The sequence below is a fragment of the Anastrepha obliqua genome, chromosome 5 (assembly GCF_027943255.1).
Source record: "Anastrepha obliqua isolate idAnaObli1 chromosome 5, idAnaObli1_1.0, whole genome shotgun sequence".
Lineage (NCBI taxonomy): Eukaryota > Metazoa > Arthropoda > Insecta > Diptera > Tephritidae > Anastrepha > Anastrepha obliqua.
This window is the reverse complement of record NC_072896.1, coordinates 107,254,307-107,500,956: the sequence shown is the minus strand read 5'-3', so window position 1 is coordinate 107,500,956 and position 246,650 is coordinate 107,254,307. Positions and strand designations below refer to the sequence as shown.

At 36.6% G+C, this 246,650-nt stretch overlaps 9 protein-coding genes and 2 pseudogenes across 17 annotated transcripts; 5 read left to right on the top strand and 6 right to left on the bottom strand.

Moving 5' to 3' along the window:
* Positions 1 to 4,570: 4,570 nt before the first annotated feature.
* Positions 4,571 to 78,527, bottom strand: LOC129247233 (ras-related and estrogen-regulated growth inhibitor-like protein). 3 transcript variants are annotated; one of them, XM_054886274.1, is made up of 7 exons: positions 78,300 to 78,527; positions 7,401 to 7,535; positions 7,061 to 7,209; positions 6,843 to 7,001; positions 5,655 to 5,807; positions 5,396 to 5,579; positions 4,571 to 5,303 (listed from the first exon to the last, which is right to left on the bottom strand). In XM_054886274.1, exons 2-7 carry the CDS (start codon positions 7,507 to 7,509, stop codon positions 5,062 to 5,064), a joined length of 996 nt encoding a protein of 331 aa, XP_054742249.1. In that variant the 5' UTR covers positions 7,510 to 7,535; positions 78,300 to 78,527; the 3' UTR covers positions 4,571 to 5,061. The 3 variants fall into 3 exon arrangements, with proteins under 3 accessions (XP_054742249.1, XP_054742248.1, XP_054742250.1); XM_054886273.1 differs by lacking the exon at positions 78,300 to 78,527 and adding an exon at positions 55,444 to 56,023; XM_054886275.1 differs by lacking the exon at positions 78,300 to 78,527 and adding an exon at positions 55,444 to 56,023 and having other exon boundaries at positions 7,073 to 7,209.
* LOC129247235 (uncharacterized) lies at positions 66,014 to 109,860 on the top strand. 4 transcript variants are annotated; one of them, XM_054886277.1, is made up of 6 exons: positions 77,477 to 77,589; positions 77,770 to 77,907; positions 95,775 to 95,991; positions 107,871 to 108,385; positions 109,308 to 109,414; positions 109,494 to 109,860. In XM_054886277.1, coding segments are annotated over exons 2-6 (975 nt in total). In that variant the 5' UTR covers positions 77,477 to 77,589; positions 77,770 to 77,906; the 3' UTR covers positions 109,629 to 109,860. The 4 variants fall into 4 exon arrangements, with proteins under 4 accessions (XP_054742253.1, XP_054742255.1, XP_054742252.1 ...); XM_054886276.1 differs by having other exon boundaries at positions 77,653 to 77,907; XM_054886278.1 differs by lacking the exons at positions 77,477 to 77,589; positions 77,770 to 77,907 and adding an exon at positions 66,014 to 66,146.
* Positions 109,861 to 126,117: 16,257 nt separating this feature from the next.
* LOC129248576 (uncharacterized) lies at positions 126,118 to 155,170 on the top strand. The gene is made up of 4 exons (XM_054888182.1): positions 126,118 to 126,306; positions 126,411 to 126,732; positions 127,071 to 127,257; positions 154,872 to 155,170. Exons 1-4 carry the CDS (start codon positions 126,242 to 126,244, stop codon positions 155,120 to 155,122), a joined length of 825 nt encoding a protein of 274 aa, XP_054744157.1. The 5' UTR covers positions 126,118 to 126,241; the 3' UTR covers positions 155,123 to 155,170.
* Positions 155,171 to 158,273: 3,103 nt separating this feature from the next.
* LOC129248574 (tigger transposable element-derived protein 3-like) lies at positions 158,274 to 158,710 on the top strand. The gene is made up of 2 exons (XM_054888181.1): positions 158,274 to 158,393; positions 158,453 to 158,710. Exons 1-2 carry the CDS (start codon positions 158,296 to 158,298, stop codon positions 158,703 to 158,705), a joined length of 351 nt encoding a protein of 116 aa, XP_054744156.1. The 5' UTR covers positions 158,274 to 158,295; the 3' UTR covers positions 158,706 to 158,710.
* Positions 158,711 to 164,476: 5,766 nt separating this feature from the next.
* LOC129248573 (protein YIPF6) lies at positions 164,477 to 165,823 on the top strand. Its single transcript, XM_054888180.1, has 6 exons — positions 164,477 to 164,670; positions 164,742 to 164,873; positions 164,932 to 165,010; positions 165,082 to 165,247; positions 165,313 to 165,470; positions 165,535 to 165,823. Exons 1-6 carry the CDS (start codon positions 164,653 to 164,655, stop codon positions 165,645 to 165,647), a joined length of 666 nt encoding a protein of 221 aa, XP_054744155.1. The 5' UTR covers positions 164,477 to 164,652; the 3' UTR covers positions 165,648 to 165,823.
* A 3,957-nt stretch (positions 165,824 to 169,780) lies between these two features.
* LOC129248572 (uncharacterized) lies at positions 169,781 to 192,735 on the bottom strand. The gene is made up of 7 exons (XM_054888179.1): positions 192,481 to 192,735; positions 192,042 to 192,221; positions 180,038 to 180,194; positions 174,640 to 175,919; positions 174,252 to 174,579; positions 170,342 to 170,635; positions 169,781 to 170,265 (listed from the first exon to the last, which is right to left on the bottom strand). Exons 1-7 carry the CDS (start codon positions 192,483 to 192,485, stop codon positions 170,014 to 170,016), a joined length of 2,496 nt encoding a protein of 831 aa, XP_054744154.1. The 5' UTR covers positions 192,486 to 192,735; the 3' UTR covers positions 169,781 to 170,013.
* Positions 192,736 to 211,816: 19,081 nt separating this feature from the next.
* Positions 211,817 to 213,167, bottom strand: LOC129248913 (jerky protein homolog-like). The gene is made up of 2 exons (XM_054888524.1): positions 212,739 to 213,167; positions 211,817 to 212,398 (listed from the first exon to the last, which is right to left on the bottom strand). Exons 1-2 carry the CDS (start codon positions 213,165 to 213,167, stop codon positions 211,817 to 211,819), a joined length of 1,011 nt encoding a protein of 336 aa, XP_054744499.1.
* A 9,540-nt stretch (positions 213,168 to 222,707) lies between these two features.
* Positions 222,708 to 223,040, bottom strand: LOC129248912 (uncharacterized). The gene has a single exon (XM_054888523.1). It carries the CDS (start codon positions 223,038 to 223,040, stop codon positions 222,708 to 222,710), a length of 333 nt encoding a protein of 110 aa, XP_054744498.1.
* Positions 223,041 to 224,218: 1,178 nt separating this feature from the next.
* On the bottom strand, positions 224,219 to 224,404 carry LOC129249557 (U2 spliceosomal RNA; annotated as a pseudogene).
* Positions 224,405 to 224,948: 544 nt separating this feature from the next.
* LOC129249542 (U2 spliceosomal RNA) lies at positions 224,949 to 225,132 on the bottom strand (annotated as a pseudogene).
* Positions 225,133 to 237,471: 12,339 nt separating this feature from the next.
* LOC129247838 (putative apoptosis-inducing factor 1, mitochondrial) lies at positions 237,472 to 243,717 on the top strand. 4 transcript variants are annotated; one of them, XM_054887175.1, is made up of 11 exons: positions 237,473 to 237,719; positions 237,831 to 237,874; positions 238,222 to 238,479; positions 238,536 to 238,617; positions 238,681 to 238,793; positions 239,831 to 239,964; positions 240,613 to 240,788; positions 240,866 to 241,263; positions 241,348 to 241,473; positions 241,539 to 241,650; positions 243,180 to 243,717. In XM_054887175.1, exons 1-11 carry the CDS (start codon positions 237,599 to 237,601, stop codon positions 243,587 to 243,589), a joined length of 1,974 nt encoding a protein of 657 aa, XP_054743150.1. In that variant the 5' UTR covers positions 237,473 to 237,598; the 3' UTR covers positions 243,590 to 243,717. The 4 variants fall into 4 exon arrangements, with proteins under 4 accessions (XP_054743147.1, XP_054743150.1, XP_054743148.1 ...); XM_054887173.1 differs by having other exon boundaries at positions 237,831 to 238,126; XM_054887172.1 differs by having other exon boundaries at positions 237,472 to 238,126.
* Positions 243,718 to 246,650: the final 2,933 nt, after the last annotated feature.

Genomic DNA, 246,650 nt, shown 5'->3' with positions numbered 1-246,650 from the left:
CCTAGAACAAGATGGGCCGACGAATTCAAGGAGGACATCAATAAACTTGAGGTAAGGAATTGGGAAAAAGTCGCAAGCGATCGAGATGTATGGAGGTCCCACGTGCAGCAAGTCGAAGCTCACAAAGAGCTGTAGTGTTAAAAGATGGTGATGATGGTTGCCGGTAGACGTGCTCATGGTGGACATATTACTTACTTACTTAGGTGGCCATAATAACTATTACCGAGCTACGGCCGACCTCACTAGCTCCCTCCAGGCGCCTCTGCTCCGCGCGCGCCTTCTCCAATTCTGTAGACCAAGCGAGCATAGGGTTTCCCCCACCTGGTCTTTCCACCAGAGCAATGGTCTTCCTTTGCGTCGGCTCCCTTGGACTTCGCCCTTTGGTCACGGCTCCCTTGGACACCTTCTTTCCTGGATCTTCTTCATCCATACGCACGACATGCCCTAGCCAATGCAGGCGTTGGATGGCGATGCCTTGAACTACGTCAATGTCGGCGTAGAGCTCATACAGCTCGTGGTTCATTCTTGAACGGTAGTCTTCGCCAACGCGCACAGGACCGAAGATCTTACGAAGAACTTTTCTCTCGAACACACCAAGAGCGGCTGCATCGCTTTGTGACACTACCCATGCCTCTGCGCCATAAAGCAACACGGGTATGAGGAGCGTCTTGTAAAGTTCAGTTTGGTCATGCGAGAGAGGGCTCGACTACTCAATTGCTTACTCAGCCCATAGTAACACCTATTAGCAAGAGTGATTCTCCGTTTGATCTCTAGGGTGATATCGTTGTTGCTGTTAACGGCGGTGCCAAGATAAATGAATTCTGGCACAACTTCGAAGGTATAGTTGTCCGCAATGACGTGCGTTCCTACACGTCGTGTGTTCCGCGTTGTAGACAGCATATACTTCGTTTTACCCTCGTTCACCGCCAGACCCACTCGTGATGATCCCTTTTCGATAGCAGAAAATGCAGCGGTAATATCTCGCTTACAGCGGCCGATAATGTCAATATCTTCGGCGTACGCAAGGAGCTGGACACATTTGTAGACAATTTTTCACGTAATTTTTCATATATAATTTTTAAGGGCCGTATTTTAAATAAAAATAGTGAAATCTGAAATAAACTAAATATTTAAATGTTAGTCCGCGACTAATAGCGGTTGCCCCTCGGCAGGTAATGGCGGACCTCCGAGTGTATATCTGCCATGAAAAAGCTCCTCGGAGTTAGCTTAAAACTATAGGTTTGTCCATTGGTGGAACAACATCAAGACGCACACCACAAACAGGAGGAGGAACTCGTCCAAGCATCTAAGAGAAGTGTACGCATCCTTTACAATGAAATATCAAGAAAACCTAAAATTCACTCGAATATCATTAAATTCATAAAATGCAGTAGATATAGGAGCATTTCTGCCATATGTTGTCCCGACGTTTTCTGGTAAAAATTTGTGTGAAGTCCTCAAAGGACTGGTTATCCAGTTGGGGCTTTTCAGAGTCTTCTTCTTCTTCTTTATAATATTATACTTTAGGATTAAATCCTGTTCTTCAACAATTTTTGTACAAGCGATACAATTTGTTTGGACTCTATTGTATGTAAAAATGTTCAGTTATCAATAGAGCTGCATGTCCAACACTCATTCGAGCATTTGAGAGGGCATCCAGGTAGCCTCGTAGTCATCGGTTTTCCCGTCATTACTGATTTAGCCAATCTATTGTCGGGCATGTGTAGTACATGGTTTTCCCATTTCCTTTTTCGTCTTCAGCTCCACCTAGCAGTGCTTTATGAGTCGCATATCCCGCTAATCTCTGCGCTTCGCATAAGATCTCTGCGAGTATGTCCTGTAATTGATCGCAATGTTGCCATCTCAACCTTGTTGTTGTTGTTGTAGTAGAGTACTAAACCCTGTCAGTGCAATGTAGATTACCGGTCGTCGTCGTCTAGGTCATCTAACGGTAGACCCAGGAAATTTGCTGTTTCGACAGGTTGGGTCCAGAGGGTGTTCGATGAGCGGGCTTGATGAGGCATGTGAAAAGGTTATTAGTATCGTGCGGGGTGCCTTCACATGCTCCATCTCAACCGTGTTCATTGCTTGTTGTGCTGCTCGAGTTTCAACGGCATAGGTGAGTAATTGTCAGAGTAAACCTAAAACAAACGGTCTGCTGGAGGAGCTGAAGCGGATGACGTGGCACTTATTGTCAGAGGCAAGCTTCTAGACACTCTGATGGAACTGATGCAGGGTTATCTGAATCTAGTTATAAATTGGACCGCAAATTGCGGCCTATCGATAAATCCTCTGAAGACGGAGCTCGTTTTATTAACGAGGAAATACAAAATACCAAGAGTGTTTCTCCCCTCAAGAGCGGGCGCTCCGTTGGTGCTCTCTGACAAGGTGAAGTACCTGTCAAGTATCCTTGACAGAGGTCTTACGTGGAAGCCAAACATTGAGAGAGAATCAGGAAGGCAACAGTCGCCTTGTATGGTTGCAGAGGCGCTATCGGCAAAAAATGGGGCCTCTCGTCTAAAGTCACTTTTTGGCTTTATAACACGATAAAAACAATCTTGCTATACGGAGTCTCTGCCTGGTGGAACTCGCTAGAAAGGATGGTATCAGTTAAGAAGCTGGAGAGGGTACAAAGGTCTGCCCTCATTGGAATCAGTGGGGCGCTTCGTACCACTGCTACTCTAGCGCTTAACGCTATGCTGAATGTGGCGCCCGTGGACATTGTAGGAAAAACTACCGCTGGACGCGCCGCAATCAGACTAAGGTGTTCGAGCCATAGGCTAGACTTAATTTACGGACACTCTAGCATTCTTAAAAACTTTGAGTTCATCCCCATGGTGCTGGACCACTGTACATCCACGCTAGGTCGGAACGGACCTTTTTCTACTCACATTCCCTCAAGAGATGAGTGGGCGGGATGCAACATTTGGCGGCAAGGCATGGCAAACATGTTCACGGATGGCTCGAAATTAGACGGAAGGGTTGGTGGGGGAGTATTCTGTAAGGAGCCTCCCATCAAACTTAAATTTAGGCTTCCGGACCACTGTAGCGTTTTCCAAGCGGAGGTATCCGCAATTAAGGAAGCGGTGGACTGGTTGCTTAAGTCCTCAATTACTGTTAAGGAAGTAAATATTTACTCCGATAGCCAATCGGCAATTAGGGCCTTGGGCTCGCTGTTTGTGCGTTCGAGATTGGTGGGGGAATGTCTGGCTTCTTTCTCGATTGCATCCGAATACTTCGTCATCAGGCTCATTTGGGTTCCCGGGCACAGCGGTATAGAGGGAAACTGCTGGGCTGATGAGCTGACTAGACAGGGAACTTTGGATACGGTTTCGTCGCGAAATGAGAGAATTGTGGTCTGCTCCTTTAAAGATGGGCCTCGAGCCAACTCAGCAAGCGCTGGGCTAGCGCGCAAACGTGCAAGGTCGCGAGATCCCCAGCTCTCGAATTTGGTGGGCATTCTTACCGGACATTGTCCGTTAGGTGTTCATGCCGTGAGACTTGGGATTGCCTCAACTCCGTTCTGCAGAAACTGTCTGGAGGACGAGGTGGAATCTTCTCAACACCTTCTTCTCAGCTGCCCTGCTCTCGTCTGGCAAAGACTTAGACATCGGGGCTCTCACTTTTTCACTACGCCTGCGGATATAAAAAAAAAATAAATAATTGGCGCGTACACTTCTGTTATGTGTTTGGCCGAGCTCCTCCTCCTATTTGTGGTGCGCGTCTTGATGTTGTTCCACAAATGGAGGGACCGACAGTTTCAAGCCGACTCCCAACGGCAAATATTTTTATGAGGAGCTTTTTCATGGCAGAAATCCACTCGGAGGTTTGCCATTGCCTGCCGAGGGGCGACCGCTATTAGAAAAATGTTTTTATTAATTTTGCTTTCACCGAGATTCGAACCAACGACCTCTCTGTGAATTCCGAATGGTAATCACGCACCAACCCATTCGGCTACGGCGGCCGCCGTAAATATCATACATTTGGTGAAGTTCATCAGTAGCTTGTTGCGGCTAACTACGAACGCAAATCAGCCACCGTCGGCATCGACGTAAAATGTATGGTCATCATCGTCTCAAATCCCAAGGCTCCTTCTTCCTTCCCTTCTCCTTTCTCCTCTCCCTTGTATGGCACCACAACGGACGAATTTTTAATATTTGTCCAAGTGAGCCCGTAGCTAGGGCAGCCATTTAACCTAAACCCAATATTGCTCTCTCTCTCTCTCTCTTTTGGTATGCGAAATTTTCAAATATTTAAGATGTCCGCTTGCACACGAATCAAATTTATTTTATAATGCACCTTTTCAGATAGGTCAGGTTAGGTTGACCTGGCTGGCTGAAAGCCACCACACAGACCTATTGGTCCTTGGTGCTACCAGATGGAGCTAGACCTTTACGTTTCTTTGTAGTAGATAACTTGTAATACGTCTGCCTCTTTGCGAATCTAAGTGAAAAGGTGACTTTTCAGACAAATTAATGTGGACTTGACTCTACCGGACTGCCCTGATTCTGAAATTGTTTTCCTTTCCTATTATTTTTTTTCATCTCACGATTCACAATAAAACGCAGAGTTCATCTTGAAATTAATTTTGAAAATTTTGGTAAATTAGCGCAATCTATAATATTTTTGCTTACATTTATTTATGCACATTGATACATACAATATGAAACCTTCAGTACTCCAAATACTTAGCCCATACATACAATCAATACATAGAAAAATACATGTAAAAAACATATGCACTCGTATTATATCTAAGTGTAATGGTAATAAATAGTTGCAATTATAAATAATTGCCCTCATGAATATAAATATAAATACTATGCTTATGTGTGTGTGTGTGGGTGTCTATAAATAAGGGTGCAGCGCACCCATTTAGCGTTTGAACTTTTCTTCCAATGAAAAATATTCAATAATTTATTTGTACATCAAGCAAAGCTTAGCAACTCTCAAATCAACTAAGTAATAAATGTTTGCTGCAGTTTTATAAAAAGCCGCTCGAATACATTCCGCTCATCCACCATCCTGAGTTGAGTTCTCCTCAACGTTAAGTACCAATGGTCAACAGCTGCCATTGCTGCCGCGTGTCGAAATGCTCATGCGACGCTCAACCCGATTGGTGTGTGTCATCAAGCAACCAGGGGGCGGGTAACGCCAGCGACGCGGACGCGACAATAATGTACCATCGGTAGAGGCTCTACTCCGGAATGGTGTATTGATGTCGATGCGCGAGCTGTGTAAGCTGTCCGAGCCGAGTTCGTCGGTGGACCCGGCATGATCATTCTCCTTAAGGCAGGCATTGCCTACAAAGTTTAGAAATTATGTTAGTAATCAGAGATTTACTATAGCTGTATGGGGGGATTTTATTTGGAGCTTCTTCCTTATTAAAATTTACCAATTATGAAGAAGGATCTGCGTGTTCCGTTGGTAAGCGCCGCCGAGTCATAGAAAGAGCAACTTGAGTCGGGGCTTTGTATTGATGTGGATGTATTTTGTACATCACTGGTGGAACGTTTCAGTTTGGGAAACTTGCTGAAGACGCGCCAAAAGCGAAATACATCGCGAAACACTGATTGAACCTGAAAATAAGTTTTATATGTATAAGATTACCCGGCTTCTCAGTACGGAAATTTATTTAAATTTAATACACTCACTTGTTCTATACTCTCTCTCACAGAGATCTCATGAAAGCAGGCACATGATAGTTCACGAAATCGGCGTTGACCTTCCTCAAGACTTACCATTCGATCCTCCGTTTGATCGGTTTTGTTGCCCACTAAGATTACTGGCACATGGGAGAGAGAATCCTGTAGAGAGAGACCAATGCTTAACTTAAGCTACCTGAGTTTCTGAGTTTGTGTATGGGCGCGTGCTCTCTAATCTAAAGGGTGGTTAAATTTTAAGGGCCGATGTTGAATGTGAACCACACCTAAACGTCAAGCTTTTACTGCATTTCATTTGATATTTTTCAATTTCAGACGAACTCAATTTGGACCAGTGAGAGATACACAATCGAGCAACGCGTTAAAGTTATTCAGGCTTATTATGAAAACGGGCGTTCAAATCAAAATGCATATTCGTGAAGAAAATCATCTTCAGTGATGAGGCACATTTTCACATCAGTGGATTCGTCAATAAGCAGAATTGCCGCATTTGGGCGAATGATAATCCAAGAGTGCTTGCCGAAATACCAATGCACCCACAAAGAGTGACTGTTTGGCGCGCTTTATGGGCCGGCGGCATCATTGGGCCGTATTTTTTCCAAAATGAGGCCGGTCAGGCAGTTACTGTGAATAGTGTTCGCTATCGTGAGATGATAACGAACTTTTTATGGCCCGAATTGGAAGTTATGGATGTGGATGATATGTGGTTTCAACAGGACGGTGCCACTTCTCACACAGCTAACGAAACAATGGCTATTTTGCGCGAAAAATTTGATGGCCGAATAATCTCACATCGCGGTGATGTCAATTGGCCGCCAAGATCATGTGATTTGACACCGTTGGATTTCTTTCTTTGGGGTTATTTGAAAGAAAAGGTATACATCGATACGTCAGCAACAATTCAAGAGCTAAAGAATGAGATAATTCGGCACATTAACGGCATAGAACCTCAATTATGCCTCAACGTCATCGAAAATTTGGACCATCGGATGGAGGTGTGCCGTCGAGGCCGTGGCAGTTATTTGGCCGATATTTTATTTTATACGTACTTGAGCCATACCAATATTATCATAATAAAGAGAAATGACAATAATTTCTTAAAAACTTTGTATTTTATTCAAAATCAACACCGGCCCTTAAAACTTAACCACCCTTTATAATCTCACCCTAGCCACCCACCTTACTGCTTGAGCCCAGTTTACGGCGTCGTTTAATATAGTTGATCAAAAACTTCAGCCGATTGCATTCATCAAAACTACATTTATCCGTAACTGAGTACATCAGTATGAATGCGTCCGCCCAACGTATGTTAAACTCCAAGCGTTCGGGATCCTTATCCTGGAAGATTGTTGTTCGTAGTTATAGAGCGATAAAAATAAAATTTACATTTTTTTTACATTTTTACTTACATCCGGGTCGTCAGCGGCGTCCAATATATCAAACTGTATGAGTTCATTGTCAAATGTGGTGTTATGTGTATACACCTGCTCCAGGGTGGGGTCGTATTCGCCAATGAAGCGACGTGTTATGAATCGTACAACCATAGCTGTTTTAGAGAAAGCAGAGAGTGAGAACATAAGAGATTACTTGCAAATAAATGCAGTTAGAAGGAGAAAGATCAGATGGTTAGTTGACGTGGTGAATGCTACTAGTGATTTGAAAACATTTTCAGGAAGGGGTATTTTTTAAAAATTTCACCTCCTGAGTACATATAGTTCGGACTACATTTGTGCTTACCTGATTTTCCAACTCCGTTCTGTCCCAGCACAATCACTTTGACTTGTTTATGCTTTGTGGTGTGTATTCCCATTTTGGCAAAGGAAGATTTCGGCGATGTGATATTCATTATGCGAAAGCTACGTTAAAAGTTACCTTGAATAGTAAAGACAAAGGAACATTTAAAACTTTTTTCAGTCATATAAGAGGTAGAAGATGGTAGGTCAAATAAGTTTAAATTATGTAGATAAAAGCATTCGAGTTAAAGCAAGGTGTGCCCCAATGGATGAACTTAGTTGTTTTTAACACACTTTTATTAGGACGGGTTGTATGTATGTATGTATGTATGTATATATGTATGTAACGGAATCTTTGAGCTTAATTTTCACTGGCTTCTAAACATCTGATCGACTTGAAATTTTGCACACCTGTCAAGGACCGATGACAATGCAATAATTTGATAAAAATTTTCCATTATCCTTATTGGGATTGCCAGGATTAATATTTTCTTTTTTTACCTGTGGGCAAAAAGTAAGGTGAATTTGGTTGTAAAATGAAATATCGTCATTTATTCTTGTAAATCAATTTCATCCCCTTCAAAATAATGCCCTCTCGATGAAATACACTTATGCCAACGAGTTTTCCAATCCCCGAAACATGCCAAATAGTCCATTTCCGGTAGTGGTTTCTTGAGTTTTGGGAATAGCCAGAAGTCACACGGAGCCAAATCAGGCGAATACGGTGGTTGCGGAACGATATGCGTGGAATTTTTGGCGAAATAGTCACGAAGAACGAGTGCAGTGTGAGACATGTGAGATAAATTTTCCATTATCCTTATTAGGATTGCCAGGATTAATATTTTATTTTTTTAACACACTTTTATTAGCTCGGGTTGTATGTATGAATGACTGTAACGGAATCTTTGAGCTTAATTTTCACTGGCTTCTAAAAATCTGATCGATTCGGAACACACAACATAGATGACTAGATGGGAAACTCTTTTTCTCGTGAGAGCGCTGAAAAATGTGCATTTTTTATAACATTTGCCAATATTGCCATACCGGTAGAAACATGAATTGGATATTTTTTTAATCAAAAATTGGTAATTTTTAGTTTCCACACCACCATTGAGGTTAGTATTTAGTGTGCGGTTGTGTAATAGTATATTACTCGTAAACACCTACATATACTAAAAATAAAAAATAGTTAAAAAAAAACTAAAAAAACACGCTTTTATTGCTAATCGAACTAAAAAGTAGAAAATAAAATATAGCTTAAAAAAACTAAAAAAACACGCTTTTATTGCTAATCGAACTAAAAAGTAGAAAATAAATTTTAATGACAAAGGGACCTATAATGAAGTAATAGCAAATCGAAGGATCAGTCATAGTCAACTACCTCAGAACAGAATTATAACAAAAATTAAGATACAAATAGAGTAATTCAAATTAGAGTTAAAAGCGTGGGATGCATTTTGCTTCACTTTCATAACCTTCTGTACATAGGTAGCTGCCAATAGAATGATTGTAATATTTACTATATCAAGCATCCCACGCTTTTAACACTAATTTGAATTACTCTATTTGTATCTTAATTTTTGTTATAATTCTGTTCTGAGGTGGTTGACTATGACTGATCCTTCGATTTGCTATTACTTCATTATAGGTCCCTTTGTCATTAAAATTTATTTTCTACTTTTTAGTTCGATTAGCAATAAAAGCGTGTTTTTTAGTTTTTTTAAGCTATATTTTATTTTCTACTTTTTAGTTCGATTAGCAATAAAAGCGTGTTTTTTAGTTTTTTTAAGCTATATTTTATTTCATTTAGAAAGAGTAATTGATGCTACACGAGGTGTGTTCAAAAAGTATCACGAATTTTGAATTTTCGCAAGTCACGTATATTCAAATTTCGAGTTTTTGTGGCGATATGTTGGTACTCATGCCTCTCACTCATGCCGACGAGTTCAGCCTTTTTGAATGTTTAGTTAATTGTTGACATCTGCTTTGCTTGCACGTGTTTCGGCTCGTCTTCGATTTTTACCTATCCAAAAAGATTGATCAAAGAACCTGTATCAAATATTGTGTGAAAAACGAAATTAAGTGCGCGGATGCATTCCGAATGCGGAGTGCGACTCATACGGAGAAGCTACTTTGGACCGAAGCAACGTTTATCGGTGGTACAAAATGTTCTCAGAAGGCCGAGAAGATGTGAACGACGAAAGGCGTGCCGGACGCCCCAGTGAAGGAAATGGTATTGGCCAATCGTCGAATCACCGTTAGAGAAGTTGCTGATGACCTAGACATATCGATTGGCTCGTGTCATTCGATTTTTTTCAATGATTTGGACATGAAACGGGTCGCCGCAAAATTCGTACCAAAAGCAGCATCGCATGAACATTGCTAACGAGATGTTGGAGTCTGCTCGCGACGACCCAAATTTGCTCCAGAGGGTCATAACTGGTGATGAATCGTGGGTTTAAGGTTATGACGTGGAAACCAAAGCTCAATCCTCTCTATGGAAGCTGCCGCACGAATCAAGACCGAAAAAAGTGCGCCAAGTTCGGTCGAATGTAAACGATTTGCTTACCGTTTTCTTCGATTGCAGGGGCGTTGTGCATCATGAGTTCTTGCCACAAGGTAAAACCGTCAATAAGGAATATTACCTGCAAGTTTGAGGCAATTGGCGCGAAGCAATCCGCCAGAAACGCCCCGATTTGTGGAAGAACAAAAATTGGCTCTTGCATCACGATAACGCCCCTGCTGACTCATAGTTGCTTGTGCGCGACTTTTTTGCCAAAAACAACACATTAATGATGCCACAGCCACCGTATTCCCCAGATCTGGCCCCCTGTGACCATGAAAGGACGACGCTACACTACGATTGACGAGACAAAGGAGGCATCGAAGAAGGAGCTGAACAAGTTAAAAAAAATGATTTTTTGAAGTGCTTCGAAGATTGGAAAAAACATTGGCACAAGTGCATAATATCTCATGGGGATTACTTTGAAGGGGACAAAATAGATAGTAATGAATAAATAAATAATTTTTGAAAAAAAAAACACAAAATTGGCGATACTTTTTGAACACAGCTCGTAGACCTAAGTGAGAGAAACATTTTATGGCAATATTTTTATAAAAAGCACGGAGTGCATAGAAGATGTACATATCCGTCGGTGCATTCAAAAATTATTTTCGTAAATGTGTCGAACAAAATAGTTAATTGACAATTGTGAAGAGTTGATGAAGGGAATACTTGAGCTTGTTAACCACAACCACAAATGATTTAGGTTAGGTTAAATGGCTGCTCTAGCTAAGGGCTCACTTGGACAAATATTAAAAAATTCGCCCGTTGTGGTGACAAATGATTTAGATGAGTGAAGACTAGAGTACGAGCAAGCTTCAGCACCGGCCATACTTGGCTACAAAAGTTCAGCTGCACTTTGAGCAAGCATTTCTCAATTATCATTCTTTCAATAAAAAACAAAACAAAAACAAAAACAAAAAAAATCATAACAGCCTTTGGGTCAGCGGATCTTTATAAACCCAAACATTGAGTAGGCTTTGCAATCCACATGAGAAAAAACGTTACTTTGCACTCAAGTAGGATTCTCAAAACTTTAATTTCCATTTTCCCAGGTAAAATAGCACCTCTGTTGCGCCGCTCTTAACCGCTTCGTCGTAACAGAGCACTGCTGTTTTTCGCTCTACTTAACATTTATTCCCCTTCATTCTACCCATATTACCCTACGCTCTCGAACTGTTACGCTCTGACAAAATTAATTTCTGTAACTGTTCAACTCATTCAATTGCCTATTGTGAACAAATGGAAGCAAAGTTCCGCGGGCATTTTTACTCTTTTAAAAGAGTTACTGTTTATTCTATTCTGACCCGTGATTGGATACTAAGTAAATAAAAAATAGTTTAAAAAAACTAAAAAACACGCTTTTATTGCTAATCGAACTAAAAAGTAGAAAATAAATGTTAATGACAAAGGGACCTATAATGAAGTAATAGCAAATCGAACGATCAGTCATAGTCAACCACCTCAGAACAGAATTATAACAAAAATTAAGATACAAATAGAGTAATTCAAATTAGTGTTAAAAGCGTGGGATGCTTGATATAGTAAATATTACAATCATTCTATTGGCAGCTACCTATGTACAGAAGGTTATGAAAGTGAAGCAAAATGCATCCCACGCTTTTAACTCTAATTTGAATTACTCTATTTGTATCTTAATTTTTGTTATAATTCTGTTCTGAGGTGGTTGACTATGACTGATCGTTCGATTTGCTATTACTTCATTATAGGTCCCTTTGTCATTAACATTTATTTTCTACTTTTTAGTTCGATTAGCAATAAAAGCGTGTTTTTTAGTTTTTTTAAACTATTTTTTATTTTCTACTTTTTAGTTCGATTAGCAATAAAAGCGTGTTTTTTATATTAGTTTTTTTTTAACTATTTTTTATTTTTAGTATATGTAGGTGTTTACGAGTAATATACTATTACACAACCGCACATTAAATACTAACCTCAATGGTGGTGTGGAAACTAAAAATTCCCAATTTTTGTTTAAAAAAATACTTAATTCATGGTTCTACCGGTGTGGCAATATTGGCAAATGTTATAAAAAATGCACATTTTTCAGCGCTCTCACGAGAAAAAGAGTTTCCCATCTAAACCAAATTCACCTTACTTTTTGCCCACAGTAAAAAAAAGAAAATATTAATCCTGGCAATCCTAATAAGGATAATGGAAAACTTTTATCAAATTATTGCATTGTCATCGGTCCTTGATAGGTGTGCAAAATTTCAAGTCGATCAGATTCTTAGAAGCCAGTGAAAATTAAGCTCAAAGATTCCGTTACATACATACATGCATACATACATACATATATACATACATACCTACATATGTACATACAACCCGACCTAATAAAAGTGTGTTAAAAAGTGAAGGCGGCCGCAGTAACTGAGTACCCACCAAATGATAGAAAAAGTTTTTTTAAAGCGGCCGGGCAATAGCCAACATCCTGTAAATACCTCCATTTGTGGAACAACATCAAGACGCACACCACAAATAGGAGGGGGTGCTCGGCCAAATACCTAATAAAAGGAGACAATCATTGAAAATTCTAGCGAATGAGCTCCAGTTCTCGAAAATGCTGTGTTTCGGTTTGGACTAAAAACAGATGCTCGGTCGTTCTCTAGTTGTGACAAACAAAGCGCGTGAGTTTTTTGGGCTTTTATGCCAATCAGAGCGTACTTCAGTCAAAAGCTCTCTGCACTGAGAATTGTGATAGTAAATTTACCACCGTTTTTAAGGTTATTAAAAAGCTTCTAAAGCGACAACTAATAGTTCCAAGTAAGATGTTAAATTTTTATTAATTTTAAATTAAATTAAAATTTGTTACTTTCATGCATGAAATTACATAATTTACTTAATAAAAATAGTGCACCAACTCTTAAAGCACGCAAACTCTTTTTTTAGCTTAAAATATCAGAACTACGATTTAATTATTCCATTGCTCTAACTATTCTTTTGAGCATCTTCGGTTATACACTTGAAGCTCATGAGGAGAATTATTTTTTATAAGACAAGATTTTCTATTTAACAGATAATTGCTTACTCGTTAATATGAATAAAAGCAAACGTTTTTAACATCTTCTTTGCTTCCCCAAAAAACTCCAATGGGTCAATGCCAAATGTTTATACATATATGCGCAAATGCCAAAAATTTGTTCTTATTAAAAAAAAGAAGTAGAAATGGAACTAATTGTGTTTCATGATTTTTTTTGTATCATACATACATTTCTGTGTAACGGCGGATCAACAGGTCGTATAAGTAACATTGATTTTTGCACTTGAAAGCTACAGAATGTATCATATGAGTAGGTATAATTTATTTAATAGGACTATGAATAAGTTCGTGCGGTTTTTTTTCGAAATTTGAAACTTTATTGACGTAAAATGGTTACAAATTTAATATTCAAAGTATTGTCCATCGCTTACTACTACTTTTTCCCATCTTTCTGGCAATTCACGGATTCCCTTTGTGAAAAATTCGGTCGGTTTTGCCGCAATCCACGAATCGATCCATTTTTTGACTTCATCGTAATTACGGAAGTGCTGGTCAGCCAGGCCATGTTGCATCGATCGGAAGAGATAGTAATCGGATGGCGTAAGGTCTGGACTATACGGCGGGTGGGGTAGGACATCCCATTTGAGCGTTTCTAAGTATGTTTTGACCACTTGTGCAACATGTGGCCGAGCATTGTCATGTTGCAAAATAACTTTGTCGTGTCTATCGGCGTATTGCGGCCGTTTTTCTCGCAATGCTCGGCTCAAACGCATCAATTGTCGTCGGTAGACATCCCCCGTAATAGTTTCATTCGGTTTCAGTAGCTCATAATACACAACACCCAGCTGGTCCCACCAGATACACAGCATAACCTTCAGGCCATGAATATTCTGCGCCGACGTCGATGTTGAAGCATGGCCAGGGTATCCATACGTTGCCCGACGTTTTGGATTGTCGTAATGGACCCACTTTTCATCGCCAGTCACAATTCGATGCAAAAAACCCTTTCTTTTGTGCCGTTGAAGCAGTTGTTCGCATGCCATAAAACGGCGTTCAACGTCTCTTGGCTTCAATTCATACGGCACCCAATGGCCTACCTTTCGGATCATTCCCATGGCTTTTAAACGTTTGGAAATGGTTGATTGATCAACTCCCAAAGTTTTTGCAACCTCTTCTTGCGTTTGAGCCGGATCTTGATCGAGCAATTCCTCCAATTCGGTATCCATGAACTTTGGCGGCGCACCCTCGCGTTCTTCGTCTTCCAAGCCAAAATCACCACTTTTAAAGCGTGCAAACCACTTCTGGCACGTTCGCTCAGGTAGAGCATGCTCACCATAAACTTCCACCAAGATACGATGACTTTCGGCTGCTTTTTTCTTCATATTAAAATAATGAAGAAGAATTCCCCGCAAAAACACATTATTTGGCACGAAATTCGACATTTTCAAGTGTGGTAAAAATATTGTTGTTTACGCTTCAAATAAAAAACTTATACTGACGTTTGTGCCTTATGACAGTAGCTCTCCAATGAATGTTTGGAAATGTGGATCGATGGAATAATAATCAAGTTACGCCATCTGTTGTAAAACCGCACGAACTTATTCATAGTCCTATTACCTCAGATGCAATTAGTAAAATTTTCATCTAAAATTTTCCCTTTGTGAGAAAAGAGTTTTGAGCTCTTAAAGCTTTGAGCTTTAAGCGGTTCCAATACCATTTTTATAAAGCAGCTGTATGTTTATACCTCATCAAATTGGTATAACTTATTATTTTCGATGTTGCCAACTCCATTTTAGGAGAGTTTCATTAGACCGCATTCATATAGGGAGACTTTTGTTGCTTCAATATTGCGAATTTTCTTTCGGTGTTGGTCATCGTGTTCACACTCTTTACAATCGTTAGTTTTTAGTTTAAAGTCAAAGGTCTAATAGAGCACGAGCATCACAAGTAACGAGTTGAAGCAACAAATGTTTCCCTGTATGAACGTGGCCTTACTAATACTCATTAAGTGCTTCCAAACAAATTTAATTTCTGATAGCACAAAAAAATAAAATCGCACTTTTTGTCTGATGAATGACTTTTGATACTTGATGTTTACTAATTTGACAACGCCGATTCTAAATATACCCTCATGTTTTTTGTAACAGCTCTTGTTTACGAGTTATAGCTATCACAAAAAAATCACTATAATTCAGTGTTAATTGACGAATATTTAAACAAATATTAAGTTTTCTTAATATTATTTGTTATGGCATCGTCAAGACGAGTTTGTATAAATGACCGGAATAGTTTTTGTTTTATTTGCGGAGAGTATATGTTTCAAGAAAACCGTTTGAATGTGACATCGTTCGTAAATGAGACGTACAAAAATTACTTCGGTCACCCAATGGAAATGAAAAATAAGCCTTGGATTCCACAAAAGGTATGCAAAACGTGTGTTGAGTTTCTACGTTTGTGGACGAATAAGAAAAGGAATAAATTTAGATACGAAACTGCTATGATCTGGATTGAACCTGTGAACCACCACGATGACTGTTATTTTTGTATGGTAAAAATAACTGGCATTAACCGAAAAAATCGAGGCAAATGGGAGTATCCTTCCATACGATCGGCACATATACGTGTTTTGACCCCTACGATGTCATCTGAACCTCATCCTGGTGCTTCACAGGAAGAACTTTTACATTTTGAGGCAAAAACAGACAATAGCGATAGTGACTTTGATTGTGACCTGGGAACACCAAAACCATTTAACCAAGATGATTTAAACGACCTCATTAGAGATCTGGGACTGTCAAAGACTAGTTCAGGAATTTTGGCGTCTAGATTAAAAGAAAGAAACTTAGTCACAAAAGAAACTAAAATTTCTTACTATCGCAGAAGAGAACAAACTTTCCTTGAATATTTTGCTGAAGAAGATGACTTTGTATTTTGTAAAAATGTACCTGGTTTAATGGCTGCAATGGGATTACAAAATTACGTTTCTAGTGAGTGGCGTTTATTTATAGATTCATCAAAACGGAGTTTAAAATGTGTTCTCTTACACAATAGGAACAAATTGGGGTCATTGCCAATTGCACATTCTACTAAAGTAAAAGAAGAATATACAACTATTGCTCTGGTTTTAGACAAAATTAAATATGCGGAACACAATTGGGTCATATGTGTCGATTTAAAAATGGTAAACTTTCTTTTAGACCAACAAGGTGGTTACACAAAGTTTCCCTGTTTTCTTTGCTTATGGGATAGTAGATCTAAAAATCAACATTGGATTGAAAAAGATTGGCCTGCTCGGGAAGCGTTAGTACCAGGACAACAGAACGTGATAAACCCACCTTTAGTATCAAGGGATCGTATAATTTTACCTCCGTTACATATAAAACTGGGGTTTATAAAACAATTTGTTAAAGCTCTTGACAAAAATGGAAATTGTTTTCTTTTTCTGTCTAAAAAGTTTCCAATATTGAGTGCAGAAAAGATAAAAGCGGGTATTTTTGACGGGCCACAGATAAGGTCGTTAATAAAAGACTCAAATTTCATAGACACTATGACAGTGATTGAGAAAATGGCATGGAATGAGTTTGTTTGGCTTGTTCAAAATTAGGAAATTAGGAAATTAGGAAATAAGAAAAGTTCTGACTATTCTCAGCACGTCGAACAACTAATGGGTCACTTACAAAGGGTTGGATGTAATATGAGCATTAAGTTACACTTTCTTCACAACCATCTGGACTATTTTCCAGCCAATCTTGGGGATCTCAGCGAAAAACAGGGCGAGCGAGTCCACCAGGACCTTCGTACAATGGAGGAACGCTATCAAGGTTACTGGAACACACACATGATGGCCGACTATTGTTGGAGCATTAACAACAGTTCTATGCCTTCAACTTCAGCAAGGAAATCATATAAAAGAAAATTTGTTTAAACTTAAGAAGGCAATAAAATAAAATAGTCTTTAAATCTATAGTATTTTCAAATGTGTCATATAAAGTCATATAGAGGCGATACAGGAATTTCAGTTACAGATTTGAAATTGTCATTGAAAATTGGACTAAAAACATGTATCATAACCCAATCATCAGAAATGCTGTTGTGCAGTGTAGTTCTTAACCAGCGCTACGAACAAATGCATATTTATACCAGTTGCCTTCTTACTCGTCACTTGCTAACGCTTGACGATTCGAAGAAACCTACTAGAGTTCAAAATATTACAACAGGAGCGCCAGGAATTACACATTTTTAGCTATTTTATGTATATAATTTTTTTTTTTTTATAAATAATAAAAATAAATAATTTATAATAAAAAAAATATATATATTGTATATAATTTTACAACAAAATCCAAACAACTCAAAACTCCTAAACTCACAAAATTCACAAAAACTTAAAAAATTAACGACAAAAATACATTAAAACTTCCAACTATTTATTCAGAATTTATAGGAGAAGTCTGGGCATGCAGTTTCATAGTCCATTCAATATTGGTATAACAAAGTAGAAGTTTCAAGTGGATTAATATTCTCATTAATTTTTGATAATTTTTTTTCGCTGAGTTGTTGGCACTTTCTTCCATATAAAAGACTTCTCTTTATATGGCAGAAAATCCTCACCATCGTATGCAAAATAAAAATGTAATATATAATATATAAAATTACCCCACACACACGACTCCGTATTGGGCACACCATAATTACTAGCGTACATCTATTACAGTATAATACATCCAACACCTGCCCCTTCTGCCAAGGCACAGTCAGTGTGCATCATTTAATGGTTTCCTGCCCAGAACTTGCTTCTCAAAGGCATCACCACTTCAGCAACACAGATTCTCTTCTACTTTTAAAAGATGCCACTGAAGATAACATAAAAAAAATGTACACCGACCTACTTCATCGTATCTGATCCATCACACATCACCAGCCAGCCGAAAGCCTCTGCTGCTAGCACTGCGTTTGCTTGAGTTTACTTATAATTTTATTAGGAAAAGTTTTGTTGACCATTTTTTTTAAATTTATTAAATTCTTGTGAATGTTGAACAAAATTTGTAGCTTCGAGTTTTATGTTTTTTGTTATAAAATGTATTATACTTAAAAAAAAGAACTAACTACAACAAAAAAAAAAAAAAATGCAATGTACATAAATGCATAACTAAGTCAAACGTGGTAATTCGTCTCGCTCATTTTATTTTTAACACAGTTGACAGCGCTTGAATATACTTCTCTATGTCATAATCCTATTTAATCCATCCATTCCATTCATCAAATTTTTTATTTAAAATAATGTATTGAAGTATGTTATCGAATCATTTGATTGATGAATATGTGTGCTTTGTTATATTACCTTTTTAACTTTCCAATTACGTGCAAGCTCCTACGCATTGCGGTTTGGCTGCTTTAATCTTTGATTTCCAACTTTTCTTTGAAATAAGTGACAACATTTCCAATTTCGTCATTCATTGCTTCAAGTAGACTAGCCAAAATTCATACGTATTTCTAATCAAATGTGTTCATCTATCATTTCATTGCTGCTCAAGTATTGTCATGCATATCACAGTGCATTTATTAAATATTTGAATAATTATTTTCATATACATTCAATATTAAATATTCCAATATTTACTACATTCGTATGACCTTCTATTGAACTGTCACATGTAGGAGGTCTATGTTAGATGACAGCCATTCTCAGAAGTGATAAAATAAAAACATCAGATGCGTTTTTTTATTGATTGCAATACACAAGTACACACGCACATACATATGCACCTATGTAACTGTCTCATATTCCACAAATAGAAACCGCGAGCACTCACTCACTCGCATATATGAATGTGGAAACAGATGTGTGCCTATGTCTGCAGTTGAGTATTGCTGGCATATAAGGGCGCACATCCATGCATAAGTATGCACATACATATTTACGCATACTTGTAATATGAATGAGTGTGTCATACATTGTTTTTGAATATAATGTATGTATGTATATGTATAAAAGAACACCCAAGCAACATTGAATGTAAAGCAGCATTGAGCTCTTATGCGAAAGTGTCCCGCAAGGAGAAATATGCAGCAAGCAGCTGTAATGAAGTTACAATTACTTTGAATTTAGAAGTATATTTTTATGCAATAGGTGTGGCTATTACATAGCGATATTAACGCTGTACAAGATTTTATTTGTTTTTATGTGTATCGGGTGTTTTGTTTAGCTACATTAGAACAAGTCATTTTAAGTTCTTACTTTAAATGCGCGCGACCTCGAGCGAAATGCACTTGAAAGTTTAAACTAGTTTTTCTCGCAACTACTTTTTCCGGAACGGTCTGCATGATAACTCATACAGTTTTAAATATTTGTTGAGCGGTTTTTTTTAAATATTCGAAAGTGTTTTCTCTATAGTCTGTCGAGCGGAATTTTTAATATTTTTATTAAAACATTAAACATAATTTTTTTACTTTTTACAGATCCATCAACATTTCAAGGAGAAGTGATGCAGACCGTGGAGAAACTTTTTTTTATTGTACTTAAGAGGGGAAGTCCATGTAGAAGCCTTTTTTTAACATATGTTTAAAGGTCATAAAATAATTATATTATTTTGAAGCATTAACACAACTTTAGTTAACCTTTCAAGAGTACAAAAAAAAAAAAATCTTTTTCATTTTTTTTCCAAAATGGCGGCTCAGGATCATTTCTTATCGGCTGCCTACGGCGCGAGGGCCCAAACTGCTCTATTTATTACTCTCAATCTATCGATCCGAATCAAAAAAATGAAATTGGGTTTTTTTATAACATATTAACGGAAAGGATGAACTTATAAAATTAAAAAAACAAGTATAAAATTAATTATAAAATGAGCCTTTGAAAAAAAGTCAGAATTTAGGGCTATTTTATTGACCTTTTTAAACCCCAAAAAGTAATTTATCAACGCGAAAAATCTGAAATTTTAGGTTTATCCTTCCGATAGTAATGTACAGGAAGACCTCACCAAACTTCAAAGAAATCGCTTGATAACTTTTTGCGTTACAACGCGAGCAGTTTTTAAAAATACAGTTTCGAGATAAATGAGTTTAAAGTTTGAGGTACAGGAGCGCGCGGACCGCTCTCTACATAGTTGGTGGGCTATAGAAGCTATAATATAATATTAGGAATTTCCTCATGAAAATTTCACGGTATATTCTTAAGATAAAATAATTTCGAAATATCGAAAAAAAATTCGATTTTTTGAAAATTTTACATGGATTTCCCCCCTTAAGGTCACGTGATTTTTCTATACTAATATTTGTAAAGAAAAATTAAAATATTTTTTTTTATAAAGTTTAAGAATGTACTAATGAACAATTTACAAAATTTTTTTATATTTATTTCTACTGTTATCCCTTCTAAAAACAGTTTTTCTTTTAGCGCACTGTTGGTGCTGCTGGACGTATGTAACCACTTAACAGCTGAGAATGGCAAACTGTGTTGACATTTCTGTTCAGTAAAATTTGCCAATCTATCATGAATCATTTAACGCCAGGATAACGCTTACAAAACGGGAAAATTTACTTTGTTCGCGAAGTTCGTAGAGCATTGGTGGCATAATCGGCTCTTATTCCATTCGAAATAAGCAAGGAGGTGCCCTTATGGAAAATGGGTGAATGGCGAGCGCTATCAGGACATGCTGAGAGTGATTTTTTGTTTCCAAAAATTAATCAGCTAAACAGCGACGACATTTGGTAGCAACAAGAAGGCGCCGCTTGCCATACAGCGCGCTTAACAATCGATTTATTGCAATATTCTATCCATCATTGACGCCATCCAGCCAGATTTATTAGAAAAAGTAGTTGAAAATTGAACTGTTTGAATGAACCGTGTAACTTGTAGCTGTGGCGGATACACTTGTATGCCGGATATTATATCAAAAAATACCAGATTAAAAATAAAAAAAATCATTCCAACAATATCTCTGTTTTTTATTATCATTTTAAGTTCTATAGCTCTTAAAAACACCCGATATTTACTTTTCACTTTCAATATATGAAGAAGAGACCTTCTATCTACGATACGTCCCTCTATTCTTTCCACGCTCCATGCGAATCTTCCATTGTTCGAAACAGTGCCGGAACTCTTCAATCACTATAGCAGTTCCAAATTGGAGCATAAGGCCACGAGATTTAGTTCATAAAGAAAATTTGTGAACATTTCTTTATAGCATTTCTTTATTTCATGAAAATTTTGGATAATAGAAAACTTTACTAATGGGAAAGCTATAAATTTTATTTATTTTTATAAAAGACTAATAAAAGGTTCACAAATAACTGGATTATCTACTTTTTCGAGCTGAATTCTCAATCCGTAATCAAAAATGTCCCTCCCGAAATTCGAGATTATAACGATACTTTTTTTTCGTACAACCCTGTGTCTTCTGTGTTATCGATAATTATTAATACGAATGTAAGAAATATCAAAATAAAAACTAAATAAAATGAACGCCGAGGTGTACAATGGCAGGACCACTCCGATGAAATTTTGTGTTTTCTTCCTGTAGACTAAATATTTATAAACATTCTGAGTCCTCACTTGAGAAAATCCTCCCAAGTACTTTTTCAGTTTACCAGGCAAGTCGTACCAGATGCTAAGGATTTTATTATTTTAGGTTGGTTCTGATTAGTTTATATAAAATGAAACCCAAAACTTAGTCTTTTTCGAGATATCCACTTTACAGATTATTAAACATTTTTTTGCTTGTATGTTCACTTCGTTTTTAAATGTTAGTTCAAGAGTTGTACGGTATGCCAATTAATAAAAATCACAACTAAAGTTTGAATCAAGCCTTGACAGCTCGAAATGCTCACTTCATTTACAATTTTTCACTATTTCCTACTGTGCATCATTAAAAAAAAAAAAAATTTCATGAAAAAAATTTTGCAAATTATTTAAAAAAGTAGTAAGTATGTCTTTTTAGCTATACAAGGGCAAATTTCTTGGTGGAATTCTTTTTTTGTTTTTTTTTTTTGTTGCTGCTTTTGAAAATTCGGGTATATTTACTCCTTGTAATTCTCGACATCCAGACGACCGCCACAAATAAAAGGAGAAACTCATGGGAACTTTAACTGAAAAATTCGACTTTTTTAGTTTCAGATGATTCTACGACGAATGCCGATTGGCACCGCAGAGCACCTCTCGAAAAACATATCTCCAAAAAAACTCTGTCATGGGCTTATTTGTCAATATTTTATTATTAATATTTTTTAAAAACTTATTGAAAAGATGTACAATAACATGCAACTGATTTTATTAAAGTATCTTAAGCCATATTTCTGTAAAAAATTCAAAAAAAAGTGTTTTTAAACCCTACCACCACCTTAAGGGGACAGATACCTATATTTTCCCTGATTTTTACTAAAATTATTTAAAATGAAGAAGTCAATATATTTTTTTCAAAATTAGCATATAGTTTATTTATACATTAAAATAATATAATTTTTTTTTTATTTATTTTATTTTTAATTTAAAATGGCGGATGTACAATCAATTCTTCCAGTAAGGTCGCAGCGGGGCTTCTCAATCGGCATCGGATGCGAAATATGGGCAGATTCGCTAAGGGTGCAATGCCGGCGGAAAACTCTGCAATCTGTGCAACGCACCTGCGCTCTCAGAGTGGCTTCGTCATATAGAACAGTATCTGAAGCAGCGGTGTTAGTTATCAGCGGAACCATCCCTATAGATATTCTAGCACAAGAGCGCAAACGGAGATGGGAGGCAAAAAACACAAGAACCCCAGTACTACGCCTCTCCGATATTAGAGTCCAAACACTTACACTTTGGCAAGCAAGATGGAACTCTGAACGGTATGGTAGATGGACAGCGAGACTAATACCCGATCTAAAAAAGTGGGTAGAAAGAAAGCACGGTGAGGTTAACTATTACCTCACACAGTTTTTGTCCGGACATGGCTTCTTTCGCAAGTATTTGTGGCGAATGGGTAAAGTGAGCCAACCAAACTGCATATATGGAGATACTGAGTATGATGATGCGGAGCACACCTTCTTTGAATGCGAGAGGTGGAACGTAGAGAGAACAGGTCTACAACGAGCTATTGGTGTATTTACACCTGAAGAAATTATCGACAAAATGATGATAGACGAAGAAAAATGGAATGCCGTCACAAATTTTGTAGAGGATATTATCCGAAAATAGAAGCGAGAAATGGAAAGTCATGCTGAAGAGCATTGAGCATAGGTTTCTCAAAACAGGCGACCCTGGACGCAGGGTGAGTAAGTAAGTGTCCTTCTTAGGACGCCGTCTTGGCCCTCTACCTCGAAGCAATGCGGAAGCAGTCCCGGGGTGGAGGTAAAACTCCAAGAGAAGAGGGGGGATATTTTTAGTGGATTCACCACACACGTAGTAGCGACGGTTACTATATGGTGCGAAGGCATTTTTAACCCAACCTCACAGCCAAAAAAACAAAAAAAAAAAAAAAAAAAAAAAATCGGCATCAGTGATCTGAATACAAAAAACCAAAAATTTTTTTGTTTATTAATGTCATAATTTCTATATGAATTAAAAAAAAAATGGGGAAAAATCGCTGAGTAAAGTGCTTAAAAAAACTGAATTTTGGGGCGAATTTTCCTACTATTTTTGCTTCGAAAAAACTACTTTTTCGAAACTTGCAACTTTACTTGACATACCTGCAAAAACACAAAAAAAATTCATCGTAATCGGATGAATGATTTAGGAGTGTAAGATATAGTGGACAGACAGATCGGACAAATAGACAAATATTAGATTTTTAATGAAAAAAAATTAAATTCTCATATTGCATTTAAACATTCGAAGTGAGGAAAAAGTACTTAAGAAAAGAATTGAAGATTATTATCATTCCCATTCTCGAGTATGCCTAGCTTAAGGTTGCATACTTAAAAAAGCCAAGCAAATAATATAAAAAAAATTCTTGAAAAAAATGTTTTCATAGGCATTGTTTTTTTCTTTTTACGATTTTCGTTGTTTGAAGTTCGATTACATATGAAAAGGCTAATGACAACTCGGGCAGAAAATTTGTGTTGTCTGGTTTGCCATTGTCTGACCATTGATTATTCCATTCCACAGGAATAAAACAGCCATTGAGTTCCAGATACTCAAAATTTAATTTTTGTAGCATAAATACTCGCACATTTTCTACATTAGTGCGGTCCATGCCCGATGAGTTTTACATAAATTTATTTTAGTTATTGATTTATGGGTGGAGTCGCACTGGTAATAAATTTTCTTTATTAGCTAATGCTTCTCTTTAACTGTATATTTGAAGATAGAATTTGTATTAGTAGTAGGTAAGTTTTATTCAGAGTTGCCAACTTTCGAGTTTCAGTAAACAGCAAAACTTTCATAAAAAAGAGGTTTACTACACTAAAAGCACTAAATATTTTTAAATCACAAATACAGTTTTTTTATTTATTTTATTTTTATTATTAAACAAGTTTTTAGTTTTTTTAATTTTTTTATTTTTCACATTTTATATATTTTTCATTTTTCTTTTAACGAAAGTAAAAAATAGTACAAGTTTTCTGTATAAAAAATTGCTTCTATTTGCACAAATTGTTTAAAAAATAATTTCAAAGTTTATTTTCTCATCATTTTCAGTTTGTGGTCATAAAATTAACTTCAAGCCATATTTTGAAATTTGATTAATCAATAGTAAAAAAGATTCAGACCAGCTTAACTTGAATCCAGAACTCCGAAGTCGACTCAGCATAACTTCATTGTATCAAGTAAATATTTATCCAACTGCAGTTAATGTCCGCCAAAGTCTCAGAATCTGTAAAAAATTCGTTCCCCAAAGGCAGTACGAGGGTCGAGCAAAAATAAAAACTTTTTTGAGCTTAAACCATTTTTTATTTTCGACATAGTCTCATTTTAGGCTAATACACATCATCCAACGTTGTTCTTGTTTGTTGATCCCTTCGGAATAATAGAATTTGTTCAAGTCTGAAAAATAGCCATGCGTTTCTGCAATCACCTCCTCGTTTGAGAATAAAATCTTTTTCCCGCCAGCCTTTTCTTCAAATTGGGGAACAAATAGTAGTCCGAGGGATCTGAGAAAGCCAAGCCTGTATAATAAGGTGATGTGAAACGAGTTGGAAACCTATTTCCATTAAGTTTGCAACCACAACTGCTGGGGCGTGAGCTGGTGCCTTGTTGTGATGGAAAAGGAAAGTCACTCGACTTCCTGGATTCATACAAATGCCAAATACATACAAAGATATGGATCAATCTGGCTGAAACTTGGTATGTGTTCTTCCAAGAGATGCTACTAACTACTACTACTACCTTCGATATCCGCCAGTAGTGGCATCTCTCTGACTTTGCGCGGACTTTTCAAATGACCCTCGTCTATCCGCCTTCAACTGGGTTAATACGTTTTCAAGATAAATGGTTATTATTTTATTAAACATATAAAAATTACGGGGAAGTCTAGAGCTTATCTCGTTGATTAACACTTTGACGAATTCAATATAATTTTTTTATATCTCCTTCTCCTTTTCCGAGTTTATTTGCTTGAATTAGCAAGCCTCTTCGTATGCATATCCCATTAAACAAAATTAGGTGTCGGCTTTATAAAACTAACTTTTAAAAAACTATACTTGACACCAGGCCGTATAAAGAAGGTTGTTTAGTACGAGACAAAGTCTTACATTTGAGTTCAGAAAGAAAGCACTAAAAACGGCACTAGGCACTAAACCATTTTTTTGGCATTTCATTTTCAAAATGCACTAAATTTCGTGTCAATGTTTTTTCCGACATGGCAATGCAACTCCAATCAGTGCAGCAAGCCACCGCTAAAGCTGGGCGGGTTTTCAACATCTCCAAAAGCAATGTGATGCGTACGAACACTCAAAATACGCATCGGTTTCTGGCCGATGGTACCCAGCTGGAGGAAGTGAAATCTGTTTGCTATCTGGACAGCAGAGCGAAGACATCCAAAACCGCATTAGGAAAGCTCTAGCAATATTTACGTCTCCTTACGTCCAATCTAGAAAACATCACACATTTTTCAATACATAAAGTTTAGGATCTTTTATTTTAATGGCAAATCATCTTTACTCTATGCCTCTGAAACTTAGAATGCGACAGCGGCAAATATAAATTTTGAAAACCTTTTGACCAAGCACAATTTCAAGTGCAGATCTTTGGAGAACATCTCAGCAAACCCCAAAACTCCTTGAGATTTGTAGAATAAAATTCGGTTGGATGGGCACGTCCTTCGTAGACAATGTGATGATCTAACAAGAGTCACTATTGAGTGGAATTCCCAAGACAGCCGTAGACGAGAAAGGCCATCGAACACTTGAAGATGATTGCTGGATTTGGAAACGCGTGCCATGAATTGAAACTGGAACGACCCGAATAGATTGGCGGAGTAAAGTTCTGAATGGAAGTCGTTTACAGTGGCCCTCTTGTTCCTCCCCGGAACCATAGGGAATAATAATAATAAAGCACCAAGTTGGCAACTATGGTTTTATTGCTTCGAACTTAACAAACAGCTTCAATTTCGCTGTAAGCCATTAAATTTCGCAATACAACACCCGCTGTGTACGGTGTCAACTTTATTGCTGCTAAAATGGACACTTTAAGGAAAAAAACACAATTGCGCACATTTTAGAGCGGCCATGTATGTATGTACACACTTATATACATGCACAAGTATTTATGTGAAGAGCGAAAAAAATGTAACAAAATGTTTTTTAAATCTAACATAGCCGCGTACATACTTATCTCTATGAATGAAAAGCCCATCATTGCCTAACACTTAAAATGGTTTTGGCGCGCAGAAAGATAGGACACCAACACCGCAATCTGATGTTATTGCTTGTTTGCCTTGTTGGTGGGTTTGCTGATTTGTTGGTTTGCTGGTTTTCCTGGTTTTTCTGGTTGGCTGCTTGGCGGTATTGAAATATTCAAGGGTTTAATGTTAGCGTCGACGTCCTTGGAATGCCGTCTGCACCAACTCAAAAATGCAATAATGTCAACTGATAGCCAAGCGTGTCCTTTTTCACTCAAAGGGATTTGCTGATGGTTGGCGGAAGCAAGAGGTGTGCGCATACTGAAATGCTAATAACTAACATGCTTCTACTGAAGTGAATATATTGTGTACTCATATGACTATGCAGATTTATAGGACACATACATACATGCAAATATATATTCATTTATATTCTATACCTACAAACATGCAGCAGTGGGGAAATTCCTCTAAGGCAGATGGGGCAAGTAATCGGCAACTAATATCTTATGGGACGCAGATACCGTTAAAATTGTTATGGTATCCCATTTGGGAAATTGTGGTGTATGCGTGAGTCCCCCCACAGACGCTCATCGTATATATGTTAATGGACAACATTTTTTCCTTTTTAAAAATTTTGCCGCGAAATGAAAAAAGTACTACAAATTGGTTTCCCCAATCAAAAGTTTATGCAAAAATTAATGAGCTGAACATTTTTTCTATCTTGCCGTTTAAAAGTGGTAAATAAGTGGTAAAAAATCTCATTCCTCAAACCCAAAAACTTATCCTTTACATCCTTCAAAAAAAAAAAAAAAAAAAAAATAATTGGCCCATACACTTCTGTTAGTTGTTTGGCCGAGCTCCTCCTCCTATTTGTGGTGTGCGTCTTGATGTTGTTCCACAAATGGAGGGACCTACAGTTTCAAGCCGACTCCGAACGGCCTCCGATATTTTTATGAGGAGCTTTTTCATGGCAGAAATACACTCGGAGGTTTGCCATTGCCTGCTGAGGGGCGACCGCTATTAGAAAAATGTTTTTCTTAATTTTGGTGTTTCACCGAGATTCGAACCAACGACCTCTCTGTAAATTCCGAATGGTAATCACGCACCAACCCATTCGGCTACGGCGGCCGCAATACTCCTTACTCCCGCAAAATAATCAGCGCATTATTTGCATTGTGGCTGCTAAACCAAGCAAAAAAACAAAAACACACAGTTACACATTGTATCAAGTGGCGCCAGCAAGAGAAAGCGGGCAACCGCGGGACTAGCGCAGACACACCTCTTTAGCGAAGTCCTCAACCATCTGTGTGATCTTTCTGGCAGAAAAATATGACACACAGATGGCGCTCCAAGCATAAGAAAGCGTTGTTCCTAAGCAACGACAGGTGGGCATTCCCACTACTTAGGACTGATAGCCGCAGGCTAATCACCTACCCTGTCAGAAATCAAAGACAGATTAACGAAACCAACGCAAGACTGAGTCTTGTCGAGGCCTTATGCTCCCGAGAGGAGTGAACAAGAAAAAAAATAAAATAAAATGTTTCAATGGGAAGATTTTGCAATGCTACTTAAAGTAGCAGACTGAATAATTGGTCAAAAGGATTTAAAATCAGTGTCTGCGTGATAGCCTAATTTTACTAAAGGTGGTTTTGAGTTTTTAGTTGCACCCGGTTTTAGAAGCCGCATGCTCCTTTTCCAAAATAGTTCAGCAATGTAAGTTGAGGCGAAGCATTTCGTTGAAAGGTGAAATGAGCTTAAATGTGGATCACTGTACTGTGCAAGGCAACAAATTGACAAGTTGCAGTTTTCTGGAGCATTCAATTAGACCGGATTCACTTTTAAGGCTTTAATTAATAAAGTTCGTAAGAACTGTTGGCGTAGTACTGATACCTTCCATATAGCCAGATGTTTCCCGGAAAGGCCTACCAAAGTGGTAGCGAAATTCAGTCTTACAGTTCGCTTCTTCTGATAGAGTTACGTTGCACAGTCCAAGAGCATGCCATATGGTCACCTTAGACACCTTGTTTGGAGGATTAGATTTATTTGAGGTTTGCACTTCGACTTTGTGGCCTTTTGTGCCCTCTACTCATCAAAGTATCTCATCCAGACCCAGTTCCCTGATTAAACTTATGATAGAGCGTATTTGCCTTTCTTCTGGCCGCAAATGGCCGAGAAGTCTCAACCTTCTCCGCGCTATAGCACTACATTCAAGTATAAGGTGCACTGGAATCTCCTGGAATTGGTCGCAGAACCAATAATAAACAGTGGACCATATCCCGATCATGTGTATATGAAAGCGCAGTCTGCAATAGCGTATGAAAATGAGATTTACGAATTTTTGGTTGCACCCGCCCCAGTAAGGATTTTGCCTGCCATAGCCTCATAGTTTGGTCCCGCTTACCCTCAGCTCTTCACTTCTAAGCGTCTCCTTGATGGTGTTTTATCCCATAGCAAGAAAGGGCTTGGGTCCAATGAATGGCAAAGCCGCAGCTTCTCTTGCCAATGAGTTCGCTACTTCGTTGCTAGTTATACCCCTGTGTCCTCGGACCCAAATTAAACGGATGCGATTGTGAGTTCCTAACAAATTCAGTTTCTCGATACACTCAAGGGCTAGTAAGGACTTAACCTCACAGGATGACAAAGCCTTCGGTGCCACCTGCCTATTGCTCAAATGGCAATTGGCGCAGTCTGAAAGTTCCTGCCTAAGTTTATCTCTACACATGATAGATGGCATACACCTCGCTTGCAAGATGCGTGGATGCTTGTTTGGAGAATAGTACAGAGCATTTTCACTGCTACTGTGCGGCTTGTGCCAGGCTCAGATTGTACATTTTTTGGTCAAATGTGCTAAAAATGAATGAGTTACATTCCCTTTTATTCGATAAAGTACTAAAATTCTAAAAAAACTCTGCGAAGTTTACAGAGCAGTAATGAATCGCCAGCACAACTGCATCCACTTCTCCTTTAAATGTTCTCTCTTAGTCTGAAGGGCAAATTGCAACATTGCTTGAGTGGTTGGGAGATAGGAAATTTCCGGCCATCCACAATTCCATTCGCTCTCTTTTTAAATAAGAATAACTCATAAAAAATCTTCGATATGGATGTGAAAAATATTAATCTTAGATGGAGACTGGACGTCAATTCTACCATATAAAGTATGAGTGCAGCTTTTGCGAAGTCCAGTTAGCAAAATTTATTAAAAGTACACAATTTAATTTAAGCTAAAGCTCTTTGCATAGCCAACCGTTATGTCATATACAGACACAATCGATTGCGGCGGCAGCAAGCTATTCGCTACAAATTTTTATTTTGTTTGTCGGGGCGTATACGTGACATTCCTTACTATCATTATGCCTGATTTTCTCAGTAATGTCATAAAGGAAAGCTTGTTACTTCACTTTGTATTTGATACATAAATTTTAAAGGCGCACTTAATTTTGTTAGAAAAGTTTAAAGTATTTATTTGGTTAACTGTACATTCAAGCGTTTAAACTCCTTCACTTTCAAGCACCGATAGCCAGATGCTGATGCTTGAAATTCTGTAAATGTAAATAAATTTATTGCTTTCACGCAACTATAGTTATGTAAACAGTGGCATATTACTTTGTCCACATATTTGTTGGCTTTTACTTAATTGCACTCAAATCGGCTGCCCGCAGAAAATTCAAATAATTACAGCTTTTGCAGCCTTAATTGTCTGTGGTGATTTTAATATTTAGAGGTAGCTGTCATGTGGCTCCAATAACAGAGAATTTGAGAGAAAATCGCTTGCGGTGGTATGGGCGCATTATGAGAAGACCGGAAGAGCATGCGACAAAGAAATTGGTAACACAACCGTTACCATCAATGGGACAAGGCCTACCTTTAAGTTCTGGCTAAACACTATTAAAAACGATATGTAGCGAAGCGAAGTCAACAAAAGGACAACCCAGGACTGAGTAATCGTGAGATTGCGTACGAGGAGTACCGACCCCAACTAAGGGCCATGGCGCGGACGAAGAAGAAGAGGATATGACAATAGCAGCGGTTGCGTTTATTTGCTATAAAACACGCCACAACCACAAAGAGTTTCCAAGTAAGTATTTACAAATATATCCATTAAAATATTGGCCTGCTCGTATGAATAGCAAATGGGCTAAGAACAAAGTTCTTAGTACCTTCGAGTATGAGATGCAAACTTTCATTTATATAAAAAAGTAGTCTTTGTAAGCAAGCAGAAGAAGTAAACTGTACCAGGCTTTAGTGGTTGAATAATGAAATTAAAAATTGTAATAAGGAAATTGTATCAAGAGAATCATTTTGTAGTGAAACATACCTGCCCCAACAGCTATTAAATTCTGTCACTACGATTTCTGCTCATCAACACCTTGTTGCAAAATTCTACACACATCACTATTTTTTTTTTTAAATATATTGTAGTTCATACATTCACCCAGATTATGTCCTAATACCGATTCTCTTATCTACGAGTAAACTATTAATAAAGAGACATTCTATCAATGCTGCTAATCTCCGTTGGGGGCAATCACCTTTTTGCAAAATAATTGGCTAACTTGGCCAGAATGGAACAACGGACGCACAAAATCGCTACTGAAGCTTAGGAGACAGGATCTGGGAAACACGATAGGGGTACTAACAGGACCATTTCTAATAGGAAGGCATGCAAATAGACTGGGGGTGTATGGGATAATTGGGGATAATGACTTTTGTCGTAGCTATTGAAGAAGAGAAAATCGTGGAACCCCTCCTGTGTACACGCCCCGCTCTACACAGAAAAAGGATTTCCAAGCTCGGAATCGAATTAAAATTTAATAAATCCACAGGTTGGTTCAGAGAAGGCTCAAGAGTGTAAAGGATGAGTGCCAGTGGTATCACAAAGGGCTATTCAGGCCTAAGGGTGTCTGAAGGCAGACACTCAACCTAACCTAACCTAATCTAGTTCATATTACAACAAAAACGAAACACGAAATTTTAAGCTTTTTAAAAAAAATTTCAAACTGTCAAATTTTTTTTTGAAATTTTTTTAAACCCCTAAATGATAGAATTTTTCTGGGTATGCAATTTTATAGCTCATTAAATTTTAGTATAACAAAATGCAAGTTTCAAGTGACTAGAAAATATTTTTCATTTTTGGCAATTTTTTTGTTGACGCTGCTAGGCTTTCTCTTCTATATAAAAAAGAAAGTTCGTGCATGTACTTCTTAGTAGTGATTAGGGCGAGTAGTGGATTCAAGCAATCAATTCAATCAATGCTTGTTTTTTCAGTCTGGTAATAACTTCACAGTCGTTAAATTTCGCCAGCAACATGCATTTGGCTTGTCGTGAAATGTTGCCAGCAACATTGTTGGCAAATGAGAAGAAACTTCAAATTTATGAGCATCGCCTCAGAAGTAATTGAGAAATTTTGGTAAGAAAAGAGAGAAAAGAGTTTTTAAATAAATTAAGACACAAAAAAGTATAAAGACGATTTAACGTATGATACACTCTTTGCGAAGACGTTTCGCTTGAAATTTCCATGTATTCAGAGTACTAGTACGCAGGTACTATACACGCCAACAAACTGCCAGTTTTTGTAATTTTAAATGGCATGTGCAATTCAAATAAATCATAGTACTAAGTTCGCGTTTCGTTTTCTTAGAGTAGTACTCAGTTCACGCCATGAAAACACCTCGCAACATGTCAGCAACATGATGCCAGCAACATCTCCACATGATATTTAAAATTGAGCGAAAACTGGCAGTTCGTTAAAATTGAAAACCAGTTTAGAATTTTAAAATTTCCCAAATTGTTGAAACAAGTAAGTTTACTTAAAAATATTAACTTCCAAAACTTAAATCAACCGTTTCTTTATTTTGTGCATAGTGGAGATTACAGCAGTCCCTACAAAAATGGTGAGAATACCATTGAATAATGAAGAGAGGAACGAATTACTGGTGCTGTTGAAGAGTTTCCATGTATTTGGCATGAGCAGCGAAAGGATCATAGCAACCTAACCGCTTGGTACAAATCAAAATTTTCCAATTTCTTCCGGCGCGATGCTCTTAAATTTGATTGTTTACAATTTGTTGTGTACTATTTCCTTTCTGACCTTTCTTCTCATTTGACAATCAATGTTGCTGGCGAAATTTCACGGACAATAAAATGCATGTTGCTGACGGAGCTTCTCGGCTGTGAAGTTATTACTAGCCTTAAGTGTGAAAAAATGTTGCTGGCATCATGTTGCTTGCATGTTGCGCGATGTTTTTACAGCATGAATTGAATACTTTCTGGCCGTGATATTCGCCTATTTCGTGGCAGTGCAATTTGTATAGATTTTGACAACCATTTCACGTGAAACGCAAGCAAATAAGCTGCTAATAATTTTTGCTACACATTTCCTACTAGGCAAGCACTAGAATAAGTACAAAACACCATAGGAAATCACTAAAAATTCCCATATTCCGGCATTCATTATACAAGGTGACGCAAAATTAATCATCTAATTTAGTTTTGGAATAATTTTTTTAGCAAATTGCAAACAAAATTATTTTGAGTGATGAAAATCTGCTAGTAATTTTTGGTTTAAATTTCCTACTAGGCAGAGTAAATACAAAAAAGCATAGGAAATCACTACAAATTTTCATATCCCGGCATTCATTATACAAGGTGGTGCAAAATTAATTATTTTAAGTGATGAATATCTGCCAGTAGTTTTTGCTACAAATTTCCTACTAAGCAAGCACTAGAATAAGTACAAATAAGCGTAGGAAATCACTGGGAATGCACTTATCTCGACATTCATTCAATTTTTTTACTAAAAAAGTTTTTTTTTACTAAATAAAATTAAAAAAAAATTATTTTGAGCGATGGAAATCTTTATTTCGACCTTGACACACTTTCTTGCTGTCTGTAGTTGCCCAGTTCACAAGTGTCAAATGATTAACGTATGATGCCATTTTTAAAAATGCATAAATCTTCCGACAGGGTGATTAATTTTGAGCCTCCAATTATGCTATGCTATATAGCAGTGTGCCCTAACAGAAAAAGTTACGGTTTTCCACCGGAATTATAAATTTCTTTTTTTATACTTTAAGTGTCCCGCCAAAATGTTTCGGAAAAATATTAAGGTCCGATGGAATATCTTTAAAAACCGAGTTTTTTATGCAAAAAATTAGTTTTTAAAATCATTTTTTCCAAAAAATAACCTCAAATAAAAGAAGAGTTTAAGGAAATGCTTGAAAATTGTATCGATGGAATCCAAATAATGAGATTTCCGATGCTGTTTTTAACTTTTTTTGATGGTACGTTTAAGAAAAACTTGAGTAACTCACCCAAATGTCGCTCAAATTGGACTCCTAGGGTGTCAATTAATTTCGATTTCGGCTTAATGTTTTTTGTATTATCAAATCGTATATCGAATTGTGAACTGTATAACAGGTCAGTCTCATCGGCTCACCGCTAGAGTAAGTAAATTTTATCGCAACAACATCTCTATGGAAGAAATATCTGTACGTACCTGTATTCAATTGCGACCCTACAAGTCATGCCTATAATATTTCTGTCTCTTTGCTCTCACAGACCTTAGCTTAAGTAGTTATTCCAAAATCACTCAGTTACGTCCACGACCACAACGTAATCCATGACCGACTTCAATTCTTAATATTTTGTATACAGCATAGACTGACATACGTAGGTATGTGTGTAAGCTTACGTAAGTATGTATGCATTCAAGCATCTGTTCAATTAGTAGAACATTCAAGTGATTTATGGCAATCCAAAATAAATACTAAATACGATATACTCGTACATATGACGATAGATAGATATTTAGGTACTCTCTGTTTACATGCATTCTTTATGGTTGTCATTAAAGTCAACTGGTGTCTGTTTTACAAATATAAACAAAATAAATCATTGAAATGAATATTCATCATCTGGCCTACGCAAATGAGTGAGTAAGTCAGGAGGTCAATGGAAGCCTTTCAAGTTCAAATGATAGCCAAATGTTGGTTGTGAGTTTGTTAGCACCGACGTATTTATGTATGTATGTACATGTGTACATATTTGTGTATGCCACTATATATTTTGCAGTTCAATATCGACGTGCTGGAGCATTTCACTTTTGCTATTGTATTAGTTAACGGCTAAATGTGTCGCTTAATGCTATCAATAAATTATAGAGAGTGCGAAGATATACAGCACTAAAGTCAACACATGAATGTACGTATGTATGTATGGATGTGTATAGAGCCCACTTGGGTATATGTACGTATGTATGCAAAAATATATACTTATAATTGGCGCATATGTCCTTGTTAGGTGTCTAGCTGAGCTTCTTCTCAAGTATGTACATACATACATAAGTGCACATGCAAGCTATTACTTGATATCCATGTTTATCTTGTGCAAATAATCAAGTGTCTGACACTCCTAAGCGTTAATACACTTCAGATATTCATTGCACGATCTAATGACAACATTTACAATGAATTACATCTAACAGCACTACCGTAATAACGGCAGAAAATTAAGCACTAAGTACTTTTCCGCCCCTTTTGTGCTCTCACATGTTATTAAGTTTCTCCGTTGCTACTTCGGAACATGACAACCTCACTTGGCTGGACATGAGAAGGTATTGGAAGAAGAGGAAATCCGAATTGATGAGTGAGCAGAATTTAACAGAGAATAATAATTGAAGTGTTACGATACACATGCATAAATGAGCTGAAATGAAGAGTACTGACCATGATGGTTGGTGTAGCAATGGGCAGGAAATGACTTTCAAATTGCAGAGTATTTTCTCACCTGGCATTAGAAAAATCGGAATAATCCAAAACAAATTAAGGTCTCTACAGGGAGGGGTGGTACGTGTTACATTTGTACATGTCTGTACGAGTATATAGGTATGTACATGAGTGAATTGCGATAACTTGCGTGATATGCCGCTACAACAACGCCCCTACCCTACTACTGACTGACAACCATTCGTATAGCAACGGAATGCTTAAGATTATGTGAATTTTCCACCTTTTCCCCTTGTATGGATGGAGATTTTATATTTGAAAAGAATAAATAAATGAAAATTGGGAAGCCGTTTATTTTTATTTATACTTTCCATATGGGTAGAAACATCCACACATATCTGTATAGTACAGGTTATATATGTAGGTTTGTCGTTAGAGTTGTTTGTTGGCCCAGTGGACGCTTATGCTTCGCTCAACATCATACATACATACTATCTATCACTTGGTTTAGCACTTTACAAATACAATGCAGCCGTATTAATTGCAGTGCGGCGATACAACCTGCCTTATTTCATCACCCGCTGAAAGCAATAAGTCGTAGGGAAGACTCAGCTAATAGAATGAACCTAATTTGATTTTGATTTGAAGTAAAGATTTATACGGTGATTCAGTAAATAAATTTTAATTATATTCCAAAATTATCACAAAATAAAATTTTTTGGCAACCTCTTCCTACGACGTAAAGGGGCTAGAGTAACAAGTCGCCCTGTGCGGCTTACTTTTCGTGTATTGAAGGAGAGACTTCCAAGACTTCGAAAAGAACAGGCCATTGAGGCGGCTGTTGAGAATCTCAACGCTGCCCTAACCGAATGTTTTGAGTCAGTCTGTCCAATTCGACCTCTCCCTAGCCGGACTCCCGTTCCTTGGTGGAATCGAGAGCTCCAGATGTTGAGGCGTGAGCCGAGAAAACTTCTAAGCCGGGCCTTCAAGACTAACCTTGCAGAGGACTGGGAGCGATACCGTGATGTTCAGAAGAACTACAAGAGGCTCATTGGGGAATCGAAAAGAGCCTCATTTAGGGAATTCTGCAGCGGTATTGAATCTCTGAGTGACACGGTGAAATTGGTTAGGATCCTGAAAGGGACCCAACTGCAAAGCTGGGGTCACTTAGGAAATCTGATGGCTCCTTCACGGAGCGGAAAAGTGAGACACTCAGCTTGCTGATGGAATCTCACTTTCCTGGTAATCAGATAAGCATCAGCCGACAACAGCCCTTATTGATGGAGGCAGTTGTCAGAGCTTGGGGTGTTCGAGAGAAAGATTCTGCGTAAGATTTTTGGACCTTTGCACGTTGGCAACGGCGAATATCGCAGGCGATGGAACGATGAGCTGTATGAGCTTTACGGCGACATAGACATAGTGCAGCGAATAAAGATCCAGCGGCTTCGTTGGCTGGGTCATGTCGTCCGAATGGATACAAACGCTCCGGCTTTGAAAGTATTCGATGCGGTACCAGCTGGTGGTAGCAGAGGAAGAGGAAGGCCTCCTCTGCGTTGGAAAGATCAGGTGGAGAAGGACTTGGCTTCACTTGGTGTGTCCAACTGGCGCCGGTTAGCACGAGAAAGAAACGACTGGCGCGCTTTGTTAAGCTCAGCCAAAATCGCGTAAGCGGTTATCGCGCCAATTAAGAAGAAGAAGTTGTCAGAGCTGTTACACCTTCCGGCATGACTGGTTCGTTGCCTGATCTGTGGTGAACGAGGCCGCCATTCGATTTGCCAACAAATCTTTTGGCGGCTACAAGTCGCCCGGACCAGATGGCATATATCCTGCCATGCTGAAGGAGAGTGCAGAGTTCGTGACAGCAGCCCTGAAGAAAATCTTCTCGGCATGCCTGGCACTGGCTTACATACCACGCTCTTGGAGGATGGTGAGGGTCGCTTTCATCCCAAAGGTTGGAAAAGACGGCTACACCAGCCCCAAAAGCTTTAGACCCATCAGCATGATCTCTTTCATGCTGAAAAGTCTCGAACGACTGGTGGAACTGCGCATACGTCAGAAGTCGCTGAAGGCTCACGCTCTGTCTCTATTTCAGCATACCTATCAGAGTGGAAAATCCTGCGAGTCGGCACTGCAAACCCTTGTTGCTAGAGTAGAGCTGGCCATCGACAGGAGGGACTACGCTATGGGCATCTTTTTAGGCATAGAGGGGGCGTTTGATAATGCCACTTTTGACAGTATGTGTAACTCTGCTAGTAGGCACGGCGTAGACCGGGTGCTAGTAAATTGGATTCGTTCGATGCTGGCCCAAAGAATCGTTTCGGTGCGAGCAGAGGAAGATCTGTTGGTGTCATCTGGGGTTAATAGAGGCTGCCCCCAAGGCGGTGTGCTATCTCGATTGCTCTGGTGCATGGTAATCGATCCTCGTACTCACCACCTTAAACGATTCGGGAGTCTACGCACAAGCATATGCGGACGATGTTGCTTTTTTGGTAACAGGCCCTTCGCTCATGAACATCTGCAGGAAAGTGCAGAAAACTCTGGATCGGGTTGACACTTGGTGCTGTGCGAATGGGCTATCGGCAAATCCCGCCAAGACTAGTATTGTCCTCTTTACCAGAAGGAGGAAGCTTGATGGACTCGTTCTGCCAAAGCTAAAAGGAGTCACAATCCCGCTATCCAAGGAAATTAAATATCTTGGAGTAATCCTCGATAGTAAGCTCCTATGGAAGTCACACGTTGAAACAAAGGCATCCAAAGCACTAACAGCTTTCTGGCAGTGCAAAGGTGTCTTTGGGAAAACGTGGGGTCTCTCTCCTAGCAAGGTCCTATGGATCTACACGGCTATGATAAGACCCAAGACTCTCTCTAGTGGGAGGACCTTATCGAGACTACAACGCACTGTGGCCATCTGTTGCACCGGAGCTTTTCCGACTACTTCAGGCCCGGCACTAGATGCTCTGATTGGTTTACCACCACTTGATGCTTTCATCCAAGGAGAGGCCTTGAAGGCCATATGCAGACTGAAACACAGTGGGAACTGGTACGGTCCTTGTCCGGCATTGGAACACAGAGAAGGCATGGACATCGATCCAACGATTCTCTCCATGCCCCTTGACCCCATGCCATCAAGAGTCGTACTTGAAAAGAGATACAGTGTAGTGCTACCAGAGGCTCAGTTGTGGGGAGACTCAGAAAATGAGCCCGGCAAACACTGTTTTCGCATTTTTACGGATGGCTCCAGGACCGAGCATGGCTCCGGCTCTGGGGTCTACTTGGAATCCAGCGGGACAAAACTGCACTTTGCTCTTGGAAGGCATGCATCTGTGTTTCAAGCGGAGGTGTATGCAGTTCAAGAAGCGATGAACTTTGTTGTGGAAAAACGATGGAGAGGCAGATCTATTTGTGTCTGCAGCGACAGCCAAGCTGCGCTTATGGCCTTAGACAGCCCTCCAACCACATCAGGGGTAGTGAAGTCCTGTAAATCCAGGCTGAACTATGTCGGTAGACATAATAGCCTGATGATAACATGGGTCCCGGGACACGTGGGTATCGCGGGTAACGAGACCTCTGATTCCTTAGCTAAGATGGGCTCTGAGGCCAACTTCTTTGGCCGATGGACAAAACTTATGTTACCTGTCATGTCCGATCGACTGTCGCAAACCCTTCTGTCATTAGGCAGAGGGGAGTGTAGACGGCTGGTTGGACTGATGACGGGCCACTTTCTGTGGGCAAAGCACATGGAAAGGTTGGGCATCTCAGACAGTGTACTCTGCCCAGCTTGTGAAGGGGAGGATGAGACGGCGGTCCACTTCCTGTGTGTCTGCTCGCCTCCGCTCGAATCAGGTTTGAGGTCTTTGGCACTGATGTGTTAAGAAGCGACCACCTTGGCTCCTTGGCACCACAAAATCTACTCAGATTTCTTCGGAGATCGGGTAGATTTAAAGAAAATTAAAAGGGAATCCAAGTGTAGTACAATGGACTCAATTAATGTCTGAGTGCCTCACTTGCTAGTTGTCCCGACAAAAAAAGAAGAGGACGCACATTATTGTCACCTTTATTCTTTCCTTCTATGCAGTTCTATGTGGTCGCATTAACATATAATTTCATCACACACCGTATTTTTTGAGCATTTCCTTCGACCAATCGACCCGAGCCTTTTTTTGAGCGATTGACAAATTGTGTGGGATCCAACGCGAACAAATTTTTTTGACAATCAAATGTTTATACAATATTGAATGTATGCTGGTCCCACTAATACCTAAGATTGTCTCAATCTCACGATGGGTCACATGACGATCTTGCAATTTCAGTTCGCACACAGAATCTATGGTTTTCGGAACAACAACTGATTTTGGATGACCTTCACGAAATTCGAAATCGACCACGATTGAATTCACCATACCATCGATAAACACTGGTCCTTGATGGAGCATCATCGTCAAAAAATGAATTAAGTTTACATGAAATGTTGCTGAGTTAATCCACGTCGAAAGTTGTAAAAAATAATCGCACGAAAATGTTCACGATTTAATTCCATTTTTGGACTCAGATGAATCTTTTAAGTTACTGTAAACAACACAAATAGCGCTGGTATTTCAAAACGTTCTGAGTACGTAAAAGCCAAAAAAATGTAAAACTTTGCGATACAGCTGTCAGTTGCCAGATTGCAACACCAGGGTTGCCAAATCCCGAAATATAAAAGGCACCCCTCGTACATGGTACAATCAATCAGTCCAATTTTTATCTACTTTCTCCAATAACTCTGGCCGTATGGCGTCATGGTGGCTTCAATATTGCAATAAAGCGATTGTTAAGCGCGAGCTAAATAACAAAATTATAACAGCGGGTAGGTGAATACAAATGAAGCCTTTAATCAACTGTATCAACTTAAGACCTAAACTCTGAACATAGAAATTAAAATCTTATTATCTAAAATTGAGTTGTTTTTACTGTTTGAGAGTATCACGCCACCTAACAGCACAGTTCCATTGGCGTTCCGCTACCCAACAATACTTTAAAGGAGAATACTGATTTGCTGTTAGTTAAACCATTTAACTCAGTTCCCCAACAGACATACTCGTATTTCAATTAAAAGAGTATTGCTGTAACATTAACATTAACATTATAACTAACATAAATTTCTCGTTTGCTTAAACATTAACTTTGTTGCTTTTACGTACTTACATTAATATGCATATGTACCTTTACATAACTCACGCTGTATGGCAAGTTGCGAGGCCTTATTGGAACCAAACGTCGCCGATGTTTAGCTGAATAATTTTTGGAAACAAAAATTCAGTCAGCACGGCTCGATTCACCGTTAAGGCAGCTCCTTCCTCATTTCGAATCAAATAAGGACCCTTGATGCCGTCAGTGCTCTACGAACTTCGCGAATAGATGTATTTTTTGTTTTTTTCAAAAGTAAATTTCCACAATTCGGAAACGTTGTTCTGGCGTTAAACGATTCATGATGATTTGCCAAACCTTACTGGACAGAAATGTCAACACAGTTTGCCATTCTCAGCTGACAAAGCATAGTTATCGAAATTGATAGTTCTGGCATTCTTTTATTTATTTTTTATTTATTATATTTATTTTTTGTATGTTGTATGAAAGCAAGTGTGCACTTAAGGAATGCACATACATACATATGTATAAGTACATACACAATCGAAGAGTGTGCGTGGGCGCGCTAGATTTCATGCGATATAACTAAGGCAGCATATGTATGTGTGTATGTATGTCTGTATGCGCGCATACTATATGTTGCTATCAAAGGTCATGGGAAATAAAGCAGTTGTTTTGTTATTATACGTGTGAATGTGCGTACAAACTGGCATATAATGACATGTAATAAGAAAGGCCAGAAACACTGGCCAAACCGCTAACATGAGCGAGCGACACAGTACAGCATAGAAAACCATCAAAAACGTCGCAAACATGAGCGCAACACGTGTACAAGTTGAATGGAGACTTGTGTACAGTATGTCTCATAACTATTTTCACAATTTAATTTATTAATATTAAAAAAATGTAGAGTATGATTTTCTCAATAGATTGGTATTACTGGAGTATTACCTAAAAATCCCTTCTTTTTTTGGAAGAGAAGACTTTGCTAACGCGTTTTATTTGCTGCTGTAAACAAAAATAGTTTCATATTTTGCGTTGTCCCAAAATCGTTTTAACAAGTCGACGAAACATAAACAAATAGCAGAAATTTAATAGCATAAAAAAATAAATAACTGGTGCGTACTCTGTTAGGTATTTGGTCAAGTTCCTCCTCCTGTTTGTGGTGTGCGTCTTGATGTTGTTGCATAAATAGAGGGACCTACAGTTTCAAACCGACTCCGAACGGCAAGTAGTCTTTTAAGAGAAGCTTTTTCATGGCAGAAATACACTCAGAGGTTTACTGGTCGGGGCGACCAGTAATGCTATACTATGTTCTTTTTTTTGTATATTTTTGGTTGCTGTTGCATTTGGAGTTGATGGGTCAGGCAGTTACAAATTATTCCTACTGTTTATTACATCGAATCAATAGGAAAACGTTTTTCCTTTGATGTCGTAGTTATCGTACGCATGAAAATAGGATACAATTGGCTTATTATAAGAGTCAAAACACTGCAGTGGCAGGCCAAAAAAGCTCACACCAAGGATGGAAAGGTCAATAGAGAAACAGATGAAATTGACGAAAAATCACAGTGCAGCTTTAGAATGTTAGCCGCTGATTTCGAAAACCGCCAGGATGTGTAAGTGGGTCACAAAACTGTCCGAAGAATTACATACCTATATTAAAACACAAATTTTCATCAAGAAATGCAAGAAAAAAGTCTTATTATCGTAAGCTAAAATTAACAAACGAATTTCTTTTGTTCAAATTTACATTTCGCATCGAATTGAACATTGGAATGATTTTTTTCTTGTGAGGAGGTAAGAAGAATGCTATATAATAACAGTGGATCTAAGAGAGTTTGGAGAAAGCTGCTAACAGTCCCAAGAAGCAAGAACATTAAAGAACATTATTTCCACAGTGAAATTTGAGAAACTAAGTGTAATTGCTTGGGGTTGTATTTCTAGCAAAGGTATTGCTCAAATTAAAATTATTGAGGATACGGTGCATCAAAAAGAAGTGCGAAAAGATTCCACACGAATATGACCTGAAATTTAATTTTGGCGGCCTTCATAGATATATAAAGTGCTTTTAATAACATCAGGGCGGAGTCAATTGTCACTGAATCAAGCATACTAGAGGTGAATAAACTTATATGTCTCTGGATCTCGTCCCTGCTTAGCTGCAGGGAAGTTAGTGCGGTGGCAAGAGGGACTAAAGTCACTAGACTCGTGCACAGGGGACGCCGCAGGATGGTGTGCTTTCACCCCTACTTAGGCTAGTTGCTATTGACGAAGTTCTGAAACCTAAGAGATATTAAATAAGGGTGGGTAGGTAGCATACGCCGATGACTTGGTCCTGATGGTATCGCGGCCGTTTCCCTCAGTCATGGCAGAGATTTTGGAAAGGCCACTGACTGTACTCAGTCGCTGGGCTGCCACTTGCGCCCTCCGAGTAAACTTTGACAAAGCAAAAGCAACCAGAAAATATAAACCTTCACCCTTTCGACTTCCCAAATTAAACAACCACGTTCTTCCGCTTTCATCGGAAGTTAGGAATGGAATGAGACTCGACTACACATTGAAAATCGGGTAAAGAAGGCCAGTATAGACTGCAAGTCTATATTCGGCAAAAAATGGGGACTCAAAACTTGCCCAAGTGCTGCCTTGAATGTAGTTTTGCACTTACTTCCCATCGACTTTTACGTTCTTTCCATCACGGCTCAAAGTGCAATCAGATTAAAGGAGGTTGACGTCTGGAGCCAATCTCTCAAGGGACATGGTAGCATATTTGGGCAGTTAACACCGTATTTCTCTAAACTTCGGAAAGATCTCTGGATCCGCAAACTGGAGTTCGAGGGTCGTCCTAGGGTAATCTCTCCAAATAGGCAAGATTGGATAGAGTGAAAAATTTGCACCGAAGCTTACACCTCTGTCTTCCTTGACGGCTCCATAGAGGGAAATGAAACTGCAGATGAACTTGCCAGGAAGGGGACTGAATTGACCTCAGGGTCCTTCTACTCGGTCATCGGCACCCCCTTGACAGTTGTTAAAGGGAAACTGCACAAAATGTTCTCAGGAAAGCACAGAACAGATGGAGCTCAACTTCTTCATGCGCACTATTTCAAAAACCCTTTGGCCCCAGTACAATACACGGAAGACTCAGAAAGTCTTGGGGACTCCAAGCCATTCAAATTCCAAGCTCGTAGCTGTATTTACCGGTCACTGGATGAACAGCACACACACGGAAAAGCTAGGTTTACCATTTAACCCCCATTGCAGAAGCTGTGGAGACTTTTCAGAGAAGGAGACTATTGAGCATTTTCACTGTAAATGTCTGGGTTTGGCAGTTAAACGACTAAGGTAACTGGGTGCTCCATTCTTCAACCTTCTCCATTACATCAACAGCTCAGCCAGGAAAATTCAATCCGATCCATTAGCAGCCGACCGTTCCTCTTAAATGGTGATCAAATTTAGAACGTTGACACCTTTTCCTACTTGGGTAGTATCATTGCCGCTGAAGACAGTGCGAAGCTAGATCTTATGGCCAGAATAAATAAAACGAACGGCGCATTTACAAAACCCCGAGCTATCTGGTCTTCGAGCGTCCTCAGCGTACGGATCCTCAGAATTACGGAGCTTTAAGACAAATGTACTATCAGAACTCTTGTTTGGATCGGAAACCTTGCTCACAAATAATTGGATCGAAAACAAAATTGAAAGCTGTGTGAACAGTTATTTACGCAATATATTGAAGATCTGGTGGTCCAACACCATAAGTAACGACGATCTACATATATGAGAGGTGCAAAATCCAGCCGGTAGCTCACATGATAAAGCTACGAAAGTGGAGGTGGATTGGGCATACGCTTCGCAAGGACGCAAATGAAATCTGTCGTCAAACACTGAATTGGAATCCACAAAGTGTTCGCAAGGTTGGCCGTCCAAAAATATCTTGGAGAAGAAGTGTCCATAAGGAAGTCGAAATGACTGGAAAAACTTGGAACGAAATCAAGCTTCTTGCAAAAATAGAATTAGATGGAGGTGTTTTACTGAGGCCTTATGCTCCAGTGGGAGAAACAGGAACCGTTAATATGATGACGTTAACATCTCTGGCTGGCTGTAGATATCTGCCTGTTGGAGGCTTCATAATGGTATTAAAATGGCGCTTTAGTGCTAGTTGGGGAATGCCAGACTGGTAAGTCAACCATTTCACCTACCTACTTCCGTGAGAATTTCTTTTATCCTTCATTTTGTTGAATTGTAAAAAGAATTTTTAAGCAGTGCCTTATAATAATAACGTTTTTCATTGCGTTTTTTCCAATTTACTTTAAATAAATAGTTCTCGCTTTTTCATAAATGGCGGAAAAATAAAATAATTAAATATCTGTATTACTTTCGAAATCCACCTCAAACATTTTTCCTGGCCAAACTTTTTCCTATGTAAAGATTTATGAGACAAACTGTACATTGTTTGATATTGCTGCGTGGTTGCTTTGGTGGGGGAAGCGATGTTGTTAGTATTGGTATGTATGTATGTGTAACCACAAAATACGCATACGTTTTTTGTTAATCGTTTTATTGCTATTTTTAGTGCATTTTTTATTATTTTGCGTAGACATATTTATACTTTGTTGTGTGTTGTATGCAGAGCACTTGATGCGCAATTGTTGTCACTGCATTTTATCGGCTTTCGCGGTTTTGCCATTTCATTACAATATTTTCTATTGTTGGAGCAATTTAATTTACACACACACACACACACATATGAGTACATACACCGACAATATGCACCTACACACGTGTGCCAAAAGAAATAAAAGCAACTAAAAATTCTTTGGTTTAGCTAGAATTGAATTTTGCCCCTAGTGCGCTTACAATGTATCATACAACAAATTTATGTATGTATGTGTCTGTGTTGTCAGAGGAATTTGCGAAAAATATTGTGGTGCGGCGACTTAAATGCGGGTTAGAGGTTGTAAAATTTTTGGCTTAAGGGGGTGGTAGGGTTTAGCGCTAAAAAAAACACTTTTCTTTTGAATTTTTTACAGAAATATGGCTTAAGATACTTTAATAAAATCAGTTGCATGTTATTGTACATCTTTTCAATAAGTTTTTAAAAAATATTAATAATAAAATATTGACACATAAGCCCATGACAGAGTTTTTTTGGAGATATGTTTTTCGAGAGGTGCTCTGCGGTGCCAATCGGCATTCGTCGTAGAATCATCTGAAGCTAAAAAAGTCGAATTTTTCAGTTAAAGTATGACGTAATGCTCCCCCCCCCCCCCCATTAATAAAATTTTTTTTTTTCATTTTTGTAGTTTTGGTGGCAAAAAAACGTAAAACGAGCATTTTTGGCGAAAAATTTCGCCATATTTGTAAGTGAAAAACAACCTTAAAAAAAAAAAATAAAAAAAAACAGTGGGGGGGGGGGGGGGGGGAGGTATTTTTGATTTAGAAAACGTGTGCCAAATTTGAAAAGAATCGGTTGAATAGTTTCGGAGTTGTGATTGGCACCGACTTTTAAGAAGTCGTTTCGGGAAAAACGCGTTTGAAAAAATGACTCTGAGAAATTATCGATGCTCCGCATTCGAGGTAGAGTGCCTACAAAGGCTATAACTTTGAGAGTTCTGCTCCGATCCACTTAAAATTTTGACACAACATTCTTGAAATGATTTACTATAAGATGAGTGAAGAAAAAAAATTTCGATTTTGTGACCCTACCCCGCCTTAATAAAAAAACCAGTTTTTCTAAATCTATTGGGCAGCATCTAAGAAGCAGCCACACTGATTCGAGTGGTGCAAAATGAATCATCAATTTTGTTTTTGTTTCTTTATAATTTTACTGTCTACGCTGACTTCTCGAAAGCGTTTGCTTCTGCTGAAATTGGCCTCTTTTGGTTTTCTTTCAACATTCTTGTCCTGGGTTAAATCCTACTTAACTGATAGGCTGCTTTGTAGCTGTTGATAACGCGTTTCAACACCATTCACCGCGTCCTCAGGTGTCCACTAAGGCAACGTCCTCGCGTACCTTATTTTTTTCTTTTCATCAATGACCTTAAAATATTTGCAACCATCACAGATTTAAGCGACTCAGCCAACCTGCAATGCCACATCAACTGAATCGTGGAATGGTGCTTCAAAAATCAATTGACACTTAATATCATCTTGGACTAGGCGTTGGTAAAATCCTGGCTGGCATTTTGGAGCTTTCCGGACAGGTGGACTATGCCTACACTTGCCATTACAATGTTCACGACCCTCCTACCCCCGTGCGAAGAGTGGGAACGGGACGATGTAAGACAGGTCGAGACCATCCCTGTATACACAGATGGCTCGAAACTCGAGGGCAGGTTGGGTGAAGGTGTATATTCCAAGGGCATCTCCTTCAGTTTTCGACTTCCTGTAGTGTCTTTCAGGCTGAACTGATAACAATAATGCATGCCGCGACACTGGTGCAGTGGGATGCGATACCTGGTACTAATATCGACATTTTCACTGAAAGCCAGGCCGCGATAAAATCCTTCACAAAGCAATCGACAGCTGCTAAGGTAACCACGAAATGTCGCACATCTCTTAACGAGATGGCGGAGTTATTTCACCTTAAGGTGACATGGGTTCCTGGTCATTGTGACATTGTGGGCAACTGCAGAGCCGATGAACTAGCGAAAATCGGCGCCAAATTGACCGATGAGTACTTAGGCAATGACATAGGTATACCCTTACAAACTTGTAAGCTCCTTACCCTTGAGGAAATTGTGAGAGCAGCCAATGAAAGATGGCGTAATGAAACCTCCTGCAAAATCGCGCAACAATTGTGACCGACTCTCAATGTCAAACGCACAGGGTCTCTGCTAAGCCGAAGTAGCATTAGCACACTGATTTCAGTTGTAACGGGGCATTGCCGGCAAACACGCCCAGAGGATGGGTGTGCAAACACATTACTTTTGCAGAAGTTGTCTAGATGAGGAAGAGGAAGAGGCGATCTCGCACCTTTTGTGTCCTTGTCCTGCTGTATTTAGTCGTAGATTTTGCATTTTAGTTAAACAACCCTTTAATTAGTTCTGTGGTAATCAGGGATCTTCTTTCAAAAGTACACACTGGTTTTATGAGAGATAAGGACAAGTTTCCCAAGCGGTATCTCAATGGATTATGAGCCTGAGTGTGTCCCACAGTGGCCAACCGGTTCAACCTAACTTAATATTATTAAATGCTTTCATGTCTCTTATAGTGGGCGTATCAACACTTTGCTTACTTTTTATAGTATTGAGGGCTCTGTCTAACAATCTGTGACCCAAATCAAGAGCCTTGGCATTGTATTTGGTTCCGAGCTAACATATAATAGTCCTGTTGATTATATTCTTTCGCTCTCATAATCCATGTTAGCTCTTATCCGTCGAAACTGTCAGGCGTTATGAACCCCTACACACTTTAATCTCTGTATTATGCTTTGGTTAAGTCAAGACTAGAGTATGCAGCGTTCATTTGGAGGCCTTACACTAAAATTCTATCTAACCGCTTTGAGCGAGTTCAAAATTTTTTTGTCAAATTTGTTCTCCGCTCACTAAATTTTTCTCTACCACTACTCTACTACTATTGTTGTTGCCAACTAATTAGCCTTACTACACTTGAGCTCTTGGATAAAAAACTGACTTGGGGAACACATGTTTCGTTCGTGCATTAAAGATTTTTCAACAATGCAGTAGAGCCTTTCGCAAAACTTGGGGTTTGCAGGCTGCTGTGGTCTGCTGGATATACACAGCACTTATCAGACCAATTATCACTTAAGGCTCTGTGGTTTGCGGGCGACGGACCATGGCGAAGTCCACGCTTGGGAAATTATACAGACTGCAAAGAAGTGTATGTTTATGCATGATGGGTGCCATGAGTCCAACCTTCGGCAATGCCCTAAATAATTACTATGCTTGATTTGCTCTGCTTTGATCTTAAGACACAACAGGAAGCGTAAAAGCAGTGTGTAGGCTCCATAAATAAGGTTTCTGGCACGAATACGGAGCTTCACATTTCCAGATGTACCAAAGAATCTGGAAAATTCGCACAGGGGTATCATCGACTCATATTTCTGTAGTGTCGAGACTGGCACCAATGTCACAATGAATGGCGAACGCTATGTCGCTATGATAAATGACTTTTTGATGCCGAAAATTGAAGCCCGTAATCTCTAACTACACACAGGTCTAATTACATCTGTTTCTTTATTCTATTCTATCTTTTTCCTTCATTTACTTCTTTCTTCCTTGAATATCTATCCTTACACTTTTCATTGCTTAAAGTACAATGGGCTCTTTACTCCGAGTGTTTTAGGAGCTGCCAAATTTCTCGGTGCTTCTTGCCTCGACTTTTCAAATGCCAATTTCAATACACTTGATCTCCAATGTCTAGATCTTTTGCTGAATTAAACTTACTCTTCAATGCTTTCCTGCCACTTTCTATGATAAAATTTATAAAATACCTTCAATTGTTTATTATTCTTCATGCCATTGCTCCCCATCGATGTCATCAATTAATTCGTCATCGTTTTCGTCTTCTATATATATAATTGGCGCGTACACCCTTTTTGGGTGTCTGGCCGAGCTCCCCTCCTATTTGTGGCGTGCGTCTTGATGTTGTTCCACAAATGGAGGGACCGACACTTTCAAACCGACTCCCAACGGCAGATATTTTTTTATGAAGAGCTTTTTCATGGCAGAAATACACTCGGAGGTTTGCCATTGCCTGCCGAGGGGCGACCGCTATTAGAAAAATGTTTTTCTTAATTTTGGTGTTTCACCGAGATTCGAACCAACGTTCTCTCTGTGAGTTCCGAATGGTAGTCATGCACCAACTCATTCGGCTACGGCGACCGCAAAATGCGAGCCTCTTGTTGCCAAAACAATAGTAAGTAACGAAGGAACGATGTAACATAAACCGTCGCGACTGTTACATGGTTCTGTTACTTAACAGAATATGTTAAGCATAGCATCACACGAAGCTGTATATTGGCCCGTAAGTTAATTCGACGTAGAAGATAAAATATCAACTTTTTTTGAAAATAAGGAGTTTTCTTTGATTAATAAATGATTTAAACTGTGTTAATGGATTTAAATAAATAAATAAACATTTAATTTTTGTTTTTCTTATTTTGTAAGCACAAATCAAGTCGTCCAAGGCATGCCAAGAGTTCCTGTAGATGACTTCTAATTGAGGTCGAAATAACGATAAATAAATATCAACAATTATTTTATTTAATGTAAAGTCGGCTATTCAATAAAAAATATATGAAGTAAAGTTTAAATGGCAAAAAAGTGGCCCTCAAGTTCTCAAATCAATTTCAAATCATCTTCAGACGCTTGACACTTCAGAAAGCACTTCGATTTCAAATCGTGCTGGAATTTACGTAAAACAAGCCTAAATGTTTGTTGGGTTTATATGTATTTGTATGTAGTGCGTGCGTATGTAGCGTAAATAAGTGCTACAACTGGCATAATTACGAAATTAAACCGCAAACAGCCGCATCAAGCAGAGAAATAACAGCAAAAACAACGATCGTTAACAATTCATTTAAATTATCAAATTTTAATGTTGATTTACTTCAAAGTGGTTGAGTGGCTGTGGTGGTGGTGGTGCTTTTAACACAGCGGATGGGTGTCGTTTCGCGGCACGCGCTGCTCTGAAAAGGTTGTTTGGCACAACGTCAACGTCAACAGCTGCTGTTTGAAGTTTACTTTTTCACTTTTGGCTAAATATTTGAGGCTTAAGTCTTGAGCTACTCGAAATACCATTGCGGCACTCAACAATGGATGTAAACGCATGCACAAGGTGCCGTAAAATTAATCACCCTATTAGAAGATTTATAATTTTTGCAAATGGCGTCGTAGTCAATCATACTTTTGACACTTGTGGAGTGTCGGCAAGTAATGGAACGCGCAAAGGTCAAAATAAGATTTCCATTGCGCAACATCATTTTTTATTTATTATAAAAGTTATTCAAAAACCAAATTGAATTCAGTTTGCGCCACCTTGTACACCCACTCTTTATTGCCAGCTTATTTGGTTTACGTAACGCGTTGGCTTTGCTTTGCTTCTCCAGCTAATGCTTTTGTGTCTTTGCATATCAATGGAAAATTAGTCAATCCTAGTGAAAGAATGCGTGTTATTTTTGGGATAATTGGATTTTTTGAACTTGTTTGATATTTAATTACGTGGCACATAGGGCTTAAAATATATGCAAATATAATGCGAGTTCATCAACAGGCATCTACTTGTTAATGGAAAATCTTGTTTTTGGAGTTTTTTATGGGCACTTGTGGTGAGAGATATGGCGGAAGGGGCGATAGGATTCGTATTGAATTACTAAATGCATAGAAGAGAATTTAGCTCAAATTAAGTGAAAAATTCTTCCAGATGGAACATTTTTACAAAAAATCCGAGAAAAGCACAGTCGGTTTCATAAGAACGTGCCTGCATGGATTACCAAGAAGACGAGTTGCAAATTTTTTACAAAAATGAGAGAAAAAGTATAGTCGGTCACATAAGAGCGTAGATCTGATTATCTGAAAAGAGCGAGCATTTAGCTCGAATAAAGCGAATAATTCTTTCAGACGAAATTTTTTTAAAATGAAATTTGAAAAGAAAATCTGTGGATCGCATAGGACCATAGACCTGATTTCCGGTTGCAGGCTAATCGCTGCGTTGTGTGTTTTTGAATGTAATGTGAAGAGAAATTTACGGGCACTTTTTTTTAATAGAGTTTGACAAGTCATCATGGGTCGCTTCACAAGTTAACAAAATTTCAAATTTTCAAAAAAATACTTCGTTTTACCTACAGATTCCCACTTCCCCAAATTTTACTCTTAAATTGTTCTCAAATATCGTACGCACCCGGTATTACTCTTTATTAGGGGAAATTTGGTATTAAAAATGAGCTAAATTGGTCAATAACCACGCCCACTTTCCATATAAGGGTAATTTTCAAAAAAAAAAAATGTAATATTTCTGCTGTAAATGAAGCAAAATGACGACTAAAATTACTTACTAAGTAAATTTCTGAAAAATGGGTGGACCACTTTTTATATGTTAAAGCTAAATTACCGTTCGTCCGTCTAGTGTTAGAAGGTACAAGGTGGAGTAAAATTAATCATCCATTTGTGTTTTTGAATAAATTTTTTACTAAATAAATAAAAAATGATTTTGCGTGATGTAAATCTTTAGGTGCTCCATTACTTAGCTGTTTATATATTGCCGCTGTCCCAGTTCACAACTTTCTAATATGACTGGCGTACTACGCTATTTGCAAAAATTACGAATCAAACCGATAGGGTATTTAATATTGCGCCATCTTGTAAAGGGTGATGAGTTTGGAGGTATTTTTTCTAATAGGGGTTTTTTGACAGATCATGCGTGACTACTGTCAAACTCAATACACAATTTTTTTCAGTATTCATAGACATTTCATCGCGGAAAGACTTACGCCTCAAATTACAAATCGTTCAAATGTTATATATTACTAAAATCGACCGCCTGTAAAAAAAGTTCATCGAGCGCTCAGGTCAACTTATGGTGCACAGCGATGAGACCCATTTTTGGTTTAATGGCTACGTCAATAAGCAAAATTGCCGTATTTGGGCTGAAGACCAACTTGAAGCCATTCGAGAACAGTGATTACATCCATTGAAAACAATCGTTTGGTACGGCCTATTGGCGGGAGGAATCACCGATCCATATTTCTTCAATGGCGAGACTGGCGCCAATGTAACAGTGAATGGTGAACGCTATCGCGTCATGATAAATGACTTTTTGATGCCAGAAATTAAAGTCCGTAATCTCCCCAAAAATTTATTTTCAACAAGACGGTGGACGACGCTACTTGCTATACAGCCCGTTTTTGTATCTAATGCCCGTGGAACAATTAAACAATGAATTTACGGCGTCGACGCTTCGGTGAGCAATTTGTCTCTCGTCTCGGACCAGTGGATCGGCCCCAAGATTGTGTGATATCACACCTTCGGACATTTATTTGTGGGGGTGTGTAAAGTCTTAATGATTTGTGGATAAATCAGCTTCGATTGAGGCAGATGGAAGCCAATATTACTAAAGTTATTCACGAGATACCGGCAGAAGTCCTTCAGCGAGTCATTCAAAATTGTTGTTTACGGATGGCCGAAATACGACGCAGTTGCGGCCAACATTTGAAAGGGATTATCATTCAAAAATAAATGTCATGAATGGTTTTACAATGGTTAATGGCAAGCAGGTGGAAGCTGCTCATGGACACAACGATATCCATCTTGCTATACGGCTGTGAAGTATGGGCGGACACACTCAAATCAGAATGTCGTCGGAAGATTCTTGCCAAGGCCCAAAGAACTGCTGCCCTCCGTGTTGCCTCAGCTTACCGCACGGTATCGGAAGCAGCAGTACTTATCATCAGCGGTACGATACCCATAGATCTCCTAGCGAGGGAACGAAAAGAACTATGGGACCTCAAAAAGAGCGAGACAAATGACACAGACACACGCGACCGCACAAATACCAGAAGGCAACAAGCTCGAGCACGCACACTCCAAATATGGCAAGAGCGCTGGGCGTCAGAGGCGAAAGGAAAATGGACAAAGAGACTGATACCAAACATAGATAAATGGTATGACAGGAAATTCGGTGAGGTGAGCTATTACATCACCCAGATGCTATCTGGACATGGGTACTTTTATAAATACCTCAACAAAATAGGGAAAGCAGAAACTGCTGAATGCATCTACGGAGATGCACCCATTGACGATGCTGATCACACATTTTTCAAATGTGAGAGGTGGACAGCAGAGCGCAAAGCAATAGAAGATAGGCTAGGCCCCTTAAAAGCAGACAACATCATCCAAAAAATGGTCGAAAGTGCAGAAAGCTGGCAACTTATTGACACGTACGTGGAGCGCATCCTACGTGCCAAGAAATTTGACATGGATAGAGATGATCAATATACATACATCCATCCTACCTGAGTAGAAGATGAGCCGATAGCGTGATGCTGGCTCCAAAATTGGTGACCCTGGACGCAGGGGGAGTAGAAAAGGCTTCTTTCTGAACAGAACGCCTACTTGGATCTCCTCTGCCTACGATGAAATACTACCGGAGTCCCGGGGCAGAGGAAACATCCGGGAAGGAATGGGGAGGGATTGTTTTAGTGGCTACACCATTCGACGCAGTAGACGACGGTTACTGTAAGTGCGAAGGCATTTTGAACCCTACCTCACCGCCAAAAAAAAAAAAAAAAAATGGTTTTACACAAAAATAATAAAGATTATCCAATCAATTTGAACTTTAGTTGCTTTATTTCAATTTAAAATCCGATACCTCTAAATTGATCACCCTTTATAATACTTATTGTCTATGAGTTTGTTTGATAAAAAAAAATTACGAGTCAGCACAAATAAAATTTTACTAAAATATTGGTGGGTATACACAGTTCGGCCTGGACCGAATTTAGGAATTCCTTACTTGGCCTCTCCTCCTTTTAGGCAAAAGAAAAGTACCCTACCTTCTATATTCAGGTACAGATAAAAATCATTATAATAGCAAGAGCCGAACATTTTATGCCAACTTTGAGGAAATTTGGTTTTGTTTGCTTTTAACATACTCGTACATGCGGGGGTAATGCCCTTGGGCCGCTTTAATGTTAACTCGCCGCTATTAACGAATTTTATCTAATCTCGATAAAGTAGTGCATACTTGCACTTTAACACCATAGAAAATTATACGTGTAGTAGATGTTAGCAAAAAAAAAAAAAATAGGGAGGGGAGACCTGTCAATTACATATCGCTGCCTTCATTTAACAGTTTTATTTCGAAGAGATCCTCTAAACATTTATTTATTTACTATATTTATTTATGTAATATATTTATTGTCTACCGATTACTCTTACAGAGTAAACAGTAGTTAAAAAATTAGTTAAAAATTAACTAATATCTGACAATTTACAAACTCCATTTTGCTACTTGCTTTTCCGTAGCAGAAGACCCATTTGTGGTCTGCATGAATATTTATCGGTACTAAACTAAAAATTAGTTGCTCAATGCCACTTTGTTGTCCCTGCAAGATACATTTACGAGTGCATAAAATCATACAATCAATTAAATTTATTTTATGAAGGTCGCTTAGCATTTGCTAATAAGCTAACAGCAGCAACATAATAACAACAGAAGTTAGTTGGCGTATACAGCTTTGAGATGTGCAACGCTAAGCTTCGCTTCTAGTTAATGGCGTGCTTATTGACGTCTTTCTGCAATTTTATGTCGCCTCTAAAAGCCAATTGTTAATTTATGAGCAGCTTTTAATGACAGAAAATACTTAGTGGTTTGCCGCAGAATGCTGCTATTAGACACAACTATTTTTTGGTATTAATACCGGCATTAGTGATCAAACCCAAGATCAACAACCTGAATGGCACGCACAAACAAACTAGGCCGCGACGGCCACTAACAACATTAAATCTGGAAATATTTAGCCATAAAAATTGCAACTTTCTTCATTAGATCGCATGAATGAGTTCACACATACGCGCCGACACACACACACACACACACACATTGGAATAAATCGAAAGCGATAAATAAATATTTTTATTTTCATTTTCAAATTCAACTATACATAATCTTGTTTTACTGACCTTTTTTACAAACATTTCTGCAGTTATTTATTTATTTTGATCCAAAATAACAACAAGAAAACCAAAATACGATTTTACGTGTTTCAAGTTTGCCTGCACACACAGCTTTATGCACTTTATATGCACACAAATGCGCGTAAAAAGCTATGCTTTGTGCAAATATTCACATAAATTAAATTCGCAAATATTGACATTTACTAAAAAATGACACGATTTATCAAAATGAACACTCACTTTATTTGTATGTATGCACCAAATATCAGTCCTTCGCCACTTGCAGACAGGTGAAATTTTATACGGAAAAATTGCGCGCCGCTGTGCTGTGCTTTGGATTTTCTAACTACGCGACTGCTGCTAAGTAAATACTCGTAAATATGTATGAAACAGCCGCAACAACAGAAATTGTGCGTACGCACTCACGCTCGATTAAGAAACGATTAACTGCTAATCGCCGTTTTTTGTTTACTATATAGGTACGCTAGCGTTGAAAGGACCGAAAGTCGCACACGACGTCACTCCACAATGGAATGAAACGACAACAATAGCACAAAGGCTTTGCACTAAACGAAGCAAACCCACTTGCGAATGTTGGAGTGCAGCGAAACCGTTAAATAAAATAACGAACATGAATGCCTTGCGTTTGATTGCAGACTACAACTACGAATAGCATGGGGAAGGCAGTAAGTCATGTTGTTGTTTGTATGGCGTGGTACGAGTATATTTTCGTGATTTTACTTTTTGTTTGTTTGTTATATTCACTTTTTGCATTGTACATTTTATTCGCATTGCGTTAGCAAAATACCAACTGCTTCGGGCAAAGCACTACGAGGCACTCGAACGGTAGGCCAACATAAGTAGTGAATAATGGGGTCTAACCGCATCTACATTCAACTACTAACTAACAGCATTGTTGTGTTCCCTTAAAGAGAGACAGATGATGTTGCGGCAACATGTTGCTTGCTGGCACGTGCTGCTGTCTGGCTTGTATACATATTTGTATATAGGGGACTGTATATCTGTAAATTTTTAGTGATGGCGATGGTGTGCATAAAGTGCAACAAGTTGCTAATTGCGTGTAATACGAAGTAATCAACGGAAGTTGGCAAGGTTGCAGCTGTGCATACCTTAGTAACATAAATATGAAGGTATAGAACAAATACATATAACTTTGGTTACGTGCATACCTATGATGCGCAGGTAGATATTAAATAACGAGGACGAAATAAGTGAATTAAAACAACAAAAGTGAAACCACTTTATAAGTTTGTGGAAATTAATGAGAAAATATAATAAAATATTTTGAAAATTAAAAAATTTAATAGAGTAAACATATATGTACCTATGTTTTAGCCTTTATACAACACGGGGATAATTCATTTGTGGGGTTACTGGGAAATTAAATATGAAGACTTTTCATTGAAGAGTTAAATACTTATTAAGTAGAGGAAGCTTTACAGTTTTCGAAACTGAAAATACGCATTAGATGATTATTTGGGCGGCGCAGAAAATAACTAGTGAGCTGACAAAGCATCGATAAAAACGACGTAAAGAAGCCTCTGGTTTTCAAAGTGACTGCACGCAGTGGAAGGCAAAAAGCAAAGTGAATAATAGAAAACATTTTGCGCTTTCATATTTGGCAGTTAAAGAAAATTGTTTACATTTAAAAATAAACAATCACAAATAAAAGTTCACATACCTCAAGAATGACAACCAAGAATCTGATTATTAGTCACATTCAATTGAATTTTTTACTTCACTTCCTTTGCCGCATTGAAAATTGATTTACCTTACTCGTGCCGATTACATTTTTGGCATCCAATAAAAAGAAGCAAAAAAGAAAAATTTAAAATATATTAACAAAAAAAAAAATTCATTGTAGGAAGAAGTTGCTGGTATCGTGCGTGCAGAAATGCGGAAATGGTATTATTGATTGAGACGATGACAACCACCTCATTTCTCATATTTGAGCTTTGAAAATTTCTATTATTTACACATTCTGCTATAAAAGCAAAACATTAGAAAATAAAGTAATAAGCAAGGAAATAAAATCAAAAATTTCACCACATTTTCAGCAATGTAAGGCATATTTTTAAATTTTTGCCAAATTTAAATTTGAACAGAGTTTTTAAATTCGACGAGCTGTCACTTTTCACTAAATCTTAAATTACAAATGCAATTTAAGCAGCGTTGAAAAAATGTTCCCAGCATCATGTTGGCAACATGTTGCGTATTTTTTCACAGACGGAACAGAGTACAACTATGTCGTGAAAATATTATGAAATATCACGCATATTTCACGGCCAAGAATTGTATATGGATTTTGAAACGGCGAGTAATTTCGGATAATATTTGAATTAAAAGAGATTATCATTACAATTACTCAGACTCAGAGAGTGCGAAGAAAAGTGCTTTCATAACTGGCTCGAAGTTCTCGAAAGGTTCCGGCAAAGGTAAAGTGATGCGATCTAAGAACATGGAGTAGTTGAGTCTGCAGCTTCCACTTGTCCAGACCAAGGGATGGTATCACCAAATCCATCAAATTCGAGTAGAAGTTCAGAATTGAACTGGGCGACAAAGCAAACTACACCAGCATTTGAAAGGAAATTCCAGGAGGGTACCCTGCATTAGTATACAGATGGGTCGAAGGCACCAGAAGGCTTAAGCGCTGCAACATATGGCCCCAGAACCATGGAGGTGTATGTCATCTGTCTATGTGCAGAAATCCATTTAGATAGGTATCTCCGGAATGAGCGAATTGCCATTTTGAGTGACAGTCCGGCGGCACTCAAGACTTTGTTATTCTTTGAGTTTAAGTCCTCACTGGTCCTTGAGTGCATCGAGAAGCTGTAATAGGTTAAGAAAACACAATCGCGTTCGGCTAATTTGGTCCGAGGACACAAAGGTAAAACTGGAACTGGAAAGATCCAAAGCAACAAGTCAGACCTGAGAGTGCGAAGGAGTTGCTTCACTTGACCGAAAGCGGTCAATTTCCGAACATTGTGTTTTCTGACGAGAAAATTTTTCAAATTGAGTAACTCGTAAACTCCCAAAACAAGAGGGTTTATTTGACCGACCGTTCATACGAGAATTTGAGTCATCGATTGGCCACCAGGAGGCAGCATCCGACACAGGTAATGATTTGGTCCGCTGCAACCGCAGATGGACGCTCTCCAATCGTTTTAATCGAGCCTGGCGTCAAGGTAAATGCGAAATATTATCGGGAAAGTATTCTGGAGGTTGCTTTGAAGCCTTGGGCAGACAAACATTTCAGTGGCAGACCATGGACGTTTCAACAGGACTCGGCACCGTCTCACAAAGCTCGAGTGAACCAAGAATGGCTAAAAAACAACGTTCCGATCTTTATAACGTCCACACAATTGCTCTCAAATTCACCAGACGCGAATCCGTTGGATTATTCTCTTTGAGTCATTTTGGAGAGCAAGGTCCGAACAAAAAGTTTCGCCAGTCTCGACACGCTGAAAAAAGCCTTTGTCCGCGAGTGGGCCAAAATACCTGCAAGTCACATTCGGGCAGCTTGCGATTCGTTTCTGGACCGTCTCAAAGCCATAGTCAAGGCAAAAGGTGGTAATGTCGATCAAAAGTAAATTGATTCTTAATTTTTTATTATTTTCACACATTTTTTACTTTGAACTGAATAAAAGTAATTTTTCCAAACTAAATTTATGACCTTTTAATTGGTTACACTTCGAGGGCCGGACCCTGTAATAGGACCCGAGCTCTTGTTTACTATGAGATAACACACCATCCAGGAGAAGCTCAGTAGTGAAGAACTAAGGGCTAAAGACGGATTTTCGTGGTTTCTACGATCAATCCCAGGGGACTCCAATGCACCTTCTCCTTGAGTGTAGTGCTATAGCGCGGAGAAGGTTGAGACATCTCATCAATTAGCAGCCAGAAGAAAGGCACTTTCGCTCAGTCCAACCCAGCTCTATCTTAAGTTTAATCAGGGAACTGGGCTTGAATGAGGTACTATGGTGAGTAAAGGGTACAAAAGGCCATGAGGTTGAAGTGGAAACCTCAAACAGCATCCAATCTCTAATCTGGTAGATTTTGTTAAAACGGCTTTGCAATAACTAATAATTTGTTTCTCCTCTGAATTGCATTATCTGTAAGGCATTTACTACAGTAACCTCTAAATTTCCGTTTATCTTCCTAATAATTTTTTCTTTTTTTATAAAATTGTTTTCTTCCACTCTTCCTATAAATTTTTCGTAGTTATTCTTATTACCATTTTTGTTTCTATTTTTACTTCTACTTCTACTTCCATTTCTATTTCTATTTCCATTTCTGTTCTATTTGTACTCTTATTTCATATAACTATTTCTACTCCTATTTCTATTTTTATTTCTACTCCTATTTCTATTTCCATGTCTGTTATATTTCTATTCGTATCTCTACTCTTATTTATAATTCTTTTTTTATTTCTATTACTATTTCTACTCCTATTTTTATTTCTATTTCTACTCCTATTTCTATTTCCATTTTCATTCTATTCCATTTTTATTTCTATCTCTATTTATATTTCTATTTCTACTTCCATTTTTAAATCGATTTTTATCTTCATTCCTACAATTCCAGCAAAAGGTTTGATTTGGCTGTTCGAAATATTGGAAATCCATTCAACGACCTTAAGGATCGGACTCTACTTTTTTTGTTCTAAATCTTTCCGTTAGTTCTGGAAATGCTTTGCATATAATAAATATAAAAATATTCACCATACTTAATAATACTCATAATATAACTTCTTCTCCCCTACTCTTTCTTTTCCCCTTTCTTTCTTTTACTCAACTCTCTTACTCACTTACTCTTTTTCACTCAAAATTTTGGATAATCGTCCAAGTTGGTTCTCGCATAGGCAACCATCTTATCTAAGCAAACCTAACCTACAAAATGTACTCGCATATCCATGCCAGTATCTAATGACCCTACAGTCTTGAAAACTTCGGAATTCAGAAATAGTTTTCCAGTTTTCAGTTTAATAGTTTCGAGTGAAATTTTCCTATACCGGGGATACGAAGAATGAAAACCGATTCAAACAATAGCGTAGCTGCTTACGTATGCCTTACATTTCTATTCTCAAGCGAAGAGTTCTAGAAGAATTAGAATCTCTGAAGTCAAAAATTTAAATACTAATTTTCTGTTCTTACTGTCAACATTGCACGGCCAATTGCGTAGCATTAAAACCTTTATTTACCACTCACCCTCGAATTTGTATTCAAATTAAGGCAATCAGAAATGTTGTTGTTTACCAGGTGCGCATAACAATCTCCCCGCGTCGCCACCACTACCACCATTGCATTCTGCCGGTAATAGGATGAGAATACTCGCACAATGTGAGCTAAATTTAAAGTACGTTACCCAGCATGTCAGCCAGCGAAGTAATCATCTAAAAACCCATCGACGTGCAAGTATTTCTGATTTTGCTATGATTTATACTCCCGCATCCATCAATACTCCCTCATCCATCAATACTCCCTCATTCATCAATACCCCCGTATCACACCGGAAGGGTGAGTGCGCTGAAGTTAAATTATAACGGCAGTTGGGGTGCGTATTCCAGGTGCAGATACCACCATTTCAAATCATTCCACTTGAATGCGTTCGCTGCGTAAATGAATGCCTTTTCTACTCTAATTACTTGTTTACCTGTCATGGCAACAAAAGGACAAAAGGAGCTACAATTCATTGAAATAGCTCATAGACGCATAACCTTAAGTGTATATTTTCACTGGCACATACAGTGCACATTCATTGCCAAGTACCATCGCCTTCACATTGGCGCCAATTACACATGAATGGCTTTTTATTCAAATAAGTTGCGGTGCACAAAACACCTTTTACCTCTTCTACGAGTATTTATTTATTATTTTTTGATTTTCTATTCATATGACTCGATTTGACAAGCAAGTTCATACATATTACTTGTGGTAAATACATGCGAGTGTGTGTGTGTGGGTATACAAGGTACTAAAATACAATAACATAAATGCGTCATATGGCGTTTGAATAAGTAATACTAAGAAAGTAAATAAAATTGTGGTCACAATACTGTCTCTCTGCAGAAAACTGTAGAAAACAAGAACTCTTTGTTATTAAGTCCTTTAATTAATTGACTGCATTAAATATATGCATAAGTGTCTAGCCAATTATTGATAAGCAAGTAAAGTAGATACAAATGCCTCGGCGTATACGTAACCTTAAATTGCATCAGCTGGACGTTTCTGCACTCAAGTGCGTGTCCTGTATAAATAACCATTTTTTGGCGAAACTGAGGTATTTTCATTAAACCGCATATAATTTACCCTAATTCAAGAGCCTTTTTTTGTAAAAAAGAGGGAACAATTCGTAATCTATATTAATTCATGTAATTCATTTGTCTGTGTGTCATCCCAATGGTAGCAATTTTTTTTTTCTTCCCAAAATGCAGTAGTTTTTACACCAAATCGATTCAAGCGCTTTACTTTTTTCAAGATGAATGATGTGGATGAGACTGCGCGTATTCCAAAAAACTTTCCCTAGGACTTTATTGACCCTCATTGGCCTCGATTTGCCAGCAGAAGTTTACTCTGTTAACGACTAGGTTGTTCAATAAGTTTTGCGGGTCGATAAGAATAAAACAACTTTATGTTTTGAAATGTGTACACTTTATTATTCAGTATAGACTCCCTGAATATCAATACATCTGTTCCAACTAGATTCCATCTCTGAAGTGAGAATCTGGAAGGGCTGCAAAATATGCATCCACAGCTGTTATGACTTCATCATTTAATGAAAAACGTTTTTCACGCATGCATTTTTTTAATCTGGAAACAGATGGAAGTCGCTAGGGGCAAAATCTGGTAAATCGAATTGAAATCGAACTTTAATTAATTGATTTTAGCCATTGTCAAAATGCTCTTGTGACACGGAACATTGCCCTGATGAAAAGGATTTTTTTCTTTTGCAAACTGGTTTTTTTCAAGCATTTTTTTTCCAGCTGGTCCTAAAGGTTATAGTACTATTAAGGGGGGGGTAAGGGATAAAAATCGATTTTTTGTTTTTTTGCATGTTATTGTAGTAAAACATTTCAAAAATACCGTGTTAAAATTTTAAGTCAATCCGAGCAAAACTGTTTAAGTTATAGAGCATAAAGCTGAGCCGCCTCAAACATCTGCCGAGACGCAGCAGTTGCGCGCGTAGTCCGTTACAAACGTATACCTGCGTGCGGACTCAGGTATACTTTTGTATCTGTCTATTGCTCCAAAAATATTTCTAGTACATTCTTTTGTATTCAATAACAGCTGCCGATGCTTCAAACTATGTATTATACCTATATAACAACTGTAAATCTCAAAGGGAGCAGAGAGAAGCATCAGTTTGTCGTGCGACGCTGACTTGAACGGTTGCGACGCTGTTACTTTTCTTTAGTATTGTAGATTTTTGTAAATAGTTTTATTAAAATGCCGAGATTATCTAAAGTAACTAGAAAAGATCAACGTAAAGGAATTCGTTTAGACAGACCAAAAAAACGACCGAATCCGAATAAAAAACAGGAGAGTGACTTAGACACTAGCGGTGCGTCGGCGAAAAAAATCAAAGTTAACACAATTAATAGCGTACCGGAAGACACTGAAAAACATTACCGAATCATAGATTTTTTGTTGGTATTTAATACATTATCTACGCTAGTTCAGTGTAAACAGTGCGGCAAAGATCTCTCCTTCAAGTGTTGTAAGAAAGAAGGACTTGGTTTTGAAATCCAATTGAAGTGTGATTCGTGTTCGCCACGCTATGTGCCCTCGTGCGAAAAAATTGGACGATCATACGAGATAAATAGTCGATTTATTTTCGTTATGCGATCATTAGGTATCGGACAAGCGCTCACGAATATGCGAGAAGAGTGGACCAAACTCGCATCGAAAGATCTGACCAAAAATGCCACCAACAGACTAAGGAGGGCAGGATAGCTCGTAGACTTGCTAAAAAAGATGCTGAAGACAATGACAAAGCTAGTGGAAACATACTCTATGGTGCTGGAATCGACGACTCCGTGTAAGTAGAGATAAAAAAGTATTTTCTTGACGTTTAACTTAAAACTTTAAACGCGGTCTTCTCGAACCTTTTTTTTTTTAAGTGCGTAGTCATTGGCATTTGAAAACTACTCAACCGATCCTTTTGAAATTTTGCACACATATTTTACATATAAAAAACCTCCCCCCAACGTTTTTTTTCGCTATTTTTTTTTATATTAAAGTGGTTTTACACCTACAAAATGGCGGCATTTTTTCGTCAAAAATCACTTTTTACTTCAAACGACTACCAAATGGCTGAAAGTGAAAATTAATCGTCAAAATAAACGTTGGGGGGAAGTTTAACTCATACTTTAACTAAATTATTCGATTTTTTTGATTTCAGATGATTCTACGCTGAGATATGCTGACTACTGCAAAATGTATTTTTGAAAAGACGTCTACGTAAATGTGCTCTCATTCGCTCATTTTGCAATATTTTTACATGAAAATTTAATCAAATATTCTTGAAATGTTACTTTATAATATGCAACAACTTTTAATAAACTGACTTGAACCGTTTCGCTACAATAAATTCAAGAAAAAAGTGTTTTTTTAGCGTTTATCCCTTACCCCCCCTTAAGAATTTATTGCGTTACCATAATCCAATTAATCCTAGAAAACTGTTGCTAACACCTTCTTTGCCGTTTTCTGCACACGAACTCATTTCGGAGCCGAAGAACCAGGTTCATGCCGCTCTTTAGCGTCTTGTTTTCATTTTGGATCATTTTGATAGACCCAAGTCTCATCCATATTAATGAATCGATGCACAAAATCCACTTCATCCTTTCGTAAACGCTCTAAATGTTGCTGCGCAAGTCGAATGTGTTTCTGTTCTATTGCTAGCGAATGTGGCACCCAGTGCGCACACAGCTTTCTGAAATCCAACAGTTCAGTCAAAATATTGCTTACACTGTCCCATGAGATGCCTAGGCCGGTCGTCTACTAAATCTCTTTCAGTCACTCGACGATTTTCCAATACGATTTCCTTTATGTTTTCTACGATTTCTGGTGTTGTTACTCGCTTTGGACGCCCTTGAGGTGGATTGTCATCAAGAGAGTTGTTTTCTGGCTATAAAATACTATTGTAAAGCCTATCTTGTTATATGGAGTCATAGTCTGGTGAAGCTCACTAGAGAGGACGACATTGGTGAAGAAGCTGAAGAGAGTTCAGAGGCCGGCACTCATTGGAATCAGTGCGGCGCATCGAATGACTCCTACTCTGGCGCTCAACGCAATGCTAAATGTGGTACCCGTAGACATCGCAGGCAGAATTGCCGCTACACGTACCGCAATCAGACTGAGGGGCTGGAGCTATAAGCTCAACCTCACTTATGAGCACTCAAGCGTCCTTAGAAATTTCGAGTTCATCTCTCTGTCAACAGACCAGTGTATACCCTCGTTTAGTCCAACCGGAACATTCTCCACTCACATCCCGTCAAGGGAAGAGCGGACGGAGGGCTACACTTGGGGGCAGGGCCTGGTGAACTTGTTCACGGATGGATCGAAGTTGGAAGGAAAGATTGGCGGAGGAGTCTTTTGCGAGGGGCTCCCCATCAGACTCAAATTCAGGTTACCGGACCACTGCTATGTGTTCCAGGCAGAGGTAGCGCAATCAAGGAGGCAGCTGACTGGCTGCTCAAATGCGTACTAACAGTCAAGAAAGTAAATATTTACTCCGACAGCCAAGCGGCAATAAGGGCCCTCGGGTCTATGACGGTGCATTCGGAATTGGTCAAGGAATGCTTGACCTTACTTTCGACTGCGTCCGAATTCTTTGACATCAGCCTCATCTGGGTTCCCGGTCACAGCGACATTGTGGGAAACTGTGAGGCGGATGAGCTGGCCAGACAAAGGACATGTGAGGTGATCTCCCCGCGAAGGGAGAGAATTGGGATCCCCCTGACTAAATGCGGTCTGCTCCTGGAAAGATGGGTATCGCGCCAACTCAGCGATACACAAATGTGTAAGGTCGCGAAATCCTTCTGGCCACGTGTGGACCGGAGGCGCTCGGGCGAGCTTCTGAGGCTGACAAAATATCAGCTCTCCAATCTAGTGGGTTCTCTCATAGGACACAATGCGCGAGGAATGCATGCTGTGAGACTTGGAGTCATCTCGAGTCTTATTTGCGCTGGATGTATGGAGGATGAGGTGGAATCATCTCAGCACCTTCTCCTTAGCTGCCCTGCTCTGGCGGGGCTAAGATGCAGGCATCTTGGCTCTTACTTCTTTGCCACGCCTGTTGATATAGCTGGCGCTGACATTAAAATCTGATGAATTTCATCAGTGGCACAAAGCGGTTGACGCAAACATAGTCATCGTTCGTAATCCGCACGCTCCTAACCATCCCATCACCACCTCTCCATGCATCCCATCGATCTTTCCGTTTCACCTCACCGCCTTCACAATGGTATCACAAAGGACGAATCTTTCTTCGTCCAAGTGTGCTCACTCCCTGGGTAACCATACCAACCTAACCTAACCTAACCTAACAACTGAATTTTACTCACTAGTTGTGAGATTTAGTACTGTGTATCCAATATAACTAATTTTATATTAAAAAATTAATATTTCAATGCTTTCAGCCCTTTTTCCACAACTCTATTAACACAACTGTTCCTTTTTCAAAAGTTTACTACTTTCCAGTAAAATATTGATGCTCATTTGACTTCTCTACAAATATTTGAGCAAATCAAATTTGTCATAATTTTTTTTTGTGTTTTTTTTTTTTTTGAAATTTCCATTGGATTCTAATAATACAAATTTTATGATTATTTGTGGTGAAATACTAAGGAAAAAACAAAAATTATTGATGCAAGCCATAACAACTACTGCAAATTTATTTCAACTGATGTAGCATTCAAAATGGTAAGACAACAGTGATCAATTTTCTGAAAATAGTACAAATAATTGCAATGCAGGCGAGATTTCTCTGACAAGACAATTTCACCAGAATTGGTGATTTAGCTCAGTTTTTGTAAGGTAAATCGATGCTGATATTAAACACTATGGCCGTTTAATTAATGATGTTTTCTCACGAAATTATAATCGTTTATTATTAGAGTAATGATAAGGTAATCCCATATATTGATAAGTTTTGAATATTTTTTTTGTATATTAATTAATTGGAATTTTTTTTTATAAAAATATATTTTATTATGTAACAAAAATCCAAGTTCCAAATATTAACAACATTTCTAAACATTCATCATTTTCCATAAAAATTCTATAGTTTCTATTCAGAAGTTTTAGAAAATTTTTATATATGCAGTCTCCATTAAATTCTAGTGTAATAAAGTGCAAGTTTAAAATAGCTCCAAATTCTCGTTGATTTTTGCAACTCTTTTCCTTGACGGCGTTGCGTGACAATGAGACATATCCTTTGGCGATTTTTATAAATTGTTCCGAGTTTTTATAAATTTTGTACAATATTTGAACCTAGATTTATATAGAAACTAGCATTACCCAGTGGGCTTCGCACCACCATACATAAAATGTTTTTTTTTTTTATATTGAATCGTCTGGCGTGCTCCCCAATTGGTGTTTTATCGGCTTTTATTATGATTTTGTGGCCATCGGTGGGCATCAGATCGAGTGCCACTTTGAACAATTTCACCAATTCATTGTGTTGATGGAACATTGTTTGCAATTCATTCACGATTGATCTTCTCGTATTCGACGAAATTTCTGCGCTGATCTAATTCACGATTCTCATCACCAATAAAATATATTTGCAAAAATTGATGGTCACCATCTGGGAATGGTAGCAAAGACCCAGCTCTATAGTATATTTGACCTTGAATCTGTAAAGTTCAGAACCGACTGATTTCTCCATCTGTGACGTTGTGTTTCCACTTCATTTCGTCGAACACGATCTTCTTCACTTTGTGATCTTCGCTTTAACGCTGTAGCATTTGATTGACGTGAACGTCTGCCAATGTTTGCTCGTCTTGCTCGTGGCATTCTTTCAGTACAGTATATTACTAATTGAATGTAAAAGCAAAACATTGAAAATTGTTTCAAGTCATTTTGGACGAAAATATTACACTGTGCGACAGTGATTTTATACTTTTATGGAGACCTAGTACAACTTGTGGGTATAGTAAAACTAAGAAAAATGGTATAGGAGAAATTTCCAATACACCCCCAAAATCTCGTTTTATGGCCATAAAACCGTTTTTTAGTAGGTTGATGTGAAGAATCACTCCTAACTTCGCCAATTTCCATCCGATTTCGAATTTGTTTTTTTAGTTCGCAAGAACAAAAACGAGCCCTTTTGACAGTGTGTTGACAATTTTTCCGAAATGACAACTGACGAGACTGTAGGCGGAAGTATTTGGAATTTTTCTATTTTTTCTCTATTTTTTCAAATTTGGCATAATTTTTACGATATTATCCGATATTGAGGATTTTTTTACTAATTTGGTATGTAGGCATCGAAGCATGAGAGAACTGTCAACTGAATTCCAACGACAGCAAATTAATATTAACATAATACACTTACAACCACAACAGTACAACAGAAACGCTCATAAGCGGCTGTGTATTTGTTGTTGTTTTTCCCATATAGGCATTTCGTATGAGAGGAAACCATTACTCACATAAAATGTCATAACTCAGGAACGGCTGCACCGATTTCAATCAAACTTCACACGAACCACCTCCTCAAAGACAGAAAAGAACTCTAAAATTTTTGTGTCAATCGGTTTGGCGGTTCTTGAGTTATAAGATTACCAAGGAAATGTAACTTCTTTTTATATATATAGATCACACTTTCATAAAATAATAATGGAAATTAAAAATAAATAAATATGTAAATAGTCGAAGCTTGTGAATATGCGATGCTTTTGCTTTTTTGCAATGGAATACAATTTTCTTTGCTGTTATAAGAACTCGATAAGTGTATTGAATATGTAAATATGTGTACTCCATAAGTTCTGTTACAAGTTAAGTCCGTTATAGATATAAAGTTATAATACTTTTTTTAACTTCATTAATTTTTATTTAATCATGTAAATATTAAAAATTTTCCTTCGAAATGGTCACTATTTGCTTTTACACAAGCCTTCAAACGATTAGGTCAGCACGCACGGTTTCCATAGATGTTGGCGTCACTGCTCGAACCAAAGATTATTTGAGGCTGTCCAAATTTCTGTGAGGCCTTCGACAAGCCATGTTCTCCAGTTTCAACCACAAAATGTAGTTTAATGGATTCAGATCTGGACTTCCAGACAGCCAATATTCTGTGACTATGAACCCAGAAATATTGTTTTTTAGCCACTGCTGGGTGGTTTTTGTCTTATGGGCTGGAGCGTAAGATCCAACATACCCCATAGAAGAGAGTTCAAGTCAACTGCTTCACCACACCTTCTATGGCATCCTCTTGGTATACTTTTGCCCCGGTCTTAACCCCTTTTTCGCAGAAATGAAAAGATGTAACGCCTTTACAAGACACTCCCCACCAAAACATTACGGACGCTGGATGATGGCCATGCTGAACCGTCGGAACAACATTTTTTGCATTTGTTAGAAGTTTAGCATAGATTTTGTCGTTTTGCTTATTAAAAACTTCTTCAACAGTGAAAATTTTCCCATCTGTGATAAAAATGTTTTGATGGCCGTTGGTCGCGTGTAACCGAAGCAGTTGCTTGCATCTGCCAAGTCTAATTTTCTTCAAACGTGTTGTCAAAAGATGACCAGTTGAGCGACGGAAGGCTATCATATGGAGATCATCTTTAATTTGTCTGGACATGGATCTGTTCGATACATTCATTTTCCTGGACATAATTTTGTGTGGTGTGGCGGTATGGCGGCCGCCGTAGCCGAATGGGTTGGTGCGTGATTACCATTCGGAATTCACAGAGAGGTCGTTGGTTCGAATCTCGGTGAAAGCAAAATTAATAAAAACATTTTTCTAATAGCGGTCGCCCCTCGGCAGGCAATGGCAAACCTCCGAGTGTATTTCTGCCATGAAAAAGCTCCTCATAAAAATACCTGCCGTTCGGAGCCGGCTTAAAACTGTAGGTCCCTCCATTTGTGGAACAAATCAAAACGCACGCCACAAATAGGAGGAGGAGCTCGGCCAAACACCTAACAGAAGTGTACGCGCCAATTATTTATTTATTTTATTTTTTATTTTGTGCTTTCTAAGGGGATTTCTGCGAATTCTTTCTCCAACGGCTTTTATGGCTGTACTGGTTCGAACCACGCGAGGTCGACCACTTCTTTTTCTGTCTGTCACATTTAGACGGAAAAACAATTGATTAGACGGTAAACAAACATTCGCGAAATATAAAGTTTCTTCCGAAATTCGTAAGTCTCGCTTGCACTTATGCAACATTTTTGTAATGCAATCACTGCAATGCGATTTTCATAGTTCCCCACTCCATTGTTAGCAAGCGAATTTATCGCAGGACTAAGTATATTAGAAGTACGGGTTCAAAAATCGCTTTGGACACGAAACACCAAAATTATAAAAAATGTAATTTTTAACAGTTGTCGCCCCGCGTCAGGTATTTGAAACTTCCGAGTTTCATGAAAAAGCAGCTCATAAAAAAACCTCTGCCGTTAGAGAGCGGCATAAGCCTATAAGAACAACATCAAAACGCGCAACAAAAATTGTAGGGGGAGCTCGGTCAAACAACAACACACACACACACGATTCAGTTTATGTGGTTTATGGAAGAATGATCTCTTATTGTGCTGCTTGATACGCTTTTTCGTTATTGTTAGTGCATATTTTTATTTACTTCTTCCCCTTTTTCTTTTATTACAAAAATTAATTCATTAATAGGGCAGCGTAAGGTTAATCAAAAGTAATATTTGCCTTGTATTTTTATTTGTTGCTTGTTTGCCGACTGGCCTACTCGTTCGTATAACGATCAGAAGGTAAGCAAGGAGAATGGTTGCACTTGCGCTGGCAAATATGATATTTAACATTTATCAGAAAAAGTAATAATCAATAATGAAATGAAATAGTGATGAATTAGAAGAAAATTAGTTATAATTCTCGCTCAAGAGTCACTCCTCTTTGTGGGCAACCATTCAACTTAAGAGGTTAGGGGTAGCCAGAAGCCCGAAAAAATGATGATTGTAAATGATTTTTTTTTGCTAGTCAATTGCTGATCGAAGCTTTTTTTTTTAAATTAACAATATGGCGGTCTCAGGAAATATTTTTCAGATTTTCCAGAAAAAAACACACAATTGTTTAAAAAATATCGAAATTTTTGAAAAAAAGTGCGTGTAGCGTAGTACACATAACAGAAGTGAAACTTTCAAGGCAGACAAAGAAAGAGGGAGAGACCCGAGAGAGAATGAGAGAGAAATAGAGAGAGAGAGAGAAAGAATATATATCTAAATAAATTCACAACATTTGCAGAGAATACAAATGGACAAAATTAAAAAAAAAATGGAGAAGGGTCGACCGGTGTAGGTAAACGCCTGACACAAAACGTGGCAACCACTCGCAGTATTCCGAGCGTTTATCACCCCCACAAACGCAGCGATTCCAGGACCGCAGCAACGGCACAAATTACCGTAAGGCAATACCAATAAATCCGACGCCGGAATGGATAGCACTTTATAGTACGCACAAGCGCTAGCCAGGAAACGGAAATAAGCGCCAAAAAGTAGACACCAAACAAAAACGCCAAAAAAATTGGGACAAAAAACGCCCCAAACAGTAGGCACCACAGAAATATAACGCCCAAAAGTAGGCACCAAAAATATATTTCCTACAAGTTTGCACCAACAAACAAGTGCCAAAAAGTAGACAGTGTTATTTCTCATTAGAAAAACTCAGGGAAAATAGCCTAAAGTGTATCTAAGATATATATAAGGTATAGCTGTCTCTCTCCTTTTCCTCTACGTTATATCTTTTTTCTCTCTCGCGAAACCAAAATGCCCAAAACGTTCCATGGCCTTGAAATTTTAGTCTCCATTCTCGCTCGTCCATCGACGCCTAAGAAGTTTCACTTCAAAAAAATCCTCCGATCAGATACGAGTTTTTTATGTTGTTTTTATGTTTTAAGCGGTATAAATTTTATTGAAATCTACCAAGCGGTTTTGAAGTTACAGGGATCACCAGTTCAGAAAACATAGATAGTTTGCAGAAAAACGCATTTAAAGTTTTGCGAACGCTCCGGAGCGCTCGAGGGCTTTTTGTTAATTGTTGAATAATTTGAAAAGTATTTGTCGGACTCACTTCAAATTTTCACACAATATTTCTAAGATATTACACTTGAAGAAAATGCAAAGAAACTCAAATTTTTTGAAAATTCTGACTGCACCTAACTCCAAGAAGCAATACATATAAATTTTGTTAGTTTGGTTGATTTGGAGTTCCAACTATTTATTTAATATCTGGTTTTTAAAAAAGACTCTGATTTTTCAAAATTACAGATTTTGCTTGTATTTTTCATTTCTTAAAAACGTATACAAAGAAACTAATTTACATTTTCAAGTATAATATTACGTCGCATTTGGTGAGATGAACTAAAACAAAATTATCAAGCCATATAATTTTATTCATTTCTAATTTTTTTAAGAGTCATTAAAGGCAAAGCATTTAAATAAGAAAACATAATTATTATTATTATCATAGTTTGCTTAAGTGCCGATTAAGCTAATGATATACACTTATTTCTATAGTTTGCTTTTCGCCTCTATTGAGTGCAAGGGAGATTGTTGTGACCAACAGAACCACTCATCATAAAAAATATAAATAAAAAAAAAATAAAAAAAAAATAAAATTTTAAATAACATTTCAAATAGTATTCTCATTAATATAAATTAAAAATTGCCCTTCTTATTTCAAATATTTCTTTCAATATTATTGATCCACTGCATTATCGACAAAATGTAGTGAACTTACATATTTTCCAATGCGAGTGCAACCCTGCTTCATTTCCCACCATATGTTAGTTCCGTTGTTGCCATCACTTGAGTTGACAAGCAGTAGTTCAAAATATTAAAAATTCTTTTTGAAATATGAAATAATTCGGTTGTACAATGATTAAATTGAAATTACGCTGTGGCTAAGTTATATGCATGAATTTTGCAGAAGGAGATAGTGTGCGCTGATATTCGGTTCGAAGTGAACGGCATAACCTACGAAACGTATGTGTGTGTGTATTTGCAAGCTCAGCAAAAGTGCAATTCCATGGAGTGTCTGTAGAATTTCTACGTTAAATAATACTTTATAAATAATGCATGGAACAAATACTTTCTATGCGTGAAATAAATTCTATGACCAAATATGATATATAGTAATTGAAAATATTTTCTAGCGAAGATGTGCGTAGCTATACCAACAAAATGTTATGGGTGGGCTCTGGAGTTAACTGTTAATTTTTTGTCTCATTTTTACGCAGTATTGTATATTAACTACTGTTGTGTGACGAAAAATTGTACTCAGCTTTGTGTTGGAGAACTTAATCTATACTAATATTACACTGTGCGACAATTTTGGGGTCATCAAAATCAAACCGCACCGGACCTTTTTTTTCTGAAAATATACCTATTCAATAGCAAAACCCTCGCTGGGTTTTTAAAAGTTAGCTCGATTTTTTTTTTTATTGCGTTTTGAAGTTTTCTATTTTCATGAGATTTTGGAGTTTTACCTGTACGCTAAATTTGACTTATAAATCGACCTTTGTTTGATTTAATCGATTTATTTTGTCATAGCTTGATGCAGAAATTTCGTACATGTACAAATAAACTTATTTTGAGAAGAACCTATATCTCAATACACAATTTTGAATACCAAAATTTCGAAAAATTGTATGTTTTTACCATTTTTTACTGTAATTATGAAAATAATTAAAATTTCTCACTATTTCTTCTAGCAAAAATGTTGCAAAATGTACTAAAAAAGTCATTTATAAGATAAAAACATAAAACTGAACTTTAAGTTTGTTATTTTCTAAAAAAATAAATTTTTAACAAGATTTTTCTTCATAAAAATAATTTTTTTATACTCTGCTTTAAATTTTTTTTTAAATATCTAAAAACTCTGTAGGTAAAAATATTAAATAGATTAAGTAAAAAGAATATAGACTTGAATTCTTATAATTTTTTTTTTTTTTTTATTAAAATAAAGAATTTTTACGTACTAAAACCTTAGAGACGAGCTCTTTTCGACAATGATTGAATTTCAACATCATCATTATCAGAGTAATCAGATTCATCAGTAAAGAATTCCATGCCTGTCTCTTCTTCTTCTACCTCATATTCTTTTTCCTGCTGGTTACTCCATTTTCCTTCATTCTGGTCGTATTGAAAAATATGTTTACTCCACCAACATATTTCGGCTAGTAGGGCACCTGGATCTCGTTTTCCTCGGTATCTTGACTCAAATGGCATCGCAGTTTGATGGTAGCGCTCTCCTTGCTCATCTGATTCTGTCGACAATTGTTGACTAAAATAGTCCAAATGTTGGTGAAGAAAGTGAATTTTTAGCGAAATATGGACCCCAATTTTCATAATTACAGTAAAAAATGGTAAAAACATACAACTTTTCGAAATTTTGGTATTCAAAATTGCGTATTGAGATATAGGTTCTTCTCAAAATAAGTTTATTTGTACATGTACGAAATTTCTGCATCAAGCTATGACAAAATAAATTGATTAAATCAAACAAAGGTCGATTTATAAGTCAAATTTAGCGTACAGGTAAAACTCCAAAATCTCATGAAAATAGAAAACTTCAAAACGCAATAAAAAAAAAAATCGAGCTAACTTTTAAAAACCCAGCGAGGGTTTTGCTATTGAATAGGTATATTTTCAGAAAAAAAAGGTCCGGTGCGGTTTGATTTTTGATGTCGCACTGTGTTATAAAGAGGAAAACTTTGTTTGTTTGTAATGAATAGGCTCAAAAACTACTGGACCGAGTTTAAAAATTCTTTCACCATTCAAAAGCTACATCATCCACGAGTAACATGGATTATATTTTATTTTGGAAATAGGGCTCGAGATATAGGTCAAAACGTGGACCCGGGTAACCTTCGGATGTGTATGTACAATATGGGTATCAAATGGAAGCTGTTCGTGAATGCTTTAGTACAGAGTATTTTTCATGCCGCTCCGTGACTGGGGTCTCGAGATATAGGTCAAAACGTGGACCCGGGTAACCTTTGGTTGTGTGTGTACAATATGGGTATCAAATGAAAGCTGTTGATAAGTGATTTAATACGGGGTAATTTTCATACCTATTGATGACTAGGGTCTCGAAATATATGCCAAAACGTGGACCCGCCGTGTCTTTGAACCGAATTAAACCAAACTTACGCACATTGTTAAGTAAGTATTGAAGATGGGTTTCGTAAAGTTTGGTTGTAATTCGGAGCAGTGGCAACGGGTACAGCGTTCTTTTGAACCAGCCATAATGTCGCTTACTTTTTTAACGCTTGGGGCGGAACTGAACTGTCAAATTGATAGTGTGAGTTACAATGTGTCAATATTTCTTTCTGATTTGGATGCCATAAGGAAAAAACGTAAGTGCAACATGTAAAAATTGTTTGTGAATTTTTTTGGAGTGGATTTTGGAACAGTGAATAATTTCTTACGAAATTTGAGAATTTAATGTGAAATCCGAATGAAATTATGTGTTCGTGGAAAAAAAATTTTTTTTCTCTTTTTTTTTGTGAAAAATATAAATGGATAATGGTTAAAAAAGCTCCAATGCTTAAACATATAAATTGAAACGAAAAATTCATGGATGATCAGGAAAAAAGACGATTGTTTATTCATATGCGTTGATTTGAAATTTAAAAACAATCTTCTTTTTTCCTGATTTTCAATTTATATTTTATATTTACTCAAAAACAAATAGAAAAACAAAAAATATTGTTTATGCCAAAGCGCTTGAATAAAGAATAAAGAAATAAATAATATGAAAATCATATAATATATTTTCTGTTCTAAACCATATCTATTCTATTTTAGTGTGCCCAGCGAAGGGGGCCGGGTTTGCTAGTTTTTTAATAAAATAAGGAGTAATAAATAAGGGAATAAAGTGTTCATCGACAATCATTTACATAAAGTCTAATAGTCGACTTTATAAACTTTATCTGAATGTGATAAAAATATAATTGTTATGATAGAATTAATTGAAATATGTGAATAAAAATCTTGAGAACAAAATTTGTAAATATATTAAGGCGTGTAAAAAATATTCGAGGGAAAATAAATATCACTGCGTTTAACATACATACAGTCAGCGTCAAAAGAAATTGTACACCACATATTGACAAGTTTTATACTAGTTATTTATTTATTTATTATTATTTTTTTTTTTAATTTAAATTTTCAATTAAAATTGCACCTTATATTACAGCAAAAACAATATAACGCAAAATTTCAAATTTTGTAAAAATTTTATAAAAAATCGGTAAATTTTCGTAAAAATTTCAGACTTTTTAATCAGAATTTGTGGAAAAATCTCGAGAACGCAGTTGAATTTTGTTGCTCATAAAACCCCTTCTGTCGTTCGGAGGTGGCAGAAACCTGTAGGAATAACATGAAAACGTGCAACTCAAGTTCAAGGAGGATTTCTAGAAATATCTCGAGTATGCAGTTTTGTAGTCTCTTAAATTTTGTTATAGCAAAGTGGAACTTTCAAGTGGCTCAAGAATTATGTTTATTTTTAACAATTTTTTGTGCTGACGGTGTTGGGTGTTTACAAAAAAAATATAATATAAAAAAACATTCGAGCATTTGTTACTACTACTGTTATATGACAAGCGTGGAAGTGAAATGATATGTACAAATTACTTGTGATTTGAGGGGATGTAAAGGGTTTTTCAATAAGGGCCGGTAGATGTTGAAATGGAATAAAATGGAATAAAATGGCGTTTGCTGTGTGGCACGTAGCGCCGTCCTGCTGGAACCACATGTCTTCTAGGTCCATATGGTTCAATATGGGCCATAAGAAATTGGAAGGGCCACCACGTCTACCGAAAAATGGACGCAATGTGCGTAACGTTTGCGTTAATGAACACTCATCTTGATAATAAAGTTTTATCATTTGAACGCGCTGTTCAATCGTGTAACTTGCCATGATCATTTGGCATAAACAACTGAATAATCAACAAAAGATTTGACAGATGTCACCAAAATAAAATGGCTGCCACAGGGTGCAAAAATCGACCCGCGCCAATTGAAAAACCCTTTATAAGACTTAAGGTCTACTTTATTACAAAATAAGTTAGAAACTTCTCTTAATTGAAGTTTTAGCTTTCAGATGATAGGAAAAAGTCGAAGTTCCAAGACTCTCGATTTTTGCGTTTTATCCACGTTCGGAGCACTGTGCGCCGTATGGTTAATACGTACATACATATGAAAAGACGAACGGAGTCCAGTCATTCATAAATGAAAATATTTGTTTACACTTTTGTATAATTGTAATACAAAAGCGTCAAACTTATTTCACTTGTACACATTTATTCCCAGTAGCTTTCAAACTGTTTGTGAAACGCAAAGTGCTTTTTGATAACTTCTCGTGCTTGTTATTTATATTGGGTGCCTCAATAAGGCCGCTTATTTTGAATTCAGTGTCGCTGTGTTGTACTGCTGTTATGTTGAGGTTTAGTAATGAAGCTTAGAAATTGTAAAAATTTCCACCTTAAATTGTGCGAATATTGCGAAGGTGATTTCACCAAAAACATGCGATTTGATGTTGTTCAAGTTTTTTTTTTTAGTTTTCTTTAAAGGCAAGTTTAGTGTCAATTATTTCATTTACTTCCTAAAATAAAAGCCGATATTTAAAGCGACATTGATAGATTAAGCCAGCTCTATACAAAATAGCATTAAAAATTTCGCCAAAATTACCTCCGATTGCTGGTCTGTATTTGAATGTTAACGAAAAGTTCGTCAAGTGCAAGCAATGGCAAATAAATAGCAAGTTTTTACTCCTTTAATGAAAAAAAAAACATCAGACCTTTTCAAATTCGCATTGAGTTTTTCTTAAATTTCAATTTGGCTGGTCTTACTGAGACACTCTATAATTAACAAGTAAATATTTACACCGATTGTTGGGCGAGCTTTTTTCTCATAGTTTCTATGGTCGCGCTTACTTCCACCACCTCCACCACCTCCACTACCTTCACTACCTCCACTGCTTCAATAGATATAATAGTCGTAGGCGAAAAGCTCATAAACAGCTGATTTGTAAGAAATTCGCACAAGTGTAAGCTGAAGTGCCGAGTGTGTTGTGATTTTCAAGAGTTTTACGCAATTTGCTTTATACTAAAATAATAATTGATAATAGATATTAATAAAAAAAAATATTTCAAGTGCATTTGTTCTCAATAGAGTAAGTGACCTTGTTGTTGTTAGAATGGAAAGTCAAAAAAGTGCCAAGTCTTTTGTTTTACAGAAATAGAGTAAAACGTACTTGTGTGCACCTGCATACATTATTAACGACATTCGTTGTTGTTCTCATTGTTATTATTGTTATTAACGTAATCGCATTTGAACAATAACAGAACTGTAGGTAACAGTGCGCAGCCGAATACGCATACCAGTAACAACAGACAGGCAGTTGTTCTTGCAATTAAGTATTGCTGTTAAGTGCATAAATCGATTCGTTTAGCAGAACAACAATAACCACAACAGCATTACAGCATAATCAGTAAGTAAAATTTTGAATCTCAGCAGTCTGCGGCCGTTGGCTTTTGCATGTTTAATTTTAGATTCTTTTGGATTAGGGCAAATAATAAATTTCTATTACACAAATTCGATTCGTACACTTCATTTTAATCACTTAACTTCAAATGTTTATTTATCACTATCAGTCGATGGTTATTTTTGAGTAAAAATACATTTGGAGTGAATATTTATTTAGAACGATGATATGGATGAGTGTGTGGGTTTTTGCCTACGACCAGTGGTGCCAGTTGGCCAGACGGTAGTCGGTGGTTTCAGTGCGATTGCCTGCTGTTGATCAGCAAATGAGCTGGCCGCGAAACATTTATTTGCTGCGTGCAATTGTTAGCCAAGGCAATTGTCCAGCCACATACTTACATACGAGTGTGCGCGCATATGTTGTTGACCACGATGCCACTTTGCTTTGTTTCCTTTGTTTTAGAATTTAATTAACTCAAATTGTTTGTTATTCATTTGCAAATAAATTATTTAGAGCTCACTGCGTTCGAATTACCGCGCTTTTTGCACAATTTCAATTCGATAAATAATACCTTTGAATATTTTTTGACACCGATCGCAATATTTTAATTTTCATTCGTATTTTGCTTGCAAATCTTGTCCATACTTTTTCAACTGTTGCACAAAATGCGCGCTGTTGGCGTTGATTGCTTGTGTAGCGCTGACTTAGTACATTTACTTATACCATTTTTGTTGCGCGCAAAATTTCCTGATTTTCATCTGAATTTTTTTCCACTAAATTTGTTTTTATTTTATTTTAGTTTTTCCCTCTTTTGCGTTTATTCACATTTTTCTTTTTTGGCCGCTATTCGGTACAAATGATTCAATACGCAGAATGCGAATGCGAATTTATGTGCTATTTCCATAAATTAGAGAAATAATATTTACAAGCAAAACTGCCTTCGAATATTTGGCTTACGCGCGTGTTGGTGTGGTTACATGAATGTATGTATGTGTGTATGTATGTGCATACATATCTTGGTTTTTCTAATAAAAGTATTTCTCCACGTTGCTGGGTTGTGCGGAAAGCTTAGGCAAAAATTATAAAATTTTTCATATTATATTTTGGAAGATATTTAATGTTGAATATGTCCTACCCCTTTAACTCTACGCCACCTACCATTATTGGAAAAAGTCTTCTTATTTCTCTTTCAAGGGTTGTTAGTTCGTCTTTCAAGTTTAATCCCTGCATTCTTGCTGTTCCTGTATATTTTTTGTAAAGATTTTATTAGTATGCAGTTTTATAATTCAAATTTTTTACCTTAAGTAATTTGTTACTAGGAAAACTAACTCTTGATATAAAAAAATCGATTCTGTTTTGGCGTCTTGTTAAACTCTACTTAAGTATCGCCAATGCAAACTATACTATTTTATTCTCACGCGGACAATGGATATAAAATTGGAGAATTTTTTTTTCATTTGCATCTTCAATTTTTCGAGATATTTAAGGAATGAGTATAAAGAAATTTTTTTAACTTACATCTTGAAATTTTCTAGATAATTTGGGTTTTAGATAAAGTTTAAAAATTGTTTTTCATTTGTAGTCTAAATTATTCGTAATATTTTAAGTTTAAAAAATTAATACAAAATTTTTCTTTCATCTACAGTTAAAATTTTTTCTTGATATTTTGAGTAAACATTTTTTTTCAATTCCAGTTTATATTTTTCTAGATATGCACAGTTAAATTTTTTCGTGATATTTTAAGTTTAAGAAATGAGTAAAACAATTTTTTATTTATTTAGATTTACACATTTTCTTAATATTTTAGTCAAGTTTAAGAAATGAGTAAACTTTTTTTTTCATTTACAGTTAAAATTTTGTTTTGAAATGTGAAGTTTAAAGAATAGCAAAACATTTTTTACTTAATTTAAAATTTTTTTTGATTAAATTTTTTTGATACTCGTATGTCGAGTTTAAGAAATGAGTAAAACAAAATTTTGATTTACAGTGAAACTTTTTCTTGACGTGCCATGTATAAGCACTGAGTAAAAAAAATTTATTTATAGTTAAAATTTTTCTTCATATTTTAGGTTTAAGGGGGAACACCACTGTGAACGCGTGAAAATTAAGTGATTTTCAACAATTTTTTTTTTATAAGTAGGGAGGATGGTTCCATGTGTAGAAGTCCACGCAAGTGGGGAAAGTTACTGATCGCCATTCACTTGGGAGTGGCCAGGACGATTCTTCTACATATGGTTCAAGCAGCTTACAACGTCCGGGATTAGCCCACGTATCCTCTGGTTAGCTTCCGAACACCCGTTCGGTAGTGAGCTAAAGTGAGAAGGCGAAGCATCCCAGCATAGCTGGTTGTGCGCTGGGTTTGGGACCCGCCACTTAAAAAGCCCCCCCAATGAAAACAGCAACAAAGCCTCGGATGAGAACTTCCAACACTGATGACGACCCCTGCAAATGAAATAAGGAATACGATTTGAGGGCATGCACCTGGAATGTCCGGTCCCTTAATGGGGAAGGTGCCTCTGCCCGGCTGGTTGATGTCCTCGTGAGAGTAGAGGCTGACATCACTGCCATCCAAGAGATGCGATGGACGGGGCAAGGTAAGAAAAACATAGGACCTTGCGACGTCTACTACAGCTGCCATGTAAAGGAGCGCAAATCCGGTGTCGGATTTGTTGTGGGAGAGAGACTTCGTCGCCAAGTACTGTCGTTCACTCCGGTGGACGAGCGTCTCGCAACAATCCGCATCAAAGCGCGATTTTTTAACATCTCGCTAATTTGCGCCCACGCCCCGACGGAAGAGAAGGACGATGCGACCAAGGATTCTTTCTATGAGCGCTTGGAACGTTCCTATGAGCGCTGCCCCAGCCACGACATAAAAATCGTGCTTGGCGACTTCAACGCCAGGGTGGGCAAGGAGGGAATTTTTGGTCCCACAGTCGGAAAATTTAGCCTACACAACGAAACATCCGGTAACGGACAGAGGCTGATCGACTTCGCTGGGGCCCGAAACATGGTAGTCTGCAGCACCAGATTCCAGCATAAAAAGATACACCAAGCTACCTGGCTGACTCCTGATCGAAAAACGCGAAACCAGATCGATCATGTTGTGATAGATGGAAGACACGCTTCTAGTGTATTAGATGTACGTACGATCCGAGGACCCAACATCGACTCGGATCATTACCTTGTTGCAGCCAAACTGCGCACACGCCTCTGTGCAGCAAAAAACGTACATCTACCTACGCAAAGAATGTTCGACATCGAAAAGCTGCAATCACAACAGACAGCCAGAAGATTCGCCACTCGACTCTCACTCCTGCTCTCGGAGAGCACTGCCCAACACACCGGCATGCGCGAGCAATGGAGCAACATTTCTCGTTCCCTACGTACCGCCGCCGAAGAAGAAATCGGATTCCGGCGAGCCCGAAAAAACAATTGGTACGACGAGGAATGTCATGCTGCCGCCGAAAGAAAAGATGCCGCCTATAGAGCCACGCTGCGATCGGGCGCAACGCGAGCCATGTGGGATCGCTACAGAGAGCTGAAAAAGGAAGAGAGACGTATTATCCGACAGAAGAAACGAGAGGCCGAAATACGTGAGTGCGAGGAGCTTGAGATGCTGGCCAATAGGAACAACGCCCGAAAATTTTACCAGAAAGTTCGGCGGCTTATAGAAGGTTTTAAGACCGGGGCGTTGTCCTGTAAGAACAAAGACGGCGATCTGGTGACTGACGTACAGAGCAATCTTAAATTATGGAGGGAACACTTCTCGAACCTGTTAAACGGTGACAGCTGCGCATGTCATAGAGAATGTGAAGATCCCGATACCCCAATCGTTGACGACGGAATTGTCGTTCCGTTACCCGACCATGACGAGGTGAGAATAGCAATATCACGGCTAAAGAACAACAAAGCCGCGGGCGCCGACGGACTGCCGGCTGAGCTATTCAAACATGGCGGCGAGGAGCTGGTAAGGTGCATGCATCAGCTCCTATGCAGAATATGGTCGGATGAAAGCATGCCTGCCGATTGGAATTTAAGTGTGCTCTGCCCAATCCATAAGAAGGGCGATCCTGCAATTTGTGCCAATTACCGCGGGATTAGTCTTCTAAATATCGCCTATAAGGTTCTAGCGAGCGTATTGTGTGAAAGGCTGAAGCCCACCGTCAACCAACTGATTGGACCTTATCAGTGTGGCTTCAGACCTGGAAAGTCTACCATCGATCAAATATACACAATACGCCAAATCTTGGAAAAGACCCATGAAAGGAGAATCGACACACACCATCTTTTCGTCGACTTCAAAGCTGCATTCGACAGTACGGAAAGGAGTTACCTGTATGCCGCTATGTCTGAATTTGGTATCCCCACAAAACTAATACTGCTATATAAGATGACGTTGATCAACACCAGCAGCGCCGTCAGAATTGGGAAGGACCTCTCCGAGCCGTTTGATACCAAACGAGGTTTCAGACAGGGTGACTCGCTGTCGTGTGACTTCTTTAACCTGATGTTGGAGAGCATCGTACGAGCCGCAGAACTGAATCGCTCAGGCACAATTTTTTATAAGAGCGTACAATTTTTGGCGTATGCCGATGATATTGACATCATCGGCCTTAACAACCGCGCTGTTAGTTCTGCCTTCTCCAAACTGGATAAAGAGGCAAAGCGAATGGGTTTGGTGGTGAACGAGGACAAAACGAAGTACCTCCTGTCTTCAAACAAACAGTCGGCGCACTCGCGTATCGGCACCCACGTCACTGTAGACAGTTATAATTTTGAGGTTGTAAAAGACTTGTATTTAGGAACCAGCATTAACACCGATAACAATGTCAGCCTTGAAATCCAACGTAGAATCTCTCTTGCCAACAAGTGCTACTTTGGACTAAGTAGGCAATTGAGCAGTAAAGTCCTCTCTCGACGAACAAAACTAACACTCTACAAGACTCTCATCATGCCCGTCCTAACGTATGGCGCAGAAGCTTAGACGATGACAACATCCGATGAAGCGACGCTTGGAGTGTTCGAGAGAAAGATTCTGGCTCCGGCTCTGAAAGTATTCGATGCGGTACCAGCTGGTGGTAGCAGAGGAAGAGGAAGGCCTCCTCTGCGTTGGAAAGATCAGGTGGAGAAGGACTTGGCTTCACTTGGTGTGTCCAATTGGCGCCGGTTAGCACGAGAAAGAAACGACTGGCGCGTTTTGTTAATCTCGGCCAAAATCGCGTAAGCGGTTATCGCGCCAATTAAGAAGAAGAAGGGATGATTATTTGAGGATCGGACAAATTATATTTTATTTAACATATATTCAACTATACTGACATAAATTTTTATTAAAAAATATTAAAAATTACAATTGTTATTAATATTAATGCAATGACGTCATAACAAACTGGTGCACCCTGGTGGCCACGATACAGCGATGAAAAATCATCTGAAAGCAAAACACCAACAAAAATCTTAATCTATACCATGGGCTCAATGGCTATCGTCGTACGTGGCGGTTTTTTTTATGTTTTTTGAGGAAATGGTGCAGATTTGAAAAATAAGTTTGTGTTTTTACCATTTTTTTTTGTTTTCGAAAGACTCGAAAAAATATTAATTTTTGGAATTTTTAAAAACGGATATGTACGACTGTTGCCAATATGTACATGCACAAAAACTAAAAAAAAAAAATTTAAATCGGTTCATAAGCCTTCGGGAAATCGAGACCATTGTGTTCAGAAAAGTCATTTTGAGAAAAACGCGTTTAAAGTTTTCATTGGCCGTTGTAACTCACTACCTGCACTCATTGTATTGGGTATAACTTCGTCAATTTTCAAGATTTTAAGAAACATTTTTTTTACATATTTTTGAATGTAACTACTTTAAGGGGGTATTCTAGTCTAGAGGCCCGAATTTCGAGCATTTTTTGACGATGAATAAAAAAAAAGCTATTGATATTTTTACGATACATTTTTTTATCATTTATTTATTCATATATTAGGAGCACACAAAATAAATTTGAAAAAAAAAAATGAATTTTCATGGAGTTATGCGTCCTTGAAGTGGAAGGGGGGGGGGGGGGCGAAAGGCAGTGTCCCCGTCGTCACGATTTCTACCCTTGTGGTCATCTGAAAAAAAAAAATACAAATTCTTAATTAATTTGAATGTCATAATCGTATGAACTAGAAAAAACGGAAAAAAAAAATTTTTCCATAAAATTGAGGTCGATTTTTCTCTTATTTTTAAGCTTTCTCGAATTGTTTACACATATTAAAAAATTGAAATATCCAGTTTTTCATACGATAGAGATATATTTAAGGAATATTCATGACAAATTTCAAGCAAATCGGTTGATTAGAACTTGAGATATCGTGCCGACCGTATCGAACGAAGTAGTTTCGAGAAAAACACTTTTGAAGTTCGGCGTCCGCTCAAACCAGTCAAGCTGTCGCGTCACTAAAATAGCTGTAGCTTCGAAAATAATTCGAATTTTGAAAAATCCTTTTAGGAAGATATTTTTGAATAGTTAAACTATCAAATTTTGATAAAAAAATTTTTTCGATTTTTTCAAATTTCTAGACTAGAATACCCCCTTAAGAAAATGTAAAAAAAAATCGATTTTTTGGAAAAATCACAGTGGTGTTCCCCATCAAGAAATAAGTTTTTTTTTTTTTGTTTATTATGAATAAATTTTATTTGCAATATATCAGTTGACAATCAGCAAATTTTTTAAATATAGGAATTATGACAAGATTGATTGCGCTCCATTGAGACCAATCAATATATTGTAAAACAGTTGTATTCGCTACAAATCAATTATGTTTCCTCAAATCTGTTTAGGAGATCCAAAATATGAATTTTTTTAAGGCGTTTGACATCCATGCTATTGTGTAGAAGATTTCTTACTAGTAAGTTTTCATGGTACGACAGTCTGTCTAGGTATCTTCGAGCGGCTTTGGTGATTTCATTTCTAACATAAGGTACATTTAAGTCTTTGTGAATTTCGAAGTTAGTTATATACCAAGGAGCACCAACAATGCTTCGTAAAGTCATAGCCTGGTATCTTTGCAGGTTTTCAATGTTTGAGTTACTCGCTGTTCCCCAAAGCTGTATTGCATATGTCCATACTGGCTTTAAGATAGCTTTGTAGAGCAGTACTTTATTTGCGAGACTAAGTTGTGATCGCGAGCCTAAGAGCCAGTACATTTTTTTCGTTTTAAACTTGAGTTGTTTCTGTTTCTCTTTAATGTGGGTTTTCCAGGTCATTCTTCGGTCCAAATGTACTCCGAGGTATTTGACAGTTTCACTTTCAGGTATAGTAGAGCCATTCAAAAATACGGGAGGACAATTCCCGGTTCCCAAAGTAAACGTTATCTGAACAGGCTTCTGAGTGTTAACCTCCATCTTCCAATTCATCAGCCATTTTTCAACCATATTCAGTTGTTGTTGTAGGTGAAGTGATGCGTCATTACGATTACAGTTTGTGGCAATAAAAGCTGTATCATCAGCATATGTTGCAGCATCTATGTTACTGTTAATCGGTAGGTCAGCGGTAAATATTGTGTATAGAATGGGGCCTAATATATGTTAAGTGTAAGGAATGAGAAAAAAAAATAAAATAAAATAAATTCCTTACAATTTAAATCAAGTATTATTACAACTTATTTTTTCAATAACGCTTTTTTTGTTGTAAATTTTGTAAATGTGTATGTTGAAAACGTTAATTTTTAATGAAAAATTAACTATGAAAGACAGAAAGAAAATTTAACTATTTTTCCGTTTTACTCGTATGTCCTTCTTTTGAGCGGTTAACGGGTTCCTCAGTTATTATACATTTTTATAATGTTGGGCATATTTGCTTATCTCCACATAGAAGTAAATGTAAGTTTTTAAATATACACGGTGGCACATAACTAATCACCCTATCGGAGCTGAGGTATACAAATAGAAAATAGTGGCGCGCGTAAAGGTCAAAATAAAGATTTCGAAGCCGCAAATCATTTTCTTTGCATTTAGTAAAAAAAATTATTCAAAAACAAAATTGTATGATTAATTTTGCGCCACATTGTATGTTCAAGTCTAAATATAATTGCAAATATTTTGCGTCTTGACGCTGGCCTAGAAATGGCATACAGCAATATGTCACCGGTATATGCCAATGGCTGATGATTTCTAAGAAACTATTTTGAATGCATTCAGATGCCATTGCCCACTGAGGGAAACCTGTTTTTAAAAATATACTTTTTCTACAATTTGCTGCTTCATGCCCATAGTACGCATGGTACACGGACTAACCGAATAGTAGGCATCCACACCCCAATTTTTAGTTGAAATCGATCTATGTACATATGTATGTAAATATATAAGTAGAACATAGAGATGGTTTTCGAGAAAAGCGACACAACTCAAAATTAACTCAAATTCGGAGTTTTGCCGTTAAAAGCAAAAATCAACTACAGAGTTAATATACCTATTTTTATCTGGAAAAGCGTCATAAGCGAATCTTGAAGCAATTCTGAAAGATGGCGTTAGTGTCGTTTTGTCAGGTGATCGAATTGGCGCGTCAATTATCTAGAAAACTGACCCACCTCAGTATTTTGTATTTTTGAATTGTGTCACTTTTCTCGAAAACCATCGATATGCTAGACATGGCCTTCGAACTCTTTGCAACAGGTTCATCGGCATTCGAATTTTCAATCACTTGCTTCTGTGAAGATTTCATCTAGAAATTCCAGTGACGTATGGTGCACTTGTACGCTAGAGATGTACATACACATATACACAAAATATTATACGTGTGTTTCAATGAGTGATTCAATGCGAAAATATTTTTGAAATACTAAAAGTGTTCGAATAATTGGGACTAAATTATTTCGAAATAATTTGCAAGGCAATTAATTTTTGATGCCTCAGTTGGCCCGTGAGGTTATCGTGAATTTCGAGTAGGTAATAATAATGGCGTCACGTCACGTTATTAATCGTTGATCTTTGTGCAGGGAATAAGGTTTAAATTTCAAAGAGAACACGAGACTCCCTTTCGGAGATCAGCCTAGACACATGTGCCTTCCTGATGAGATTAATTGTTTAGCAGTTGCATAAAAAATATTAAAAAGCAAAATGAAATTGCTTTATTGTCACAGTGCCCCTAAGTATTTTAAAAATAATCAGTAATAGGAAATATTTGGAGGTGGGAATGAGAAAAAGGTTTTGAGGATGTATTAATGTGCCAATCGTTGAAATTGGCGTCAAGCGTCAATTCAGACTGACTTCACTGACTTATTCCATTGTTCCTGAATGAAAGTTTAGTGAGAAAACTGTTAGGAACCATTTATATAAGGATATTTTTCACAGTGTTAATTTCAATATCGAAATAAAGCTAATAAATATTAATAATATTTTACTTCATTTAATACAGGGTGGCCCATATAGCGTTTGCTTTTTGAACCACCTATTTTTTTGAGAATGGTAACACAAATGACATGTCAAATGTGTTCATAATTTACTTAAAGATTTGACATTTACGAAATGGGACGCTAAAAAAACGAAAAAAGTTGATGGCGATGATTGTCTATCTCGTGACAGAGTTCATGAGTGGTTTGCGCGTTTCAGAGATGGTTGTGGATGCCCAAAATCAATAATCACCGAAAACTTCATCAAAATTGTACGTAATTTATCAAAACTTAACCGAAATCATCATTGAAATTCATAGAATCGGAGTTGAATATCTCCAACACATCGATTTATCGCTTTAACTGATTATTTGGGCTTACGAAAGGTCTGCACAAGTTAACTGAGGACCAAAAATTGCTCAGAATTCAACATTCGAAAGACCTCATTAAAGAGGCGTGAACAGATGAGAACGTCCTTTACATTAAGTTGTAACTGGTGATGAAACGTGATGTTTCCAACATGAACCTGAAACTAAGCGTCAAAGTGTCGAATGGAAGGCCTGAGACGAGCCACCACCCAAAAAATCGCGTTTGGATTGCAAGGTTTTTACGATTGCAAGGGAATTGTGCACAAAGAGTTGGAAAGAGTCTAATTTTAAGTTGGTATTTAAATTTATAAGTAAATTCGATCATAACAAATTAAAACTTAAAAGCGAGACTATCAGCCTTTCTTCGTGCATAATTTTATCCCGCTTAACATGAGCCTGATATACGGCCAGACAAGGTACAACTAAGTTAACTAAATATGTTCCCCAAATTGGTTCTTGTGGTGCGTTTCTGAGTAGAAAACACTTCTGATTCACACACGTTCACGAACAACACGGAAAAACTGAAAATATTTTGCTTAATTGGTATTTGAATATTTTACAATAATTAAATGTTTTCTTCCTTTGAGTAATTTTCCGTTGTGAACTGAAGTGAAAGAAAATTGACGCCTCGATGTTAGTAGCGAATAATTCCTAGACGGTATTCTTTTTTATGACATCTTTGACATTTCTCAAATAGAAAAATTTGTAGTTTTACACGATAGAACAAAGCGTTCAAATTATTGAAATTATTATGAAAATGGTCGACCTTTAAGAAAAACATATCGCAAAATTCGTGATTTTTTCGCTGGAAATAATTGTCCGCATGAGTCGATAATTCAAAGGTCTATCGATGATAGAAAAAGATCTGGTAGACCAAAAACTGGACGTTCTGTTCAGAATGTTGTTGGTGTAGCGCAAAGTGTTGCTGAACAACCTTCAGAATCGATATCCAGAAGTTGCGTTATCATTTTTGGAATCAAATAAAACATGCGGTCAAGTCATGACCGCAAGTTTACGCGCAGTCGAGTGCAATGCATCGAAGTATGCATGTATATAAGTGTAAATATGAATATATTTATGGATCATTGGCTTTCATAAATTTCACTCATTTAGTGAGTGAGCAAACAAGAAATTTAATGATGCACACATACGCACATATATACATAAATACAAGAGTGTATGTGTACGAATGTTTGCCATCATTACATATTTTGAACAAAGGATGCAGTCAACTCTAGCTTCCCGAACTGTTCTAAGTGCTCATAGGTATGAATTTAAATATTCCTACCTGCCCATTATTCAGCAGAAGCAAGACAGTCAAAGATATACAGCAACATTATTTTCAATTTTTTTATAAGTGATGAGCAACAGGGCATAAACTTATATTGCTTTTGTGCCTATCGCAATAACAACAATGACAAGCTAATTTAAGAATATAAACAAAACAATATTTGTGTGTAAAAGTAAATAAATAACATTTAAAGTATTTTATGTTGGAAAGGCATCAAAATTGTTGTTGAATTAGAGATTACATACATATATATATATTATATATGTACATAAGTATATTCTTACATAACTACATACACAATTTTTTATGTCACCCAACTAGTCATTGAATGTTTTAGATGGCGAAAGTTTGAAAGAATAGAGATTATTTAAATTAGATAGGACCCATCACTTGCCCAGTGCTGCAAAGTGTTAGTTAGTAGATAATTAGTGTAGCTTGGTAAATAAATACAAGTTGATTTTTTTAAATTTCTCCAAAAATCTTTATTTCTTCATCAATTTTTTCCGCTTTGAAGTAATCCTCCATGCAGATACAATACGCTTTTGTCAGCGCTTTTCTCACGAAGCACTTCTGATATGCTCTTTCTGGTCTGGTCTTGAACTTTTCCAGCAATACGCCTTTATCCCTTTGCACAATAGATCTCTTTTGGTTGTTGTTGTTGTTGTTGTTGTAACAGTAATAGAAGCCCCGTCAGTGTAGAGAACATCATCGCCTCATCTAAAGGTAGGCCCAGGAAACATGCTGTTTCGACAGGTTGTGACCAGAGGGAGTGGGGTGTTAGATGCGTGGGCTTGATGCGGCATGTGAAAAGGTGATTAGTGTCGTGCGTTGTGCCTTCACATGCCGGACATATGTTTGGTATGTCGGGGTCGATTCTGGATAAGTAGGAGTTTAACCTGCTTCAGTATCCAGAACGTAATTGTGCCAGTGTTACGCGAGTCTCACGGGGAAGCTGGAGCTCTTCATCTGCAATGGGTGGTGGTTGGACTCCGATTACGGCATTCACTGGATGGGAGCTTATGAAGGTGGTAACAGTCTCCCGATGAATGTCGTTTAATGTCTGTCTAAACACTGTCTGGTCCAGTAGGTGTCTGTTAGTTTTGTCCTGGATCTCGTCGGCGTAGTGTAGTAGGTGTCTCCTGACCTGCCTGGTAGGCGGCTCTGGCTCAAGCAGGTGTCTGCAAGGGTGAAACCTACGGTAGCACCCTAACAGGAACTGCTTGCTGAGCAGTTTGTTATGCTCCTTAACAGGTAGCATATTGGCCTCGTTGTGAAAGTGTTGTATTGGGGACATCAGGAGGCAGCCTGTCGTTGTCCGAATGGCAGTGTTTTGGCATGTCTGGAGCTTTATCCACTGCGAGTCACTGGTTTCAGCCGACCAGACAGGCGCAGCATAGGCCGGCCAAGTGCCTTAAATGTCAATTCTTTGTCTTTGCTCCAAGTGCTGCCGGCAAGCGATTTGAGAACCTTGTTGCGATTTTGGACTTTAGTGGCAATTGCGGTTGTGTGCGCTGAGAAGGAAAGCAAACTGTCGAAAGTTACACCCAAAATTTTGGAATTGCTTACCGTCGGAATTGGTGTGTCATCGACTTTTACCTTGAGGGGCAATTTGACCTCATTTGTTTAGGTGGTAAACAAGGTCGCCGTGGACTTAGTGGGGGAAAGTTGAAGATTCCTCGCAGTGAAAAAGCGAGAAAGGTCGGTGAGGTAGTAGTTCACTTTGGAGCACAGGCCATCCATTTCCTTGCCCGACGCCATTATCGTGCAGTCGTCAGCGTATGTGACCAGGGAGACTCCCTCTGGTGGCTGGGTGAGTTTCGAGATGTAGAAGTTGAACATCAAGGGTGAAAGGACACGACTCTGCGGAACACCTTGCTAATTCTTCCTCTGTTTAAATGTATGCTCACGAAAAATCACTGAAGAGTGACGACCGCTCACATAGTTGGCGGACCACTCCTTTTGCTCTTCAACCCTGGCGGGATGTGTAGATATCCTTCTTTTGGTCGCAGTGTGCAGTAACCTAATAATAATAATAATAACGTACATACCCTAGGATTATAAAGTACCGGGAATGTTTAAATAAAACAAAACAGAGTTAAATTCCAGGCAAATTTATTTTGTCTCCTTCACATGTGCCAACGTTTAACCCAGTCCTCCATGCACTCCTGGTAGCCCGACGAAGGCATGACCTTCAGCTCCTTCGTCGCATTCTCTTTGATTTCCTCTATCGGCAGAAATCTCCCTCCACGAAGTGGTAAGTTCAGCTTGGGAAACAAAAAGAAGTCGCACGGGCCCATATCAGGTGAATACGGTTCTTGCACGATGGCATTTACTTGGTGTTTGGTCAAATAATCCAGCCGAAATTTGCAAAGCTTATTTAGGCACCTTTTACATCTTTTGATAAGTTACAGTCGTAAAAAATATTGAAACATACATACACACTTACAAGTATTTTATTTGCCAGAGAGATACTTAATTTACTAAAAATAATATCACCAGCTTCAAGGCCATTTCGATAGAGTTTCCTGTGGAAGGGTGAATGCCACTACGCACATTGGCCTAATGCCAGAAAATTGCATACCGAATTGTTTTATGATATAAAAGTATTTTGTTTATTTCTTTGGAGATGTTTTGCACTCATCTTGCAATTTTTATTATACGAGCACACAATTTCCATATCTTATTTATGTATGAACGCACGTCGGTTTACAAAATATTTCAATGTATTTACTCGTCTGTGCAAAGTTTTATTTCATCTTTGTTCTTTATTATGCTGCTCTGTTTGCGGTCATCCTGGTGTTTGTATTGAGTGATTCCATAAGTTCCGGTTTTATACAATGCATTTGCGAAAAGATTCATGCATTCATATTTATATTTATATGTATAACATATATACACATATACATATGTACATATGTGCGGCTAAGCTCTTAAGTGAGTGATTTATTTTGTATGGAAATCTGCTTGCAGTGCATTTATCCATCTGCTCGTTATACAGTCGCCTTATAAAACAGAAATCGGCGTCTTATGTTGGTTCATTAATTGTGATTGGTTTGAGGTGGGGATGCCGCGCGTTATTCTCAGTTAATCTAGTGCATCCAGCAACTCCAATAAATTTACATACAAATAAAAAAAAAAATGATTCAATAAAAAATTGGAGCTCCAATAAATTTACTTACAAATAAAAAATATTTTAATCAATAAAAATTGTTCGGTGCTAAAACAAAAGTGATCCTACTAGAAAATTTGTTAGTTTGCAAAGTGCGAAATTAAAGAAGAGGTGATTAAATATATAAATAAACAAAAAGTGGCTTTCAAAAATGTTTGGAGGTAAATTAGAGTAGTAGAATAAGAAGAATACAAATTTAGCTGGATATTTGCTTCATTCTTTTACAATCGACCTAGGAAAAGAATACCCGAAATCGGTTGTATTTAGATTAACTTTCAGTTGTTCTATTTCCTTTCGTTTTATGTGTATCCAGCAGTTGAACGATTCGTTAAAGTCGAATCCATACAAGGTGAGAGCAGTAGTACAAAACGCTGGTTAGGTTAAAATAAATGTCTGCCCAAGCGAGGTCCTACTAAAACAAATACGGTAGATTCTCTTTTTATGCGGTATATACGTTCCGCAAAAAACAGCATAAAAAAAATAGCATAAAAAAAGCTACCAGTTTTGTTGGAATAACAAAATTTCAAACAAATTCTTTGTTCAACTTGAATTTCCATCGTTAAATTCGAAGAACACACTCGAGCTTGACTTGTTTACAGTAGCACAGAAAACAAACTATGTGACATATCACGCTGAAATTTGCCATGTAAGCTTATAACAGTCCTAGCAAAAAACAAAAAAATTATTTTTGCCATATGTCATCCGCGGACGGTTTTATTGATAAGGTCTCGTTCATATTTGAGCAGAAGGTATAGTAAAACTATAGATACGTTTCAAAAGTGCTAAGAACCGCATAAATCTGAATTAATGTAATAAAACCGCATAAAAAAGGGTACTAGTCCCATATTATAACTATAGATACGTTCTATAGACCGCATGAATCTGAAATAATTAAATAAAATCGTATAAACAAAAAATTGTATTTTTGAAAATTATATCTTTATTTAAGAAACGTCAGAATCGAAAAATAAATTTACATCGTCAGAAATGGAATCAGACAATACCCGCATGTTGCGCATTCGTTTAGAATTTGGCGTAAAATAACTTCCGTCACTTGAGGAAATGTACACGTCTGATCTGGATGGTGATGCAGGCGGTTCCATACTTGTAGGGTTAGCATTTTTGATATAATCTGGGATGAGTTTTTGCTTAGCTGGTTTAGAATCTTGTTTATATGTACAATTCCCGATAGGTCGACATGCATTTTTTAATTAAAAAAAAAACCGCACTATTTCAAAACCGCATAAAAAAAACCGCATAAAAACAAAATCTACTGTAATCAAATTCGTCCATTGTGAGGCCATACAAAGGAAAAACAGGGAGGAAAAACAAAAAGCAAACAGTGGGAAAATACGAAGGAGTATTGGATTGGAGGATGAGAACCAAAAAGTGGCTAATTGCATTTGCGTTAATCGCTTCAAGCTGCTGATGAAATTCACCAGGTGTGCAATGTTTAAGCCTGCTATATCTGCAGGTGTAGAAAAAAGTGAGAGCTCAGAAAAGTGAATTTTAGCCTCAAGAGATCAGATGATTCCATCTCGTCCTGCAGACAACTTTTGCAGAAAGAACTTGAGGCAATCCCAAGTCTCACCGCATGGATATTCAATGATATTCAATGTTCTTACAATGATCTGTAACCATCAAACTAGAGAACTGCGGCTTTGTTAGCCTCAAAAGCTCCCTCTAGCGCCCCCATTCTACCCGCGGCCAGAAGCATCTCGCGCCTTTCAACGTCTGCGCACTAACCCCGCGCTCACTGAGTTGATACGAGACCCATCTCTCGAGGAGCAGCCCACAGGTGCTCAATGGAACCCCAATTCTCTGATTCTGCCTAGCCAGCTTATAAACAGTTTCCTGCTATGCAACTGGGACCGGGGACCAAATGAGTCTATTTTTCGAAGTTTTCGGATGCATTCGAGAGAAAAGTAAGGCATTCCCCATTAATTTCGAACGCACAAATAACGAGCCGAAGGCCCTAATTGTCATCTGGCTGCCGGAGTAGATATTTATCTTTGTTAGAGTATTTGCAGAGGAAAGCAACCAATCCACTGCTACTTTCACACGGTCTTCGAGTTTTCGATGTATATTAGATATTTGGTAAAGAGAATTTTTTTTCTCTTGATCAGAATGAATTCTGTCCAGGCTGAACTTTATACGAACTCGTTTCATCTTACCCATCAATAAAAAGTACACAGTACCTGGTAATTCTTGGAAAATTCTGCATTAGTATTCTCGAATCGTCCACATTTTTAACATTTTATCCGACGATAATAAAATATTTGTTACCGAAATGCCCTGCTTTTGAATCTGGCCGAAGACTGTTGCTTCAGTAGCATTCTCCTGTAATGTTTGAAACACTTTTTATGCCGTTACTTCCACATTTATCTTGCACAGGGTACTCTTGCTTCTGAAAGAATCACAGCTAGAGAGGTTATTGTTAGTAGAAAAAAACGGGTCGTACTCTCAAAAATATCAAATACAACAAACACTTTATTTTCAAAGTGACATTCAAAAATGCAAAAAAATTTGTCAATTCTCCATATTCTGCACAGTAAGAGGACGCGTGTTCGCGCGCTTGTCTGATCGCTTAATATGAGGCATACATGGCGTATAATTGATATTTTAGATATGCATGACGCTGCGCAAGTCATTGAACATTGAATTGAGTGAGTTGAGTTTGATAACAGCACAACTACGTCTATGTGCGTGTGTGTGCTCATTTACGTTTATAAGCGCAACAGCTGATGGCTGAGTTCTAACGAAAGTAGTGACTGAGAAATCTTGATTGGCAAAGTCAGTGACGCAGCTGGGTGTTGCTCGGGCCACTTTAGCTGTGGATCACTCCTCGTGAAAGCAGCGCGACTCTTTGAAGTGAACTTCGTGTTCGCTGGATGTACACTCGTACAGTAATAGCACTTCAGGGCATTCTAAGAGATAAATGCACACTCCAATTAGTCGAGCTGTTATCGCTTGCTCGACTTTTATTGGTTTCCACTGTTCTGTGATTGCGATGGTTTGTTTGTGATAGCTACAATGAAAAACTATTTATTATAATTATGTACTTGAATAAGTGTACTTATAAGCTGTATGTATGTATGTTTGTGTATGAAAGCGATTTCGAGGCGCTGACGATGGCAATACGGATGATGATTTCTATTAAAATACTTTTGCTTTTTGTTTTTGTGTTGTTGATTAGGAGCAGAGTTGACGTTCGAAATTCACTCTCTTGAATAACAACAAACATAAGTAAATACATGCATATGTTTGTATGCATGTAAATAAATTCAGCAAACGATCTGACTGGACAGTTGAGATTTAAAAGCCTCAGGCTGGGCAACGCGACTTCAGTACTCGATTACATTTGATTCAATTCGAATGTTCGTTAGGCTCTACTGTATAATATTTACCAATAGCGTGAAGATATGTTTTTTTGTGTATAAAGGATAAATACTGAAATTCAAGATTAATTAATACCAAGCAGCATTTATTTTTAAATAATTTTAATAAAATCGATTTTTACTAAAAATATACCTGAATCAATCAATGCTTAGAGCTTGCTTTGAAATTACAAGCGATTATTGTTTTTTTATAAAAGCAAAAACAAAAAATAATTACTTTTTCTTTACTTCGCTCAACGTGTGCGCGTGTGTGTTCCGCTGCTTCATTCGTACGTACAGTGCGTCTCTTAAGAATTCTGCCGCTGGTTTTGTTCATTTCAAGAACGCCAACACGCGTCACAGCAACCAGCAGTATTGCAAAGCGCTCATACATTGCAAGCAGCAGCAATTTCGCGGCGAGTAACTGCAACAGCAACTTTACCGGCAACAAAATGCCCGAGAAACGCGTAGTGCCAGTGATTTCCTCTTTCGAAGACTTCAAACTCAAACTGCCAGGGTGAGTATGATAACTTACTTGCATGTGGATGTATGTGGGTAAATAGAAATTGATAATCAAGTATATGACATTAGTAATATTTAGCGATTCTCGTTTATTGTATCAGCTTATATTAATATTTTTTTTTTTTCAAGTTGGAAATTATTGCAATATAAATTTTGTATCGCTCACTTCACAAAATATGACTTTTGCGGTGTTTTAGTTTTATTAATTTTATTCACTCCCGTTAATTATCGTTTGAATTTTATTTTATTTAATTCTCAAAGTCTGAATAATTTTTTCTACTATTTTATTTAAGGCTATAAAATATTCTTAAAATACATAGAAGTATATTACAAACTACATATTTATCATTTTATCTTGAAACTTTACGTGGAAAAAGTATATGCAATGCTGAAACATAGCCAAAGGTTGTTGTGTTGGATATTAAAAAATAAATAAATAAATAAATAAATGAATAAACAAATAAAGAAATAATTAAATAAATAGATACATACAAAATTAAATAAACAAGTAAGTAAATAAAAAAATAAATAATTAAATAAAATAAATAAATAAGTGAAAAAATAAATAAAAATTTAAATAAATTAATAAATAAGTAAAAAATAAATAGAGTTAAATAAAATTAATAAAATGAATAAATAAAAATAAATAAATAAATATGAAATTAAATAAATAAATAAAGTATTCAGAGAAAAGTTTATTTTGGTATTATTCGGAAGAAGTTCCCATGTTTTTTAATTTATTTAAGAATTTAAAAAAAAATATTAGTGTGTGAATATCAAATAAAATATTTTCTGGCATAAGCATTTTCGAATATGGTTGCCACCAAATTTTCAAAAAAAAATAAAAATTTATTTGATTATAAATGCACTACACGCGCATGGGCAAACTAGAAATGTTAAAAAAAAAATATTTTTTTTTACTTCAGTCAATTTAAAAAATAAAAAAAAATGCGTTAATTAAAATTCATAATTTTTTTTTACTTAAGTCAATTTAAAAAATAAAACATAAAAATTCATCAAATGAATAATCCTTTAAAAAAATAAAATAAACTATTGGCGCGTACACTTCTGTTAGGTGTTTGGCCGAGCTCCTCCTCCTACTTGTGGTGTGCGTCTTGATGTTGTTCCACAAATGGAATCCTTTATACAGCTTTAATCCAGAAATATTGAAATAGTTGCAAACAAATTTTAAAATAGCTTTGTTCACGAAATAGCTTTAAATAGAGTTGCCAATTATTTTTAAATTATCAAAGGAATAATTTTGTACACAGCTTTAATACAGAAGTACTAAATAATGTGCACAAACTTTGTAAAATGGCTTTAGTCATGCCCCCTATTTTTAATTTTTTTTAAATAAATAAAATTCCAGTGCATAGACACCATGTTTTGACCTGTTTTTAAAATAGCTTTAGTCATGTAATCGTTTTGAATAAGATTGCCAACTATTTCTAAATTTAAAAAATAAGTAAGGTTTCATTTTATTGGCATCAAATTAATAATTTTTTAGACAGCTTTAATTCAAAAATATTGAATGGGCTGCAAATTTTTTTTTAAAAAGCTTTAGTCACGAAATAATTTTGAATAAGGCTGCCAAATTATTTAAAAATAATAAATAAATAAATCCTAATGTGGGCATCAAATTAATAATTTTTTAAATAACCTTAATCCAAAGATATAAAAGGGGTTAAACAAATTTTTAAAACTGCTTAAGCCATAAAATAGTTTTGATAAGGGCTGCCAACTATTTTTTTAGATTATTTAAAATAAATTTAATTTCATTATATTGACATTAATTAAATCATTTTGTAGACAACGTTAATTCAGAAATATTGAAGAGGGTTGCTAGCTAAATTTTAATATAAAATAATTTATTCAATAAATATTAACAACGTTAAATAGTTCTCACGATATATATTTCTATAATAAATAAGACAAATATATCAAAAGGCTTTAAAAGGTGTGAATTGGATTTAAATTTTTCGTTACAAAAAAACGCATCAACTAAAAATTTAAGTAAAATATTTCAAACGCATAGTACGAATGAAGAAATCAAAACGAAACAAATCAAAGTTAATAAGCCTTATGAATGTACGAGTACTTATTAAAGTAAAAGTACAATAGCGATAATCATTTGCTGCAAGGATATCTTAATCCAAAAAAAAGAGGTTGTCTGTAAAGTCGGTTTACTGACGATAGTTTAACGTGACAACGTCATAAAAAAATATTGATGGAATGGTTGCAATTTTCAAAACAAAATTTTAATTTTATTTGTTTGATAGATATTTTGTATGGATATAGAGGAGGAGGTAAATGGAATTGCAATGGAATACGTCAAGTTACATTTACACAAATGATGACGAAACACTTATCAAATTCATGAAAGATTTCTTCAATTTCGATTGTGCATCAGACGTTAATAAGTCAACAACACTAAGAGGCATCATCATCGATTTGGCTTTTTCAAGACACTTTAAACTCGAGACACTCCCTTTCATTTCCTACTTTTTCTATCATCGTCCTATTCTCAACAGAGAAATCGTTCATTACCATGCACACAGCAAGAGGGCATATGCAAATACAAGTATGTGAATTTATATACAAATGCGCATTTACATACATATATATGCTCACTCAAGTAGGAGAGAGCCAGATGTCGAACGTTGCCGTTCGTTTGCTTTGTTCGTTCCGCGCTTTCGCTTGCAGTTCATTCAAGGTAACGGCAATGAGCAAGGTAACGACAAATGAGCAAGGTAACGACAAATGAGCAAGGTAACGACAAATGAGCAAGGTAACACTAATGAGCAAGGTAACGACACATTTTTTCGTGCGTGCAGCCTGTTAAATCGAATTATAAGACGTTATCACGTCAAAAAAAAAAACCAAACTAAAAACAAAAACACAGGTCGTAGAAAAAAGCTTCAAAGTGTGCAATTTACTATGCCTCACTAAGTAAAAGTAAAAACATATTCATTTTCATCTACATAAAGAGAATTAATTGATTTCTACTCAGCATGAAATAAGAGCTGGCGATTGGTTAGTTAGTTTCACAGGGCTTTGGTACACTGCGACCTCTGACGTGATCTCTTTGTTTGTGGTATTTGACCGCGAGCCTATTATTGAAGACATCTAAGAAAATTGAGCACTTCATCAGACTGAGTGATATTTGTATCGTTTTACATCAGAACCGATCACAAGGCTAGCAACACAAAGAACATAAATGGCTCTCCCACCGAGGCATAGTAAAAAATTCGAATGCCAAATTTAGCCAATTGTATTGTGAGTGGTAGTAGGTCCTAGATTCAATGCCCACTGCGTACATAAAAAATAAAAATATAATTTCTAACAGCAGTCGCCTCTGCCACAGAGGACGTCGAAACGCAAAATCATCCGATTGATAGTACCGCCCAAATCACTCGGCCAAGGCGACCGAAAAATCATAGTGAATTATTTTCTTTCTTTATTGCGACTTCGACTGCAGGTTCTTTTTTTCCTTGTTCACTCCTCTCGGAAGTATAGGGCCTCGACAAGACTCAGTCTTGCGTTGGTTTCGTTTATCTATTTTGATTTCTGACAGGGTAGGTGATTAGCCTGCCGCTACTGCAGGTTAAAGTCAATAATTTTCTATAAATTTTCCGTACGCAGTTGTTCTTAAACTTATTTATAATTTTTTCCCATATATGCGACGTTGCTGATAATTTTTGCCCTGTCTAGGTATCACGCCTCTTTCTTATCATCCCAATTTCGTGTGACAGAGAGACACGTTTTTTCCACGTACTTACTTCTAAGCACTGAATTAGATCGTAAAAATATTTGTATTTGTACTAGGGTGATCGATTATTTGACCTTGTGCAAATACGGCTTTTGAGCTATTCGCCAATCGGGTAGATGTTTTATTATTATACAGCACCTCTCAAAAAGAACAAAGAACGCACGCAAAAAATCTATAAAACATCGCAGTTGTTCATAAGTAACGAGGTCGTATTTTTTCTACAAAAAATATTTTTTCTAGGGTTCCTACGATTATTGTTAGTTGTCGTATAATTTATGAAATCATAGAGCATTTAATTTTAATACAGAATCGAACTGCATTACAATTGAAAGGAATGCACAACTTTCATTTTCATATGCAGAAAATGCGCAACATCAGCTGGAAAAAAATTATCAAACATCAACAAGAATTTCGAGCCACTTCAAGCTTGCACTTTATTATACTACAAAAGGGCCATAAAACTGCATACGCAAATTTTTACTAAAAAAAACATTAAAAAATTAAATTTTAATAAATTTTGTAAAATTTTATAAATTTTGTAAAAAGTTTGAAATTTCGAATTATATGATATTTGTTACAGAAGAAACTATATTTTTCTTAAGAAAAAGAAAACCAAAGAAAAGTAGTCAAAACTGGTCAGAAAGTTGTGCTGCTACAGTTTTTTATCGCGCTGCATTTCGCAAACTTTTTAAAACTCAACTGTAAAATACCCAAAAATCACTTTCCTATTTTTCCTTTAGTAACAAAGAAATTTAACTCAAAATAAAATAATTAAAAATTAAAATAAATGAAATAAAAATCAAATCAAAGCCAAAAAACAAAAAAAAAAATTGTGTATAGAAAAATGGAGTAAACATCGTTTCCTAAATCGGTTTCATGAAACCATGCTGATCACCCTAGGATATATGAATATGCAAAGCGAAACTATTATTGCATAAATATATATACATACATATACATACAGTTGGTCAAAGAAGTGTTTTGACATCTACTAATGAAGCGTAATTCCGACATTTTGGTTAAGAAAAGAAGTATTTTTTTATGGTTTTCTTTCTTCTTTCTTTCTTTGGTTTTATTTGACTAATATATGTAAATAATTTTTAAGCCAATAGTAGAAAATAAAGTCATTCTGTTCGAAAATAATACAAAAATAAAAAGTAAAATATATAAACTTCAATGCAGCTGTCAAGAAAGTCTTTTTAAAGTTGCAGCGAATTGCTTGAAGTTTTATTTACAAAAAAAAAAAAAAAAACAAAAAAAAAAATTAAATGTGAATCAGCGCTTGGTAAGACTATCCCGAACATTTTTAACACCCTGCAGTCTGAGTCCCATAAAATTAATAAATTTTTCAACATCATAATCCTGGGGTATCTCGACTTGAAAATAAGATTTTTGAGCTCTCCTCGACCTTTCGAGTTTTTGTTTTTGAAAATTTTTCTTTAAATATGCCCACAAATTTTCTATTGGTTTAATACCCGGGCTTTGTGCCGGTCTATCCAATACTATAGTGCAAAGAAAGTGAGCCACATTTTGACTAAATGAGTTTTATGTTTTCGGTCGTTGTCTTGGTAGAATTTAAACTGAGATGTGTTGTGAAGAATGAAACCCAATTTTGTTGCGCCCTTGCACGATATGCATCCCCACACCACAACTGAAAGTTTGCCAAATTTCACTGTCGGTATAATGTCGGGAATGCTGGTACATCTGTCTTCACTGACGGCTCCAAGATGGAATCGGAAGTCGGAGCCGGGGTTTTCCCTAAATCAGCCAATTTATTTATTTCCTTAAAACTACCGTGTTTTTCAGGCGGAAGTCTGCGATTCTGCAAGCATGCAGAATGCTTAGGAAACGCGGGAGGAAGGGGAATATTAACATTTTCCTCGATAGTCAAGGCGCGATCAAGGCTTTAACGACGCCATGGTTCAGAACCAAACTAATAAACTCCTGTAAGGAGGAGATCAAATCTCTTGGATGTGCAGGTAACACTTTTCCGATCTAGGTTCTAGGACATGGGAACCTAAAAGGAGATGAAATTGCTGATGAGCTTACCAAGAAGAGGTCGACTGAATTGGTTTCAGAGACCTCCTACCCAGTCGTCGGCATCCCTCTGACTGTTGTTAATATGGAACTTCGTAACTTATTTCTCAGAATAGTGCAGAAAAGAAGGATCTCCATATCTTCATGTGCCCTGTGGTCTCAGTACAATAGACGGAGGACTCAGAAAGTCCTGTGGACTTCACACTACTTAGGCTAGAAAAGCTAGGTTTACCATTTGATGTCCGACCTTTCAATGAAGAAGATTTTGAACACTTTCTCTGTAAATGTCCGGGCTTGGGCAGCTAGATGATTAAGGTCATTGGGTGACAGCCTAGGGCAGTGCGCCAACCTTAATCCCATAAATCTTCTCCATTATATAATATCAACAGCTCTGGTTGGCTGTAGATATCTGCCTGTTGGATTTCTCATAATGGTAACAAAACGGCGCTTTAGTGCTACTTGTGAGTGCCAGAGTGGTACTTCAACCATTTCACCTACCTACCTACCTCATCTCGAAGCTCACTAGCAAGATTTTTTTTCGAAATCTGCAGGTTTGTAACTTCTTTACTTATCGAAATACGATCGGCGTAGTCAGATATTTTCCGTGATCTTCCACTTGCCGATTTTAGTACCGAGCTATTTTCATTTTTAAAACATTTCTGATAACTGTTGCATCCTTTTTTCTATTCTATAATTTTAATAGACCAACTGAGTCACCTCAAACCATGCCTGTTTCCCATGCATTTTTGATCAACAAATCACATTTTCGATCACTTTATGACTAATTGATGACTAACAGCCTAGACAGACGGTGGCGGTAATCGGGATTAACGATTTAATTCGGAATTATCTCAGGAATTATCTCTCTTTTAATTCTCATAATGAACGTAACAACTGTCTGTTACACTACAATTTTAATCAGAATTGCCTGCGCTGGTAATCCTGATTATCGACTTTTATGACTGATTGATGACTAACGAATGTGTAAGAACTCTGTGCGATAACGGTATATCAAACCACCTTTGTAAACAATGCCGAAAATATATATCTAAAAACACTTTCTTGACAGTAGAGAGAAGTATTTGTGTTGTTGTTGTATTTATGTTTTTGCTTGCTTTGGTGAATTTAATACGAAGTTACGAAGTACTAATAACTCAGTCGGTTAATGAAATAATTTTGAAAGGCTCTGCAAATTTAATCAGAAGTGATGGCTTTAGTTTAAGAAGTGCAAATCACTTGAGTATGTTTTTTATGTCAAAACTTTTTCTTGACAAACTGTGCACTTGCACATCCAGCCACATTAATTCCTACTTTAGCAAACATCCACATAATTCAAATTAACCTTTTTGATAGCGCTATATAAATATTATGGCAACCGTATAAACAATTCGCAACGTTAAATGCATTAAGTTATTAGTTTTACAAAATAAATATGTACGTTCGTTTTTCGTTTCACACCTTTAACGCTTCGCTACACTGTCTATGTGTGCACTTTAATGGCTCCTTTCGCTTGTTGCCTTCGAAAATCATTTTATTGACTTAGGTATTTTTCCAGCATTTGCGCAAATTAGAATTGTTTCCTGCTCATACTATTACGTAAGTATATTTACTCTTCACTATTATTATGAGATACAACAACTAAAACTGCACTGCCTTGTAGTGCAGTTTATCAAGGCGAAAAATCTCTCCAATTCTTATTTCATTTTTTGCATTTACCCATTGCTCGAATGATAATGAACTTGCCTGAGTAGTTGTATGTATGTAGCTGGGTGAGGGAGAGACAGGCTTCGTTGTAACAGAGAACATTCATGTATCATCGTTCTCTGGTTGTAATGCATAAACACTAGCAATAATTTTGTTTTTTTACTTATGAATAATTCTTACAAAGACCGATAGTGGGTGCTAAATAGAACCATAACAATGTAGATAAAATATTCAAGCGAATGATAACATAGGCAATTATAAAAAATGAAAGCACTTCACTGCATTCTAATGCAGAGTAGAATGGTTGTGTACTGTACATACATATATACGAGGACGTATTTTTTTATGAATGTAGGTACTATAACCGGCGCTGTCTCAGGCAATGGAAACGTGATCAGTCAATAGAATACAAGTGTTGACGCGTGCTTGGCGTTAATCTGTCATGTTTATGAGTTTGATTTTTCATTTAAATGGTGAAGTTAATTTTTAAAATTGCAAACATAATGTACACTCTGTGTGCTACTCTGTACACTTTCTTACTATACAACAGAAATAAGAGATCAAACTATGATGTTAGTTGGCCATGTGCTAATTTCTGGATAACATTAATATGAGCGGGCTGTGAGAGACTGTTCTGATCTGTGCGAGTTTTTAGAGTAAGAATTTATTAAACTTCTGAATTTCAGTACATTTTCAACACTAAGTAGGGGAATGTTGCCTTGAGTGGACAGTCCAAGAACGGGGCCTAAAAATTAGTTTGAGGAGGAATACTTATCGTGGTTTTTATATACCATTTCATTTTATTTCACGCCATTAAAGAGCTGTTTATAGATCAGATCATTATTTTGTTGTTTGGTAAAAAAAAATTACGTTTTGCCGAACATTTTTATTTTATGAAAGAAAAAAAATTAGCTTTGAGTTGGAATTGAAACAGTAAAAAAGCCCAAGAATTACAAAATGTATTACATTTTTTTTTAAATATAAATGATATTTGTCATATAAATCAGCATCAGAATCACCTTCGACCTTGCCTGGCCTTGACACTTGTTGCAGGCAATCGAATTGCTACCTAAAAAAGAAAAAAGGCATATAACTCCGGTATTGTAAAATATCACACTGAAACCGGAGAAATTATTTATTGACCTATGGTTTTTTGGCGTCACAAGTGTGGCATAGCTACTCAAAATACCCAAAAGGTTTTATCGGGAGCGGCAACAAAATCACCTATTTCATCGCCTAGTCAGCAGAGGTACCTCAACAAATTCGTTTTTAGGATTTCGTGGGATTGTATGATGCTTTTGATCGATCTTTATTCAGTTTTGATGGCTTTCATCGCTTTGAAATATTTGTCTATGTAATTTCAATTGGCTGTCATTCTCCGATGCTTTCGATACTTTTTCACGGCGAAAAACTGAATCGTTTTCTGAAAATCAGCGAAAGTACTAATAAAATGCATGAAAAATAGTTTAAAACCAGTGTATTGCCGATTTATAGCAATAAGAATAGTAGGTTAGGTTAGGTTAGCCAGGTTGCTTGTCTAAAACAAGACACTCGTTGGCCTTAAGACCCATTGTGATACCTGCATTTGAATTTCATCCTTTTAAGAAGGTGAGACATTTAGCAAATTTCTCAAGACTTTAAAGAAATAATCGCCAAGATATTTGGCACGTCTTCTTTGAAGTGCAGGACATTGAAGTGGAGGAGGTGGTGTATCAACTCAATATCTTCTTAATACTTTTGAACCACCCCATATTTAATGTTTACACCAAGGACCAGGTTAAGCCTTCATCAGAGGTGAAAAACGAAATTGAGCGTGTAAACTTCGCCTACCATGGTGAAAAAACGTTTAGTGGTGTATCTAGGAGACCGTTATTCGGCTCTGAGCGAATTTGACAGATATGCCGACGTCATTCGTTTTGTGTTTCACAAAATTGAGCTTTAGCTTAGTGAAACACAAAACAAATGACGTAGAATCCAAAGTTCCCCTCAAAACCTGGTATCTATCATCCTTGTTCGCCTACCACGTCACCTATTACTCGACAGCCGAATTCTGCCCGCTCATTTGACACGTTTTCACACACTCGTCCAATCAGTCGTTGTGCAGACAGCAACGAAGTAACATAAGGAGGGCTGTGATAACTTTTTTTTATATACCACCAATACAATCTCAGTTTTTTCGTAAGCAAACCATTGTCATGGCCCCGATTACATCAGCCAATCAGTTGATTCTTTCAAATGCGCTGAGAGCCGGTTAATGGTTTGTTATTGCTTACACCTGACTTTTTTTCATCATGGTAAAAAATTTTTTAGAGGTTTACTACTTAGCAGACCGTTATTCGACTCTGAGCGAATTTGACAGATATACCGACGTCAGTCGTTTTGCTTTTCACTAAGCTAAAGCTAAATTTTATGAAACTCAAACCGAATGTCGTAGAATCCAAAGTTTCCCTCAAAAAATTTTTTTTCAGCATACCTAATGAGCAAACCTGGTATTTATCATCCTTGTTCTTTCATCATGTATTTTAACAGGCGGAAGCATTCAAAAAAGCCGATTCTCACAGACTTGAGTTTTGATACCCTCTGTTTTGTTCGTTTGCGAAGCGTCATTGCTGATTATTGGCTCGTTTCGATGTAACATTCATAGACCCATATAATTAGGCCTCGGATAACATTGTGGGAAGTGAAAGCTTTTCTTTAGCAACGGCAATGCGATGCTGTTTTTCCTCTCGACACAAGCAGCTGTATATCAGATTACACCAACCTAAAAGACGGCGAATGTCACTAGACAGGCCGGCCGGTTCTCAACTATGCTGCGCCTGCCTGGTCGCCTGGAACTAGTGATTCGCAGTGGACTAAGCTACAGACCTGTCAAAATACCGCCATTCGGACAGCGACCGGGTGCCTCCTGATGTCACCTATCCAACGCCTTCACAACGAGGCACAAATGCTCCCAGTTGCGGAGCACAACAAATTGCTCAGCAAGCAGTTCCTGCTCGGATGTTACCGTAGGTCTCATCCCTGCAGGCATCTGCTTGAGCCCGAGCCGCCCCCTAGGCACGTCAGGAGACACCTCCTTGACTACGCTGGCGATATCCAGGACAAGACCGACCGTAACCTACTGGACCGGACAGTATTTAGACAGTCTATAAACGACATTCACCGGGAGACCGTTACCACCTTCTTGAACTCCCGTCCTGTGAATGCCGTAATCGGAGTCCAACCACCACCCATCGCAGATGAAGAGCTCCAGCTTCCCCGTGAGACCCGTGTAACACTGGCACAACTACGTTCTGGATACTGTAGCAGGTTAAACTCCTACATATCCAGAATCGACCCCGACATACCAAACATATGTCCGGCATGTGAAGGTACCCCGTACGACACTAACCACCTCTTCACATGCCCCCTCAAACCGACTCATCTAACCCCCCTCTCCCTCTGGACCCAACCTGTCGAAACAGCATGTTTCCTGGGCCTACCCCTAGATGAGCTAGACGAAGACGAACGATGATATGCCTACACTGACAGGGCTACCTATGCTGTTAACAACAACATAACAACAACAACGGCGAATGTCACTTGACGAAGCTCGTGGTGTTTAGATTTATTTATAGCCAAAATTTCGAACAGGAAACTAACTGTTTAATGAAAAATGTGGTCCAAAACGGACCACACTGCCTTTCTTGACTAAAAAGAGAAATAATTCAGCAACATTTGTGAACATTGACCCGCTGACCACCTACCCGCTGATTAAGCCGATACGGGGGGGCTGCACAAATATATTATATTATATAAATATGAACATCCATAAACTTTTATATAAAACATATTGATATCTCTATCTAGTGCCATTTCGGCTGGACAGGGTAACCTTTTGCGGTCAATGGCACATATTTTTTGCCGCTGTTTATGTACGTTTGTATATCATAAATAAAGAGACACTGTAGACAATAAACAAAAGGCGCTGAAATCCAAAGCACTTAAGCAGCGAATATGAAAATACCATATTTTATTTAAATAAAAAAACAACAACAAATAAACAATAGATACAGATTCACTTACCTCAATATGGAGGTGCAAATATAACAATTCTACATACACATACACACATATCTAAAGAAAAGTCATTGAACTTTAAATTATGAGAGTATTTACCAGTACTTAATTGAGTATTTTATTTTAAAAATTAGTTACTAGATAAAGTATTAGTAATTTAATTTTTTTTTTCAATTAAATTTATTTCTTTTAATTTACTTATAATTAATTCAGCCAATGATAAAACTCAATTTTATTTTATGCATCTTAAATCAATTTTCATAACAAGTCCACTGAAAACCTTTTTTCTCTCTTTTACTACTCCACAGTTATCTAAATGCAAAGACACCACTCGCCTTGCTTTTGGACTACGATGGCACATTGGCAGCCATTGCCAGTAACCCTGACAAAACATTTATGACTGTTTGCATGGAAAAAATGCTGAACCAGTTGGCCGTGCATCCCAAAGTCTTTTTGGCCATCATCTCTGGGCGCGGTCTGAGTAACGTACAATCGCGCATTTGCATAAAAGGCATCACCTACGCAGGCAATCATGGCTTGGAAATCGAGACTGGCGATGGCACGCGCTACGATTACGCGCTGCCGGCCGAGACACAAAAACAGTACACGGCGATGGTGAAAGAACTTACGGAGCAGGTGCAGCGGAATGGCGGTTGGGTGGAAGACAAGAAAGTATCGCTGACCTATCACTACCGTGACGTGCCTGCGGATGTGTCAGAGCAGCAAAAACAAACGGCCATACGGATAATTGAATCGCATGGCTTCCGGGTGAGCCAAGCACACGAAGCGGTCGAGGCAAAGCCGCCAGTGGACTGGAACAAAGGTGAGTGAGTGGGTAGGAGAAAAAGAGTTTGCCTATGAATATATAAGTATAAGGGAGAGAGTATACATTAGGCTGGCACAAAAATTTTTTTTTGTCTTGAAACATTAAAGTTGTTCCATGACTGAGAGAATGAGCCACTTGTGGTTTTATTTTTTGTATTTAATATTTAAATTTGATGTAAAATGTTACAGACCGACTACATTAGTATGGTCCAAAAAAAATTTTTTTTTTATCTTGAATCACTAAAGTTGTTTCATGACAGAAAAATGAGCCATTGTGATTTTAATTTTTTTTTTTGGGAATATATGTATGTATATAAATTAAGGGGGCTCAAAAATTTTTTTTTTGTCTTGAATCACTAAAGTTGTTCTATGACTTAAACAATGAGATAATTGTTTTTTTTTTCGGTTTTTATATTTGCCAGTGTCGGCAATGCATTGAAATTGAATATTAAATTTTAATTGAAATCGAAATTTTAATTTTAATTTTGGTATAAAATGTTTATATATCGATATTATTTTTATTATTATTTATAGAAGATATATACAATATAACCCTAACTTAATTAGTATACTGGCTACTAGGGTATATCGATATTATTTAATCTCCTTCTCTCAAAAAAGTAAAAACAAAACAAAATGTAACAGTTTTTTGTAATGAGACTGGAGCCCCCGAAAATAAAAAAAATGTTAGGTTAGCTTTGGTATATCTGGCTGATCCGAATAGATCCCACATAGACCACAAGGAACCTTAGTGTTACCAGAAAAAATGTTAAAAATTAACAAAAATATTTTTTAATATGCCTTTGTTTCTTCTTTTCGCCGTAATTTTGTAAATTTTTTGTGTTGTGTTTTTGAGCCACCCTAATACACATACCATAGATCTTAAATTATGCTTGAATTAAAATTTTTTATTCATTTAGGTGAGGCTGCATTACTCATTTTGAAGAACAAATTCGGCAGCAATTGGGCCGATAAAATCAAAGTGGTATTTGCCGGAGACGACAACACGGACGAGGATGCCATGCGGGTAATTATAAACAAAATACAATAATATTAAATACAAATTTTTTAATTGCCGTCATACCTCTTCCACGTTTACTCACCAGCTACTACAAGGCTCCAGCAAATCTTTCCGGATCTCCGTCGATCCTGAGATTCAAACCTATGCCGATTTCCGTTTGGCGCGTCAAGACGTCGTGGAGGATCTACTGAAATGGATAGTCAGTACTTACTCCGATTAGTTGCATTGATATCTGCGGCGCAGCATAATTCCACAGAAATTTAGTTTATTTGAAAAATTATATTATTAGTTGAAGCGTTTTTGGAATCACATCGAGTGATGAGCAAATATTTATTGCTTGCCAAATTAAGTTGTATTCACAAAGCGTATATTTAGTAGTGGCAAGTTATAGTGAGTAGTGAATACCAAATGCACCGTTTAGGGCATTTTTAGGAGTCACTTTATTGAACAAAAAAAAAAAATTATATACATAAATATATTTAATCAAAAAGAATAGAAAGAAAACGATAAGAGAATTAATATGAATTTGTAATAATAAAAATAGTAGAAATAATTGTAATAAAAAAACAGAAATTATTTAAAACCATTTGGGTGAATTTTTCGTTTTTTAATATTAAAAAAACATTCAAAGGTTTAAGTTTTGAGAATAAAATCATTTTTTAACACAGTAAGAACAAATGTTCGGATGGTTTTAATACGAAGAGTTTAACCCTCTAACTTTATAATTATTATAAAGTTCTAAAAATTGCCGGAATACGAGGTGAAGTCCAAAATAAACAAGACTGGCTTCATTAAAATGTTTTTGAAAGCGCCATCTTTTTAATGAGTTAGTACTTTAGAAGTTGGAAGTTACATCCCTAGCTGACTTCCAGTGAAAGCTTGGTGGTGACATTCGGTTCAGTGGAAGCGAAGTTATTGCGTCTAAAGTGTCAGTATGTTTGTGTCTTCGGTACAAAAATGAGTTTCGAGCAAAGAGCTAATATCAAATTTTGTTTTAAAATCGGTAAAACGTTTACCGAAACATTTGAATCGATGAAAAAAGTTTGTGGCGATGATTGTCTATCTCGTGCCAGAGTTCATGAGTGGTTTATACGTTTCAGAGATGGTTGTGGATGCCCAAAATCAGTAATCATAGAAATTGTTCATAATTTATTAAAAATGAACCGAAATCATCGTTGAAATTCCTTGAATTGGAGTATTCCATTGAATATTTCCAAAACATCGATTGATCGCATTTTAACTGATTATTTGCGCTTACGAAAGGTCTGCACAAGTCAACTGAGGACCAAAAATTGCTCAGAATTCAACATTCGAAAGACCTCATTAAAGAGGCGTGAACAGATGAGAATTTCCTTTACAGCTATTAAATTGTAACTGGTGATGAAACGTGGTGTTTCCAACATGAATCTGAAACTAAGCGCCAATGTGCCGAATGGAAGGCCCCAGACGAGCCATCAAAAATTCGCGATGCTTAATTGGTTTTACGATTCCAAAGGGAATTGTCCACAAGGAGTTCGTGCCAAAGGGCCAAACTGTCAATGCGATTTTCTATCTTGGCGTTTTGAAGCGTGTGTTGCATCGCATTCGTCGAATTCGCCCTGTATATTGTATTTTCCATGAAAATGCACCATCTCATCGATCCATTCTGTGTCTGATTTTTTGACTAGAAATCGCATTTAACCAGCAATCACTCACCGTATTCGCCTGCTATGGCTCCTTGTGACTCCTACCAGTTCGGAAAATTGCATTTGTCCATGAAAGGAAAACGTTTTGCGTCCGCAGAGGCCATCCAAAAGCCTTGTACCAACATCCTGAACGGCATTCCGGTCAATGACCTGAAACACTTTCGAAAAGCTTTTAGATCGCGTAAAACAGTGTATCGAGGCCAGAGGGGTCTATTTTGCATAAATGAACTCGAAGTTATCCGAACAAAGTTCCTGTCGTTTCTATTCTAGCTCAGTCTTGCTCATTTTGGATCTCATCCCTACCTATAACCTACTTTAATCCACCTCACATATGAATTTATTTCATTTCATATAAAAAGCTTCCTAATGTGGAGAAAAGTTTCATCAGGATATTTCCAGCATGGAAGACGATATCAGGGCAAATGTAGTCCTCATATGTTAGGAGGTGGTTTGTGGACGATGGCAACAGATCAGCCTCAAATACATAGAGAATATCTAAGAAAAGCTGCCCAGATATGAATGGTGAAACTGCCTTAACATAATTAAAATAATTATAACAGATTTATGGAAAACAAACGTTCAGAATGACGATAACTTGGTTGAAAATATAATTCTGTACGAAACTTGGTGCATATTTACTGATGTGCTTACAGACTACAAGTAGACAATTTGTTATTGAAAATTAGTCAAATTATGATAAATTTCAAAGTTCCAAAAATAGATAGAATATTTCAGTTTGTAACTGGAAAAGCAAATTCGCTCAAATTTGTGTACGGATATGTTTTAGTTTTGTTAAATTGTTATCGTTTATTTTTGAGCTGAAATTTGTTTTTGCAAATAAACTACAGGGTGGGCCATATAGCGTTTGCTTTTCGAACCACCTATTTTTTTGAGAATGATAACACAAAATGACATGTCAAATATGTTCATAATTTACTTAAAGGTTTGACATTTACGAAATGGGACGCTATACGCTTGAACAAAATTGGGAAATATTGAAAACCTATTTCCAAAGTGGTGAGTCTTCTTCTTCTTCCGCGGTTACAGTAAATGGCGAGCGTTACCGTGACATGCTCAACGAGTTTTTCTTTCCAAAAATTGAAGAGGATGACATGGACGACATGGACGACATTTGGTTTCAACAGGATGGTGCAACTTGTCACACTGCCAAAGTTACATTCGAACTTTTGGCTACCGTTTTTGAAAACCGAATAATCAGCCGAAATTCCGATATCAATTGGCCGCCTCGGAGCTGTGATTTAAGCCCGTTGGACTATTTTTTGTGGGGAGCCGTTAAGGACAAATGCTATGCGAACCATCCAGAGACGATTGATGCTTTAAAATACGAAATCGAAGTTGCCATTCATGAAATTGGAGCCCAAACCATCGAAAATGTGCTTAAAAATTGGGTTGATCGAATGGGCTACTGTAAAGCCAGTCGTGGCAGTCATTTCAACGATATTATTTTTCATTCATAACACCACAGCGTTATTTAGCAGAAATACTTAAAAAAACGTTTTATTTTAAGCTAACTCGCTTTTTCGTAATATCTTGATCAATGAGTCACTTAGCGGGTCCAAAAAGAAAAAACTCAAAGGTGATAGATTACAAGGTTGGGCCATCCGAAAACAAATTAGCAGAGAGAGAGACGAATGAAGTGAAAGCAAAATGTGTAAAGTACGGTTAGTTGATTATCAGTCGGTTTTCCAATTAGTCGATGTTCAGACGGCAACAATGTAACATAAGTAGTGGTTGCGTTGATTCTTTCGTACATGATCAACACAATCTCAAATTTTGCCGACCTCTGTTGTTGAAAAACCGCTGTTACATGCCCTGTTATGTCAGCAAAGCAGCTGATTTCTTTAAAATTGCTGAGAGCCCGCTAAAGGTCTGTGGTTGGTTTCTTATTTTCTCCAACGTGAAAAAATGGCATCCTTTCTCAGACGTCCGAACAGTAAATTATTAAAATATCTTCACTATAGGATGAAAGTCTTATGAGCTTATAAACTACAAACAAACAAACAAACCCACGAACTTTTTAATGTATCATATATGTCTATAAGTTACATTGCCTTTTTCAATTTGGCGAAAGCGATCAGCAACCTCAGCAACCTTTGCAACCATATCAAAGCAAAGTGTTGCCGCTCGGAGTTGGCATAAAGTTTAGATCTCGCCACCCCAAATTAGAGGAGTATAAGGCGGCCGCCGTAGCCGAATGGGTTGGTGCGCGACTACTATTCGGAATTCACAGCGAGAACGTTGGTTCGAATCTCGGTGCAAGACCAAAATGCAGGCAACGTTTTTTCTAATAGCGGTCGCCCCTCGGCAGGCAATGGCAAACCTCCGAGAGTATTTCTGCAATGAAAAAGCTCCTCATAAAAATATCTGCCGTTCGGAATCGACTTGAAACTGTAGGTCCCTACATCAAGACGCACACCACAAAGAGGAGGAGGAGCTTCGGCCAAACACACAAAAAAGGGTGTACGCGCCAATTAAAGCGTTTTTCAGTAAGAGCGCTTCAACTTTTTTTTTTTAATAAAACACAAACGGTTTGACTTTTTTAACTAATTTTTTTTTTTTTATTATCGAGTTTGAACATATACATTTAAGTATGAAATTCGATTTCTTTTGCATGACCACCGCGTGCACGTTTTACGAAGTCCAATCGTTGAACCCAATTTTCGACGCTCTTTTGCATAAATCGACCGAAATTCCAGCAATTTCGCGTTCAATATTGGCTCTGAGCTCACAAATCGTCGCCGGCTTGTTACTGTAGACCAATGACTTCACATAATGCCAAAGAAAATAGTCTAGAGGCGTCAAATCACACGAGCGCGGCGGCTATTCGACCGGTCCATTTCTGCAAATAATGCTCTCATCGAACTTACTCTTCAACAAATCAATTGTAGCGTGTGCTGTGTGGCTTGTGGCCCCGTCCTGTTGAAACCACATGTCGTCTAAGTCCATACCATTCAATTGCGGCCAAAAATAATCGTTTATCATGTCGCGGTATCGATTTCCATTCACAGTAACGTGGCGATCGTTCTCGTCAATGAAAAAATATGGGCCAATTACGCCGCCGGCATGTAAACCGCACCAAACAGTGATTTTTTCGGGATGCAACGGTGCCTCATGAATCACGTGTGGATTGCTTTCTGCCCAGTAACGCATATTTTGCTTGTTGACAAAGCCATTGAGTCAAAAGTGAGCTTCATCAGTGAAGATGATTTTTTGGAAAATTTATAAATTTTCATAAAAAATTTGCATGATTATTTCCATACAAAATTTGCACGATTTGCAATCGTTGCTCAAGTGCGTAGCGTTCCATGATGAAATGTATACTAATGAAGTTTACAAATGACAAGCGAAAAATAAAAAATATTGCGTCGTTCGCCCTCCCTATCGGAAAAAAGTTGAAGCGCACCTATTGAAAAACGCTTTATATATATATACACAGTGGCGGTCAAAATAATAGCAGCGCGGCATACTGTCAAGGTCTGACTATACATATTTTTTTTAAATAATATTTTCAAATCACGTACAAAATTAATAAAAAGTTCAAGAAATATTTATCGAATTTTAATTTCTAGATATGCTGTTTTGTAACTTAAAGTCGTTCAAAATTCACGCTGATTTTGTAAGCATTTATTTTTGACGGTGGTGGGCATTTATTTTATTTTATTTATTTATTTAGTGATTCAATCCTAATACAGTAAAACTTAGCTTTATAATTATTATTAGTGCCTTGCTACACTTGCAGCAAGCCAGCCCCAAGTCAAATACTCCACAAAAACATAATTTTTAATTTAAAAGGGGTGGTTAAGTTTCAAGGGCCGGTGTTGATTTTGAATAAAATAGAATTTTTTAGGAAATTATTATCATTTCTCTTTATTTTGATAATATTGGTATAGTTCAATTACGTATCGAACAAAATATTGGCCAAATGGCTGCCGCGGTCTCGGCGGCACACCTCCATCCGATTGTACAAATTTTCGATGACGCTGAGGCATAATTGAGGTTCTATGCCGTTAATGTGCCGAATTATCTCATCTTTTAGCTCTTGAATTGTTGCTGGCTTATCGACGTACACCTTTTCTTTCAAATAACCCCAAAGAAAGAAGTCCAACGGTGTCAAATCACATGATCTTGGCGGCCAATTGACATCGCCGCGACGTGAGATTATTCGGCCATCAAATTTTTCGCGCAAAAGAGCCATTATTTCGTTAGCTGTGTGACAAGTGGCACCGTCCTGTTGAAACCACATATCGTCCACATCCATATCTTCCAATTCGGGCCATAAAAAGTTCGTTATCATCTCACGATAGCGAACACTATTTACAGTAACTGACTGACCGGCCTCATTTTGGAAAAAATACGGCCCAATGATGCCGCCAGCCCATAAACCGCACCAAACAGTCACTCTTTGTGGGTGTTTGGGTTTTTCGGCAATCACTCTTGGATTATCATTCACCCAAATGCGGAAATTCTGCTTATTGACGACTCCACTGAGGTGAAAATGTGCCTCATCACTGAAGATGATTTTCTTCGAAAATTGGTCATTCACTGTTGCCATTTCCTGCCACCATTCTGACCATTAACGACGCTTGAAATGGTCAAGAGGCTTTAGTTCTTGAGTCAATTGCACCTTGTAAGCGTGTAAATGCAAGTCTTTATGCATAATGCTCATCAACGACGAGCGTGAGAGGTGCAATTGTTGGGCACCGCAACGAGTTGAGGTGGGCGGCTCTTCAACCACATCGCGAACAGCATTAATATTTTCTGCAGTACAAGCTGTACGAGCATGCACTGGTGTTTTCACATCGTCCCCTTAGTATTAAAATAGCCTATAAATTTTTTGATGTTTTGAGAAAATCTCGTTGTGTCTGTAAATACAGGGTGGCTGATGAATTTTGCTACATTAAGAAACTCAAATAACTTTTTTTTTAGTGTATGGAATTCATTTATTTTTTTTTTTCAAGTTGAAGGTCATTAAATTTTATTAAATGTAGCTTAAGGGGGTGGTAGGGTTTAGCGCTAAAAAAAACACTTTTTTTTTAATTTTTTACAGAAATATGGCTTAAGATACTTTAATAAAATCAGTTGCATGTTATTGTACATCTTTTCAATAAGTTTTTAAAAAATATTAATAATAAAATATTGACAAATAAGCCCATGACAGAGTTTTTTAGGAGATATGTTTTTCGAGAGGTGCTCTGCGGTGCCAATCGGCATTCGTCGTAGAATCATCTGAAACTAAAAAAGTCGAATTTTTCAGTTAAAGTATGACGTAATGCTCCCCCCCCGCTCCCCCCCCCCCCCCCCCCATTAATAAAATTTTTTTTTTTTCATTTTTGTAGTTTTGGTGGCAAAAAAACGTAAAACGAGCATTTTTGGCGAAAAATTTCGCCATATTTGTAAGTGAAAAACAACCTTAAAAAAAAAAAAAATAAAAAAAAACAGTGTAGGGGGGAGGTATTTTTGATTTAGAAAACGTGTGCCAAATTTGAAAAGAATCGGTTGAATCGTTTCGGAGTTGTGATTGGCACCGACTTTTAAGAAGTCGTTTCGGGGAAAACGCGTTTGAAAAAATGACTCTGAGAAATTATCGATGCTCCGCATTTGAGGTAGAGTGCCTACAAAGGCTATAACTTTGAGAGTTCTGCTCCGATCCACTTAAAATTTTGACACAACATTCTTGAAATGATTTACTATAAGATGAGTGAAGAAAAAAAATTTCGATTTTGTGACCCTACCCCCCCCCCCCCCTCTACTAGTTTTAAAAATAATTGAATTTAAATGCCCCCCATGCTCGTTGACACAAGTGCGGCATCTTAGTAAAAAGTTGTTCATTGCTGCTTTGAGAGTTGCGACAGGAATAGCCGCAATTGTTGCCCGAATGGATTGTTTTAGTTCATCCAAATTTGTTGGCTTTGTTTTATAAACTTCTTGTTTGCATAAACCCCACAAGAAAAAGTCAGGTGCAGTAAGGTCAGGCGACCTGGGGGGCCAACGAAATTCGGAGTTTCTTGAAATCAGTTTATTGGGAAATTTTCGTCGCAACTCTGTCATAACAGTCTGGGCTATGTGAGACGTTGCCCCATCTTGTTGAAACCACACAGAGTTGAAAGGAATTCTCTTTCGGCGTAGTTTTGGATAGAAAAATTCTTTAAGCATTTTCAAATAACGGTCTCCAGTAACCGTAACGGTGTGACCATTTTCTTCAAAAAAATAAGGCCCGACAATACAGCGTGAAGAAACCGCACACCACACTGTCACGCGAAGAGGATGCAATTCCGTCTCGTGGAGTATCTGTGGGTTAGAAGTACTCCATATTCGACAATTTTGTTTGTTCACATTGCCGTTTAAATCGAAATGGGCCTCATCAGACATGAAAAGGCAGTTTAACATGTTTTGGTCTTCTTCCACCATTTGCAGGATCTTCTGGCAAAATTCCAAGCGAATCGGCAAGTCTCCTGCATTCAGTTTGTTAACCATTTGAATTTTGTAGGGAAATAAGTCTAAATCTTTGTGCATTATTGTTTGCAAAGACTGTCGGCTGACACCAAGTTGAGCAGATAAGCTTCTTGTTGAAACCCTTGGATTGCTTTGTATAGCTGCAGCTACAGCAGCGATCGTTTCCTCCGTCCGAACTGGTGGGTTTCGATGATAAGGCCTTCTTGCGACTGTTCCTTGCTCAGCAAAATTATTCACCAGTCTCATTATGGTCCATCTGCGCGGGGGATCGCCGCCAAACATCCGCCTGTACTCTCTCTGTACCAAAACTACGGACTCCAGTGCGTGATAGCGGCGGACTATCCAAATTCTTGTTTGCGTGTCCCAGTTATCCATTTTAATAAATTTTAAAGATCAATCTGCAAATTAAAACAAAAATGGAACCCTGTATTTATTATTTTTTGACTGACGTTTTGACCCACTTTGTGGAACTAGAATTTGAGAAAATTTTGACCACATATAAAATCGACGATGGAGAATCCAAAAATTCAATAAAAAAATAATAGCCTATGAGCACATAGGCTATTGTTATACTAAGGGGACGACATCTCCTACAGACCCGGTTTGCTAAAACTTTTGCACAATTTTTCCGATTGTACGCACATTTGCGCGATTAAATTGACTGACAAAATCACGAAGTGCGCGATATGCATTTTGATTTGAACGTCCGTTTTCATAATAAGCCTGAATAACTTTAATGCGTTGCTCGATTGTGTATTCTTCCATGGTTCAAATTGAGTTAGTCTGAAATTGAAAAATATCAAATGAAATACAGAAAAAAACTTGCCGTTTAGGTGTGGTTCACATGCAACATCGGCTCTTGAAATTTAACCACCCTTTATTATATTTTCAAGTTGTAGTTCAAGTAAAGTTCCAGATTTGTTTTACAAAATATAGGGTCCGCTATATAACTTTACGGAATTACAAATGCTTTAAAAAAGAAACTACTCAATATTTTTCCAAACTGTTTCTTTTATTTTGAAGTACAATCCTTCCGGTTAATGATGAAATACAACTTCATTCATATGGCTGCCTCGGCTAGCCATTCACCATCCCATACGATCGGTCCAATTTTTCAACCCATTTTCGATTGTATGCGGCTGTATTTCAGCTATGACATCGCGTATGTTGGTCTTCAGTGCATCAATTGTTGCTGGTTTGTTGGCATAACATTGGTCTTTGACGGCACCCCAAAGATAATAATCCAACGGCGCACACTGGGGATTTAGCGGAAGAAAGTCAAATTTGCACCATGCCACCTACGCAATGTTTAATGGTATTTCTAAATTCCAGAATAGAACCAACAATAAAATCAAAAAGAATTACTAAACTCCGACTTACAGTTTTTTTATAGATATGTCAAAAGTATAATTTTTTTATAGTATTGAACTGACTAAGAAAAAACTTCAAAGCCCAAGGTGGTTTTTTTTCCTTTTGCTTGAGCCGACTTCCAATTTTTTATTTTTCATTTAGGGTACGATATTTTTATATATTTTAGCCGGAAGAACAAAGGCTGTGAAGCATTTGATTATCTATTTATAATTAATTTTACGAAAAAAAAAAAAAATCATATTCCTTCATATTCTTGGATCTGCAAGTTGAGCTACATTTACCTACGGTCAGAAACTAGTATCAACGTGTTGCTTAATAGCGTCTCTTTCAGTTTTAATCAATTGCAAGTGCCACCAGGTGCCACCAGGCGCCACTGATTATTTTTTGGCAATGATAATAACTAAACGCTTTCTAGTGTGTGCATAATGATAACGAAACACTTTTAATTTTGTTTTGGCATTTTGAGGGTAATTCAGAATTATGAACTTACTTACTGTGCGCAAATATTTGCTGGCTTATATTAATAAAAAAAAAAATAATTAAAATTTATGAATTTTAAAAAACATTGTTTTTTTAAATTTTTTTAAAAAATAGTTTTTAAACATGTTCTTTTCATACACAAATATATACAACTTCGTTCGTAGTAAAAATGTAAATATTTTTTGGGATGTATACTTTTTTCCGCATCTCTGTACAAAAATCCCCAGTGTGCGGCGTCAAATCGCAAAGTAACGCACATACGCTTCATTCGGTGCTTTTCTTCTTCACATTCTGCAACATTACCATGATTTTCAAAGTAATGTCGCAATATTTCCCAGCGTTCTTTGAGCGTATACACAACCATTTTCGTTAAGCAGTTCACAAGAAAATTTGAGTGCTACATGTTTTCTACAGCCTGCAAAAAATATAGCAGCTGAATATTTTGACTCTTCTTCTTCTTCTTAATTGGCGCGATAACCGCTTACGCGATTTTGGCCGAGTTTAACAAAGCGCGCCAGTCGTTTCTTTCTCGTGCTAACCGGCGCCAGTTGGACGCACCAAGTGAAGCCAAGTCCTTCTCCACCTGATCTTTCCAACGCAGAGGAGGCCTTCCTCTTCCTCTGCTACCACCAGCTGGTACCGCATCGAATACTTTCAAAGCCGGTGCGTTTGTATCCATTCGGACGACATGACCCAGCCAACGAAGCCGCTGGATCTTTATTCGCTGCGCTATGTCTATGTCGCCGTAAAGCTCATACAGCTCATCGTTCCATCGCCTGCGATATTCACCGTTGCCAGCGTTCAAAAGTCCAAAAATCTTACGCAGAATCTTTCTCTCGAACACTCCAAACGTCGCTTCATCGGATGTTGTCGTTGTCCAAGCTTCTGCGCCATACGTTAGGACGGGCATGATGAGAGTCTTGTAGAGTGTTAGTTTTGTTCGTCGAGAGAGGACTTTACTGCTCAGTTGCGTACTTAGCCCAAAGTAGCACTTGTTGGCAAGAGAGATTCTACGTTGGATTTCAAGGCTGACATTGTTATCGGTGTTAATGCTGGTTCCTAAATAAACGAGGTCTTTTACAACCTCGAAATTATAACTGTCTACAGTGACGTGGGTGCCGATACGCGAGTGCGCCGACTGTTTGTTTGAAGACAGGAGGTACTTCGTTTTGTCCTCGTTCACCTCGTATTTTGACTAGTTTTGATTAATTAATTTATTTATGTAAAATAATATTATATTATTTTTTTATAATTCTTTTATCATTATCTAACAAAGAAGTATATAAAGCCAAATTTAAAAGACATAAATATAAACATTTGGAGGATGGTTCCATGTGTAGAAGTCCACGTAAGTGGGGAAAGTTACTAATCGCCATTCACTTGTGAGTGGCCAGGACGATTCTTCTGCATATGGTTCAAGCAGCTCACAACGTCCGGGACTAGCTCACGTATCCTCTGGGTAGCTTCCGAACACCCGTTCGGGAGTGAGCTAACGTGAGAAGGCGAAGGATTCCAGGATAGCTGCTTGTGCGCTGGGTTTGGGACCCGCCACTTAAAAAGCCCCCCCAATGAAAACAGCAACAAAGCCTCGGATGAGAACTTCCAACACTGATGACGACCCCTGCAAACGAACTAAGGACTATGATTTGAGGGCATGCACCTGGAATGTCCGGTCCCTTAATGGGGAAGCTGCCTCTGCCCGGCTGTTTGATGTCCTCGTGAGAGTAAAGGCTGACATCACCGCCATCCAAGAGATGCGATGGACGGGGCAAGGCAAGAAAACCATAGGACCTTGCGACGTCTACTACAGCTGCCAACAATATTTTTTTGTTTTTAAGTTTCGAACTTTTTTATCAGAATTTAAAAATAAAAATTGGGAAGGCAATTTTATAGCCCATTAAATTCTAGTTCTAAGCAAAGGAGAAAACAAAATTTATTAATAAACTAGCTGACCCGGCGAACTTTGTTCCGCCCTAGAGGCACAAATGCAGAACAGTAGGATGACGTTCGCGAATAGGGAATGCGAATATACGCCAAATCGCTTCATTGCAGTTCATATAACGACCAACTTGATAGCGCGCAATTTCATCGTTGGTATTGGCCATATCGCTGCCTTTCGTGACATATTTGCAAATGTTTTTATGGACTTTACTGAATTGCAATGTATCTTGAACGTTTTGAAAATAAGTGGCGAATATGGAACAATTCAACTGTTGTCGACAACGAAATCAATTCTTTTCACTTTTGTTGTGATAGTTCGACCGTTATCATCGGGTGATCGACGGCGATACAGTGGATAACCATCGTTGCCAGTAACAGTCTCCGCGGTTAATTTCCGTAGATATCGTTTCGAACACTTGCCGTCGACCATGCAAGGCGATTGGGGATTGATGGCGCCACACGGTCCATGGATCATACATATTTGTAATTACAACATCATGTAGGACTGGATCGGCTTCGGGAATCTCGGCACATATGATATTATCCATTTGGTCTGTTTGAATTCTTTCCACTAACCAAATAAGAATGTGTGCGTGCGGCAGGCCTCGTTTTTGCCATTCGATTGAATACATCCAGCATCGAGCATCTCCAAAGACGCGTTGTTTAACAATGTAGTTCATCAGGGACCGCATTTGTGAAGTGAAAACTTCTTTAGAATCGTTGGGAGTGATTTGAGAAAAAGTGAAACGAAAAAAGCGACACTCTTGGCTACGAAGCGTTATATTATATGTTGATATAAACGTAGCGACGAACTAAATAACTTTTAGGCCAGCGCCGACAGCATGGCGCGGTAGCCGAGCGACTAGCAATGTGAGCTTCCGATCCAAAATCCTTGGTTCGAATCACAAGAAAACAATTTTTTTTTATACAGTTATTTTATTTTATTTTATGATATGTTTATGAGGAGTTTTTTTTCATGGCAGAAATACACTCGGTGTTTTGCCATTGCCTGCAGAGGGGTGAGCGCTATTAGAAAAATAGTTTTCCTTAATTTTGGTGTTTTCACCGAGATTCGAACTGACGTTCTCTCTGTGAATTCTGAATAGTAGTCACGCACCAACCCATTCGGCTACGGCGTTTGTTTAATTTTACTGATGCAAAAATGAGGAAAAATAGATGAATAAAGTTTGCTTACTGTTTACACATTTTCCAAAGGTGACGGAGAACCAAAAAAAAAGTCGATTTTCAAACAAATACGAGTGCATATGTGTAATTGTGTTAGAGTTTCGGTCACACAGGTTTTGTTGGGGACGCTCATAATAGCAACCGCGTGTGTATTTTTATATTCGTAAATATTTTCATTTTTAAATATTTACCGCAATTAAGCCGAAAAATAATGCAGGAAAGTGTCGTGAATATCGACAGAAAAAAAATCAATAAATAGCATCACGGAATTCATTCACGAAAATTTAATAAAGTATACACCAGAAGTATCGCGGATACTTAGAAAAGATTACAATAAAGTTCCAATGATTTAAGTGGCGATTTTAACGTAAATTTTGCTTTGGACACAGCGGTTCCTTTAATTGACTTTCTCAATACAACATTCAATTTAAAAATGTGTAACAATCGCACTGAATCGACAACACGATCAAAAACAACCATTGACGCGGTATTTCAAAGACATGTTGACAACATCGAAACCAAAGCATTTGTATCATATTTTAGCTATCATAAGCCACTCGTATCATTTGTTGAAATTGAAAACATTGAGGATGAATAATAATAAAATGAAGAAAATAAAATATGAACTTTATAGCAATATTATAATGAACCTATAATTATCCCGCCCCTAATGCTGCTTTCGTCTCATTCTCTCTCAGTTTGTTTTACGGAAGGTTTCACTTCTATCGCGTCTAACCGTTAGACTGGTATTTTTTTTGTCTGAATACATGTGCTGTGATGTCGTGTCGATCACTTGATGTTTGTCCGGGAAGCAGCAATTAAACAATTTCTATCCATTTTGGATTACAGGTAAAAGTAATAAAGAGATCTGGCCTACCGTAATGACGAACATATGTCATTGCATCTTGCGCATATTCATGCATATGACGTGGACTACCTATGTATGTACGTCGCCGGCAGAGTAGTTATTCGACCAATATTAGCTGCATTTTCTTCAGTACCAATTGCATGAAGTAAATGTACATTCCCCAGAACGCAGTTTGGATTGGTTCAACCTAATGAAAGTTAAACGCTCCGTTTCTATTTTGACGTACATGTCGACGCAATACTGCTGAAACAATCGACAAAACCGCAGCAAATAGTTGTCAGCATTTTGACGATTCATCAAACGATATGCGTAATAATTCATCGAGCTAACTTTCTTTGTAGTTTCTTCACCTGGCAATAATGCCAATTTCATTCTTCCACTAAGGCAGCACAATCCGGGCGTTTCTCCGAAAAACTTCAATGCCCACAATACTCGCAAACAACGTTCATTGGCCCATTGCAAACGCTAGTATGAAAACAGTAATCAGTGTTGCAATCATATCGAAACGCTGCTCGATTCAAATCACCACTTGATAATTCTCTTCTTGCGCGTCGAAAACGATCTACTTTTTGATCTCTGTTATTCGCTCGACGATTTCGCATTGCCAACCGAGCCGTTTTACGGGCTGCCTCGCTTTGTTCTTGTGATTGAGAAGCACGAAATCGAGCCATACTAACGCGGCGCTCTTCAGGGGCAATTCCTTGTGCTTCTTCAGTCGTTTTATTCGTAATGTTTCGTATTCTTCTTGCATTACGGTTTTGTCAGGAAAGATTCGATCGTCTTGGTCGCGGCATTGATAATGATGATTCAAAGAGAATGCAAATTACTGTGATTATATATTTCTGACAAAATTTATATTATCAAATTTTCTACCTAGCTACAGACAAAATTACGTTTAGCTGTCATTTGCGTTTTGTTATTCCATATCAGATGCGTTTTTGTTATACCACATTTTATAGTGACTTCACGGAAACGCGTTCGAATGGGATAAAAAGTGTCCTATGTCCGTCTCCTGGTTCAAATCGGTTTAGCGGTTCTCGAGTTATAAATAGTGTAACTAGTGTAACAAGTCACTTTGATTGATGGTAAATAAATTCGTGTATCTCAATTGATTGTATAAAACTGATCTAACCGTACATATTCCCCACAGAGTTTTGACTACAAGAATTATTTGCCTACTCTTTTTTCCTTCACTTTTTTTTGATATCTTAAGCGTACACTTCGCCAAGTACGAATTGTCAAACAGCTCCTTGCAATTTTGCCAGCTACCTAACAAATCGCCTACCTTCCTACCGGGACTCATCGTTAAAATTCCAAGTAACGAAGCAACGAGTTCGGTGTGAAGACCCCTAATGCATTGCTTAATAGATTTCTGCAAAATTTTAAGTCCTGCACTAAATTTTCAAATGATACAAAAATATTACAAAGATAAGCTCTTAATAATTCGATACTGCCGAGTGTTGGGTACAAATATGCCAAAAGATTCTGGACATCAAATCATATATGTATGTGTGCACATACCTAAAAATGTATTTATTTCACGTCGTGTAAAATTATAAATTGCATTCCAAAATTTGTACACATCTCCCAATAAATTAATGTCCATCCAAGTACGAGTACATATTTGTACACAGTGAGCTTTGAGAGCTTTTACGTGAATATATTCACGTAGCCAAGTGGATGCTAGAAATCTCTTGAAAGAGAAGAGTAACCCCACAGAACCGCCATACCGCCATTGAACTAAGAGTGGTTACGTTTTATATGGCAGTTTATGACAGCCGTCGATTGTAGATCTGATCCCCACCTACGGCATGAAAGATGCTAATGGTTGGGAACTTTTTCTAACACCCATCATCAGGCAGTTGAAGGGAAATCTCCGATAGTATTTCTGTCAAGACCAATTTTTTTATTAAATTAATTTACCTTTCAAAGGCGGCATGAGTTCATTGGTCTGGCATTTGTAGCAAAAAATCCACGTGAACCTATGAAGGAAAAACTGAGTCATACACAGCCTAGTTGGGCCCCAATTTTTCGTAGTTGAGAATGAAGTTCTAAGCTAGGCAAGAAAAATATTTACCTAAACCTAAGCTGATGGTTTTCTTGTAGGAGATATATTTGAGTTGTTTATGAATATGAATGTCCTGCCATGCTTGCGTATTTTTTAAGAGAACTTACAAGTAAATATAATATTAATATTAACGAGTAGCCCAAAAAACGTCGCATAAATGAAATTATTTCCAAGTGTTTGCGAATGCGAAGGTGGAAAAAGACCGCTTTTGCTTGAGCAATAAATTTAATATAATTTAAATAAAAAACAAAAACAAATCTCAAAAGCTTCGCTGCAGATGATTTTTAAAATTAGTATCCATAATATTTGTGAGAGAGCTATGCGATCCGCACTCTCGCCGGTGCTCGTCAAATCAATATTCACGCGAGTTGTCGGTATTCGTCTAGAAATATTATATCCACCTAGCAAACATGGCATGTTGACGACGTCACCGTATTTTGGCCAACTGTTACACCAATCCTATGCTCTCTTCCAACATGCGCATGTATTGGTGTATATGTATGTACATACCCACATACGAAAATGTGTAGTCTTCATCGCACTGATCGTTTGGATCAACTTCGCCTTTGACTTCGTTCGTATGGGCGCTCGTCTTCCGCTTTTTTACATTATTTTGTGACCTGCAGAGATTTGTGATCTGCTCAGATTGTGTCAGTAGTATTAAAACGGTCGGTGGGCATCCAGCTAATTTTCCGCTTATCTTCTGTGAAATTTGAAAAGTGAAAGTGTAGTTGTAGATAAAAATACAAAAAGAAAAAAAAATGGCTGAACAAAAGAAGGCTCCACTCCTCAGGAAAGAGGAAGATTACGTGAAAGCGCTGGATGGGTAAGTTATTGCGTATAAAAGCTAACGTCACCGTCTCAGAATCTGGATTTATTTAATAAAAAATTTTTTTTTTAATTTTTTCCTACTCCCAAAAATGGACACAGTTTCTTCACAAAAGAGGATCAGGTTGCGTTGCTGCTCGATTATGATGGCACATTGGCTCCCCTCAGCGAAGAACTCTCCGCCATGCCAAAGGATACTGAAATTAATATCAAAAAATTGGCCGCCAACGATAAAGTATTTATGGTTGTCTTCTCAGGACGCGATTTAGCCGAAATTAAGAACCATCTGAAATTCCCCAATGTGACATACGCTGGCAACCACGGTTTGGAAGTAGAGTACCCATCGGGCAAGAAATTCAAGATTGAAATGCCAGAGGAGCTTTTGAAGAAACATCAGGAACTGGTGAATGAGCTGAAAGAAAAGGTAATTGATGGGGGAAAGAGTTGGAGAGAGAAAGAGAGAGAGAGAGAGGTATAGTGGGAAACGAGAGCTATAAATGGGATAATAGGGATGTTTGGATGACAGGAATTTTACAAAGCAAGCGATAAAATTGAAGAAAGTGGGGAAGATTAAGTGGTGATATGCAGAAAAATTACACAAATTGCGGAAGAACCAGAAAACTTAATTTGTACAATGCACAGAGCTTCGTTTTCTAGCTAGGTTTTAGGGGCCTATTTGTTCTTACATATCAATTAAGGTGTATAATCACCTCTAATGCCTGTAAAAAAGTTCACTACAATTTCGAATATCTCTGCCCACAGGTGGTTTTGCACGGCGCCTGGGTTGAAGACAAGAAAATCTCCGTGACCTATCACTACAAGGGTGTCAATGACAAATTGAAGGGCAAACTGATTGAAACTGCAAAGGGTCTCATTCAAGGACATGGCTTCCAGCTAATCGAAACACCCTACGCTTTGGAGGGCAAGCCACGCGTCAACTGGGACAAAGGTGAGTTGAGAGAGAAAGCATTATTTTATGTACAATTGTTAGTACTTAGTTACAATTATCTGGTGGTATTTAAGTGGCCTCTAGGAGTCTCAAATGTTTCACGAATTAACAATTTAGCACAAAGCTAAATCGGCTAAGTGATGCCTAATAATAATAACAGCTAATTATCGATTAGCAAATTTGGTTAACTATTGGTTAGTTAAAGTAAAATTTAAAAGATTTTCAAACGCATTTACTGCCAGCAAAGACAAAGACTCCATACAAAGACAACGAATTCGTGGCTTAAAAACGTCGTAGGAATTTCCTAACAGTTAAAACTATCTTTCACAGATTGTTAAGTATTTCTTCACAGTAATCCCTCACAGATTTGTGCTTAATAAATTGCTAACTGCCGGTTAAAAATAAATAACTGTCGGTTAAGATTGATTTCGTAGCTCTCACTTAAATTCCTTTTTTTAAGCAAGAAATTTCGCAGAAAAATACAGGAAGTTGTTGTCCGCTTTAACTGATAGTTAAGTGGCGCTAGCTGAGGTACTCATAAATTTAGTATTGTGCGCTTTAATACTCCACAAAAAATATAAGAACTTGTTTTTCCCTGTTTCTCACTGTGCTGATTCTTAACTGGTAGTTAAATGGTGCTCACTGAAGCTCTCATATAAATTCTTTGCTTTTTAGCTAAGAAACTTCTAGCTAAGAAACCCACTTTAACTGATAGTAAAAATATAGGATACTGTTTTCCATTCTCACTGTGTGAATTCTTAACCGGAAGTTAATTGGATCTCTATAAATTCATTGTTTTATATTTTATAACTCTCGTAACTATTAGTGTTGGCTACACTTAAATTTAACTTATAGCTAAACACACAGTTAATAGGTACTGTGCTAGAATTTAAGGACAAAAAAAAATATTACAACTTCAGTCTATGCATAGACTTGCATTTTGTGGGTATACAAAAATTTCATGTACTAACTTTCAGTTAAATCAGGACTAATCTATAGCTAACTAGAAGTTAATATTTATCAGAGCTTGAGAAACTGATTAAAAAAGTATTATTTTTAGAGAAATCATACATGGCTTTGAAATCTCCCAAAGAAAGAATTTTCTATAGATTTCAGAGTCTATAAAAGTCAAATTTTCTTAAGCGATGTCAGGCGGTTGCACAGTTCGCTCAATGGTTGCGAAAATTTTCGTCAATTTATTCTTGCAATATATAATATTACAATAAATAAAATAACAACACAAAATAGCTCACTTAGCTAGTTGCCAACCTATTCCTTTCAGCGTCACTTTTAGCAAATGATTCATAAAATTCCCTTACGCCTAAAACTAGGTCTCTCTGCAGCAATTGGGCGCACAAATTCACTTGAAATGTCAAGACTTATTGTTTCGTATTTGTCAATTAAAAGTCATTACTAAGCAGCTATTTTCAGCATTTAAGTATTTCAATACAATTTAAAGTGGTACTTTTAAGTGGCGAAAAATAACATACCTCGGTAGGACCTCAACGCAGTTGCCATAATTTGTCACGGCACATAAATAAGCAATCGGTTATGTGAGTCGAATATCGCCCAGAGGTATTAACACACATTTTTGTTTTATGTTTTGTTTAGTCGGTTGTGTTTTTTTTATTTTTTTGTTTATGTGTTTTTGATCTGCGCTGGCCTCTTTCGCACTCCCACAAATCAATCAGATCTTTCACATTTTTTTCTACTATATATATTTTGTTTTTTGACTTTTGGCCACGCATGCAAGCACCTGTTTACAGCAATTAATGTTGATTTTCTTATGATTTATAGAATTTTGCGTTAGAATAGCAAAAACAGCAAGTAATAACACAAATAAATTGCAAAAAATAACACAAAATAGAATCATTAAATTTAAAGACAAGCACACAAAGTAAGCAACAGTGAATAAATTACTTTGAATATTTGGGTGAAGAAACAAAAATCAAAATTTCAAAAATTATTTTCTGCGACACATAAATTTTTTCGAAGAAAAAATTCACAGCGTGGGCGTATTAAATTCGAAAAGGCAGAAAAACACAACGATTCCACTTGTCAACAAACATAATAACAACAATAGCATGACGCGCGAAAAACAACGGTATACAAAAAAAAAAAAAAAAATTGTAATCTCAAACGCCACAAGCAATAGCGTCGTGTAGAATTTAAATTTAAAATCTTGAATTGCTTAGAACATTTAATTATTTATCAAGAATGATGAATTTTTCTAAAATATACACAAAAGCAATTCAACGTACCTAATATTATACACAATACCCGCTATTACGTGCATCCAATTGTGCGCTTCATACGTACATAGGTATGCATGCAGCCTACAACACCCGTTGGAAACAATTCGCCATATTTCTTCCGTTGATCAGTCTAGCCAGTGGTTGGCAACGCCAGCGCCGCCATTGAATTGTGACTCAGAAGTCGATATCCCGGGCAAAACGCCGAAATTGATGGGTGGGCTGATATTTTAAAAATATTTACAAAAAACAAAAATGTATTATATACAAATATATAAGTACATATATACGTACTGCATGTAAATGCCAAGGCGACAATTTATGTACATATGTATCGAATTAGTGATTGTCCAAATGCTGGTATTACATATTTTTCTATTATGTTAGTGGTGACAAATTTGTATTTCTTAATGTGGAAAGTAGTTCAGACACTTTTTCAGTTAAAAAAAATACATATGTATGTCAAACATATAGATACATTAAATAAATATAAAATATATACGGCATAAATCGGGAATATATTCTAGAAAAATACATGTCTGAACAGAAGAGATTTTTTAATTAGGGACATTTTTTTGTAATTCCTTATTTTCCATTTTCTAATTTTAATTTATATATTTTTTATTTTTATGAATTTTTATTTATATATTTTTTATATTTATTGTCTTGTTTTTTTTTTGGTACAGATGATATTTTGTAATCAGGCAAAAAAGTTCCTTTTGAATTCGCTTATTTACCATTTTTTTAATTCATATGTTTTTATGTTTCTTGTTTTGTTTTTTTGCGCACAGCAGATATTTTTTCATTAGACCAAAAATTTTTTTTACCGCTTATTTTCCATTTTTTAATTTTAATTTTTATACTTTTGTGCTTACGGCAAAGATTTTTTAATTAGACAAAAAGTTTTGTTTTAAATTTGCATATTTTCCATTTTTTTACTTTTAATTTTTGTTTATTTTTATGTTTTTGTTCTTAATTTATATATTTATAATATTTATATTCATTTTCTTGTTTTTTTTTTTGTTTTTGCCTACAGATGATATTTTTTTATTAGACAAAACAAAATTTTTTTACTGCCTATTTTCCATTTCTGTAATTTTAATTTAATTTTTTTGTGCTTACAGCAAAGATTAATTACACAAAAAGTTTTTTTTAATTTGCTTATTTTCCATTTTTTTAATTTTATTTTTTTTTCATACCTTAAATTTACTTTTTAAAAATATTATAAATTATTTATTGTTATAAATCACTGGTCTTTATTTAAAATCATCAGCTCAAAAATATTAAAAACAAACAAATTTACTAGCCCAACGTTGACTGAGCGCAATTTCGCATGCTGATAGGCTTACCGGCAGCGTTCTTTTTGTTTTTGTTCGATAAACAACTGTACTCGTAGGCATGTGTGTATGCACCATGTTTCAATAATAAAGGTTTTGCTCAGTAAACAGCTTTCTCATCCCCTCTTGACAAATCGGCTCTCTTAATAAGACTCCGTAATGCTAACTCATGAAATTTCGATTAAAAGTGAAATTACTGTCATTATTAAACCCTTTGCATATTACACATCATTTGCAAGTGACGTGTACCAAAAGCTGCTGAAATCGTGTCGAAAGATTTATAGTAATTTATGTTTCGGTTTTGTAGGCCGAAACCGATAATTAATTGTCCGTTGTTGACACAAAGAAAGAGAAGAAAACACAAGTCGCATACATCTGACAGTTTCGGCAAAAGGCAATTCATTTGAGGAACTACTCAGTATATACCAGCTGCCGCCGCCAAACCGGCGACACATTTCAACAAAAATAGAAGGCTTTCTGCCGTACGTTACTAATAAATATAATATACTCTCTCTTCTGCGACAAGCCTTTCAATAGGATTTTTTGCAATCGTCTAGCACTATATACAAGGTGGAGCAAAATTAATCACCCTATCGGAAGATTCATATAAATAATTCAGCCAATCAACTTTTGATAATTGTTACTAGGCAGCTGCAGTATACAAACAGACAAGCAATGGAGCGCGTAAAGGTCAAAATATAGTCTTCCTTCACTCAAAATCATTTTTTGAATTAGTCAAAAAATTGTTCAAAAACAAAAGCAGATGATTAATTTTTCGCCAGCTTGTACCTTTAGAGCCACTGTGGGCATATTTACAAATTTTATTTCTCTTGATTTTTTGTTCTCTATTTTTGTCCTCATGGAGTGTTAAAATAGTTAACATACAAAATTCTTCTATTTTATTGTATTAGAATTTGAATTCGTAAACAGCTGTGAATAGCAAATGCAATTTTGACAGTTGATCAATATGGGAGGTTCTGTTTTTAGTAACAGAATGCCAATTATTGACAATTAAGAAATTTTTGATAAATAGTAAATATGATGAATTTTTCAAGTGCACAGAACCGGGCTGTTAGTCTCTCGCATGTCAGTGCCTGTGAGAACTCAGACATCGGCGGCTACATTCTTAACTTTCAGAGTGTACGGTTATGCTTACCATCTTTTTATTTTACGCAATATTTGCCTTCATTTATCGCTTCATTTTGACGCATTTCGGTGTTGCCCCTTTCAATTCTAGTTTATTCTTTACTTCTACTTTTCGTTTCACTTGAATGCACATTTTGAAATTACTAAGTTTTCATGCCTAACTGAGGTGAAAATTTGCAGAATGCACCAAATAGTTTTTTGTTTACGAATTTATCTGCTATCTGGCTGATTGCGCTCAAAAGTTACATGTGAACAATTGACAAGTGTACCAAACTGGATAAACAAATATTTTAACAACATCTCATTTCATCTCTCTCTCATGCATTTCGTTTAAGGTAGTAGTCTGGTCAAATACTCATTTTTTATAGATATTTTTTAGGAATTTTTTTTTTTAAGAAAATAAAATTCGATCGTTTTTTGCTACCTTAAATGAGAAATTACAATTATTTTTTGTGCAACAGGTACAGAGTGTCCAAGTGACTATCTGGTACTTTGAATTTTTGTAGGCTGAACAGAAATGTACCGATTTTTTTTTTAATATTTATTGAATGAAAGAAAGAGAACAACAAAGGCAAGTGATTTGAACTATTCACGCAATTTCACATCAATTATTTTTTTGTTTTTGAAATGTAGGAATTTTTCAGAATTTTTTATTTACGTTTAATATGAAAGAGTCCGCAATTTCACTAAGGAAATTAAAACACGCTTGCAAAATTTTTTCAAGAGCAAAGATAATTCTTAGATTCTATTAAATTTTGTTACAAAAATCAATTTAATTGTGTGCTAAGATAGACCAAATGTCATTTCGTGATGAAAATCAAAGCAAATCTGTAATCCGACAAAAAAATATAAGCAGGAAAATTTGCTCATTACTTTCGGTTAAATAAAATGTCTAAAAAAAATATTAGAAGTTGAGTAAATAAAACAAATTTTGGAATAAAAAAATTATAAACAAGAAAATTTAATATTGGCACATAAAAAAATGAAAAAATAAAAAAAAAAATATTATTAAAAAAAAAATTTCCGAAATTTAATAAAAAACAAAATTTTTGGGCAACAAACTATAAAGAGGAAAATTCGATAAAATAAAAAAAACCTAAAAAAAAATATAAACAGGAAAATTAGTTCTTTGCGCTTTGGAAAAAAATAAAAATAAATAAAAAGCATTTAAAAAAATTTCAAAAAAAAAAATTAAAATTTTGATAAATAATTGGGCCAAAAATCCTATAATCAGAAATATTGCAGTTTGCGCTTAAAAAAAAGATATTAAATAAATAAAAAAAATATTTTTTAATAATAAACATCAAAAAACTAATATAAAAAACAAAAAAAACTAATAGATATTTTTTAGGAATTTTTTTTTTTAAGAAAATAAAATTCGATCGTTTTTTGCTACCTTAAATGAGAAATTACAATTATTTTTTGTGCAACAGGTACAGAGTGTCCAAGTGACTATCTGGTACTTTGAATTTTTGTAGGCTGAACAGAAATGTACCGATTTTTTTTTTAATATTTATTGAATGAAAGAAAGAGAACAACAAAGGCAAGTGATTTGAACTATTCACGCAATTTCACATCAATTATTTTTTTGTTTTTGAAATGTAGGAATTTTTCAGAATTTTTTATTTACGTTTAATATGAAAGAGTCCGCAATTTCACTAAGGAAATTAAAACACGCTTGCAAAATTTTTTCAAGAGCAAAGATAATTCTTAGATTCTATTAAATTTTGTTACAAAAATCAATTTAATTGTGTGCTAAGATAGACCAAATGTCATTTCGTGATGAAAATCAAAGCAAATCTGTAATCCGACAAAAAAATATAAGCAGGAAAATTTGCTCATTACTTTCGGTTAAATAAAATGTCTAAAAAAAATATTAGAAGTTGAGTAAATAAAACAAATTTTGGAATAAAAAAATTATAAACAAGAAAATTTAATATTGGCACATAAAAAAATGAAAAAATAAAAAAAAAAATATTATTAAAAAAAAAATTTCCGAAATTTAATAAAAAACAAAATTTTTGGGCAACAAACTATAAAGAGGAAAATTCGATAAAATAAAAAAAACCTAAAAAAAAATATAAACAGGAAAAGTAGTTCTTTGCGCTTTGGAAAAAAATAAAAATAAATAAAAAGCATTTAAAAAAATTTCAAAAAAAAAAATTAAAATTTTGATAAATAATTGGGCCAAAAATCCTATAATCAGAAATATTGCAGTTTGCGCTTAAAAAAAAGATATTAAATAAATAAAAAAAATATTTTTTAATAATAAACATCAAAAAACTAATATAATATATAAAAAAATGTTTGAAAAAAAATCTGAAAATAACAAAAGCTTTAGTAAAGCTTAGAAAAAATTATAAACAGCAAAAGTTGTTCTTTGCGCTTTAAAAAAAATTAAAAATAAATAAAAAACATTTCTTTAAAAAAAAAAATATTACACATTTGATAAATAATTAAAATTTTGGGAAAAAACCTATAATCAAGAATATTGCGGTTTGCGCTTAAAAAAAAGAGAAAATAAATAAAAAAATATTTTTTAATAATAAATATCAAAAATTTAAAACACAAATTATTTAATTTATTTAATAATTTAATAAACATCAACAATTATTAAATATATAAAAAAAAATGTTTGTCCAAAAAATTTGAGAAAAAAAATCTGAAAAAACCAAAAGTCGACGACGTAAATCAAATTTTTGGAAAAAATATTATTAACATGAAAATGTACTCTTTGCGTTTCAAAAAGCAACAAGAAAAGTTTAATAAAATATTTAATAAATAAAAATAAATTTAATAAATAAAAAAATATCTGGTACAAAAAAATACTAACAGGAAAATTTGCTCTTTATTCTTTATAAAATAAAAAAATTGAGAAAAACATTAAAACTTGAGTAAGTAAAACAAATTTCTGAATAAAAAAATTATAAACGAGAAAACTTGCGCTTGGCGCTTAAAAGAAGAAAAGAAAAAATAACTAAAAAGGAAATAATTCTTAAAAAAACATCAAAAATTGTATAAATAAAAAAATTCTTTATTGAAAATACTAAAAACCGTACAATTAGAAGTAGGAAGAAGTAACTTCTTGATTAAATAAAACAATAAAAAAATATGGTTAAATTAAACAAAATAAAAACATCTTAAAGAAAGCATCAAAGGAAAAACTGCTTAAAATAAGAAAAAAAAACATTATAATATAAGAAAACCATTAAAAATTTTATAAATAAATGAAAAAGTTAATTATTCAACATAAGCTAAAAAAAAATTAATAAAATGCTTTGTTTCGAAGTAAAAAAGTATATAAATAAAAAATAAAAATAAATAAAAAGATTTATTCGTGAACAAAGGAAATAAGTAATAAATAAGAAATATGAGAAAAACATCAAAAGTTGAGAAAGTGAAGAACTGCTCACCAAGAAATAAAAATTTTATAAAATGCATTCATTCTGAGTAAAAAAATTATATACAAATAAAGAATAAAAAAAATTAATAATAATAATTAATAAAATTAATAAAAAAGCATTATTCTTGAGCAAAGGAAATAAATAAAAAATATGAGGGAAACATTAAAAGTTGAAAAAGTGAAGAAAATTTAACTTTTCAGCAAGAAATAAAAATTTATTATAATGCTTTCATTTTGAGTACACAAAGTATAAATAAAGCAAAGCCATAAATAATAAATAAAAAAGCGGTTAATAATAAATAAAAAAATTAGAACGTGCTCATTATAAAAAGTAATATTGAAAAAATAAATTAAAATAAGTAAAATATTATTTCCTAAGGAAACCATTAAAATTTGAAAAAATCAAAAAATAAATACAAATTTTTCAGCAAGAAATAAAGATGAATTGAAATGCCTAATTTTTACGTGAGAAGAATATAAAAAGACATTTTCCTAAAAAAACCAGTATGAGAAGTGGTAAACAGGAAATAAAAATTTATTATACGAATAGACATTATTTTTTTAATAAAAAAAGAGACAGAAGGAATGCAGTACATACTTTTTTTGTAAAAAAATGATTATTAAAAGATTAAATTATTATTATTAAAAAATTAAACTTTTGCAAAAAACCAAATTATTGATATATAATATAATAAATATAATTTAATTTCAATTTTTTTATTTATTCTTAAATTCTTGAATTCCTTGAAATACACACACACTTGCTTGGATTAATATGAGAAGCTGTAAAACCTATGGAAAAAATTCAAATTTTATTTGTTACTTTGTCATTAAAAATCTCCAAGCGGCTGGGAATTTTTGAGTTTTCTTCTCACTGCAAGCGAACGAAACGAAATTTCCACAATTTTAAAAATATCCACATTCACTATTGTGCACCGCCATGAGATTTTAGTCTACTTCCAAAAAATTCATTGGTGCCGTCTGAATTTGAATTATGCACAGCGCAACGATGGGGATGACGACAAAGTAAAATCGAATATTTATATGTATGTACTTCTGCATGCGTATGTGTGCTTTTAAGTTTTAAGTATACGCAGTATGTAGGTGATTCTCGTTTATGAGAATTTTATATAAGTACAACCTGATGATGCCGTCATTCTGTCAACTTAAAAGAAAGGCGTGCGCTCATTAATAAAGCAATCGGAATATTTGAAAATTATTATGATATAAATACTTGGCAAATCATATGCAAATATGTGATATCTATGTGTTGTAAACTTACGAAGATACTTCCTTAGCAAACTATGCGGGACATAAAAGAAAATGTACGCACTGATTTTTTCGTGCTTTCACCCTAATAATTAGTACACAAATGATTGAAAGACTCTCAGAAAATATCGATTTTTCAGCTAAGTAAACTGGGTTTTTGGAATGAATATTAAATAAATTTCAGAAAGGCTTAAAGGCAAACACCTGAATACCCTCACTGAGCTCATGCAACGCTCAATCAATATTCTGTCAAAATGGTGCACCGAATGCGGACTAAATGCGAATCCAGCAAAGACAGATCTTGTTCTCTTCAATAGGAAACAACAATCTCCTCCACTGCAAACAATAACCTTAAAAGGGGAATAATTACTCCTATCTGATTCAGCTAAATATCTAGGAGTTATTCTAGATAGGAAGTTGAGTTGAAAATTGAACATCGAAAACAGATGTAAAAAAAGCTTTCATAGCTCTTTATACTTGTAAGAAAGCTATAGGCAAAACCTGGGGGTTTTCACCTCGGATCATTTATTGGATATATACCTCGATCATCAAACCGATACTCTTCTACGGTGTGGTTGTATGGTGGACAGCACTCGAAAAACGGTGTAGAGTAGCCACAATTGATCGAGTTCAAAGAACAGCCTGCCTCCTGATAACAGGATGCTTAAGTACAACACCTACTAAGGCTCTAAATACGTTGCTTCACTTGTTCCCTATCGATCTGGCTGGCAAAGCGATTGCAGCGAAAGCAGCGACACGCATGAATGCTATATCGAAATGGAATAAGTATCTTGGCCATTCGGCCATACTGAACAGGAACACTGTTATCTCTTCCGACATAGACTATCATGTAAGTCTTCCATCACCACCCTTGCTATTCTCCTGTTCACTCCCAACTAGGGAAGAATGGAAGACAAATCTAACCGAAATCGATGGCCCTCTGATTATATATACAGATGGTTCAAAACAAGACGGCAAAGTGGGATTTGGAATCTTTTCCAATTCCCCTCACATTAATCTATCATTTAGATTACCTGACTACTGTATCTCTTAACGAGATAAGTGTTCAGAATTCTGTCCAAGTTATCTGGATACCGGGTCACAGTGGATTCGAAGGTAACTGCAAAGCTGATGAGCTCGCAAGAGCTGGAGCTGCGCAATCAAATGTTAGTAACTTACCCACAATCCACATTCCGCTCTCAACATGTAAATTGCTCATTGATCGAGAATTTCACAGCATTGCTGATCGGAGGTGGCGAGTGGAAACTACTTGCGTTACGACCAGACAAATCTGGCCATCCTACAATCTGAAACAGACAAAAACCCTTATAAGTCTTTCGAAACACGAACTACTAAGGCATATAATATCTCTTTTCACCGGCCACTGCCTTTTGGGCACTCACGCACGTCGGCTCGGGGTTCCTCAAAACGACCTGTGCAGATACTGCGAGGACGAAGATGAGGAAGTATCGAGCAGACATTTGCTGTGCAGTTGTCCCGGTCTAGCCAGAAGTCGACTCGCTCTTCTAGGCTCTCCAACAATTGACAATCTTTCAGAACTCTCGGACCTGAGAATCGAATCTCTCATCAAATTCTCAAAACGAATTAATATCTTTGGCAAAGATCTACAATAAAAATCTCGGTTAGGTGGGGAAATCATTTAAAATAATTAGCTCTAGGGCAACACAACGGACCCAACTTGCGGTCTATGTGGCACTCCGATGCGGGGTCACCCTTAAACCAACCAACCCAACCAAGGCGTAATTTCTTCCTATCTTTCGTATCTTATACGCATCACTAAGTATGATTCTGAGGGGAGTATTTTCCAATCAAATTGATGAACTCATAAAGAGTCCTAAATAAGTTTCGGAAAGGCGTTTTTTCTCAACTATTTTCTGTACTCAGCAAGTCGAGAATTTGCAACTTTTTCTGGATATTTTATTCAGTTCTTCAGCAGTCTGAAAGCATTGCGTGCCAAATGCCTCCTTGTAGCTAATCGTTCACACTCACATAAAAGATGTCTGACTGTTTCCTCTTCTTCTGTATTGAGACAGCTTCTACAGGAATCGCAGTACGACAGTCCTTACCTTCTAGCGTGGCTGCCTATTAAACAATGACCACTTAATACCCCTATCATTCTTCTTATAGATTCTCTTTTAAATCTTAATAAGCTTTTTGATCGACCGCTGTTCCATTTCGGCCATGTCTGTCTGCTTAGTTCGCATGCTGTTTTGCCAACTTATATTTATTTACCTCGCTGATGGTTTCCCTTTCTATAAGTAGTTTACAAGTGGCTATAGGCATAGGTATCAGCGTTTAGGCTTAGTTTAATTCTTTCATAAATGAATTTAACTTAGTGTTTTTTTTTTTGCAAACTGCCATATCAAAAGCTGTATACTCCATTAGTCAAGCCAGCGAGAGAAATTTAAGAATGTTTAGATTTTATTTTGTTAAGTTACGGCCCCAAGTCACATCTACACATTCTATAGATTGAATTACGAAAGCTGTGCTCGAAAATGTCTGCTGTTAAAAAATGTGTTTTGTCGGAAATCTTAAAATAGTTATATGTCTTAAATAAACTGTCATCTCTCCGTTTGACAACTTAATTTGGCGAATTCAATGAACTGATTTGCTTGGTGACATTTTGAAAATGAAATGCTAAGACGGCAAGCAGAGAACCGTTAATCGTTATTTATCATTAGCGTTCGCTGTGGCAAGTGTGGAAAAACAATGGAAAACAGAACAAAAAACAAAAAAAAAAACAAAAAAAAATTCAAAAATATCAGATTTTAAAAAGCAAATGATAGAAGCTGTAGGGGGTTAAAGACGTTGCGAGCACCAAGAGAATTCGACATGCCAGATGCTCATTTTCACAGCCCGCTAAAAAATGTGCGAAAAGCAATTTTTCAAACAAATTTTTTAATGTCGTGAAAGAGGTGGCGAGCCATCAAACAGCTGAGAAAGAAAATAGGAAAGGAAAAAAATAAAAATCAGCAAAAAAGTTGAAGTACTTAGTAATCTTTGACAATTTCTTACGGAAAGTTTTGTTCAGCTATGAAAATTAACTGCAGACTAACTGGGCCCATTATGGCTTGAAGAAGATCCATCACTCAACACACCCGTTAAGATCTACATCGACGGATCTAAAACCGACACCGGTGTAGAATTAAGGTTATATTACGAAGAGCTTTCTATCAGTGAATCCTTTAAACTACCGGATCACTGTAGTGTTTCTCAAGCGGAAATAAACTATATTTCTTCTTCTTCCTAATTGGCGCGATAAACGCTTACGCGATTTTGGCCGAGTTTAACAAAGCCCACCAGTCGTGTCTTTCCCGTGCTAACCGGCGCCAATTGGACACACCAAGTGAAGCCAAGTCCTTCTCTACCTGATTTTTCCAACGCAGAGGAGGCCGCCCTCTTCCTCTACTACCACCAGCTGGTACCGCATCGAATACTTTCAGAGATGGAGCGTTTGTATCCATTCGGACGACATGACCCAGCCAACGTAGCCACTGGATCTTTATTCGCTGCGCTATGTCTATGTCGTCGTACAGCTCATACAGCTCATCGTTCCATCAACTGCGATATTCGCCGTTGCCAACGTGCAAAGGTGCAAAAATCTTACGCAGAATCTTTCTCTCGAACACTCCAAGCGTCGCTTCATCGGATGTTGTCATCGTCCAAGCTATTTATGAAGCCTTAAAATGAATAGAGATAAACAGAATATCATCAACAGATATCTGCATTCTATCAGATAGCCAAGCTGCCCTACGGGCCCTGGATGCATTCCAAATAACATCAAGGAGTGTCTTACATTGTCGCCAATCTCTTAATGAGTTGGCCAAACAATATCGTATCATCTTATGCTGGGTTCCAGGTCACAGAGATATATCAGGGAACTGTAGGGCTAACCAACTTGCAGGAGAAGGTAATTGTATGGGGGTATCTCTCGCAACTTGTAAGCTTCTTATTAAGGACGCACTAATCAGTTCTGTAAATCAAAGATGGATTAGTGTCAATATCTGTGAAATTGCTAGGCAAACATGGTCAAGGCTAAATCTACGTTTGTCCAAGAATATTATACAATTGAGTAGACTTCAAATTAGGACCTTAATATTGGCCCTCACAGGACATTGTCTCATAGGAAGTCATACAAGGAGATTAGGTGTTTACATGCATGATTTCTGTCGTAGTTGCAGGAATGAGGAGGAGCTGGAAACAATTCAACACCTTTTTTTCATATGCCCGGCTCTATCCAGAAGCAGGAACCGATTTTTAAAATCCTACTTCTTTACGAGTATAGATAATCTATACATTTTAGTATCAACAACCTTTTACGCTTTGTCAAAAGCTCAGGATGGTTCAATATGGAAAGGGAAATGTAGCCCAGCCCCTGCGGCTCACAACGGACCCATTTCGTGGTCTAAGTTACATCACTGTCTCTATGTGCGATGCGACTGTCAAATCTAACCTAATCTAACTGGGCCTAATTGGTCTTGAGCCTTTCTGTGGACTTACAAAGGATCACTTCAATGAACTTCTCAAGAGGTGGAAGGAGTAGAAGTTCGTTGAACACTGGCGAAATTCTATCGGTCAGCGGCAAGCAGAACAAGTCTTAGTGCCGGAGGGAGGAATTTATGATAAGCTGCTTTCAGACTTAAAACTTCTAACTAATTTCTTTACAGGTCACTGTAGCCAGAGATACCACTTACACAAAATGCCCTCTCTGAGACCATCATCTGGTGATACTGTGAAATGGGCACTGAAAATTCAGAACACATCCTTTGTAAATGTCCTGCACTATGCAGAAAACAGGGCGGTGACTGTTGGTATTGCCGTGGCTCCATATAAATTATGGAACAATAAGCCCAAGAATGAACTAATATTTTTAAAAAGCCTTCAAATATAGAGTACGTCAGCAGGCTTTGCGCAATAGATCTCGTTTGGTCGCAGTGCGCAGTAGCCTAATTATAATAATAGTCATAACTGATGCTTTCCATTTCAATTCAACCGGGCTATTCGGGTCATGTTCTTCGATTTCGATGAAACTTAAATATGTTGCTCTCTGGTCAAAATAATGAGACACGTATTTTTTTGTTCGCCCGAAAAAAATCTTTTTCAAGAGTTATCGGCAATTTTGTTTTTCGGCTCAAACTCGATTTTTTTTAATTATATAAGAAAAAAAATTTTTAAACGCCCATAACTTAGTCAAATATGAACCGATTTTAATAATTCTGGGTTCAAAATGATCGTAATTACTTACACGAGCGACTTCATGTAGAAACAATTGCAAAAAAGTAGTTGAAATTTTTTTATTTAGCAAAACAGAAAAAAAATTGAAATTTTTTCGAAATTCAATATTTCAAAAAGTGTATTTTTGTTTTTTTTATAACTTTTTCCAAATCAAGAGGACACCTCAAACTTCAATTAAGCTGAATGCCCAGTAGCTAAAATGAGTTGTTATTTAGTAATGAGTTTTTGAGTAAAAAACCTGTTTCGCACTTTTTGTTTTTTGCAAAATAAAAAATTTTCAACTAATTTTTTGCAACTGTTTCTACATGAAATCGCTCGTGTAAGTAATGACGATCAATTTGAATCCAAAATTATTAAAATCGGTCCATTTTTGACTAAGTTATGAGCATTTAAAAAAAAATGTCTTATATTATTAAAAAAAAATCGAGTTTGAGCCGAAAAACAAAATTGCCGATAAAGCTTGAAAAAAACTTTTTTCGGGCGAACAAAAAAATACGTGTCTCATTATTTTGACGAGAGAGCAACATATTTGAGTTACATCGAAATCGAAGAACATGTCCCGAATAGCCCTTTTGAATTGAAATGGAAAACATCAACTGGACTTTAAGTTTATTTAATTTATTTAAGTTTATTTAACAGAAAATTGTATTAAGTTCTGCTATATATTATATTTAAGGAAATTCTTCAAAAGCACTCTTAAAAAATTGTTTTAGAGCATTTTTTAGAGTTTTTATAGAATTTATAAAAAAAACAGAGGCACATAGAAAAACTTAATAACTTTGTATTGTAATTTTATCGTGTTTTTAGTATTATAATCTCTACCCTTTGCAACGCTCTTAAAGCTTTTTAAATACTCTAATTTCTGTGCCCCAGCTGCAGTATCTAAATAGACAAGCAATGGAGCGTGTAAAGCTCAGAATAAAGATTTCCATCACGCAAAGTCAATTTTTTTCTTTGGTAAAAAAGTTATTCAAAATCAAAATAAGTTGATTAACTTGGCGCCACCTTATACGTACATGGGTAAAAAATAAATAAATAATTGGCGCGTACACTTCTGTTAGGTTTTTGGCCGAGCTTTTCCTATTTGTGGCGTGCGTCTAGATGTTGCACCACAAATGGAGGGACTTACAGTTTTAAGCCGATTCCGAACGGCAAATGCTTCTTTATGAGGAGCTTTTTCATGGCAGAAATACACTCGGAGGTTTGCCATTGCTTGTCGAGACCGAACGCCATTAGAACATTGAAAAAATGTATTTTAACAAAAATAAATAAGCCATCATTGTAAGGCTAATGCATTTCACTTCACATTTAGACAAGATGATGGCTTGCATTTATCGCTTTAGCAATTTGTTTAATTTTTTTCATATTGTTTCTCATACTCAAAACTTGCATTTGTTTATCGTTGTGAAGGAAAATAAATATTTCAATTATGGTTGTGCACTAAATATTTATTTTGATGCATCTATGCCAATTTTGAAAATTTAGTCAGCCAAACGGGAAATGCTAATGCATAGGATCAGCAACTAAAAGTTTGCACTTCTACTACATACATACATACAGTACGAGTATAAGTACATACATACATATGTGCATATGTACGCGAGTGTGTAATGTGCAGGCAGATGGCTGACAAGCCGCATGCTAAGCTGATATATTGGGGACATCAGATGTAGCAAATTTGCACGAATTATTAAACAAGCAAACACATTAAGCAACATTTTTGCGTACGAAAGCAAACGAATTAGGAAAATGTCACCATTCAATAATATTCAGTTTGTGTTTTGAGTGATCAATTTAACAGCAAAAATAAGCAAATCCTAATTGAGCTGATTGCTTATTGATGAAACGCGGTTGGGTGCCCCCAGCAATACATACATATACGAGGGCACCTGTGTGCACAAGCAGCGCGACATATTGCAAAGTTTGAAATTTTATGAAATTTTTTTTATTTGTATGTAAAATATATGGTTTCTGCTACAAAAAAAAAAACAAAAAAAAATCATGTAGCTATAATTAAAATAAGTAAAATAATTAATAATTTAAAATATTAAAATATTTAATTTTAATATCATTTAAAAAAATGTTACACATTTTCATCAATATTTTAAAATTTCTATTAAAGATTTTTTGAAAAATTTCCAATATGCAATTTTATAGCTCATTGAATTAAAATTCTCTCCAAAATTAGGTTAATTCTTGGCAATTAAAAAATTATTTTGGCAAATAAAAAAAAATATGGAGAGAAATATGGAAGAAAATCTATAGCACAACAACTGGCACAATTATATACAAAAATTGAGGGGGCTGCATAATTGCATACCCAGAATTGTTCTAAAAATTTTGTGAAATTTTAGAAAAATGTACAAAATTTTTTTAAGTTTTGTACAAATATAAATAATAATTCAGAGATCTTTTAAGGGATTATAGACAGTTAGAAGGCCGAAAAAAGCGAATTTTCCGGAATTAAATTTTACATTTTTATTTTAAATTTATTCATCTAAAAATTTGTATACGTCTTTTAACTGTACTTTAAGACTTAGTATTAGTAAAAATATTTATTTGGAAAGGAGCTATACAGCTGATCTCCGGGAGCTCTTCTCAAAAAAGACGTTTTGCGGTGACCACTATGTCTCTGAACTGGATCCTCTGAAATTAAAAAACCAAACAGATTTTGTTAACGAAATGTAAAATCTAGTAATTGATCGAAGGAATAAGCAAAATAAATTTTTTTGACAAAATGGCGGTTTCTCACATAAAAAAATCGATTTTTGACCACAATTTAAGCCTTAAATTGTTTATAAAAAAATTTTTATCGGTGAGAAAAAATCTTCGATTAAGTACTAAAAAATATATTTAAGAAGCTCGTATTAAAATTTGAGACTAATCGGTTTAGACTTTTTCGAGTAATGTTGGTCACGAACTTTGAAAACCCCATTTTGAGAAAAACGCGTTTAAAGTTTGAATTTTGTACTTACCTACAAACACTCTGAAACGCCTTTTCACCGGAACGATATTTAATTTTCTGTGTCGATATTCTTAAATATATGTACATTAAGAAAATAAAATAAAAAAATTGAAAATTCTAATTTGAAAAATCTAACTGTATACTCGTATAACCCCTTAAAACTTAAACTAGTAACAAAGGAACAAGAAGGAAATATTCTTATGGTCACCAAAATAGGTACGAAATAGAAATAGTTCAATTATCTATTTCATGATTTCTATGATTTTATTAAAAATGCAGTTTAAATTATCGAAGTTTAATCAATAATCACTGTGTCCATCACGAGCGTCAATGCCTTTTTGTATTTGGTTTGGCATAGAATTGATAATCCTACGGCAGGTGTCTGTGGGAGTGGAATACCATAGTTCTTTGTTTCCTTTCCAATTCGCTTCTTTGAATATCCACAAAGGTTTTCAATGCGGTTTAAGTCAGGTGGCTGGCTTCCCCAACCCATAACTTTAATATTATTTTGTAAAACCCATTTACATTGAGGGTTGTTTTGGGCCATTACCTTGCAAAAACAGACACCGAAATGACATATTCTCCTTAGCTAATTAAAGCAGCACTGCTTGAAGTATGCCCTTGTAATTAAATGTGTCCATTTCATTGGTTATGAGGAGAATAAGTACTGTAAGAACTGCATGCCAAGAGAAGTATCCCCAAATCATTAAGTTGCCGCCACCGTGCTTGACTGTTTTTTTTTCTTTGTTTTGTAAACTGCGATGGGAACTCTTGTCCTTTAGGACGCTTGACACTTCGCCTAGAATCATTTCCAAATGAATTCATTTATTTATTTATCTTTGCTTCATCGCTTCGAAGTATTTTATACCATTTTTTTGTACCTTCTGGTCTACACCATCACTTGTGCTCTTGAATCAAACTTTTTCTCTTCCCTAAATTTGCTTGTTCCAACAGAGGAACTTTACGAGCTATTCTGCGTCGCACGTTTATGTTGCACAATCGATGCCGCACAAATTTATTTTGAATTTTAAGGGGTTAGGGGTAGTCAGAGGCCGAAAAAATTATTTTACAAAAATAAAAACCTAGCATTAATACATCATGTGTCGACTTGACTTAACACGTTCACGCCGGCGCGTACCACCGGTGGCCAGCACAAGATTGCTAAATGGGGCGGCGTGTACCACCGGTGGCCAGCACAAGATTGCTTCATCTGGCAGCGCGTACCACCAATGGTACTTTATTAGACGGTACCTATGAGATGAGATGCCATAAACGACTACCCTTACGAAAAAATTTCGTTTTATGACCTGCAATCGCTCCCGAAAAGATGTAAACATTGCCGTCTGTGGGCAAAAACCATGAATAACAGTGCCGGCGTGAACGTGTTAATAATTCTAAACGTATCGCTGTTGGTGTGGAGCCCGTTTCTCCAGAAGTCCCTTGCGGTGATCATCACAAGTCCTTGGAGATTCATCTAAAATCAATCGGACAATAGAAATTAGTTTTATTAATAGATAATCTAGCGTCTGATCGAAGCTTTTCTTTCAAAAGTAACACTATGGCGACCTCAGGAAATAATTTCTAGATTTTCGAGAAAAATACCGACAAGTAATTGTTTATAAAAAATCGAAATTTTTGAAAAAAAACCAAAAATCCTTCGATCAGGCACAAGTTTTTTATGTTTTTCAAAAGCAGTATAAATTTTATTGAAATCTACCAAGCGGTTTTTAAGTTACAGAGATCACCAGTTAAAAAGACATAGTTTTGAGAAAAACGCATTTAAAGTTTTGCTGTCTATTTATGTGGAGTTATACGAATTATTTACTTACTTACACTGTGTCATCTATTCCTGGGCCATATAATATGTAGTACTTCAGCCGTCATAGCAGCTTCCAAAATATCGATTTGCATACATTTGCGTACATTCAACCTTCTCGAGTTTTATCATTAGTTCGAACGCTCCGGAGCGCCCGAGCGCCCTTTGTTAATTGTTAAATAACTCGAAAAGTGGTAGTCGGATTTACTTCAAATTTTCACACAATATTTTTAAGAAAACGCGAAAAAAATCAAATTTTTTTAAAATTCTGACTATCCCTAACCTCTTAATTTAATTTGAGTTAATTGAATTTAAGTTAATTTAAGTTATCATTTAGGTAAATTCATTTTACAATAGTTTAGTTTATTTTTTTTTAATTTTCATTTAAATTGGTTTTATTTTAATTTAAGTTATTTTATTCTATGGGATTTAATTTAATTACATTTTTATATTTCTATTTTTTTATTTCTTTTTTTCAATGATTTTTTCTTTTCCGAGCTGCATTATTTTTATTCCTCATAGAAAATTAATTACTCATTATAAATTGAGATTTCTTAATACTCGTATGGATGTATGTATGTGTGCGTGTGTATCAGTTCAAGAAATTTAATTCGGGAAGTGTTTATCATTCATACATAATTAGAAAAAGAAGCTTACTTATACATACATATATTGTATATATGCCCATATGTGCGCTCACTGTTCTCTATAATAAATTGCTGTTTATATATACGTACATATGTATGCTTGAATATTACATATTATGTGACACCTTGTGGAAGTCCAGCCGTTAATCTAACCAAGTCATTTCCACTTTGACAACACAAACAGCCTTCGTTTTGTTGAGTCATGCCATTTCTAATGTTTACCATCAACCATTTATATCAATGTAATGCTTTTGAAATTAACTCAGAATTTTGTTGGCTATCGTTGACATAAACACACTCTCGCATACATACATGCGTATAAATAGGTATATTCGCTTAAGAAGCACTTTCCTCTGTCATTTTGTTGTCTGCGCTTTGACTCGCGGCTGCCAACCTGCGGCTGCCGCGTTAGTCAATAAACGTCACCTTTCCCTCGCGTAATCCTCTTTACGTGTAAATGCATCTCTTGCTTAGGACCAATGCAGACATAATACAGAAGCTTACTAAGGCATCAGCATCTGCCGCTGAAAATTTTCGTTTGAAATAAAAATGAATTTTCGAAAAATTTCATTTTCTATAAAGCCTCCACTTCATTTTATTTTCTAATACGCAAAGATATTTATGTGCACACTTGCCAAGTGTATGTGTATGTGTGTATGTAGTACAATACCGCACAAGCCCCAGCTGACGCGCCAACAAACTTGTTGATTTTGTTTCTTCTTTACAGTTTAAAAATTTTCGCTAAAAATAAAATGATTCTACTATGCGTCTCCAATTCCCATTCCATTAGTTGTGCTTGTATTTGTAATTGATGTAAATGTATGCGTTCACTAACACGGATAGCGCGGGTGTGCTTTAATGTTGGACTGGTGCATGGATCCGCATCAAATGTGCTTACACATACATACATACATGTATGCATAGATATGTATGGGTGGGTAATCGTATACAGTTAGGCGCAAGTTTTTTGGTATATTTTTCCAATTTTCTTGAATATTTTTCTATTCGTTTTATTTGCGTACTTTTGCTTTATTTCAGTCGATGACTATAATTATTTATTTTTTATTTTGTTCTCCTGAAAATTTCGGTTTTTTTTAATATTTTTTCTTTATTCTTTGTTTGTGTTACAGTTGTTGAGATAAATGATCTAGAAAACATATGCACAAATACTGAGGTATGAATTTTCTTTCTAGCGGTTTGTTTAAAAAATGAGAAATTAGAGAATTTTTGGATGAGCGAAGAAAAGATGGATATCTGAAAAAGCGGTATTTTTGATGTTTACCTCTTTATATGTATGTACATATGTATGTGTATGTAGTTCCATTTATTTGAGTATATTATGATCTTAGATGGTAATTAAGAGGAAAATTTATGAAGATAATTATAAGTTAAGAGATACATGCATATGTATATATGTTTGTAGTACCGTTTCTAATAAAAACACTGAAAAATTGTGTTAAAAAAACGAAAAATAGGCTAAAAGCTCTAATTACTCACACTTAAAAAACCTATTTGTTCGCATACTTCATTTTTATTTTGTTCACAAAAAACTCCTTTATTGGCTCAGCAGTTTTATTAACATAAAAATATATCCCACGGCAAATCTTATGCATGAACAAACACGTTATAGTAAGCCAATTAGGTGATAATATACAATTTTCAGAGAACATTGATTTATGCATTTACGTTCTCTGCAATTTTCACAACAGGGCCAGTCAAAAGCATAGAAATTCTGTTCAAACTCTCCAAATGGGAGCGATTGATATCACAACACATACATATATGTAAGTAGTTGAAGGTAGATGAAATGTTTGAAGTATAACTCTGGCACTCTCCATATACATACTTCCTTATAACTCCTAATCTTATCGTTGCCAAGGTAACAGTGAAGGCCGTTATTTATATAGAATTTAATCTCTCAGAAACAAAAAGTACAAAGGAAGTGCGTAAAATAATAAGTAGTACGTCCGGCTTGCGACCTCAGCACATCAAACTTCTGCAACTTTATCATTTGTCAAGAAACTAAGAAAAAACTGACAGACTTATGTACATATATACTACATGTTGCCTTATGCTTATATAATATTTGCCTGGTATGCCACTGATTTCCGTATGAGTATCATTTTCCTTCTTGTTAATAAATAGGCGGCATTTCACAGCCAGATACTCCTACCTGTAAAAACAAGAACTTTATAGGGTGACCAGATAAGAAAAATATAAGAAAATTAGAATTGCAAAAAAAATACATATATTTGGAATTGATTATCAAAATCGGGAACTTTATGGGGTGACCCGATATGGAAATTAAATAACAAAATATATATATATTTATATACATATATGAACTCGATTCTGCCTTTTTTTCGCTATATTCACGCCATTATGGATGGAATTTCACATAATTTCGGCATTGCTGGTAGTGTTTCAAGCGATCGACCCAATTTTAACTGGTCCAAATGCGTAGCGTTATTCCGGCAAAAGTGCCTGGTTCAAAGTGGTTGACTTGTTCGCATAAAAAAAATTGAGTAGTGTCTGATGATGCTGCCATGCTATAAACCGCACCAAAAAATCAATCACTGTGAATGTATTGATGCTTGGTCAATCACTTGCAGATTCTGTTCGCTTCCATAACGCCAATTTTGCTTCTTAACATAGCGGCTAAGCCAAAAATGAGCCTCGTCCGAGAAAATGATTTGTTTGCAAAAATCCGCATCTTTAGTCAACCTTTCCACCACCCTATTAACAAACTCATAGCATTGTCTATGAACGTTCGGCTTCAATTCTTGCATCAGCCCAATCTCATACGGATGTAGGTCCAAATCCAACAGCAAAACAAGCCGGCTTAACTCTCTGCCTATGCTTATTTAATTCAACTTATCGGTGCTGAATTGACATTTCTCCCTTCTTGACACTGGTTGCTACCTCAACTATAATTTCCTCACGTCGCATCAATCTCTGTCTGGTAGATGTTTTACGGTCCACAAGAGTGAACTCACACTCAAACTTTTTCACGCTGCGATGAATTGCCTGCCCATTGAAGCCATGACGACGACGGATCTCCTGATGAGTTTCACGTTGCTTATTTACTTATACATACAACTGAGCCGCAATTTCGATAAAATTTTTGAGTAGTAATATCCATACGTTCGAAAAGCGTGGAACGATGCATGATTAAATGTAAACCTTATTGAAAATTTTGGCAACTAGATGCTATTGGTAACTTTGACCGTTGCTGAAGCATATCAATTGGAAAAATTATCATTACTATCTGGTCAGCTTTTATATTATTAAAGTTGATTTAACTTCTTCTCGAATATCACTTACTATAAAACTTATGTAGGTATTTATTGCATGAATGTACATATATATGACCATATGTGTATAAAACATTCAAAAATTTATAAATATCACTTCATGACATATCTAATTCAACTCTCTTATAAACACATACCACAGTTTAAAAAGAATTTCCACCTCATTCGCGCATTTAATTTCCATTATAAAAATATGCATTCTTGCATCACAAAATCTTCGTGTATGAGAATGAAATGTGAGTGGGTGTGAGTGAGCCTGCTGCCTTTTCGGTAATAATTTCTTTATTACAATCGTCTTAATTTTCTCATTGGTGCTAAAAGAGTAGAGCAGAATTTTTCGCCCCATACCAAATTATGGACACAAGTAAAAGCGTTGAAATATTACTCGTATTATCAGGCATTGAAGTTATAAATGAATATATTTTTAAAGCAAAGAAAAAAATTAAAATTTTGTCAAATGCAAAATTTTTGTATTTGGTTATTAACATTTTATTAGTGTAATATTTCTTTTAAATTGACACACATACATATATAATTTTACAACACATATTTACATGAAACAAAATTCTCCAAATATCTCTCTATGTACTAACAAATTTAATGAAATTTTTGTTTGTGAAAAAAAGGAAAAATAAAAATAAATGATTGCACCTTATTGCAGTAATTTTATTTATATACATTTAGATATTAAATACATGCATATGTCCATATTAGATGCATACATGTTTACATGCACAGTGTAACCTCCCCTCACGGACATCTCTCTTCTAATGGAGAGCCACTTGCCTTGGGCGGACATTGTTTCCTTTAACAGGAAAGTAACGGAACAAATTGCCCTCTCTTGAGCAAACACCTCTCTTCGGAGAATAACAGTTAATTGACGGTGAGAGTCAGCCGAGGAGAGGTTTCAGTGTATTTAAACTGTTTATATTTGACGATTTCTTAGTGTTAAACACTAAATTACTAAGATCTAATACTGCTTGGCTTTAGTTTTCGAGTCCATTTCAATAAAATTATTTTATTTTTATTTTATTTTTTATTTTTAAAAGCTTAAATAACAATAGAATTGCTAAATAAACAAAAAGATAACGCAGCGCTAGCAACGGAGGCGACTCAATAAAATTACAGGGAATGTGTTTTCTATGAAATATCAATTGAATTTTTTTCTTCCTTTATAAATACTTCTTAAGGGTTTATATACATTTGTAAGTGTGAAAAATCACGATTTTTTGAGAGTTTTTTACAAAAAACGATTTTATGAAACAAATACAATTCTTAATTATTAAAATAATGCCTACTTTAAAGTTAATTATAGCACATAAAGTTAGTGAAAATATTGAAGTGCACGGCTCCTGCAGATGATCTTCCTCCATGCCTTCGGTGGTGGACAAAATATCTCCCCTTTGGATTATCTGAAATCAAAAAACCAATTATATTCTTTTTGTGGATAGATAAAGCTAGGAATAGATAATCGAAGGAATAGTCAACACTTTAATTTTTGATAAAATGGCGACTAGGAGAAAAAAAATCGAATTTTCTACAAAAATTTTCGCGAAAAATTGCCTAAAAAAATAGAAAAAATTATCAGAATTCTTACTCCTTGGAGAATATGTCTGAGAAAGTTGTGTGCAAATTTTAAGAGATCGTTAAGCCGTTTTTGAGAAATCGTGTCCACCGACTTCGAAAACACGGTTTTGAGAAAAACGCGTTTAAAGTTTGAAAAGCACTTTACATAGGGTAAAAATTCCCTGAAACGCATTTTCAAATTTGCGTGTAACTTCGAAAATATTCACCGAAACGCTATTAAATTTTCTGGGTGCAATCTTTAATATATGTACATTAAGAAAATAAAATAAAAACAAAATCGATTTTTTGAAAATTCTAACTGTATATAACCCCTTAAATTATAAAAAAATAATAACCCCAAAAAAAGACTTCTCAATTATGTATGCACAAAATTGTTAGCTTCAAACTTTTCTAGCTGAAAGATATTTTTATTTATTTATTAAACAAAAAAAAAAACTGCCAGAAAAATTCGTTTGCCAAAAGTACGCAAACATTTATTTAAAAATTTGTCAAAAAATTATATTGGACACTTTTTTCGCACACATATTGATTTATTTATGGTTATAAATACAAAATTAGAATATAATCTAATTTTTCATATGAACATTTTTTTTCAACAAATAATAATTTTTTTTAAATTCCTTCGTTTATTTTTTCACTTAATAATCTAAAACAAACAGAAATAGAAATTTTTTAACACGCATATTTATTAAAAAATACTGTTCAGCTAAAAAGTTTGGGATTTCATGTTTGGGGATTTTGAATTTGGGGATTTCAAGCCAAACCCGTTGGAAGTATTATTACTCTTTTTTGTAATTTTCGCAGTGTAAGTTAAGAATAAAATTTAATTACAATTTTTGTATAAAAGAAAAAAATATATGGGAACTTTTATAAACACAAAATTTCATAGAAATATTTATGACCTTTACGGATTTGCTTGAAAAGCTAGGCTTGGTTAGGTTAGGTTGACGCGGTTGTCCACTGTGGGACACACTCAGGCTCGTGGCCCATTGTGATGCCGCGTGGGGAACTTGCCCTTATCCCTTCCAAAGCCAATGTGTACTTTTCAAAAATTTTGTAAGATTCTTAATTCCGACAGAGCCGAGATATTCCAATTCATTAGAGGTTTGTCTACCCAAAATGGCGAGTCTACGCCTGGATAGAACAGGGCAGTGACTCAGAAGGTGCGGGATCGTCTCTTCCTCTTCCTCGTCTAGACAACTTCTGCAGAAGTCATGTGTTTGCACACCCATTCTCTGGGCGTGCCCCGTAATAACTGAAATCGGTGCGTTAAGACTGCGCTTATCTCGTCTTAGTAGAAGTTCCGTGCGTTTAGCATTGAGAGTCGGCCATAGCTGTCGGGTGATTTTGCAAGTGGCTTCATTACACCATCTTACATTCGCTACTCTTACAATTTCTTCGAAGATAAGCAGTTTACATGTTTGCATGGGTATACTTATGTATATCATTGTCTATGCACTCGTCAGTTAATTTGGTACCGATTTTCGCTGCATTTCCCTTCAATGTCCAAACTTCGAAGTAAAATTTATCATTTAAATATATTGTATTTTATACCTAACTATAAATATAATTTTCAATAGAAAAAGAAAAACAAATATCTTCAAATGAAGAGGTTTATTTATGACTGCTTTATTTAATAATTTTCCTTCAAAAATTCTTTTACGCTTATTTTTGAAGACCATTACGGCTGGTTTAGTGATAAAGGTGCATAAAATATATGAATGATAAAAAATATGGTGAAACTTCGCTGTTAGTGCCCAAAAAAACTGGACTTTAATATCAATCACAGTTAAGAGTTTAAGCATTCCCGAAAGTTGTCTGCATAACCTTATTGGGAGCATCAGTCCTGCGTTGGTCTATTTAGCTCGCTTATTTGCTCTGAAATACTTATATCAAAACGCTCTTGATATTTTATACCAAATTCCTTTTTGGGGTACACCAAAATTCTATCGCAGTGCCATAAATGCAGATTTATACAGCAAAGAAAAGGAAAAAGTGAAGCTTTAGAGAATTTGCTTACCAACTTATTAACTAATTTACAAAAATAGGCCTTTCACAATAGATCAGCTCTGGTCGCAGTGCGTAATGGCCTTCTAATAATAATATTAATATTAACTAATTTGTAATTTTTTTCGGGGAAATAATCATCCGAATGATCCGACAATTTAAAGGTTGGAGAAAAATGTTAAGAAACTGGTTCTGTCGAGGATAAAAAGAGGACTGACAGATCGAAAACTGGACGTTCTGTTGAAAATATTGCTGCTGTAGAGCAAAGTGTTGCTGAAAAACCTCCAACGTTGATATGTCGACGTGCTCAACAATTAGGGATTTTACCTGTAGAGGTGCGCATGGTGGAAATCTGAAATCATTTTCACTAAAAATAGTGAAACCTGAGAGTAACTAAATTTTGAAAGACCCTTTATTTATTCCTTAATACAGAGCAATTAGTTTAGATGCCTAGCACAGGTAAAATTACAAATTTAACAAACTTTTTAGCTGAAGACTCTTGAAAAGCACTTGTGACACATTATTTCAATCAAATAATGAGCATTCTTATACACACATACATATACATACGCATTTTTAATAAAATCCCTTTCTCTTTTTATTTTACCTTCACAGGTGAGGGTGCCAAAATGATTTTGGAGAAACACTTCGATGCCGAATGGTCCAAGAAGCTGAAGATTATTTATGCCGGTGATGACACCACAGACGAGGATGCCATGAAAGTACTCCACGGTTTGGGCAAAACTTTCCGCGTCTCGGAGCTGCCAACACTGAAGACTTATGCCAATTATCAAATCAAAACCGTTGAAGAAATTGGCTGGTTACTGAAAGCCATCCAATCGGTTTATGAAGTCAAGAAGAAGTAAAAAGTGCTTACTAGACATAAAAATTCCAAAAACAAAAAAAAAAGAAAATATTAAGAAAACGGAAATGACTTTATTTAGACGTTTTTATGTAACCGCAACAACAACAACAACACATTTTTATACTTGTGTATAGCAAAAAAAAACAAACAAAAAATAAAAATAAAAAATTACAATAAAAATAAAATAAAACAAAATTTGAAGTGATCAAAACTATTTGATTTGATTGTAAATCATTTCTTTGCGCATTAATTGTATTTACATGCAGACTTTTAAGTAACTTTCAATGTTTTTAAGGAATCCAAAGAAAGTATGTTTTAATAAAAATTTAAAGAACGAAATAAAACTAAAAAAAATGTGTGTTTTCGTAGAATATTTAGAATATTTTTATTTTCTAAGGAGAGTAAGTATTGATTGGTTGGTTGAAGTGGTGATTCATCCAGACGACAACTAGCGCTTCCGCAGCATTTTGTTGCCACATCCTCGCTACCCACTTTACAGCACGACTATATCCAGTCTGGGCGGTTCAAGAACCTTATTAGGTTGTTGACGTCTCAGCCAAACAGTTGTTCGAGACTTTCGAACAGTGATTTGCACAGGGTTGACATTTTCTCTTTCCATAGGATAGAACAATTTCAGAGGAAATGGAAACCGTTTCCTTTTTCAGTCGTTTATTTACAACTGTAATGGTGTATGTTGTGAGAGATTCCCATTTTGGCTGCTTGTTCCGCGATAGACCAAAAGCCAGTTATGACGGCCGTGAGTCTCCAGGCGTGTCGTCGTTTCATGTTTATCAATGTTGACGTTTGTTTGGGGTTTTAGGTGGGCCATAACGTTCTGATAATTTTGCATGTCGTCTGTTCTCTTCATCTACAATCCGCGATTCGGAGGTATTTTGAGGAAACTGTTTTCTTGATTGCACCCAGAGGTGTGAATACCGATTCTGCAAGAACGTTTTTCAGGGCGGGGGAACTTGTCTGTTCATCTGCTTTTTCATTAACTTCAACTTTGCGACGTTATGGCTCTAAGTAGTAAGGTTATTCCTGCTTTGTTCCACCAGTTTAGAGGTTGCTGTAGCGGAACCCAGTGCCTGGATTGCAGCTTGGCTATCAGAAAGAAGAGAAATCTGCGATTAGTAACCTGCAAACTTCTCCAATTGCCAATACTTACGCCTGGAATAGTGCAGGCATTAGAAGCCGTACAGATTTTCCAATTCTAAGTTTTGAGAATATATAAATATATATACAGTGACTCACAGCTTATTTCGTGTGAGACAATATTTTTACTTCTCATTGAAAAATAAACAACAAAAATGCAATATTACAAAAAAAAATTTTTTGCATTTTATTCTTTATTCACTTCTTCATGTAACGGGACAAAAACAATACTTGAAAAATGTTTCAAAATAAGAAAAAATATTACAAAAACAAAAATTCATACAAAGTCAAAGTCACAGCTTATTTCGTGTATATACTAAACTTAAAAACAATTCTTATCTAAAAATTACAAAAAGTCTAATTAATATTTTGTTGGGTAGCCTTTTTGTTTTATCACACTTCTTAAACGAGAATTCATCGAAGAAACCAATTTTTTTGTGTAATCCGGGGAAATCTTATACCATTCAGTTTTTAGGGCCTCTTTTAGGTCGTTTACGTTGGATGTGTTATAAAGTCTGATTTTTGTTTCAAGCAGGTGCCATAAATTTTCAATTACATTTATATCCGGGGATTGGGGTGGCGTTTGGAGCACATGTGGACAATTCCAAATCAACCATGCTTGCACTACACCCGATTTGTGCTTTGGGTCGTTGTCTTGATAGAAGCTGAAATTCCCTCTTATGCCCAATTTTTCCGCACTCTGAAGTAAATTTGCTTTCAAAATATTTAGGTATTGAATTTTGTCCATATTCCCTTCAATGAAGTGCAAGCTTCCAACTCCTGCTGCCGATATGCACCCCCAAACCATCACATGTCCATCGCCGTGCTTTACAGTACCACGTAAATTTTGAGTTTGAAGCTCCGTATTCGGTTTCCTCCACACGCAAACCTTTCGGTCAGACCCAAATAGGTTATATTTACTCTCATCAGAGAAAATAACCGTATCCCAGAATAAGTCTGGCTTTCCAAGGTACTCCGTTGCGAACTGTATTCTAACCTTTTTATTTTTTGCGCTTATAAAAGGCTTATTTCGAGCCGTTCGACCGTGAAAATCGTTGTTCCGAAGAATTCTGCGGATGGTTTCAGGGTTGCTCTTGTTTCCAAGGTACTTTTCTGCTTCCGCAGCTAAATGGGGTGCACTTATTTTTGGATCCTGCTTAATTTTTCTTAGAATCCACCTTTCATCAGCTTCATTAAATATCTTATTAGGAGCATTTCTGCCCTTATCTGCAATGCGATTCTCCCGTACGAAGCGCTGTATAATATATTGGACTGTTGAAGGGCTCACCTCAACAATTTCAGCGATTTTCTTTTGGGTTTTGCCCTCCTTATAGTGTTTAATCACGATTTCACGCCTTTCAATTGATGCGCGTCGAGCCACCAAAATAATAACTGAAATAATTTCTAATAGCATATTAAGCAAGTAAAAACAAATCAAAAGTCAATTGAAGTTTTGTATTACTCTTAAATAACGGTTAATTGAAACACACGAAATAAGCTGTGATGACGATTTTGCAAGAGCTTTTGTTGTTGCGATATATTTTCTTCTTTGATAAAAAAAATTTTTTTTGTAATATTGCATTTTTGTTGTTTATTTTTCAATGAGAAGTAAAAATATTGTCTCACACGAAATAAGCTGTGAGCCACTGTATATACAGTGAAATTCCCCATTACGGACAGTCCTTATAACCGGACAACTCCAATAACCGGACAAATTTTGGGCACACAGGTTTTTCATTCATTTTTTCATACAAATATCATCCTAATAAACTGACACTCTAATAACCGGACGCGGACAAAGTATTTCAAACCATTTTCATAAAAAAATTTCTCATAAACGGACAAAATTCAAAAATATCACAAGCAAGCTTTGTTGTTCATTATAAAAAGGAAATAGGTGATTCCCCTTTTAACATGTATGCACACATTCAAGCCCTGTGTTTTAAATTAAGAGTAGTTCTCCATTCAGTTTGTTAAGTCAGTTGCATGCAAATGGTTGCGTTCAAAGTTCGTAATAATATGGCGCCGAAAAAGAAGGTACTTTCTATTAAAGAAAAAATGGAAATTATTAATGTTTTCGAAAAAGATAAATTATCAGTACGTGGAATTGCAAAAAGGTAAAGTACAGTGAGCCCAAAAATTTAATGGTAGGTACACGTTTCTTTTGCTTTGAAAGGTTCAATATTGGCAAAACACAAGCTGCTGAAATCAATAAAAATAAAGAAAAAATTCGTTCTAAATGGGAGTCTGGAGTTAATGTTCATCAAAAGCGAAGCTTTCTTAAAGAAGGCGGCTCTGAAATAGACAAGATGTGTTTTAATTGGATCGCTAAGGCTAGAAGTCAAAACATTCCGATTTTTGTTCCCATTTCGAAAGCAAAGGCAATGGAAATTGCAGGCAAACTGGGTGTACCTAATTTTAATGCCTAAGATGGATGTTTAAACAAATGGCGAATAAGGAATAATGTTGCTCTCAAATGTGTATCTGGTGAAGCTGCAGATATAAACCAGGATGGTGTCGAACAGTTCAGGACAAAACTGCCATGTCTGTTGACCGGTTACAAGCCTCAAGACATTTACAACGCAGACGAAAGTGGGTTTTTTTTCGTGCCTTACCTGACAAAACCCTCGCTCTTAAATCCGAAAAATGCGTGGGCGGTACACTATCAAAGGAAAGACTCACAATTTTGTTCTGTGCTAACATGGCTGGAGATAAGGAGCTGCTTTTGGTTATAGGTAAAGCAGCGCGTCCTCGATCTTTTAAACATGTTCCAATCGCAAAACTGCCAGTGGATTGGAAGTCTAATAAAAAAGCATGGATGACTCGAGAAGTAATGAGTAAATGGCTGCCGCAGTTCAATCGAAGAATGAAACCCCAGAATCGAAAAATTATCTTGCTTTTAAATAACGCGGCTTCTCACCCAAAGGAATTAAACTTAACCAACATAAAAGTATTTTCTTGCCGCCAAATAAAACGGCAGTTAGCCAACCCCTTGATCAAGGTATAATCCAAAATTTTAAAACTTTGTATAGAAGCTTAGTTTTAAAACACTTGCTATCTAAAATTGACAATACAAGTTCAGCCTCAGAGCTTTCAAAATCGATTAATGTACTAGAAGCTGTGTATTTCATCAAAGCATCTTGGGATAAAGTGGAAGCCACAACCGTCCGAAATTGCTTCCGTAAAGCAGATTTTTGGAAACTTATGAGGATCTTCCAGATTGTGATTCTGAAGATGATATTCCACTGGCAATCTATACTAGGCTTCAGGAAGGACTAGACTTGGCAAATGATTTGGAAGGTTTGCTCCAAATGGATCAAAATGTTTTCACTGAGGACAACAATATAGAAATTCAATTTGACCAACAAGATGATGCTATGGACATAAGTGATTCAGAAGATGAATTTTCAGAAGAACTAAGTGAGCCTATAACATCATATGATGAGGCTTTAAAACTTGTTGCGGGCTTGAAACAATTTGCAAAAAATGACTATGTAGCTTTTCAGCACATTAAAAATATCGAGAGTCACTTTGAAAATGAACATTTTAAATTAAAGCAATCAATGTTTAAGAAATCAAGCATTACCGGATTTTTTTCAATCAAACTAGTATTGAAATGTAAAGACTTGTACAATGTACTTAATCGATATATGTACATACCTATATGTATTTATATGTAATACTAAAGTATGCAAATATTCTTTACTTCCAAAAATTTCTTAAATAAACTATGTACAATACAATTTATATGTGTGGTATATAATTTGTGACTTCATCCCTTATAAGCGGACATCTCCCATAGCCGGACAAAAACACTGCGACGGTGTTATAAGGTTATAAGGAATTTCACTGTATATATATATATATATATATATATCTGCCCTAACACCATAATCCATTTTAGAGCCGTCTGTTTAGGCTATAGTGTCGAAGTTTTTTAGTGAGATTCCCTTATTCCATTCCTTCTGAGATAGAATAAGAGTGGAAAATTCCTATTGAATGATACCGTCGAGACGATGTAATTAGTCTTGTCCGAGATGTGCTGAGTTTGTCGTAATATTAGGCTGGCTGACCATGCGTTTTTTCTTTCCAGCGACCCGCTTTATTTAACCTAAATACACCTCTTGGTACTTGTAATAAGTAAATAAAATTAAATGAAAGAATAAGATAAAATAAAATAAAAATGAGTCAAATAAAATATAGACGTGGTAGCTAGCACTGTAAAAATATTTAATTATAAATTTATTTATAATTTAATAAACAAATAATAATAATAATATAATATATTACGATTTTTTCAGAACTCTCGAAGTTTCTAAATAATAAGATCTCTAAATTTGTTGAGATAGAATTTTCATTTTCATAAGACCAATTATTGAAATTTTTGAATAGTTTAATTGTACATCCTTTTTTTAATCTTTCAACCTTAAAATATGTCTACTTAGCCTATAAGAATCTATTATTTTCATTGGCCGAATTCTCTAAAATCCATTTAGAATACTGGATACTTGAAGTTAGATGTGTCTAAATACTTATGTCTCTAAACTTTTAGTTCTGAATTTTCTATTCCTCGCTTTTTAACCCTTTCGCTACATTTTTTTATTACGCCATCCAAAAAATCCAAATTTTTGTCTGAGTATTTATTTTAGGACCAATAACAATACAAATAAATTTTTTTTTTATTGTTTTTGTTAAGTGCTTTTTTTTTTAATGTTGCCATATGGCAACAAATGTTTTGTATGGTAAAGAAAAACAGTTTATTTATGGTTTTTGCATAAAGGTTCGTGCATTTATTAAAATTTGGTTTGACATCAAAACTTCAATTTATTTATAAATCAAGATTTCTAAACTAAAGTTCCAACAATAACAAAATATTTAAAATAAAAAAATCCATTCCATACTAAAAATATACACGTACATACATATTAAAAAGTGAACAAGGATATAAACTAAAAACATAAAATATTAGCATAAAAAGTATTATAGAAAACTATAGCTATAAAAATTACTTAAAATAATACAAAGGAAAGAAGTATCTTACCAAGAATTTAGTCGCTGCAGTGATAATCCTTAAAGCAATCGCGATCTCCGTTGGGTAGACACAAGTGAACCGAACACTTTGAACATTTGTATCTGGAAAATCCTGAACATCCTTTTAATTTGCATCTGTTTTTTTTCTCAGTGTACCACCCAATGTTGATTTCCATCATATCGGGCAGAAACTGATGGTGCTGTTTCATATCTCTTTCGAGAAGTTGATGGGCTGTCGATGTTTTCATTGAAAGAGACTTTTGGCCGTCCACGTTTGCGGGAAAATGCGTCCTTATTTGCTTGCGCTAGACCTTTATTATTACCCTCATGATCCTTCCTGTACTCCAGCCATGAGTTGCATATGGCCAGGTCAACAAAGTGGTCAAATATTTTAAGTGTCCATTTTCTTGACCGTATCGATATTCTATACAATGAAAGAAGGAAGTTTATTTTATCAACTCCTCCCATATTCTTATTGTACACAGCCACAATGTAGGGCTGAGTTATTTCAACTTTCGTCTTTTTTTCAACTAAAAATCTTTGCACATTTTTAAGCGGCTCTTCGCCATATATTGATGAAATCAATTGGACCAAACCTCCATCAAGCCATCTTATGACATAAAGATTGTCCTCCCTTTCGATGCGGTAATCAAGACTACCTCTACCTTCCTTTTTTAGTTCCTTTTCAGATTGCAAAGGCACTTTACTACACCTATTTCTTCTAATTGTACCCGTAGCCCAAATACCTTTTTTCTGTAAGTACAGTATCAAATTAAGTGTAGAAAAATAGTTGTCAAAAAATAGCTTGAAGTTTTTGTTATATCGGAGCAAAACCCTAGTTTTGGTACAGAAATAACGGTATTTTTTCCTTGATATATTTCAAAGTCATACAACATGCCATTTGAACTACATAGACAAAATAATTTAATTCCCCATTTTATTGGCTTTTTAGGCATGTATTGTCTAAGGACAGTCTTTCCTTTGAAAGGTACCATCATTTCATCCACACAAAGATTCTCTTCTTTGGGGATAGTATACAACTTTTTAGTAAAGATATTTATTAATGGACGAATCCTGAAAAGTTTGTCATTGCCTGGACCACTTGTTGTGAACTTCAAGTGGTTTCGCAAGGAATGAAATCTATTCTTTGTCATATTTTGACGAAATGCCGGAATATTTGTGGGCGCTGTCCAGTACATAGACAATCAGGGATAACCAATTGTCCCAATCATAACCTCCAAAGCAAGAAACTTAAAAAATTCTTCTTTCGTTAAGTTAAATGATCGACTGTCTTTTAAAAGAGAGGCTTGGTTTGTCGCCTGCACTACTTCTTCAAAAAATTCTACAGTAAAATATTCCAAAAAGTACTGCACTGGAAGTTTTACAGCGTTACTTGAATAACACTCAGAAAACTCAGCTTGAGGAGGATCCCACGAAGTCTTTTTCCATCGAAATTCATTAACTTGTTTTGGTTGATAGTTCGAAGTACCAGCTTCTGAGCTAGAGCCATTTTCATCCAAAACTAGTTCGTCATTACATTCCCCGTTGATATTTGTAATGCTTATATCATACGGACCTTGACGACTAAGCTCCTCCATCACAAAAGTTTCATTATTATCAAATGCCTCAAATAAATCCTCTAATATTTCTTCCGATTCCGAATTCTCAAGGTCTGAGAGATCTGAGTCCTCGAAATTCTCCAAAATCTTTTCTATAACACTGTCGCTAGTTTTTCTTGCCATATTTGAAAATAATATTCCGCAAACAACAACACGTCTCTCTGCTACCAGTTTCAATCGCAAATAAACTTCTTCTGCAATCTAATGCAAGTTAACACCTTACGAGAAATTTGTTGCCATATGGCAACAAGCTTAGTTTTAAAAATTAGCACAGCTTTTAAAGCTGCGAGCGAAAAAATATTTGTATGCCAAATGAATGAAAACATTTGCCCAAAATGCCTCAAAAATCTAAAAATGCAAAATACAAATTTCAGAGTGAAGTGCTATATGCCAGAAGGCTTTCTTTAAAAATGTTGTATTACCGATATATAATGGGCGGTTATTATTTATTTTATTTCTATTTAACCATTAAACTTCAATTTTTGAAAATATGTAACAAAAAAGTTGATATTTTTTACAAGAGAGTGTTGACGGCCTTTTAAAGTTTACTGTTGCCATATGGCAACAATATCGCGAAAGGGTTAAGGTACTAACTGCATTTATTTATTTGCTTACTTAAGGCAGTAGTCTGCTTTACAGGCTTCAAAAAATCGATTTTTTTGTTTTGTTTTAAATCTCTTCCAAAACTATCCAAGAATGTGTCTTTAAAATTCCAGAGGCCAATTCGACATATTTTCGAAGCTAGAGCAGTTTTGGTGGCCGAGCGTCGAACAGGTGCGAATGTTCAGGCAGAACTTTAAAGCGCGTTTTCTCGAGTTTTCATTTTCACAAGTGTTAGAAAAAGGTGCCGGCGATAGCAAAAAGAATATATGTCCGATCGAAAAAAACCAAAGTGATCTAGCTTTAGTATTAAATTATCTTCTATTTGAACTAAAAAAGTTGGACAAAAGTATTATTTAAACTACTTGTTTTGCAACTTAAAGTCAATTTTTTTTCTTAAAAAAGTGAATTTTTTTATCAAACTTCGAAAAAATTTGGAATTTTATAACTTCTTCGGTATTTTTTTAGTTCATAAAGAAAAGAAACTTATAAAAATTAAAAAAAAATTTGGTTCGACTGTTTCAGATGCATCGCACGACCTCCATCACCGGCACCGATTTACAAGTGCAGACTCCAGGCGCTCCAGAAAAAACTTACAACTTTAAAAAATTTCAATATTTTTTAAAAATAAATATTGTTTTTTAAACCTTAAATATAGTACACTATCGTCTTAAAATTCCGTTTACCGCAATCATTTCCTTCCCTTTCAAAAAAAATTGCTAAAAAAACGCTTTTTTTCGGCTTCTAAAGCAGACTACTGCCTTAACTTTAAACTTAATTTTTCCATTTTCCACGTTTTTAGATTGTCCAAGCAGATAATAACGAAAATCATTCAAATCAAACACAGGGTGCAATCGTTTGGTTTGGGTACTGGCTAACCCATTTCTCACTATTTGTTTACATGCCCAATTCTGACAACGCTGCCATCGTGTGGACGCTCAGCTGTTTTATCATTGTTGCTGACGTTTCTGCATTATCTATTATTAATTCGTTGTAAATAAAAAGAATTTGCCGTGGTGTAGAAAGAACTGTAATAATTCCCAAATGCACTGATTCAAATATAATTAACGAACAGTAAAAACATTTGTAGAATAGCAAAAATCCACGGGAATAAATCACAACTAAAATGGACACAAAATTGGATGTAAGTAACCACGTATAACCACTTACCAACAAAACAAACACTAATCTGTCATATGGGTTACACGTACTTAGATGTTTGAGGACAACATTTCGGCATCTTCCCAATTGGAGGGTGATATGTCCATACCAGGTGCACGTAAAAATACCACACAACTTGGAGCACCCGATTTCAATACCCTAGATGAGCCCATCAAAGAGACATTCGTAAGTTCTGATCATAAAAGCAACTAACACGAGTTACTGCAACTGAATATCTTTTCAGCTGCGCGATGTGCGCGCTGTTGGCGTAAAATTCTATCATGTGCTCTATCCAAAAGAGAAATCCAGTTTGTTGCGCGATTGTAAGTAATGCAATTCATTATTTCATATTCAAATATCCAAGTAAGTTGTGCCTGTTTTTTTGTGTTTACAGGGGATCTCTGGGGTCCACTAGTGCTTTGCACATTCATGGCTACTATACTGCAAGGTTCCGCAGACAGCATGTATGATGGCGGTCCCGAATTCGCGCAAGTATTTGTTATCGTGTGGATAGGTGCAGCTATAGTAACGCTCAATTCTAAGCTGCTTGGCGGTAATATGTGAGTATCGAAATATTATTTTTATTAGATCAGCAAATTTTTACTCAATATCTGCATCGTTCTAGCTCTTTTTTCCAATCTGTGTGTGTGCTTGGGTATTGTCTGACGCCCGTGGCGATAGCATTGTTAGTGTGTCGAGTTATTTTGATTGCCACTCAGACCAGATTGGCATTCTTCTTGCGTCTTTTAACTACTTCATTGGGCTTTGTTTGGGCCACATATGGTAAATATAAAAGTGCTTAACATTTTTGAAAAAGTTGATATACATTTTTTTTTCTTATTTGTAGCATCTTTTATATTTCTTGGTGACAGCCAACCACCAAATCGTAAACCACTTGCCGTATATCCGATATTTCTATTCTTTTTTATTGTCTCCTGGCTCGTTATATCGCATAACTAAGTAAATTGTACCTTTATAAGTATATGTGTGTATGTTGCTTAGTTTACGCTTATCAATTTGAAATTTATTCCAGGCGATTAGAACCAATATGATTTACACTGTAATATGATATTCTATAAGCGCATAAGATAATAATAAAAATAAAGAAACAACAATTCAATACAAACGTACTTAAATTTTAAACACAAGCGTTCTTTGTCATATAACATAACAAAAGTGGACGTACTAAAAGAACGGTTTGAACAAATGGGCAAATCTATTTTTAATGTGTTTGCGAAAGAAAAATGCGTAAGCCGAAATCAATTAAATTCATCTGTTTAAATAGCTGTTTTTGTATTTTTTATACAATATAAAACTCAACACCTTAAAACTCGTACTAACAATTTTACCCCAACATTTCACGCTCATCTAAAAAACTAAGGGGGTCCCCCCTTGTTGTTTTTATTTTAACAGTAATGGTAGCCCTGTCAGTGTAGGGCATATCACCGGTCGTCTTCGTCTAAGGGGTATACTGGCCCTGTCTAGTGAACTGCATATCACCCCTCACCTCACCAGGGGGCCCCCCTTAGTAATGTCGCTTCTGCACATGCCAATGCTTCTTCACCGTTGGCGAGTTCATTGCGTTGTTGAAAGTCGTGCCAGAGACATTTCAAAGTTTAACTGGCTTGTTTGGCTGTGAAACTTTAAACCTTAAATTTTCGTTAGCTAAATACCAGAAGAGGTTCATATCCGTCATTGCATGCTGTTGGAGTTTCAAAGGGTAATAATGCAACAGTTGCTACCAAAAACATATGCGATGTTTATCCAAGTGCCTTAGATGTTCGCAAATGTTAAAGGTGGCTTTATAAGTTTTGACTCTGTTGTTGTTGTTGTAGCAGCAATGCAAGCCCTGTCAGTGTAGGGCATATCACCGGTCGTCTTCGTCTAACTCATCTAAAGGTAGGCCCAGGAAGCATGGGGTGTTAGATGAGTGGGTTTAGAGTCGATTTTTGGGAATTTGTTTGTAAGTAGGAATGATTATTCGAGAATCGGACAATTTATTTTATACATACACATAGTAGAAAAAGTCTGCGTTCACCTATGCAAATATTCTTTGCATTAGAAAAAGTTCAAAACAATAAATATTTCAGACATTTTTTTTAATGTGTTTTATTTAGTTCACTTAAACATAACTATCGCACATATTTCGCTACCAATAACAAAATCAAATTTAAAATGAGATCACATAAAAAGGCCATTCAAACTAAACGGAAAAAGTTTGCGTTCACTTCAATAATAATAAAATAAAAGGCTTAAGATCATAGAAATGTTTTAAAAGGGTTTAGCGCTAAAAAAAAACACTTTTTTTTTTGAATTTTTTACAGAAATATGGCTTAAGATACTTTAATAAAATCAGTTGCATGTTATTGTACATCTTTTCAATAAGTTTTTAAAAAATATTAATAATAAAATATTGACAAATAAGCCCATGACAGAGTTTTTTTGGAGATATGTTTTTCGAGAGGTGCTCTGCGGTGCCAATCGGCATTCGTCGTAGAATCATCTGAAACTAAAAAAGTCGAATTTTTCAGTTAAAGTATGACGTAATGCAAAAAATTTCGATTTTGTGACCCTACCCCCCCTTAAGTGCACATAGAATCGGGAATAAAGCGAATTTCGCTTTAAAACACACATTTTCTTGAGTAGTTATACTAACAATTTATGCAAAAAAATGGATTTTTTTGAATTTTCACAGTGGCGTTCCCCCTTAAGGGCGGAAGTGGAAGCAAATCCTTGTCAGACAATCGTAACCAGCCTTGATCGACCATCAAAGAACATTAGCAACGAAGTGGTAAAACAAACAGAACAGTAACAACTAATTGTTAGAGGAAAATCTGTGTATACTCTGTACGATTTGATGCAGAGATATCTGAACGTAGTTGTTAGATGGGCGACGGATTGCGGTCTATCGATGAATTCTCACAAGATGGTGCTCCTCCTATTCACGGGGAAATATAAATTACCCAAAACTCACCTTCCCTCAATAGGGGCGCTTCTTTGGTGCTTTCTGACGAGGTGAAGTACCTAGGTAATATCCGCGACAGTAAGCTTACGCGGAAGACCAACATTGAGGAGAGAGTGAGGAAGGCAACAATAGCCTTGTATGGGTGCAAAGGCGCTATTGGTAAAAGATGGGGTTTTTAGTCTAGAGTTGTATTTTGGTATAAGGAGTCTTAGCCTGGTGGAACTCACTAGAGAGAACGACATCGGTGAAGAAGCTGGAAAGAGTTCAAAGGACTGCACTCATTAGAATTAGTGGGGCGCTTCGAACTACTCCTACTCTAGCGCCTAATGCAATGTTAAATGTGCTACCTGTAGACATCGCAGGCGAAATTGCCGCTGCACGTACCGCAATCAGACAACTATCGGCTCAACCTTGCTTATGGATACTCAAATATCCTAAGAAACTTTGGGTTCATCGCCCTCTGAACGGAGCAATGTACACCTTCGCTTAGTCCAAGCGGAATATTCTCTACTCACATCCCATCTGGTATTAAAGAAGTTCAAGGAATGTTACTACAGCAGGACTTCATAAAATTGTATGAGAAATATTTTATGCCGCCGTTTTTGAAAAAGCATTAGCGCAAAACCGACTGGTCTGGAAACGAGGCCTTTAGTCTTTTGCTGATTATTCTTTTCGCAGACTTATGCAGAAGCTGTCTAGACGAAGAAGAGGAAGTGACGATCTCGCACGACATTCCTACGACAGCCGGCTCTGCGTCAAGCACAGTCACCCAGGCAGCACACTTATGCTACTACAACAACAACAATCTCGCACTGTGCCATTGTCCTGCTTTATCCAGATGTAGATTACCATTTTAGGCCGACAAGTTTTTAAGGAATTGGAAGATCTCAGTACTGTATGTAGAAATCTGGGATCTTCTAAAATGTTCGAAAAGTACACACTGCTTTTAGGAGAGATAAGGACAAGGCATCACATTGGGCTATGAGTGTGAGTGTGTCCCATAGCCGGCAACCGCTTCAACCTTACCTAACCTAAAGATTAGATTTTGTTATTGGAGTCAAATTCGCCGATCAATTTTTATTATTGGCAGGCAATGGCAACCTCCGAGTGTATTTCTGAGATTAAAAACCCCTCATTCACAATTTGGGGTATATTCAGAAACGCATTATAATGCGCAACGTACTTTTGCAGTGTTGGCAATGCGTTCAGAAATGCAAATATGGCAGTACTGCAAATGCATCGCGTTCCGAAACGCCATTTTTGTATCAAACGTCACGCATTATTTGCAGGGAAAATTTTAATACTGCCGCTGATTACGCTAATATGATGTCTGATGAAAAGTGAGTATAAAACTAATTTTTTTAGCTTTTAATGCAAAGATATATTAAATATACGTTATTAAAACAATATTTTATTACATTTTTCTTGATTTTAGCGATTATCTAAGTACATCGGAAGTAAAGTTGCTTCTCAGAGTCCGACTGAGCATGGAAAATGAATTTGCTTCAGGGAGGAGGAAAACGAGTGTTTTGTGAAATAAGGTGGCGGAAGAAATAAAAAAAGTGAATAAAGATTTGAAAATAGACGGGCAAATCGCGTAGCGAAAATTTTCTAATTGTTTCAAAAAAATATTTTTTTTTTTTTTTTTTTGAAAATTGGGAAAGTAATGAATTACAATCACAATAAATTAAAAAGCATTAGCGACTAGGAAAAAAAGATTTATTTTTGGCAATTTTTCGTTTTAATGAACATCTTACTATATGTGATCTTCTTTTTAGCTTTACACGTCTTTTTTTCTTAAATTTAGCAAAAAACTATCACTTTTCCACTTTTCTTACTTCCATTTTAGTGTAAAACGCGTTCATAAATGCAACAAATCTTTTTGCAAATCGTTAACAAATCTATCAATTGCATCACTTGTCACATTGGCAGTGTTGCCGGCGCTGCACTTACTGCGCATTTATAATGCGTTTCTGAATATACCCTTGCCCTTCGGATTCTGCTTCACACTGTAGGTTCCTCTAATTGTGGAACGACATCAAGACTTACGCCATAAATATGGCACGTTCGGCCAAACACCCAACAGAAGTGTACGCGCCAATTATTTTTTTATTTATTTTTTTATTTTTATTACTGTACATATAGTTTTTTTTTATTATTTAATATTGCATTCACATATAAATTCTTAACTTATCAATACGTAAACTTACACATACACATACATAGATACAATATATCTCCTGTAATTTAATTTATCAATAATGTTCACTAATCACTAAACAAAACTATTTCTGCAAAAGAAAGCCCACTGATATAGACGAACTAACGGATTCGAATCATTCGACACTCGGCACTCTTTTCCTATACGTGTTCCACGTCGAGATTATTATTCGATTTGGACGCGATTTCCAGGGACATTTGTGTGCGTACACCGTCCTCTCGACGGTTGCGGTAGGTGAGCGAATTCGCACGTGCCTTGCGACCCATGAAGTGACGTTCAACCCATTTTAGTAACGTATACACCGAATCGGTTGAGGGCAAACGGTGATCGGCTGCCGTGCGCACGATATCCGACGAGGTAATACGGAATGTGCGCGCCATACCTTTGAGAGCCTGAAGGGAGGAAAATTTTGATTAAACAAAAATATTATTTTGAATTGCTTTAAGGGAACTTTTTGTCTTTACTTACCTCCATGGCATCCTCATCTGTCAGATCGTCACCTACATATATTATCTTAATACGTTCACTCCAGTCGACACCAAACGATGTACGGAGTATGTAGATTGAGGCTCGTCCTTTGTTCCATTGTACGGGTGGACGTGCTTCGAGCGCACAATGCGCTTCGGTTGCTTTGAAGCCGTATTTAATGATAAGACCACGTGCCTTCTCGATCATCGCGGGACGCAGCTCGGCAGGGGTTTCGCGATAATGGAATGTGAGCAATGCGCCTTTATTCTCTACCCAAGCGCCGTCACGACAGACCTTTAAACAATAAAGAAGTTTTGTTTGATTGTGAGCTTAACCTCAAGTCAATTTTTTATATAAGGAAATTAATAAAACAAAAGCTTGGCCTTAATAGAATTAACCAAAAGGAAGTAGATTTCGGGCGAGTGAAGAAGTATGGTTGTGAGATCTGCCTTATGACAGACTTGCTCGCAAATAAGCTGTAAGTTTTTGCCAACAAATGTTTAAGGGGGGAAGCTGGTCTAGAATTTTGAAAAAATCGAAAATTTTTTTTTTGTCTTAAAAGGTGCTTTAGGGTCTTAGAAATAATATACCAAATGAGGGATGCCAGCAAAAATGTCTAAATGCCCAAATTTTTCATTCGACGGCAGTGCCTCGCAGGTATGCCCCGAACGCTATTTACAACTTTAAACGCGTTTTTCTCGAAATCACTTTTTTTAAACTGGCCGAAGACATAACTCGAACAAATCTTTACCGATTCTTACGAAATTTTGACAATACATTCGAAATACCTTTCTCCGGAGACGTACGTAGGATTTTTTACTTATATTACATAGTTTTTTTTTTAATCAACAATTTTATGTCGTTCTTTATAGTGAAAATTGTAACTTTTTGTTCAAACGTGCACCATTTCGCGAAAAAACAAAATATCGAAAAAATCCTATGTACGTCTCTTTCTGTTGTTATATAGAAACTAAAAAAATTTTATTTTTTGATCCAGGACAAAAATTAAGGAGTTTACGTCTTCGGCAATGGACCCACTAGAAAAAAAGGCGCCTTAGGAGAACTGCTGGACAGCGGCCATTTTGAAATTAATTCAGACGAAAAATTTTGTATTTGTACCATGAAAGCTATATTATTAAACCTATTTCACAGATTTTCGATTGATTCCTTTGTTGAGTCAAAATAAATTCATAAAATATGCCCATTTTTTGCGCTCTAGACCAGCTTCCCCCCTTAAGATGTTTATTGCAGATTTGATGGCATAAAATAAACGACAACAGAGAGCTTTGGGCGATTTGTAAGCAGTTACCCATCCAGACTGAAATAAAGCAGAGGAAGTGGAGGTGGATGAATACGCAGGCAAGCACTCGATTGTAACCCGCATGGCAGTAGAAAAAATGAACGCTATAGGTGCACTTGGAAGAGATCTCTCGAAAAAGAACTTAAGGCTGCAGGGAAATTTTTCAAAAGTCAAAGTCATCGTGAATGATCGTGACCGTTGGAAGTGTTTTGTGGAGGCCCTATGTCCCATCAGGGAGGACAGGAATTAAGAAGTGAAGAAGTATTGGATTATCGTCACATGTCCTGTCAGAAATGCAATACCCATTTGGAAGCGTTTGCTTGGACCTATCCATGAACTTTAGCACGACAGTCGGTTCTATGTTACCCGGATTTGTAGCAGGCCAAGAACTGTCATTCTGGCAGCATTACTCGAACATTTATGTGAAATGTATATGTTGTTAAAACAACAACAACCTACCCATGAACCGTAGGCTAAACATGAGAAAAATTAGCAGTATATGACTTTGTTGTTGTTGAAATGGTTAAGTATGGACATTCACATAAATAGTGGAAAAGACTTTCTTTCACCTCCTCCGCCTGACAGCTTCTGCAGCTGGGATTGAAAAGAGGGTTAAATCTGGCTGCATGATCCCCTACCTTCCAACGACCTGTAAGGGTTGCAGTAGTAGGTGAGATGCTTGGAAGAGAGCAGATGGAATTAAAAGGAAGACTAAGCCTGGCTGCATGATCCTCTTCCTTCTAGTGTCCTGTAAGGGTGAGAGCATCCTAACAGGTTTTTCGTCCTTTGGATGTTGTACGACGGCCATGTTTTTCTTGTTACCGTGCATGTAGTTAATTGCTTCCACATTCTTTCGTCCGAAGAATAGTAGTGTGAAGCAATGGATGTTTTTATTGTGTTGAATGGGGTAGCAACTGCCACCGCCTCTGTTATGTCTAGTGACGAACTTTTTCTTACTAGCTCATCTGCTAACTCATTACGCTCTATATTCCTATGACCGGGACTCCATATCAGAGTTATTTGAAGCCAATGCCCAAGCAATTCTACTGGAATTAAACGCCTTGATAGCTACCTGACCGTCTGAAAAGATGGCTACTCTTGCTAGCGCTTCTCTGATTGCTAATAGTTCTGCCTGGAACTAGCGGGCATATTCAGGAAGTCTAATTGATTTGGATAATTTGAGCGGATCCGAATAGAGGCCATCTCCCACACCACTGTTCAGCTTTGAACCATCAGTGCAGATTTCAATGGCCAATCTACGAATCCCCTTCCCTTTTCTCCATTCGGCTCTCGGTGAAAAACGTACCGTAAAATCTGTCTTGAAGTTAAGATTGGGGATTGTGAAGTCTGATTTGTCTTTCAGCAGTAAGGGTATCTGCACGAGGATCTTGCTGTGACCGTACGATCTTGTTGTCCAGCCTCCTATGTCTCTGAGTCGCACTGCGCTGCATGTAGCGATTGTTTTTAAGTGTAAATCTAATGGTAATAGATGCGTCAGTGCGTTAAGCGCTTCAATAGGACTAGTGCTAAGCGTTCGTGAGGTTAGGATACACGCTGATCTTTGTATCTTCGTCAGCTTGGTTTGGTTGTATTTCTTTTCTATTGCGGGCTACCAGACTAGTGCCGCATATGTTAGTATCGGTCTTACAATGGCCGTGAAGGACCATTTGGATAGCTTAGCTTTAATACCCCATTTTTTACCCAACATTCTCTTACACGTGTTAAGTGCTGTAGTTAACATTGGGCCTCCAGCTGAGTTCGGGATCCAGGAAAACACCTGTATTTTGCTGTTGTTCCAGTGATAGACTAACCCCGTTTGATTTTGGAAGATTAAAGTTTGGTATCTTGGGCTTTTAGTGAATAGAATCCGTTCAGTTTTACTTGGGTTTACGCTTAAACCACAGTCTGTGGCTCAATTGCTGAGTAATTTCAGAGCTTCTTCCATTTGCTAGAAACATTCCTGAAACTATGACTTTAGTTTCTATATCCATCATGGAACTGCCGGATAACTATATTTTTTCTTCTTAATGTACTCTAAACCGCCTTAGCCACTAACACCGAGCTCAACAAACAAAATTAGTCCATTCAGCTTTCGCTGGTGCTTTGTGTTTTCAACTCAAACAGAACATTGCGTCGGAAATCAGTGCACAATGATGAGATGAATTTATTATATTCCAATTTCCCGACCTCATTCATATACATACATAAAATATAGTCTCATAATTTACTCCAGCTTTTCGGCATCTACCGTCTACGTGAGCAAAATCTTCATCTACCTTGCGCCTATAGCAAAAAACTACCAGGATTCTCACCTCTGACCTTACACTATCATAAACTGTTCACCCATAAGCCTATAAAAAGCAGGTTTCATACAAAGAAACTCCATACTGGACTATTCTTCTTTGGGCATTCTGAGGCGAACCATCTTCTAGAAAGTCTTAAAAATTGCTCAAAAATTGAAGGCGCATTTTCGTGGTGAGAGTCTTTGTGCCTGAAGTATCTTTGCCTTGAAATCTGTTTACTTTCGACACTCATGAACCGCCTCAAAAACTATTTTCTAGACAAACTCTCCTCGTGTTTTATTCAAATAAATGTCGTCATCAGACTTACCGAATCTTGCAGTGCCTTTAGTAAATGACTAACTTTGTCCTCGTACTCGATTGGCATAGGATGCACGAATTTACTGCCATCAGGATGTAGAATTTCCAAACCATGATTACCCGCATAGGTAATGCCTTCGATGCCCACCATCCGCTTCACATTATCGACATTACGTCCGGAAATAACGGCGACATAGACATCGGAGTGGTTTGAAAGCTTAAAGAGCACATTCTTAATTTCAGGCGATAGCGTAGCGAGATCAGGGTGAGGAGCTATGGGTGCTAGCGTACCATCGTAGTCCAACAATAAGGCCAATTTATGATTGTAACCGATGTATCTGAAAATAAATGAAGTTTATTTTACTTTTTGTCTACCACTTCACTAAATAACGACTTACTTCAATAGATAGTCATCGAAGTCGTCGACAGTGACCGGTTGCATGATTGTGGTACCCACATCATCCACATCTAGTGTGCCCATAGCCTTGAGGAATGAACGCATCCAATGGCTAACATCACATTCAGACTCGCGTCTCCGCAAGCGGCTCATACGTAATATACGCTCGTCTTCGGGCATCGTAAGCGCACGATGTATGACTTCAGCTGCGGCGTGCACTTCGTACGGATTGCACAGCAATGCTTCGTGCATCATTTCACCAGCGCCTGCAAAGGGGGAAATTACCAATACGCCGGGACTCTGATTGATCTGGCATGCCACAAATTCCTTTGCCACCAAATTCATGCCATCTCGCAGCGGTGTAACGAGACATACGGCAGCATCACGATACAGTGCGGCCAAATCATCCTGTGCCACATAGTCGTAGATGTAGCGTATGGGCGCCCAGTTGGCTGTGGTGAAGCGGCCATTTATGCGGCCAATCAACTGATCCACTTCCTCTTTCAGCTCTCTGTACTCCTTGACATCTGTGCGTGATGGGACGGAAATCTGCAACAAGCTGACCTTCTCCTTATGCTGTGGATATTTCTCCAACAGCGCTTCGAAGGCCATCAAACGATGCACCAAACCCTTAGTGTAGTCCAGCCTATCAACGCCCAAAATGACCTGCTGCTTATCGCTCTTCAGCACTTTACCGGCATTCTTTGCCAAGGTCACAAATCGTTCATATGGTATACCAATGGGCAGTGGACGTACGCGTACAGTGCGTCCACCATGTTCAACCAACAGATTATTGCGATCGACACGGCAACCCAAATTGCGTTGACAACAGTCGACAAAATTCAGACAGTAGTCCTGTATGTGAAAACCGACCATATCACAGCCCAGCATGCCTTGGAGAAGCTCATCGGCCCAAGGGAATAAACGGAAAATGTCCCATGGTGGGAAGGGTATATGCAAAAAGAACGCAAGCCGGCATGGCAGCTGTTTCTCTTCGGCCTTCTCACGTATCCAATTGGCGGCAAGCATCAAATGATAATCGTGAATCCAAACAATCGGCGGTGTATTGTTATCCAGCGCCTTGTTTTGCTTCAAACACTTTTCGAGCGCCTCGATGGTACGCGCTGCGAAGTGCTTATTCACCGTTACATAGTTGTGCCAGTGATCGGCGCCGAACGTGGCGCGGCCGGGCATCGAATGGAAGAGCGGCCAGAAGATCTTATTGCAGCAGCCATTGTAGTAGCTGTTGAAAATCGCGGGGTTCACATTGACGGAAACAACCTGCGAAAAACCACGTAGAAAGTGATGATAAGATATGTAAATAACTGTAATCTACGAGTTAGATGGGAGATGGTGGGTGAATTGGATAATGCGTCGATTGATAAGATACAAAATTTGACGTTTACTGAGCAACCAAATTACATAAAATGCATTTCGAATAGTAAATAAAATAAAATAAAATAAAATAAAATAAAATAAAATACTCGTTTGGAGTAATAAAATGGTCCCAGACAGACATCCTTCGGATTGAAACCCTGATACGCACCACTTTCACAAAGTTCCAAAGCCATTACCCTCAAAGCGCTGTGGAAAGAATATCGCTTCCTCGAAACGTTGGTGGGAGAGGAATCATTAATATAGCGCGTCTACACTTCTCGCAAACTTTAAAGCTACGTACATATTTTCTAAGCAGCGAGTCCCATCTATTTAAAGCTATAGCTATGGCAGATAATGGCTTTACCCCGCTAAGTCTGATGGAGCAGGATTTCGCAGTACCTGAGCGGGTTAAATCCCCAGCAGAAATGATCGCAGCATGGAAGGCAAAAACAATACACGGTGCCAATCCCTATGATCTCGAAATGGAATGGAGAGACGCACAATCATCCAAATTATGGTTGAAAAGAGGAAAGCTATTTTCTGAAACAGAAGGTTTCGCAATCGCTATCCAAGACCGAGTTATCCCAACAAGGAATTTCCGAAGGTCGATACATGGCGAGGCAATAGAAGATAGATGCCGATGGTGCGGCATTTACAGCGAAACAATCGACCATATAATTGCTGGATGTAGCGTACCTGCCCCCGTGAATATGTCATGAGACATAACAATATAGCAAAGATCCTCCACCAACAACTTGCGATAAAACACGGTCTCTTACAAGCAGAAGTCTTGTATTTTAAATATGAACCAAAGGCAATATTGGAAAATGCAAATTTTAAACTGTACTGGGACAGATTTATTTCCACAGATCAAACCGCAGCTGCCAACAAACCTGACATCATCTTGTTCGTCAAGATAAATAAAACAATCGAAGTAATCGATATAGCGGTGCCCCTTAATCGCAACATCCAAAGCACATACTCCACCAAAGTATCGAAGTATGCAGCTTTGGCCATAGAACTGAAACGTATGTACAAAGCGAGGGAAGTGAATATAATTCCAATAATTATATCGTCCACTGGATTAGTGCCAAAGCATTTAATAAAAAACTTGAAGAAGTATGACTGCCAACACCACTTAGAAGACATGCAGAAGTCGAACATACTGGATACATGTGCAATAGTTCGTAGATTTTTAAATATAATATTTAAGCAATAGTAATCGCATGGGCGTAGAACTTGGACTACGCTCCACCAGAGCACAATCCCTTGATAATTTTATCCGGGATGTGTAATCTCCGGCGATAGCCGAGATAGATTAAGCTCAAATAAAATAAAATATAATAAAATAAAATAAAATAAAACAAAATAAAATAAAATAAAGGAGAGTGAAGTGAGATAAAAAAGTAAATAAAATAAAATACAAAATAAAACTACAAAAAATAAAATAAAATAAATCAAAGTAAAATAAAGTAAACCAAGAGATTTAAATATAATTTATAATAATATAATACAATAAGGTGTTTTAAGCGGACACCTAAGGTGCTGAAAATTTTGTCCGCTTCTGCAAAGGCCAACCAACCAACCAATGTGTCCATTTATGAGAAAAAAGTTAAATAAATTCCTAAGAATTTGTGATATGTACTGAAAAAAGTGTTCGCTTATAAGAGGTGTCCGCTTAACAGAGGTGTCCGTTAGAAGAGACTACACTGTATATGTTTATATAAAAAATAATAATAAGAATGCATGTAAAAAAGGCATAACTTCTGCTCAAATATGAACGAGACGTTATCAATAAAACGGTCCGCGGATGACATATGGCAAAAATAAATTTTTTGTTTTTTGGTAGGACTGTTATAAGCTTACATGGCAAATTTCAGCGTGATATGTCCATAGTTTGTTTTCTGTGCTACTGTAAACAAGTCAAGTTCGAGTGTGTTCTTCGAATTCTCTTTTATGACTTCAATTGTCTCAAAATGTTTTCCACGGAGCGGCAACTAGAGCTTGGGAAACAGGAAAAAGTCACATGAAGCCATATCAGGCGAATACGGTGCTTGCGAAACGATATTAACATTATTTTTGTTCAAATAATCGCGAGCAAGACGTGATGTGTGAGCTGGTGCATTATCGTGATGCAAGAACCATGACTTGTTGGACTTGACTTTTAAGACGAATGTTCTCGCGCAAACGCTTTAAAACGTCTAAATAATATTCAGCGTTAACCGATCGGCCTTGCGGAAGGAACTCCGAGTGCACCACACCTTCGTAATCGAAAAAAACAGTCAGCATAATCTTAATTTTTGAGCGACTTTGGCGTGGTTTTTTGGGTTGATGTACGGCCCTCTTTGAACGATTTGTACCACTGGAAAACACGTGCACGCGATAGAACAGAGTCCCCATAGGTTGTCTGCAACATTTTTAAGGCGTCTGAAGCCGAAATTTTGTTGGAATAACAAAATTTCAAACAAATTCTTTGTTCAACTTGAATTTCCATCGTTAAATTCGAAGAACACACTCGAGCTTGACTTGTTTACAGTAGCACAGAAAACAAACTATGTGACATATCACGCTGAAATTTGCCATGTAAGCTTATAACAGTCCTACCAAAAAACCAAAAATTTATTTTTGCCATATGTCATCCGCGGACCGTTTTATTGATAACGTCTCGTTCATATTTGAGTAGAAGGTATTAATCCTTTTGCGTTTATTTGCATCTTAGATAGTAAACCAAATAGATTTAAAAAAACATACGTAATTAAAAAACAAAAATTAAATGAAATTATATAAATATTTTTCAATTTATTTGCATCGAATATACCAGAATAAAATATATATAATATAAAATAAAATAAAACAAAAAGAAAAAAACATTATTAAATATTTCCCACATTTCTTTGCAACCAAGACATCAAAATAAATAAAATTCTAAAGAAACAAAACAAAAGTTAAAAAAAAAAGTTATATAAATTTTTTCAAATTATTTGTATTCAATTTAGCACAGTAAATTGTAACAAAACAAAAACAAAAAAAAAAAATTAATAAAATATTTCTAATATTGGTTGTAGAGAAATCAAAATAAATCAAATTTTATATAAACAAACTAAAAAATAAATGAAATATTTTCAACATTTCTTTGCATTCATTATAGCACCAAAAGCACAAGTGATACACAGATCACGACAACCATAAAAAATTTAGAATCTATTATCGCACTCTGGTGACGTTATTTTGTATTGGCGAAGCTGCCACCCCACGCCATTGAACTTTGTTCTGTCGGCAATTTGGTTATCATTTGGTTGTTCTAGCGAAATGCGCATATGTGCGTACATATTTAATAGGTATATATATATATATATATATATATATGTATATATATAGTATACTTCCATTCAATTGGAGTAATTGTACTTGCACATACTTATGATTGAAAACAAGCACTACGAGTATATGGCCTAGAGTAAATTCATCTTCGTACCAGCCAACGTAGAAAGATTATAATATTCCATTTGGGAATATCTCACTTTTATAACTACGAGGATAGGAAGAGCTTTTTCAGGATGAAATTCTGGAGATTTTGACTTAAGTTGTAAATTCAGCTAATAGCAAAACCAATGGCAAACCTCCGAATGTATTTCTGCCATGAAAAAAGTTGCTCTTAAAATACGATCTGCGGATCCATGGTGGCTTAAAACTGTAGGTCCCTCCATTTGTGAGAAAACATCGAGATGCACCACACAAATAGGAGAGGAGCGCGGCCAAATAGCCAATAAAGGGTGCAAGTGTCAATTATAGCGCCAAATAAATATAAGCAATCTCTTCGACAGCATAAATATAAGCACCGCCATCGAGTTTAGCTACTAGCAAGTCAAGTTTAATTTAAAATATTTTATTTCAATAAAATGCCTTATATTCTATAAGCTGGTAGTTTTTAACTAAAATTCTATATAAACTAAGTCCTCAGTCGTTTTTCATGATTATTTTATAACAATTTTGTTTTTTTTTTCACTGAATGCAGTACGTACCTGATCGGATTTCAAGCCTGCTGTGGGCGTTTGGTCAGATGGGTTCGATTCGGGTATTGGCTCATTCGGATCGGCAAGATGTATGCCTGGCCAGCCGACCCACAAGCCTTTACCTTTAATCACCACAGGACAGACAGCAGTTACAAGTCCACCAGCGCTAGAGATAAGCGAAAAAGATGTGAAATTAATAATAAGTAAATTAATAAACTAATTAAAGATAGAGTATTTTCAATAAACGAATTAATGCACATGCAATCATTTATATATGACTTTTTCACAATAATTCAGAAAAACAAATTTTAATCAGCAGTCACACTAGGCAGGATTAAAAGAGGCGCGGCGGAGGAAAGTTGAGCGTGTTATTTATATGTAGGTGTGCATGTACGCACATACATACAGAGATATGTTCAAGTGTGTGTGTAAATATGTATGAACGCATTAAGCGTGAGAGACGTGTGATAACACTGGTACCGGCATTGACGCTACCACCTAGCCTCTAACGAACACATAGCCAATACTCTAAACCTATACATATTTCACCAAAGGTCACGAGTTCTCCGAAGAACGTAATCACTGTCGAGTCTATCAATAGAAGCGCCAAAATAAAAGAAGAAAAGTAGAGAATAAATTTAAAAAGAATTTAAAGGAAATAGCCGAAGCAAGAAAAACGTAACCAAGACGGGCATTTCGCAGTGTCTGCTGATTGGGTAGGGCGTCAGTGGCTACAGTACAATTTATTGAACCACCCTCGGTCCTTGATCTCGTGAGTTTATACATAGACTTACATATGTAAATAAATGTATCAAGATTCTTTTATTACATGTGAAAAATAAATAAGAAACGTTGTATGTATTTTGTATGTGGTGGTAAATATTTTTGTTATTGATTGTTATGCCTGGAGATTATTGTATAAAAATCAAATAGTGTTAATTTTCATAGACTTTACAAATCAGTGCTTAGCAGCCATTTTCGAATTGCACATGAAATTTGTTGATTTTGTTAATTTTCATGTAAAACGCCACAATTACTCTACTCCCATTCAACCGGCACGCATAACGGATATTTTTTGTTTTGGCAATAGGTTAAGAGAGGCAGAAGTTTGTTAAACGGCGAGAGTTTGTTTCGGCTACAGAAACAAAAGTGCATCAGCTGCATATACAGTTAGAGATATGCCGTTGCAAATCTTTTATTGAGAGAGAAAGCATCGTTGTTTTTAAGCGCTCTCAAGAAGATCTTTTGAAGAATATCGATGTGCAGGGATGAGAAAATGAAATAAAATTCAGGTTTGGTACTTTTATCTAGTAAAAATCGTTGGATGTTAATAAATAGTTATTTGCTTTACTAAGTCATTCTATTTCAAACGAATTAAGCAAATGCACATGACATGCCACCATGATTCAACAATAAAAGCTTGTGTAAAGTTCGGCAACTGATTTCGGTTGCTACTTAATCCATTGAAGCAATTGGGAAGTAAGGGCAAAAAGGGCATAATTTTATTCCCTTTCTGTAAAGGTACTAAAAAATTGAAAAACGATCGATGTCAACCATAGACAAATTTTACGTTATTTTATGAATGCTGCCTAATTATTTATACAGGGTTTGATTGAAAAGTAATGAGCCTTTTTTTTATTAAGCAGTTTTATTAAACCTTTTGGCTTATACAACTAATATTCTTCAAAATAGGACCCTTGAGCGTCGATACACCGCTGGTAGCGGTCCTTCCACTGCAGGAAACATTTTTTAAACTCATCTGCCTTAATCGCGTTCAATTCGGCTGTCACAGTGTTTTAGATCGCCTCGATGGAGTCGAAACGCCTCCCCTTCAGCTTTCTTTTCAGGCGCGGGAACAAGAAGAAGTCCGGAGGGGACAGGTCTGGGCTGAAGGGAGGGTGGGAAGCACCGGAACCCCCATCTTGGCCAATGCAGAGGTGCAGAGGAAGGCGGTGAGGCGTGAGGAAGGGTCCAGTTGTTGACGAGGTCGTGCCGAACCCATGCGACGCGGGTTTTCAGCCGAAGGAGCACTTCTTTGTAAAATACCGCGTTTACAGTGCTTATTGGAGGTACAAACTGTTTAGTTTTACGCAAAATTTGATCGAGTAGCGTTGCTCCAACGATCGCTGCATTTTCGCCACTGCAAAAGCCTAACACACTTTTAAAACAGCAGCACCGCTGTTGCCAGCGTACTGGCACCGGTTTCTAGTGGAAGGGGAAGGTCTAACGATCATTCCCCCCACCAGCCGATTCGGTTGATCGCTTGGCAGACGCTCCGCGCCGGAAGGCTCATTACTTTTCAATCAAACCCTTATATATTTCTAACTTAACTTCCAAGTAGCTGTCGCAGTGCCGAATAGTTGTACCATTAAAATTTTTGAATATTCCAAGTTTTTAACGCTACTCAGTTACCTGGTGCAGTGGACACTTCATTCATCCATGCGAAGTTGGGCTAATTGGAAACATGTTCCGTCAATACCAACTTCTTTATAATGAAGTGTAACTTAATAAATTTCTGCAACTTTAGGTGCGTTTCAGAAAAGCTTTGACAATCTATATCTTAAAAACTGCAGGTTTCCCACAAAATAGATACTTTTTCCATTCTCAGAAGCCCTAAGTTACTCCATGTGGCCGCGCGATTTTACCCAATCTTTTCTTTTAATTTTGTCTTTTGGGACTTGAACAAACTTAACGCCCTCTTTTGCCCACATTTTGAGGCCACAAAAAAAAAAAACGAGTATTGCTTGCTAACTATTTTAGCAACTGCTTTCATTTCTATCCTTTTGAGTACTTTTTCTTTCGAATTTGCTCTGAAATAAAAGTAGTTTTTCCAAGAGGACATCACGAATTTATTAAGTAGCTCAGGTGGGCTGACATAGGATGAAAATTAGACAGCTTATATATATATATAATTGGCGCGTACACCCTTTTTGGGTGTTTGGCCGAGCTCCTCCTCCTATTTGTGGTGTGCGTCTTGATGTTGTTCCACAAATGGAGGGACCTACAGTTTCAAGCCGACTCCGAACGGCAGATATTTTTTATGAGGAGCTTTTTCATGGCAGAAATACACTCGGAGGTTTGCCATTGCCTGCCGAGGGGCGACCGCTATTATATTAAAAAAAAACTTTTTCTTAATTTTTTGATCTTTCACCGAGATTCGAACCGACGTTCTCTCTCTGAATTCCGAATGGCAGTCACGCACCAACCCATTCGGCCACGGCTTACATTACCTTAAATTATTGGTTATAACATGTAACGAAACATTAATCGGCACATTGAGCAGGTAGTAGATCAGCTGATTTAATTTTTTTAATTTATTTGGTCCCTAAAACGTAATTTTTTTTATTACTTTAAACTGTCTAATTTTATTTATAGATTTTGACATTATAGGTCAAGGTGTACTATATCAGCAGGCGTAGTTGAGAAGTGAGAGCCAAGATACCTAAATCTTAGCCCCGCGGGAGCAGGGCAGCTAAGAAGAAGGTGCTGAGATGGTTCCACCTCATCCTCCATGCAGCTGACGCAAAAAGTATTCAAGGTAGTTTCAAGTCTCTCAGCATGTATCGCAGACAGCGCTCTGTGAGAACACCAACGAAATTCGAGAGCTGAGATTTTGTCAACCTCAGAAGATCCCTCGAACGCCTCGGAACCAACGGTGGCAAGAAGGATTTCGCGACCTTACAAGTTTGTATACTTGTCCAGCGATCGCTGAGTTGGTGCGAAGCGCATTTTAACAAGAGCAGGCCGCAGGCGGTCAAAGTGATCCTAATCGTCTCCTTCGTGGGGAAATCATATTAATGTCCCTTGTCCGGCCAGCTCATCCGCGTGATAGTTTCCCGCAATGTCGCTGTGACCAGGAACCCAGATGAGCCTTATGTTAAAGGATTCGGATGCAATCGAAAGTGAAGCCATGCATTCCCCGACCAGTTTCGAATGCAGCATCATTGAGCTGAGGGCCCTTATTGCCGCTTGGCAATCGGATTAAATACTTATTTTCTTAACAGTTAATACGCAGGTGAGTAGCTAATCAGCTGCTTCTTTGATTGTGACCACCTCTACTTGGAACACATTGCAGTGATTCGGCAACCTGAATTTGAGTCTGATGGGAAGCTTCTCGCAGAATACTCTCCCGCCAACCCTTCGTTCCAACTTCGAGCTATCCGTGAACCCCCTAACGAGGTGGCAATTTTCTTCATTTTTTGCTAACATTTAAATTTCTTTATATTTCTTAAGTACCGTACTCTAAAAAAAGGTTCTACCGAAAAAACAGTTTTAGAATTCTTTTACCCACCACCGGCCGAAAAGAGACTTTTTTATATCCCGCTCTAGCACAATCAACTGGCATGCATAAATCATATTGGGCCCAAACACGCCATCGAGCGTCTATAAAGACTTGGCGAGGGTGAGTTGATAAGGCCTTAAAAATTGGAATGGGTGGCTTTGCCAATTCAAATTCAACATTTGCCTATCGAGCTAAACCCATTTTTTATAAGAACGCGCACCCTAATGTTTCGTCAGATTTTTCAAATAGTGCCGTTATGGCTGTCATTCGAAGCGGACTCCTTCCTACAAGTATTTTCGTACATATGTAAGAAAGCAAATTTCTGTGTGGCCACATTAAATTTTGAGCGAAATAACACATCACGCAAACCAAGCAAAAGCTGTAAAAGTTCTATGCCAACTCTTCACTAACAATTGGAAGCTTTGTACCACTGGGTTACTTAATTTCGGTGCGGGCGTACTAACACCGGCGCCGAACATTCTGGCCGACCAATTGAGATATGATTGTCTAGCAAGGCACATTCAACAAGGTAGAAGTCACTCATACCTCATTATTATGTCAAAAAAGTGTGAACAAACAACCATTTGAAATGAAAGTGCCTGCAAATATGATATGGAAATATTTAAAATTATGTGGAAATGCATATTTCTTAAATAGAATTTATGTATTTATTTATTTATTAGAATTAATATGTCATACTAAAACTAATACTTGAACAAGTACTAGCTGACAGGGCCTACAACTCGTTAAAGAAATTGTATGTTACTTGTAAAACAGTTTGGATAATAGTCTTGTGTTTATTCGCCCAATGTTTTCGAGCATTTTATTCAAATACCTAATTCTAAAGTATATTGGACATTTATAAAAAAATGTTCCGATTCTTTCTTCTAAATTTACATCAGAACTTAACTTTAACAATCGAGCTTTCCTTTCCATTACATTTATTAAAAATGTTATTTCATACAAATGGTCTCCTAATGAAACACCACAGCTATTTGCCCAACTTTGTCATTTGGTTTTACAATCAAAGAAGCTTAATATAACGCACAATTTTATTGTGCTGGCTTTTCGCATACCCAGCACACTGTGTTCGTAATTCCGTTTCATTTTATTATTTCAAATCACTCGTGCAGCACACAATTTGAAGTCGAGACCAAAAAGTTACATATGTAATTATATAAGTTATAAAAAGAATTACGATCTTTAAAATATTAAGTATTGACATTTCAGTCGCAAGAGAAATATCGACATCACAATTCATTGTCAAAAATATATGTACAATAAACAAAGTTTCCTAATTTACAATAACAAATATGTTTAACATATAGGTTGTCAGAAAAGTCTTTGCAAGCGCGTAGTTCTAGTTGTATTCGTCGCATCGGTTCACGCTAGAACTTTTTGGAAAGCTCTTTTCACGTGCTAACACGTGTTTGATTAATTGTTGTTTGCTTTTAGTCGTTCGTGAGTTATAGCGTCGCAAACATGGAGCAAAATAAAGAGAAAACACGGCATATTTTACAGTACTACTACGATAAAGGCAAAAATGCATCTCATGCTGCCAATAAAATTTGTGCAGTTTATGGACCCGATACAGTTTCCATTTCCACCGCACAACGATGGTTTCAACGTTTTCGTTCTGGTGCAGAGGTGATCGAAGATGCGCCACGGTCCGGAAGGCCTGTCGTCGAAAATTGCGATAAAATCGCTGAATTGATCGAAAGAGACCGGCATAGTAGCAGCCGTAGCATCGGCCAAGAGCTGGGCATGAGTCATCAAACCATTATAAATCATTTGAAGAAGCTTGGATTCAAAAAGAAGCTCGATGTATGGGTGACACACGACTTGACGCAAAAAAACATTTTTGCCCGTATGGATGCATGCGAATCGCTTCTGAATCGCAACAAAATCGACCCGTTTTTGAAGCGGATGGTGACTGGCGATGAAAAGTGGGTCACTTACGACAACGTGAAGCGCAAACGGTCGTGGTCGAAAAGCGGTGAAGCTGCCCAGACGGTGGCCAAGCCTGGATTGACGGCCAGGAAGGTTCTTCTGCTCCCCTATGGCCAAACGCTCAATTCGGACCTGTACTGCCAACAACTGGACCGCTTGAATGCCGCACTCATGCAGAAGAGGCCATCCTTGATCAACAGAGGCCGAATTGTCATCCATCAGGACAACGCCAGGCCACACACATCTTTGGTGACGCGCCAGAAGCTCCGGGAGCTCGGATGGGAGGTTCTTTTGCATCCACCGTATAGTCCGGATCTCGCACCAAGTGATTACCACCTATTTCTGTCCATGGCGAACGAGCTTGGTAGTCGGAAGTTGTCCACAAGAGAGTCCTGTGAAAATTGGCTCTCCGAGTTTTTTGACAATAGGGAAGCGAGCTTCTATAAGAGGGGCATTATGAAGTTGGCATCTCGTTGGGAACTCGTCATCGAACAAAACGGCGCATATTTGACTTAAATCGCATTATTATAACCAATTTTATGAACAATTGAAAATTCAATAAAAATACCGCAAGACTTTTTTTGACAACCTATATTTCTTAGCTACTAGCCTACGCTCCAAATTACTGAAGGCAAAGTTGGTATGCCAATGCCCTTGACAACTTGAAAGCTGCAAATAGATAGGTATACCTTAAATATTGCCATTAATCGCTGGAGACAGTTACATACCGGTAGCAGTGGTATACAGACATGGCCAGAATGGAATATGGGTCGCACCAACAGTCTACTTAAATTTAATAGGTAATACGTAAGAATACTAGTAGGAGTTATATCTGGGCACTGTCTTATAGGGAGGCATGCCAGTAGAATCGGGGCACCATATTTTCACTTTCGCAGAGACTGCCAGGATGTAGAGGAGGAGGAGACAGTTGAACACCTTCTATGCGGGTGCATGGCTCTGTGTAGAAGAAGGTTGAATTTGCTCGCAATCGCTTTTCTGGAAAGCATCTGGATGTTTCAGACGTATTGATATAAAATTAGCTAGACTTACTAGATTTATAAAGTTCACAGGATGGTTTAGAGAAGGCCGAGGGGAGTAAGGATAGGGTAGTTCCGGTGGTATCGCAAGGGGGCTCTATTTGACCAAGGTTCGTCGTAAGGCAGCCACTTTACCTAACCTAACTAGAATAATGTTTTTTTACTGAGAAGTATGTATGTATCTAAATTTGTACGTCATTTTTTATAATTATTTTAACGATTTTCTATGAAATTTAATCATTTTTATGCAATCATGTTACATAAAAGAGCGTTTTGGAATCAGGTGATCTCAGCTGTGGGCATTTTTGGATGACCAGCTGAGAGAATTTTTACTTCTGGATCTGTAAAATTATCGCAATATATAGGGTGGGCCATGTAAAATTTGCTTTTTGAATCGGCTATAAAAAAAAACTAATCAATATTTTTTCAAACTTTTTTTTTATTTTGAAGATTGAATATTGTCATTTATGAATGAAAAATAATATCGTTGAAATGACTGCCACGACTGGCTTTACAGTAGGCCATTCGATCAACCCAATTTTTAAGCACATTTACGATTGTTTGGGATCCAATTTCATGAATGGCAACTTCGATTTCGTGTTTTAAAGCATCAATCGTCTCTGGATGGTTCGCATAGCATTTGTTGTTAACGGCTCCCCACAAAAAATAGTCCAACGGGCTTAAATCACAGCTCCGAGGCGGCCAATTGATATCGGAGTTTCGGCTGATTATTTGGTTTTCAAAAACGGTAGCCAAAAGTTCGAGTGTAACTTTGGCAGTGTGAAAAGTTGCACCGTCATGTTGAAACCAAATGTCGTCCATGTCATCCTCTTCAATTTTTGGAAACAAAAACTCGTTGAGCATGTCACGGTAACGCTCGTCATTTACTGTAACCGCGGAAGAAGAAGAAGATTCATCACTTTGGAAATAGGTTTTCAATATTTCCCAATTTTGTTCAAGCGTATATTTCGTCCCATTTCGTAAATGACAAACCTTTAAGTAAATTATAAACACATTTGACATGTCATTTGTGTTACCATTCTCAAAAAAATAGGTGGTTCAAAAAGCAAACGCTATATGGCCCACCCGTACTTTGTTGAGTGTGCCTTGGTTGCCGAGTGCGCCTCAAGAAGGGGTGTAGCGATGCTCAATCGTAATCGAAATGACTCTATGCGAAATCCAGATGTACCAGGGATCAATGAGCAGATCGAAATTTTCTTCATTCAACCTGGCCAAGTTCATACCAACAATTGCTTGATGCGTCTAAATTGAATGCAAAAACTATCACATTTGCCGAGGAAAATGTTTTTTAACAGCGGCGCACAATCCGCAGTTGCAATGGCAAATTTGCATGAACTCTGTTACGAGTTACCACCTCAATTATAGAATAATTAATAGAATATACCTCAGCCTTAGTCAATTGCGACCATTCGCGGTTTCTGAAGATTTAGAAATGGCTCGGTGGTTTGAGGCACGAGTGAAATGAATAGATCATCAATGAAGCAAAAGACCATTTTGAGATTCTCGACAAATAATATTGATGAAGTGTATCGAACTAAAAAGACTATGTAGAGAAATTCAACATTTAAATAAATAAAGTGTACGAGGGCCGTTTGAAAAGTCCATGCAAAAATAAAAACCACTTAATTGTTTAGGGCCAACTTTCTTGGCTCGGAAGCCGTTCTGCCGCTCAATTTTACAGTTATCAAAGCCACGGTTAGCAAACGGGTTACTCTAACTCACAAGCGAGCTTGGCAGGCTGAGAGAGGCTGCAGATGGACAAAACTGATGTTACCTGTCATGTCCGACCGACTGTCGCAGTTCCTCCTGTCACTAAGCACAGGGGTCTGTAGGAGGCTAGTTGGACTGATGACAGGCCACTTTCTATGGGCAAAACACATGGAAAAGGTGGGCATCTCAGACGGCGGACCACTTTCTGTGCGTCTGCCCCGCCTTCGCTCGAATCAGCCTTGAGGCCTTTGTGACTGATGTGTTAAGAAGCGAATCCGAGTGCAGTACAATGGATTAATTGTGTCTGAGTGCTGTACTTGCTAGTCTGTCCCGACAAAAAAAAATCCTTTAAGGCTTAAACACTTCGTGCAATGCTGTTATACTTTGTTGAATAATAGGATTTGTCCAAGTCTGAAAAATTGCCATTCGTTTCTGCAATCACAATCAATAAAATCCTTTTCCCGCCAGCTATTACTTCAAATTGGGGAACAAATAGTAGTCTAAGGGAATCAAGTCTGTAGAATAAGGGCGATGTGAAACGAGTTGGAACCCTATTTCCATTAATTTTGCGACCACGACTGCTGAGATTTGGGCTGGTGCGTTGTTGTGATAGAAGAGAAAAATCACTCGAAATATACCCATCTGACTTAGAAGTTGTATGTGTTCTTCCAAAAGACGCTACTAACTGAACATAACCTCTATACGCGCCAGTAGTACCATCTCTCTGACTTTGCACGGACTTTTCAAACGGCCTTTGCATTTATTTATTTAAATTTTCAAGGGCTATAGACCCGATAGTGTACGGGTTAGACTCTCCCGGCATGAAACACCAAATGATTGAACAAGTTTTTGAAGTGAAAACTTCTTTAGAATCGTTGGGAGTGATTTGAGAGTCGATGAAACGAAAAAAGCGACACTTTTGGCTACGAATATTACATAATATATAAACGTAGCGACGAACTAAATAACTTTTAGGCCAGCGCCGACAGCATGGCGCGATAGCCGAGCGACTAGCAATGTGAGCTTCCGATCCAAAATCCTTGGTTCGAATCACAAGAAAAAAATTTTTTTATACAGTTATTTTATTTTATTTTATGATATGTTTATGAGGAGCTTTTTTTCATGGCAGAAATACACTCGGTGTTTTGCCATTGCCTGCTGAGGGGTGAGCGCTATTAGAAAAATAGTTTTCCTTAATTTTGGTGTTTTCGCCGAGATTCGAACTGACGTTCTCTCTGTGAATTCTGAATAGTAGTCACGCACCAACCCATTCGGCTACGGCGTTTGTTTAATTTTACTGATGCAAAAATGAGGAAAAATATATGAATAAAGTTTGCTTACTGTTTACACATTTTCCAAAGGTGACGGAGAACCAAAAAAAAAAGTCGATTTTCAAACAAATACGAGTGCATATGTGTAATTGTGTTAGAGTTTCGGGCACGCCCCAGCAAAACCTGCGTGCATATGTGTTTGTAACATTCAAAAAAATGTAATTGTGTTAGAGTTTCGGTCACGCAGGTTTTGCTGGGGACGCTCATAATAGCAACCGCGTGTGTATTTTTATATTCGTAAATATTTTCATTTTTAAATATTTACCGCAATTATGCCGAAAAATAATGCAGAAAAGTGTCGTGAATATCGACAGAAAAAAATCAATAAATAGCATCACGGAATTCATTCACGAAAATTTAATAAAGTATACACCAGAAGTATCGCGGATACTTAGAAAAGATTACAATAAAGTTCCAATGATTTTAAGTGGCGATTTTAACGTAAATTTTGCATTGGACACAGCGGTTCCTTTAATTGACTTTCTCAATACAACATTCAATTTAAAAATGTGTAACAATCGCACTGAATCGACAACACGATCAAAAACAACCATTGACGCGGTATTTCAAAGATATGTTGGCAACATCGAAACCAAAGCATTTGTATCATATTTTAGCTATCATAAACCACTCGTATCATTTGTTGAAATTGAAAACATTGAGGATGAATAATAATAAAATGAAGAAAATAAAATATGAACTTTATAGCAATATTATAATGAACCTATAATTATCCCGCTCCTAATGCTGCTTTCGTCTTATTCTCTCTCAGTTTGTTTTACGGAACCGTTAGACTGGTTTTTTTCTTATAGCAGTCGCCCCTCGTCCAGCAATGATAAACTTCCGAGTGTGTTTCTGCCATGAAAAAGCTCCGCAAAAAAATAATTGCCGTTCAAAGTCGGCATAAAACTGTAGGTTCCTTCATTAGTGGAAACACATCAATATGTACACCACAAATAGGAGGAGGAGCTCGACCAAATACCCAAGCAAAGGGTAAATGCGCCAATTATATAATGAGTATATAATATATAAAGACCGGCCCTAGTATTAAAGGAAAATACACATAAGGAATGAATATGGAGGCAGATATATAAAATATTTTTTTCTTTCGGAAGCCTTTGCGTATACCCAAAGGTATATAGATATACAAGTATGGTAACACTTACATACATTTCACTAAGAACCAACGCCGGTCATATTAGTTTGGGAAAAAGGAAAATGTTTCCGTAAAATTTTTGCGCAAATTTTTTAAACTGTTTTATGATCGGGCTTTAGCTCCTGAGCGATGCTACGACTACTAACAAGCCGGTCAACTTCGATTATTTCTGTGATTTTATCGACGTTATCGGCATTTTCTTTAATATCAAAAATGCCTGAACGGAATCGGCGAAACCAAGCTTACATTTTGCCTTTATTAAAGAAAAACTGTAAAATGTACCGAATTTTCTTTTTGCTGAGTTTTATTGTTACACCCTGTAACTGACAAAAATAGCAAACGATTTTTTATTGCGACGAGCATAAACTTTAAATTGTTTGATCAATATCAAAAATACTTTACGAGGTATGGATCACTACAGCCATCTATCGAGAAAATAATGGATTTCTTTTTCTAATGCAATGTAAAGCCGGTTCGGCCAAAACTTGGATAAACACTTGAGTTCATTTTATTTGAGTTCACTTACCTGGCTTTACGTTCCAATTTTTCGGTTTTGGGATCACGACTCAAAACGAAGGGCAAACGATTCGAGACCACAATCAAGCTGGCCTTCGTGGCGGGCTCCGATGAGTTCGTAATAACGATTTCTGTTTCGACCATTGTGTTGTTACAGCTCGCCGTATATGCCAAAAAATTTAAAATTGGACTATAAACACACAAATGGTGTCAGTACTTTTGTTTATAACCTAAGCGATTTATGTCAAAAGGCTTGAAACGTTTTTTGTTTTTGTATTATTAAAACAATGAAAAAATCAATTAACCTCAACCATTTAAAAACTTTTTTTTGGCACTTTTCGTTATGTAATTTTAGCACATGAGTGAAAAAAGGTTTTCACGGAATTATTTGAAAATGATGTCAAAAAAGTGTTTTTGCTTTGTTTATTGGTCTTCAAAATGTCACAAACCCCATTAGAAAACTTTTACACTGTTGCTACCACTGAGCATGTAAATATTGTCGTCGGGAATGCCTGGCCTATAAGGTGTGCTGCGTCCAAAGTGTTGCTGTTGTTACTAATTAACAAGCGTTACGATCAGTGGGAAGTTCAACAACGAACTGAACTAAATCTCGTTCAGGATACGGCTTGTAAACCACGCTCGACGCTTTAAGACGACCACAATTTGACTCGACTCGACCCGATTCGTCTCGTCTCGAAGCGAAGCGATGCTATATAACTTGACTTGACTTGACTTGACTTGCCTACAGGCTTTGCTGTTTTTCGTAGATAAGGCGCGTCGCTTGCAATATAATATAACTTATACATACATACATATGTACGTGTATTGCCATGTTTTTGTTTTTGTTTTTGTTTCTTTCTTATTTTGCGTACGATGGCGATTGTAATCAATCATCAAATGCGATGCGCACTGAATTACGGCTGCTCGTACTATGCGACAATGATTTTTCATAGACACCGTTAGGAGGTTAGGTAAAGATAGTCACTGCCTGCGTTTGTGTCTGTTTGTTTGTTTGTAAAGAGGCGACAACTCACCACTGCAATAGCAAATGCAACGCCGTCCCTTTGTATTATCAAAAATTGCCGAGAAAACACATACAAACAAACAAATACACAAATACACACACAAAACTACTATCATTTGCACGGCAAGCTGCAGTCGTCGCTCACGATCAGCTGCAACGAAGGCAGCGGCAATGTTGTTAAAAACACACACCCACACGCACACGTACACGCAGGCATATACAGATATCTGAGTTTTGTGCATGTATTAATAATTATAAACAATAATAAAATATTAAACAATTCTTGTTAAGGGTCTAGGCGGGTTGGTGGGCGCATGTGGGGCTTTTTCGGTGGAGCAGTTCATCGAGCGCGGCATTGCTTATCAGTTGTCTAATGCACGATTTGAATGGCTGACACTACCAAAACAGTTATGGAAATTAAATAAATGAAAACAGTTCGAGTAAATTCAGCATTTCATGTTAGTTGTCATAGTTGACTACAAAAGATTACGATTCGGTTAATATAAAAACTAAGTCCATAAGATCACATTTTTATTGCTGATCCTCCGCTGCTCGTGGATTGGCAACCAGGGTCACACACACACACACACACATACAACGCCCGGGTAAAGCTGTGAAATGAGATGCGTGCCGATTAAATAAATTAAATGTATCAAAATTTGTCGAAATCAAGAGATTTGGGTGTTTACTCTGACAAATCACTTCATTTTGTTTTACCCTATAGAAGAAAACGTGTGATTTTATTTTTTTTTCAAATTTATTCGAATATTTGCCTCAAGGGTTTTTCTTTTCTTGCTTCTTTTTTTGTTTTTATTTATTTTTGTTTTATTTTATTTTTCGTCCAGCTATCAGTTGTTGACGACAAACGTTCTGCGACATTCCGCTGATTACAACAGAACCAAAAAAAAAACACAAAAAATTGCCGGAATTTAAAGGCACATTCCACTTTTGTAGGTACCCTTGTATCTATGAAGATCAGCGATCGAAGAGTCTGGGAATGCCATGAAATGTAATGAACTCTCGTATTATTTTCGGTATGGAACCTTTGCAGCAGCATTTCTTTATTGCCCAAAACGCTTCCTTAAAATAAAGAAAAACCATTCTCCTGCCACTCAGCTGCTCAAGAAGGCTCCTGGCCTAGCACAATAAATATTGAAAATTGTTATGAAAAATTAAAAAAAATTATAATCAATATCAAAACTGCTGTGGGCTTGTTTGAACCTGTTTTGTCTGCCTAAAATCAGTGAGCTGTCAATAGATTAAAATTACTTTGAAAATAAATTTACGGGTTGTACTCGTATGCATGTATGTATGTATGTGTGTAGTGAATTCTCGGTATACTATATATTGACGATAATTTTCAGATTTGTAGACATACTGCGGCTAGCATCTTATTATTTGTATGACTCCGAAGATAATTTAAAGTGCAATATATTAATTTTGACAGCAAATACCAAGGACGAGGATGTTAAAGAGATGGCGGAAAGACATCGATGCAACGTTGCTGCTTTTGTCGACTAAGCTGACGTACGCCAACATAGACGTGTGCCTAAGATCATTTTTATCAAAATGAGTTGCACTTTGGTTTTAGTTTTGATTTTTTTATAACGGGTGTTGTTAGAGTGCTGAACCTTTTTCAATGAAAATACATTTGACACTTTGTTAAGTAGGGATTTTCAATCTTACGATTATCACGACTGCGTTTAATGAAAAGCATCTGATTTGTCCATCCTAGTAAAACTGGCTCCAGTATAATCGGTTTCATATCGACACTAAGGTGTCGAATGTTGATTCCCACTTATAGGTAGGTAGGTGAAATGGTTGAAGTACCACTCAGGTACTCCCCAAGTAACACGAAAGCGCCATTTTGATGCCATTATGAGACCTCCAACGGGCAGATATCTACAGCCAACCAGAGCTGTTGATGTAATGGAAAAGATTGAAGCGATTCAGGTTGGCGCACTGCCCGCGGCTGTCGATTAAAGAAGCAACCAGTGACATAAATCGTCTTGCTGCCAAACCCAAACATTTACAGAGAAAGTGCTCAACAGTCTCCTGCTCTGAAAGGTTCCCACAGCTTCTGCAATGGGGGTTAAATGGTAAATTTAGCTTATCCGCATGTGTGCCGATCGTCCAATGGCCGGTAAACACAGCTTGGAAATTGAATGGCGTGGAGTTCCCAGGACTTTCTGAGTTCTCCTACTGTTGTACTGGGTCACAGGGTTTTCGACATAGCACATGAGGAAATGGAGCTCCATCTTTTCCTGAGAAATAAGTTGGGCGATTCCCCTTTAACAACTATCAGGGGATGCAGATGATGTGGTAGGAGGTCTCTGAGGTCAACTCCCAATTGTACTCGCACAAAAATTAGTCAAATCTCATAAAACATCAGAGGCGATCAATTGACGAATTCGTTTGCGGTCGCAAAAAACATTATGGCTTCATGCTCGGTGAAATGTTCTCAGTCCATACACCAAAAATGTTAAAAGCCCGAAACAACTTTCCGTTATGTTCCGAGTTCGAAACCCAGTGTGGGCATAAAGCACCAAATAATGGAAAAGGTTTTTCCTAATGGCAGTCGCCCCTCGGTAGGAGGGGATTTCTGCCTTGAAAAAGCTCCTAATAAAAAACTATCTGCTGTTCGGAGGCGGCATAAAACTGTAGGTCCCTCCTCCACAGACAGGAGGAGGAGCCTTTATTGGGTGCTTATAAAGGTTATAAACGTCAATTATACAAGGTGACACAAAAATAATCACCCTCTCGGAACGTTTATAATTTTTGTAAATGACATCGTAGGTCATCATAAAGGGTTTTCCAATAGCAGGTGTTATTTTGAATAGCCCGATATTTCGGTAGATGTCACCTCTGAAGCTGTCATCTTTTGATATTTGACAAGTAGAAACTACGCCATTAATAAAAATGGAACGATACACGCTTAAACAACTCATTGAAATGATTAAAATTCACTATAAAAATCGTGAAACTTTGGCAGAGACGGTTCGTAAAACTCGAAAGTTTTTGGGCCATCGTGAAGCACCTTGTTGGACCGCAATACAGAAATTGGTGAAAAAATTCGAGCTGTTGGGACAAGTTAGTGATGTGAAGAATAAAACATGTGCACGTCACTCAAGAATAGCCGAAAGTGTTGAAGAAAACCCAGGTTTGTCCATTCCTCGTCGTTCTTTGGAATTAGGCATTCCACAAACGTCATTACACCGTATTTTGCATAAAGATTTGGGTTATAAGGCTTATAAAGCCGGGTTGAGGGCCGATCATCAACAACGTCGTGTCTTTGCTGATTGGGTCGTTGAAATGCATGAAAATGATCCGGAATTCCATCGAAAAATCATATTGAGTGATGAGGTTCATTTCCACCTCGGTGGCTTCATCAACAAGCAAAATTGTCGGATCTGGTGCTCAGAAAATCCAAGAATTATTGTTGAAAAGTCTCTCAATCCTAAACGAGTGACTGTTTGGTGCGGTTTATGGTCCGGCGGAGTCATTGGACCTTACTTTTTCGAAAATGAAGCTGGAGCGCTATCGAGAGATGTTTAACGATTCTTATGGCCGGAATTGGATAGTATTGATCTCGACAACGTTTATTTTCAACAAGACGACGCTAAGTGCCACACAAGCAACGAAACCATTGATTTTTTATCAAAATAACACCTCTTATTGGAAAACCCTTTATTTGACACTTATGAACTAGACAGCTGCAGTATGCAAACAGACAAATAAATGTCAAAATAAATATTTCCATTACTTAAAATCATTTTTATTAAAAAAAAAAATTATTCAAAAGTCACCTTGTATATATAACATACGGAACGTTATTTTACGAATTTTACCAGAACACGTTCATTATATAAACAAATTTATTGTAACGAAATATTACCAAATATTAATGTAACGAATCCCCCTATATTTATAATTTTCACCCTAATATAATATTTACAATTTCCAAGACCAAATGCAATAGATCGAGAATTCCCCTTTAGAAAAGCCAAACAGATATTTTCTAATTGGACAGCTGGCTGGACATATGAATGTCGCTATTAAAAGTTCTAAACATCAAAATAAGCACCCGTTGCCACTTTCACGTGTTCGCGATTATTGACGTCACATATTTGGCATATTATTGTATAAAATGCCGAATTTTATGTTTTTGATAAGAGTTTTGGCTTAAGGCGTCGCAAAAATATGAAATTGTCATTGTTATTTGACACTTCTGATCTCTAAGAATGCCATGCATTTATAATTACTGGTATAGAGCTTCTTCAAAAGCAGAAATCACTAGTTGCGCCGCATTAGAATTGATTTTTCGTTTTCGAGTGATTAAGACAAACTCTCCTCATATTTGCACACAGGCAGCAAAAGCTCAACCCTTTGTGACTGAGTTTCTTTGAGAGAACAATTCATAGTAAAAAAATATAAAAGAAAATACGTTGAATTACAATCATGTCGGCAGTTTGTCTGTTTGGATCCAGCCTCGTGACCATGGCTTGCTTTCGGCCGGAAGTTATTGCTTGAAATCTGCCAGCCCGTTGCCAATCAAGGTCCTTCCACACACAAATAATATTTAGCTAAGCACTGAGAGCTCGCGGGATAGTCCGAAATGAGGTCACCGTTGTTTTTTGATTGTTGGCTATTTTTGAATAAACATCGCAAATACCCATTGCAAAATTGCAGTGAATGAAGAGAACTGCCAAAATTTTAGCAACGAAACTTTACTACATTAATTCCCATTAAATTATATGTGATTCAAATATCTCTTTCGAGAACAATTTTTTTAATCGAAATGCGCCTGCCATGCTGTGAATCTGCGCTCTCATCGGCGAAGAGGGCTTCATTCGAATTCCTTTTGAAAACAAAGCAATTCAATTAAAAGCGACATAAAATTACTATATAAGTAAAGTTCCGTGACCTTAACTTATGAAGTGCGATAGAAATGAGAAGTCTGCTTGCGAGAATCCAATTAGTGTGCAAAAACCACAACACAATGTTTTGAAAAAAGCTAAAAAAGAAGAGCATTTAGATTAAGTAAGGCTGACGCAATACCGATGGATCCTAACGACCAAATAGACGGCGTACATTTTGGGTACATCTCACTTATGTGTTTATGCCTAAGAGCGTGTTTTTGGTATCGAAAGCATTGCTGTCAAAAGCCTGCGCCAGAGCTGTCAAATGTTCTTTTCCTTTTCTCAAACTTTTATGGTCTGAGTAGGCGAACATTATGCATTTTTTGTCCTTTACAAAAAGTAGGGCTTAGCGTTGTTCAGCTGATTTTTGTGTATATGGATGCAAATCCTTCTATTGGGTTGGGGAATAAGTTCGTAGGGTTTTTACAGAAGACTTTTATTTAAACAAAAAACAATAACTTTGCTTTTTCGTTGAGCTTGTGAGCCACCCAGGCTCATTGAATGCAAGTGATTGAGAATCATTTTATATTATGATTGCAGTTCATTTTGCCCGCTCACGACTGGTTTGGCGACCGTTCTCGTTCAGAAGTGATTTGAGACGGTCTTCATCGAATTCAGAAGGCTTTCCGCTGCGAGACGAGTCATCGACATCAAAGTCGCCATTTTTGAACTTTGCAAACCATTTCCGAGCTATAGACTTGCCTATGACGTCTCATCCGTACACGTTGCAAATGTCCCGGGCTGCTTCGAAAGCTTTTTGACCTCGATGAAAAGCAAAGAAGAGCAGGTGTCGAAAATGTTGATTTTTGTCTCCAGGGTATTCCATTTCCAAGTGGAAGTGTTGAAGTTTGCTGGTTCTATTCTCGGATGGAATACGAAGATTTTTCACAGGGCGTTACAGTGACCGCCGTCTACTGCGTCGTGTGGCGTGGCTACTAAAACGATCCCTCCTCTCCTTCTGGGGAGACACCCTTCCCGGAGCTGCTTTCTATATTACTTCGGGAGGGCTCAGACCCAGAATGGCATCCTTAAAGGACCAGCTCTATTCACCCACGTCTGGGTCCACCATATTTGTAGGCAGCTTTCGTTCTATAGGCTCGTCTTCTTGTGTCTCTATCTGTGCGGCTTCACTTTGTTGCGCTGTGTCGATGTCGAACCTTTTTTCCGTAGTACGTTCTCGATGTATGTCTTTAACGCGTTCCAGCTGTCCTCGCGTTCGAGAATTTTGCTGATTATGTTGCTCGGTGCGATGTCGCCAATCTGCTCCCTCAGAGCATTTCTTTCCACGAGCCATCTATTACAACTAAAAAATGTGTGTCATCGCTCAGTGTTTCGCAGTATATGCACTTGAAATCGGTTACCTTGCCCATACGGTATAGGTATCTCCGGAAGTATCCGTGGCCCGAGAGGAAGTGAGTTAAGAAGTAGTTCACTTCTCCGAAGTTCCTTTGGACCCATTTGTCAATTGATGGAATAAGTTTCGCTGTCCATCTGCCACTCGGCTCAGTGTCCCATCGGCTTTGCCACCGCAGCATGGTTTGGCATCTCCGTTCTGAGAAGCTAGTGATGACGTGTTTCTTCTTGGAGTCCTACGCATCCATTCGTTTCCGGACCATGAGTTCGACGGGTATCTGCCCGCTGATCACGAAAATTGCTGCGCCTGAGACAGTGCGGTAGGCTGAGGCAACTCTAAGTACAGTTGTTCGTTGCACAGCCTCTAGTGATTTGTGCTTCGCTTTGCAGTTTAGCACAATTCCCCATACTTCGCTGCGTACAGGAGAATTGAGCTTGTGGCCGCCATAATTAGCTTTCTTTTGTCCTATGTTGGCCCACCGATGTTTGCCATTAATCTACTTAGCATAGCCGTGACCTTTGCTGCTTTGATAGCCGCATGCCGTATCTGGGCCCAGAAAGTAAGCCTGCAGTCAAGTTGAATACCTCAGTATTTCACTACTTTTTGGGTCACTAATGACGTGTCGCTTATTTGCACGCTGACCTGGAGTACCATGTGACCTCGTGTCATAAGGATGACTTCGGTTTTATGTTTGGCGAGTTCCAGAAAGAATGCAATAATTTTTCTACACATAAACAGGTATAAAACTGGCAGTTTTCGCTCATCTTGTTTGTGGAAATCAAAAATGTGATACTAATTTCAATCATTAATTTTACATAAACAGTTTGTTACAAATGCAACATTTTCTTGATGTTTTTACTTATTAAATATAATTAGTACGATCGTACATATACAAACATGTAATCACGTAAAAAAATTTATACGTAAATCCGTTTTCATTTTGTCCCCATTACCGAAGCGGTTACCTATCACGAAAATCTCGCATACTACAGCGTGATAACTGCATGGGAAACACGGCGAGTTTGTGTCACAGGCAAGGGTGAAGGTAAAAGGGTGAAAGCAAGGCTTGGACACAGCCAAATGCAAAAATTGCATGGACTCAGCGCGTGCTCCCCAAAACTGTGCGTCACTGTTCTCAACAATTCAAAACAAACACACATAGCGCTCTCGCCAACGTTGGCCAGCGCAAAAATAAAAAAAATACTATCTCATGGTGTAAGCTCAGCAAGATCCCCTTCGGCCGTCCCCATCCACCCATCCACCCACTCTACTGCAACCTTGTCGGTTACACAGTGCACCTCTGGTTTTGTGCTGTTTGGACAACTAATACTGTTATCTCTTTGTAACACATTAATACAACACTCATTATCAAGAAAAAAACCACAAAAACTAAGGAAAACTTTGGAAATTCAAAAACAGTCAGCCAACTAGGCAGGCAACAAGGCACCCGACAGCTACGCAGCTAGCGAATCGGTCAAAACAAGGTTAAGCTCATTTAATGCCGCCAACTGACCGACAGGCGTTTGCCTGCCTGGCTGTCTGGCTGTTTTGCCAGAAAGGCAGTTAGTTGGACTATACAACTGACAGCCTATTACCCATTAGGCTGTGTGCTTCCTTGCATATCTGCTTTCTAACTGTAAAACTGTAGGGTAATGCAATTATAAACAAACTACACTTCGTTGGCGACCATAAAAATTTATAATCAAGCGAAAAAAAATAAAAATAAAAATAAATAAATAAATAGTAAACAAGTGCGGCTCGGTGTAATGAAATGCATTTCCATTGCTATGAAAATAAAGGTATTAAAAAGTAATGTAGCGAAATTTATTTTAATTTCTTTATGAGACTCTTTAATGTGGTGTTTGCCTACGAGTAGCTCGAAATGTGTAACGAGGCGTTATGTACATATAATATATTTGCAGAACCCCATAAACCCTAGCTTTAGCGAATCAAATTTAAGTGGAGCTTCTACGATACTCAACAGGCATTTAGGCCACTTGAGTTCTGATTGAGCAGAAAAACTCTTTGATAGCTGTTTGTTTGTGAGTTCTGTGCAACTGTCATATTTTGGACTTATCCTACATTCTGAGTCAAAGTTGGGTCATAGCCTTGAGTTAATAACCTGGCGGTTAATCACACAACATATAAAAGAACAAAGTGAGATTGTGAAACTCGTTCCTCATATAAAAAGTCTTTCAAAGGACGCGCCTAGATGTTGTTTTAAAATAAAAAGAGGTTGTCTGTAAAGTCGGTTTACTGACGATAGTTTAACGTGATAACGTCATAAGAAAATACTAATTGAATGGTTGCATTTTTCAAAAGAAAATTTTAATTTTATTTGTTTGATAGATATTTTGTATTAATATAGAGAATGAGTTAACATTAACATAACATAATATACTTTAACATAACATAATATAACATAACATAACATAACATAACATAACATAACATAACATAACATAACATAACATAACATAACATAACATAACATAACATAACATAACATAGCATAACATAACATAACATAACATAACATAACATAACATAACATAACATAACATAACATAACATAACATAACATAACATAACATAACATAACATAACATAACATAATCACGTCAAAAAATAATAATAACATTAAAACAACAGGTATTATTAACAAACTTGGTTTTATTTTAAATTCTTCAAGTAAATCAAATTAATAATAATCAATAAGAAGGCATATCGCACCCTAAATACAAAAGAGTCACAACTCAAAATGTTCCTTCTGCTCAAATATGAACGAGACGTTATCAATAAAACAGTCCGCGGATGACATATGGCAAAAATAAATTTTTTGTTTTTTGATAGGACTGTTATAAGCTTACGTGGCAAATTTCAGCGTGATATGTCACATAGTTTGTTTTCTGTGCTACTGCAAACAAGTCAAGCTCGAGTGTGGAAAATTTTGAGTTGTGACCCTTTTGTATTTAGGGTGCGATATGTAAATACAAATACGTGAATTTATATATGTACATATGCGCATATACATACACATATACGCTCACTTAAGTAGGAGAGAGCAAGATGTCGAACGTTGCCGTTCGCTTGCTTTGTTTGCTTTGTCGTTCGTTCCGCGCTTTCGCTTGCAGTTCATTCAAGGTAACGGAAATGAGCAAGGTAACGACATATGAGCAAGGTAACGGCAATGAGCAAGGTAACACTAATGAGCAAGGTAACGACACATTTTTTCGTGCGTGCAGCCTGTTAAATCGAATTATAAGACGTTATTACGTCAAAAGAAATAAGAATTTAGATTCTTTCAGATTTCACTATTTTTACTAAAAATATGTCAAAAATGGCATTATCGAAATGTCCAACGTGACCACGTCTACAGGTAAAATCCACCAAACAGAGAAATTCATGAATCCCTATTTGTTGAGCACGTCGAGATGTCGATGTTGAAGGTTGCTCAGCAACATTTTGCGCTGCAGCAGCAGTTTTTGCTCTGCCAATCCTTTTTATATCCGCGAGAAAACAAGTTTCTTTAAATTTTTTCACCAATATTTGAATTGTCGACTCATTCAGACGACTATTTTCACTAAAAAAATTACAATTTGTGTGAGATGTTGTTCTTAAAGATCCACCATTTTCATAATAAGTTTCAATAATTTTAACGCCTTGCTCTATTGTGTAAAACTGTACATCTGCCTACTTGACAAATGCCAAAGATGACAAAAAAAACGTCCCGTCTAAGAGTTATTCACTGATTTCTTGTTTTTTTGTGTCGGGACACACTAGCATTAAGTCTATTGTACCGCGCTCGGATCCCCTATATAATTTTCTTTAATTCTACCCGACCTTCGAAGAAATCTGAGTAGATCTTCTGGTCGCTTCTTAACACATCGGTGGCAAAGACCTCAAGCCTGATTCGAGCGAAGGCGGGGCAGACGCACAGAAAGTGGTCCGCCGTCTCATCCACCTCTCCACATGCTGAGCAGAGTGCACTGCCGTTTCCAAGCGCTTTGCCCATTGAAAGTGGCCCGTCATCAGTCCAAGCAGCCTCCTTAGTGACAGGAATAACTGCGACAGTCGATCGGACATGACTGGTAACTTCAGTTTAGTCCATCTGCAGCCTCTCTCAGCCTGACAAACTCGCTTGTGGGTTGTAGTAACCCATTTGCTAACCGTGGCTTTGATGTCTGCTGAAGGGACTGGCAGAACGGGCTCCGGGCCAAAGAAGTTGGCCTAGATAAGGAGTCAAAGCCACTGAATTTTTACAAATATGTAATTTCTCTTCCCTTCGTTTGTTTAATTTATTTTTTTTTGTATTATTATGGCGCATGACTTATGCTTTGTCAAAGTCGCGAAAAATCAAGCAACGGTTTTCGGCAAGCGTCACCTTAGGTATTCAATTCCCTTTGGGTATATCATTTAGTCTGATCTTTCTTCAGCTTTCCTCTCCGCCGTGTGCCACTTTCTTTTATTTTTTTTTCGCTGCCATTTTTGCTTATCTAAATGTAAGTCATTTAAAATCCTGTATTTGCATAAATAAATTATTTGAGTAAAAAAAAAACATTTCAAATTTTTAAGTTTAACACTTACGATGTTGCACGTGACCTATTTTACATAACGAATCTCCGTGCACGAACATCAAATAATAGAAAGAGTTGTTTCTAATAGCGGTCGCCACCCGGCAGGCAATGGCAAAGCTCCGAGTGTATTTCTGCCATGAAAAAGCTCCTTATAAAACATATTTGCCATTCGGAGTCGGCTTGAAACTGTAGGTCTCTCCATTTGTGGGACCAACATCAAGGCGCACGCCACAAATAAAAGGAGGAGCTCGGCCAAACACCTAACAGAAGTGTTAGTGCCAATTATTTTTTTTTTTAAGATCACAAACCCTTTTATATTTCAGTAAATTTCGTATTAATTTCAATTGTATGGGAATTTTCTATTTGTACTCAATATTTGGCGAACTTTCTGTAAAGTGCATGTACTTTCAACGCAGTGATAACAAATGTTGTTTTTCAATGTCGCACGGGACATCGAAATATGCGATAATGCAAAGCAAAAAGTTACAGTTATTTGCAGTTACAAAGTTTCTTATGTATTTATTTTACCCTTTGTACCCTGAGAAAAGTTTTCTTCTTCTTCTTGATTGGCGCGAGAGTCGCTTAAACGATTTTGGTCTAGAAAAATTATAGACAACAAAAATCAACGCATAATGTCTCTCTTTAAGAACTTTTGTCAAAACAAACCATTCAATAGAAATACAGTGTACTCTCTCCTAACAGACACCTCTCTTAAGCGGACACTTTCTCAGTACATAGCACAAATTCTTAAGAATGTTTTCGCAAGCGGACAACCCTCCTATAACACTTCCTTCCCCTTCTTCCCATGGGGGCAAACCCCATAGCATATTAATTTTTTTGCACTTTTCTCATAAGCGGACACATGTTTTAGTCCCTTAGGTTTCCGCTTAAGAGAGAGTACACTGTATCCAAATAAGAAAACGTGGGCTTACGCGATTTTGCATTCGCATATCATATAATGGATTATGAATACATACATACCTACCACATACCCAAAATTTTCTTGCAATTAAATTTGATTGTTTCTCAATGAAAATTCGCTAAACCAACGTAATTGTATTAACTTTTAATATTTTGTCTGCGATGGACCATCTGTTGGAAATGCGAATATGTATGTAGAAACACATGGATTTACGCATCATTCTGCAAATATGTATATATAATATATATTTACACTTATGTATGTATATGTACATAGGCACGTGAAATGTGCGGATGATAATGGCGTGAATATAAATCCGTCCCTGTTTCTATGTACTTCAATTCAGATCAGGCTCATGAACGAATAATGCGATTAAAATGTTTTTATGCAAACAAGTACCAGTCCCAATATAAAAATACGTTCGTTAACTAATATAAGTATACATATATACATATTATATCACATATTTACATATTAGCCCATGAAGAAGACAACGAAATCACGTTTTCCTTTATTGACTCGGCATCACTAATACATGTCAATAAAATTGAAATTTTTCATCTCACGGGTACAGGGAGGTCCAAGTATAGGCATACTTTTGAAGCACATACAATACATTTTTTTTTTTTTTGAAACTGACATCTTTAACGTGCTCAAAACCTCGGTTAGCATTTTTATTGATGCGACACCAAAAAGGTTTTCTTAGTGTGAAAAAAGTTTTAGACGAAGATTATTTTAAGAAACAAAGTTGCGCATTTGTAGAAGTAGGTAGGTAGGTAGGTGAAATGGTTGAAGTGTCAGTCTGGCACTCCTCAGGTAGCACTAAAGCATTGTTTTGATACCATTATAAGACCTCCTATAGCAGGGATGGCCAACTTGATTAGACCCAAGATCTACTGTTCACTGACGACACCCTGTGGGATCTACCAATTACATACTTCTTGAAAACCTTAATAAAACAGCATAGTTCAGTACACAATTATGTAGTCTTTTTATTTTATTAAGAAGAAAAACATAAAAATTACTCTAAAAAACTACTTATTTAGTTGAGCATTCGTGTGAGCATTGGGTCTGAGCATCTTCTACTAGGTTAGCAAAATCAGGTTTGTAGTTGAAAATTTCCAACCTTAAAGAGTCCAATGTATGAGCGTCTGTCAAGCGAGAACGATGTTTATTTTTTTGTTTGTTTTAAGTACGAAAATGTTGACTGACATAAATATGTTGAACCAAAACACGAATGCAGTTGTTCAACACATTTCTTCAAATTTGGATATTTTTCGTTGGAAACCACTGCCCAGAAATCTAGACCTGAAAATGATCTTGCTTTTAGAAATATGTCGCAGCGCAGAGTTATAATTTCGTTTTGAAGTATCATGTGGTCCACTCGAAATGTATCTGCAAATTTTGTAGCTAGTTCATAGATATCACTATGATCAATGGAATTATTAAACGGATAACTGATGAATTCGACCAACTTCTCAATTTTTTTGAAATCACTGAAGCGAATTTCGAAGTCTGATACCACTGCCTTAATTTTTGCCGTGTACTTGTCATGAATGAAATTGTAAGTAGTATGTTTCTCAACATAATCCTTGATGTTTACAAATTGTTGAAATTTTTTCTTTTCGATGTCAATTATCATAGACGCTGCTTGACTTTGAAATGCTGCAATAGAACTCATCATTTCTGTTAATGTTTTATTCTTGCCTTGTAGTTCCAGATTTAATGTACTCAGTTTTCCAGTAAAATCTGCTAAAAATGCTAAATCACATTGCCAGTCTAAGTCACGCAATTGCTGACATTCATCACCCCTCTCTTCAAGAAATTTTATTATTTCGTCCAATAGATCCTGAAATCTTTGCAAAAACTTGCTTCGACTCAACCACCTTACGTCAGTGTGTAATGCGCAATCTGGTTCCTTCTCATCTAATTGCTGTTTAAAAAGCCGCCTTTGAAGAGATTTTCCTTTAATGGAATTTACAATCTTGAAAGAAATGTCCATCACATGTTTTGTGTTTAGTCTCTTACTATCCAGTACTTGTCGATGAATTACGCAGTGGTAGCTAATGAAGTCTCGAAAATCTTCGTCTTTGTGACAAAGAGCAATAAAACCATTATGAATACCTGTCATTGCAGGAGCCCCATCTGTTGTCATTGATACGAGTTTATACAAAGGTAGCTTAATCCGGCTAAATACTTTGAATTCCGTGAATATATCAAGGCCACGAGTTTTTCCTTTTAAGGAAATCATACTTAGCAGTTCTTCTTTCGTCGAGAAATCTTCAAAGACCATCCGAATAAAAATAAGTAATTGTGCAGTATCAGTGATATCTGTTGACTCGTCAAGTTGTAGCGAAAAAGCAATGCAGCGGACGATATCTTTTTGTAGCTGTTCGTTTATATTCTTACTTATTGTTTCTATTCGGCGCATCACAGTATTTCGAGATAGCTGTAAACCATGAATAGCTTTTTTAATTTCGTTTTTGTTTTTGAAATTAACGAACAGCGAATCTGACACTGCTTCAAAACTTTCCTTGATGTATTCTCCATCGGAAAAAGGTTTGCACTTTTGTGCAATTCTATAGCTTACTTGGAAAGAAGCTTCAGTCGCAGCTTTACTTTGCTCAATAGACCCAGAAAACATGTTTTCTTGGCCTTTTATTTGCGATTTTAATGCTTGCAATTTACTCTTTCTTATTTTGCTGTTAGGTGGAAAGTCAGCTATGCATTGTGTTAAAATGACTCGATAGTGCTCAACCATCGATAGTGTCGATAGTTTACCACCTTTAATGTGTGCAGCAGTGTTGCGCAGTCTGTTCCACGTATGTATATTGTATTTATATTTTTTTGACTTGCCACGATCGACTGGACTAATAGTCGCGATCGACCGTTTGGCCACCCCTGTCCTATAGACAGATACCTACAGCCAGCCAGGGCTGTTGATATAATGGAGAAGATTTATGGGATTTAGGTTGGCGCACTGCCCAAAGCTGTCGAAGAAAGGAGCACCCAGTGATCTTAATCGTCTAGCTGCCAAATTCGGACATTTACAGAGAAAGTGCTCAACAGTATCCTTCTCTGAAAGGCCCCCACAGCTTCTGCAATGGGGTGGAGATAGTAGAATACACGCATGATTGCTGAGAAGTCAATATATCCTCCGCCTCATTGGCCTATTTTGGCCCAATGCTACTGGAAATGGCATTTCTGTGACATCATCATTAGCTCCACACTCTTTGGCAAACCATAGCATGCGCTCCGTTTAGCTCGACCATTAGTCAGCTCCTTCCAATTGGCAACGCTTATTGTCCTTAAATCATTTACGTTAGAAACCAGCCACCTTTTTCGCGGTCTTCCTCTGTTTCTTTTTTCCACCGGTGTTCTGTGATACACTGTGCTAGTAGCTAAATTTTTTGGCATTCTGGTAATATGACTCAAGTAACTTATTCGTTGAATCTTTATACTTTCTTCGTTATATCTTACTCGATACGGTGCCATTTACCATGCAGGGTGGGCACTAATTTTTTAAGAGTATTCTCCTTTCGAAAGTTAATATTTGCGTTTTGTCTGATGCTTTAAGGGTCCATGCCTCCAGCGACTTATACATCAATTTCTGTGGTTAATAGCCATGATTATTCATACCTTGGAACAATTCAAAGCAATACTTTCAATAATCAATGTAGTTCAAAATTGGTGTACAGCCTTAAAGAGGTGCCGTTCTTGGTTAGAGCATAGGGGGGAAGCATAGCCATGATTACCAACTTTTTCTTGCTGCGATTCGAGATGTGAACTTGGATAATCGTTGATCAAGACCTAAGTGCGGTAATCGTATTAACACCCGTCGGGACAATGACAATTTGACTTGCCGATTTAAATCGGCGACCTAATGGGCTTATGCACAACCACCATTCAGTTGGTATTGGGTTTGAAGTTATTTGTCGAAATGAAATTTGAAATTATGAGAAATGCCTTTTATAATTGCGAACACCCCACGGCGCGCAATGACAAACACCGGAGTGAATTGAAGTCGAAGAAAACTGCTCAGCTGGCCTTCCCACGCGGCTTAAAATTGTAGATCCCATATAAAAGGGCATAATCGAGAATTAAACTTATTTGTAAACTGGGATGTCGTTAAACATTGATGTTTTGCGGATAGTGCAGTAGTAATCCGGTCCCTTAAGGCGAACATGGTTTAACTTATTTGCAAGATAAAGCCAGAAATCGTTAACAGGGTCTTGAAATATTAACCTGATAGGATGTATTATACGAAGACAGCCCAAGCAGGCACAGTTGTTCAAGGTTTACTCTTTCCAAAACAACAGTCAGAACAAAGCAAAAGTGATGGCATAACCTAAACAAAAAACATAATATTTATTTACAACTAACGCTCAATGTTTTTGTGTCTCGATTTTTGTTATACTACAGTGGGCAAAAAGTAAGGTGAATTTATTTGTCAAACTTCTCGGGATTAAAATTTCGCTCTAGTTATTTTTTTTATGAGTTGACAGCACTGTTAATAACATCTGGGCCAACTTTCATGTGAATGTCATTATCAGTAATATATTTACGCTTGTGTTTACCAAACGACCAAGAGTGCATTTTTAGATTTTTAAAATGTCTGATTTGATTGAGCAGAGAAGTGCCATTAAATTTTGTTTGCGGAATGAAATTTCGGCTGCGGAAACGTTTAGCATGCAGAAGGCATTTGGTGATTCGACCATGTCGCAGAAAAATGTTTATAAGTGGTACAAAGACTTCAAAGAGGGTCGAGAACGTGTTGATGACTTGGAGCGCTCCGGACGACCATCGACGACAACAGATGACCAACACGTCAATAAAGTGAAGGAGTTAGTGCTCAAAAATCGTCGGTTGACTGTTAAAGAACTTACTGATATGATCGGAATATCAGAAGGATCTGTAAAAACCATTTTGAAAGACCATTTGGTCCTACGAAAAGTCAAATCTCGTTTGGTACCGAAAACTCTCAATTTCTTGGAAAAAAATCGTCGCGTTGATGTGTGTGCAACAATGCTTTCAGACTATCAGGACAAGCTCAAATGCATCATTACGGGAGATGAGACTTGGATTTATGCTTACGACCCTGAAACAACCGACCAATCAAGCGAATATCGTGCTAAAGGCGAGGCCAGACCGAAAAGAGCACGTCAAAGTCGTTCAAAAATAAAGGTCATGATGACAGTTTTTTCTCGATTTTTGTGGTGTGGTGCACTATGAATTCCTTCCACCTGGCCAAACTGTTAATAAGGAATATTATTTGAGCGTTATGCGTCGTTTACGTGAAGCAATTCGTCTAAAAAGACCAGAATTATGGGCCAACAACTCTCGGTTTTTGCATCACGATAATGCACCGTCTCACACTGCACTCGTTCTTCGTGACCATTTCGCCAAAAATTTCACGCATATCGTTCCGCAACCACCGTATTCGCCTGATTTGGCTCCCTGTGACTTCTGGCTATTCCCAAAACTCAAGAGACCACTCCGGGGAACGCGTTTCGAGTCGATTGAGGAGATAAAAGCTGAATCGAAGAAGGTGCTGATGGCTATACCGGAAATGGACTATTTGGCATGTTTCGGGGATTGGAAAAATCGTTGGCATAAGTGTATTTCATAGGGAGGGGATTATTTTGAAGGGGATGAAATTGATTTACAAGAATAAATAAATATTTTTCATTTTACAACCAAATTCACCGTACTTTTTGCCCACAGTAGTATTCCAGCCCATATGCGCGAAGTGTTTAGTGTTTGACTGAACTTATGAGTGCAGTAGAGACCAAGGACGATAATTTTACCGGGTTTGCTCTTTAACTATGGTGTAAAGGAAATTGTGAGGGGAATTTCGGCTTCCACGGCCACGGGGGATTCGTCAACCGAATTCTGTACGATCATTTCACATGTATTCACACACTTGTCTAATCAGTCGTTGTTCAGATAGCAACGATGTGTCATTGGTTGATTTTTTTCGTATTTCACCAACACAATCTCAGTTTTTTGTAAACACATGCCAAGTTACATAAGCCCATCAGCTGTTTCTGTCAAATTCGGTGAGAGCCGAATAACGGTCTGCTAAATAGCATACCTTTAAAAATCTTTTCACCATGGTACGTCGCAAGAATTGGCTGGCCCTATACTGATCGTTTGACGTATGGCATCCTTGTTGTGGCCCAAGGCATGCGAGATTATCCACAAACAAAGGCGGGACAACGATGCACCCAATTTGTGTCGAATTTTTTCCGCAAGTGCTAAATTCATTCCTTTATAAAGTTCAAAAGGTTTACCAATTACTACTTTCTGATCTTCAAATGATATAAGCTTACTCGCATGCTCCGCTAAGCCAGGTGAAAACACTACTTTTGTCCCATCCTACATATCAAATTAAAATAAGTTGGATTATTTTTGTTTTTTTTTTAAATATACCCTTCTTTGGACCACCCTGTGGTCGAACATACAAACGTACAAATTTACACGCGCATCTGTTTACATAAGAATATATGTGTGTACTTAATAAATATTAGTTTAACTGAATCCGCCATTGCTCATCAATTTTACAAACTCTCAATCAATTCGATGTACAGCTGCCTAAGTTTTTCAAAAGTTTCTTCTAAATGCAATTACCTAATGTAGTTATGTAACACTTTTTGGTGCATCTGAATTGATGTTTCTCTACTTTTCTTACCGAATTGTAGGAGTTCCACTACTATTCTGTGAGAATAATTAAATGTTTAAGGTAGAAAAAATTACCCTTTCCAGAGCATTAGAGGTTATGTGCGGCGCTTTTTTCTTAATACAGTACTCCCTGGATTATCCCTCAGTCAATGTAACCCAGCTATGAAGGATAATCAAAAATGACGGTTAACAGAAACAAACCTCTAGATTGTGTACAGAATCGAAAAGTACCCTGAAATTTTGAGAGAAATGAACAAACGGTAAAATTTACATGCATTACATGATTATATCATTATTTTATTACGAGTTTAGTTTGTTTTTAAAAAGAATTCAGTTAGTGTCCTTTCCTTTAGAGTGACTTGAGTTTTATTCTTTGCGAAAAGAAGAAATTGGCGCAAACGAATCGTGTCAGCCACGCCGGCTTCATCTTGCATTTCATACCAAGCGATAAATTTCTCTAAATTTGATGTAGCAATTTTGGCTTCTTGTTTTAGAAATGAAGCAGTGGGATTGTGACCATTTTCATTATTGTTATTTGTTCCATCGTAATCATCATTATTTTCTTCTTCATCATTCACTTCATTAATTATTTGTTCGTCAGTCAAAAGCTCATAACCACAATCATTTTCGTCACAATTCAACCATTCATTGATCGTTTCACTATTTTCCAATGGCAAAGTAGAAGATGTACTAGTCACAACATCAGCCTGTGAGACATCGTCACTGTTATTCGAAGGCGATTCTGTATTTGGCCATAGTTTGTTCCAACATTTTTCCAATGTTGTCGACGATAACTCAGACCATGAATCAGCTACATTATCAATTGCGTTTTTAATGTTGTAATTATTCCAATAATCTGCCAAATCAATATTCTCTTGCGCAACGAGGTCCTGAATAAATTTTTTCCGATATCGACGCTTTATAGTTTCAATTACTGATTGGGTTGTAGAACTGCAGTTGAATTCGGTGGCAGGAAATAACAAAAAATATTACCATCATCACTTTTTAAATCTTCAACTGCTTTCTGTAATAATCCTTCCGACATTAAATAATTTCGAACATTTGGAACAAAACTGTTCATGAACCAGTCGCGAAAAATCGTTTGATCCATCCAAGCATTCTTTTGAGCATAATAAGCCACAGGAAGAGCATTCATGTTTGATTGTGTGTAACAACGTGGACGTGAACTACAACTAATGGGACCCTATAACCACTTGAATTTGCGCTAACCATCAATGTTATTCGTTGCTTTTGCATTTTCCATCCAGGTGCATAGCTATTCACACAAAAATCGAGTGTCTTTTTTGGGAGTGCTTTATAGTTCAGACCCGTTTCATCAGCATTGAAAACTTGCTCACGGGTAAAACCATGATTTTCGACGAACATTTTGAAATTTTTTGTGCATTTGTCGATTTCGTTGGCACCTATGGAGCTCATCTTTTCACCTTGTATCGAAACTTCCTTCACGCCATGTCGATTTTGCCAGCCATACAACCAACCTGAGCTAGCTTTGAAATCCTTCAGACCTCCTAGTTTTTCATTAAAAAATAATGCCTTTTCTTTCAATATTTGACCAGATAATGGAATGCCTTTGCTCCGAATTTGATTAAACCACAAGAGTAATGCTTCATCAACTTTTTCATTTAATGTCTTTTTCATCGTTTTGCGTTTTTTTGACCGACCTACCAAAGATTCCATCGACACAGCATATTGTTTGATTTGAGTGGCATCTTTTTTAAAATCTTGAATCGTTGTCACTTAATGAAACAATTGTTGAACCTTTTTCTATTTCCTCAATAATTTTTAATTTCGTTTCAATAGTGACCACTACTCGTTTACGCTTCGGTATTTTTTTTGTTGTTGAAGGCTCCATTTTAAATGTCTGCTCATCATGAAATTCAAATCAAACTGAAAATCTCATTGTACTGAATGTCACATCGAAAAAGAATTCCAAGAATTTGTTTTGGGTAGAATGGACAAAATAACAGTTACTTTGCTCTGCTGCGTTCACACGCATTTCTATCGAGCGAACGAAAACAAAAGAAAATCAATGAATAAAGTGAAAAACAAAAGTATTGCGCGAGGAGTTTTGTTCCAACATGATTTCGACAGTTTCATGACTATTATTGCAATATGTATTGTGGAAAATCTTAAAACGGTGACGGTTAACAGAGGTGACCGATAACAGAGAGACGGATAATCCAGGGAGTACTGTATACATATGCATGTAAACCTTTTTTTATTTAAAAATCTCAGCATTTCACATAAACTTGTGAAAAGTTTCCCTCTGACGTTTATCTTTTACAATTTGATACCTATTTTTGCAACGAAAGGTCATTTCATGAGATACGTCGTAAAAGCCTTGTGGAGTAGAAAAACTTGTTTAACTTTCAGTATTTATTAAAAAATAACGTGTACTGCTATTTTGTTCAAAGTATTATTCAAATCAAGCCGCATCCAATATTCGCCTTGGTTCAAATATTATATCTTAGATATTTTTCGACCTCAAACTCGAAAAAATACCTGATTTTTAGTTGAACGATATCAGGAAAATCTTTCAACTCGGTTCATCTTTTAACTCGGTTCAACTCCAGTAATCGGAACGTACAATTACGGTGAGTGGACTAAAACTTTTAACTTGAGCGTTTTCAGAAACATATTTATGTGTGGCCGAGCGTTTTCATGCTGGAGTTTTAGTCGGTCGTGCGTTTCAAGTTCCTTGAGATTTTCTTCAACTTGTCGGCGCAAATGTTTCAATTATAGTCGCTTCGTCATAAGTGGGTTGCTTTTTATATTTCTGTACTTGAGCACTTCTAAAGAGTAATTTTTTAGGAGCTATAGGAAAGTTTTTCAAAAAAACACTAGTAATATTCAGAAAAATGCATGCAATTTTTATTTAAATCGATGGTACAGTCCATATAATTTAATGTTTGAAGATTATTTCATGCAAATGTTGACCACCACTACGCTTCAAATGGTCCATCCGCTTAGTCCAATTTTGGCATACTCTTTCCAATGTTTCGGCCGGTATCTCACATATAAATGCACAAAACATAATCTAAAGGCGTTATATCGCACGATCTGGGTGGCCAATTGACAGGTCCCGAATGTGAAATAAAATGTTCACCGAACTCGCTGTGTGGCATGTGGCACCGCCTTGCTGAAACCACATGCCATGCAAGTCAAGCTCTAGCATTTGGGACAAAAAAAAGTTGAATATCATTTCACGGTAGCCCTCACCACTCACAGTTACGTTACGCTTCGCAGCATCTTTGAAGAAGTACGGTCCAATGATACCTCCAGCCCATAAACAGCACCAAACTGTGACCTTTTCTGTATACATTGGTAGCTCTTGCCATTCTTTTGGCTGATCTTCACTCCAAAATCGATTATTCTGCTCATTTACGTACTCATTCATCCAAAAATGAGCTTCGTCGCTGAACACAATTTTTCGATAAAAAAGTGGATCTTCGGCCAACTTTCCAAGAGCCCATTCACCAAAAATTCTGCGTTGCGGTAGGTCGTTCGGCTTCAGTTCTTGAACCAGCTGTATTTTGAAAGGTTTCACACCTAAATCCTTTCGCAAAATTTTTCACGTTGTTGAGTAACAGAGGCCCAATTGTTGCGAACGGCGACGAATCGATAATTGATGGTCATCATTAACACTGGCCGATACAGCTGCGATATTTTCTTCAGTTCGCACTCTACGTAAGCGTGTTGGTGGTTTGATAATGTAATGTAATGCAATAATGTAAATTTGGTTCTAAATTTAGTCATAATAGCTCGAATAGCCACTTCAGTGGGTCGATTAAACTGATCATAAAATGGAAGAAGCGCGCGATAAACTTTCTTAACAGAACACGCATTTTTATAATAAAATTCAATGATTTGCAAGCGTTGTTCGTTTGTAAGACGATTCATGTTTAACCCTCCGATGTTCATATGGGTCTGGCCAGACCCATTCGATCTTTAAATGTATGTAGATCTTTTATTTAATTAATATCTGAGGCTTCTTAGTCCATGACTTCCTAAAATGTAGTGTGCTAAACACAATGAAGTAGCAAAATTAAGATTTTTGCTATATTTGTTGTAAAAATAATAACTTTAAACTAATTTCGTTAATTAAGCTCACATGGGTCTGTGCAGACCCATATAAGCTTCTCATGTAAATTGGTTAACCGTTAGGTGTAAACAACTAAACTGTTAGCGGAGGCAGCGACAGAGATAATTTTTTAGTTGAAAATTGACACTTAAAGTGAATACGTGTTTTTTAATTAGTGGGAAGTATTTTTTTTAATAAAATGGAACAAGTAAATATGGATGAAGTTGATGTGATGACGCATTTGCTTCGTAAGCTAAGTGCAGCAAATGTGAGTCCGGAAGAACGTCAGCGACTTCAGGCACAAATTGAAGAAATTATGGGACAGGAGTCCGATCCATTTGAAACAAGTGGCGACGTGGAAGATGATGAATATTTTCCAGATGAAGATGACTTCGGTGAAGCATCAGATATAGAACAGGAAATCGAGTTAGAGGCTGTTCTGGATGCAAACCATGATGATATGGAGAATTTGTATAGAGAACCTACGCCCTTCAGGCTTCAACCACAATGGAATCATGCAGCACATCTATTACCCAGGGCCTTATATACAGGTCGAAAGATGGTAAGATGTGGAATTCAAATCCTCCACCACCTGGAAGGCCTCGTTGTCACAATGTTACAACTTTTACTCGTAAAGGGCCACTACGAGGAGCGTCACCGAGTCATAAAGCTCTTTTCAAGCTATTGCTGTCTCCTGTGACCTGGATTTGTGACTCTGTTTCAAACTACCCTTTGAAAGGTATAATTTATACCGGAAAACCACCAGGTGGCCAGCGAGAAACGAATCAAGGTGAACGGGTCGTCATGAAATTGATGGAAAATTATATGGACAGTGGTAGGACTGTTTATGCTGACAATTTTTTTTCAACATACAACTTGACAGAAATGTTGATGGATCGTAGAGTGACTTTCGTCGGTACCGTAAGAAAAAATAAGACCTTCATTCCGCATGAATTGCTTAACCCGAAGCGTGATGTTAAAAGCACTTTATTTTGTTATCACAATAATAATATCGCTCTGTGCTCGTATATGGCAAAGCCGAAAAAGCCAGTAATTATGTTATCCACTGCCCATTACCGTCAAAGCATCGATCCATTGAAAGGATTCAAGCCAGATCAAATTTTGGACTACAATAAATTTAAAGCGGGGGTAGATACAATGGATCAAATGTTGACTGGCTATTCATGCAAACGCTCGATAAACCGTTAGCCACTGGCAATGTTTTATAATATGCTTGATATTGCCGGTTTGGCCTCTTTCATCATCTATGACGAGCTGAATCCGGCAAAGCAGAGTGATAAGAGGCGCTCATTTATCATAGAATTGGCACGGCAGCTAGTTATCCCACATATGACGAAACGGGCGACTAACCCATTAGTAGGAGGTTTGCTCATATAAGACAATCATCTTTTCAATATCAAGGTGAGTATGAATTATATACACACCTACATATATCTCCGCGTATAAAGATATGTGTATGCATGTATTCATATTTACTAATTTAAAATAAATAATTTTGCTACTTATAGGTACCGAAATCTTGTCTATCGACATCAGATGCAGCACAGCAACAATCATATGCTCAAGTTGCTTCAACAGGGTCATCGTACTGCTTCTTCTTCGAAAAAGCGACGTAAAACTCGTTATAACTGCAGCAAATGTAACCGTCCCATATGTCTTAATGAACATTCCATGCAACTATATAGTTGTAAACCCAATTGCTCTTCGTAATTAATACTAATCCGTTCAAATAAATAAATAAAATTATTTTTAAAACCGTATTTCTTGCACTTACCGCATCATAAGGCACCGAACATCGGAGGGTTAAATTATAGACCAAACTGAAGATGTTCGACAGTGAAACAAAACACGAAATGTGCGTCAGCTGTTTAAACCAACTGTTTAAAAAGATGATAGCTAAAAAATCACCCGTTAGTATGGACAGGCATCATCTAATTTTTTCATTGAAAAGATTAACATATTTTACCATAAACGGATTCAGAATATTTTCATGTGTGAACCACATTTGTGCTGCTTAATGTGGCTTTAAAAACGCATTATTATTTTTCTTCATATTATTTTATTTCATTATCTTATGGATTACAAAGACAAGAATGCAACGATGAATTAAAATATTGTACGGAGAGCTAGCACCTCCTTTAGCTCCATTCAATTACCGACGGATTCCGGAAAGGCCTTCGCAGTTGTTGTACCAGAAAACGTCGATGATGTGCGCGAAATGATCGAGCAAGATCATTATATCACGTGCCGTGAGATTGCGGCATTCTTGGGCATTAGTAAAATAATCTTCAATAACATATTGCATGATTACTAGGCCGGGTCGCTTTGTAGGGAGGCAAAAAAATCGCCCATTACTCTGTGAAAATCATATTCTAGGGATCAAAATAAGAAACTTTGCCGAAGGAACCATACCTCTAAAACGAATTCTGATGTCCCCTAATTTGGGTCGAACTTTTTAGTTTCTTTTCTCATGTAAAGGCCAAAAATGGTGATATTTTGAAATGGTTGTATGGGGAACCCCCCAGGGGAGTTCCAGGGGGTGTGCCACTGGCATGGGTGAATCGGCCGTCCAAAATTAGTGGGGGTCGGTCATACATTTGGACTCGATTGGAGCAGTCTAAATGGGTCAAAGTGGGATTTTTCGTTCGATCCAAATTGGGGGACATCAGCATTCGTTTTAGAGGTATGGTTCCTTCGGCAAAGTTTCTTATTTTGATCCCTAGAATACGATTTTCACAGAGCAATGAGCGATTTTTAAATCGACCCGCCCTAATGATCCCCTTTAGGTAAAAAAGGTGTGCACGCTTTAGATCCCAGAAATATAAATGGTAACCATCGTAACAAATGACACTACCTTGATCCCATAAAATACAGAGCATAACTTTAAAACCGTAGATATTCATTTTCATTTTTTATTTATTTCATTATTTCATTTATTTATTTAAGTCTCTGATTACAAGAACCTTACCGACTATATATGTACATATCGCACCCTAAATACAAAAGGGTCACAACTCAAAATTTTCCAAAACTGAGTTTTTTGCATAAATTAATTCAGAGTACACATTTCTAACTGCTGCAAATATTTCGTTCACATAACTATCTTCTTTAACTGGAAAAATACAGTTATGTCTATTTTTATGTCAAGTGTGTTGCTTTTGCACGATCAACTAAAGAGAATTATTTTTAGTTGCGTTAATGGGCTCAAGAACAGCTGATTACTTTTGTTACACATAAAGAGTTTTATTTTGAGTTCTGCCCTTATAAGTGTAAAAAGTGATCAATTTCGTGGTATATTATTTTGCATTGTGCCTCTTTAGTTGTGAAAAGAGAGTTCAATTAGGTTAGGAAACTTATAAAATTAAAACATTTTATCAGTTAAAAAGGCACAACTTAAGAAAATATCACTAGTTAATCGAAAAAATTTCAGTTAAAGAGTCATAAATCAAAATTTTGTTTTATTTTCGCAAACATAATATAAAATTGAAAAAAATATAGTAGAACCTTCTTCAATGTTGTATATTTTCATGATGGAACAATATTTTCTTTAAATATTACAATAATTTTTACATAAAACGTTTTTCGTGTCTCCTGAAAATCTTAGTATTTTGAGTTGTGACCCTTTTGTATTTAGGGTGCGATATATTTACATCATAAAAGTACATAACTCCAACATGCTGGCTATTATGAATAGTGCTACGCAATTCTCGAATAGGAAATACTCGTAAATATTGGCATGGCAAAATCTAGGTCGAGTAGTCAGATACTCTAATATTTAACTTAAAAGCCCTAGTAACAGGGGAAAGTTATAGAATTCTGATTTGACTGTTCATCGATGAACGTTAAATGGATAGTAAAATCGTCAAGTTTTGTGAGGAACTTTGAAGCCAATCTATTCAAGAACTTTGGGGCAATCAACTTAGCAACATATACATAATATGAAAAACAACCATCAAGGACTGAAAATGATGTCTATTGACAAGGAACCCCAGATTTTTTAGCATGCACCGAGCCCTATAGTTGGGTAATATGTCAGAGAAATGAAGAGGTTGCAGAGTGAGTCGAATAAAATTTCGTTGTAGGCTTTCAATTCCATTTGAATGAGAGGCATAAATTGGCATGGGTGTTTATGTGCACTGGTTGATAACGGTTGAGATGGTTTTTAATTTTCATTTCCTGTCACACTCTGATGCAAAGAACTCTTAGAAGAAAGTTTTCTCGTCTCCCTCACCCGTTGTTCGTAAAGTACCAAATTGCATTGCTTCTTTGACATAAATCTGTACATTTTTCTGGGTGTTCTTCGAATAATGCCTCTATTTCTGCGTCTTCAAACATTTTGGACTGCTCAGGAAGTTCCTTGTCGCTCACCACAAAAAGGTTCCACTTTTAAATCAGTCGAACCATTCATGGCATGTTCTATAAGTTGAGGTATGATTCTCAGCATAATGTAATATAATTGTGTATGTATGTATGTGTGGTGTGCGACTTGCTGTTTTTCCATAAATGGAGGCACCCACTGTTTTATGCCGCCACGAAACTCCAGATGGTTTTTTATAAAGAGCTTTTTCAAGACAAAAATTCCCTCGCAGGTTTGCCATTGCCTGCCGTGGAGCGACCGCTATTAGAAAAAACCTTTTTTCGATTATTTGGTGTTTCGCGCACGGAGATTCAAGCTCGAGCACTTCCGAATGGTAGTAATGAACCAACCTATTCGGCAAGGAACGGCAGATGGATTTTTCTTTTCATTTGGTGTTTACTACCCGGGACTTCGAACTTGAGCACTATCGAATGATAGTAACGCACCAACCCATTCGGCTAAGGCGGTCGATCTTTTAAATTGTGTTCCCTGTATATAAGTACATGCATATATTTTGCCACTGAGTACCTTAACCTTTATTTATAAAAATATATGCATTGCACAATTTTTTGCATTATTTGGGCTTTTATTCTCCCCGCTTCCCAACAGAACTTTCACCCGCCCCTTTCGTTTGTTATCAGCGCTTGTTTTGGTCGAGCCTCCCAATTTTATTACCAAAGCCATATACTTATATATACTCGTTCATCTATGTATTACATACATTCAACTTATTTATTGTACTGAAATACTTGTTTACGAGTTAAAGTATGTATGTGTACTTGCATATCTCCAATATGGTCATATGCGGTTAAACAACTTTGCACTCGAAATTAAGAAAGAAACCAGCAGAGAAACTTCTCAAAGCTTTTCCGAGCAGTAGCAAAAAGGTGAGCCCACTTCAAAAATTCGTATCAGACATTTTTCTGTTTGAAGCACAAGTCTACTCTTATGGCTGTTGTCGAAGACTCTTCTGCCAGCAGCAAGAACTTTTGCAAGGAATGGATAATTCATGTGCTATTTTTATTGATATTAGCCGCATCACATGAGAGCATCGCCACATAATACACTTTGTGGACTTCTTCTATCGAAATCTTGATGAAGTGGTTTTGAAATGTTTTGCAAAAACCTTTACTTATACCCCAAAACTTTCAAGATGATGACTTTCGAGGCTACTGTTTTTTCCGGAATATATAAAAACCGTTAATCCGCACAATTTTGCGAGTCCAGTTGTAAGTTGTCTTCTCTCAGCATAGTAGCTCACGTTTTTCAAATAGCCGGTATCTATTATGACTCTAATATCATTCAGAGTATCCTTAATTAGAGCTCATACTCCATAACTTAGGCATAAATCTTTGGAATTCAACAAGAGTTGCTCCTTCGTTTATCATCTTCTCTCGTTTTTCATTAAAAACAACAATCAAATTACCTGATAGATATTGTCGTAGGGAAACCGGTTATTAAAAGCAGGTATGTTTCGCCTGTTGCCATTGCTTTTCTTGAGGAGGTAGTATGTGGAACCAATGTTCGATTAGATTGTTATTTCAGACGTGGACGCATAGGAGCCATAGCTTAAGAATCTGCTCTAACGAGGGCTGTGGCGAAGCGTTTCGCCCAACAACGTGAATGCACGATCACATATTTTGCAAAACATAAAAGTGTTGGAGAAATGGAAAATTGGGAATCATGCTTTGATCTACAAAAAAAGTACAGTTGCACACCTTGCTTAAGTTAGTTGAGTAAGTAATAACATAAATTCAGCATCTCGAAGAACAATTTTTTTCTATCTATGTATGTGGGGTGCTAGTACTGGCAAATATGTTGCGCGTCTCATTTTTATGAAGTAAGAATTATGAAAGGCAAATCAACGCGACTAATTATATGTGGAGACGAACAACCATGTCTTTGCTCGTATACATGCAGTGCTGCGGCTCCATAGAAAAAGTACGCAAAAGTAGGAAAATGTCTACATTTTGCTAAAAATTTGTTTCTTAACACAATGAGTGCCATGGCTACACGTTTTCGTGCGACACCAAAAACTTTCTGGGGTGCCACGTCGTACGAAAACGTGCGACAGGCATTGTCTGGCCTTAGATATTGTCGTTCGTTTCTGTTTGACTCTACCGCGTTTTTTTATTGTTTTTCTAGTAGCCTAATATTTGCCCTAAATTTTGGTCCAAGCTTCATAGAGATATCTTCATTTGTGCAGTTTTTATGATAAAAACTCGGAGGTTCTTTTAAATTTTGAAAATTTATTGGAATTCATTCGAAAAAAGTATAAAAAAGATAGAAAAATATTAAAATTAAGATATGATAATTTCAATTTACATTAATTTTTTAAATGCGTATATTTTGGAAAGCATTCAATGCACAATTGGGGAGTGTTGGGGCATTGCGGACAGTACGTAGTTGTCCTTTTTATGTTCTTTCTTGCTTCCTTTGGACTAAATTTTCTTTTTGCTTCAGCTTAGCATAAAACGCAAGCACGTCGGATGGTTTTATTATTTTCATCTACTCTTTTGGTGATGATATGCTGCGATTGCGGTACAGGCTGCGGGCATGTAAGGCCTAGTAGGTCCTTAGCAACGCGTTCATGGAATATTCGTATACTCATGGTTTTATTATTTGACGCTGCTTTATACACAGTATAGGCATTAACCACGGAAAGTTCAATTCCCAGCTTTCGATACCCTTTGCGAAGGGTATTTGAGTAAGAAGCCATTTAGTCGGAAAGATCAATGCCTGCTTTCTCCTTATTATATTCTACCACAGCCAATGGCTTTTCTGTTGCTCGTCTTTTACGCCTCGCTCCTCGACTAGTTGAAGGCTCTTCAGGATTGCGTGCTCCATCTGCTGTGGATACCATTATCGGGGCATGTTTCGTCGATAGCATTCTAACGTCGCGTTTATCTTTCCACTTCAGAACAACTATACCATTGGGATCTTCTCTAGCCACTACTTCGCCTTTCTTTATAGGTGCAATCATAACTTCTTTTGGGAAATGTTTCTTGTTGGCACGGAGTGTACCGACAACATGTGTTTTTTGATCTAGCATTGAACGAGCCAATTCATAGCTTGTGTAAAAGTTGTCTACATATAAAGTTCGACCTTGACCTTTCAAATCAATAATCAGATCCTCGCAAGCACTTTTTGCCAAACCGACTTCTCTCAATCCACTTGATGACTTTCCGGAGTATATTCTCAACGACCAGGTGAATCCGTCAGTAGCGCAGAGCTTAAAAAGCTTTATACCATAAGGATGAGTTTTATTTGGTATATATTGTCGGAATGATAGTCTGCCTCGCCATGGAATAAGGGTCTCATCAATTACTATGTTTGCACCTGGTACGTAAATTCTTTGGTATCTCATTTGTAGCATGTCCAATAGTGGTTTTATTTTACCAAGCCTATCACCTGGTACAATTCAGTTATTGTCTTGCAGGAAACTAAGCAATAGTTGAAAGCGATTACGTGATATTGTTTTCCCCGGAATTGAAAAGTTGTAGATCGAATCTTTGGACCAATACTCTTTTAAACTCCCGACCTTCACCAAACTCATCCACAAAAGAAGGGCAAGGAACTTCTTCATTTCAAAATCTGTTCTTAGTATCCAATTTTCCAAAAATTCCAAAATAAATATAAAGAAAACAAAAAAAAGGCAAATAAAAAAAAAATTGAAATAAAAACAGATATAATAAAAAGTTTAAATAAATGTTAATGAAAATGCGTAAAAAAAATTAAGAAATAGCAAACAAAATCGCGTCGCACATTTTCGTACGACAGTGATTTTTACGATTACAATTCCGTCGTGCAGTGCCATGTCGTACGGAAACGTGCGACATAAAAAAAAAAAATACCAGTCTAACGGTTAGACTTGATAGAAGTGAAACCTTCCGTACAACAAAATGAGAGAGAATAAGACGAAAGCAGCATTAGGAGCGGGATAATTATAGGTTCATTATAATATTGCTATAAAGTTCATATTTTATTTTCTTCATTTTATATTATCATTATTCATCCTCAATGTTTTCAATTTCAACAAATGATACGAGTGGCTTATGATAGATAAAATATGATACAAATGCTTTGGTTTCGATGTTGTCAAAAAAAATACCCAAACGGACCGAAGAAACAGACTTACAAATTTCTTCCATTTTCGTCTACTTGTATTCATATAAAAATTTATGTCTCTTCCCACCAAAGCTAAATGTATTAGTATATTTCTTCTTGTATTTATTCAAGGCTGAAATCCCGGCGGTACTGCAATACCGGGTCAACCCGTGGCAGAGGTGGAGAGTAAGCCCCTAAAACACTCCGCCCATTTCCAAAAATTAGTTTAACATTTGTTGTCCTCCGATGGAGGATCTATCAGATGTTAAGCTGATAACCACACTACCTAGTCAATACATTTTAAATAATAAACCTAATAAACCTTTTGAGAATTACACGCTCACAAAAAAAAAATTAATGTACGAAATATTTATACCGATTCACTTAAACTGACTTTCAGTATCTAAACCAAAAATAGAAAAGCCAAAAAACTGTTTTCAATAAATAATCAGAAATGTCCTACAATCCAAATTTCAAAAAAAAAAAAATTTTATTTCTTGTGATTCGAACCAAGAATTTTGGATCGGAAGCTCACATTTCTAGCCGCTCGGCTATCGCGCCATACTGTCGGTGCTGGCCTAAAAGTTATTTAGTTCGTCACTCCCAACGATTCTAAAGAAGTTTTCACTTCAAAAATTAATGTACGAAATATTTATACCGATCCACTTAAACTGACTTTCAGTATCTAAACCAAAAATAGAAAAGCCAAAAAACTGTTTTCAATAAATAATCAGAAATGTCCTACAATGCAAATTTCAAAAAAAAAAATTCCATTTTCGTCTACATGTATTCATATAAAAATTTATGGCTCTTCCCACCAAAGCTAAATGTATTAGTATATTTTTTCTTGTATTTATTCAAAGCCGAAATCCCGGCGGTACTGCAATACCGGGTCAACCCGTGGCAGAGAAGGAGCAAGCCCCTAACACACTCCGCCCATTTCCAAAAATCAGTTTAACATTTGTTGTCCTCCGATGGAGGATCTATCAGATGTTAAGCTGATAACCACACTACCTAGTCAATACATTTTAAATAATAAACCTAATAAAACTTTTGAGAATTACACGCTCACAAAAATTATTTATATCAACATATAATATAACGCTTCGTAACTAAATAACTTTTAGGCCAGCGACGACAACATGGCGCGGTAGCCGAGCGACTAGCAATGTGAGCTTCCGATCCAAAATCCTTGGTTCGAATCACAAGAAAAAATGAAAGTTATTTTTATTTAGTTCGTCGCTACTTTTATATCAACATATAATATAACGCTTCGTAGCCAAGAAGGTCGCTTTTTCGTTTCACTTTTCCTCAAATCACTCCCAACGATTCTAAAGAAGTTTTCACTTCAAAACCGCTATAAAATCCAAAATAAACCACAAAATCATCCGGGATTGGAGCATAACTGAATATTTTCTACTTCTACACCAGTTTATAGCAAAAAATTTTCTTAGCACCCGGGGAAGGTTTTCGTCAAAACCCCTTGGCACTCAATGTTGACTTCTTCTTCTTAATTGGCGCGATAACCGCTTACGCGATTTTGGCCGAGTTTAACAAAGCGCGCCAGTCGTTTCTTTCTCGTGCTAACCGGCGCCAATTGGACACACCAAGTGAAGCCAAGTCCTTCTCCACCTGATCTTTCCAACGCAGAGGAGGCCTTCCTCTTCCTCTACTGCCACCAGCTGGTACCGCATCGAATACTTTCAAAGCCGGAGCGTTTGTATCCATTCGGACGACATGACCCAGCCAACGTAGCCGCTGGATCTTTATTCGCTGCGCTATGTCTATGTCGTCGTAAAGCTCATACAGCTTATCGTTTCATCGTCTGCGATATTCGCCGTTGCCAACGTGCAAAGGTCCAAAAATCTTACGCAGAATCTTTCTCTCAAACACTCCAAGCGTTGCTTCATCAAATGTTGGTATCGTCCACGCTTCTGCGCCATACTTTAAATGCTTAAATTCTTAAAGGACCACAGTACGCTAAACCCGAATATCAAATTTGTGTTTTCATAGCTTTCATATTTTCGATGAAATTAAGACTAAGATGAAGATTCAACATTTTTCTTTCTACAGCATTGCAACAATACCAAATACCTCTATATTCGGGACAAAAAAAAATTTTGATGTTTCTTACTCAATGGTTTCAATTAGGCACAGATATTAACGATGCCTTGTTTTTGTTCTCGAAGTTTTACGATCTTATTTCTTTTTGAAGCGCCGTTAGGTCATACTTAATTTTTAAATTTTCCACAAATTGAAGTATTATAGTTGCCATCAAGATCCCCGGACTAAAATTCGGTGCGCGACTACCATTCGGCAGTGCGTAGCTTCGAATCTCTGTGCATGAAGCAGCAAAATGATAGAGAAACTTTTTTTTTCTAATAGCGGTCACCCCTTGGCAGGCAATGGCAAACCTCCGAGTGTATTTCTGCCGTGAAAAAGCTCCTCATAAAAAACTATCTGCTGTTCGGAGTCTATATAAAACTGTAGGTCCCACCATTTGTGAAACAACATTAAGGCGCATTCCACATATAGGAGGAGGAGCTAGACGAAACACCTATCACGAGTTTACGCGCCAATTATTTATTTATTTTATTTTGTTAAATCTGATCGTGGGTCAATATTTCACGTCGAGTATACACTGGAAGACCTGTCACTTATATTTTAGAATTGAATGAATTCTTACATGAAATGTACTGCTGTTACAAACTAGGGCTGGAATTTAGAACAATGTATATTTTGGAATTTCTGGCAAACTATAATGTTTTTTTTTTAATGAAACTTGGTGGAGATGTTAGTGAGGTGTTAAGGAACACTCTTTATAACTTTAAATTATTCGGGAAATAATAATTTTTTTATTATTTACATTCAAAATGCCCTCGGGAACTTCACTATAATTTGTTACATTACACTCTATATTTTTTAACATTTCACTAAAATTCACCAAATATACACTCCCACGTGTGTTTGTACCGATTTTTATGCTAATATTCTAATTATATCTATTAAAATTAAATGCAAATTCATTTGCCTATGCAATCACATTCCAATTTTAAGCGCGAACAAGAAGAAGATTGGAATTACAACAGTATGGTGTTGCCGGATGCCTGCAAATGAAAACAAAAATTAAGTACTTGAGTTTAGTGTTAGAGATGGGAATGGGGGTTATTGTGCCTGCATTGTACACGCATATGACGTTTTAATTTTGGGTTCAATGGTTGTAATACGGAAAGGAGTTTTACGCAAAAATACTGTGCGTTGCGTAGCCGGAGTTGGACTGATGAGTGTTATTTTTTTGAAGCGCCCACGCGAAAGGAATTCTACGCAAAAATACTGTGTTAATTAATTTAATTTAATTTTAATTACTTTATTATTTTTTGTGATACGCTTAATATCATTGTTTTTAAGTTTAAATGGGTTGTATGTTTTTATTTTCAAAATTATTTCTCAACTTTAAATTACAGCAAAAAATACTGCAATTTTACAATGAACCTTCCACTGAACATCCCTGCGTGCGAACTTCGTTTTCATTTCAGGTGTATGGCAACACCAACTTTTCGCTAAATTATAGAACTTTAACATTAAATTATTTAAAAACTATAAGCCTCCGGCAGGTTCTGTTTTCAGTTTTAAGATGGGGATACACCCCTCTATCACCCCCTTTTTACCGTTTTTTCCAAAGCGATATACATTATACTAAATTTTAGCCTTAAATTCGCTCCACATGCAAATATTTTCTCAAATAAATCCTTATCCAAGGGGTTAATTGAATTCCGTGGAGTGTATGGTGAGAGGAGTCGACTCAGCTATGTCTGTCTGCCCTTCTGTCCACGCGCATGATGACTCAATCAAAATTTTATTTTTTTTTGTTTATTTTTTATTTACGTGAAATATATGTATTTATAAAAGATTATATTACACAATTAAAGCAACAATCCGCCAAGACGATCGGCCTCTCAATTAAACCTCAAATACATATTACTTCTTATTCAAAAATTTGCCACACCCACTTTTGCGTAAATGGCTATACCTTGATAATGTGTTAATAAAACTTGTCTAAAATTTTCCAAATTCTAAGCACCAGATTGGAAACAGCTGTTTTTCTTACTGTTCAATTTTTAGAAGTAAAATTTTATCCAGTAAAAACTTTCAACTTCACCTCAATTTCCTTTGGCGCTTGCAATTTCTCCTTCCTAGCAATTGTTTTCAAACCAAAGCACTAATTTGTAACACTTTTAACAAATTATCACTTACGTGCTCACTTAGTCGAGGTCTAATTTATGTAACTTATTAAGCATACGTTCAAACAAACCAATTAGCTGAGGCACGCTGAGAAGCTTCTAATTGCACTTCGCATTTGACAGCCGAAAGTGTCTTGATTTTGTTTGTGAAATCTTCAGTGTAATGAAAAAGAAGAAAAACTTTACTTTAGAACGAAATGTATTAGTTTATATAGATATATTGAACTTTCCCAGTCCATGCAATAAAGTTTTCATTGCAGTTTGGCTTTGTTCGTAAAAAAGGAAAAATAACTTCTTAATTCTTCAAAGTTTAAGGAGTCGGGAGCTATTACCACTTGCAGCAATAAAACAAATTGTAACTCAATGGTCGATGTAGAAGTTAGTAAATAAAATTAAAATAAAATTTGTTTGTTATGGAATTTCCTTTATTATACAATTTTCTTAAATTTACTTACCATCAACTTTGTCCGCTATCGTTTCGTTTCCTCTATTTGATTTAAATGTTTTCCGTTGTTTTTTTTTGTTGTATTTTCTTATTCAACATACCCTTTGCTCCTCTCATTAAACGAACTTCACAGGGTTGCATAGAGAGCCTGACGCAAATTTATTGTCAATCAAGTATTAATTAAAAATTTTAAATTTTTGTACGGTCAATTTGTTTTAAAATAAGGGTTAAAGTGCTGAAATGTTCTTAACTGCCAATTAGGTGTCTGTTTAGTTAAATCTAGTCTAGCACAGTCTAAAATCAAGGATCAAGAACAAGAAATTGAGCCTTCCGAATTCACTGTGACGTCAGGCTTCGAGAATGTACAAACAAATGGAAACGGAATTACTTGTGCGTGAAGAAGAAAAGTAGGCGAAAGCAATAAAAACTACCAAACACAATTAAGAACTTATAGATCTTAGATTTTTCAGCTTAGGTCTTTTCTGAATTGAGATGGTCGTGGTATCGAAACTGCCCATCAAGCTTAGATAAGAATGCCAAGTAACGTATGTATACAAACAAATTAAAAGGAAACCAAAGCGATTGGATATGAGGCACAAAAAAGCTTATTTTATTGCGAAAACATCCAACAAATGCAAGGATTTCAATTATTCTGTAATTGAAATCAGCAAAGGCAAACATTTTCTGCATTTTTTAATTGCTTAACACGTTGGCTCCCACGTCGCACGTTTTCATGCGACTCCTAAATGTTACCCTGAGGCCACGTCGCACATTTTTGTACATTTTAATATGGAATTTTACATAGAATTTGAATTCTCTGGCCTGTGGTGAATATTTTGGTGTATTTCCCATAGCCGTTGTGTATTTTTAATGGTATTTTTTTGGATAATAAAAAAGTTGTAAATTAATATTGGTCTTTTTATTAATTCTTTTAAAAATTAATTCATTTATGAACAAAACAAATATAAAAATATATAATATATGTGTGTAAATTCAAATGGAAATCATTAGAAAAACAATAAACTTAAAATTAAAAATTCAATTTTTTAATGGAGATCAGTGCAAAAATTAATTTTTCTGGTGGGAATATTTAGGAAAACATTCTACACATAGTTGCGGTTTATTGGGCAGTAGGTGGTGGTCCTTTTCAAGCTCCTTCTGGCTGTTACTCTATCAGCAGATTTTTTTGACATGGCATAACACAATACACAAGCACGCCTTATTGTTTTTCCGTTGTCGTCCTTTCTTTTTTCTATAAAATGTTTTCCTTTTGTTATAGGTTCTGGAGACATGAAGTCCAACAAAGCATTTGAAGTCGGTAGGCGGTCATTTGATCGGGTATATCAACACCGAATTTGGCTTTGTTGTAATCAATAACAGCAAGAGGTTTTGACGTGATAACGTCTTATAATTCGATTTAACAGGCTGCACGCACGAAAAAATGTGTCGTTACCTTGCTCATTAGTGTTACCTTGCTCATTGCCGTTACCTTGCTCATATGTCGTTACCTTGCTCATTGCCGTTACCTTGAATGAACTGCAAGCGAAAGCGCGGAACGAACGACAAAGCAAACAAAGCAAACGAACGGCAACGTTCGACATCTTGCTCTCTCCTACTTAAGTGAGTTATATATTATAAGTAACTTTCCCCTTTCGCTCTCGCTCTCTTCATTATCTAACTGTAATAATTAGCTATGTAAGTTATATATTTAATTGTTGTAATTGTTGTAATAGTAAATGGGGAACTCTTTCTCTCTTCATTTTAAGTATAAATCTAACTGTTAAAATAAATTGAATAAGTATAGTTTTTAATGTTAAAAGTAGTCTTCAAAGTCACCTTGAAGAGTAAAGACAAATTCAAACTTGTGCTATTTTAATAAAGATAAATTAAATTATAATAAACTAAAAAATAAAACTTCAACAATTTATTTTATTTTCAAAAATAAATTTAACTGGCGACGAGGATGGGATATGTTAGTTAAAACATATCCAGTGATAATCGGCAAAAGAAAAGTTTAAAATTTTCAAGAAACCGATGTGAACCGCAAATAATTCAAGTGGACATTACTAAAGTGTGGCAAAAAGCGAAATTTTTGTAAACTTAAAAACTAAAAACTAAACTAAAAAAAAATATTTCGTGTAATAACTAATCCGAAAGAATAGTTCTAACAAATTTATGATCGTTGAAAATAATTTGAACTTAGCGCAGGTGGGTGGCATTAGTTGCAGATTTTTGTAAATATAAAAACAAATGGAAAAGTGCATTTTCTCACCAAAATATCAAATTATTAGTTGAGTGCAAAACGGCAAATTTGTGCATAATTTGTGAGCAATTTTACTGCCCAAATTGATATGACTACCGTACATACATATATTTAAAGCGGACAAAATCTTTGACAAACAAGAAAAAAGATTTGCTTCGTAAAAAAAACAAAAAACAGGAAAAGAAATTACTAGAAGTTAAAAGTTAACGGAAAAAGAGAAGAAAGTGTACGGTGTGCATTCCAGTGCTAACGGCGTGAAAGACGAAAGAGAAAGCAAGCCAGCTACCATTAGAGAAAGGAGCAGAGCAGCGTGTGCTTAGAATTACAACAACACCCACAATGGCTTTGACGTTAGCTGAGAGCTTGCGTGAAGCGAGGAGCTTGCCTGCATTTAACGGGAGCAGTGAATATACGCTCAGCAACTACCTGAGGGACGTCGCAACTGTGTTGCAGCTAACGCCAGCAGAACATGTACAGACAATAAAAACAGTATTAAGCAACAGACTGCAAGGTAAGGCGTTAAAGGCGGTTGAAACCTTATTTAACCCTACATGGGAGGGTATAATAGTTAAGCTTAAGGAGGAATTTGGAGTAAAAAGAAGTTTTTTTAATTTAAGAAGTGACGCTCTAAACGAAGAAGCTAGAAACATTGAGGAATTACATTATAAATTAAGTAAAATTTTAAGTTTAATGAACACAAAGTATAGCTTAGAACCTGACATTTTGTATACACCTGAAAATAATGAAAAATTAATTTTTGATATTTATGTAAACTACTTACCTATTAGTATTAAATCTCTTTTGCTACAAAATAATATTAGATCTATTAACATAGCTTATACATTTTATTTCGAAAATAATTTATTAAAAGATATAAAACTAGTAAATAATAAACAAGCGAATAGTTTTGCGTATAAAAGTTTTCAAAACAATAATGATTTTCGAAATAACAATACCTTTCCAAATAATAACTTTCAAAATGCAAATAATTCATTAAAAAGGAATGGTTTTCAAAGATTTCAAAATTCAAGCACCTTTCCTAATTATAGTAGCCGTAATAACAGAAATAATAGTGGTGGTTTTAATAATTGTAACAGAAATTTCAGAAATTTTCAAACGCAAACTTTTAACACTTTTAACAGAAATAATCAGCAACAACAAACCCAAAATTATGACTTAGAAAATTTTAGTAATTTACGACAAAATCAACAAAATTCATATAATAGACATTTAAGTAATAATGAAGAACCAATGGAAATTGATGCAATTCACGTTACAGAAAATTTTCCTGTGCAGCCTCGAAATTATCATTACCCATAGTAATATTAACTATAAATAATACAAAAACAAGATGCCTAATTGATAGTGGTGCTGCTACTACCCTCGGAGATTATAATTTTTTTTCCAATATAGGAATAAAGAAAAGTTTAATAAAACCAATTTTATTAAATACCCTGGTCGGTAATAATATTATTATAGATGAAGTGATAGTAAATGTGCCGGATGAATTCAAAGAAAAAAATAGCACCATGTCTGTTAAATTAATTAATTTTATTGATAAAAAATTCGATTGCATAATAGGAATAAATATTTTACAGCCCTTTGGAGCTATAATAGATTTTCAAAATAATACTCTTAAAGTAAATAATAACGAAATAAAACTAATTGACTATAAATTTAACATTTCTTATGAGGAAATTAATTATATAGAAAAATTTGAGCTGGATAAATTCAAAGATTTAATGCCTACAAACTTAAATAAGGAAGAAAATAAGTTATTAGAAAATTTTTTACATAAAAATAAAAAGACGTTTTATATTAAAAACCAAAATTTAACTACAACTACCTGTGTAAAACATAAAATAATAACTACTTCTAATAAAATAGTATACTGCAAGAATTATAGGCATCCACAGATTTTAGAAAATGAAATAGAAAAGCAAATAAATGAAATGTTAAAAGAAAATATAATACGCCCCAGCAAATCGCCTTATAATTCCCCTTTGTGGATTGTTAAAAAGAAGTCCGATAATTCGAACCAGCAGAAATGGCGATTAGTTATAGACTTTAGGAAGCTAAATGAAATAACTGTGGATGACAAATTTCCTCTGCCAAATACAGAGTCATTATTTGACAAGTTAGGTAAGGCACAATATTTCTCGTCCTTGGACCTTGCGAAAGGCTTTCATCAGGTTTTGATGGAGGAAAGCGACATTGAGAAAACGGCTTTTTCAACGCCCCGTGGTCACTTCGAGTTCATTCGAATGCCCTTCGGTCTCAAAAACGCGCCCGCTACATTTCAGCGAATGCTAAACTACATTTTGGCTGATTATATAAATAAAATTTGTATAATTTATATGGATGATATACTAGTCTTTTCAACCTCGCTAACCGAACACTTAGAAAGCTTGCAAAAAGTATTTAATAAACTGAATGACTACAATTTAAAGGTTCAAATAGATAAGTGTAGATTCTTATCGAAAGAAACAAACTTTCTTGGTCATATCATAACAAATAATGGGATAAAGCCCAACCCCGAGAAAATTAATATAATACAAAACTTGGAGCTACCAAAGTCAGTAAAAGAAATTAAATCGTTTTTAGGTTTAACCGGATATTACCGGAAATTCATTAGGAACTATTCCTTTGTTGCTAGCCCTATAATAAAATATTTAAAAAAAAATAGTAAAATTGATATTAATGACAAATCTTATATTGACGCTTTCGAAAAATTGAAGAAAATTTTAACAAATCCACCAATATTATGCTATCCAGACTTTAATAAAAAATTTGTATTGACCACGGATGCAAGCAATGCTGCTATTGGCGCGGTGTTGAGCCAGGATGGCAAACCAGTAAGTTACGCCAGTAGGACTTTAAATGGACATGAAAAAAACTACTCAACGCTAGAAAAAGAATTATTAGCCATTGTATGGTCAGTGAAATATTACCGTCCATACCTTTTTGGTCGAAAGTTTCTAGTTCAAACTGATCATCAGCCTTTGAAATGGCTTTATTCACTTAAAGAGCCCAATTCTAGAATCATCCGATGGAAAATATTATTAGATGAATTTGATCTCGATATTGAATATATTAAGGGAAAGGAGAATAAGGTAGCTGATTTTTTGAGCAGAGTTGAAGTAAATCATAGTACGGAAGAAAATGTAAATATTAATTTCTTTAGAATAAATAAAATTGTTAATAAATATAGGACGCAAATAAGAATAGTTAAAAATAAAAATAAAGAAACCGAAATACTTTTTAAAAAATATAAAATAATATATGTGTCTGAGAATGACTTAAATAATACTCATTATTTGAATGATTTATTTAGACGTGAAATAAAAAGAGGAAAAATTGGGGTATACTCGGAGCTTGACAATAATAAATATAATATAATACAGAACAAATTAATTGAATTATTTTCTAGTAACAATAAAATAAATTTCATAAATTGTACAAAAGTTGCTAGTGATATTGAATCCGAGGAATCTTTATTGAATATCATTGATGATATTCATATTAAAGGTAACCATAGAGGAATCCAGGAGAATTTCGAAGAATTAAAAGATAATTATTATAATCCTAAATTATTAAAATTTATAAATAGATATTGCAATAACTGCAGAATATGTAATGAAAACAAATATGACAGAAAACCAATAAATAAAATATTTCAACATACTCCAACACCAGAAAAACCAAATGAAATAGTACATATAGATATTTTTCAGATACAAAAGACTAGTTTTTTGACAACAATAGACAAATTTACGAAATTAGGAACGGCACATAAACTAAATGACAAAAATATGGTAACAATTAAAACTAAAATCGAAGAGCGAATCGCATTTTTAGGAAAACCTGATAAAATTATTATGGATAATGAATTTAATAATGCACTTATAAAGCTGTTCTGTCAAGAAAATAATATAGAAACTCATTTTACAACACCGAATTCGCACACAGGAAATTCAGATGTAGAAAGAATGCATTCGACTCTCTTAGAGCATATAAGAATATTAAAAAACGCTGAAAATATTAATGACTCTGAAGAATTAGTACTAAAAGCAGTTAATTTCTATAATAATACAATTCACAGCACGACTAAATTAAAACCAATTGATTTTATAAATAAGTTACACATAAATTTAAAAGAGGTTAAGGTAAGATCTGAAGCAATTAAAAAGAAAACCATTGATAGAGAAAATATTAAAAGAGAAAATATTACACTTAATTTACAAAAATCTAATTTATATATTAAAAATCCTACTGCAATTAGACAAAAAACTGCTAAAAGATTTAACAGATACCACCACAGCAACCCTAATAAAGTAGACACTGCACAATTTAGACGCCCATTAAAGTCTATAAAATAAAATAAAAATAAATAAAAAAAATAATAATAATAAAAAAAAATGAAATGGATTTGTAGAGCAAAACATGGAAAACTATTCGTTAATATTTTTTTTATATTAAATCACACTATATTTATTTTTTTAAAATGTAAACTATAGAATAAGAAATGAATATTTATGGCTAATATAGTTTAATATTTATCTTGGAAAAAAAACCGCTAAACAACTTAAATATATTTCAAGTTATTAGTTAAGTGTGATTTAAATCTGTATCACTATAAGAAACTATTAAATTTTCGGATTGTATATTTGTAAAAGATTCGACGAGACTCGAATTCTTTAAGGAGAGGCGAGTTATATATTATAAGTAACTTTCCCCTTTCGCTCTCGCTCTCTTCATTATCTAACTGTAATAATTAGCTATGTAAGTTATATATTTAATTGTTGTAATTGTTGTAATAGTAAATGGGGAACTCTTTCTCTCTTCATTTTAAGTATAAATCTAACTGTTAAAATAAATTGAATAAGTATAGTTTTTAATGTTAAAAGTAGTCTTCAAAGTCACCTTGAAGAGTAAAGACAAATTCAAACTTGTGCTATTTTAATAAAGATAAATTAAATTATAATAAACTAAAAAATAAAACTTCAACAATTTATTTTATTTTCAAAAATAAATTTAACTAGTGAGCGTATATGTGTATGTATATGCGCATATGTACATATATAAATTCACGTATTTGTATTTACATATGCCTTCTTATTGTAAGTTTGTTAATAATACCTGTTGTTTTAATGTTATTATTATTTTTTGACGTGATAACGTCTTATAATTCTATGTAGCCAGCTGCACGCACCAAAAAATGCGTCGTTACCTTGCTTGAACAGCATGTTATGTTATGTTATGTTATGTTATGTTATGTTATGTTATGTTATGTTATGTTATGTTATGTTATGTTATGTTATGTTATGTTATGTTATGTTATGTTATGTTATGTTATGTTATGTTATGTTATGTTATGTTATGTTATGTTATGTTATGTTATGTTATGTTATGTTATGTTATGTTATGTTATGTTATGTTATGTTATGTTATGTTATGTTATGTTATGTTATGTTATGTTATGTTATGTTATGTTATGTTATGTTATGTTATGTTATGTTATGTTATGTTATGTTATGTTATGTTATGTTATGTTATGTTATGTTATGTTATGTTATGTTATGTTATGTTATGTTAATGTTAACTCATTCTCTATATCCATACAAAATATCTATCAAACAAATAAAATTAAAATTTTCTTTTGAAAAATGCAACCATTCAATTAGTATTTTCTTATGACGTTATCACGTTAAACTATCGTCAGTACACCGACTTTACAGACAACCTCTTTTTCAAAAGCTCGTTGCCTTCGCTTCCTGGTAGAAAACTAAGTAAAATAAACCAAAAATATCAAATACAACTCAAAAACTGCAAAAAATTACTGTCGCACATTTTCGTGCGACGTGGCCCCACAACATGTTTTATGATCTCCCAGGCCATGTCGCACGAAAATGTGCGACACAAAAAAAAACCATTATAACTGCAAAATTAGCGACCAAAATAAAGTCGCGAGTAGTCAAAACTTATTTTTAGGCACTAAGAAACAAAAAAGAACATAAATAAGTTGTTGGCCTCAGGTGACCAAAATTGTTAAATGACACTGCTACTGAACGATCAAAATTCTAAAAAGGCTTTGGCAGCCAACGTGTTAAATCGTGTATTTTCTTTTGCCAAATTGGTTGTAAAAAAACAGTTTTACACCATAAGACATTTCTACTGATTTACATAGAATAACGAAAATTCATAATTTTAAATTATATTAATATAATTTATTATTATTCCGTGAGTTTTTAAAAATCTATCTTAGTGATAAAAAATTGAGTTTTTGGTAAAAGTTTAAAAAATTTGAAATAGTATTCGGTTTTTCTGTGAACACTCCTTTACCCGATATGCGATTGCCGGTTGGAAGCATAAGTGAACAGTTGTTGTCACTTGCTTGTCTTCCCAGTTGTAAAAACTTTCCTGTCAAATCTGTCAAATTCACATCATTCAAAGCCAATAGAAAAGCAATCACCTGAAAAATTCATTCATAATAACTCTGTTTTGAAAAATTTATTTATTAAATCTTTTTTTTTATTACTCCAACATAATTCGGAATGAGTATTTTCAGCCTCAAGGGCTTGAGTGTGCGTTTCTGCCGGCAGGCATACATTCTAGCTAGTGTGCGAGCGGGAGTTGCACCAATGCCGGGCCGTACCAAATTGAGGTTAAGTTTGTGTGAGTGCAGTAATCAGCAGACAATCAATTACAGTAGTCGAGGGATTGCAGTGCATGCAATCGCTACCACACATGAAGAACTAACAAGACTAAAGCCATGTCTACTTGCAGCCACAACGCCGTTACGCGGTATCCACAACAACTTGTATCAAATGGTAAAAAAGCGTACACTTGATGCACGCACTAAATTGCAGCATAACAAATTTCCTAATAATGAAGCATGCGAAGAACCATCAAAGAACCCTTCATCTAACTGCAATGACCAAAGTGGTAGTACAATGTGTTCATCTCCATCTCCCGGTCCTTCCGACCGATTATCACCACCCTCATCTACCTCATGCAAACCTCAAATTGAAAAGTCTGCAAAAGAACCTTGTCCACCCAATCCAGTCAAGCTCGAACAAACGGTCAAAGCAATATATTTATATTAAATCCGTCATATTGACAATGATTATACGTTTAATTGAACTTTTTTGATTTTCTTTCTTTTTGCTAACTACAGACACAAAAGGGGTGCGTTAAAAATACAGAATTATTGCGAGCAAAAGACTGCAATATAAGTAGTAGAAAAAAGGTAACTTGTGATAAAAAACCAAGTGAAGGTGGCGGTGCTGGTGGTGTAGGCGGTACAGGCGGCGCAAAGGGTGCATGCGGTGCAGGTCAAAGTGGCTCACCTGGTTCGGGTATGGGAGATGATGAAGCGACAAGGAAAACTAGAATGCTATTGGCTATGCTGGCGGCTTTGGGACTCGGTGGATTGGTAAGCAAGAAAAAATCGAGTTGCTTTTCTCTGTTAACGATATCAATTTTCCTTAGCTTTTGTGGTTATTGACGAGGCGAAAACCAAAGAGTGCTGAGAGCAAAGAATGTAAACCAGGTGCAAAGAGCGTAACGACAAGTAAAGTTTACAAAATGTTTAATATGACTCAAATTTCAATTTTTAATTTAAATCTCCTATCAGTTCCAGCGACATCAGCTGATCTGCCAAAACATGTGCCATATTTACTAGTTGGTGGTGGAACAGCAGCTTTTTCAGCATTCCGTGCAATTAAATCGAACGATCCGCGTGCAAAGGTGCGTACTTCTTATATGTTTTGTAATTTGAAAAATAATTCTTAATATCCCTGTTAAATTCAAGTTTTGGTAAAGATATATAGTTTGCGATATCTGAACCATAAGTTTACTTCAAATTAAATTCATGTATAATTTAAATGGCGATTAACTATTTTAATACAATAATTGTTTAAAATTGTTCAAGGCTGTTTGCATTAGCTGTTACTGAAGCAAACAAATTAAATACTTTAAGGGGTAACACCACTGTAGAAATTTCAAAAAATTGATTTTTTTTTTATAAGCTTAAAAAATTCTTTGAACCTTTTAAAATACAGAACAAAAAGTTTTATACGTTACCGAAGTTTATTTCATAAATATTTTAAGCTTTTAACCAAGCGTTAGTGACTGCTACCTAACGACTTCTCCAAATTTCCAAACTTTAAACGCGTTTTTCTCAAAACACGTTTTCTGAAATTGGCACGCAGCATAACTCAAACAATTTTAAATATTTTTAATCAGGTTTTTCACTACGTCTGTATAATAACCTTCTTAAGAGAAGAGCGTAGGGGATTTTCGATAGATTAATTTAAACGATCGTTATAATTATTTAAGTGCCGTTTTTTTAGTCCAAAATAGAGTTTTTTTCCTTCAAATGCTTGCTAATTCCACAAAAATAAATATTTTTTAAATCCCCTACGTGTTTCTCTAGCTATTCTTATCTAGATTAAGAAAAAACAAATTTCCTTGTTCCAGATTAAAATTTGCACCCTCTGTGCTGCGTGCCGCGGAGCTCCTTCAAGAGAAACCACATTACAAAAATGTCTCCAATACCGCCATTTTGTAAAATTTTTCGATCAAACTTTGTAGTTTTGTATTTTAGTATATAAGTAATAACTTCCCAAATCAGAGTGATTGTTTTCCCTTTCTTTCTATACAAAAAAATTCTTTAAAAATCGTGTTTATTTTACGCGTGTAGAGTGGTGTTACCCCTTAAGTCGTAACTTAGGAAGGCGTATTTGAGTGAATGAAGTACTGAAGCTTTTTATAATTAATTTTAGGTGCTTATGATCACAGATGAAATGAGAAAGCCTTATATGCGGCCACCACTTTCCAAAGAACTTTGGTATTCGGCAGAAAAGGGTGAAGTTACGAAAGACTATCGTTTCAAACAGTGGACTGGCGCAGAAAGAAGGTAATTATTGTATGATTGAAGTTAATAATTCAAAATTTACGAAACATATTAGTTTATTCTGTTTGAATTAATGTTTTTGTAAATTGTAAATGTGTTATATCCCCTAAAATTTTGTACTACAAAAAATCAATTGAACTGACAACTTACGTAACACATCCAAGTGAATAGGTTCACAAACAAAGGATAAGAGATTACTTCATATTTAGCTTCCAAAGCAAGTAATCCCAATCTGGAGAATCTTGTGCTTCTATTATTTCTTGTATATGTTTTTCCGCCGTAGCGTGACTACCATTGGGAATTCACAGAGAGAACGTAAGTTCGAATCTCGGTGAAACACCAAAGTTAAGAAAAACATTTTTCTAATAGCGGTCGCCCGTCGGCAGGCAATGGCAAACCTCCGAGTGTATTTCTGCCATGAAAAAAACTCCTGAAAAAAAACCATTGGCGTGCGGAGTCGGCTTGAAACTCTAGGTCCCTCCATTTGTGGAACAACATCAAGACGCACTCCACAAATAGGAGGAGGAGCTCGGCCAAACACCCAAAAAGGGTGTACGCGCCAATTATATATTTATTATATATATATATATATATGTTTTCCTATATATTTTTTATCAGGCCCATATTAATTTACCTATCTTCCACTTCCAGCCTCTTCTTTGAGCCTGAAGAGTTCTTTGTTGAACCTTCGAAGCTAATGGAAACAATAAATGGTGGCATCGCCGTGGCGCAAGGTTTCACTGTGAAGAAGGTTGATCCAGCCAAACATATTGCAACGTTGGCCGACGGTTATGAAATCGGCTATGACGAATGTTTGATAGCGACAGGTATGCAATTCAATTATAATACACGCACACAGTCGCAAGTTATTTAACAATTACTTTTCATCTATCGATTATTTCAGGTTGCACACCGAAAAATCTCGATGTGTTTTTGCATGCAATACCTGGCGTGAGGGAAAAGGTTATGATGTATCGCAGTCCCGATGATTTTGAACGTTTGAAGCAATATGCTGATGAAAAGAAATCGATTACAATTTTGGGGAATGGCTTTACTGGCAGCGAGTTGGCATGCTCGCTGGCGAATTATGCCAAGAACAAAAAAGTGAAAATATATCAAATATTTCCAGAATCTGGAAATATGTCCCGAGTACTGCCTGATTATCTAAGCAAATGGACCACTGCCAAGATGGAATCAATGGGAGTGTGTGTCATACCTGAGACGAGCGTCAAAGATGCACAACGCGACGAAACACTACTTAAGCTGTCGCTTAGCAATGGCAAGAGTTTATTAACTGATGTTGTGAGTACTTTCGACAATCTATTCAACCGAATGAAAGTAAGCAATGTATTTTTTGATTTTCTGCATTTATCTTGTTTTCGTCAGGTTGTAGTATGCGTGGGTTGTGAACCGAACACAAAATTAGCGACAACCTCGGGCTTGGAGACCGATAGTAATATAGGCGGTTTTGTAGTTAATGCTGAATTAGAGGCTAGGCGAAATTTGTTTGTGGTAAGTGACGACTAGTTTCATAACTTAGACGACTAGTTAAATAACTTTGTTTATTCAATTAATAGGCTGGTGATGCATCCTGCTTCTACGATCCGTTGCTTGGACGACGACGCATCGAACACCATGACCATTCTGTGGTATCAGGCAGACTGGCGGGAGAAAATATGGTCGGAAAAAGTGAGTAATTTGTGTTGAGTTGATGTTGCGCAACGTAAAACAGCTGCACTGTGCTATGGCATATCCTAGTCAGAGCCTAACCTTTGTCAATTGTGAATATCACATGTGAACTGGTATTGTCTCCATTAACCTTGCTCATACGGTTAAAGTTGACATGTCTCAATATTTCTACCTCATATACATCTTTGCAACTCTTGATTGTCAGCAAAGATAGTCACAGCCGTACCATTTTGTAGAAGCGTAGATTTTCTGCTAATATCAAAAAGCACATGACAGCTGCTAGTCTGCCGAATGCGCATCAATGACTTATCCGTAGTCGGATACGAACCATCATCCATTGCAAACGAAGAGGCAGATTTGTCCTACTGTAAGCATCCAAGATATACGTATCAATTTCCCAACACTACCGACCAGGTCAATCCCGGTGATCCCCGCATAAAGGAGCTCTATTTGGAGATTCGGCAACTGGTGACCCAATATAAGCGGACCAAATGGGAAGAGCACCTGAAAACCTGCAACTTCACTACTGGTGTGAGTAAGCTCTGGCCCACCGTAAAGTCTTATCTCCCGATAACTCTCCTTTCTCCGGTAGTGAAGACTCTTGAAGTCCTACACCCACTCTACACGAATAATTTGGCACCATCCCCACATCAGCATGGTTTTCGAAGGTTGTACAGTGCCACCACAGCACTCGCTGCCATAAACACCCAAATAAACCGCGGACTTAACCAAAACCGGCTCTGCGAGAAGACTGTCTTAGTAGCGCTGGACCTGAAGAACTCTTTCGACACGTTACTAGATGACATTATACAGTGGACATTCCCGCTAGGGCTGAAGAGATGGTCCGCGAATTATTTGAGTAGTCGGTACTCGTTAGTGATTTTCCGAGACCAAAACTCTAAGCAGAGGTGGATAAAGCAAGGTGTTCCGCAGGGTGGTGTCCTTTCACTCTTGTATTTCAACTTCTACATATCGAAGCTTCCCCGGCCACCAGAGGGAATCTCCCTGGTCTCTTATGCTGACGATTGTGCGATAATGGCGTCGGGCAATGACATCGATGGCCTGCGCGAAAGTAAACGATTACCTCACCAGCCTCTCGCTTTTTCATTGCGAGGAATCTACAACTTTTCCCCACTAAGTCAACGGCAATCCTCTTTACCAGCGCAACTCAAAGTTATAGTCGACAACACACCAATGCCGACTGTGAACAACCCCAAAATTTTGGGACTTACCTTTGATAGTTTGCCCTCCAAAACTACGTGCGGCTTATTATATGAGATTAAATTCCTACCTCTCCACGATAGACCCTGCCATATCAAGCATCTTCAATATGCGAGGAAGCCAAAAAGTCTGTATCACAGGCACGCACAAATCGATCCAAGGTCATTTTTTTTATCCCGTCCAAAAAATCATATTTTCTGAGCCTACCTTTAGATTGTCAATGTCAATGATGCCAACAAAAGTGCTGTTAGCAACTTTTTTGCAGCATTCCGAGAAAATATTAATAATATTTCATTTCTCTCTTACAGAAAAAGCCTATACGCATCAGAGTATGTTTTGGTCCGACTTGGGTCCAGAGGTCGGTTACGAAGGCATCGGCCTCGTTGATGCTTCCTTGCCCACAGTTGCTGTGTTTGCATTGTCTACACCGAATCCAGAACGCCGCAGTGATAATTTAACCGAAAAAGCTGTGGTCGAGGGTGGGGACGGCGGTAAGACAGTGACTGTGAACACGGAAGCACCGGACGTCAAGTGCGATCCGAACGAGGCGGACGAGTATGGGCGTGGGGTTATTTTTTATATGAAAGATGATAAAATAGTGGGTATTTTATTGTGGAACCTCTTCAATCGCATTGGTTTGGCACGAACAATTATCAATCAGAATAAGAAATACGACGACTTAAATGAAGTTGCGAAACTCTTCGAAATTCATGCGTAGTTCCGAAAAGCGTTAAACAAATTCGTAATGTTTAATAATAATTTGGTTAGGTAAAAATGTTTGTTACCATTAGTTAATTACACGTGTAAATTTGCAATGTACATCTGAAATATACATTTATATAAATATGCATTTCGGTTAAAACACACTCAGCCACGCGCATCCACTCAGACAGCAGAGATTTTTGAAATTGATTGCCAATACACAATTATTGGGTGGGTGCCACTGCCAAGAGAATGCGGCAAATGTGAATACGCTACTATTTTCACAAGTTGACTAGCATTTAAGCTTTATTAAGAAACCCTTTGTAGCCTGTAATTGACGAATGCTTTTAAAAAACTATTCATTGAAACCAAATCAATACTTAAAAATATGTACATAAGATCACTCTAATTGTATACTTAAGATATTAGGGTATTTGTTGAATGCTTGAAGAGCGTAAATAAAATTAATCAATTAAAAAAAAAAAACGCATTCTTCAGCTTTGTTAAAAAATGAATATGAAAATAAATGGTTTTCTTGGTTCACAGCAAATTGTGAAATGTCTGAAATATGGTGACTTTAAACTTGGTAAAAGCTCTCCATTGATAAAAAAAAGTGCAGTTGATTAAAAAAAAAATGTATTGAAGCAGATGGAAAAATTAGTTACTTCAAAAATTTAGGTTAAAATCTCGTATTTCATTTCATTTAACTGCAAACAAAAAAATCCAAATTAAATAAAAAATAGATAAATTGGCAACCTTTCCACTATTAAGAAATAAAATGAAAAAAAATTCCACTTCGTAGAAAAAAATAATTTAACTCAATTAAAAAACAAAAAATTAAATGACGCGGTGACTTGTATACTGGTGATTTGAAGGTGCATATGTGAGGTCTCGATCGCAGTAGTTGACACTCGTTTGAAGCGTAAAGGTATTTTTTTAACTGACGTCAAAAATGTCTACTTTCGTCCCGAGAAAACAGCATTTGCGGAAAGTCATGCTTCATTATTACCTTTTAAGGGGTTTCGTCGGTTAAAAAAAGACATATTTTCAATATTTTTTTCTCTATCTAAAAATTCTTTATTTAATTCAAACTTTTTGCTGTCTTATAGATACATATTTAAAGAATAATTTCTGAAATTTTCAAAAAAAAAAAAAATAAAACTCCTCCATTGTGACGTCATTTCCGGTGACCCCACGAAAAAAGGTGTGTCCGTGTTGTCAGCATAACTCCTGACAGGATCATCAAAAACGAAAAACCAAAATTAATTGTTTTAATTAGTTAAGACCATAAACTCGTGCTTGAACGAAGGAAAGAAAAAAAGTAAGAATTGGAATTTTTGCAGACATTTTTCCAAAAAAATGAAAATATGAAAATTTCGGTCAAATTTGCTTGACATTTTTTTTTTTTAGATAGTTGTAATTGAAAAAATCCTTCGTTCAAGCACGAGTAAATTGTATCTCGAGCACCTGTGGTTTCGACGCTTCCAAAGTGGCAATTTCTCCGTGAGTGATAAAGATCGCCAAGGGGCACCGAAAAAATTCGAAGATACTCAACTACAACAATTATTGGATGAAGACGCACGTCGAACCCTTGATGATATGTCTACAGGGTTTGATTGAAAAGTAATGAGCCTTATTTTTTTAAGCAGTTTTATTAAACCTTTTGGCTTATACAACTAATTCTTCAAAATAGGACACTTGAACGTCAATACACCGCTGGTAGCGGTCCTTCAACTACCGGAAGCATTTTTTAAACTCATCCGCCGGAATCGCGTTCAATTCGGCTGTCACAGTTTTTTGGATCGCCTCGATGGAGTGGAAACGCCTCCCCTTCAGCTTTGTTTTCGGGCGCGGGAACAAGAAGAAGTCCGGAGGGGACAAGTCTGGGCTGTAGGGAGGGTGGGGAAGCACCGGAACCTCCATATTGGCCAATGCAAAGGTGCAGAGGAAGGCGGTGTGCGCCGTGGCATTGTCGTGATGAAGGGTCCAATTGTTGACGAGATCGGGCGGAACCCGGGCGACGCAGTTTTTCAGCCAAAGGAGCACTTCTTTGTAAAATGCCGCGTTTACAGTGCTTCCTGGAGGTACAAACTCCTTGTGGACGATGCCTCGGGAGTCGAGTAACGTTGCTCCAACGATCGCTGCATTTTCGCCACTGCAAAATCCTAACACACTTTTAAAACAGCTTTCACGCGCGGAACGATGTTGACTGCACCGCTGTTGCCAGCGAACTGAGACCGGTTTCTAGTGGAAGGGGAAGGTCCAACGATCATTTTCCCCCACCAGCCGATTCGGTTGATCGCTTGGCAGACGATCCGCGTGGGAAGGCTCATTACTTTTCAATCAAACCCTGTAAAGAGTTGGATGTTGACAGATAAGCCGTTGGTAAAGGTTTGCAGGCGATGGGATTGGTGTAGAAAGCAGGTAACTGGGTGCCACATCAATTGAGGAAGAGAGATATCGAGAGACGTTTGGTGACGTGTGAGGTGCTTCTTGAACGGCAGAAAAGAAAAGGTTTTCTGCATCGCATCGTCACTGCCGATGAAAAATGGATCTATTTTGATAACCCTAAGCGTCGAAAAAGTTAGAGCCTGCCAGGTGCACCAGGTCCATCGACAGCGAAAAAAAATATTTATGCTTTAAAGGTTATGTTGTGCATCTGGTGGAATCTGAAGGGTGTCATCTATTATGAACTCCTTAAACCATTTGAAACCATCACTGGTGATCGTTATCGACTGCAGCTAATGCGTTTGAATCGAGCGCTCAAAGAAAAACGCCCGGAATGGTACGGTAGACATGACAAACTGATTTTGCTGCATGACAACGCCAGGCCACACGTTGCTGGAACGGTCCAAAAATATTTACCAGGTATATACCTATGAAATGAGACGTTCAGCTATTAGTCCATAGATGTCGCTATGAGTATTTTTAAACCTTCCAAAATGTCTTGTTTTTTAACACACTTTTATTATTAGGACGGGTTGTATGTATGTATGTATGTATGTAACGGAATCTTTGAGCTTAATTTTCACTGACTTCTAAAAATCTGATCGACTTGAAATTTTGCACACCTATCA

Excerpts from the sequence above, each read along its gene's own strand:
- LOC129247233 (XM_054886274.1), bottom strand. The coding sequence starts at position 7,509 with ATGAATATCACATCGCCGAAATCTTCCTTTGCCAAAATGGGAATACAC. Across the intron at positions 5,580-5,654 it reads TGAGAGAGAGTATAGAACAA|GTTCAATCAGTGTTTCGCGA; the intron begins GTGAGTGTATTA and ends ACTTATTTTCAG. Across the intron at positions 5,304-5,395 it reads CAGATCCTTCTTCATAATTG|GCAATGCCTGCCTTAAGGAG; the intron begins GTAAATTTTAAT and ends TAAACTTTGTAG.
- LOC129247235 (XM_054886277.1), top strand. Across the intron at positions 95,992-107,870 it reads TTCAAACTCAAACTGCCAGG|TTATCTAAATGCAAAGACAC; the intron begins GTGAGTATGATA and ends ACTACTCCACAG. Across the intron at positions 109,415-109,493 it reads CGGACGAGGATGCCATGCGG|CTACTACAAGGCTCCAGCAA; the intron begins GTAATTATAAAC and ends TTTACTCACCAG.
- LOC129248576 (XM_054888182.1), top strand. The coding sequence starts at position 126,242 with ATGGCTGAACAAAAGAAGGCTCCACTCCTCAGGAAAGAGGAAGATTAC. Across the intron at positions 126,733-127,070 it reads TGAATGAGCTGAAAGAAAAG|GTGGTTTTGCACGGCGCCTG; the intron begins GTAATTGATGGG and ends CTCTGCCCACAG. Across the intron at positions 127,258-154,871 it reads ACGCGTCAACTGGGACAAAG|GTGAGGGTGCCAAAATGATT; the intron begins GTGAGTTGAGAG and ends TTACCTTCACAG.
- LOC129248574 (XM_054888181.1), top strand. The coding sequence starts at position 158,296 with ATGGCGCCGAAAAAGAAGGTACTTTCTATTAAAGAAAAAATGGAAATT. Across the intron at positions 158,394-158,452 it reads GTACGTGGAATTGCAAAAAG|GTTCAATATTGGCAAAACAC; the intron begins GTAAAGTACAGT and ends TTGCTTTGAAAG.
- LOC129248573 (XM_054888180.1), top strand. Across the intron at positions 165,248-165,312 it reads AAGCTGCTTGGCGGTAATAT|CTCTTTTTTCCAATCTGTGT; the intron begins GTGAGTATCGAA and ends GCATCGTTCTAG. Across the intron at positions 165,471-165,534 it reads CTTTGTTTGGGCCACATATG|CATCTTTTATATTTCTTGGT; the intron begins GTAAATATAAAA and ends TCTTATTTGTAG.
- LOC129248572 (XM_054888179.1), bottom strand. Across the intron at positions 180,195-192,041 it reads AAATTGGAACGTAAAGCCAG|CGCTGGTGGACTTGTAACTG; the intron begins GTAAGTGAACTC and ends GCTTATCTCTAG. Across the intron at positions 175,920-180,037 it reads CAGGCTTGAAATCCGATCAG|GTTGTTTCCGTCAATGTGAA; the intron begins GTACGTACTGCA and ends GGTTTTTCGCAG.
- LOC129248913 (XM_054888524.1), bottom strand. The coding sequence starts at position 213,167 with ATGAAAAAGACATTAAATGAAAAAGTTGATGAAGCATTACTCTTGTGG. Across the intron at positions 212,399-212,738 it reads AGCAACGAATAACATTGATG|GACCTCGTTGCGCAAGAGAA; the intron begins GTTAGCGCAAAT and ends AAATTTATTCAG.
- LOC129248912 (XM_054888523.1), bottom strand. The coding sequence starts at position 223,040 with ATGCTAGATCAAAAAACACATGTTGTCGGTACACTCCGTGCCAACAAG.
- LOC129247838 (XM_054887172.1), top strand. The coding sequence starts at position 237,599 with ATGAGTATTTTCAGCCTCAAGGGCTTGAGTGTGCGTTTCTGCCGGCAG. Across the intron at positions 238,480-238,535 it reads CTTTGGGACTCGGTGGATTG|CTTTTGTGGTTATTGACGAG; the intron begins GTAAGCAAGAAA and ends AATTTTCCTTAG. Across the intron at positions 241,474-241,538 it reads CTAGGCGAAATTTGTTTGTG|GCTGGTGATGCATCCTGCTT; the intron begins GTAAGTGACGAC and ends TTCAATTAATAG.